At 32.4% G+C, this 220,742-nt stretch overlaps 28 protein-coding genes, 1 long non-coding RNA gene, 2 other non-coding genes and 3 pseudogenes across 46 annotated transcripts; 16 read left to right on the top strand and 18 right to left on the bottom strand.

Annotated features, from left to right (window-relative positions):
* Positions 1-4,564: 4,564 nt before the first annotated feature.
* On the bottom strand, positions 4,565-8,623 carry LOC107947143 (rsm22-cox11 tandem protein 2, mitochondrial). The gene is made up of 12 exons (XM_016881710.2): positions 8,300-8,623; positions 7,948-8,213; positions 7,728-7,801; positions 7,530-7,624; positions 6,714-6,811; positions 6,541-6,624; positions 6,185-6,265; positions 5,978-6,058; positions 5,761-5,856; positions 5,346-5,425; positions 5,093-5,181; positions 4,565-4,979 (listed from the first exon to the last, which is right to left on the bottom strand). The coding sequence occupies exons 1-12, from the start codon at positions 8,430-8,432 to the stop codon at positions 4,618-4,620; spliced, it is 1,539 nt and encodes a 512-aa protein (XP_016737199.1). The 5' UTR covers positions 8,433-8,623; the 3' UTR covers positions 4,565-4,617.
* A 9,489-nt stretch (positions 8,624-18,112) lies between these two features.
* LOC107947141 (bidirectional sugar transporter SWEET7) lies at positions 18,113-20,547 on the top strand. 2 transcript variants are annotated; one of them, XM_016881707.2, is made up of 5 exons: positions 18,113-18,326; positions 18,405-18,441; positions 18,539-18,788; positions 19,196-19,315; positions 20,045-20,547. In XM_016881707.2, the coding sequence occupies exons 1-5, from the start codon at positions 18,278-18,280 to the stop codon at positions 20,219-20,221; spliced, it is 633 nt and encodes a 210-aa protein (XP_016737196.2). In that variant the 5' UTR covers positions 18,113-18,277; the 3' UTR covers positions 20,222-20,547. The 2 variants fall into 2 exon arrangements, with proteins under 2 accessions (XP_016737196.2, XP_016737195.2); XM_016881706.2 differs by having other exon boundaries at positions 18,114-18,326; positions 18,539-18,920.
* On the bottom strand, positions 20,528-22,464 carry LOC107947139 (protein ABIL2). Its single transcript, XM_016881705.2, has 8 exons — positions 22,237-22,464; positions 22,023-22,131; positions 21,829-21,911; positions 21,592-21,742; positions 21,303-21,501; positions 21,084-21,215; positions 20,913-21,010; positions 20,528-20,796 (listed from the first exon to the last, which is right to left on the bottom strand). Exons 2-8 carry the CDS (start codon positions 22,107-22,109, stop codon positions 20,623-20,625), a joined length of 924 nt encoding a protein of 307 aa, XP_016737194.1. The 5' UTR covers positions 22,110-22,131; positions 22,237-22,464; the 3' UTR covers positions 20,528-20,622.
* Positions 22,465-24,098: 1,634 nt separating this feature from the next.
* On the top strand, positions 24,099-25,383 carry LOC107947142 (30S ribosomal protein S6 alpha, chloroplastic). Its single transcript, XM_016881708.2, has 2 exons — positions 24,099-24,665; positions 24,917-25,383. Exons 1-2 carry the CDS (start codon positions 24,279-24,281, stop codon positions 25,157-25,159), a joined length of 630 nt encoding a protein of 209 aa, XP_016737197.1. The 5' UTR covers positions 24,099-24,278; the 3' UTR covers positions 25,160-25,383.
* Positions 25,384-27,769: 2,386 nt separating this feature from the next.
* Positions 27,770-32,140, bottom strand: LOC107947138 (cellulose synthase-like protein G3; annotated as a pseudogene).
* Positions 32,141-40,239: 8,099 nt separating this feature from the next.
* On the top strand, positions 40,240-42,241 carry LOC107947137 (B2 protein). Its single transcript, XM_016881704.2, has 5 exons — positions 40,240-41,185; positions 41,277-41,377; positions 41,473-41,556; positions 41,651-41,761; positions 41,863-42,241. Exons 1-5 carry the CDS (start codon positions 40,567-40,569, stop codon positions 41,914-41,916), a joined length of 969 nt encoding a protein of 322 aa, XP_016737193.2. The 5' UTR covers positions 40,240-40,566; the 3' UTR covers positions 41,917-42,241.
* A 1,518-nt stretch (positions 42,242-43,759) lies between these two features.
* Positions 43,760-46,950, bottom strand: LOC107947136 (uncharacterized). The gene is made up of 4 exons (XM_016881703.2): positions 46,442-46,950; positions 45,777-46,019; positions 44,058-44,113; positions 43,760-43,890 (listed from the first exon to the last, which is right to left on the bottom strand). The coding sequence occupies exons 1-3, from the start codon at positions 46,672-46,674 to the stop codon at positions 44,077-44,079; spliced, it is 513 nt and encodes a 170-aa protein (XP_016737192.1). The 5' UTR covers positions 46,675-46,950; the 3' UTR covers positions 43,760-43,890; positions 44,058-44,076.
* Positions 46,951-47,228: 278 nt separating this feature from the next.
* LOC107947135 (F-box protein SKIP8) lies at positions 47,229-50,275 on the bottom strand. 4 transcript variants are annotated; one of them, XM_016881701.2, is made up of 4 exons: positions 49,521-50,212; positions 48,574-48,770; positions 48,448-48,491; positions 47,533-47,635 (listed from the first exon to the last, which is right to left on the bottom strand). In XM_016881701.2, the coding sequence occupies exons 1-3, from the start codon at positions 49,977-49,979 to the stop codon at positions 48,455-48,457; spliced, it is 693 nt and encodes a 230-aa protein (XP_016737190.1). In that variant the 5' UTR covers positions 49,980-50,212; the 3' UTR covers positions 47,533-47,635; positions 48,448-48,454. The 4 variants fall into 4 exon arrangements, with proteins under 4 accessions (XP_016737188.2, XP_016737190.1, XP_040939531.1 ...); XM_041083597.1 differs by lacking the exon at positions 47,533-47,635 and adding an exon at positions 47,872-48,079; XM_016881699.2 differs by lacking the exon at positions 48,448-48,491 and having other exon boundaries at positions 47,229-47,635; positions 49,521-50,275.
* Positions 50,276-57,005: 6,730 nt separating this feature from the next.
* On the top strand, positions 57,006-58,960 carry LOC107947673 (calcineurin B-like protein 4). Of its 3 annotated transcripts, XM_041083595.1 has the most exons (9): positions 57,006-57,233; positions 57,416-57,534; positions 57,638-57,720; positions 57,804-57,863; positions 57,912-58,044; positions 58,146-58,198; positions 58,307-58,387; positions 58,466-58,578; positions 58,661-58,960. In XM_041083595.1, exons 2-9 carry the CDS (start codon positions 57,456-57,458, stop codon positions 58,728-58,730), a joined length of 672 nt encoding a protein of 223 aa, XP_040939529.1. In that variant the 5' UTR covers positions 57,006-57,233; positions 57,416-57,455; the 3' UTR covers positions 58,731-58,960. The 3 variants fall into 3 exon arrangements, with proteins under 3 accessions (XP_040939529.1, XP_016737741.2, XP_040939530.1); XM_016882252.2 differs by lacking the exon at positions 57,006-57,233 and having other exon boundaries at positions 57,327-57,534; positions 57,936-58,044; XM_041083596.1 differs by lacking the exon at positions 57,006-57,233 and having other exon boundaries at positions 57,327-57,534; positions 58,688-58,960.
* A 5,789-nt stretch (positions 58,961-64,749) lies between these two features.
* On the top strand, positions 64,750-65,351 carry LOC121211477 (calcineurin B-like protein 8). The gene is made up of 4 exons (XM_041084243.1): positions 64,750-64,819; positions 64,894-64,976; positions 65,048-65,107; positions 65,211-65,351. Exons 1-4 carry the CDS (start codon positions 64,750-64,752, stop codon positions 65,349-65,351), a joined length of 354 nt encoding a protein of 117 aa, XP_040940177.1.
* A 65-nt stretch (positions 65,352-65,416) lies between these two features.
* On the top strand, positions 65,417-66,453 carry LOC121211160 (uncharacterized). Its single transcript, XR_005906522.1, has 3 exons — positions 65,417-65,785; positions 65,865-65,977; positions 66,125-66,453. It is a non-coding gene; the product is annotated as an uncharacterized lncRNA (long non-coding RNA).
* Positions 66,454-73,202: 6,749 nt separating this feature from the next.
* On the top strand, positions 73,203-76,037 carry LOC107947134 (phosphatidylinositol 4-kinase gamma 2). The gene is made up of 2 exons (XM_016881697.2): positions 73,203-75,020; positions 75,162-76,037. Exons 1-2 carry the CDS (start codon positions 73,674-73,676, stop codon positions 75,537-75,539), a joined length of 1,725 nt encoding a protein of 574 aa, XP_016737186.2. The 5' UTR covers positions 73,203-73,673; the 3' UTR covers positions 75,540-76,037.
* A 1,339-nt stretch (positions 76,038-77,376) lies between these two features.
* Positions 77,377-80,158, bottom strand: LOC107947133 (leucine aminopeptidase 2, chloroplastic). 4 transcript variants are annotated; one of them, XM_041083593.1, is made up of 7 exons: positions 79,826-80,158; positions 78,644-78,723; positions 78,473-78,494; positions 78,234-78,294; positions 78,129-78,158; positions 77,839-78,026; positions 77,377-77,724 (listed from the first exon to the last, which is right to left on the bottom strand). In XM_041083593.1, the coding sequence occupies exons 2-7, from the start codon at positions 78,658-78,660 to the stop codon at positions 77,689-77,691; spliced, it is 354 nt and encodes a 117-aa protein (XP_040939527.1). In that variant the 5' UTR covers positions 78,661-78,723; positions 79,826-80,158; the 3' UTR covers positions 77,377-77,688. The 4 variants fall into 4 exon arrangements, with proteins under 4 accessions (XP_040939527.1, XP_040939528.1, XP_016737184.2 ...); XM_041083594.1 differs by having other exon boundaries at positions 78,129-78,140; XM_016881695.2 differs by lacking the exon at positions 78,473-78,494.
* Positions 80,055-81,655, top strand: LOC121203555 (uncharacterized). The gene has a single exon (XM_041083592.1). It carries the CDS (start codon positions 80,659-80,661, stop codon positions 81,289-81,291), a length of 633 nt encoding a protein of 210 aa, XP_040939526.1. The 5' UTR covers positions 80,055-80,658; the 3' UTR covers positions 81,292-81,655.
* Positions 81,656-85,471: 3,816 nt separating this feature from the next.
* LOC107947130 (uncharacterized) lies at positions 85,472-87,102 on the top strand. Of its 2 annotated transcripts, none has more exons than XM_041083591.1 (3): positions 85,472-85,652; positions 85,737-85,982; positions 86,619-87,102. In XM_041083591.1, the coding sequence occupies exons 2-3, from the start codon at positions 85,758-85,760 to the stop codon at positions 86,718-86,720; spliced, it is 327 nt and encodes a 108-aa protein (XP_040939525.1). In that variant the 5' UTR covers positions 85,472-85,652; positions 85,737-85,757; the 3' UTR covers positions 86,721-87,102. The 2 variants fall into 2 exon arrangements, with proteins under 2 accessions (XP_040939525.1, XP_016737182.2); XM_016881693.2 differs by having other exon boundaries at positions 85,478-85,652; positions 85,779-85,982.
* A 985-nt stretch (positions 87,103-88,087) lies between these two features.
* On the top strand, positions 88,088-89,476 carry LOC121211159 (uncharacterized). Its single transcript, XM_041083590.1, has 3 exons — positions 88,088-88,287; positions 88,397-88,600; positions 89,038-89,476. The coding sequence occupies exons 1-3, from the start codon at positions 88,204-88,206 to the stop codon at positions 89,203-89,205; spliced, it is 456 nt and encodes a 151-aa protein (XP_040939524.1). The 5' UTR covers positions 88,088-88,203; the 3' UTR covers positions 89,206-89,476.
* Positions 89,477-89,540: 64 nt separating this feature from the next.
* Positions 89,541-92,149, bottom strand: LOC121211158 (GDSL esterase/lipase At4g10955). 2 transcript variants are annotated; one of them, XM_041083589.1, is made up of 3 exons: positions 91,759-92,149; positions 90,889-91,001; positions 89,541-90,741 (listed from the first exon to the last, which is right to left on the bottom strand). In XM_041083589.1, the coding sequence occupies exons 2-3, from the start codon at positions 90,948-90,950 to the stop codon at positions 89,763-89,765; spliced, it is 1,041 nt and encodes a 346-aa protein (XP_040939523.1). In that variant the 5' UTR covers positions 90,951-91,001; positions 91,759-92,149; the 3' UTR covers positions 89,541-89,762. The 2 variants fall into 2 exon arrangements, with proteins under 2 accessions (XP_040939523.1, XP_040939522.1); XM_041083588.1 differs by having other exon boundaries at positions 90,889-91,034; positions 91,759-92,033.
* A 137-nt stretch (positions 92,150-92,286) lies between these two features.
* LOC121211157 (dynamin-related protein 12A) lies at positions 92,287-96,601 on the bottom strand. The gene is made up of 16 exons (XM_041083587.1): positions 96,241-96,601; positions 96,094-96,157; positions 95,885-95,992; positions 95,688-95,789; positions 95,521-95,571; positions 95,117-95,178; positions 94,765-94,855; positions 94,564-94,628; positions 94,260-94,454; positions 93,989-94,108; positions 93,781-93,851; positions 93,439-93,664; positions 93,293-93,343; positions 92,939-93,167; positions 92,717-92,856; positions 92,287-92,610 (listed from the first exon to the last, which is right to left on the bottom strand). The coding sequence occupies exons 1-16, from the start codon at positions 96,367-96,369 to the stop codon at positions 92,482-92,484; spliced, it is 1,833 nt and encodes a 610-aa protein (XP_040939521.1). The 5' UTR covers positions 96,370-96,601; the 3' UTR covers positions 92,287-92,481.
* A 1,514-nt stretch (positions 96,602-98,115) lies between these two features.
* On the bottom strand, positions 98,116-102,266 carry LOC121211156 (uncharacterized). 2 transcript variants are annotated; one of them, XM_041083586.1, is made up of 12 exons: positions 101,666-102,266; positions 101,411-101,574; positions 101,211-101,288; positions 101,019-101,098; positions 100,605-100,689; positions 99,977-100,396; positions 99,547-99,654; positions 99,292-99,359; positions 99,042-99,129; positions 98,870-98,941; positions 98,741-98,794; positions 98,116-98,649 (listed from the first exon to the last, which is right to left on the bottom strand). In XM_041083586.1, the coding sequence occupies exons 1-12, from the start codon at positions 102,099-102,101 to the stop codon at positions 98,569-98,571; spliced, it is 1,734 nt and encodes a 577-aa protein (XP_040939520.1). In that variant the 5' UTR covers positions 102,102-102,266; the 3' UTR covers positions 98,116-98,568. The 2 variants fall into 2 exon arrangements, 1 of the variants encoding a protein (XP_040939520.1); XR_005906521.1 differs by lacking the exon at positions 98,116-98,649 and having other exon boundaries at positions 99,042-99,209; positions 101,666-102,248.
* A 32-nt stretch (positions 102,267-102,298) lies between these two features.
* TRNAA-CGC (transfer RNA alanine (anticodon CGC)) lies at positions 102,299-102,371 on the bottom strand. Its single transcript has one exon. It is a non-coding gene; the product is annotated as a tRNA-Ala (tRNA).
* Positions 102,372-102,449: 78 nt separating this feature from the next.
* TRNAA-CGC (transfer RNA alanine (anticodon CGC)) lies at positions 102,450-102,522 on the bottom strand. The gene has a single exon. It is a non-coding gene; the product is annotated as a tRNA-Ala (tRNA).
* A 3,120-nt stretch (positions 102,523-105,642) lies between these two features.
* LOC107947125 (uncharacterized) lies at positions 105,643-116,576 on the bottom strand. Its single transcript, XM_016881687.2, has 15 exons — positions 116,399-116,576; positions 115,467-115,607; positions 115,266-115,374; positions 115,093-115,175; positions 114,842-114,905; positions 114,634-114,751; positions 114,189-114,343; positions 113,978-114,015; positions 108,876-108,952; positions 107,633-107,770; positions 106,895-106,932; positions 106,720-106,770; positions 106,306-106,473; positions 106,116-106,228; positions 105,643-106,022 (listed from the first exon to the last, which is right to left on the bottom strand). The coding sequence occupies exons 1-15, from the start codon at positions 116,557-116,559 to the stop codon at positions 105,899-105,901; spliced, it is 1,578 nt and encodes a 525-aa protein (XP_016737176.1). The 5' UTR covers positions 116,560-116,576; the 3' UTR covers positions 105,643-105,898.
* A 2,115-nt stretch (positions 116,577-118,691) lies between these two features.
* Positions 118,692-120,755, bottom strand: LOC107947124 (uncharacterized). The gene is made up of 3 exons (XM_016881686.2): positions 120,542-120,755; positions 120,126-120,277; positions 118,692-118,967 (listed from the first exon to the last, which is right to left on the bottom strand). Exons 1-3 carry the CDS (start codon positions 120,609-120,611, stop codon positions 118,950-118,952), a joined length of 240 nt encoding a protein of 79 aa, XP_016737175.1. The 5' UTR covers positions 120,612-120,755; the 3' UTR covers positions 118,692-118,949.
* A 1,724-nt stretch (positions 120,756-122,479) lies between these two features.
* Positions 122,480-123,135, bottom strand: LOC107947123 (uncharacterized). Its single transcript, XM_016881685.2, has one exon. It carries the CDS (start codon positions 123,012-123,014, stop codon positions 122,694-122,696), a length of 321 nt encoding a protein of 106 aa, XP_016737174.1. The 5' UTR covers positions 123,015-123,135; the 3' UTR covers positions 122,480-122,693.
* Positions 123,136-129,193: 6,058 nt separating this feature from the next.
* On the bottom strand, positions 129,194-133,151 carry LOC107947121 (putative E3 ubiquitin-protein ligase UBR7). Of its 2 annotated transcripts, XM_016881684.2 has the most exons (7): positions 133,037-133,151; positions 132,884-132,937; positions 132,620-132,752; positions 131,970-132,128; positions 130,878-131,138; positions 129,732-130,400; positions 129,194-129,533 (listed from the first exon to the last, which is right to left on the bottom strand). In XM_016881684.2, exons 3-7 carry the CDS (start codon positions 132,698-132,700, stop codon positions 129,447-129,449), a joined length of 1,257 nt encoding a protein of 418 aa, XP_016737173.1. In that variant the 5' UTR covers positions 132,701-132,752; positions 132,884-132,937; positions 133,037-133,151; the 3' UTR covers positions 129,194-129,446. The 2 variants fall into 2 exon arrangements, with proteins under 2 accessions (XP_016737173.1, XP_016737172.1); XM_016881683.2 differs by having other exon boundaries at positions 132,884-133,151.
* Positions 133,152-135,868: 2,717 nt separating this feature from the next.
* Positions 135,869-138,193, top strand: LOC121202841 (RING-H2 finger protein ATL22). The gene is made up of 2 exons (XM_041083585.1): positions 135,869-136,734; positions 137,702-138,193. The coding sequence occupies exons 1-2, from the start codon at positions 136,059-136,061 to the stop codon at positions 138,118-138,120; spliced, it is 1,095 nt and encodes a 364-aa protein (XP_040939519.1). The 5' UTR covers positions 135,869-136,058; the 3' UTR covers positions 138,121-138,193.
* An 856-nt stretch (positions 138,194-139,049) lies between these two features.
* On the top strand, positions 139,050-143,644 carry LOC121211155 (mitochondrial inner membrane protein OXA1-like; annotated as a pseudogene).
* Positions 143,645-144,645: 1,001 nt separating this feature from the next.
* LOC107944714 (long chain acyl-CoA synthetase 4-like) lies at positions 144,646-147,674 on the top strand (annotated as a pseudogene).
* Positions 147,675-147,826: 152 nt separating this feature from the next.
* Positions 147,827-152,185, bottom strand: LOC107947118 (endoglucanase 6). Of its 2 annotated transcripts, none has more exons than XM_016881679.2 (9): positions 151,690-152,185; positions 151,390-151,602; positions 151,075-151,275; positions 150,093-150,182; positions 149,701-149,865; positions 149,276-149,560; positions 148,818-149,166; positions 148,638-148,712; positions 147,827-148,548 (listed from the first exon to the last, which is right to left on the bottom strand). In XM_016881679.2, exons 1-9 carry the CDS (start codon positions 151,891-151,893, stop codon positions 148,250-148,252), a joined length of 1,881 nt encoding a protein of 626 aa, XP_016737168.1. In that variant the 5' UTR covers positions 151,894-152,185; the 3' UTR covers positions 147,827-148,249. The 2 variants fall into 2 exon arrangements, with proteins under 2 accessions (XP_016737168.1, XP_040939518.1); XM_041083584.1 differs by having other exon boundaries at positions 147,827-148,535.
* Positions 152,186-176,709: 24,524 nt separating this feature from the next.
* On the top strand, positions 176,710-178,218 carry LOC107947116 (ethylene-responsive transcription factor ERF061). Its single transcript, XM_016881677.2, has one exon. The coding sequence runs from the start codon at positions 177,091-177,093 to the stop codon at positions 178,000-178,002; it is 912 nt and encodes a 303-aa protein (XP_016737166.1). The 5' UTR covers positions 176,710-177,090; the 3' UTR covers positions 178,003-178,218.
* Positions 178,219-178,621: 403 nt separating this feature from the next.
* On the bottom strand, positions 178,622-183,078 carry LOC107947115 (DNA primase small subunit). The gene is made up of 15 exons (XM_016881675.2): positions 182,816-183,078; positions 182,654-182,704; positions 182,362-182,537; positions 182,134-182,211; positions 181,911-182,022; positions 181,613-181,697; positions 181,468-181,519; positions 181,322-181,383; positions 181,124-181,239; positions 180,921-181,042; positions 180,184-180,252; positions 179,918-179,975; positions 179,490-179,563; positions 179,202-179,250; positions 178,622-178,914 (listed from the first exon to the last, which is right to left on the bottom strand). Exons 1-15 carry the CDS (start codon positions 182,925-182,927, stop codon positions 178,772-178,774), a joined length of 1,359 nt encoding a protein of 452 aa, XP_016737164.2. The 5' UTR covers positions 182,928-183,078; the 3' UTR covers positions 178,622-178,771.
* Positions 183,079-183,135: 57 nt separating this feature from the next.
* Positions 183,136-185,961, top strand: LOC107947117 (abscisic acid receptor PYL8). Its single transcript, XM_016881678.2, has 3 exons — positions 183,136-183,656; positions 184,367-184,582; positions 185,400-185,961. The coding sequence occupies exons 1-3, from the start codon at positions 183,510-183,512 to the stop codon at positions 185,616-185,618; spliced, it is 582 nt and encodes a 193-aa protein (XP_016737167.1). The 5' UTR covers positions 183,136-183,509; the 3' UTR covers positions 185,619-185,961.
* A 5,928-nt stretch (positions 185,962-191,889) lies between these two features.
* LOC107947114 (subtilisin-like protease SBT2.5) lies at positions 191,890-192,775 on the top strand. 2 transcript variants are annotated; one of them, XM_016881673.2, is made up of 3 exons: positions 191,890-192,114; positions 192,238-192,385; positions 192,507-192,775. In XM_016881673.2, exons 1-3 carry the CDS (start codon positions 192,038-192,040, stop codon positions 192,567-192,569), a joined length of 288 nt encoding a protein of 95 aa, XP_016737162.1. In that variant the 5' UTR covers positions 191,890-192,037; the 3' UTR covers positions 192,570-192,775. The 2 variants fall into 2 exon arrangements, with proteins under 2 accessions (XP_016737162.1, XP_016737163.1); XM_016881674.2 differs by having other exon boundaries at positions 192,486-192,775.
* An 18,528-nt stretch (positions 192,776-211,303) lies between these two features.
* Positions 211,304-212,385, bottom strand: LOC107947112 (keratin, type I cytoskeletal 9). The gene is made up of 2 exons (XM_016881672.2): positions 211,597-212,385; positions 211,304-211,501 (listed from the first exon to the last, which is right to left on the bottom strand). Exons 1-2 carry the CDS (start codon positions 212,314-212,316, stop codon positions 211,478-211,480), a joined length of 744 nt encoding a protein of 247 aa, XP_016737161.2. The 5' UTR covers positions 212,317-212,385; the 3' UTR covers positions 211,304-211,477.
* Between the last annotated feature and the right edge of the window lie 8,357 nt (positions 212,386-220,742).

Below are 220,742 nucleotides of genomic sequence, written 5' to 3'. Positions count from 1 at the left end.
AATTCTTATATATATTTTTTAAGAAATTGCATGTATCTTTTACGGAATAATTGAAGTAAGAAATATCACAATTTCCATGCTGCTCAATTAAACATTTAAGTAACCTTGACTGTATTTGGATTTCTTTTTTTTTAAAGAACAAAAATTTGATGGCAATCCCATATGAACAGCACCTTTCTGCTTTATTTTGCTTTTATTGCCCTCCTTTGGAAAGATAGTAATGATTATTTTAACTTCAAATGCATTTTTTTTAATTATTTTGTTTTCGCCCTACCATTTTAATAATTATTTAACTTCAAATCCATTACTTTCAAATACGTGCATATAAACACTAATTTACGTTAAAGACGAATGTTTCTTTTTGTTTTTATCCAAACGTTGGTGAAATCTGAATAGAACAAAGATTTTTTTTTTTAGTACGACAACAACTTAGTACTAACCTAGTTTAGTTTTGACCTTAATCAAATTGTCTGATTTTAAACCTATTATATTTTTCAAATAATAAATTATAAAATATTGTCCAAACGTTGGCTTCAACGTTTAGATACAAATGTTAAAAAAAATGAAAATATAAATATTAAATTTTAAAAAATAGATATATAAAACTTGACCTATTGCATACATATGTGCATCACTTGTGACTTAAGACTAGGGTTTTGATAAAGGTAAAGTGACGAAGAAAAATAAAAGATGAGATGTTGAAGGGACATGATTGAGCGATCGTGGATGTGATTGGGCTGATTCCTTTAGGTGATGATGAACATTGATAGATTAAAAATGGGACCTCCATCCATCAACGGTTGTTGGCCACGTGGCTTTCTTTGTGAACAAAACTCCTGTGGAGTCATATATATATATCGTATCATTACCTTACCTAATAATAACCCCACTCCTCCCCATTGGTGGTGGCTCCATCACTTGGAGCTATTATTTTTTGCATGCACACGTGGTTAACGTCCACTGGCTTTCACTACACCTATCTTAACGTTCTTTACAAGTGAAGACGCTAAGATTCTGTCGTTTATAAGAGAAAAATAAATTAACTAATAGATAAAGTTTAATATTTTTATTACAAAATTATGTTAAAAAAGATAAAATTACAAAATATTAGAGGTAAAGCTTAAAAAATTATGTTATAATTAATCGAAAGCGGTAAAAAATGTAATCTTCTTTATTTTTACCAAAGAGTTCCAAAAATTTAAATTAAAGAACTAATATTTGAGAGGAGCTAAGATGTTATTTTGTTTCATTTAACCAAAGGGAAAATCCCTGCATGCCCCGTGACTTCACTCCTATTTACTCTAATTAATTCTAGTACCTATATTTGTGGTACTGTGCAGTGTACTAATAAACACTGCATTACAGTTTTGAATGGCGGCGAAGTGAAGCCGTCCGATGTGGGGGCATCGTGCTCCAACGTTACGGCCCCACCCAAAACAGCACCGCAACGCAAAACACATGCTACCACTCACCCAACCCAACCGTAAAAATTCTCTTGACCAACGCAACGCCACTCCCACTCAATTTTTTTTGAATTTTGAAGGGCGGCGGCGGCTGGAGGCTGCGTGCGTTTGTAACGTGACGAGAAAACAAGAACAAGTAAGCGAGGGCGGTGGTGTTTGCGGTGGACCCCAATCCCCAGTCCGCATGCTCCCGTCTCTATTCCTTACCCAACAATACCCAAATCAAGCAAAGCAAGGAATACACCCACAGCCGTCCGATTTTTATATTTTTTTTTAAAAGAAGAAAATTACCCATTCTCATCATGTCACGTGACGGACCCCATCTTTAGACGTGGACCGCATGTGAGCTTAGCTAGTGCATTCCACGTCGTCAATAAAAATATTAGGAATATTAATATTACCGCGACTACTATTACTATACAATATAATTCAAGTTGACGACTTTTTTGGTTCTCATACAATGGCTTCACTATTTTTCTGCCCCCAAATCTCTAATTTTATTTATAATTTTCTTTTTCTAAAAAAATTTAAATTAGTTTATTTGAACCGTTGGATTTTAGCTAGTAGATCTTCCAGGGACCCACTAAAATCTGTGATGAATTTAATATCCATTCTCCACCACCCAATTTTATTCTTAGTTGCAATAAAATATATATATATTCTGGGCCATGGAGTGATATCGACCGTTGATCCTATTTGATCACAGGGATTTCAACGTTGGATAACCATGTGTAAGCGTGTTGGGGCATGAGCTTGGGTTTACACTTTGTTAAGTTGAAATTGTGGGCGCGTGGTAACCAAGCCAAATAAAATAAAATATGCCATTAGTTCCTGTATTTAGGCAACATTTGAAAGCCCTTATTATTAAAAAGCTAAAAATTAAATTATCTTACTTGTCTAATTTAAAAATATCAGCTTAATCATTAACATATTATTAACCTTTTCTGTCAAATTTTACAAAATTAGCATATTAGACTACTTTTATATAACGTCACATATAATTGGCAAGAAAACAAACATGTTAAAGCGGAGTCATGCCGCTTTTAAATGAAAAATTATGCTTTTTAACATTTGAATTTTTATAAAATTTTAGATAAATAAATAATAAAATTATAGTTTAACCCCTAAAATGAAAAATTTTCTATTTAATACTCCTAAGAATATATAACTCAATCTTAACCCTCCCAGAAAAAATTCTAGGTTAGCTTGTGATGCTAAGTTGACAAATTTTGACAGAAATTACAAACAACAATAATGATTGAGCTAGAAATTTTAAACTGAAAAAGTAGGAGGATGGAATTTTTAACTTTTAAAGTACAGGGACTAACTCTAGAATTCTAGATACAAACAGGGACTAATAGCATATTTTAACTAGAAAAAAAATATACAAATCAAAACATATAGTCTTAATAAAAATGATATAGACAGAGCAACTAAAACAGGAAGGGGTCAATTATGCAAAAGAGTCAAAAAGTGAAGGCCACATGGTTGGTTTGGTTGGTTCATGAGAGAGGGGGCCTCATCTCCACTATACAGTATTGCAGCCTGTAACAAGCCCACAGTTGTCCCATGATCCCTTTTTGGACCACCAGGCCCTTTTTTTCATTGGCCTAAATTTTTCAAATTTTAATTGCTTCTTATGTATATGATCCTATAGTATAAAAGCTTAGTTTCGATCTAATTTTCTTCCTTTTGAAGCAAAGATTTAGATTGAAATTAATGCAGATTCCATTTCTGGTCTTTGAGAGGCACACCTACCATAATTTTCAACTTGAGTATTGTATATGGTCTACTCATTTAATAAAATAGTTCTATTCTTGCATCAGACTGACTGCGTGTATAAAAAAATTTAAGTTTTTAGTACGTCAGTTTAATAACTTGACATGTTCACATCTTACGAATTCAAGATCCAAGTTAAATTTTTGTCTGTACAACCCATCAAAGTTAAGATAGTTGTTCAACTCCAAGATTCATGTTTGATGAAGTTGTCCTTTAAATTAGCAGATTTTAATGTTTTTATATACTTCATAGTCCTGGAATTTTCTATAAAAAGCAGAGATGGTCGATTGCCATTGTTAATCTAACTATACATAAAAGAAGTAAAAGCTTATATATTTTTATATGGTAAATTATCTCTTCAGTTCCTATCAAGTTCGATATTGAATAAATTAGTCCTTATAAAAATGAAGCATTTTAATCCTACTTAATTTTAAGAGTGAGCAACTAAAGACAATTAATCAATAATCATGATGTTCACTTTTTTTGTCAATTTATTTTACTTTTGATTGGTATGATAACAATTCTAAAATTCAATGTTTATAGATTCTGCCATTTTGATCTTGATCCTAAGAAGATTAACAACTTTAACCCTTATTGGGTAAGAACAAATTTAGAACTAAAGACCAAATTGATACATTTTATAAATGTTGAAAGCTAAATTTATTAAATTTTTTAGATTCAAAGATAATATTGAGAGCTATTATTCCAACCAAAAAGTAAGATACATTGATAAATAAATAGATAAAGTGAATATCGTACTTAATTGTTCTTAGTTGATTACTTCCAAAATTGAAAAGATTTTAATTACCCCAATTTTTTAAAGAGATACTCCATATTAAAATTAAGAGACACCCGAAAGTTTTTTTTTACCTTTTTATACATATGCTTTTTTATCTAAAGAACCCTAAACCTTATAATCATCCCTTTAACTTTAATCTCAAGAATGACCAGAAAACTTCCTTATCTGTCTCAAATGATCAAACAGGATCAACTACTTTTGGGATTGGGGGTGTGATTTTGTTTCTCTTTTTTCTTCCTTTTGCTGGTGGGAGACAAAAGTATGTGTCGTTTTGTAACACATCGAGTCCTCGTCTCCAAAATGCTGCAACCAGATCTCATCATGAAATGGCAAAAGTGAACCAGTAAAGGTTGTGGCTAATCGATGGACATTTCTAGTTTATGTGCCAAGGAACCATATCTAGTTAAGCTAAGAAGACTTGTTCACTTACCTCTCTACCTGCATAAACTTGCAAGAGGCAAGTTCGGTGCATGAACCAAGCTTGAAATTTGTCGGTGGAAGAAGAAGCTCACCTGCAAAATTATTAACTCAAACGTTTCTATATTAATAAATATATAGTCTTTTACATTGGTGTGATCATGAGGCTGCAGTTGTTACATTCCTTCCCGAGGGCCATAAGTCGCCCCAGAAAGACTTTCGGGCTTGAAGATGCAATGTTGGGTTCTTAGTTTGTGTGATAACCTCATGGTCGAATGAACCTTCTGAGGCATCTGGATTGGTTGATCGACAAATATTCATGTGAACCTGTCGGCCTCGTCGAACAGGAGGGAAGACGATCCTTCCCCAACCACCACCAAGATTAGCATTAACGGTTTCTTCTTGATCTTCATCATTATCTATGATGTTATCGGTTTCCATAACATCGGAGTCGTATGCACTTGGATCCTCCTCTTCATATGGGATCATATCAGAAGTTTCTTCTGCATCAACTAGATCCTCTGTCCGAGTTCAGAACATGTTTTGAAGTAAAAGTAAGCATGCACTGTAGTTGAGCCAAATACGATTTAAAAAAAAAAAAAAAAGAAGAAATAAAGTGAGATAGACACGATACCATATTCGATCTCGAAATCTTCAGGATTTCTCTTAGCACGCTGCTCTTTCAAAGTCTCAAATTTCATACCATCCAGAGGCCAACGGTCCCTTTTGAAATTTATTAATGGCGATTAACATTAATGACATAAATATTAGAGGAAAAAGGGTGATGATTAAAAGTACGGTGGGTGTATGGTTTGTGGTAGTGCTTAAACATACTTAAAGAGGTGTTTAGGTGTTTAGGTATTACTCAAAGCAGTAAACATACTTACCGAGGTCGTTGTCCTCTTCTGAAAGCAATGAAAGAAAATTTTTCATCTTCAAAGCCACGTAAAGGATCGCCCTTGGAGCGCTGCAAAATAATGATGAAGGAGAGACTTGAGATCTATAGAAGTTTCCTAATTCTGATTCCTTGAAGATGAACTCTTTGGCTCCCCAAAAAAGTTTCTATAAATGCCAAATTTTAGAAGTATAGTTCAACTTTTGTTTTGAACCACCATGAGACATGACACAGTATGGAGCTAGGCACTTCATGTGGTGATTAGCTCATTTGTAGAAGTAAAAAATACCAAATCTTAAGTAGAGAAAAAGAATGGCAGAATAAAAAACTCCCAGCATCACAGTAGCTGATATGTTGCATGGAATACTAGATAAACAAATGATCCATAAGTGAACTAGAGGAGAAACCTTGTATGCACGCTGTGAAGTTGTCCTCTGCAAACGTTGAACAAAATGACAGTATTTCGAGGATTTCTCCAATGGACAATGCCCATCATGAGGGCACTGCATCATGAAAGTGGCTTAGTTATAATTGTCCTCTAAAGGAAAGAAAATAAATAGGAATGAAGCATACTTTAGGCTGGGAAAAAAGGGCAAAGTAGAGGGGAAACAACATCACACTTACAGGAGCAACAATGAATGCACCACTTCTAAGATCGATAAGATCCTTAGAATCTTCCTTGTTCACCTTGGCTTTACGGAATTTCTAAGAAGTAATTACTAAGGTATCATATAAGCATGGGGAGAAAGAATATCCATAAATGAAACACAATAGTCACGCAACATGCCAAAGTTATTGTCAACAGAGAAAAAGGAGGACAAGCAAACTCACTCTTTTTTCCATCCACAATATGTGAGATCGCATCTGGGATATAATATTAGATCCATGCGGTGTTCCTGGTTCTACTAAGACCTGCCAACAATCAAATTTATAAAAACTGAAATCAATAGGATAGAAAACAAAGGACCAAAATTATATTCTCCAAGAATAACAGCTTATAATCTACAAGTCATTGTTCCAGGTGACTCAGTTCATCCCATCAGGTGTCGGAAGGGTTCCCAACTTTCCAAGTCAAGGTGGCATGAATGGCATACATTACTTTGCATTCTATTAAATGACATGGAGCGATATAAAATCATTGATAATCCCCAACCCTGGCAAACATATAAAAAATTCAAAGAACATACCAGGACATCCTGTGTAAGATTCCAAAGTTGGCGCACTATTGTAATTCGGTCCTTCAATGATGGTATCTCTCCAATCACATAAGACTTTCCCATCAAAAGAGGAATTTTATTTTGTTAGGACCAACTATATGCAGCAAAACAATGACAAAATTTAGGTAGAGTGACAAACTTACAGCAATTACAAGGTCATGTTGCCTCTCAGACTTTCGAACTTCTTTTGTTAATGCTTGAAGGCTAGTATAGCCATGAATAAGGGGCAAGTTCTTCAGGTCTAAAAGTAACATAAAGAAATGGCATAAAAATACAAGAAATTGCCCAGTTATGTCTTAAATAATGTATTGTACAAGTGTTCAAAGTTAAGACAATGAAACTTCTATGCTCACTTGTAATAATTCCATGTCAATTGTATCATCAAAAAGAAATCATCACCACAGACAAGTAACAATCTCAACTACCTCACCATCCATTTACATGTCCAAAGATGCGTATAAGTCACTAATGATGCAGGAGCATTTAATTATTTCCGTTTCATTTATCAAGCATTAGACATATCATGGAGGGCTAGAGTTATTTAGGAATAAAACTTTATTTTCAAGGAAGCCTAGCAACTTTACTTGCAAGAAAAAGTCTAGTATCAATAAGTTGTAAACTTTACCCCCAACATTATTATTCTTATTATTTTCTTTGAATTAACAGAAAGAAACTAGAAGTTCTTTTATAAACTTACATTTCCTAGAGTTCCTACTACTTTCTTACTTGTTTGTTCAGCCCTAATTCTATTGATTCACTGCTGTTTTCCCCTAAACCACATAAACTATGATGTAATGCACTCATATAAATGTAGTAATATCCAATATTCAAAATTTCTCATTTGCATAAGGCCATAAGCATGAAGACGCTGAAATGCAATTAACTAGCTCCCTGAAAAATGCATTTCCCAGCAGCGATTAGATTCAATGAAATGAAATGTGAAGTTCAATAATTATTACCTTGTACAAGACTTCGACCTGCACGCTGCATAGATTGAGATGGTTCCACTATGTTTAATTTCTCCACAGATTTAGGCCACACTTCTCTCATTGCCCTAGAACACCACAAAGTTCACACCACTGTAACAAATTTTACATAAATTCAAGGCACTCAATTTGAAAATAGCTTCTTGCAGATAAAAGCAAATAAATTCTCACCAGAAAGCTGAACCAGTACCAGCACCAAAATCCAAAACTTTCGTTGGAGAGAAACCTGGTAGCCTTCTCCTCACCTAGAATAAGCAAAATAATCCTCAAAATTAGTTATACAATACAAAATTTCACCTACAGAAATGGCCACAAAAGCAAATATTTGGCAATCATGGCACAAATTTTTTTAGAATTAAAGTAGCAATTTAGAGGAAAGAAATTTTCGTACCTCACTAAGGACCCTATAACAAGCAGAGTAAACAGCGGGCATCCTGGAAGCAACATAAGCAACGGTCTCATCATCTCTATAAGTGAGACCGATATCACCATAAGCACTCTTGATTTTCCATCTCTGTGATTGCTCCATCGACTTAAGAGGGTCCGCAACGAGCTCTTTTGAAGTCTCAGCCACGAGTTGCAGATTCACATCTTTAATATTGCTAAAAGACTGAGATAACCGCAACACTTTTCTTCGCATATAAGGGTCCTCTTGCTCTACAATCCAACACCCACGAAAACTTTGAGTCAAAAGATATCGAGCTGGTAAGGAAATTTACCGGGATGATAGATAGACGGATTACCTCGGAGGTACTTCTTGATGGCACGGCGAAGGCGAACAGGAACGACGAGGCAACGTTCAGACTGTTTGGCTGCAGCACGGAGGGTCTCGGGGGTGAAGATTTTTTGGCTTGTTTCTGAGATTAAGGACGCCATTTTTGAAAACGGGTGCTTCGCTTCGCCTAGCTTCAGCGAGATAAACGAGCGAGGGTTTTTCAGTTTCCACAATCTCTGGGATTTAGGGTTTTTGTTTTATTTGGGCTTATGAAAAATGGATTCATCATTAGCTTAGTATTTGGGCTACTTCCAATTTCTTCTTCTATTTTGCAAGAGTGAATAAGTAAATAAATATGCTTTACCTATATTCTTTTTACCTTTTATATTTAATTTCTCAACTTTTATTCTTAAAAATAAAATAAAAGTAGATGAATTAAATATCAAATATACGAAAAAGTATAAGAACTTAAAATATATTTTAATCAAAAATAAATATGTAAATGTGTAGTATCATTGTTTCAAAGAGTTCAAGGGCTTGACTTTAATAATACTCACGAAAAGAGTTTACAAACCCAACTTAATAATAATGTCTTTGGATGCTTTACATCGATTGGTGTTAAAATTTTATGCAACTAATTTCTAAGATCGCCAAAATCTAAAATGTTTTGAAAATGATATTGTTTGAATACTTTCAAAATAATATTTACACGGTTAAAAGTCAAATGTTATCAATTATCCAAAATTATAGCCAAAGGAATAAAAGTGATGAGTTAAGTTTATTGGTAAATTACTAAAAGTTATATCATATGGTTATTGATGAAAAGTTATAACTAGTGATGTTTGAACCGGATTGGATCAGTCGAGATATTAGTTCGAAGAATGGTATTGGACTAGTTGAAGTACGTATTGGCAAAAAAATCGACTAAAATGGATGACCTGTTTCTTAAAACATATTTTTTTATTGATTTTTAATTGAATTGGTCGGACCAACGAACCAATAGCCTAACCAGTTTGACCACCATTACGATTCTAAAAACGTTGATTATAACTATTCAAGTATATATCTATTAAATGTAGTTTTGTTTGTTGTTAAAATATGAAATTATCTAAATAGATAACTATTGGATAGTTATGTCTCTATTAAAAAAAAAGAAAGACATGAGTACTCCCATAAATATGAATCAATTTTCATTGAGAAGACACACACAAAAACAAATAAAAATCGTGAAAGAATATTTTGTGTTTTTCTCGTCCTCTAATATCCCAAGATTATTTAATAAAAATAGTGTAAAAATTCTTTCTATAATTTAATATTCTTACTATACTTTGATCAATACTTAATGAATTATCTTCGTCGATACAAATTATTAAAAATTATTTGACTTTATTATATCAAAATATTAGTGGGAAAACTAATAAAAAAAACTTTAAGAAATTAAAGTAGGGCCCATTATCCAACTGACCTTTTGGCAACATTGATATTTCATGAAAAAAGTAGATATTTTGCAACTATGATTCACACATAAAAATTGCATAAAAAGGTTATAGCAAGTTGAAAGTAAATAGCCCCTGTGACATTAATCCATAACACTTTGCATGGCAATCACCAAACATGCAAAGGGGGAAAAGAAAAGGTGAAAACGAATACAACAAGCACCACATAATCGGCTAATGCTGGTCTTTGATCCTTTTCCATCTCTGGAAAGTTGGGAGTTTCCAAATTGTTTCTATCCTTCCTGGATTACCTCTCTCGAACAAGACAAGTGTTAATGCAATGTTATAAAACTTGAAAAAGTCATCTACTTTTTCGACTTTGGATCCAATTACTAGAGATTTCAACTTCAAATTTTCAGTATTTATGATCTATTTTTATAATTATGTTGAAATCTCCTCCTTTATAAAATAATAACAATCATAGAATCTGTCTCATCCTGTGAAAAAAAAAAACTAATGAACCCATGGTAAAAGTAATATATAAAACAATATAAAAAATGGAATTTATTTTTCATAATTTCTTATACAATTAATATTTTAGTTATTCAATGTTGAATTTATTAATATATTTTTACTTGTTATATATGTAACGTTTTGAATCGATTAAATATCTTAATCATATTCATCTAAAACATTGTATATATCAATATATATTTAACGATTGAAATTTTTTACGTCAAACGAATTAATTTATGTTAAATTTAATATATTTAATTTAAATGAATGAAGTATAAAATATGACCGATTGTTAAAATATTATTTTCATAAAAAGAATTATAAAAAAATATAAAACCATTTAAATTTTACATCTATATAAGTAAATCTCTCCCTTAAAAAAAATTCTCCAATAATAGAATTAATTGAGATATGACATGATTTAGAGCACTAAATGCAAAACGATCATAGTTCACAAATAATAAAATTAAATATAAACATTAATCTTGTAAATTAATTGAAAATTACAAGTGATTGAATAATTGGTCCAAATTTAAAGGATTCTTATTTTCATGTTTTTATTATTATTACCATGTTGTTATTATTTTGATATTAACAAATATTTAAATTAGATTATAGTGCAAATATAGTAAAATAATTTGTGGTAAATCAATGTTAATATTATGATATATAATTATATATTTTATACACTTTTAAGTAATTAATATGAATGATTTGTAAAATTTAATTTTAATATTTAAATCATATTTAGAATTTATAGTTAATATAGATGGAGCTTTGACCTAAATTAACTTTTCAAAAATATTTTTTGAATTAAAATGATGTTTTTAATTTTCATTTATTAATGTATTTTTTCTTAACATTTTTATTGGGTATATAGTTGTTTTCTTTTTCATTTTTTCCCAATTATATAATATAATATATTTGAGTCATAACTCAATTGATATGAATATTGTTGTCAATTCAAGAGAACATGGGTTCGAGTGCGCTAAAGCGCATTATCTTCCTATTTATGGGTTAAGGAAAGGTTATGAATAATTTTACACTTTGTCTCAAAAAGAGGTTAAAAAAAGGTTAAAATATGATTTATATGTAAAACTAAATTTTGCAAACAATTTATATTAACAACTTAAATGTATTTAAAATTTATATTTCATATATCAAAATATTAATAATGAGTTACAATAAATTATTTTTATATATCTTTTTATAATTTAAGTTGCATATTTTTGTACTCTACAATATGATTAATTTTCAAAAACATGTTTTAACAATAATAATAAAATAGATAAATATCAACAAAATAAACTTTGATCCAATGTGTAATGTCATATGAATTTTTATTTTATGCGATCTTATAAATAAAATTTTGATTTAGTTCAAATTTCACAAATTACTAACAACATTATCAAATTAGCACCATTTTACATTGATATACTGCATACACAAACAATTAAATTAATCCAATATGAAGATAAATATATGTATTAATTTCTTTAATTGTATACAATTAAATTAAAATCAAAATTTTATATATATACATTCGTATAATTATATCAAATCAAAATTTATATATATTAAATCATTCATTAAAACAAAAATCCATCCCGTACTTAAAATTTAAATCTTAAATCGAAATTTTCTAATAAACAAATCCTAATGACAGTTTAGGTAAGTAAAAGTTAAGATGCATTGGATTATATTTGTGATATTCTTACCATATAAGGGGTCAAGAGTGATAAATGCTATCCTTATTTATCATAATGAGAAAGTTTATTGCCTTTCAAATACTTAATTTCAGTGTGGTCGTAGTGAAGAGGAATGGTTAGGCTTGGCCTTTAACATCAATTATCAAAAAAACATGGCAGCCAATGGAATTCTGGGTTCCCCTGACACTACTTTAAATCCTCATCTGGATTATGGATAAGCTAGAATTAAATTCTAGTTGAAAAAATAGCATTCATTATTTACATTTGGCTAACCCATTTATATACTAAAAACCATGAAGAAAACAATTCACTGTTCCTGGCTGAGTTTTATGGGAATCTCGAATGCAGTGCCAAGAAAATGGAGATGTTTAGAAATTTTATGAAATATAAGTAAAATTGTTTTATTTTTATTTAATGTACAATTAATTTAAGATTTTCTATACTTAAAATAGTGAAAGTAACTAAAAATAACAATAGAAGAGCCATGGATTATATTTTATTTGGTTGAAAGCTTAAAAAAATAAAAAAAAATTATAAATGGTTGTTATAAATAATTCAAAGAAATTAAAATACCCGACCCAACAGAACGAGAATCGAGCACACCCCAGCGTCAAGATAACGCCGTCCTCAAACAAGCCCACCTAAGAAAAAAAGGGGATTGAGATGGGTTTTGTTGGGCAGTTTTTCTTCAAGCGTTTTATAAATTGCAAAATTTACGACCGACTATTGTTGTTCTAATAGGGTCGGAAGCGTGTAAATTATTGTACTAAAAAAGTCACACAAAGTTCAATTCCCAGGGAAGAGAGGTGGATCACATGGATCTCTTAAATACCAAGTCTTTCCTTAGTCAGAATATCCCTTCTATAGTAATTTAATAGCACAATTAAATACTACTATTATACCCTCAAATATTGAAAGAAAAATAGGACAAAAAGAACATAAGAGTTTTAACGAGGTTCGGTAAATTATACCTACGTCCTCGGGCACTAACACCAGATGATAACTTTACTATCTCCAAAATATTACAAACAAATAGAATTCCTTAAGAATTCTCAAATGGGAGAAGAGAGAAAACTAAGAGAGAAAGATTGGTTGGGATTAATTGAAATGAGAAATGAGAAGGCCTATTTATAGTTGAGGTTTAAGGACCAAACAATAAATAGCCCATTATCTCAAGGACCAAAAAAAATTATCCCTTGCCACTTTTCCAAAGTTGGTGGTTGTCATTATTGATTGTCTCCCATTAATGTTAATGGCAACCATTATTAATTGTCTTCCATTAATGTTAACAATCTCCACCTTGAAGATTTGATTAGGATAATCACATCTTCACACACTTCCTTCAACTCCCCAAATTCGATAAAGCTATCTTTTGTAGTGCCTACAAATGCACTCTCGAGCGCCATACACCTGAAGGTGCTCAAATTCTCAGGATGTTAATCAAGTTCAAACAATGATTAAACTTGATTGTTGTTACCACCTTGGTCATCATATCTGCGGGATTATCTGCTGTCAGAATCTTCTGAAGTAGAATTTTTCCTTTTTCAAAGACTTCCCGCACAAAGTGATATCTTACGTCGATATGCTTGGTTCTTGAATGATAGACTTGATTTTTCGCTAAATGAATAGCGCTCTGACTATCACAATATAAACTTATGTGACTTTGAACAACTCCTAAGTCTTTCAACAATCCATTAAGCCAAATAGCCTCCTTAACAGCTTCTGTAACTGCCATATATTCTGCCTCTGTAGTAGACACAGCTACTGTAGACTGTAAGGTAGACTTCCAACTCACTGGGGCTTTCGCAAGAGTAAACAGATACCCCGTAGTTGAACGACGTTTATCTAAATCACTAGCAAAGTCGGAATCAACATATACAACTACAAACTGACCAAGTGCTTCATCCTGTTCAAAAATTAAACCAACATCTACGGTTTTTCGAAGATACCGTAGAATCCATTTCACAGCTTGCCAATGTCCTTTTCCAGGATCATGCATATACCTGCTCACAACTCCAACAGCTTGTGAAATGTCAGGCCTCGTACACACCATCGCATACATCAAACTCCCAACTGCATTAGCATATGGGACTTTCGCCATATATTCTCTTTCATCTTCAGTCTTCGGAGATAATTGAGCACTAAGTTTCAAATGAGAAGCAAATGGGGTACTTACATGTTTTGTGTTTTCATTTACACCAAAACATTGTAATACCTTTTTCAGATATTGCTTCTGATTTAAACAGAGCTTGCCTCTCGGTCTATCTCTACTTATCTCCATGCCGAGAATCTTCTTGGCCTTACCTAGATCTTTCATCTCGAACTCTTGATTCAACTGAGCCTTCAGCTTATCTATCTCATTTTGGCTTTTCGAAGCGATTAACATATCATCAACATACAAGAGTAGATAAATGAAAGATCCGTCATGCAGCTTCTGCAAATATACACAATTGTCATATTTGCTTCTTGTGTACTTCTGCCTTCTCATAAAGCTATCAAATCGCTTGTACCACTGCCTCGGGGATTGCTTCAATCCATATAGCGATTTGTTAAGCTTACAAACCCAATTTCTACCACCAGCATCTGTGTATCCTTCTGGCTGAGTCATATAGATCTCCTCTTCTAACTCACCATGCAAGAAAGCCGTCTTAACATCAAGTTGAGCTAGCTCCAAATTCAACTGTGCTACCAAGGCCAACAAAATTCTAATGGAGGAATGCTTCACAACAGGGGAAAATACATCATTGTAGTCAATTTCCTCCTTCTGAGCGTAGCCTTTAGCTACCAATCTTGCCTTGTAGCGAATATCCTTCTTGCTAGGAGATCCATCTTTCTTTGCGAATACCCACTTGCATCCGATTGCCCTTTTACCTTTCGGTAATTGTGCCAACTCCCAAGTATTGTTCTTCCGGAGAGACTGCATTTCTTCATCCATGGCGCTTTTCCATTTATCACTTTCTAAGCTTTGCATTGCTTCTTGATAAGTGATAGGAATATCATCAACAACGGGAAGGGCGTAGGCCACCATATCAGTAAATCGAGCAGGTTTACGAATTTCTCTCCGTGGCCTTGCAACTGCAACTGGTTCTGGTGTACTTAGTGGTTCTTGGGTCAGAACCTCTTCAACCTCTAATTCCTCCATTGTGGCTGGAGAATTAGACTTATTAACTGGGCAAATCCCCATCTGCTCAAACTCCACCTGTTTTGGAGTACACTCCACCTGCTGTGGAGTATTGCTCGTCTGAATATCTTTATCTGCTACCTTTTTCAATGTGGCAGATTCATCAAAGGTAACATCTCTGCTACAGATCATTTTCTTTGTACTTAAGCACCAAAGACGAAATCCCTTCACTCCAGAAGTGATTCCCATAAAGAGAGCTTTCTTTGCCCTCGGATCTAACTTTGACTCCTTCACATGGTAATATGCAGTGGTTCCAAACACATGCAAGGAATCATAATCTGTAGCCAGTTTTCCAGACCATACCTCCATAGGAGTTTTTCTTTCTAATGCAGATGATGGCAAACGATTAACAAGATGGCCAGCGTATGTCACAGCCTCAGCCCAAAATTGCTTGCCCAACCCAGCATTGGACAACATACATCGAACTTTCTCCAGCAATGTTCGATTCATACGCTCTGCCAATCCATTCTGCTGTGGTGTATCCCTAACTGTGAAGTGTCGAACAATACCATACTCTTGGCACACATCGAAGAACGAATCACTTTTATATTCCCCTCCATTGTCCATCCTAAGCCGCTTGATTTTCTTGCCAGTCTGGTTTTCGATCATAGTTTTCCATTTAAGAAAAACTCTAAGCACTTCATCCTTAGTTCTCATGGTATACACCCAAACTCTTCTGGAAAAGTCATCAACAAAAGTAACAAAGTAGTGTTTTCCTCCCAATGAAGGTGTCTTGGAAGGCCCCCACACATCTGAGTGAACATATTCCAAAATACCTTTTGTATTATGGATAGCAGTACCGAATTTCACTCTCTTTTGCTTTCCCAGAACACAATGCTCGCAAAATTTTAATTTGCAAGCCTTTGCACCTTTCAACAATCCTTGCTTTGCCAGAATTTGCAAGGATTTTTCGCTGGCATGTCCCAACTTCATATGCCACAACTGTATTGAGTCCAATTCTTTGTTGTCGGAAGCTGCAGCGACTGCTCCAATAACTGTACTACCTTGGTAGTAATACAAGTTATTTTTCCTGATGCCCTTCAATATCACAAGTGCGCCAGATGTCACTTTCAAAACCCCATCTCTCATAGTAACAACTGAACCATTGGATTCCAAGGCTCCCAATGAGATGAGATTTTTCTTCAAACTGGGCACGTACCGAACATCAGTCAGAACTCTGGTTGATCCATCTTTATTCTTTAATTGGATTGAACCTATCCCAACAGTTTTACAGGCATTGTCATTGCCCATATAAACAACTCCTCCATTTAGTTCTACTAAATCAGAGAACCACTCCCGGTTAGGGGACATATGATAGGTACAACCCGAATCCAATATCCACTCATCTGAATGGAACGACGATGATGATGCAACCAGTGATAGTTCAGAGTCACTAGTATCATGCTTTGCAACACAAGCATCTACAGCAGCTTTTCCCTTATTCTTCAGCTTTAGAAAATTTTTCTTCCAGTGGCCTTTCTCATGACAAAAAGCACATTCATCTTTCCCGAGTCTGGACTTTGACTTTGATCTCCCCTTTTGAGTTTTCTTCCGAGTGTATGAACGACCTCGGACTACTAAAGCTTCTGTATCTCTGATTGAGTTTTTCTGTTTGTCCTTCTTTCTCTGTTCATAACTGTATAAGGCCGCACAGACTTCGCTCAGAGATATATCACTCCTGCCATGAAGTAGAGTAGTTTCTAGGAACTCAAACTCCTCAGGAAGTGACCCCAACAGCATCAAAGCCAAATCTTCATCTTTGAATGTCTCATCCATATTCAGCAAATCAGTGACTAACTGATTAAATTTGGTGATGTGATCATTCATTGTGGTACTTGGGACGTATGTGAAGCGAAACAGTCTTTTCTTCAAGTGGAGCTTATTTTGACTGTTTTTCTTCAAAAATTTTTCTTCAAGTGCCACCCACAACTTATTTGCAGAAGTCTCCTTTGAAAAAGCATACCTCTGCTCTCTAGAAAGGCATGATCGAATTGTGCCACATGCCAACCGATTGATCGCCTTCCAATCTTTCTCCTGTACATCATCTAGTTTCTCTTCATCAATGGCAATGTCTAGACCCTGCTGAAAAAGGGCATCTAGAACCTCACTTTGCCACATACCAAAATGGCCCGTGCCATCAAAGATCTCCACGGCCAATCTTGCATTTGCAATTGTCGGTCTTGTCCACATGGACGATGTTGAAGCTCCTACATCGACCGTTTTCTCCATAATCTTTCAATATACCTAAGGAAATCTTTTCTGATATGGAAGATCAGTTTAAACTGCAACCACAGAGCATACTACGATTAACCTTCGGCTCTGATACCACTTGTTGTTCCAATAGGGTCGGAAGCGTGTAAATTATTGTACTAAAAAAGTCACACAAAGTTCAATTCCCAGGGAAGAGAGGTGGATCACATGGATCTCTTAAATACCAAGTCTTTCCTTAGTCAGAATATCCCTTCTATAGTAATTTAATAGCACAATTAAATACTACTATTATACCCTCAAATATTGAAAGAAAAATAGGACAAAAAGAACATAAGAGTTTTAACGAGGTTCGATAAATTATACCTACGTCCTCGGGCACTAACACCAGATGATAACTTTACTATCTCCAAAATATTACAAACAAATAGAATTCCTTAAGAATTCTCAAATGGGAGAAGAGAGAAAACTAAGAGAGAAAGATTGGTTGGGATTAATTGAAATGAGAAATGAGAAGGCCTATTTATAGTTGAGGTTTAAGGACCAAACAATAAATAGCCCATTATCTCAAGGACCAAAAAAAAATTATCCCTTGCCACTTTTCCAAAGTTGGTGGTTGTCATTATTAATTGTCTCCCATTAATGTTAATGGCAACCATTATTAATTATCTTCCATTAATGTTAACAACTATTACATACAAAACATACATGTCATGCAAGGGCATGATGACCAACCAGTTTTAGATACTTGCCATATCCATATTCACATAAGATAGCCCCAAACAGCATTGAACCCCGCCCCCCTCTCTCCTCCCGCATTTTCAGATTCTTCTCTTTATATATACCATGACGTCTCGTAGTCATCCATATATGTTTTAAAGTTGAAAATCTTGATCTTCTTTTCACTCTCTTCTGTCCTCCTCCTTGTTTCATTCATTGCTTTACAGCAGATAACCATGGTGTCTCACCTAGTCAACACTATCCGAAAGGTAGTTGGGATCTCAGGTAGGTTATTTTAACATACAATTTAGGGACACCATACGACGTTGTCTCCTTAAATATGACGGTACATTTTCTTTGCAGGGAACGTTATCTCTCTCTTCCTCTTCTTGTCTCCTGTGTAAGCTTCTTTCAGTGACTTTTTCTCTAAATCTAAGCTTAAATTACTGTGAGCTTTAAAAAAAAAAATGAAGAAGTTGATTTCATTTATTTGACAGGCCAACTTTTGTTCGGATTTGGAAGAAAGGGTCAGTGGAACAGTACTCCCCAGTCCCGTACCTGGCAACTTTAATCAATTGCATGGTTTGGGTCATTTATGGCCTGCCTATGGTTCATCCGAACAGCACCCTGGTTATCACCATCAATGGTGCAGGGACCGCCATTGAGCTCGTCTATTTAACCCTCTTCTTGATCTTTTGCCATGACAAGAAAAAGAGACTCAAAGGGCTGCTGATCGCGTTGGTCGAGGTAGTTTTCATGGCCCTTGTCACTGCTCTGGTTCTCACATTAGCTCACACCACTGAACGCCGGTCCATGGTCGTTGGAATTATCGCAATTTTGTTCAATATCATGATGTATGCTTCGCCTTTATCCGTCATGGTTAGTAGATATATTTTTAGACTAATTTAGTTCAAGCTCGTTTACTAAGGCTAATTCAGTTTGTTGAATTTGAGTGGACGCTAGGTACATAGAACTTGCATTGTCATTTCCTTAAATGGACCATTCTTATAGTTACCTAATTTGTAGAATTTTGTTATTGTTTTATCAGTCTAAATTTAATTTAATTAGTTAGTATTATCATTTTTAAAAGGTGGGATTCAATAAATTTAAAACACAAACACGAGTGGTCTAATTTATGTACAATGGTGGTGCAGAAACTGGTGATCTCAACAAAAAGCGTGGAGTATATGCCCTTTTTTCTCTCCCTGGCTTCCTTTGCCAATGGTGTTGCATGGACTACATACGCTTTCCTCCCTTTTGACCCATTCATTGCTGTAAGTTACAAATTCAATACATTCGTGTTTCTCTTTTGACTGCTTCGTTTCAACTAACTATAAAGAAAAGCAAAACAATAGAGGTGACACTATTCAATAAAAAGTGAATTTATGGCCTCCTCCATTATATATATAACTTTTAAGCTTTTCCCTATTACTAGGCATCTTATTCTTGATTTTCCTCTCCTAGGAAACTAACCATGTTGGTACGATGACCATATATTTAATGGAATATTTGCATGCAACATTTGGTAAATATGACAACCTTGAGTGAAGTGACCCATTTCCTTGCTGGATATTATTATTAGTTGATATATATAGACCTTGGCCCTCAATAAAGCCAGTGACATGCTCTGATCCGGGACTGGATTAGCCTTTGTATACTCTTATGCAACACAACAAAAACTGTGGACTGGTAATGGGAATGGAAGGGGCAGCTGGTATTTTGTACTGTTTTGGTAGGTTAGCCACCTCTTTTTCTTTTTCACGTGCATGCCTTTTATGCCGTTTCTATTTTGGAAAGGCAAGGAAACAAGGACTTTTGGAAAGGGGAAAATGAGCTGAAAATTATTACAAGATCCATGTGACTTACACTGAATCAAAATAGGACCCATTGATGGTCAAATTGAACACTGAATATGGTTTTTATTTTTATTTTTTATTTTTTGAAAATCGATATATATGTTTGGTTTCTATAATGAGGTTTTTGGTTTTTCAATTTTCTTTTAGGTTCCAAATGGATTGGGCACATTGTTTAGCTTAGCGCAGCTGTTGTTGTACGCCACATACTATGAGTCCACAAAGAGAATAATAGCAGCAAGGAAAGAGACGAAGATGGAAGTGAACCTATCTGAGGTGGTCGTTAATGGCAACCATGATCCCAAGAAGACCACCAGAGCAACTTAAGAAACCCATTGAGACATTTTTTTGGGGGTTATGATCATTGTCTTGACACAGACATGGTGCTAAACAAAGCAGCTCTTGTTACCAAATACTTTGCCTTATCAAGCCATGTTTTATTATTATTATTGTCTCCTTTTTCATTTCTTTTGTTAATGTAAGGGCTATGAAGAGGTTTTAGTTTCATAATCATGTGGCCCATCTTAAACAACCCAATACCAAGGGTTCTCTCAAAAAACAAGTTTCTTATAACTTGAAAAATCTCTTGCAACCAAAGATTTTTAGGTTCGGTTGACATACAGTATGAATCAATTGAACTAAATTTTATAGCATATTTCTTTCTTTTTCAATTGCGTAAGTAATGTCTGATATGTTGAATGAATTGTTAGTGTATAACATTGTTGTTCTCAATTCTCATCCAAGAATTTGTGCAATGTGACATTCTTTTTGGACTTGCGCAAGCTCAGCATAGCCTTGAGGAGACGTTTGCCTTTGCTAGAATATTGCTCCATATCTTTATCCCTCTCTCTTTCAGCTAGGGAAGTGGACATTGAAACAGTTCTCCGAGGCTCCGACGGCCACTGTCCGAACCAGAGAAAATTATCTTAAATTTAACACTCAATTGCACCAAAACATATACAAAGGTGCAAGCTCATGAATTGTCCCATAGATGAATGATAGGTTTTTCGATTGGTACCCGTTTTTTAGCATTCGAATGGCTCGGAGATGATGATCTCTGCATAAGAGATCCAGAACGCGGGAGCAGAAAGTGGCGAGGAGAGTTTGACCTGTTCTCTGGTTTCAAAGGAACATAATTGCAATCACCAAATTGCTTCCAACAGATAACTGTAACAATGTTCGAACTTACCTTGTCTTTGGTTCATTGAAATGCTGGTAAATAACCGGAGGCTTTTTCTTGGCAAAGATTGTGGAGAGTGTAACGCGTAGATTGCATCCGTGATGGATTCGGAAGGGGTTTCTGCTGCTACTGCTTGAATACCTGGGGTTCGATAGCATGAAACCGAAACATCATAAATTACTTGCCTTAGAAGCAAAGTTTGAATATGAACATGAAGATAAACAATACCAATATTATTAAACTGGTGCAAGTCTAATCTAGCAGGCATTCTATCGGGGTGGAACTCGAATATCGTTTCGGCAACATCATTCAGGGTCTGCTCAACTGGAAAGATGTACCGCTTGTGGTGCTTTCTGTGTGCCTCAAACACTAATGACTGCTGAGAGAGACCCCCTAAGCTGACAAACTCTCGGCATGTTCGCAACCGCTACCGTCCCATCCACCATAAGCAACGAAGCGAAACAGAAAATCAAACGAGTTCGAAAACTTTTAAGCATTTGCATATATAAAAAGATACCTGTTCCAAGCAAGATAAACGAAGGTCCATCCCAGAAATTTCAACCATCTTATCATCCAGAAAATTGTTAACTTTGTATGCTACGGAACCTAAGTGGTCCACAGTATTGATCAAAGCTTTAATGGCATAATCTTTCAAAGTATCCTCCACTCTGTTTCAATTGTCAAAAGCAATTAAGAGAGGTTTTAAATATTTTCAATCCCTAGTTTTTAAAGCAATGTTACTTATGAGAATTACATTTCTTTCTGTTCTTGCTCGTTATATGTTCTTTCAAAATAATCTGCTGCAGAATACAACTGTTTTCTTAAACTTTTCAAATCCTAAAAGGAAAAATGATTCATGCGGTGAAAGAGTTCAATTACACAGTGAATTCATATTTATTAATATCAATATCAAAACTGAACAGCAAACAAGGTCAGAGCAAAATTCACCTTAAGAGTATCTGAAAAAAGCAAACCCTGCTGCATTAACAGTTCATCACTGTGGGAAGATTCTTGAGGAACAGAAACTGAACTCATACTTTTCCTTTGATTTTGAAACCTGGGGAAATTTTCAGGTGCCCAAGAAATAAAAAGAACTGTACAAAAATAGCAGAATTAAAATAACAAGTAAAAGCATTGAGACCATGAAACAAAGAGGATTCACCTGGTTTTCCTTGTTCCCAGTATGGCAATGCTATCAAGGCAGGGAAATCTCAAACTTTAAGGTTTGCACTTTGTAAAGTATTATATTAGCTATAAGGATAGTCTACTGTTTTGAAAGCAACACCCCAACAATCAGCAAAACTTTTTCAGCAGTAGTCAAATATTACATGACATGCGAGCCAATAACCTCTTCACCTAAGAAAAGTATTATATTATAGGCACGAGAATTTGATTTCCATTCCGAATAATCTCGTCCTTTTTCCCATTATAAAAAAACCCATATAGCTGAGGACAAAGGATTTGATGTTTTTATTAAATATTTTTTTTTTTCAAAAGTAGCCAAGATGTTGGCCATGTGGTGGGTTTGATTATTTCTCCATTTTGGTACCCCACTAATTGAAGAGGAAAAAACGTTTTGGAAAACATGTCCTAATTTACGTCCCTATAATGGGGGCTGAAATTGAGAAAGGAAAGTAATTAGATAACTACTAACTCTCATGGATGAAATTAATTGGATACATAAGTTTGGTAGATTGCATGCAAATGACCATGTGAGTTGCCTTATTTTAGAAGTAACCCATTAATTTGGTGCTTAAATGTTAACCTGTGAGAGTTACTTATAATGATGAAAGAGCAGTGATTTAGCTAAATATTTATTTTGGTCGTTGTTTTATTGTATCTTTTTTAGTTGTGCAATAAATTTGGAGCTTTGGACTTCATTTTCATGTCAATTACCATCATCATCATCACCCCATCCACCAAAATAGACATTGTACAGCTTCATAATTACTTCATAATTTAACAGTTGTTTCATTTAGGACCAAAAAATAATATCAAACATGTTAAAGTAATTTGGATATAGTCATGATTTCTGTGCGAACTTTATTTGGGTAAGTTTAATTTTTGACTTTGAATAACAAAGAGGGAATACATTGACTTTAGAGGGGAGTGCAGGGCATGCATTTAAGTTGTGAGTCACAGGGGCTCAACTGTTTAATTATCTTGGCTGAGGAATTGCCGGAAAGTAGTGGGAACAACGAACATGAAAAGCGGTGAAGGAAATGGGCTTGGCCGGCTTGACCTGTTCTGAACCAAGGCAGTCGAGCCGTGACGGTGCCATTCAATGCTGATTGAGAACTCATTATCGGACGGTTGGAGTTATTGATAATTTAATAACCTTATTTTTTCCCTTTATTTTCTTAGACATCCCATTATTAATATCACATTACTTTTTATATGACAAGGGTCACAATATTTTTGAAAAACGAATATTATATGTATAGGCACTTTAATTTATGGGTGGTCAAGGACAGATTTTCCTTTCCCCCTTTGTGACGATAGTCAATGATTGGTAATTAAACAATAGGGAGAAGATGGTGAAGATCATGGTGTGAGGATGAATTGAAAAATATATACTTTTTTATTGTTTTAATGTATAAATATTTATTTGGAGTCGGAGTCATAATAAAAGTCTTATATATCCCCAAATCTCATTGGATAAGTTTGTGGCACATAAGGATCACATGTCTTAGCCATGCAACATTTGGTAAGATGATATATCGGCAATGGCAAGGTCATCTTCAAGGTTGACTAAACAAGGTCTTCATGTGTGTAAGTTATGTACAATTCATATATTCATAATCATGTAACACTTTACAAAGTGAGATTTTCAATAAAATATCTCCGAATTTGATCAAATGACATTATAAATCATGTATGGTCTAAGTATATGTAGCCGTTTAGCACTCGATTAGGTGAGACATCAACGAGATCATCTCCTTCATTTTTCATTTGTGGCAATTAATTTGAAACTGACGGAAGCAAAAAGTTGGTAATATCAAGTTATTTAATATACATAAAAAAGAATCCAATGGACAACAAAAGGTTGGGAATAGCCCATTGAATAGGCAGAGGCCCAACCCAAAAATACAGCGTAAAGCGCGCACTGGCTCCTCTTCCATGAGCCAACTTTCCTTATCCGTTTCCTTGTTCTTTCACTAATCGCTGAACCTCAGCGGAGCTCACATCAACACAATAGCCAAAATGGCATCTCCAACTTCTGCTTTAACCAATTCCCCGTTTTGCCCCCATCTTCTCCCCCAATTCTCTCCTCTACCCGTCCTCTCCTTCACTCACAGCCTCAAATCTATCCCACCAAAGCTCAAGTCTCTGATTTCCCTCAAAAGAGACAACCACCCCTCAACCTTAACCGTCAAAGCCCAGACCTTGGACTTCTCCGGTTCATTCTTTGAGGGTGGCTTCGGCTCTGATGATGACCCGCCTTCCCAACCCGGCTCTGGCATAACCGCCTTGGAGGATAAAGAGGAACCCCAATGCCCACCGGGCCTCCGACAGTACGAGACAATGGCCGTCTTGAGACCCGACATGTCTGAAGATGAAAGGCTTGCTCTTACCCAGAAGTACGAGGAGGTAATGCTCTGTAAATTACCATCTCAGTTGGTTGCTAAGACAATATAGTTGAGAATTGTATGGAATGTGATTACATTTTTGCAAAGTTTATGGCTTTTGATTTAATTTTATCTATCGGAGATTGGTCCTGAAAATGTGGCATTTAATAAGATAGACTGAAGAATTCCACAATATTTAGAAGGGAAAATGGATTAGTGACATGTTATTGTAGAATTTTTCTTATGCTTTTCCTTACGTTGACCATTTTGCAGCTTCTTGTCGCCGGTGGTGGCATGTATATTGAGGTATTTAATAGAGGGGTCATCCCATTAGCTTACAGCATCAAGAAGAAAAATAAAGCTGGGGAAACCAACGCTTACTTGGATGGCATTTACCTCCTCTTTACCTACTTTACAAAACCTGAGTCAATAACGGCTCTCGAAGCGGCGTTGAATACAGACGATGATGTTATCCGCTCAACCAGCTTCAAGATAAGGAAGAGGAAGTATAATTAGATTGGTATGTACCTACATGTCTGTATCTTGAGATGAATATGATTAGGAAGGAAATAGTTCTTTCAACTTTGTGATTTAAATTCTCTTTATGGATCCTTTTTTGTTTCTTGAGAACTGGAGTTTGATTCCTTTTTGTAAAATTTTATGGACCATTTGACTATAGAAAGTATATTTGCAATTGCTGCACTGAGGTGAAATGGAATTTCAAAACTCATTGGAGGGCATATTGATAGTTTGGCTATTGGAGGTGCTTGAATGCTTGGTGTTATTCCCAACCAGCTTGCTTGTATGTTTGAAGTGATTGATGAACTTTAAGCGGGTCTAGGAAATGCTAGCATTTTTGGTTCAGATATTGCTATTTCATACCAAATACTAATCCGTGGTGCACTGATCATATTGCAAAGTTAAGGAGTTGTGTGTAATCAATGGCTCATGCAATGCATCTATATTGCGAATATACGAGAGCTCAAAGAAAGTTCTATTGATGGTTGAGCTTTTTCCCGAGAAGAAGTGTGTGTTTTTTTATATTAACAGAGAAAGAAAGATTCTTGATAGTTGTTATTTAGTGTTTACTGAACCATGGCATGCATTGTGTTTGCCCTTCACATAATATCTGAAAGTGCCAATTCCCTAGAAAATATATAACACGTTACTGCCCAACAATTCCCATAGAACACTAGACCAGGGAAAATAAAAGCTGCAGAGAGTATGATACTGAAAAGAGAAGCAAGGATGCGATGTAAAGAGCTTACAACCACTTCGCCAACTCAACCATCTCCCATTTGGATCAAGGAAGAGCCTCCGCCTCGCCTAACTAAGGGCAGAAGAGATGTCTTGCTCATAAGAAGCACCTCGCATATATCACACGGACTTATACAAAGTCACATTAGATTCACTTGGAAGCTTCTCCTATTGCATCTTAGCACACGCGTTTACACGATAATGCTCTGTCAAAATCATCTCAGAACTAAAACATTTTCTCCAAATCTCTCCAGAACCATCACTGATGCCTTTTTGTGTAGGCGGACCTCATGTTTTGTATCAACAGCTAGAAATGTTGCAGTGATATTTGGGAAGCCAGGTTCCCTTTGTGACCGCTCAACGCAATCGCTTCATTAATTTGGAAGCAATTTACAACAAAGCACGCTTCTAATAATGCCTGCCAACATATGCCTTCCAAGCTGCTGCCACTTAAAACTAAAATTGTCCCCCGCCCCCCGGATGAATGAGAATGTTGACTAATGCTGCCACTGTTTCCATGGGGATGATGCTCCAAACTCAAGAATCCCTTTGGAAATCTCGTTTATAATATTTGAGCACTGTTGGTCACAAAATGGAGAAAAGGGGCCAGGAATCCGTTGTTTAGAATAGCCTAGGCCCAAGTTAAGACCCACCTAAAGGGTCCAAGGTCAAGGGAGAATATTAAGACGAGCCATCTCCAAGCAAGCCGACGGCCCAAACAAAATTTAAACTATAAGTAAAATATATGAATTCAACATTCTCTGCCATTTTTGTTATAATGTTTTTTAGGCTTATTAAACTTGTCATATTTGCATTTTGATATTATATGATCTGACATGATCGAGTCCAAGCATACATCATCTGCATCTAGATTAGCATCCCCATAATTAGGTACTTGCTGTCGAAAGCCAAAATTAATCAAATATGACAAACTATATGCCACGTTACAAGCCAAAACAATACAACCATTAATATCATCCAACTTGTCCGTCAAGAAAGCCATAAAAATAAACTTAAGTTAATGGAAGAAAAAAAAAGAGCTTTGAAATTAAGTTCTAAATGTGATTACATTCATCTTATTACGTGTATCAATTTACCTTTGAAAATGTATATGTGCATGAAAATAGTAAATATCTATTACCCAATGAAGAAAAGGTATAATTATATACGAATCTCTTATTACATAATTTATTGGAGGTTTCTTTGGATGCATGTGCAACTTAATAGCCTATGCATGATTTAGACATTTGAAAAGAGAGATTAATTCTAATCCTTATTTTTAATTAGTGTCCACTAAGTAACACCATTATTGGGTGCTTGACTGCTTCTTTGTCTGAATATGGACTGCCAACTGCCAAGTACATTGCATATTCGCTTTATTTGATCAATGATATAACTTAATAGGATGTTAACTAAACATGGTTCAACTTAATAATCCAGGTCAAGGCACGTGGATTCCTTTTTATGTCCATCAAATCATATGCTAACAGCCAAGAGTTCATATCTTTATCAGTCCAATACAATTAGTCATTCGCCATAAATATTTTAATATAAAGTATATTATGGACAATTAGTATATATAATAATTAATAAAAATGTATTTATCATACACATAAAATTTTTATGGAAATATATTTTCTTTAAAAAATAAAACAAAGAGTTGGATTTTAAATAGAAAATTTAAGGTTTGCATCTGTTAAAATAGGTTTAGTCCAATAATTTGATAAAATTAATAATTTAGCCTTTATACTTGAAAGGTTAAAAAATAAAATCATTCAAGTATTTTCATTTAAAATTTTAATGCAACAATAACATGATATATGATTGATAGAAAATAAATATGTTAAATTGATAAATTTTAACTGAAACTAGCAACAACAATAATAATTTGATTAATATTTTTAAATTAAAAAAGTAAGATAATTAAATTATTAACTTTTAAAATACAACAACTATAGCATAATCACTTGAGAAACAGAGAAGCCACTACATAAACAGCCGATGCTAGGAATGTGGCCGTAACGGTAGTTTTAGTAGGCATTTTCCCTTTATCACTCCTCAACGCTATGGCTTGATAAACCGGCAAGCAATTCATCACAATCAACCCTGTCAACACCAACTGCATAATAAGCCCTTCCTTATTGCTACCGCCATCGACGATAAAATGTACCAGTCCGACGATGAACGATAACAGGTTGATTATTGCTGCCATTGTTAGTGTTACAAACAAGGGCGATGGTACCCCAAACTCAAACACCCCTTGCTCGTACCTTTTGCTTTGCTCATCATTGATGATCTTACTGGTCACGTTGAAACCCTCGGTGGGAATGCCGATGGACTTGACCACGAACTCGGTCAATCGAAGGCGTAACATGAAAGCCCTCTCATAATCCACATTCTTTGGTCACTCCACCATCTTTGTATTGTACCCCCATGGACCACAAACTCCAGCAGGTCTTGCCCATATGCTCCTAGGAAAAGGAACATGTAAAGGAGAAACCATGGGTCTGAGACCTTTGGGAAGATACTGAGTTCATTAAGGAGAGCAAGCTGAGGGAGTAAGCAATACGTAGTGATTGGGATTGTCAAAATGGCCCAAAATGCATAGTTTGAATAACCTAACCCCATGAACAACCCCATGGATTTGACACCAAATGTTATGGTACTATATCTTGAAAACGCCACTTCCAGGAGTCCAATTGCCCATCTCTTGTTTTGGCTGAGAACATCAAGAAGATTGAAGGGTACATCTCCTAAAAACGCTGCCGTTTCGGGGTAGCAGAATATGGACCTCCATCCTTCACATTTCATACGATAGCCTGTGTAATAGTCCTCCACAAGTGATCCATATCTGAGCCCAATCTGCAAACAAAACATCATATTTTTTTAGGACAGGACTGTTGAAAATTATAGATTAGTTGAATTTATTCAGTTACCTTGGACCCCCATTTGGTCTCGTTTTCATAATTGCATCCAGCAACATGGTGTGCTAATTCAAGAACCGATGGGGCAGTTAAGGGCTGGTTCACGACACAATCAGGACTTAAACCATCGATTTCCGGTAAAATCAAAGTTGAAGGGCCGCCGTACAGAGCTCGCCGGCGAAAAAAGCAGCCAGTTCCTAAATAATTAGGGCCGGATAATCCGTCATAGCCGATGGGATGAACTTTAAACAAACGTTTATGCTCACAAGCATAAATGTCACTCTTGTTGAGCCCATGGTACTCTTGAGGAAACTGAACGTAACCCAAATTGCTCTGCATGTCAGGGTCTAAAATATAACACAGAGCTCTGAGAGGTGTTGTGGGATCATTGGAGTACATGTCACAGTCTAAGGTTAAAATAACAGGTGCGTTGGTCATGGCAGCAGAAACTCGGACCTTTAAAAATAAAAGAACAATATAAAACATAATTAATAGTAATTGAATAAATAATCATTCAGTGAGAGCATAATATATATATACCAGGACATTAAGTGCACCGGCTTTGAAATGATGAGGGGATGTCTTGCTTTTTTGCCTAGAGACATAAACCAGGTTGGGCAAGCTATTGCCTGTGATGTCTTTGTCTTTATTTTTGTCCAATAAAACCTGATCATGTACCGATATTGCAAGGTTATAACAGTATGATCGGCCGTTCATCGGTGATTAATTTCGAGGTAAAAAAGAGAACCTGGATCACTGTGGGGTGATTTTGACGGGTAAATCCATCAATACTCCATTGACTGAAAGCCTGACGGACATCATCGCTGGTGTTGTATTCCTCACTAATTTTTCCTGTTTCAACAACGTGTTCGACACTCATTTTCATGGTTTCGTACATTATCTTCAAAATTGAAAAATAAATAAATATTTCACGAATTAATGGGTTAGAAAAAAAATAATATTTTTGTTTCATATAATGCTGCTTTCTAAATTAGGTGGTTTGCGGCTTAGCAAAGTGTGAGTACGTGGACATTTTCCCTTGGTTTAAATTAAGGTCACCAACAGAAGACTTGCAACCTATTGATTAGTAATTCGGACATCAATATCCATATTTGTCTTATTAGACTTAATTTCGACAAATATTCCAGCATTTACGGTGAATTATTTATCCTCTATCTCTCTCTTCCTTCGTAAAAATGAAAATACATAAAAAAAATGCTAGAAATGCGGTAGAAATTTTGACTAATATATCCATTTCTCGAGATTAGAGAAAAAATCTAATCATATCGTCTTGGTTAACTTAAGATTCCCAATGGTCTGAGGTCTGTGGAATTGAATCAAGATAAGGTTGATTTCTAGTATCGAACCGTGTGCCAAAATATTAGCTTTTGTATCCTTTCAAAAGAACACAGGGCCTACAGATCAAATTTGTTTGGTTCAACATGTCACATTTAATATTGGACAGCTACATGCCTATAAACAAATTTTTTGAATTACAATAATATTATAATTATTTTAATTCATACTCAAATCATATTTGGAATAGTAAACATTATTAATCATTAACCGTGGTTCGAAAATAATTTTTTTCTTAACAATATATTAATATTTTGGTCTCTGTGTTGCAACTGATGATAATATAAGAGAATGGGATTAAGGGAACTTTCAGCACTAATTATTAAACTGAGGGGAAAGTAATTCAACAAGTTCACTTGTTTGGGGGAGATTAAACTAAAATGATTAATAAATTGAGTAAATTATTTTTTTTAAATTTTATTATTTTATATTAATTAAAATTTTTTGTGTCTGATAGAATAATTAACATATAATGTGTCATATATATTTTATGCTAACACATAATGATTAATTTTTAATAAATAAAAAAATTAACAAAAAATTAATTTATTTTTATATAACATACAAAGATTAATTTACCTATTGAATAAAAAATTAAAATGTAATTTTTTTTTAATTTCATGGTTCTTTTAATTTCCCAAAAGGTGTGGTTAAAACTCATGAAGCTTTTCACTTCTTTGTTTGTTGATTCTGTCAACCTGAAGCAAATTCTGACCATTAAATGATGGAAAAATGGTGAAGGAAAGGGATCGATTTTGTCGGGTGATAGCCGATAGGAGGGGTCGACTTCTTCCCTTGCTACAGGTAGACTTCTAATCGGTGTCCTCTTTGGCAACTTGGGAGACTGACCCGTAATGTTTTGTTTTTAGCCTTCTCTAGACCTCTTTGTTGTTTATGGCTAGTGGATTTACAAATTTATAAATGAATATTAATTGATAACAATCAATGTAGAACATAACTCTTGTACTATTTGCATCTTACCTAAAATCACATTGGACAATGAGAACAATGTGACCCACAACCTTTTAGCACTTATTGGCTTCTCCCAACTTTTGCAGCTAAAACGTGGAATTATTGTCCTTTGCCTCCTTTATTGATGGATTTGGTTTCATTGGCTTGCCGGGGAGAAAACAGTATGTTTTTCCTATTCAAGCAATCTCTATTCAGTTTTTTATTTTTGAGTTGTTATTTTTAATGATTTTTGGACTAGTAAAAATATATATTTTTGACAAAGGACGTGGATTCTAATCATAGCAGTAACTATTAGTCAGTTAGATAATTTAAGAATGTGGATTACCTTAATATCTTCAGTTTCAGAACTCATCTTATAATCGGTCGCAAAAAATTCATCGGGGTTCCTTTTCGCTATATCGTTCTTCCTACAAAATGGTAACCACTGGGCAGCAAACCTAGCAGCTTCCATGAAAGCAAAGAGAGTGAAAGCCGATCCTCCATCGTCCGACACGTACACCGATATCTTCTCCGTCGGATAATCGTATGCCATCACGGATAACGCCGTGTTCACCACACTTATTGGAGGCTCCTTGTACGGGTCTGCCGTACATATGAACACGTCCAGCCCCGGTAAATCACTTGTTTTCACCACCTTTTCGAGGTTTTCGGGGAATTCTTTACGGTAAACCGGACGCATACGGAAAGCTTGCCCGTTAGCCCAGATGAAGGCAAGGATGAGGTCGGAGACGAACAACGTAAGGGTTACGTAGAAAGAAACTAGGGTTTTGGAGCTGAAGAGTGTTTGTGTATGGCGGTAGAACAAGGCTACGATGGCACACGTGTAAACTGCGGCAAAGGCACGGTTTAAGCTTGTACGGCGGGAAGGCGTAAGTGTGTTAAGTAGCGGAGGTGCACTGGCGGCGTTCGTGGCGGTATAATCTCTCAGAGGAGGCTTCTCCATATTTGTTAGCGGCTGGAAATTAGCTGTAAAGTGTATCGTTATCATCGTAGTGTCCCATACACTGATACATATAGACCAATCAGTGGAACGAGCACGTGCGACTTCAGGACCTACGCACGAACGAAATTATTTGTTGATACGTATGCCTAAGCTTGTTTTAATTAGGACATTCCTCCATTAGTTTGTCGATCAAATTTGCTTACATATATATGGTTTGGGATGTTCATTGAAATGGATTATTTAAAATATGGCTAAAATATTAAGAAATCTTAGAAACTGCTGATTGGATGATTATTTCATATATAGAGTAATCTCTCAAGATTAAAAAATCACCTCATTTTTTAAAATTTTGTTTAAAATAAATAAATGAGATCAATATATAAATGAGGTATCTATTTTGTTTAGTGTAATACATTGACTGTATTGCATTATATATCATTCAATAATCAAATAGATTTTTTTTTAACTTTGATTCAAATCAAATTTGTAATAATTTTTTTTAAATATATATAGAATTAAATAGATCTTTTTAACACGGTTTCTTTTACTCACTTTTTTTAGAGTATATTTTATGTACTTGCTCAAAAACATTGTTTAAATAAATCGATAATTTTTTAAAAAAAAGTTAGAAGTATAGTAATAAATTATCACATGTTAAATTTTTAATCCACTTGTTGAGTTAACAAACTTCATCACCAATAAAACAAATAATAATAATTCATTATTATTATTATTATTTTTTGGAAGTAAGTCAACGTAATTTTCTTAATATTACAACACAAACATGGGTGATAGGACATGATATTTCATGTGGTGGAGGAATGTTAAGTTGCTATGGGAGCAGAATTTTTGCCCTTCTAAGCTCCCTTGCTCTCTTCTTGGAAGAGGAAGGGTTTTTATAAACGGAAGAGTGCTTGGATTGAGCCATTCTTCGATGACGGTGTCTTGGTATGGTTCTCTATTTAAGGTGTAAGTTTGATTTGACCCTTCAACATGAGAAATGACAGTAAAGGTTGGCGAGATAGAGAGATAACGACTTGAACTTTGTTTTTGGGATGTAGTGGACAAGTTGCGGGGTAGGGATGCTAACAATTATATCGAAGTAAACTTTTCATTAGTATTTGAAACAAGTACTTGTTTCAAATGAAATTTTAATTTAGAATATTCTATGGCAAATGGATGGTGCTTTGTTAATGTGGATATTGTGGTGTAGAAATGCTGTAGACATCGAAAGGGAGGAAAAAAAATCCAATGAATCGATCCCAGCGAGGGTATGGACCATGGAGAGCGACAACAATAGTCTTGTTGGCGTTATTAGTCAATCACATGAGGCTGACTTTGGACACCCACACTCATCTTTCAGGGGGGCTGGCTCATCTCCAACTCAGTTGCGGATGATACTGATGTCATAATAAAGTCATTGTGCAGTTATATTCCTGTATCTCAACTCCTATAACAATTAAAGTTTTACAAAGACCTTGTAACCGACTTGAAAAGGAAAAAGAAAAAGATTGGTTGTTACGGTTACGGATATGAGCTATAGCCCAAGTTGGCTTTTTCCTAATGGGTTCCTACCGCTTTTATTTTTGCCGAAAGGCCTAATGCCATATAGCCTGTTTGTCCTTCAACATCCTTCACTACATACAAGGCAATTTGTGGTAGACTCAACCCAACATATATGATTTTGGATGAATGCACTTGGTACGGAGTTAATATTTTCTCTTTAAAATAATACCATTTTCTATTCAATAAATTTATATTTTTAAAGCTTTCCTTTTATGAATTTATTGATGAAATATTTTGTTTGAGATTGAATTGTATATAAAAAAGCTTTATTTTAAAAATAGCAAATGTTAATAATATTTTCGTTTGATTTTATTTGATTATATTTTATAATTAAATAATTAAATTGATACATTTAATAATATAAAGATTAATTCAATCCGTTTCTATAATAAACTGCCTTCCTAGACACTGTCGCCTATGATTTTGTCATGCATCCAATGTAGATGTAGCGTCATAGTTAAGGAAATCCAATAAGGGGGATATGGGCTACTTGTACTTCACATCTTACCAAAATTCCCTGAACGGATATAATAAAATCAAAGAATAAATTAAAGTCTAGTTTAGATTTTAAAACAATAGGAAAATGATCATATCCCTCTCATCTTTAGTCTATACAGTGTTTCTTAATGCGTACGAAGCTCTCTCTTAATATCAATCCACCAAATCTTCTAGCAATGTTTGTTGAGTTTTTTTTATAGGAGTTATCAATCATTGTCAATTTGATACAAGGTCAAGCAGTCCGATCCAATTCAATGTTCATGAGAGAGATGGACTTAGTTTCCTTCAAGGCCAATTAAAAATCTAAATTCAAGCAGTTGAAGTTAAAACTCAACTTATTCGTTTAAGATTTTATTTCAAAGAAATTTCGAGAAGAATAGCTGAAGCTTCAAAATGATGGACTTTAGAGTTCAATACGAAACAATGATGAATTAGAATGGACCAATTTTATTTGTGGACTTAAAATCTCAATCCATGAGGACAATCTCATGTAGAAGATATTAGCAAACTTAGACATTACATTTTAAGGATCCCAATCAAGCCCACATGCCTAACAATGTTATAATCAATTGACTTGCAGTCCATTGTTGGAAGGGATACAAACATTTCTGGGTCGATATGTCTTCATATCGATCAAAGATCTGTTTCTCTGCTTCACAATGCGCTTTGAATCACTCGATTTTGAGTTCAGAAGCTCTAGTTATAACTTTTTTAGTGAAGATTGCACGATCAAAATTTCTAATGGAATTATTACGAAAATTATGAGTTTTGGGCTTTTAATTCGAGTTTAAATTAGATTGAGTTTGTTTTTTAAGATTAATTTTTATTTTACATGAGCCAAATATTTTATTTATGAGGTTTTATTTTATTACCATTTTTTATTCCAAATTTTGGATATTGTTTAAGTATCGTAAGTTGTTTTGGATATTATTTAAGTATTTCATTAATTTATCATTTTAAGTTATTTGAATGTACTTAACTAGCCTATATAAAGCCTTCTTCATTATTCATTAAAGACAATTATTTTCATAAACAAAGTTTTTAACTCCGCCAACAATCAATTCTTAGAGGGTTGATTAGAGTCATTAATTGAATTTATTGGGGTTTATATCTCAAACGGTTAATTGGACACTCATCCTATCCATAACATCCATCAGTTTATTCAATCCATCTTCCATTTTTAAATTTTGTTTATTTATTTATTATATTGAATATTTTTTGTTTTTAAATTTCTTATTTTTTGTTATTTTTCGTATTTTTCCTAAATATATTTGGTGTTTTCTTTACAAGTTAGATCTAAAATTTTCATTCTCGAGTCGAATAAGTTGAATACGATATTTTTCTGCTCCTTTTTTGTTTTTTTTTTCATTTTCTTGGATTTTAATAGGGTTATGACTAAATTTCAAAAGTTTGAATAGTACAGGGACTAAAGGAATATTTTTTCCTTTTAAACAATGAAACAACTCGGCTTTGCCACTCAAATTTTATGCATTGTTAAATCCGCCACTAAAGCTTATGTTAGGCCACTTAGCGATAGGACCAATGGGAAAATATGATGTGTTTGGTTTTAAGCTGCTTACCTACCCCAAACACTCACTTGAAATCCTACGTCTTGCAGCCAAACACGTCCTCAAGAGACTTGTGGTGATTTTTATCATCCTATCTTAATTAAAAGGTTAAAATTAATTATTAGTCCTTATACTTTAGTAAAATTAAATATTTAGTTTTTATACTTAAAAAGTAAAAATAAAAAAAATTTATTTAAAAATTTTACTCTCATATGATGTGACATAATTAATGAAAAATAAATATGTTAATAATTTTTTGATGAAACTATTAACGTGGATAATGACTTAACCAAAACTTTTAAATTAAAAATTTAACTTTTGAAGTATAAAAATTAAATATCAAATTTTGAAAAAATATAAAGATTAACAACATATTTTAACGTAATTAAAATTAATTGTGTTAATCAATGTTTAGACTTTCAGGCTGTTTTAAGAACCAGGTTAATGACAAGCTCTCGTAGAAACTCATCATATGCATGAAATTGGCGCCATTTAAGATTATCATCAACTAGAAAAATAAATTTATAGAAATATTTTTTACACACAAGTTTGAATGTTAAATAGGTTATAGTTTACCCTTCCTATCTGGTGTTTTCAAACCCAAAGATATCCAACAATTAGTCAACGGAAGAGCTTGACTCTCAGCTTTTTATTTTTGGTTGAAAATTATAGTGTATTACAGTTGATTAATTATCCTATTGATGTTTTTTTTTTTTCACATACAGACTGAAATTCTTCACCATCATTATCATAATCATAACTTTCTAAGTTGCAAATTAACAAAATTTTCATCCTCACCCATTTTTATCTTCAGTTCCATACAAAGCATAAAGGATCAACAATGATTAACTCATACTTGTTGCTGACAAAGCCAAATGCATAAGATTCTTTTCTCAAGTGTTAGATGAAAAAGTAAAGTAGAAGAAAATGTAAATTATGGGTTAACTAAAAATTTCTTTCTTTTTTTTTGGGGAGAGGTATTACATTAATATTACAGTTAACCAGTTCCATATCCATTCTGAATGTTACAGGACTCTTTTAATTTCGTTGACCGAATGCTATTTACTACAATAGCTCATTACAAGACTATTCCTCAAAGTCCCTGAATAGCCATTCTTTACTATATATCCTCTGAATAGTTATTCCAAGCAACTCAAAATATATGTTTTTTTTTAAATTTCTATTTAAACCCAACCAAAAACCGAAAGGGAAAGGAAAAATATGGCAAGAACAAAAATCATTCAACACATCCCTAAGGGGGAAACTTGCAGCAATTTGAAGAGAAACTTTGATCGAGTTAATTCACAGTTATTGCATATGGAAATTTTTGAGGGTGGTAAATGATTGATGAAAACGATGAGCATGGTGGTTGATGACCAAAAACTGAAAAAAGAATTTCTAATTTTAGGGTTCTTGAGGATGAGAGTGAACATCGAAAATTAATGATAGTAGATGGTGACATGCACGCCAAAGATGATGGCAAAAACAGTGGTGAAGCCACAAGTAATTTCTATAAATCTGAACTTTTGTGATGAATTTTAGGAAAAAAATTAAGACGGAAAAGAAAAAGAGGAGAATCATATGATTATTCTGAGTTAGTTACAATTAGGGTAGCGACAAAGGCGGAGGCGGCGGCAATCATTGTCGTAATCTAGAATTTAATAAAATATTTTCTGCCAATCAATGAACATTTGAGGGAGAAAATAAACTAAAGAAAGAAAGAAAACATCAAAAATAAATAAAAAATAACTTATATATTAATTAAATATTTTACTATTTTATTGAATTAATGTGAATAAACATATTACATATTCAATAATAATTATATTAAAATATGATTAAATTATTTATTTTTATTAAATTATATTTAATTAAAATTTATTAAAATTTAATTATAATAACAATAGTCATCTATTTAAATTTTTTTGTTAAAGGTAATTTTGATCATTTTAATTTTTTTCTTTATATTATTATAAATCTATTCCATTAAAAAAAAAACAAACAAAATAATATTACAGTTTTATTTTATTCTGTTGAACCAAACGATTAAATTATTAATTATAGTTCAATTTTATTACAGTCCTAGTTTATTCCCTTGAATCAAAAGTAATTTCTTTTAGAAAATAAAGATTATTAATTAAGAATTGAATGGTGACAACTGAGACTAAGTAGAATTGAGTGAAGAATTATAATCATGTAGCGATTGGTTTGTACCAGAGGTCAACCATGAATTAAAAAGCGAAATTGAAAGTTGGGAGCAACTTGGTCAGAACTTAGACGCTTTCACATTTTGATGTTTCTTTTTGGCTCAAAAGTCACAACTGCGTGTGCAGTTTTCTTCAAGGACCTGCTAACTCCAGCAGCTTAACCGCTGCATCCATTTTAGAACCAGTAACTGTTCGGAATCATTCCTTAAACTTCTATGGTTCATCCTTTGACTTTTTAGGCTCCAAAACCAAATTTCACGTGTTGGATCATTGGTACAATTTAAATTAAATAAATTCTTAAAAATTAATAATATCTACTGCTCATCCCAATTTACATCAAATAGAGTGATTTTTTTTTTATTTTGACCACTATAAAATTCATCAAATCTTTCGTAAAATAGGTATAATGGTTTATTTCGCCTTCTAACTCTATAAATATATTTATTTTAGTTCTCTATTTAAAATTTTATTTCTTAACTCTTAAATTTATATTTTTTACCAAATCACCTCAAAATTAATTAAAATTTTAACAAGCTCCCACACAAACAAGGCACCAATATGTTTTTTTAACTTTACTAACACATCATATACGTTGATTGTCACGCGGACGACATGTTTGCATTTAATTAATTTTTTAAAATTTTTTAAAATTTTTTAAAAAATATTTTTTTAAAACTAAATATAATTAAAATTATTAAAAAGTATAAAAAATTAATAAAAATATTTTTATTATTTTTATATTTTAAAAAATTAATTAAATGCTTATATGTCATTCACATGACTATCCACGTCAAAAAATGTAAAACTTTTCATTTTGAATGATTTGACGAAAAATATAAATTCAAAAGATAAAAAATACAAAAAAAATTAAAATGATCTTATATGTATATTTAGAGGACTAAAAAGATCATTATACCCATAAAATAAATGGAAGTACAGATATAGCATATAATATATGCAACGTAAAGTCAGTTTTCTTTTCTGGATAACTTTAAAAGCGCATTATTTTACATTAGTTTGACACATTCATACTAATGGATAAAAGCAAAAACGAAAATTTTCACTTACAATTTTTTTTAAAGTTATATATAATTCTAATGTACTCAAACACTAAATATTAAATTGAATAATTTAATCAACTTTCAAGTAACCAACTAATTCATGTATAAAATTTAAAATTTAAAATTTAAAATTTAAAATTTTTGAAATTTAAATTTTTTATTTTTCAATATATCTATTGAAACGTGTTTAATAATTAATTTTTTATATCTTAAATTTATTAAAAAAATAAATACTAACCACAGATTTTATTAATTAAATAAAATTGATGAAGCATTTTGTATACATCGTGGATGGTTCATACATTTGTAAATTCGTAGCATCGTTGATCAATTAATCACTCAAATAATCTATCAATCAATCAAATGTTTGACTAAACCTTACCACTTCACTTTACGTACTCGGTCTATCATAGGATGCTTTATTTGAAAGTGTTTAGAAAGAGGGAAAGAAGAAAAAGAATCTCATCTTTCTGTTTGCAAATTTGGAATCAATTTATCTCAAAATGGGCCACAAGGACCTATAGGCCGGCCCACAAATTTCTCCCACGCGTAAAACTGACAAACACGTGTGAGATAAACCCAAAAAAACGAACCAACTTTTTTTTTTTTCTCCGAACCTTAACACCTAAGCAAGAGACTATTCCCCTCAAACTCAAATAATAATAAAAATATATTAAAGAAGGGAAAAGGACATCATCGAAAGAACCTCCTAGAAGACACCTTAGCCCTCCCCTTTTCCGCCACGTTAAAACGCGTTTTTAATGTCAATTTTATTTATAATATTTTTGCAGGTAATATTTCAAATTCTCAATACATAATAAACATGTCACATTATTATATTAAAATATTCAATCAAATTAAAATTTAATAAATTAAGAAATATCATATTTTTAATAGGATAACGTAATTAAAATTTTAGAGATAATATTATTGAGAGGGATAATTAAAATATATATTGTAAAATAAATATTAAAGTGTAAAAAAATTAATAATTTTAATTAAAATGTTAATATTTTAAATTTAAATCTTATCACTTATAAATATTTTTTAAAATTTTATATAAAAAAATAAAATTATATTCAAAATAACATTTATTACTTTATTAAAATTTTTAATAATTTTACAATTAAATTACTATAAAAATAACTCAATCAAAATATTAAATATTATAAATGACATCATATTGAAGAATTAATAAATTTGGCAAATTAGGATAAAAACAATTTTTAGTTGATTGGCATTTCGTTCTCAGCGTAATTTTCCAATTTGACAAATTAACACGCATTTTTTAATTCTTACATCAACTCACTTTCCACGAAATTTCCCATTTTCTCATTTCACCCTTCATCTAATCTGTTTATTTAATACTTCTCCACTTTTACCATTCTATTCTCTCATTGCCAACATTTTTCTCTTGCACTCACTTTTCTTCCCTTGTTTAAACCTAATATTAGATTCAAATATCATTAGCAAGATTGAAATCCATATATTTTGTTTACCCAGTTTGTAAAATCAATCTTTGAAACCCATATCCCATTTTTTATTGAAAGGGAGTTGAATTGGAGTCGGAGATGGAGAACAACCAGCAATCCTTTTGGCAATTCAGTGATCAACTTAGGGTCCAAAATTCCAACTTGGCGAACCTTTCGCTCAACGATTCGATATGGAGCAGTGGTTACGTTTCGAAGAGGCCTGACGAGAGGAGGAATTTTGATATCAGAGTAGGCGGCGAACTGAACTCCGTCAACAGCTTGAAGCCGAAGGTCACCGATTTCAACTCTTTCAGCAACGATGGGTGGAAAATCGGAGCCACCAGCAACGCCAACATCGGGTTCGGTCCGATTGGTACGATTGGATCTCAGAAGAACGTTGGGGTCAACGGTGGGTTCAACAAAGGGATCTATTCCAAACCAGGGAACAACAACAATAACTTCAATGTTAATTTGAAAGGGAACAAGAACAAAGGAGAAGATAATCATGGAACCAAGAGTGGGAAGAAGAACAGCAACAAGAAAAACAATAACAACAACGACAATAACAACGAAAACAAGGATGGGAAAAGTGCTGCTGATAAAAGGTTTAAGACACTGCCACCATCTGAATCATTGCCGAGAAATGAAACTGTCGGCGGCTATATTTTTGTCTGCAACAACGATACCATGGAGGAGAATCTCAGAAGACAGCTCTTTGGTATGTCTTTGGTAGAGTGAAATGAATTTTTTTATTGGAAAATAATGATTATATTCCTAATTTGTTGCTATGGATTGATTATTGTTTGTAGGTTTGCCTCCACGTTACCGTGATTCAGTCCGGGCAATAACTCCGGGCCTGCCTCTGTTCCTCTACAACTACTCCACCCACCAACTCCATGGTGTTTTTGAGGTACGGCAGACCACCATTTTCTTAAACTGTAAGTACTGTTTCTTGTTTCTTAAACTGTGTTTCTAACGATGTTTTAAATCTTCAATTCTGTTCAGGCTGCAAGCTTTGGTGGAACAAACATTGACCCAACTGCCTGGGAGGACAAGAAATGCCCTGGCGAATCTCGATTCCCTGCTCAGGTATATTTTCTTAACTCTGTAAAGTAATACAGTTTTTTTTTTCAGTATCTTTGAACCAAATACCAAGGTTTATTGTATTTTTGATTCACTGCAGGTTCGCGTTATTACAAGGAAAATCTGCGAGCCACTTGAAGAAGATTCATTTAGGCCAATTCTCCATCACTACGATGGTCCAAAATTCCGCCTTGAACTCAACATCCCAGAGGTAAATCTCCACCCTACAAAACTCTGGTGCTAAACCATGAAAATTTCATATTTTTACCAACTTTGGGTTCTGATCTTAATTTTTGCTGTTAAAATTTGCAGGCGCTTTCCCTGTTGGATATATTTGCTGATCAACAAGATTCTTGTATTTCTTAAGCAACAAGATGCTTGAGCAAAACTTAAACACTAGGCATATCGATACAAATACAGATACACACAGAGATAATGAAGAGAAGAGTTTGAAGAATAAGTAGAGAAAAATAGAAATTATATTTGTGAAAGTGCCTTTGTTAGATGTAAAACTTTTTTTTTCACAGGCTTTGCTGTGATTTTTTTTACTGTTTGGCTTATACATAAATAATACTTGAAACTCAGTGATAAACATCGACTTATTTTGTGATGTTCCTTAATATATGTTTGAGATTTTGTTGTATTAGAACTTGTTTTCAAGCTATGAATCTAAAACTACAATTTAATGGTCTGTTCTTTCTTGCCATAACAAATGAATAATGATGGCTTTGGAAAAAAAGAGAATGAATGGAGAGAACTTGTTTCTCTTAATTACATGATGCTTTAGATAAACATGATTGTGCTTTTCTAGACAAGTTCATGATAGAAGTGATTTAGCAAATGACACGTAAAAAAGAACAAGAAAAAAACCAGTTTGACCATATACAATTAACCAGCTAACTAAAGCTATTGGGACAGATTAAATTATTATGTGCAGATCTGATTCACATGATTTGCTTCAAACATGCCCCCACTTGCGAAATTTAATTATACACCAAAGTTTTAAGTTTTGAATAAAAGCTTGTATTATCACAGCCCAAGGAGATAACCATTTTTTTTTTGTTTTAGTGTAATGGGCGGTTAAGGGGTCAGGCATTGAAGGTAGAAATGGGAGTATCCAAGGCTCTAAACGTTGGCCTATCTTTTGTTCTTTTTACCTACTACAACTATTAAGATGACCCCTTCAATTAAGGTAAATGGTCATATTTTTAATGCCAAATTGTGGTTGGGGTAGATGTTGACTATCCTATGTTGTCTTCATTCTAGAATCTAGACTTTCTTCTTTTTTTGTGGTTCTCAATGTTTGATTATTTCATAAATATAGAGTTGGGTAAGAAAGTTAAGCTGTAAGGAGCCTTATTTGATTGTCTAACAAGCTACTTTACTGTTAAATTAGAATTGAAATCCACAAGTTTAAATTTTATAACATTTATGGATGATAACGTTTCTTTAATAAAAGAAGAGTTATCCATTTTTCATTAATCCATAATTTTTTTTAAAATAATATATTTTTAAATGAAGTCTCTATATTTATTTTAATCAATAACCACCAAGACAATTTACTCCCTTTAACATTTGTTTTTTGGCCCATGCAATAGGTGTGTCGATGCTCCCTATTAATATATACTCCATATTTTTAATGTTTTCAACTAATTTCATTAATTTAGACCAGATGAGTTTGATAAAACACTTGCTAATTTTTATTGTATTGAAAAAATAAATCAACATTTATTTTTTTTTAAAATGTTTTTGATAATTATATTATTTTTTATTTAATATAAAATTTTTAAATAAAGTAAAATCCAAAAAGGAGAGTGTGTGAATGATAGTTTCTATAAAAGTTTGGAGACTTCAAAACCAAGAGTTTTACGACATCCATTTACATGATATTTATTTTTCACTAAACTTTTCATTTTAGATTATGTTACATAATCTCATTTAAAGTTAACGATTTTGGTATCGAAATAGCTTTATTGATATAACATTGATAGTTTGAAGATGTAATTAAAATATTTGGAAGTTTATGGACCAATTTAGAATGAGCTTATGGTGATATTAGCTCTTGTTAAAATTATTTTGTTAAATTCAAAAAAACACTAATAAAATTAACCAAAAAAACACTTGGTCATGCATTTTGAAAATTGAAAAGTAAAGAAACTAAATTTCTGAAAATAAAAGTACAAAAACTAAAATCCAAAATTGTAGGGACTTAATGGAATATTTTAACCTTTATTTAATAATAACCGCAGTGTTTATGCTTTGAATTATATAAATTAGCAACAAAATTATATGACTTGATAGTCAATATCACAAGTAACAGCTTTTCCCATCTTACGTTCCCTAAGAAAAAATATAATAACATTATATTATATGAATGCCAAAAGAAAAATAGGGAAAAAAGAGATACACGTGGTCGTTTCACTATTAATCCATGGCCAATGGTTGCTCACCAGTTCTGGATTTCTGAAGCAACAAAAAATCTTGCAGTTGTTGCAGTTTCAACTTACCATGAATTCTAGACATTGGTTATCTTTTGAACTTCCTAGGACCTTGCTTTATCTTGCTGCAAATGTAAAACAAAATGGGCAACAAATCGGTACAAGTTTGGTAGGATTCAGTTCTTACTTTTAACTTAAACAAAATATAAGTATAGAATGGTTGAATCGGTTTATATTGACTAGAAATAACAAAAGGGTCGAATCAGTTCGAAACGATAATTATAAATATGTATCAGAAAATATGGACTGGCATCATGATCATGGAAGGAGGACGGAACATTTATGATAACCACAGGGTTGTTTTCACTAATAAAAACTGGCTATGATGGGTAGACAACATAATTGTCTTGATGATCTGGACAAGAAAGTGACAGACATTATGGGGAAGCTGGCTGTTCCGAGCAAGATTTCTATTTTCAGCTGGCGGATGTTCCACAACCTTCTTCCTACTCGGTTCAATCTACATACAAGGGGCATTAACCTCGATCCTATGTGTAAGCTATGTGGAGAGGAGGTCGAGGATGATAGGCATATTTTTTGGAGCTGCAGTTGTTTGACACCGGTTTTTGCCAAACCATGCTTCAACTTCTTAAGGCGACAACATTATGACAGCTGAAAGGGTATTATACGAAATTTGATCTCATATGGCACTGTAGACATGCTTCATTAATATTTAGTAATGTGTTGGAGAGTGTGGGGTATTCGGAATAGTTTTTATCAGACTGGCACAGCTCCTGATATTTCCTCAGTACCCAATTGGCGTACTGAGTACATTGATCGGTTGAAAAGTGCAAATCAACTACAATACACTGGTTTTGAGCAGCGCCTACTAGCAGCTAAATGGAAAAAACCACCCCATGGCTTTTTCAAATTAAATGTTGATGCAAGACGTGGAAGCTGCAGTAACAAAATGGGGTTTGGGGCAGTCTTAAGAGACGCAAATGGGTCTTTTATTGCAGCAAGATCGTGGAAGCAAGCTGGCCAGGCGGACAAACTTTTGATGGAGGCTAATGTGGTTTTGCTAGGCATCAAATGGCTCTTGGAAATGCAGGTCAGGGATATAGAGATTGAAAGTGATTCTTTAGTTGTGATTAGATACCTTACAGGCAATGATCATTTGGTATCAAGTAGACATCTAATTGATGATATTAAATCTCTTACTGCAAGCTTTAGGGTGATTTTCTTTAAACATGTTCTTAGGACCAGAAATCAACCAGCATATCGCCTTGCAAAGTTAGCTACAACTGGCAGTGGAAGTTGTTCGACTTGGTTGCAACATCCAGTTCCTTGTATTAGTCATTGGTTATGTATTGATAATAATGATTAATGAAAAGACCATTACAGGTGCACTCTTTTTCCACTCTTCGACTTTGAAGAGTGGTTTTTTAACGAGCCACCTTTCCTCTCTCTCTCTCTCTCTCTATATATATACACACATATATATGCATGCATGTATGTATGGTCTAACAAGTAAATTGTTCATCAGAAACAAGAATCTTAAAGACGCTCAAATCAACACTACTTTCTTCAGGTTTGGTTATGGTAATTGGTTGGACCATGCATGCATACAAGTGTTCATACAATCTAATTCTATAGCTAGAGGAAGCCAACTCACGGTTCAAATATACTGATTTAAGACTAGGAATGCTTCCTCATACAAAACCGAGAATGATCAAATGTATACAAAACCATCGTGCACAAATCAGGTAAGTGAAGTAATAAACTTACCTTGATTCAGCCTCATCACTGATCCCTATGGGACTAACTCTTCCCCCTCCTCCAGAGGCAACTTCATCCATGCTTTGACCACGCCGCGTATACCGACCGCCAGATGCAACGAATGCAGGGCAAGGACGGTAAGCCTTTATAGGCCACCATCCAAACCCTGGGACTGTTGCAATCCCTCCTTGAATCCTCCCCTCACCATTGCATCCCCTCTCCAATTCCTCTTTTCCACAGGCCTTGCAACCCCTGTGAATATGTCAGCCATCTTCTTATGTGAAAATACCATATGTATGTATACATAATGCGCTCAGTTTCTATACATACATAACGAAAAACAAACAATATGTAAACTTCGAAAACAATGCAATCAAATGCCTCAAAACAAGGGTTTGGGTTTTTCAATCATAATCTGAAACCCAGCTAGAAGGTCAAGATAATGACCCACAATATTGAACTTTAGATTGTACCCACAAATTAACGTGCTGGACTAGAGCCATTACCGAACAGTAAAATAGCTAGTCAGATGGTTCAAGAAACTTAAAAGCAAAGCGCCTTTCACCATCAAAATTGAAAGTTGAGCAGTTACCATCAAAATCCAGGTGTTTGGATTAAACTTTCATATTACCTTACTAACAATGATCTCCGAGTATTACGAATATGGATGGTACCTGAAAGGAGGATCTTCAACTGCAACCATGGTGGCAGATTCTGATTCGACAGCAACACCATCAGGTGAAGCGGTAGGTTTATCTTCAGCAGTGGGTGCAGTTGAAGAAGCAGCGGTAAGCTTATATGGGTACTTGATGAAAGCTATGGAGCGAAAAGAGGTGGTGTAAGGGCGTTGAAAGAGGGAGGTTTTATGAGATGGTGGTGGGGGTGCTGAGAGAAGCGCCATTGCCATTCACTCTTGTTGAATTGCAGTGTGTGTGTGTGTGTTCACAAGGAAATGGATAACAGTCAGCCACGAGCTACAGCATTGTAAGCAAAATATATGGTCCAAAATGGCAAAATGAAAAAAGTAAAAATAAGGTTCCACCGAGATTTGAACTCGGGTTACTGGATTCGGAGTCCAATGTCCTGACCACTGATAAATTATTTATTTATTTAAAAGCTATTATAATTGTTGAAAAATAATACAAATACATCCATCTCTCTATATAGCTTAAAATTTCTGAATCATTGCAAAAAAAAAAAAAATGATTATCCATCAATTTAATGATTATTCACAGCTGGGGATGATCAGTTATTCCTCTTTTAGCCGCTTTATCAAGCAAAATCATGCAATATCTGTGAATCCACCTTCAATTCACATGTTTACATCCATGTTAAGAATTGTTTAAAAATTATATAACCATACATACAGCCATAATTATGATATTGTTAGGAGGGAAACAAATAATAAAAAGGACTAAAACGTGAATTCGCATATTTACCAGAAAATACCCAAAACTGAGATGCAAAGCCAAAAATAAAAGTATCATTGAATGAATTCCCAGGGAAATTTCAAGCAACTTGCTTTTTGCTAGCTAACAAATTACCAGTACCATGTTTTGAAGCTAGTACTAATATTTATCACTTTGTATTAACACTCCATCTTATGTTATCCATGAACAATCTGATGTTCCATGTCTGCATCAGCAAGCAGCATCACCGAGCTGTGATGATGCACAAGGTACCACCGCCCATGATGGCACTCAAAGATGTTGGTCATGTTAAATGGTCCACTATCCATGTCAACAAAGGTTTTCATAGTGACCCAAGCCATGTCTGTCAGTACCCGGGCTCGAACATCTCTAACCTGGAAATCAACCCCTTGCTCCCAATTAAATGCAAGCTGCCAACTCTGTATTACAGCATTATACCTGCGTGCAGCAAAAGACGGTGATTCTCAGCGTTAAATAACTATATGAAGCAAACCAGCGACATGAAGACTGAGCCTAGTCAAGTCAAATACTAAGATGATATACAATCTACACGCTGATAAGCTAATATCAACCAACTTCCTGAAATATCTAGTCTTATGGTGTCATTATGAACCAAGCTTGTTGCAACAAAAGGGGTGACCCAAAAGAAAAAGAAAATTACTGTTCAAAATATCTTGAAATAAATGTTTTTCATTCAAGCTTTTTCCACAACATGATAGGTAATACATCATTCATTTGTACAATTCAACTACAAATTGTTAGGTAATACATTCATCATTTAGTTTTACAAATTACAATATCTTTCTCATTTCTCCAGAAATTCTATTTGTATGTGGTTGCCCACTAAACATGATAGCTCCCATTCCCAGCACTTCCCACCACCTATGGCATGGATAGTGGAACCAAGTCATCAACCAAGTATTCCAGCAATTTACATTGCAGTAGTATAAACAACCTATAATCATTGTACAAGTTAAAGCTCTTCTCTATCTTCAAATATTCTCAGAATCATCATAGCATTTTCTATAAACAACCTATCCAGGCAAACATCAAGAAACTGAGCCCTCATTTGACTCGAATCTAATCTACCATGCTACATTACATGTACAAATAGGTATAACCATCTCCATACAATTTAACCAATCTTAAGGTGGAAAAAATCTACGGGAAAACATTCAAGGAAAAATATTAAGAGAATAATGAGACGGCAAACTTTATTGGCTTTGTTAAGAGTTTGAACCCAGACACACCTGAAGGCTAAAATTTTAAATCCATTGCAGAAGCCTGACGAAAACTGTTGAAATTTTAACACTCCATCATCATAAGAACAAAAAGTAGTAACCTACATTTCCTGATATTTGACTGAAAGAACATACCCTGAAAAATGTTCTCCTGATGCGTGAACACACTTTACATAATCCGCATTCAGCCAAAAACAACTCATTGCAGTAAGAGACCTATTTCTGATGATGTTAAAGAATTCTGTATTCACATTCATTATGGCTCTTGTAGCTGCATAGTATGCCTTCCACCCATTAACCGGTGTTATGCTATCCTGCTCCAACGTAAAATCCTAACAAACAAAGGCAGAAATTTTATACCTAAAGTTGACCGGGAAAGATATCATGAATAGGCATACGGTTTAACTAAAGAAGATGAACATGAGGGGAAAAACTACAATCACCAGCTTACACGAAAAGAAAAGGAATAAAGGTTGAAATTATGATTGCTTGTTTTCTAAAGCCTATAAGGTTATAAACAAACACAAACCACTGAAAAACAAAAAAGAATATACCATATCCATATAAACTGCAAAAACAAGTCATGAATCTTCCTTTAGATGACTGAAAAAAGAAGAAAGAAGGCTTTTCCCCAAAAAAGTCAACAGACTGGAGAGCAGCCCACCATAATAATTCATCAAATTGAAAAAGGAAGAAAAAAAAACAGAGTGAAAATTGGAGAATAAAACAAAGCTCCTTGGAAGAAATTAGAAGCAAACACTAAAACAAGTACATAGCTTCATTCAAGATGAACAGAACTTGCCATAATTCTATTAGCTAGATTTTCTCCAAAAATTATGAACTAGAAAAAAATAATGGAAGACTGAATTGTGTTTTTTTTTTTTGAAGAAATGGAAGACAGATTTCCTACTTCAGTCTAAATACAGTGTTTTTTTAACAATATTGGTACTAATGTAAGTGTAATTCCCTAAATTGCAAATATGAAAATAAATTTAAGTGTAGAACACTAGAATTCACGAGAATCAAAATTCTAGCCAAGGAAAAGAAACCCAAAAGCAACAAAATTTGGGGAAACTGGATACCTTGTGATAAAGCGCTTTCCAAGCATTATCATCATTGGCTGCCTTTCTCATCAGTGAATTAGTCATAGAAAGACGACAAAGGCTCGGATAATCCAAGTAACTAAGCGCGTGCGTAGTAATCTCCGGCACCAACTGCTCCATCATTGACGCCCCACTCTGCCTCTCCGCCGCTACCTTGGAAACATCCGCCGTCACCATATCCTCCTCCGCCGGAGCAGCCTTATCGCCGTTAAGGAAAGCCTCGGAACCAGAAGTACCGTTGCAGGAACACGAGGGTGTGGCTTGTTTAGTCTCTTCTTTCCCGGCTGACGGGGCGGGAGGGGAGACGTTGGGTTTGTGTGGCCTCCTGAATAATAATGATCGGACGGCGAGGAGTAGGGGAAGGAGGGTAACGATTGTGGCTATGATCAACGACTGATGGGATTGGAGACCGATGGAGGGGTTATAGGAAATCTCCATTTACTAGACATTAAAGCTTCACCGTACATGAAATAAAACCCTAGAAATCTCCAGTGATACTAAATGGATAACTAATTAAAACTCTGAGAATTTATAGTTTTTTATTGTAACAGTTTAAAAGAAAAAAAATTACAAAAGGTATAAAATTTAAAACGAAATTCAATTTTGTTGCAGAAAGAGAGAAGGGAGGGTCGTAAGCGAGATGAAGCAGGAGAAACTCAAACCAGAAAAATAGATCAGTAGTGAGGGATAGTTCCGTAATTTTTCCGTTTTCGAATTCCTGCAACGACGTCGTTGCATCGCATGAGTTTTATTCTTTTTTTCTTTAAAGAAAAACTAGATACATGCACGTGGGTTAAACAAAAATTGAGTTGTATTTTTGTGGAGTATGTAAAATATATATAATTTGAAGGGATATAAGGTGTGGGGTGTAGAGGTGTGCATGGCCCGGGCAACTCGGCCTGGCCCAAAGGCCCGTCCTAAAAATGGAAGGGTTCGGGTAAAAATATAGGCCTGAAATATGGGTTTGGGCAAAAAAACGAGGCCCATTTAGAAAATGAGTCGGGCTCGGGTAAAATTTTTTTGGCCCAGGCTCAGCCCGACTTATATACTAAATATATATTCTTTTTTATTTTTAATCATATTTATATTTTAATTTTAATTTTAATAAAATTAATTTTTATTATATTTTTAATTTGTGTATTGTTTTAAAAATTGTTTTAATATATTTTTATTTGTTTTTTGTTTTAATATTTGTTTTAAATGTATTTGATTATTTAATATATTTTAAATTTTTTTATTTAATGAAATAAGTTAAAAAAATTAATATTGGTCGGGCCGGGCCGGGCTCGGGCTTAACAATTTTATTTTTGGCTAGGCTTGGACAAATTTTAGGCCCATATTTCTGGCCGGGCCGGTCTAGAAAATAGGCCTAAAATTTTCGGAAAGCCCGGTCCGAACCTGGCCCGTCCCGACCTATGCACACCTCTACTGTGGTGTAATTAGAAAAAATTAAATTGTATATTTTTATGATATTAAAAAATATAATTTTAATATTTTTGTTTTTATAAATTTTAAAAGATTAAATTAAATCTTTATCAAGTTTAGAGAAGTTAAAATGTAATTTTATCTTTATTAATTTAAGTCTTTATAAAATTTAAAGGATCCTAAATGAAAAAAAAAATTGAAGGATTTACCTTAATTACTTTGGTAACTCTAATTTTATTGAATTATTTCTTTGGATCATCAATGCTTCAAGTAATTGAGTTTTTCTATAGATTTTATAAATCAAATTAATTCATGTGAATTAAATAAGTCTCATTTAATAAATTGATCTCAAAGAAATATTCTGTACGTAATAATTACAGGCTTTGATTTATAACTTGCGACAAACTATTCACTTAAAAAAAATGATGGATGGAACTCGAAACAGGAAGAAGCCAATCCAACAAACGTGGGGGGATAGAAACCAGTAATAAAGGATTGATGCAGTGCTTCCATGTAAAGTTCAACATCCCATATGGCGACAAGATTGTGTTGCAGTAGCTTGGTAGCAACTACAAGCCAAAGCCTTGCAAGAAAAACACTCAATGAAAACATGGGTGAGAAAAGGGGTAAAACAAACCCAACAAAAGCCTCACCCAAGAGGCAAACAACCACTGATGAAGCCAACAGTGAGGAGAGGGCACAAGTGTCGGCAATGCACAGGCTTTATTATGTTGAGAAGAGACGCTAAGAAAAGCAAACAAACCAAAAGAGAAAAGGGAAGGGACTAAGGAGAGGAAAGAAGACGAGAGCGGTCAAGGGCCAAGGCAGGCAATGGCCTTGCCCTCCTACCCCCACATGGTGAATTTGTCCTTTTAGCCTTACAAATTCATCTAATGGTAAAAATTAGTGTTCAATTTGGCTCCCCTCAAAAGAAAAACTCTAGCATCATCCTTGAGAACGAAGGTGATGGAATGGGAAGAAAAGAGGTGGATGCGGTGACGGAAGAAACAAGGAAAAGGAAGAAATAGAACGCGAGACGGGAGAGAGATTGTAGTAACCAACCTTAAGACTAGAGGTGATCATGGGCCGGGCCCAAAAATTTACCCAAACTCTATTCAAATAAAAAAATTAAAACTCAGGCCCAGCCCATTCGTATTTATTTTTATATTATTTTATATAATTTTTAAATATATATAATACATCAAAAATATTTAAAAAATTAAAATAAATATTTTCTAACAAATTGAAAATAAATTTTAAAAAATATGTAAACTTAAATAACACTAAGATAGATGCAACTTAACAAGGAAATACCTCTAAAATAATTATAAAATTAACAAATACCTTTATAACAATAACAAAATTAATAATAAAATAAGTTTTATACAATATCTAAATAATAACAATAAAATAAGAGCAACTAATAGTAATATGGTAGCAAAATAGGGAGAAAACAACAAGAAAATAACATAAAAAAATAACAGAATTTTTTTGTCATTTAGTGAATTGGGCTGGGCCGAGCCCGGGCCAAAAATACCTTACCCGAGGCCCGGTCCATTTTTTAAACGGGCCTCATTTTTTTGTCCAAGCCCATTTTTCGAACCTATATTTTTGTCCAAACTCTCCCACATTTCAAGCAGGCTTTCGCGCCGGGCCGAGTAGCCCAACCCATAAACAAGTTTACTTAAGACTAATGAGCAGGTCTACTTAAGACTAACATCATCGTGATGAGCAAAAAGAAAAAGAAAAAAAAATAGAGCAATTTGTGGTTAGATTTTTGCAAATGTTTTTTCATTCGCGAGCATTATTTTTTGATAAATCAAACATTTTATTATTAATATAGATGAAATATATATATATATATAGTCCAAATGAGGAAAAGTCTCAATTTCAATTCTGGATGCACTTGCTTTCAACAACTAAGTTCAAGTATTAGAAGGATTAAAGAGATTATTTAATGAATCAACTTTTTTTTTATGAAGAATGAATTAAAGAAAAGAAAAAGATCATGGAAGAAAAAAAAGTAAATTTATTAATGGGTTCAAAATATTGTAAATTTGTAAATTTTTTTTACAATTTAGCAATCCATTTTATGTAGATTTTGCCACTTTAATATAATAATATTGTTTTTATATTTTATTTTCCGTTTTCTGTTTGTGTTGTGTTTTATCCAATATTTTGTATTGAGTTATTACAGTGATTTAATTTAAAGACATTATTTTGTGTTTATGTTTTGTCTTGAATCTCAATTCAGACATATATTTTGTATAATTTTTCATATTACTTCAATTTATAATAAATAATGTATTATTCATATTGTGTTTGCATTATTTTTTGTGTTTCAAGCATTAATATAAAACTTTGAAATCAGAAGTTAATATTTTTTAGCTATTCATCAGTTCAATCCTTTAGACGGCAAAAAGATCCAGTTGAAATATCCCGCCAATTAGAAACCAACATGTAAATAAAAATTAGAAAATTTATAAAAATGTATTTAACATTTATGAATATTATTAAAAGTTCTATAAAATTTATTTAAAAATATAAAAATAAAAAAAAAGTTATAAAAAATATAAAATCATAAATATTTATCTTCTCGACTATAAACATTGCATTTTTATTTCTCTCAAATTACAATACATGGAAATAAAAGCATAAAAAATATAAATATACGAATCGAAACCCAGTTGAATGACTTGATGATGAGCGCTTCTCCCTCGCCCCAAAGGCCAAAGCTCCACCACACGTGCAAGCTCTCAAAAGACTTGTCAACGTGAAATCATTTGATTTCAAAGTTGAATTCTTTATCATATTATATAGCTCCAAACACATATCATTATGCCATCTTTGTGCGAATCTAGCAATATTGATATTTGATAGTGGTCCATGAAACTACATTTCTCACAGGCATTTATTCGAACACCTTAGAAGCCTTCTCCAACACCCCAGTTTCACCATAAAAAGTAACCAAAGAACTTCCCACATAAACGTTTATGAAAAACCCAGTTTGTATTGCTAAGCATTGATACTGAATTGGGAGGTTTTCTATTGGTGAATCTGAAAATTCCAAATCGTTGAAAGAAGTAAATTGATACGAATATATTTCTAAATATTTTAACACTTTGTAACTTTTTAAATGTTTTTAATAATTTTATATTATCTTTTGTGTTTTTTATATTTTTATTGTTTGAAGGATGACATCATAATTTCATTGTCGTTTTACGCATCGTAATTTCTATCTGGCTGGATATCCCACTCAATTTTTTAACAACCATAGGACTAATCAGTAAATGGTCGAAAATGTTAGGTCCTAATCTGGGCCTAAAAAATTTAAGGATCGAAATGGAAAAAATTGTATATTAATTTATAAAAAGTTTCTATTGTTAAAAAAAACGTGTTATTTAATTCACGAAAGGTGTATGGGCATATTTCCATTCATGATGGGTTGGATATTGATTTCATATTTTACATGTTTCCTGTTAATAATGTAATTTTGATTCTATATCCCTTCACATTCATAAATATTGATATGCTGGAGGAAAAGATAAATATAACTATAAAAACTTGGGCATATGTCCATTCATGATAGGTTGGATATTGAAAATTTTAAAAATGCAAAAAAGAAAAAGTTTATAAATTTTATAAAATTTTGAATTGTTTAGAATTTTTACAATCTTTTTAATATTATCTACTTTATTTTTTTTCCATTTTTAATTGTTGAAAATTTTGTAAACTTATCTATATTTTAAAATTTTTAAAAACTTTCTAAAATTCTTTTTCAAATTTTCAAACTCTATTAATTTTTGTTTTAATATTTTATAAAAATATTATATAAATTTGTTGAGTGTTTATTTTATCGTGTCTTTCAGAATGACTTATTCAAACATATATATATAAAAGGTACAATTCACTGATATAACATGTTAGGGATAACTAAGTATTATATGTGTTAAAATGTTACCCTCCTAAAAATTAGGTTTTATGTTATTTGTATGACAAATCTTTTTATTATTTTTAAATTAAAATTCAACCGATTACAGGATTTACATGTATACATTTCTTCACGATTGTATTTGTATATATTTGCCATGTTAGTTTTTACTAAGAAGAATACCCAAGGTTGTTTTTGTTATGCCAACCTAAGATATGAGATCAAAGCCCAAGACTATCTTTTGGACCAAAGATGCATAGGTAATTTGCCCACACAAGGGTGTTTTCTCCTTTTCTCCATATCACAACAAAGTATTAAAGAGTGATTTGAAATAAAATTTTAATATTTTTCAAAGTTCGTTTTTTATCTTGTAAAAGCTCGAAAATATTTAAGCTCATTGCACCTTCTTCAAAAGATATCTTTAAACCTAATCTACAACCCAAAACGAATTCACTTTATTTTATGAATTTTAAATAATATAAAGACTTTTTTAATTCAATTATTTGAAAGCAAGTAGATTACTCGGTAACCTATGGTTTCTTACCACAAATAGTTAATTACAAATTCATTTATTTTTTTGTTAAGGAGTATTGGGTCTTAGACCCTCAATGAAAGGTATTGTCTCATTTGGGAGTTTTTTCTCTTATTTGAGGGAACGCATCGATTGATGGTTAATGTAAATACGACCTGTAAACTCACTGGAGATGTGTCAATATTGTTGGAATTTAATTGTACATAATGTGCCTGTGGAGATCGGACCATCAACCAAAGTTTTATATGCCTTACTTTAGCATACGTGGTGCCACTTGGCTAGGATGATTATAGGGATGACTGGTAGTGCTCGTGCCAAACTCTAGGGAGTTCAGGAGGGTCTGCCTCTTACAAAAGCCATGGGAGTAGCACATTTGATTGTTGAGCTAGATGTTTAGTTAGTGGTTTGATTCTTAAGGGACCTCGTGATAATGTTCATCCAATAGACACATTGATCAAAGATTGCTTAGATTTGATTAATAAAGAATAGGTTGTGAAAATTTGTCACATTTTGAAGGAAACATATGTGCTAACCATTTAGTCAACTTGGCACATGATGTATGTATGGGGATGACATGTCTTGATGAACCACTTCCGAGTCTCCAACCCCTACTCTGAGCGGATGCTTGTGCGAAGGGAATAGTTCGGATTTAGTTATACTGTTCTCTCTTTTGTACCAAAAGAAATTCATGAAATTGGATTGACAAGTATTTTGTCTTAGCCGATTAATGAATGGATAAAATTGACACCTAAAGCTGAAAGATTTTACGGAGCATGGCTCACTTGCCTTAACCTTAATTTGACGTTTAAGTTCTCATTTATCGGCATCCATGTGTCTTGTTTCCCCCTTCGCCATATTCTCTATAGTTGATTCTGGAAATTTTATCAGCAACCGTATTATTTTGGTTAAATTATGCTATTAGTCCTTAACTATGCGTGTATTATGGATTTAGTTATTATACTTTAATTTGGTCATTTTCAATCTCCACACTTTTAGAATTTTAAAATTTTAGTCTTACCAAATGGTAGAAATTAATTTTATTAAGTTATTCTATTTTTAAAATTTGATGCAACAAATATATTATTGCATGTGTAATGTCATGTCAGATTGTTATATCCCATATAAAAAACTAAAATTTTAAACTTTAAAAAATATAACTACTAATAATGATTTAGATGAAAAACATGAACTAAATTTATAATTTTACACATAATACAAGACTAATAATAGAATTTAACTAAACAAATTTATATGCTACAATTGGATAAAAATAAAATTCAAAAATATATAAAAAATAAAATTAATAAATTCAAAAACTACAAACCAAAAATATATAATCTAACAGCAGAATTAGAGATTTTATTGATATTTTCAAGATGAACTTATCAACAAGTCCCAGATGTTCGTGCTTTGAAAAATACTTAATAAATAAATAAATAAACAGAAGATGTGACTTAACAGTTTCTTATTCCATTGTTTAATAAATGAATAAAAAAACCCTCTTGTCTCTTAACTTAACCAAAGACTAAACCATAAACAAATGTCAAGACTTTAAAACTTCGTATCGTGAAAGCAACGGGTAGTAATATCAGGAAGATTGTATCAGATACGAGAAAAAAAAGGAAGCTTTCATTAGCCATTTAAATTGCAGACTCAAGCACAACGTTAAAAGGAAGAAGGATACAGAGCTGGGTAAACTAATTAAGGGAGCTCTGAAAGACTGAAATCACCACTTTTTTTTTTCTTTTTTCGAGTTTGAAGTCTGAACCCCCCCCCCCAAAAAAAAAAGAAACACTGTTACAAGGTCAACTCATGCACCACAACTTGTCTTTTCTCTTGTTATTTTCATCGTTAATAAGTTTTGTTTTGATGTTTTAGCATATTTGGATATGGCTTTTTCTTTTTTGGGATTCATTTTAAAGAGTGGAAAAGCTTGGTCCTTAATACCCGTTTGGATTGATGTAAACTTTGTTTGGATTTTAGCAGGCTTTTATTCGACGGACCTTTTGTTGGATTAATTGCATTCATGGGTTGTTTTTGCTTGAAGAAAGTTAGAAACAAATCTGGGTATAAAGATCCAACCATTCTTGCATCCGAAACACCTTGTGAGCTGGTCTTTCCTTTATATTTTGTTAATTCTATTATCTGGGTATTTAATTTAAGTGTCTAAGAGCAAGGAAAAAAGCATTATTTCTTATAATTCAACAGTTACTGTGAATGAAGTAAAAGCTCTTTATGATCTGTTCAAGAGGGTAAGCAGCTCCATAATTGACGATAGTCTTATTCACAAGGTATTGGCAGCTTTACTTTCTTGCACCATTTTCTTTGACTTTAACACATATTACTTAGATTTTTATTTTTTCTGTTTAAACAGGAGGAATTCCAGCATGCAGTTTTTAGAAACAGCAGCAAGCAAAATCTCTTTGCAGATAGAGTGAGTTTATTAATTTATTCATAAATTATTATTTTTTAGTTAAAGCAGCAATTAGTTTTTCTTATATTGCAGGTATTTGATTTATTCGATGTTAAACACAATGGGGTTATTGAATTTGGAGAGTTTGTTCGTTCTTTAAGCGTCTTTCATCCCAACGCTCCAATAGCAGACAAAATTGCATGTATGTATGTAATGTGTATCAGACATAAATACTGATAACATAAAAGTAATATACCATAGCATCATATTGAAGGTTATCATTTCTTACTTATGTTCTTCCAGTCCTATTCAGATTGTACGACCTTCGACAGACTGGTTACATTGAGGGAGAAGAGGTAAAAGAAAAAAACCACTAACTTTTATATATATATATAATTTATTTACTTTTTGGTTGTTTATCTGTTTTCCCTTTTTTTTTTCTTTTTTAATGACCAAACTGGTAGTTGAAAGAGATGCTATTGGCTCTGCTTGGTGAATCAGAACTCGTACTTTCCAATGACATGGTGGAAATGATTGTGGAAAAGGTGTTAAATATTGTAAACTTTTTTTTCTTTTATTTTTTTACATATCCTTTTTGCTTTCTTGAGAATGTATTGGTGCAGGCAATGGTGGAGGCGGATTCAAACGGGGATGGGAAGATTGATGAAGAAGAATGGAGGGAATTTGTGAAAAATAACCCATCTGTCTTAAAGAACATGACACTTCCATATTTGAAGTGAGTTCATGTTTTTCCTGCTAACATCTAAAATTAAGCTCTTTTCATTATATAGTATCCATGAAAATGTATTACTTTTCAGGGACTTAACCAGCCTTGCATTTCCCAGTTTTGTACTCAACAACGAAGCTGAAATCGTTGGGAATAAGTAACATTTGAAGATGGTAAAACTTGACCCAATTTTCTTTAAAGTCGGAAAAAGAAAATTTCCTACTGTAAATATTACTTCCTTTGAAGAGGCCTCTGCAACTTAATTTAAACCCTCTTTTTTCTTGTTTCCTACGGGATTCAATCAGTTGGTATCGAGTTAACATTATCTATATGTGATAAAGTATGTAAAATTTAGATTCTATCAATGCAATTGGTAGGAGTTAAAATTCCACTATATACAATTTTTTATTGATTTTTAAAAAAGACTTATAAATATTGAAGTACTCTCTAATAATATAACTTGTTTTTAATACAAGAACACAATTTTATAATTTCCCTAATAGAATATGTCCGATGGATTTATGACACCAACTCAATTGAAAACTTAAATAATAATATAAAGTAGTGTAACTCGTTTTCTATATTTATAATATAATATTACATTATTCTTTTATATGTAGTATATAGTTTATAGTACATAAAAACTAAATTTATAGTAATATATAATATTATAATATAAATATTTTAAAAAATAAAAAAATTAATATGAGCAAGTTTAAAATAGATTTGAGTTAATAATTACAAATAATTTACAGTTTGATGAGGGTTGTAATACCCCTAACCCGTATCCGTCACCAGAATAGGGTTATGAGGCATTACCAGACTTATACACTAGCATTTGTATAAAACCGAGACAAAAAATTTTAATTCCAAATCAAAACTTATCATATTTCACCATAAAGTCCTTAATATGGGCCTACGGGGCCCAAAACATGCTTTGAAAATGGTTCGGGACTAAACTGGCCACTTTGGAAATTTTACCTTGAAAATAGGGGCACACACCCGTATGGCCCGGGACATGGCCGTGTGGCTAGCCCGTGTGGAATTTTGACTTGCAATTTTTTAAGTATCAGAGGGGCACACGGCCTGGGCACACGCCCATGTGGCTAGGCCGTGTGGTACACTGATTTTTCACCATTTTTAAGCCATTTTCACCTGATTTTGACACACGACTGTGTCCTTTACCCATATACTATCCTGACTTCATTTTTTAAGGATGCAGGGGACACATTGTTATATCACACGCCCGTGGGCTTACCGTGTGTCACACACGCCCGTGTATCTATTCGTGTGGACGAAAATAGGCCGTTTTAGGCCACATTTCTCACCCTTTCGTCCATTTCCTGCATTTAAACACAATTATACTAATTCCAACCAACCAATTAATCATTTTATGCCCAAAACATGCATTTTGTATTAACACACTACTACTTAACCATTAAATTAGTTTCATACACATAAGCCATCCATTTTCTATACTTTAACCATTTATAACTTTATCCAACTAACTACTTATACATGCCATATAATTCAAAAGGTAATAATCCAAAAACTACCAAAAAAAGTCTGGATAGTGTGACTCTTGGTGATGATCCGATCCTCCGACTCTACGTTAATCTACAAGACATGTCAAACACATTCAAGTAAGCTTGTGAAAGCTTAGTAAGTTCATAGGCTTAGAACATAAACTTACCAATATGGAAAAGCATTTGTATAATTTACAATTTACTAATTTCTCCTGTCATTCACAAACCAAGTTAATTCCATTTAATATTATTCACACTTAAACTTCATTCCTATGGGTCCATTTATCGCTTACCATCTCTTTCAAATTAAGAAACTTTACGGAATTGAGTACTTCGTCTTCACTTTGCCATTGTAAAACTATGGACTTAAATATGATCACATTTCACTTTCCGAAGCCGTGGCCCAGCCATGGTCTTATATGGGTCATATATCATACCGATGCCATATCCCGGATATGGACTTACACGGAAACACTTATCACTTTTCTCTGATGCAATAACCCAGCTATGGTCTTATACGGATCACTTGTATCACTTTAATCTGAAGCCATAGCCCAGCTATGGTCTTATACGGATATCGCTTATCACTTGTTGCCATGGTCCTACCATGGTCTTTTTCCTTCAATTCATCGTTTGTCACTGGACAGAAGTACTCAATCCGATGTTTCATTCAATTTGATCATTTCTTCAATTTCATATTTTTACATTATTCATGGTTTTATCATAATCATATAGTATAACTCATTATAAAATTTATAAGAATAAAAATTATCACTAAAATTTAGCCACATGAACTTACCTGGGCTAATTTGCAAAAATCGTGGAAATTCAATGACTATTCTTGCAATTTCTCCTTTCCACGATTCAATTCGTTTTCTTGATATATAATTATAAAATCATTCATTCATTAGCATCTATTTCAATTATATTCTAATTCACTATTTATGCCCCTAATTTTTTTTAAATTACACTATTACCCCAAACTCTTTAGTTTTTACAATTTAGTCACTGGTCAATTTATTCATCAATTGAGCTAATTCCTCTCAAAGAACACTTTATCAAGACATTACAAGTTACTTCACAACAATTGAAATTTAAAATCTCCACATAAAATCCTAATTTCAAGCTCTTTTACAATTAGGTCCCCAAATATTCACTTTCTTTATAATTCTTTCGATAAAATCAACATATAAACAAATTAAAGCTTTAATTCCATGCTAAATCATCATAAAATTCCAACACTAATTCATGGAAACTTTCAAAATCAACCATGAAATTAAAAACTAATGAATTAAACAAGTAGACCTAGTTGTAAAAGTCTCAAAAACACAAAAATTACAAGAAATAATCAAGAATTGAGCTTACTTGTAGTAAAAATATGAAAAACCAGCTCTAAGGTTTCTTGAATGGCTGTTTTTAGCTGAAGAGGATGAAGAAAATTGAAGAAATCTCTAAATTTCCAATTACATCCCATTTTTAACTATTCATTTTTACTTATTTTCCAATTTTACCCCTTGTTCACATCTAATTTCAATATTTCCTGCACACACATACCCTCCAGCCCAATAATAAGTGTTTAATTTCCTATTTAGTCCTCCTTTAATTATTACTAAAGCTATTTAATCACATTTTATAATTTTGCACTTAATTTGATTTAGTCCTTTTTACCCAATTGACTACCGAAACCTTAAAATTTTTTGACGAAACTTTAATACTAGCTTAGTAATACTCCATAAATATTTATAAAAATATTTATGGCTCGGTTTAATATTTCGAGGTCTCAATACCTCGTTTTCACATCTAAATTATTTAGTATTTATTATAAAATACTATTCACTATTTCAATCATTTTTCATAACTTCACATCTAACTTATGTTCATTAAATTAATAATATTTTCTATTTACTTGTCGAATTTAATGATCTTAAATCATTGTTCCGACACCACAGGAATTTGAGCCGTTACAAGGGTGATTGAATTGTTAGACCTATTGGTTCTCAATCCAACAGGATCAACTAACTAATCAAGTCTAGTTTCGAAAACATTGCATTGAAGAATTGATTGATTTGAAGGTGGGAATGTGTCGATATTAAGCCTTAAAACAGGAATTGTAATAGGTTGGAAATAAACAATTTTTAAATTATCTAAATTCAAATTTGTAAATCTATCTAAAAAATATTAAATATATTTATTATTCACGAATTTCTCGAATATCTCTATCCAAATCCAAATTAAATATTATTATCATCGAATATTCGGATATAAAAAAAAACATCCGTCTAAAAAATTTTCCTGAGCATTTTTTATTTTAATTCAATACTTTCTGGTAAGGATTGTAGCTTCTTGGGGCTTCTGATCTGGATTATTAAAGGATTTGGGTCGGAAAGTACGTGTAATTTTACAATCATAAAATGGCCCCTGAATTTTACAATCATTCTCAAAATAACACCTAAAATTTTTTGGACCACTTCTATTCTTGAACTTGAAAAACGTCACTATATTTAATACCTCTATTAGTTAACCTTCAAATAATTTATATACCACTAAATTCAATCGATTATGCTAGGGATTTGAGACATGTGCATTCGAGTTTAGGGTTATATCCAAATAAATTTAAATTTAATTGTAAATTTACGATTGTACGATTAATTGAACAATTCAATTGGGTTTGTTTGGAATTCAATATGTGTATATGAGTTTAGGGTTTATATTTGAACAAATTTTGATTCAATTGTAAAGTTATAATTAATTATTTGGATAACTCAACAATCACATCTGCAATCCAGAACATGTGTATATGAGTTTAATATTGAAATTAATATTATGATTAATCAATTCGAAATCTGGTTCAATTTGAAATTAATATTTATAAGGTTAATTTAATAATTCAATTGGTTACGTTTATAATCTTGAAGATGTGTATACGAATTTAGGTTTAATATTCATACATTGATTGATTTAATTAAAAATTTGTGATTGTATGATTAATTATATAATACAATGATATACCAATTTTTAAATAAAACAAATTATCCTTTTTGGTTAACCTCAATTTTTCTTAGAATCCTTAAAAAAAATTGGAAATTGAGGATTTTGAGTTACAAAAATTTAAAATTAAATTAAATAATTTGCTCAATATAATATTTGGTACTTGAGTTTGATTTTTTTAAAAATTTGGTATCTAAACTTGATATTTTTTTCCTAATTTGGCACCTATATTTTTTTTAGGTTCTAATTGGTACTTAAATCTGTTAAATGTTATACAGTTACACAAAACACTAACAGTGTTAATTTTTTTTTGCTATGCTACAAAAATATTATCAGTATTAGAGAAAATTCATGTTAAAAAAAATAGATATTGAGCTATGATTAACAAATTAATATTAAATAAGAAAAAAATTTAAAACCCTAAGTTAAAAGATATTCATTATTTTCAACTAATAAATAAATAAATAAATTAGAAGGAATTGAACATATAAAATACAAAAAAGTATTATATCATCAATCACATATCGGTCATACATTGATTATTTTTGTTTTCTCATAAAAATAATATTATTAGTATATTGGAATGATTTGTAAAATGTTTAATAAATACCAAATTAAACAAAAAAATTAAATACTAAACTGAGATAAAGAGTTAAATTTAAATATCAAATTGAAAAAAAAAGCTTATGTAACAACTTAAAAAAAATCAAATTGAGGTCCCAAATATTCATTAAATAATCAGTGATCTGACTCATGTTCTCAAAATGTTCTGATTGGCTCATTAAGTAGTAAAAGTTCTATCAGGTGCATAGCTTGGGGCGGCTGTGGAGGCTTTCACCTAAATGAGAAATTTCTTTTTAAAAAGTAAAACTATTAATTTAGACATTTTTTTTATCTTTATTTAAATAGGAAAAGTACACTTTTATCCTTTTTAAAAACTAATGATTCACAATTTAAGTAGTTTTGCCTTTTGGCCTTTCCAATATTTTATAGTTGTATCTCAATTCCAGGGGTTGCCATCCATGTCATTAAAACTTTTATTGATTTGCTCGTTGCTTAAGTAATTTAAGGTGTTACTAAATTTTCATTTAATATAAAGGTATTTATTGTCTTAGATATGACTTGAATTTGAGTTGTTAGTCATGTATATTGTTTAAATTTTATTATATTATTATAATTCATCAAAAAGATTTAAGATGTTTTTTTTTAAATTATAGTAACAAGGTGTTTCAAGTTTTAGGTTATAAATAAATGTTAAATTAACATGTATTAATGGTTCAGATTTTTTTTCAAAGGTCTAACGTTGGTGTATTTGTCCACCGAAAAAGTGTGGACATACACCTAGAATGGTAAGAAGAATATAGGCTTTGGAATTATTTCAATTAGTCGGCAAGGTTTATGAAACAAATCAGTCGAATGTTTATCTCCCTTCTCCACCATAAGACCTGTTTCTTCCGACCAAAACTCTTAGCGGCGAATGAAGAACCTGATTCTTACTAAAGTTCTTACCCCCAGACATCAGGAATAATAATAATAAATAAAGATAAACGCATGGAACCATAGTATTCATGCAAATTCCAATTCAAAATCTTTCACTCTACTATCCATAGGTCTCTTTTCCTACGTTCATATAACCTTTAGAAAAGAAAAAACAAAACCATTTAAAATGGGCTGCGTTTGCATGAAGTATCGAGTTAAACATGAAGATCCTACCATTCTTGCTGCTGAAACCTGCTGTAAGTGAGTTTCCTTTTGTCGTGTTTCCTCCCAGGATTTTGGGTTTCACCGTATCTGTTGCATGTTGTTGCAGTTAATGAAACCGAAGTTAAAGCTTTGTACGAGCTTTTCAGACAACTAAGCAGTTCTCTAGTTGATGATGGATATATAAGCAAGGTAAGCAAGCAACCATCAATATATTTTAATGGAGACTAAATTTTCTAACATTTCAGTTCCAATTTATACAGGAAGAGTTTCTACTTGGTTTGTTCAGAAACAGAAAAGAACAAAATCTCTTTGCAAACAGGGTAAACTTTTTTTTGCCTCTTTCACTGCTGGTTCCTTCCATTACAATCATCATCGTAACTTCGAGACAACAACAATTGACAAAAATCCCTGGTTCGGTAATAGATGTTTCGGTTATTCGATGCCAACAATGATGGGTTTATAGGATTCGGAGAGTTCGTTCGATCTCTAAGCATCTTTCACCCAGATGCTCCTCGCTCCGACAAAGTTGGTTGTAAGAATTTCAACTCCTTTCATGTCTCTTGAACGTACATGTGTATGAGACAATAAATTAATGAAATATGGAGAACTGTCTTCATGTTGCAGTCGCATTTCAATTATATGATATATGGCAAACTGGTTTCATCGAATCTGAGGAGATAACGGGCATATTTTGGACCTCATTGATTGGTTATTATCATGATCCACTGACCAGTGAGGTACTATCGTTTTTTTTTTTTGGCCACATCATGTCATCACTATGAACACAATATTGGTACATCTTCCCTGGTTGTCACTGAAAGTGTCTCCTTGCGACGTGGCCAAGAAAATTGGTACTGCTTTATTGGTTGGCGGTTTGTGTTGGGCATTTAGGCTGATTTAGAGTAACTTGGTTTAAGGTCAAGGAGATGATTTTGGCTCTTCTAAACGAATCAAATTTGGTCCTTTCTGATGATGTGATCGACGTCATTGTTGATAAGGTATGACTGGCTAGAAGCTAGAATATTTTCATGAATATTTTAACACATTAATTCCGTAGCTTTTATTTTATATGCACAGACATTTAAAGATGCAGATTCAAATAAGGATGGAAAATTTGATATGAATGAGTGGGATGAATTTGTAGCTCACAACCCAATTTTGATGAAAAATATGACTATCCCACATTTGATGTAAGTTAAAATGATCTTTATTTGTTTTTCATATTGAAATTTCTAATTTCTCATATTAACGATTATGCATATAATTTGAAATCGAAATTTAACTTAATAATAATAGGTATAAATTCAAATATTCTGACATGAAATTTCACATTGCAGGGACTTGACATGACGAATGCTTTTCTTAGTTGCAGAGATTCGATATTAAAAATGGCACCATAAAAGCAAAAAAAAAGTTCAGTATGGCAAACATTTGGCCTACTAGCTAACTTAATTAGTAGAACAAATTCAGAACGCTTTGGTTTTTGTTCATTTTAAAACCAGAAATTAGTGATTTATCATACAATTTGGGGATTAATATTTTGGAAGACACAACATGAGATGTGGGACATGTCATCCCTTTGGATCAACTCTAATCTCTTTAGCTGCATGTACTTCAACTTAAACCAATTCCTTACTTCTTAATTAATTAATTAATAATTCCTATACATGTTGCGACCATCTCATCAACTTTGCTGGCTCAAGGCGAAACACACCTCGTGGGCACATCATTAACTTGCTGCCAAACTCAACAACTCTTCTATAGTTTAATTTAAGCCTCATTTTTCGTACTTTTAGTCTAATTTGTTTTTTTTAAATATTATTTCCCTCTATCAAAAAGCATATAGGTGGAAATAGTATAACGATATCTTTACATTACACAATAAATGTAGTCTCCTACCTATTGTTTAATTCTAACAACTACTTTAGATGGACAATACATTTATCTATAATTAGTGTAAAAATAATAGTAGTGATGAGATTAGATATTATAACGTGAGACAAAAAAAAATTAAACGCACCACACTAACATCATATCCATAGTTAACACATTCATCATAATTAGAAGCCCCAGCTCCATATCAAGGTCACAATCGATATCGTCACTATCATCAATATCAATATCATCAATAAGAAAACCTTTAAGCTTGTTATCCAAGAACTTGTTAAGAAATACTGTAATGAAAGAAACATAGAAGTTTGTCGCTAGGTATTTGAAACAAATAGGATCATCCAGTTCCTATAGAACCTATCACTAAAATACCCCTAGAGGGAGATAGGGCTAAGCAAAGTGAAAAGGTTTTTTAACAAGACAGGAAATGAAAACTATTAGCCCCACACGAAGTTTGTGAATAAGTGATTGTCTGCTAAACAGAATGTATTAAACTCATAATTCATTAGATACTTTTTATAAATGTAAACTAAGTATCGTAAAATAAATCTACATCAAAAGGAAATTAAATTTCTTAATGCTTGTTTGAATACTAATGAGTATTATTCAACCAATTGAGAGGATGAAATTAACTTCTTCTTTTAAAAAAATAAATAAATTTATTCGCTTTTGTGAAAGGAAGAAGACACAAAGAAGGTTTCTGAATTGGGACATGGCAGGTTTAGAAAGTGAAATGTATAGGAAATGGGAAAATCAAGGGTGGGGGAGAGACAGAGAGAGGTCTTTCATTGCATGTGTGACTTGGAGACATAATAATGCATTAAACGACAAAGTGAGTGATTACTTTAACACATTTGTAGGAAGAATTTGGGGACAGACCCTTTTCGATTGCAACGGCAATGAACTTGGATCTTGCGTCTCAACCTATTTGTGGATTCCCATCACCTGATTCGGTTCATTTTTAGATGGCCAAATTCCGCCACTAGACCATCTACTTTGCATTAGTTATGGATATAATACTTGTATTTTAATTTAATCAATTTTAGTTTTCGTACTTTTTAAATTCTAAAAATTTAGTCATGACTAAACAATAACTATTAAATATGTTTGGTTAAATTCTATTATTGATCCTGGATTATGTGTGAAGTTAAAGATTTAGTCCATATTCTCCATCTGGATAATTCTTAGTCATTATATTTTTTCAAATTTCGAAATTTTACTTTTAATGTAAGCGACAGTCATTAAATCTATTAACTGTTTTTTATTTTGTAATATGTGAAGATGACAACCTTATATGACACTATTTACACATACGATAATATGTTTGACGTATCAAATTTTGAAAATAACAGAACTTAACTTAATGGTTTAATAGTTGCCGTTTAGTTTGGAATAAAATTTTAAATTTCTAAAAGTACAAAAATTGAAAATGATTAAATTAAAGTGCATATATTAAATTCACAATTTACTTAAAAGTACAAGGTCTAATAGCACAATTTGACTTTTTAGATTGCAAGAAGAACTATTTAGTATGATCTAATTTATTTTAATTTTTATTAGATATTAATGTTTTACAATTTAAATGCATTTTACAATTAAAATTATAATAAAATAAGTTGGGATGATATAAAATTTAAGAATCTTATTCAAAATTCAATTTATTTGAAAAATATAAGTATATTTAGACAAAAATACTATACTAAGGGCACCAGATCCCAACAACACATGCAACAATATGTTTGGCGCATCAAATTTTAAAAATAATATAATATAATTTAATGAATTGAATCATTACCATATGACCAGGATTAAAATTTCCAAATTCTAAAAATACAAAGACTAAAAATGATCAAATTAAATTATATGTATTAAATCTACAATTTACACAAAATACAAGGTCTAATAGTAAAATTTAACAAAAAAAAACTACTAATTTTATAATTAATGCTAGTTTGAATTAATTAATCCCTTCATGCAACTTAATTGACACAATTAATAATTTAATACATGAATATTTGTCAATTAAGAAGGACAGGAGTATCTAACTGTTTTGGTAAAATAAGTAATAAGTAAATTTCAAATTATATATACACAATACATGCATGCACTTGGAATTATACGTATACTATTCCGGATGCCGGGATGCGTTTGCATTATGTATAAGTAAATTATAAGGAAGAAAACAGAATACCGATAAATATTTTAGTTGGAAAATTGTACTTGCTAATAAGTATTTAAATGCACCCATGGGTTAAATGGTAAGATGTTGGCTTTTTTTTTTTTAACAAAATCTTAATATTATTTTAAATTTGAAATTTGTCAATAGAAGAAAATAATGTTAAAAAGGGATTCGATTTGATTTAATTCTAAATTTAATTTGGGTGAATTATATTATTAGTTACGTTTTTCTTATCTTCTAATGATGAAAAGTTATAAATGTAATACCCCTACCCGTATTCATTGCCGGAATAGGATACGAGGCATTACCGGAGTTTACGAATTAAATTTTTTTTTATATTCAATATAGCCCTTTTATAAATATTTAACCTTCCCTGTAATATTAAATCGAGACCAATCCACATCAACCAAATCAATTCAACATATTTTCAAGATAAATTCATGCATATTTATAAGATAACGTCATCACATATCTAAAACCAGATTTGTTAACCATACTAATGGCTAACTTTACATTCATTTCACATTAACATTTACTTTGTTAGCTTATACATGCCATTGATTTCCAAAATAAAGTTTCTTTATATACCGAAATCCTGAGGTTGACAGTGTGATGTGTCTCCGACCAAATCCGACCTTCGAGCTCTTAACACTACAAAACAGGGAAAAAGGAAACGGGGTAAGCACTTCGTGCTTAGTAAGCTCATGTAGCAAGAATTATACTTACCTAATATTTTCAATACAATACAATAAACATCCATATATCCATTCAATGCATTATTACCCTAATATGCACAAACTCAACATTCAAGTTAGTACAATAATTTCCATGTACCAATAATATATACCATGATTGATGAGCTCATCAATATCATAATTTCCATTTCCTTGTTATTTTTTTATACTTATCCCGTTGAATTTATCGGAATTTCGATGGATTTTCAGAGGTACATATTTATTGTACAATTCCGGGTCCGTCAATTCATATTCATGTGCGCACATATCCATTTCAGAGAGCACACTCCCGCGAACCTCAACCTTGCAGCGGGATTACTAGTCCAGGCTAAATCCCCTGCAATATAAACTCATAGAGTATTGTCGGGATTACCAGTCCAGGCTAAATCCCCTGCAACGACAATTACTCTAATGAGCTTGGATCTGAATTACCAGTCCCGGCTAAATTCAGACCCTAATTCGGATTACCCGTCCGGGCTAAATCCATTTTACACATATTCTTCGGGAGGGCTATATCAGGATAGGATTACCCGTCCGGGCTAGATCCTTTTTTCCGTCAATTCCTTTTCAGAGATCCATCGAATTTTCCTTTCATTCAAACGGGATTTCTTCCCATTTTATCAAATATATCAATGTTTCATAAATTTCCATATAATGAACATTCAAATCATATTCACATCAAAAACATGCATTTCAAGCATTTAAGAATATAATTCAAGTTACACGAACTTACCTTGATACTTGTTTGTAAACAGTAAAAATCTATTAATCCCAAACTTTTTCCTTTCCTCGATCTAGCTTCGTATTTGAATCTTCCGGATCTAAATAAATAAATTTAATTATCAATTCAATACATTTCATGTTCATATGCATCATTCTCTATAATTCAACTATTATTTATAGTTCATTCAAAGCTGTCTACTTGAGTCATAGTCACTATATTATTTATAACTTGAGCTACGGAACTCCAAATTAAGATCCGTTAATTTTCCCTGAAACTAGACTCATATATATTTTTACTATAAAATTTTCATAATTTTTTGGTTTAGCCAATCAGTACAGTTTATTCTTCAAAGTCACCCCTGTTCTGTTGTCTAACAGTTCTGACCCTTCTTCACTAAATATAAATTATCTCTTTATACAAAATTCAAATTATGTTCTCGTTTGTTTTATTAAAAATAGACTCATTCATAATTCTATACATATAAATTTAAGTCCCTAATTATTTTTATTCAATTTTTTATAATTTTTCAAAGTCAGAACAGGGGAACCCGAATTCATTCTGACCTTGTCTCACAAAATTCATTATATCTCAAAATTTACAAATCCATTGCTTACACTATTTCTTCTATGAGAAACTAGGCTCAATAATATTTAATTCCATATTTTGTTCATCTTCTAATTCGATTCCTACAATTTTTGGTGATTTTTCAAAGTTAGTCTACTGCTGCTGTCCAAACTGTTTTAGTGTAAGCTGTTTATTACCATTTTTCCCCTAAGCTTTTAATAAATGATAATTTCATCCCTACTCAATTAGCCTCTCAATTGAGCTGATTTTTCTCAATTAACATTTTATTCTATCACCTTAAACTAGTTTACAACCTTTAGGAATCATAATTTCAGCAATAGACTTTAATTCCAAACATTTTCACAATTAGGTCCCAAAAATCAATTTCCATTGAAATTGCCTAATAAAATCATCTCATAAACAAATTAAAGCTTTAATTTCATTCTATTTCATCATAAACTTACAGCACTCAACCATGGTGACTTTAAATTTCATCCATGAAATCAAAAACTAATGAATTTAATAGTAGGATCTAGTTGTAAAAGTCTTAGAAATACAAAAATTACAAGAAAAAGGCAAGGATTAACTCACTTGGTGAAAAAATTATGAAATACCAGCTTAGAGAACCCTCCTATGGCGTTTTTAGCTGCTGGAATTGAAGAGAAATGAAGAGAAATCTAGATATTTCCTATTTAGTCCTAGTTTTATTTAGTTAATTTTGCAATATTCCAATTTTACCCTTAATTTATCAATTTCTGCTGATTTCATACCCTTGCCGTCCAGCCCAAATAACTTTTGGGTCTAATTGCCTTTTATATCCTTTCTCATTAGACTAATAAGCTATTTAATCACTCTAGCAACTTTTACACCTATTACAATTCAGTCCTTTTCATTTAATTGACTACCCAAACATTAAAATTTCCTAACGAAATTTTAATACCACATTAATAACATTTCATAAATATTTATAAAATTATTTTCGACACGGTTTTACGAGATAGAGGTCCCGATACCTTATTTTACCCAATTTCTTCAATAATTTCTTTTTCTAACTAATCACTAAATCGATAAAATTTTCCTATCAATATTTTCATACTATTTTCCTATCATATCAATTTTCAAGCAAAAGTATTGAAATAAATTTCTCTTTAAATCGGATCTATGGTTACGAAACCATTATTCCGATAACCTTGAATTTAGGCCATTACAATAAAATAGTCTTTTAATTTTTCAATTTTGTATTTCTTGATCACTAGTTGGTTAATGTGGAAATACTGAATAGTTGAGTGATCAAAAAAGACAAAATTGAATAGTTAAATGACTATTTTGTAACATTTCATAGTTGGGTGACTAAAAAAGAAATTTACTAACAGTTGAATGACAATTTTGTAACTTTTCATAATTGAATGACTAAAAAAGAAAAAAGTTATAGTTGGAAGACTATTAATGTAGTTTACCCATTTAAGGAAGATCCTATGTAATATACATTCTCCACTTTTCCGTTAAATTTCCGTTAGCTTATGGGAACTTTACAACTTCAACATCTCTACAGTGGGTGGTCATTCGAAAAGCCAAATGATTTATGTTTTCCTTTTTAAGTTATAAATTTAATATTTATATTTTAATTTAGTTATTTTCAGTTTTCGTATTTTTAAAAATTGAAAGTTCTAACTAAATGATAACTATTAGGTTCATGAAGTTAAAATTCCGTTGTTTTTAAAATTTGATGTGTCAAATATATTATCACATGTGCAATATTATGTTTATTTATTATTTTTACATATTATTTACAAAAAAATCAGTTAATAAATTTGACGATTGTCATTTGCATTAAGACTAAAATTTAAAAAAATATATAACCACTAAGAATAATTCAATACATAAGCTAAATCTATAATTTATATACCAAATTGAGGGTTTAGTATGTTAAAAATAATTAAAAAATTGGTCCTTAAACATTCTTTACATTTATAGTTGAAAAGTATTTGCTAACATTACTTTTTGCCTTTTATATCTATAAAACTGTTGCACTTAAATTTGTTAATGTCCATGAGTTGGAATCAGTATGATTTATAAAGCTAAATATTAAATGAAAGTGAAAAGAAAAATGGAGTAATCCCCCCTTTTATCATTGTTAAATAAAGCATTAATAACTTTCACACTCTCTAATTCACTTTTACCTCGCTACGCAAAATCTCAATGGTATTTAAGTAAAATCAACCCGCCTTCCTTGAACTTACCCAAACGACCGTTACTGACATTCTAACGGCGTCGTGCTCCTTAATTTAATTTAAAAACGATTCTCCCGTTAGAGTCGTTGGGTCAAAGCTTATATAAAGCCAACGGCTAGATTACCGTTCCTCCTCCACTCACTTTCCCTTCTCTCTCTCTCACATCGTCGACGATTTTTGCACCGGAGCAGTGAAAATCGGCGAGAAGATCGGCCATATTACAACAGAAACGAAGAAAGCACCAAAGTCGGGGGATTAGTTTGGATCACCAAATCCACGGGTTTTCTTTTTTTCTCGTTGCTGTTTCCTTTGTTCAATTTAAAAAGCTCTCGTTCTTGAACATTTGCTTTCGATTCTTTTTCTTTTGGTAAAGAATCCGCTATCTCGCAATACCCAGTTTGAGCTTTTTAGCCTTTTTCCACCTTCACGATAACGAAATATTACAGCTATGTCCCCGTCTCGCTGACTGTCATTTGCAGGGATTGTAGGAAAGAATCGTTTCTTTTTATTTTTTCTGTTCAGTCTCTTTTTTCCTTCCTTTTCTTCAATTCATCGCAGAAGAAAATGTCTGTTGCCGACTGTGCTTTGAGTCCGGTTCGTCAAGCAACGGTTCACTCTCGCAGTTATTGCGAAAACCAAGCGGGCGAGTCGATCTTGTTTTACCTTTCCGTCGCCGGTTCGGTTATTCCGATGCGAGTTTTGGAGTCGGACTCGATAGCCTCCGTCAAGCTTCGGATCCAGACATGCAAAGGGTATGCAGTGAAGAACCAGACGCTTGTTTGCGGAGGCAGAGAGATGACTCGGAACGATTCGCTCCTCAAAGACTACGGCGTAAAAGGTGGGAACGTTTTGCATTTAGTTTTGAAGCTTTCCGATCTTTTGCTTATCACTGTACGGACAAGTTGTGGGAAAGAATTTGAATTGCATGTTAATAGGAATAGGAACATTGGGTATTTGAAACAAAGGATAGCTAGAAAAGAAAAAGGCCTTGTGGGTGTCGATGAACAAGAGATATTCTTTAATGGTGAAAAAATCGACGACCAAAGGCTAATCGATGATCTATGTAAATATAACGATGCCGTGATGCATTTGGTGGTTCAAAAATCAGCCAAAGTTCAAGCTAAACCTGTCGAGAAAGATTTGGAACTTTCTGTTGTCGCTGAGAGTGAGCTAGATGAGAGTAGAGGTAGTGTAGGAGGAGAAAAAAACCAATCCGATGAGCATCATCAGATTGTGACAGAGGATTTCTTGTTGGAGCCTGTTTTTGTTAACCCCAGAGTGGGATTGCCTCCATTTATATGGGACATGATTCATTCCGCATTTAATGGATTGGATATAGGGAACCAGCCGATTAGATCATCTGAAGGAACTGGAGGGACTTATTTCATGCAAGATAAATCGGGGCTTGATTATGTTTCCATTTTCAAGCCGATCGACGAGGAGCCAAATGCTGTGAACAATCCACAAGGGTTACCGTTATCAACCAATGGTGAAGGGCTGAAAAGGGGCACAAAGGTTGGAGAAGGAGCAGTTAGAGAAGTGGCTGCTTATATATTGGATCATCCCAAGAATGGACCTCGATCTGTGTCGGGCGAGATGATGGGGTTCGCTGGTGTGCCTCCTACCTGCATGGTTCAATGCTTGCACAAAGGGTTTAACCATCCTGATGGGTATGAACATGCACCTGAGAATGTTAAACTCGGATCGTTACAGAAGTTTATGAAGAACTCGGGGAGTTGTGAGGACATGGGTCCTGGAGGTTTCCCTATGGAGGAAGTGCACAAGATCAGTGTGTTTGATATAAGAGCGGCGAATGCTGATAGACATGCTGGTAATATCTTGATTGGGAAAGGAGATGATGGTCGCACCGTGCTTATTCCAATCGATCACGGCTACTGCCTGCCTGAGAATGTAAGTATACTCATGCCATTCTAATAATGCCATGGTTTTACTTGTATATTCACCTCATATATGGGAATTTGTGATTTGAATTTAATCAATACAATAGATCATTTCAATCTTTGAACTAATCTCCTTTTGCCTTTTTTTCAGTTTGAGGATTGCACATTTGATTGGGTTTACTGGCCACAATCGCGGCAGCCTTACTCTCCAGACACTCTTAACTATATAAAATCACTGGATGCCGAACAAGATATCGCACTTCTGAATTACTACGGGTGGGATGTTCCTGTTGAGTGCGCTCGCACACTGCGAATCTCCACCATGCTTTTGAAAAAAGGTGCAGAGCGAGGTCTAACTCCCTTCACCATTGGAAGCATCATGTGCAGAGAAACCGTTAACAAGGAATCCGCGATCGAGCAGATCGTTCGTGAAGCTCAAGATTCCTTGCTTCCGGGCATGAGCGAAGCTGCGTTCATGGAAACTGTCTCTGAAGTCATGGATTCTTGGCTTGACAAACTCACAAACTGATTTGCCAACCTAGAATACATTACATAATTGTATGTATTCACCTAACGACGAGTCCATTTTTGTATGGACCGCAACAAAATCACGCGAACGTAGATGGCTTATCTTCTTTTACACCGGCCGAAGTTTTCGTGTTTTTTTATTTCTTTTTTTTTTTTTCCTTTCTTTCACTCAGTCAAGCTTATTACTTGACCCTTATATCAGTATCAGTACATTGAGCAGAGTCAAAGATAATAAATAATATATGTATGCTAAGATTCTATATTTATATAGATTGCAGGATCATAGCTCAAGAAGAGCTAAAAAAAAAAAAACTGTACATACATTTGAAGTTGTCTGTAAATATTGATTGTTCAACATTTTTCAGGGAACATTCACTTGTGCCTACAGATGCAAGTGAAAGAACAGAAAATTAGGAAAAGCTGCAAAGCAAATGAAATTACATTATGTATATGTTGCATTTGTACATACCGTTTCTTCTAATTTAACTTATATTATTTATTTCTTGAATTGTCACTACAAAAATATTTAGAAATATTAGTATAACATGACAACCACTCATCACTGTTACAGCATTCTAGTACAAAGTTTAATTTTTGCTGCAATTTGTTTGGTAAGTTGGCATCTCAATTATTGCAAGTTTGGCTATTTGTTTTTTCCCCACATTCGTCTGTCCTCTGCCATGAAACTGTGTTTTCCTCCCATTGTGAAAAAGGTACTGATTTGTTTTCATTGCTACTAATTTTCAGACCATCTTACACAAGTCTTTTTATTAGAGTATTGACAAATAGAACCGGTGGGCATGTGGTAAGAAGGGAATCAATATCTTTTACCTAAAGATTTTCTTTTAACTCTCATGTAATAGACAGATAGTAGTAATTAAGTTCAAGTTATTACCTTTATTTTATTCTTCATTTTCAAGCTTAAAACCCTAAACCTTCAAATGAAAATACGGGTCCGTTTGATTGCCAGTAAAATGTTTTCCGTAAAATGATTTCTGGAAAATGTTTTACTTTTCTGTAAAATGATTTACTAAAAAATATTTTCTGGTGTTTGATTGAATCTGTGTAAAATATTTGCTGCTGTTTGACAGATTTCCTGAAAATATTTTATGGAAAAGTTGTTTTTACATATATTAATATATATTAATAAATTTTTATATTTTACATATAATAAATTGTTTTTACATATATTGCAACGATTTATTTATAATAATACTCAATTATTAAGCTACAATATTAATCGTTATAAATTGAAAAAAACTAATGTAACTTGTTTTAATGTAACTTTCTTAATATTTTAGCAACATTTTCCCATAATTATAAGTATTCCTAGTAATCACATTTTTTTAGCAACATTTTCCCATAATTATAAGTATTCCTAGTAATCACATTTTTAACTATCTTGAATTCTTATTTTTATTTCTACTTCCTTCCTACTCAATTGTTATGAACCTAGTAGAAATAAATTCATTTGAGTTAAAGTGCTTTGTAGGATAAATTATCCTTTTATTTTTTTGGTTAAATCCCTATTTAAGTGTTGAATTTAGTAATTATTCTCGTATTAAAGCTTAAATTCTTTTTGTTCAACTTAGTCCCTAAATTTGACAATTGTTCCATATTAAGACCTAAATTTGATAATTATTCCCACGTTGAAGCTAAAACTCTAAAATTTTCAAGGAAATATCCAGTACTAGTAGATAAAAAAAATGTTTAAGCCCCAATATGAGAATAATTGTCAAGTTGAAACACCTAAAGAAGTTTTAACCTTTTTTTTTTTAAGTTACCCAAATATCCTGATATATGTATATATATAATATAGTTAGAACACAATCACCATAAAACATGAGAAGGAAAGAGATTTATTGGTAAAAAAGCTTTATGTAGTTATAACATTGTAGGAACAACCTACATAAAGCAAAAGAAAACAGAGCAGTATTCCAACAAGAAGCTTCTTATTCATCAGACAGATCTTACAGAACCCAACAACCTCGAACATGTTGTTCTCCTTTTTCGGTCTGCCACCATCACAACAGAGCATGTTCCAAGCTTTCATTTAAGAAGAAGAGTTCTTCAGAACCCATTCCACCAAAGTTGAGATGCCAAATCTAGTTGCCACATGCTTCTTATCATTCAAGACAGGCCCAGCCATGTCAACGTGCATCCACTTTTACTTTTTCATCAACAAACTGCAAAATCATAGTTCCAACAATAATGAAGTTCCGCAACATGGTTCGACCGTGGACATTACAATATCTATCGTTTAAATGTGTAAAAATATACAGACAGTAAAATTGACATACTTGTTTCAAGAACAAAGCTGCATTGATAGCACCACCTTGGCGACCGCCGGTATTTACCATATCAGCAACTCCTGATTTCATTGATTCCCAATAGCTTTCCTCTAATGGCATCCTCCAAAATTTCTCACCACTGACCTCTGATGCTTGAAATAACTCCTTTGCTAGATCATCATTGGGTGTGAAGACGCCTAAAGAAAATGTTCCAATGAATTGGCAATGGTGAGACAGTACACACACACCGCTTTGGTTTCAATAATTGAGTAACAACCAATGAAACGATGATTGCTTGCCTTTCGAACCAACTATGAATAAGGAAAACACTTTCAATGGAAAGAAAAAAAATTGTTATATTGAAGTGCCAACTATGTTTAAAAATTCATATGTTAAGTATATACCTGCAATTGAGGGGCCAAGAGCAACAACACAAGCCCCGGTTAGTGTTGCCAGGTCAACTATCTGCAAAATAAGTCAACCAGACTTGAAAAATGGAAATCTGATTATCTATACAAAATAAGCAATTGAAACTACCAAGTTTACAACTCTAATCACAAATTTACGATGTCTAGTTTTCGACTTTATCTTCTCAAACCTTGGTTGCAAGCATAAACCAAAGCATCTGCTAGTGTAAGCCTACCTTCTGCATCAGTGTTATTAACCTGCAATCCGCATAGTGAGCAACAAGTAATTTATTAAAGACAACGAAGAAAGAACCCAACTATGAATGTCACAACACCATATATTTTTCATGTATACCTCAAATTTGTTTTTATTATTTTTTTTTTAGCTAGAATAGAACAAACTATACCTCAATTGTCTTTCCATTTGAAGCTGTGACAATATCTCCAGGCCTCATACCCTTTCCACTTATCATGTTTTCACAAGATGCTACAATAAAATGAACCTACGTATTAGGACAATTTATGAAGTGAAAGACTAGATTTGATAAAAGATAAAAGATGGGTTTCGTGCAAAATTAACCATGAAAATGGCTTGAAGCATTCATGAATCATGAGACCATTACCAAGAAGTAAAGCACCAAAATTAAGCATTCAGCAAAAGATAGCTTCCTATAAATGGCTAAAGCATCGTTAAGAGACTACACTCCTTTAAAGTCTGAAAACCACACTCCTTCAGCTATTTGTCACTAATCTTTTTCAAGCAACAGGAACAACAGAACAAGTCTTGAATACCAATTTGAAACAATATGGAACATTCTAGTTTGACTATAATCGAATAAAATGTTTCAGATTGAAGTAAATTATTCAGCAAGTAGATAAAACAAATCATTGTCTCTACTGATTTTTTTTAATGAAAGCATCAATAGTTGTTTATTCCCCTGACCATAACATTCATCTGTTCTGTTGGGAATTTAGGCTTATATATTTGGCAAACAAGTAGGACAAGAAATTAGGGTGTTAAGGCTGTAAATTTTTTTCAATTTTCCTTTCCATTTAGCATTATTCACTCATGTAAATTTCTTTTGTTTTTTCCCAGCGTAATACGAACTGTAATCATAATCTTTGGACTCTACACTGTGCTATGGGGCAAAAGTAAAGATCAGGAGAACTCAACAGCAACACAGAACGGTAAAGTCCAAGAATTGCCAATAACTGACGGTTCTAAATCGACCAAGTTGGAGGTCAAGAGAACTTACAGATGAAATTTAGCAAAGATTGCAGAAGCTATATAGCATACGCATGCATGATGAGGTGTTAAAGTTACAGATGAAGAAGCCAAACATTTTCTTTCTCTTAAAAAGAATCATCCTTAATAGCGAAAATTGAAAGAGAAGACATAACTATCTCTTTGCTAATTAATTTGGCCATGAAAGTATCCAAATTACCCATTTTCCAGTTAACCCAGAAACTGATTTGCAAAAAACATTTGCAGAAAACTACCCATTTGCAGAAAACACATCTACTACAAAAACTTGCAATAAAACTTGCAGAAATCAACAGATCCCCTAACCTAGAGCTTGCAATTTTACCTTCAATAAACCAGCAGAGGTGAACCAGCACGCTAACGAGGCAACCAAAGAGAAGAGGTGAACTAGCAGAGAAGATGAGGCAGAGATAATGATGCTCCAATCGATAGGGTGAAGAGAGGAGCTGTGGAAAGGGTGAAGAAAGGAGCTGTGGAAAGGGTTTCAAAGGTGAATAGATGAGCTGTGGAAAATATCTTACCGATTTCTAAGGGGTAAGACATTTTCCGGAAAGATGAGATGATTTTACCCGTGTTGCGGAATTGATTTTACAAAAGAAAAATATTTTCCTCCAATCAAACATTGGAAAATGGGGAAAACTAATTTCGGAAAATATTTTCCCCTGTCAAACAGACCCTACATGTTTTTTAAGAGAGATGACTGTTGTTTACAGTTATTGGCCGACCAAAAAAGAAAAAAAAAACTGAAATTAACTGTTTTCTTGCAAGGAATCAAACATCCTCAGAATAGAACTCACAGAACCAACATTTTCTTCTTCCTAATCCCACCTTCTTTATTTATTTATTTTTCTTAATTATCCACTTTTCTCTCTTTTCTGTTCATCTTTGATTCCTTTCCTCAAAACATCAAAAACCAAAAATCTAAAGCTTTAATTTTTGAAATTTCTTAAAAAGAGTCTAAACCCTACACCGTAAAAATACTACAAACAAGAAAATTATAACAAAAAGTCTTCACTTTTACTGTTTTACATCACATATAGATCACTTTCCTCCCCATTTTCCCTCCTTAAATAAACTCTTTTCCTCCCATCCAAACACCGCTTCTCTTTAGATCAAACCCAAGAAAACAAAGCAGTTGAACCCAAAAATACATTTATAATGGTGAAGCCACAAAAGCCGCCATCTGGTCGTACAAATCTAGCTTCGTGTATTGTAGCAACGGTTTTCTTGATCTTCCTTGTAATAATAGTTCTTATCGTTTACTTCACCGTTTTCAAACCTCAAGACCCGAAGATCTCCGTCAACACCGTGCAGCTCCCGTCGTTCTCCGTCGGTAACAACACCGTCAGCTTCACTTTCTCCCAATACGTCACCGTTAGAAACCCAAACCGGGCCGTTTTCTCTCACTACGACAGCTCCATCCAGCTGCTTTATTCGGGCTCTCAAGTCGGGTTCATGTTTATACCCGCGGGGAAGATCGAAGCGGGTCGGACCCAGTACATGGCTGCTACTTTCGCCGTTCAGTCTTTTCCGTTAGCGCCAACGAATGAGGCATCGGCGGCGACGATGCCTATTACTACGACGACAATGGGGCCCATTGGTGTGCCTGGTGGGTTTGGCGGGACTAATAATGGGAATCGAATCGGACCCACGATGGAGATTGAGTCTCGGATGGAAATGGGGGGTCGGATTCGGGTTCTGCATTTCTTCACCCATCATGTGAAGGCTAAATCTGGGTGCAGAGTCACCATTGCAGTGACTGATGGGTCTGTTTTAGGTTTTCACTGCTAATTTTTTTATTGTTCTTTTTGCCCACATTTCGTTCATTTAACTTTAGACTAATTGGCTTTTTTCTTTAAAACTTTTTAGTTTTTGAAGCTCTGGGTATTACATTTTGTATACCCAATTTGTTGAAAGCAGTGTAAAAATTAGTGCTTTTTTTTTTCTTTCATTGCATGTAAGGTCTTTTAAGAATTAAAAATTTTCTAAGTTTAGCGCTTAATTTATCAAATTGTTTATTTCTTTTTAGGTCCCTATCAAATTATTTAATAGTTAAGTAAAGAAAAATAGTGTAGTTAACCACTTTTTTATTATATATATATTTTTTCTGTTAAGTGATTAATGGAAAGCCGCGTATGATGCGGCTTGTTTCGTTGTTTTACTACTTTATTATTTATTTTTAATACCAGGAAGCCAAGATAAGATAGCTACCAGTTGAGAAAGGCTAACGACGTCGTATTCATTTAATTTATGAAAAAAAAAAAAGCAGGTGCAGAGTTTGGGATCATGAATCGGCGAATTAATTGTAATTGGCTCGGATTTTGGGTAGTGAGGAAATTAGAGTGGGAGTAGGTGGGACCAAACACAACTCCACTACCCTAGAAATTCGAGTCTCTTTCTTTTCACTTTTCACTTTTTTAAAATAATGTAATAAAGTTACTAAGTTACTTGTATTTGCAAAATACAAATTCAATTCATTAAATAAAATATATTTAAAGGTTGATTAAATTTTAAAGCGTATTATTTTCTTATTTATAGGTTAGAGAGAGATTATAGATAATTTTAAATATTATATTAAAAAAATAAAAATGATCAGAATGTGGTAAAAATATTAATTTTATAAGATAAATTTAATTTAAATGATTGTATTTAATCTATGAATAAAATATAAATTAAATTGGTTAAATATTTACAATGAGCGGGTGAAATCACTTACAAATATTACAAATATCACATCATTGAATTAAATTAATAAAATTTTAGTTGTTATAAAAGAAATAACTAATATTCTACTTTTAAAACTATAAAAATCAAATTACACTGTGTTTATTGTACAGGAACCTTCACACTACATTGCGGGCTTGAGGTATCCTTTACCTTTCTTAGGGCTAGTTTAACAATACTTTTGAAAATTGCTTTTAAAAAGTGCTGTGGAAAAATACTTTTGAAAAGTTTGGTTTAAAATTTGAGTGTTTAGCATTACTGTCAAAAAGTACTTTTGTAAAATAAAATGTCCATTTTTGACATGTTATTATCAAATAACAAATATATATTTAAATAATATTTAAATTATTTAATATTATTATATTTTAATAAGAATATAAAAAATTATTATAACTTCTTGTTAATATTTTAATATATAAAATATAAATTTTAAATATTTTTAAGCAATAAATATTAATTATTTATAAAATTTAATTAGAATATATAAATTATATTTTAAATATTTAAATATAACTATTAAATATTTGTAATTAGTATTTTAAAAAATATTTTTTTATTTTTAATTAATGATTTTAACACATTTGTAATTAAGTACCAAGAAAAAAAAGGAGAAATATTATGTTATTGGAGGGGTGAAAAAGTAATTAAGTACTAAAAGTGCTTTTGAGAGGGGAAAAGTTAAAAAATGAGAAATACTATGTTATTTATCATGTGTTATTAATGTTTGTCTCTAATTAAATTAAAATAAATGAAAAATTAAATCTTTTTAGAACTTATTTGTAAATTAATAGTACTATTTAAGTATTGTTTTATATCTAACTAATTTAAATTAATATGAGATACATAATAAATAATAAATAAAATATATTAAAATCATTCAAATGAATTTTTAATATCAACTTTAGAAGGCTATTAAAGTAAAACCATTTATCCAATATTAAGTTTATAAGATCATTGGATCAAACCTCTTTAGAATCTAGTTGCCTAAATACAAATGACAAAAATTCAGTCTTCAAGATCAAGTCTATAAAAACCTTTGAAGTGGAATAACCTGTCACCATGTCACCTCGTTTTTAAGATTAAATCTCAATGACCATTAAAACAATTTATATCAATCTAAGATCAAATCTAAACATTATTTGGATTCTATTAAAACGAAGAATCAAAAATTTTATAAAAAAATTGTAACTCACAACTTTTATAAATAAAATTCTTTAATTAATCTGTAACTTTTCAAGGTTTATTGTAACTCAAATTTTATATTTACATAATCAATTTCCGATTTTTCGAATTTTGTTAAACTTTAGTTGCGAGTATGAAAGTTATAACATCTCAAAAAAAAAAATCCAACGTGATTTTAGTTAAAAAATGCAAGAATTCAACTCCTACTTTGGGATTACATCAGGAAGAATATTCTAATTTCCGACCCACAAAATTAGACAATATTTTTTTGCCATTATGTTTGGTAAAGACAAAGAAGAAGAGAAGAAACTCAAAGTGGGTGGGAAGAATGAAGATAAGATTCTCTCGCCTACTTCTTTCTTTCTTTTTAACAAGACCAAAAAAGAGTAATAAAATTAAGTAGATTTGTCCCTTTCCTTCTCAATTTTCTTATATTTTAAACAAATATCCGATCAAAACCTTTTTTTTTTTTTTTTGTTGCGACTATTTTTCACTACTTTTTATTTCAAACATAATTAATTAAAACAGTCTTTTTACTTTTACTTTTTCATTTTTCCTTTTCAGTTTCCATAAATTTCTTTTCAATCAAGCAACTACACATAAACAATAACATACTAAATTGGCAAGTTTGTTTAAAATTATAATATTCTAATGTACGACGCCTTTCATTTCTATTTATTTTCATATAACTTAAAAACTCTAGGTACATATAAAAATTATGTGCAAGAGAAATACAATATAAATTGCAAATAATAAGACTTTTAAGCTCAGTAGAACTCAAAAATAATGTATATTTGATTAATTAAAAATAAAATTTATGTAGAATAAAATACGATAAATTACAATTAGTAATATATTAAACTTCTTAAATAAATATATTTAAATTGTGCCAGTTTTTTAAGTCACAGCCTTGTCAAAACTACTTGATTGGTTGTTAAAATTAAAGGTGAGTATTCGACAGAGTCGAGTCGACTCAAAAATTTTCGAGTTAGTCGAGTTGACAAATCCCATTTTAGCAACCGAATTCAATTTAAATTTTTTTCGAATCGAGTCAAAAAATTTTGAGCCAATTTGAGTCGAGTTAACGAATCATATTATTTATAGTTAATGTTGCGTTTAGATGGACCGATTATTTAACTAGTAGACAAAGTACAAGATTATTTAACTACATGAACAATATAATGATTTTGACTTTTAACTTAATGGGTAAAGATTTATCAAAATGATATAGTTTTGCTTTTTAATTTAACTATTTTGAATTTTAACTTTTAAAAAAGTAAAAATTTAGCAAAATTACGTAGTTTTGTCTTTTCTTATTCGAATTTTCGGATAATTTGAATTGTGTAATCCATATTTGAGTTAAACCGAAAAACTTAATTTTTTATTCAAGTTAATCTATTGATGAGTCTCATTTTATCATTTTAACTCTATTTGAAAATTTTCGAATCGAGTCGAGTAAAATGAAATTCAAGTCAAATTGAATCTAATGAAATTGTTTGAGTTAAATTAAAAAAATTAAACATGTCAAATTAAAATTTTATTACAATACAACTAATTTCATGTTTGAGCATATAAATTTGAAACCATATTTTTTCGAAAACTATTTCAAAATAATATAAGGGAGAAAAAAAAGATAGTTTAGTATAATAAAATTGAATAAGTAATTTACTTATTTAAGTCACAAAAAATATTATTTTAAAAATTTTTAAAATTTTAAATTTTTTTTATAATTTTTAATATTTTTAATATTTATATTTTTAAAAATATAAAATTTAGAATTTTTATAAATTATTTGAAAATTTTAAAAATATTTATAATTTTTTTATAGTTTTTGTTGAGAAAGAAACTAATTTATTTATTTAAAAAATTGATAGGAATCAAAAGTGTATATACACAAATTTATTATTTAAATTATTCAAATTATAAAAATTATAAAAATTTAATTCGACTTTAATTTAAAATACTCGAATTAACTTAAAAAAATTAAATAATTTAATTTAATTAACTAAAAATTCAAATTTTACTCTCCCAAGGACCTGTCTGTTGATGTCAAATACTTCTTGACAACATCAAATATAGGAAGCTCGCGCGGTGCACTCCCGGCGTTCCCTTTTATAATAAACTAAACTCAAAAGAAAATGAGCTTTTAGCCAATGGATCAAATGAATCGCAAGGGACGCCAACTTACACCATATCAAAGATCGGTAAAGATCGAGGGAGATAGGCGCCGCCGCCGAGAAAAAAATGTACGGACCCATAATTCTACATTTTCTCCTCAATAGTTCATTCTTTTTCCTTTTCTGAAGCTAGATACTCACTAAATAATCTAGGTTTTTTGTTTCTTTTTCTAAATGTTTTTGCAATCAATGAAGACGGAGTTCCAGAGATTGCGGAACGCGGAAATGGAATTGCAGGCTTCAGTAGCGGAGCAGAGAAATGAAAATACGAGCTTAAGAAGGGACAACGAAAGGCTCAACGATTTCGTTTCGAACCTCCAAAACACCATACTTCAACTACGTGAACAGAACCGAGAACTGCATCAAAAGAAGCTAGAACTGGAAGAGATAGTGAAGCAGGTACTCTCTCCTTCTCTGCTTAATTGTATATTATGATTTTCTGTTTCTTCTTCTTCTTCTTCTTTTGTTTGGTTAGTTCTAGTTTTATGCTATTTCTTTAGATCTCCATCAATAATTCATCATGAAAATTGCAATACCTAGGAAAGAGAAGCCTGGAATTTCTAGGTTTTCGCTCAGAAACCAACCCAAGTTTTAATCTCTTAATATAGTTACTGTAACAAAGATCTTAATTTGGAAAGGAGAAAAATACACTTTTATTTATTCCATAATCCTTGTATCTATGTTAGATTCGTCCGGTAAAGGTAAGTCTTCGATTCCTCTTTGCTTGGTATAAAGATGGAAACATTTGTTGATCCAATGAAAATGATTGAGACAGTGATTATGAAGTTCTGCTTTATAATACTTTGTACAGTGTGATTTTTGCCCTTTTCTAAAGCTTCCTTAACCTTAAAAAAGAAGAAGGGATTTTTCATAATTTAGCATATCAACAAAAGCCCTTCTCTTTGTTTACTTTCACCTTGTTGAGATTTACTAATTTCTGTTTAGTTGCAGGAGCAGGACAGGCATTTATTTATTGATCTTCTTGTTCTAAAATCCTGATATGAATATTCTTCTTTTCCATTTACATCTTTTCAGGCGGAGTCATTCTTTAAATTTGATGAATTTCCTAGTCCCAATGAAGAAGCTCCAAACAATAAAACAGCATATCTTGGACTGCAATGTATGATTAGAAAGTAGTATGTGGTTGATGCAGGGTATTTTAGTAGGCAAAGTCTCTGAGGTGCTGCTCTATTGCATATGCATTCTTCTTGGTTCTACTTAGTATATGATGCTTTTCTTTCTTCAACCACATTGCATACCGACATATGAAGTTTTTATAGTAATACACCACAATAATACTGGTGAAAGAGATTTTAGCCTCACCTGTCATTGTAATCTTTGTGTATCTTGTATTTATTGTGAACTGCACTACTTTTTCTAGAAAGGATAGATATCAAAGCTATAAGTAATTTTTGTTCTAATGTGTATCGTATAATTAGTGAATTTTAGTTTAGTATAATTATATAGTGACATTTTAATTTTAATTCGATTTTTATAAATCATTAATGCTATTAGTGTTTATTATTTGCATAAATAATTATAATTGCCTTTGAAAATAAATAGCGTCATTAGCTCTTTTAAATCTTTATAGTTAACACTAAATCAGAATTAATTTATCAAATTGAATCAAAATTTATATATAATTTTGAGATTTATTATTAATTAAAAGTAGATTTGTAAAAGCTTGGATGACATGGTGGGCATTTGCCTTACCTTGCACATCTAATCATTAAAATCGGACTACTTCATATGGTTATCATATTTCAACAATTATTTTTGTCAAATGAGATATTTGGAAGAAGAAAAAAAAAAGAATATTGTATGAAAATTTTAAAGAGAGTAATTTCTAATATCACCGTTATATAAAAACATTATAAAAAATTGTAATAATTTGTCCAATTAAGTAATATTTTATAGAGGCGAAATAAGCGGGACAAAAAATATAAAATTGTTTGACAGGGCCAATACCAAAAAACAACTAAAAAACAAATTCTTCATTTTATGAGTTCAAAGGTTTGCTTGCCCCTTCTTTGGATTTGTCCCTTGTTTCGTGGTAAATGTGTTAAATATATTTATGCAGATTGTGTTTTAACTTATTAACATTGGAGGAACTCAATTGTGAGTTTGAGTGCACCGTAGCACATTTTATATATGAATTGAGGTGGATTTATGAGTAATTCTGAATATTATATAAAAAAAATATATATTATTATGGTATATAATAAATCGTTAAAAAAATTATGATTTATTATAATTTATGGGATAATGAGAATTCACAAAGTGGTGTGAAGATAAAAGATTATTCTTTAATTACTTTTTTTATTGTTTAATAATCTACTTAAACTAATTTTTTATTTAATCTACTACTTTTTTTCATATTTTATATCAAATACAATTAAATAATTAACAATTAACAACTTTTCATTTTTATTTGATATTTGAAAAAACTAAATAAATTATTTACATTTTTTTAAATAAAATTTAAAAACGCTGAGTCACGAAACGGAGAAGAAGCTTACGCGGTGGAATTCGTTAACTGCTTTTTTATGAAAGAAAACTGGAAGAAAAAAAAAACTGAACATACACCCAAAAAAAAAAAGTGAAACCTACCAGAGAATCAATGGATACCAGTAGACGTCAATTAACTCCAGCTCAGAGATCAGCAAAGATAGAGCGTGATCGTCGCCGCCGCCGAGAGCGTAACGTACGTATATCAACAACTCAAAAATTTCCCCCAATGTTACTATTTTTTTTCTTAGTTAAACTATTACTAGAGCTTACTGATTATGTTACTGTCTTTGCGATCGATGAAGATGGAGTTTGAGAGATTGCAGAAAGCGGAAACGGAATTGCAGGCTTTGACGGCGGCGCAGAGGAATCAAAATTCGTGCTTAAGACACCGCAATGAAAGGCTTAACGATATGGTTTCAATCCTCGAAAACATCATACAACAATTACGTGAACAGAATCGGGAACTTCAACAAAAAAATCTGGGACTAGAACAAACTATGAAGCTTGTATTATCTTCCTCTCTCTCTCTCTCTGCTTACTTTTATTTTGTGATCTATCCATCCGTTTTTTTTTCCTTTTTTTTTTGTTTTCAATCTCTCTGCTTTCTTTATATCTATTGACTAGCTCGATCTTTCATTTCCTAGAAATTATAGATGAAAAACAAATGGTGGAGAAAGTTAAAACACAGATGCTGAGTAATTCATTGGTTTTTTTTCCTTCTATATTCTGCCTCTGCGGGTGACTATGGGCCAATAGAGAAAGTTTCTTGAATTGCAAGTAAATAGGGTTATAATAAAATTATGTGTTAAATTCGTCCAGTTAGGGGTAAATATTTGATTACCTATGATTAAATTTAATGGGCCAAATAATTGCAGAAGAGTACTTTCTTCTACTCTGTGATTTACCCTTTCCTAAAAGCTTTTCCTATTTACTTGTTTTACAGGCTGACTCATGGTTTCCATTTGATAAATGTCAAAGCCCCAATGAAGAAGTTTCTAACAATCAGCCTACTACTGAAGGTCCAAGGAGTTCTCAAAGCGGTATTCCAGATGCCGAGAGGATTTCCGATTTATTGATTGATCAGCATACCTCAGATGCAAAGCATGCTTAGAAAAAATAGAAGATATGAATTTCTGAGGTGTGGAAACAGTATGTGCTTGATGCAGAGTATTTTTTAGACAAAGTCTATGTATGCTGCTCTATTGCATTATTATCCTTCAAAATGACACCTAAGTTATGAACGTAGCTTTTCCCTTTTGTGTATCTGTTATTTGTGAAGAGTAGCTTTTCCTTTTATACAAATACTCACTGTGTATCTAGCAATTGTCTAGAGACTAGAGTTGAATTCCATCTAGAAATATAGCATGTCTTTGAAGTGACAACAGATTCTTCAGCTTGTGAAAAGTTGTCCTGTTTAGGATAGCAGCATGTATGTGTATATATATATAGAAAATAAGGTATTCTTCGCATCTGTTTTATTATCCAAAAAGGAACCATATTCTATACTTATTGACAAGAAAATGGACTGGAATCTATCAGTTTGAGAGTCTCACATGGAAAACAATACATATATCTCTGTTTTCCCTAACCCACAGCAACATGAACCACTACAAGGATTGACTAGTGGAACATAATTACATATACAAGCAAAAGCTAGACAGGGACAAACTATTTATACTTGTAAAGATTGCACTTCAAGTGCAGATCAGGTCTCCACCATTGTTGTATCCCATGGGCTTGCTTGAAATCTTGGGACGGAGTAAGATTCACTGTCAAATATGCTGAAGGAAGTAAATGCAGTGGCTCTGTAGCTTCGGCACTCCTCCTCACGACACTCATAAATAGATCTCCTAATGAATTCTGGGTTGCTGACCTCTCAATGGCCCCATACCCGATCTCTTCCATCTTTTTCCTATGCTCGAAATAACCAATGTATTCAGAGCATAAGTGGTCTGTGGGGTTTACAAACAGACATGGGGTCCATGCAGACAAAATAAAGAATGGATCTTCAGACTGACTCGTTTGACTGTTACCCTTTGTGGCAAGAACAAGTCCTGCTGTGATGACACTGCTTGCGAACCGCAGTCCATGTTTCACATTCCCATAATTGATTCTCTCAATTGGGGCAGATAAAAATGGAGGATTGAAGAGGAAAGCTTCCAAAAAGTTGCCTGTTTTAGCTATAGTTTTTCCTGCCAGCATTGCCATCGCTGCCCCGAGGGAATGGCCGGCTAGCCAGACATTTGAATCACCGACCATAGCAACCATGTTTTGAACAGCTTTCATGGCAATCTCGAAGCGAGAAGTTTGGTGAAGTCCATTTCGTATGACGTGGATATCCAACGAAAAGTCTCTTGAGAAGGAGTCCGGTTTATTTATGGTACCTCGAAAGGCAATCACATAGCGGGGGCTCTGATCAATTGAGTCATTACAATGAGATGAAGGTGGTGCATACTCATAAATGGCACCAAAGACGCACGAATCAGCATCATCAACAAGCTGACGAATCAACTTAAAATGGAAGAATTCCCACCATGGAGGAGCTAGTGCTTGAGAGCCTTGACGTTTTTCTTGGCGATCTCGTTCCAAAATATAGGTGCCCTGAACCAAACTAGCTGCTATAGACCTTCGATGATTTGAATTTTCCCTGCATACAAGTAACATACAACAATATTTCAGCGCATAAGGCATTATCCATGATCCACCTGCTGAGATTCAAATTGATTCGAAGATCCTCAAGTTCTTAGACCCTAAACATCTTCAATTCTTCTGTTTAATGAGGGTAAGATCTTACCAGTCTATACTATTTAGGTGTAAGGGCCCTAAAAGACCAAAATCTTCCCTCTCAAAGCTCATCGCAGAATTTGCGGTTCTTGTTCTTTCTTTTTGATATTCAGAAATGCTAAGCTGTATGCACAAGTGATACCAGTGAACACATAGCTGCCAACCAACTAATTATTAGACATGAATGGTATTATTCCAAATAAGGTTTCAGAACAATTTACCAGACTTCGATCAGGGCAGAGTCAAGTATCGGTACATAAACCAAAAATTTTCAGATACAGTTCATGCAAAAGCAGCCAAAAGACTTCTGAGAATTGCAAAATTCATATTCTGGGCACCTTGGAAATTAAATATTTAAGTAGCATTTAATTCTTGTATTTTAAAGTTTGTATCCTAGTGAAATGGCTGTAGTTGTTGCCAAATCACAAATATTTCAAGGCAAATCAGAACAGAAAAAGTAATAAAAAAATTTCACAAAAACCATAAATTTGATTCAATATTTATTCAATCAGCCCCATATAAGGTATAATCTATATTGAAAAATTGTATCTAATTTCTACTCTCAACATACAAATTTACACAGATCCATCCACATCCCTACAGACTATGAAACATAACATGGAATATAAATACAAAAGGCCACCTCATCATAATTAAGAATCAACTAATCCAAAAGAAAAGCATAAAACCACCATAACTCAGTGCATCTTTCTTCAGGTTACCCTTGACAGTTAAATAAGGTAAACCCATCAAAGCTTAAAGGTAAACCCATCAAAGCTAAATGGCTAAAACAATCAAATATCACGAAAAACTTCATCAAGAATAAACCTAAGAAGGAAAATAAAAAGAAAAGATGGAAAATTGGAGGAAATTTTTTTACCTTTTTCTTTTGGGGGTGGAATTAAAATAGCAGATCTGTGTGCTTTCTTTTTATATTATTGAAAGGAATTTTCTAGTAAATTTGAAGCTTGCTTGGCGAGAGACAGGCATAACGTAAATCCAACCGAAGTTTTAACGTTGTGCCGACTTGTCTGTTTTATTTCGAGTCCTGATGTGGGAAGGTGGCAACGGATCCCGTACAATATTCCTTCGTTTTCGGTTTTTTTTTCCCCGACGCCGTATCAGCCCAGGAACGATGAAATGTAAACTTGCGATTACGATAGGTGATCTTTAAGTTTTAACCGAAATTTCGGCTTTAATAAGGGTTAATTGCATCAATGGCTTAAAATTATGGTTTAAATTCTAAATTGGTCCTCATATTTTAAAATGATATAATCAAATGTTGAGTTACTTGAACCAGACATCCCAAACTATGCCCCTCATTCTAAATTGGTATTCAAACTTTTAATAATGTATTAGGGATAATTTTAAGCATTTGCATACTATTAGCAAATTAAAGAAAAATAAATAATGGGGCAAATAATTTTTTATATAATAAAATTTATAAAAATTGTACCATGAACATCGCACAACTTACGTTGCTTGCTGAGATATGGTTAAACTATATTGCCTTAAAAATACAACGAAGCAAACCAAACCTTCTCCCAGTAAATACCATGTGTGACACTCTGCTCATAAATGAAAGAATGATGGTTTCACCATTCTACTTGGCCCAAGCCACCGTGTCAATTTCTGCTTGAGCACTCCTATATAGTTCTAGCCTCTTGGCTAGAGCGCTACGTCGCTCCATGATTGCCGGATCTTCATTCAACAATGCCGATAACCGGTTTTGCTACGGAAAAGAACAGAAGATTCCCAGATATCAATTCCGACTGTTTATCTGTTATACCAAATTAGTAACTAAATACTAATGATGATAAGAGTGAACCATTTCCTACCTCTAGTTTACCCAATTCAGTGTAGTAAAAGTCAAGCAAGCTTCTTTTAGCTTCACGGACTTGACAATAAACAATAGACTTGGGAATCGAGTGGCGCAACCCAGCGCAGACCGCATTAACATAAGACAGAACCGTTGTTCCTGCACATACATTGTCATAGAAACCCATGATCAGCACCCATAACATACATTGAAATTTCAAACAATTAAAGATCTGTCCTACCAATTCTCCTAAGGTATGCTTCATTGTATCTGTCAAATATTGATTGCGAAGGGTTGCCACCTTTATCCGCCTCTTGAGGTAGCTTTCGGAAGAAATCGACAGTAAGATAACAACATTCCATATCGACCAGTTGAAGTGTTGCTCTTTTGCTTTGTTCCCTCATTCTCTCAAGAGATTCCATTGCAGCGTTTCCGACCTCTGTTCTTAGAGCAGGATACTGCTTTAACTCCTGAAAAACCAAACCATATTGATGCTTATACCACGACCAGCTTGAAGAAATGGTCTGACAATAGTTTTCAAACCGGGATAATTTCTTTGATACATTTATAAGATAAGCAAAGACAAGGAACATACTGGAGTCTCATTCATAGCTTTGTGAACCAAATCCTTCAGAATGGAATGAATCTGAAAATTGTAAAAAGACAAAATCAATCCAACTTGAAAATGTAAAAATAGGCTGTAGTTGAACAATTCTGAAAATCTCAAATTTAATTTCATACCGCATCAACAGAGGCCTCAGCTGGACCTCTGATAGTAACTAAAGTAGATTCAATCAAACGACGATATCCTTGTTCAGGAGCGATTAGATGAGGTTGATATCCATCAGCTTCAGTAATGAGCTTCCTAATATTCTCCATCGACAGTTGTTTGTCAAATTGCAATCTTTGTAACGCAGCGGGAAGTTGGTTGTCAAAAACATTGTAAACCTTATCACCACCAGAACGCCTGTAAACAACAATGGAAATCAAACTGAAAATCTACAAGAACAGAGGGAAAAAATGAATGAAGCTGGAGATAGGTGATTTAAAGACGGTAAGAACAAAACATGTTTATATACATACACTCCATCCAGATGTTCTCTGTAGTTCTGATCAAAAAGACGGCAGATCTCCATGATTGTGTACAACTTCCCCTGTAAAAGTAACTAAACTATCAGCTATTTGCGAAGAACTTATAACTGAGAATCAACTGAAAGTGGAAGCTGAAGGAAACCAAACGCCACAGTCCACACACAGATACAAAGAGAGTGAGCAGGAAGAGAACACTTACACCCGCATCGGCTGCAATAGGTTTTCCAAGGCGGCTCAGTTCAGTTTCAAGTTCAGCAACTGTTTTATTAATAAGGGACTGAATGCCTGGGATTCTGGACTTAATTACAGTTTCCAAATGCTGAGACATTAACCAGTACAACTAGGTTAATAAAATTGAATAAAAAGTAGAACTGAATCCAGTACCGTGATGTCCCTTGCAAGAGAAGATTAAGGATCCAAAAGTTTTCACAAAAACAAAGGCATTCACAAATGTGACTAGTATACTATACCTTTGAGAGCACCTTAGCAAGATACTCAGAACCCATTCTCTGAGCAAGGTGCTTATACTCTGGTGTACTAGCAAAATACTCACGCTCTCTACGCCTAGCAGCAATCATGTCAACATTCTTGTTAATATCTGCTTGTGAGCGGTTCACAACACCAATCCAAGGGAATTTCAGCCGATAAGATTTTCCTTCCAATATCTAAGTCAATAAAAAATGTGCCTCAGAACATTGATAATGCGCATGGCACCCTCTGCTGAAGACTTTAAAATGTTTTGCATGACAGTAAACAATGCATAAATCAACTTACATCAACTGCATCAGTACCCTTATCCATCAGATCAATCTTTGTCAAGACACCAATTGTCCTCTCCCCTGAAAGGTTTATACCAATAATAATGAGTATGACCCATAATTTGACATAATATCACAACTACAATTAGGATAAAAATTTTGAGGTGAATGACAAAGAAAAAATAATATAGAATGAACTGGTATTGCAAAAGTTTACCTGCAGGGTCCACTTCACGTGAGATTTTTATTGCATCCGACGTAGCAAGATCTTGATTAGCAGGTGAAATAGCTAAGATTATACAGTTGGGCTGCATAAAAAGTTCACCAAACAAAAATAGTGCAACAGTACTCAGCTCTCATTCTTGTATAAACCACAAATTACAGAAAAATTATTGTGGGAAAAAGGGGAAGAAAACAATTTACAGTAAATGTAAAACTCATGCAAAACATTTGGGTCCTTGTGAATCATAAAAACTAATCGGCCATAACATCATTTTAAATCATGTTTAAGTAAAATTTCCTAAAACTGGAGCACCGGACTAGCACAAAAAAGAGCAGGTTCATTTTACCTTCTCAATATATGAGCGAACCATATTCTCAATATCTTGCACAATGGTGTCTGGCTGACCCTCTGCATTTAGCCATATAATCCATCAATTTCACAAAATATTACACAAATTAAACAAAGACTCTGCTAATTAATATTGCAACGAAAAGAAAGGGAAGAAAAAAAAAACAAAGATAGGAGGGTTAAAAATGCTATAGTGGTAAAATGCTATAGTTATTATAATTGAAATTTCCACGGCAAAGAAAAATGCAAATTCGAAGATTATACATCTTAGGTCCTGTGAAAATTTTGTATATATATACATACATATATCAGTCAATAAATAACAGTAGGCTACAACGGTTTAAGCATTATAAGGCAAGAAAATTTCTTAAAATTAATTAACTAGGCTTTTCTGCAACTTACCTACTGCTACCTTCGTAAGACCAGGAAGGTCAACCAGAGTCAAATTGACAACTGCAGCAAATTTAAAAAAAAAAATCAATAACAAAAGAGAAGGGTTGTAAAATGTAAATTTTCAAGCAATCAAATAGCCTAAAACATAAGAATACGTTTTAACGAACAGAACATACCGTTGGGGGAATATATACTAAGATGAATTGGAACACTGGAGATTTGTTTCATTTGACCAGTTTCTCTATCCGTCTCATCTTGAATCTCCTTCCTAACAGCGGCTATAACACAAATTAAACGATAAAAATTCAAATTCTAGCTTAGCTGCTAGTAAACGTGTGTAAAAAGAAAGCCAAGAGGAATAAAAAAAGATTACAAAAATCGGTGAATCTTTTTCTTTGAAGGTGAAGAAACTCAGCGTATTCTCTACTTCCTTCGTCACTCTTATGAAGCTGTAACACCAAAGGTCTCCGAGTAACAATTCCTGCATTTATTTTTAATCCAACCAAAAAAAAAAGGAAAAAAAATCACTTCTCAAGTTCTTAACGAGGACGGATAGATTCGGCAATTTATTTATTCATTTACCGGATCCACGCGGTAAGAAATCCTTGCCTACAATGCTTTCCAGCACCGAAGACTTTCCTGAACTCTGTTTGAAATTCAAATTTCATCACTCAGAAAATAAAGTTGACTACAATTGAAAAGAGAAGGAAAATATCGAGTGTTGTTCACCTGACCGCCGACGACGGCGATTGCTGGTAAAGAGTCCCAAAGAGTAGGCAATGCGCTTGCTTCTCCATGGTCACCGAGAGCCGTGCAAGCTCTTTGAATCTTGTTCACAAGAGAAATCAAATTCTCCATTTCTTTGGCAAGCGAAAATCGATGCCGGAGACTAAATACGGCGTCGGATTCTGATCAACCGTTGGGGGAAGAGAGACTTCTTAAGTAAGTTTTGAAATGGAAGGAGAATGGAGAGCTTGCGCGGCTTGGCTTGGCTTTTTAAAGTTCAAAAGTGAAAAAGGTGAGAGTCAATACGACAAAGATAGTCAGCAAGCCGGGGGAAACTTGCTAACTACGATTTACGAAGTAGTTCGTGGTTGAAAATTTAAACGGTTAGTTTATAAATAGGGATAAAATAACCTTTAGTCCCTAAACTTAACAGTTTTTTAATATTTTGGTCCCTAAACTTTTTTCTGGTCCACATTTAGTTTCGGAGTTTGACAGCCTTTCTCAATTTGGTCCTGAACTTGGGTTTTGTTTAAGTATGATGACGTGATATTTTGAGAATGCACCATGTTATCACCTGGATTTTTTTATATAAATTATATATTTTTTCTTTTTTCTAGATTTCATATAGATTTTTTTTTAATTTTCAAACGATTATGGGACACAAAGTTGCATATTATTACTCCAGAACGGAATTCAAATCCAGAGTTTAAATTGAAAAAAATATTGAATTTCAAGACTAATGTGAATAAAAAAAGTTCAAAGATCAAATTGAAAAATGCTATCGAATTTAATGACAAAATTTTAGTTTGCCACTTATAAAATAAAGACGCGTTTGGCTATTCAAAATACACACTGAGCTCCCGAGGTTTGGGTTTTCCCTCTAGGTTTTCATATTTGTCTATAGGGTGGGGGACAGACCCTCTAAAGTCCAAAAATGCATTTTTAAGTTTTTAAATTTCAATCCATAATCACAAATGGCAGCGTTTGGATTATTAATCAATTCATTTTCCTGATTAAATAAATTATATGGCTAGTGGAGGTTTGCATTTCAATATTATCCATCCAAACAAACAAAACCTAACAAATGGAATTTTAACATTTTAATACCAAATATTCCTTTGACGTTAAAAAAGAAAATTAAACAAATTGTAAAACAAAGAAGAGAGTTTTTCATAATTCATATTCTAGACTAGATTTAAAAAAAATTCCATAATCATATTCTATAAACCTTTTTAAAATAGGAATTTTCGAGGGATTCATTTTTTTAAGAATTTTACATAGTACGATAACAATGATAGGATATAATCAGACTAAATCGAGTTCAAATATTAATAAGCTCAATCTAAAATTTGAAGTTTAATATTCAGCTCAAGCTCTCAATTGAACATCTATTTTTTAAGTTTAAACCTGATTCAAGATATAATTAAACTATTCAAGTTCAAACTCAATTAAACTTATACGTATTAACCCTCGGATTTAATTTAATAATTAATTTTAGCATTAATAATATAGGCAATATCATAATTTAATAATATAAAATATTTAAAATATATATATTAAAAAAGAAAAACTTGAATAACTCGATAAAACTCATGAGCCATTCAAGCCGACTATTGTTAAACTCACCCAACTCAGACCTAGCTCAATAATTATCAAATTAAAACTGAACTTTTCGAATAGCATCATTTACCTTGTTCGCAAATGAAAATTTTTTTTAAGAGAGAATCAGAATACGAATAGTAAAAGAATCAAACCTAAGACGAGTCTAACAAGCTGGCCAACTTTGTCCGTATTTCTCCTCGAATTTTACGGACAGTTAGGAAACCTTTTCTCCATTTACAAACCCGAAAAAGCCATTGGACCTGGACTTTCTCTATATATAAAGGAAACGACAAGCATAACACAGGCTTTCACCATTACTTTATCAGTTTCCATTATTACATACAATTTGCTGCAAAATTTACAAGTTCCAAAGTGAATTCCATGAGTTCATCTAATACAAGAGAAAAATGAAATTTAACATATAAAGAGTAAGGCTTGAACCAAGTTTATCCAGCAAGTTGTTGGAATAGCTCTTGGATATATGACCAGGAATATTGATGTTTTGTTGCGACCATCTTCCCACATCTCATCAATTATTTGATTGAAATGCTTCAAAGGGTATTTGGATCGGTGTCTGACATCTAGTTCCTGATGTTGATTCCTCGACTTTTGGTCTGATCTAATCAAAAAAATAATGTCCTAGGGAGAAAGCAGACAACGATCCACAGGTTTGGTGCTTAACAATGTAAAATGAGTGTTGCTTGAATCAAATATTTACTGGTTGGATATCTAAATCTGTTCAGTAGGTATAGATTGGGAACTAAGTAGTCTTTCTGCCTCGTCATTTGCCTCGGCTTGGAGTTTCCATTTCTGTATAAACATGTCAGAAGACATCAATTGAAAGTCAAATGACATGCTGAAGAACATTAAAGGAAAATTGCTTTGAGAGATAGGAACATGCCTCTTCAAGATTCTCAAGCTCCATGATTTGTTGTATCTGCTCAGCAATGGTTTCCTACAGAAAAAGAATTGTTACTTCCTACATATGCTTGCTAAATGCACAGACGATACATATAGATTTAGTGCTCACTGCATTGCTTGCTGCTTCAGCAGCTAGAACATCCGAGTCCATTTCCACCTCGATTTCAATCATGGACGATATCTAATGAGTATAAAATACCACATATACATTAATATGATAGAGTCATAAAAACTAAACATAAATGAAGAGTTGTTAAGGTTTCGATAATAGAAAGAGTTACTCTTGCAAAACTATCAATAAGTTCAATCCTTCCCCTAAGCGAATTCTCCAAGCCTTCCCGCACCCTTTTGATTCTACTTCTTCGGGCACTGAAAAAGATAACAAAGAAACGTTGTTCCACCGTACTGAAAATCAAGTACCTATGAGCCATCAGATAACACGATGATGGCTGATGGAAAAGATGTTTATTTTAAGACCAGTAGGCATAAAATTAATTAAGAACACAGTAATTAGAATGTGTAGAGTTTCACCGATATGAAGGTTCTCCTACGGCAAAAATTTTGTTCTCCAATTGGCACATGCGAGCCAGCATCCAAACCTACACCAAGAAATGAACAAGCTTCTTGACTTAAATATCAAGCCACCCTAGGATGAACTGACTTAGATAAACACTATTGACTAACAGATTGATTGTGAAGTGTGATTTATCTAACATATTTGGAAAAATACATTCTTTCAACTTATATCTAGGCGATTAACAGATAGTCTTAGGTCCCTGATAGTACCTCTTTTTCAGCAGCTTCTTTTAGGTCCCTGATGCGAGACTGCAATACATCATACTGAGATAACAGCTGCTGTTTGATGGCAGTTGTTTCCACTGATCTCTGAGGAAGCTGTTACCATCAATCACTAAATGAGTACATTTATTCTGTCCAAGAAAATTGTTTTTCTTTTTTCTTCCTTAACAGGTTCCATAGAAATGGTGGAAACAGATTCAGAGCCGAATTAAGTTATCTTGATTGCCATGAGCAAGAAACGTTTAAATGATGTAGAAACAGTGTTGTGAGAAACATAGTTTAAATGATGTAGCCTTGAAAAAGGGTAGGGACCTCAATGATAACAGGGTTTTAAGGTTTTGCAGAAAAATGATAAACTAAATCAAGTCAAGATAGCTGACCAGAAGAAAAAAAAAATCGAGTCAAGATAGCAGCTTACCAGATTTAATTGTGGAAAAATGACAGCATTTAAACTTGCTCCAACAGCAAGTGATCCTACAGCAGCTACTGAAAGCAATTGTGGTAAGCTTGGGTCTATTACCCCTGAGGCAGCATCTCCAGCAGCCAGAACAGTGAGTAGTGGAATGACAAACTGAGGCTTAAGTATGGAAGTGTTTCCATCTTTTGCAGGGGCTCTTAGTAATTGCGATTCCCTGCCATCTTTGTGGTTTGTCAGGCACATCGGTTCCCCAGGGTAAAAGTTAGGTGCCTTAGGACTAAACTTGAAGGGACCGACCTCTCTATAAACATTTGAAGGAGCAGCACAAGCAATGGTTACCCTTTCTCCTTCTTGTGCAGGAAGCTCAACTGTTTCAGTAGCAAACCTGTGTGTACGTGCCACACCAGAAGGGGTTTGTACCTACAATGTGGATGTAGGTGGAACTAATTAAAGAATGTTCAGAGAGGATTTTGAAGGGGGAAAAGGAAAAGAAGTTTGTCATCACTGATGAAATAAATAATATGAACAAATAGCACACTGAATGATACAAAAACCAAGTTTTGAATCCAAAAGAGCATATTGTCAAATCAGAAAAACCGAATGGCTAAACAAGGTAGTGAATACATACCAGAATAGAATGAACAGCAGCAGGAACTCTTTGTTTCAGTATTTGCAGAGATTTTAGCCCCCTTTTCCATGCTGGAATCTCCATGCTGCGTTCGGCAGGAGGAGTTCCTTAGCAAAAGTGAATATCCCGGCATCAACACCATACACGAATATAGTGTGTTATCAACACTAAAACCAAAATGGAGCAAATAAAATTTGTTGCTTTATAGTCAGTTAATTCAACTCATAAACATAGTGCATTCATACTGGCATAGACCACAAATACTTCAAAGAAAAATGAAGGGTCTGAATAAACTTTGATGACCGAGATATGAACACAAACCAAGCTATAAGTTAAATGCCACGGCAGGTCAGAACTAGCTCCTGGGGATAAGTCAAACATCCCAGAAAGGAAAATATACAGAAACAAACCAACCTGATTTCTTCTGAGTCAACACTAATTATGTTGCCAGAAACAAGCTCATACTTGTAGCGACATTTGGCACAACATACAATCTGCAGAAACGTATAAATATAGAAAGCAAAAATCTTGAGTAAAAGATGCACATATTTCAGCTCAAGCCTCCATAACTTAAGGAGCCTTTCAAAAAGCTACAATATTATTTACCTGAATTCCAAGTTGTGGTTGTGCAACACCAACAGCAATGGAACAAATGGGACACCTTACAACTTTCCCAAAAGGAACCTTTCAAAAGAGAAACAAAAAGATCCAGAAATTTTTTTTTCATTCAGATTGATCCAAAGAAACCTTTTTTTTTTTTTTTTTGCTATAGCTAAAGAAGTTTAAAGAAAGAACTTGGTCCACACCTCCTCACCAGGAGAAACTCCAACTCGGCAAATATCATCGATCATTTTAAGAGCATCAGAGACCCTTAACAATGTAGCCAAGCCTAGAACTAATGTAGTGTAAATCCCAACATCGGGTCTTGACCATTTCCATCTATCAACCAATGGCCTATTCTCACTCACACCTATTACCAAAAAAACATCGAATAACTACAATACAAAGACTATTTTTTCATGTTTTAAAGTCAACCAGTAAAGGGGAAGAAAAAAGAAAACCTGTGTCGAAACTGGAACGCATGGCGTAGAAAACAGACAAGGCCAAGTCAGCATTGCTACGATCAAGCGCGGCGTTTATTATCAAACGACAATCAGAAATACTTACGACACCGCCGCTTAGTTGTTCACCGCTTTCACTCTGACTTTGAGCGATCATTTCGAGTGCTTCGTCAGCATCTTTAGTAGCCGAGACTCTGCTCAGTAGCGCCTCGTCTAAACCGAAGGTTTCCTCCTCCTTAACGACACCGTTTGATTGGGTTTCGTTTAAGGAAGCTTTGAGTTTGAAAGGGCCGTTGGTTTTGAGAGAAGAAAGTGGATTAGAGCGTAAAAGGAGGGAAAAGAGAGTGAAGTTGTTTGGAGAATAATAGTCGGGAAATTTAGTGTTCGGAGGGGAAAAGCGAGACAGCCATGGTGAAGAAGCTAAGCTCAGACTCATTTTTAGCCTCTGCTTAGGACAGGAATTTGAGTGTATGCACTTGATTTCCGTTCAAACTTTTTTTTTTCTTTCTATTTTTTGGGGTGTAAGTTTGGACCAAAAAAGAAGGTGAGGAACGAGAGGTTCAGAGGACAAATTGGATGGGAAAAGGATCGTTTTGTTTGCACTGTGCACGTTTGGTGTTTGCGTTTAAAAAATGGAGGTGCGGGGAATCGAACCCCGTGCCTCTCGCATGCGAAGCGAGCGCTCTACCATATGAGCTACACCCCCATTGTGATCTCATAATTTTTATTATAATTTTCATCTATTGATCTAAAAAAGCTGCAGTATTTAAAAAAAAAGGTGTAATGGAGGTGCGGGGAATCGAACCCCGTGCCTCTCGCATGCGAAGCGAGCGCTCTACCATATGAGCTACACCCCCAAGCAGCAGTTGGTATCTTTAAAAACTCTTTTATATCTTTAGTAAATTCTTTTAATCTTAAGTCCAACTCTAGCCCTTTTTTTAAAAAAAATTTGTTATGAACAGAATTTTGAGAATATATATATAGTATAAAAACTTTGAATGAACTACATTTAAAATATATATGTTTATAATTTTAATCAATTAAATTATTTAAAATAATTAAGGAAAAAATTGACCTAAAAATATCAACTTTGACATTATAAAAGTGCGTTTTCAATTCAAAGTGTGATGTTTAAAACTGTATAAAAGTGCATTTTCCGCAGACTCCACTAGCTTTATAGTCCTTTTTCAAGGGATATTAAATCCAGCCTCGTGAAGAAAATCAACACAGTACTAGATGCCACCAAAGTTTCAGTAATATATGTTAAATTTACATCTAAAGAAGTAGATAAAATCGACTTATCCCTTTCAGCATTCCCCAATCTAATATTCTTCCTGCTTCATTATTTCTAGCTCAAATATATCTCAACAAGGCACCAGAGGCAGCAGAATATTCTCTTTGCCAAATTTTGTCAATTTTAAATTGAATATCATGGTGTCAATCAATCAGTAGCTTAACCGAGGAAATTTAGCAGGTAAGAGATCCTAGAAATGATGAGAGATGAAGCATCAACAGTGGACCAAAAAAAAAAAAGCGCTCATAAGATAAATCACATGCCTCGAGACTAGTCAAAACTAGTAGTGCAAATTGAAGAAATGCAGCCTCCCAATGACTATAGCCATCAAAGAATCAAAAGTGATCAAAACACTTGATAAGGAAAAACAAAATCAAAGGAAAGTCCCAGCAGAAGAAACTACAGAACCCATTGGGACACACACTACCCAATTAACATTTCCAGACAAATGAAGAGCTTGTCCTCCAGTCATGTAACAAGCCACCTAAAGGAACGATATTAATCTAGTGAATGCACATTTACAGCTCTTGCACAATTGCAATCATCAAACAAGGTGTCGTGTTTCTAAATTCATCCTCTTCAAACGCATCACACCTGCCACTTGATCCTTCAATATGCAAACCAAGAGGCAGAAAACTAATTCCAGAGTACTAACCACTTAACCAGATTAAGGATCTTGCACACCACAGATACAAAGCTCAGGCTACAAGCATACTACTTTGGGTAGTGTGAATAACAAAAGCCAAACACTTCAAGATAATCCCAAATTTGGCAACTCTTTCCACAAGAAATTTGTCAAATTTTAGGAGTTCCACATAGCATGCAATTCGATATAAGTTATCAGGACCATATTCCACAGGTCATCAATATTGTAGAAGATCCATGATTTACCTGGAATAATTCAAAGACAGAAAACAGCCATTACATAGGCAGTAATTCTTGCAGTTGCAACAATTCCAGTTATAAGAAATAATAGCTGCTCACATAAAGCAACAATATGAGCTATTTGAAATTAGACACTTTGCTACCATTAAAAGCTCCAAATCGAAGTGGGGCAACTGCAGCTCTACGTGAAGCCTCAGCAGTAAAGGGAAATCAGTTTCCCTGGATATTTGACCTTCTTTGAGCTAGAACCCCCTGATAAACCATGGAACATAAAGGAGAAAAAAAAAGGTTTCCTAATTAACATATGGACCAAGTACATTAGAAATTTATCAACAGGAAAAAAAAATTAAAAACCACAGACCTGTCTAAGAGAGGAACACGAGTCCATATGCTGTCGAACCTTAAAAGCCTTCTCTTTAGCAGCATTACTCACAGGTTTGTAGCTTTTATTCTGATGTTAAAGAAAATAAAATTAGATAAGAATATCAATTCCATCATGCAGTGACAAAATGATCTTGACTAAGAAAATTCATACAGGTGCACTTTGCTGCTTCTTGACTTTATTTTAAGTTTTTTTTTTTTTGACAATTTAATGATGTCATCTATGTCCATAGAAAAAAAAGGAAAATCAGAAGACTATTTTCCCCTTAAAGAACATAACTTTAAGAAGGACCAAACAGCTAATAGCTCACCCAGTGTCATGTACATTTTCTTTTCTGTGAGAGCTATTGCTTCACTTGTAAGTGGATTAGCCTCCATATGACAAAGTAAACAGTTTTAATAATCCAAATCAGTTGATGAAGACAATTTGAAATAAAAAAAAAAGTTTAATAAAAGGCAGTTCAATCTGAAGTGAGAAACACACAATATACTCACATAGGAAATAAGGAAAGCCTTTTCAAGAGATTCTAAAATAAAATTTACATAATAAATAGCTTCCACGATATAATTTATCACTTTGCTACGTAAAAGATTAAAATTAAGAAACCAAAATGTAAGAGAATTAATAATAATAATAACAAAAACCCTCCGTCACCACTCACCAAACCAACAAATAAATCCCCAAAAAAGTTATTAAAAAAAAGGGAAAAAGAAGCCTAGACAACCGAGTAAGGTTTACACGGGAAAATAACTCACCAAACAAACAATTAATATACAAATTTGCAGATCATATGAGAGGGATTCAAGAAAAATGCAAAGGATTCGAAGAGAGAAACTTACCCTTTTTTTTTCCTGGAAAAAGAGAGATCTAACGAGGAGCTTTGACGAGGAATGCGAAAGGAATTCCCAGGTACGCTAGGGGTTTGGGTTTTCGAAGCAGGAAATAAAGGGGAAATTTGTGTTTGAAGGCTTTAGATGCTTGGCTGTTACGCTAACAGCAAAACGAGTGAACAGAGCATGTAGAAACTGGCATTTATATAGGTTGGCTTGGCGGATTTCAAGTTTGTTATTAAAGTCCAATCATTAAATATAATTAATTTCGAATCCGTCTTTATCAAACATAATTATTACGTCAATTAAAGATGAGCTTGCTTTTAGCATTTTGACAAATACTAATTAAAGTGCCACGATTTTTAAACAATTATCACACTGCAACTCTTAAAATTGATAGTTTATTGTTTTATTCATTTTACAAATGTTATCAACTTAAATGAGTAAAATTTTCTATGAAGGTTGACTTATCCACAGACAAGGGAAGTAGGGAACACCGGTTTTTACCCATGGACTTAAAAATAACATTATAATAGTCATTCCCTTATCAAAACAAGTTCAAAAACTTAAGCCCAAGGAGAAATAATTAAATGGGAAAAGTGCAGTATTTCCACCCTATATTAAACAGGTGAAAGGGATTATTATTTTGAGTCTGAAGAAAAGAAAAAGATATTATTTTTTGAGCACTAGTTTAACTATAACAAAAATCAAAGCTTTTGGCTCAATGCTCCTCACCTCCATAAAACGCATTTATTCTAAAAAATTATGCCTCTAACCCACACCTGATGTGGGACTAAATTTTCCTGAACTACTACTGATTAACTTGAAAAAACATGCCCTCATCAGTTGTTTCCATAGACCCATTTCTCAGCGTTGCTTGTATAGTTAACCAACTCTTGTGGCTTGAACCACAAGTTGATTTCATGCTTGGCAGTCTCAGGACCATCACTCCCATGAATTATATTCCTGCAGGGCAAAAGAACAGCTCAAGCTCATATCCATGGTGAACAAGTTCATGCAATGTAAAAACTTACGTAAAGTAACAACAAAAGCTTATACCTTCCGACAACCACGGCTAGATCACCTCTGATGGTTCCAGGCTCTGATTTTTGAGGATCTGTTGCTCCAATGAGTTTCCGGCCGTATTTGATCACTCCCTCTCCTTCCCAGACCTGCATGTGAATGAGATTAGCTTAGCTCAGCCTGAAGCAAATACGAAGAGATGATAAGGTTTCTAGTTTCTTTTTACCATGGCAAGAACAGGGCCCGAGCTGAGGAATTCACACAGGCCATTGAAAAAGGGTCTTTCCTTCAAGTCATCATAATGTTTCTGGGCAAACTCCTTTGAAGGAACTACCAACTTGATAGCCACAAGCTTGAACCCTTTGCGCTCAAAACGAGAGATGATCTCCGAAATCTGGAATAGACACAGGCTTTAGTTAGCTATCTGACATGTTTCAATCCAAAAGACCAAAAACTGTAAAACCTGAAAAGGAGAGAAAATCATAATTTGCAGTATATATTTTCCGTCAACCACAAGCAGAATGCAAGAAGTATGGATAATAATAAAATAATACAAATTTGTTGATGTTCCTTATTTCAATATAGAATAAGATGATTGGAAGATTCCTTAAATTGACGAGAAAGGTCAGATGAACCTCACCAGCCCTCTTTGCACTCCATCTGGCTTGATAGCAATGAAGGTGCGCTCCATCTGAATGAAGAAAAATGGTTCATCACACACAGAGAAGAAAAAAGAAGAAGAGAAAAGGAGATGAATAGCATAAACAATGGAAAATACAAAGTAATAGCTACATAATTGAATGGTGATGGATTACCTCTGCAGCATGAACCTCCTGCTCCTGAAGCATGTAAGCTACAAAGATGATGAAAACAGACATTCAGGACATATTCTTTCGTTTTATTCTTTTTCCCTTTTTGGGGTTGAGGGGAAAGTAAAAATATCACAATCATAAAGCTATACTTTCTTCTTTTCATTTTCCATTTTAACCCACAGCATCTACACTGCTAATACTCTTCATTCTGTTTTAGAATTAATTCCAAAAGTGAAAGTAGGTAGAAACTTGAGCCATCTGGCAAATAAAATTATTCTTCGTCATCATCATACAACCAATCAAAATTCATTTCAAGGATAAAGGTAGCACGATAAGCTATTTTGTGTGAATAACTGTGAAGCTGGCAGTAGATGGACACAGAAAAGAAAGCGGATGGGCAAAAAGAAGAAAAGGCAGCAGAATCAAGTTAGACCAATGCACAGATATATGATGATGGCCGGTACATTATTTGGGATCGGGGCACAATGTTGGGAGAAATTTAAGGAAGAAATCAAGTCTAAAATGCATCACAATAAAGCCACAATGCTAAAACTTAAGCAAGAGACCAGGCTCCTCTTCTTTCACCCAAAGTTCTAAAGCTAGGAACTTGCCCTGGACCCTTTTATTTTATCATCCATTTTATTTTACAAGTATGACAGGGATAACAGAAAGAATTACTCCAAATGAAAAATAGAGGCCACTGGAAGATAAACTCGGAAAAAAGTTTCAAGTCATCCAAACCTGCCACTGGAAGAGCAAAAACTCCTGAAAGCCATGCTCTAGATGCATTGGCAGAAGCAGTACTTCCATAAGCTGAAGCCAAAAGAGGCACTTTACCGCCAAGTGAAACTGCTGCAGCGGCAGCTACAGCTCGCCCTTCTACAGACCACAACACAATAGCTAAAAAGCTTAAAACATATTGTTTTGCATGCTACAAAACCAGCATTTTCACCACATGGACCAAAAGTCACAGTGTATGAAAGTAGAATCTCACACATGGACCAACACATTCACATTTAACATAATGCACACTTTTTTTAGTTTACAAACAGAAATAGTTCTATAACACATGCCGCCAACTAAGTTAGCTCATGAAAGTGATTAGGTGCAAGCCCGATAGAAATTCCCTAACCATATTATATTCCCAACTTAAGCACATAGCGACTTGAGCCGTTTCTTCGAGAGAAAAAGCAAGTGTTCTCAAATATCGACGAAATCATCAAAGGAAAGAAAGAACACAGAACCAATAGAATTGAAGCAAAGCGACAGACAGATCATGTGGGTAGCATAGGTGCATAACGATTTGGAATAAATCTTTTTTCTTTTCTCTTTAATAGTGTATGTAAAGCAAATCATTAAGGGGCAACAAAATGAGAATTGATTCCACAACGAAAAGCATGGAAAGTAACATATCTCTTCTAATCTTTACCCTTTTGGGTGTCTACGTCAAGAATAGTTACAGGTGTTAGGTTTAACTTTTCGCAGCTTTCAAAAGAAAAAGTATAGTACTAACACAAATAAATTGGTAATAATTAAAAGCTAGACTTTAAGTTTTTTAGAAAGTGGTTTGGGGTTGCTAAACAGGCGAATAGGACAATTTCCATCCAAACAAAAGTGAAAAACAAATGAACGGAAAAAAAGTATTTTCAATATCAGCACAAGTTAATGCAAAATGTTCAAATAAAATTATCAGCTTCGATGCTTCATAGACAAATACAGAAAATTAAAAATCAGAGTTGAAAATCAACCACGGGATTGATCTAAAATTATGGATACTAATAAAACGATACCCTTAACAAATGCTTTCAAATCAGTTATTCCACATTTATTGAAATTTTCTTTATCCGAAAACTGATAATATTATGAAAGAAAGCAATCAAAGTTGCATTATCGGGAAATATGTATATTCGTCGAAAGAAATCACTTCACAGATCAGCCATCTATCAGCTCCCAAACAAGAGAGAAATGAAGCAAAGACGTTTACCAGAGTAAAAGCGAGAAGCCTTGGATGCTGAAAGGAGAGACCTGGCGGCTCTAGAAGCAGATCTGAAAATCTGAGAGCTCATTTTTTTTAATATTTTTTTGGGGATTTTGATTGATTGGTATGAGCCGAGTGCAAGGGCAGTGATGTGTTTTGATAGTAGAAGAGAGAGATAAGGAGAGTGAAAATGAGAGGCTTGTATTTATAGGAGCCAAACGTTCGTTCGTCGAATGGGTCTATTATTATTGTTATTATTACTTTAGAATAAAGTACCATCGGACGAAATCGTGACTCGTGACCGAGATTTTGAATGGGGTGAGGCTGAGCTCACTTCTTTTGGGTTGCGCGGTTAGGTTTTTTTGTTCGGCTAATGAATGTCCGTCGGTGGTTATTATAAATTAATTTAAATAAAATATTATAACATAAATAAAAAAATTAAATATTTAAAGGGTAAACTAACTCAAAGTCATTAAACTATTAGTAAATTTATGTTTTAGTCATTTAATTTTAATAAATTACAAAATTATCACTTAAACTATTTAAAAGTTTTCATTTAAATCATTAAACTATTCAAAAAAAATTATTTAAGTCATTGGACAATTAATTTTTTAAAAGTATGACTAGCAAGTTTCATGTAATAATTTGACTATCAGTACACATAGATGAGTATAAGAATGTACATTAGGTCCAATTCGATCTAACAATAAATATTGGAGATCAAATATGCTTAAATTTTAATTCGTAAATTCATGATATTCAAAATTGTTTCATTAAAAAACTAAACTGTAAAAGAGAAAAGAAAAAAGTATAAATAAATAATAATATAAACATTTATATTATAAATTATAATAATAAATTAAACATTTCAATTAATTTAAACATGATTTTTGTCTATTATCGTTTTCCAATCTTATGACTCGAGTCCATCGCTAGTAGTTGTGACTAAACTCATGGGCGTGGATTAAACCCTCAACCTTATGATTAAGAGATGATGTAAGCAATCACCATATTACATCTCATGATTATGTTTAGGACTTTTTAAGTTTTTATCATTTTTTTCATATTTTTTCAATTATATATAGGGTTAACATATTCTCAACAAAATTGGATTATTTCTATTTTTATATTTTTATTATATTACAATTTTAAAATAAATAATTATTTTTTATTTTGATACGTTAATATATACAATTTTTTTTTGCTAGTCGCAATGTCGTGAAATATGTTCTATTTTTATAAATCAAGATAGAACTTATAATTTTTTAATTAAGAAACTAAGTGAGTAATCACCACTCGTCATGATTAATATATATATATATATAATGTGATGGGTGTATTGCTTAAAAAATAAAAAGTATATCACTTAGAGGCGGATGGTAATGGGGCCTAGACCTAAAAATATTTTAAGTGTCTTTTTAGACTGTTAAATCTTTTAAAAATTTAATTATATCTTTACAACTTTTTTTTTGGTCAATTCTCAAGGGGCATTTAAAAGTTTTGAAAGTTTTACTTCCACTTGCATTCTCATTAAATTCTCTTTGAAAAATTTTAATTAATCCTCCTAAATCTCAACACCAAAATCCACCACCATCATTTACAAATTTGAAATTTTGAATTTAGGATTCGTTTGCTTGGTGTTAAAAAATTTACAGAAAATATTTTTCCTATGTTTGTTAACAAAAAATAAATATATTAATGTATCGATTGAAATTTAACTTAGCTTATATCAATATCATCGTCGGTATAGGAATACGTGGGTTAGAATGTGCTAATACGCTAAAGCACAATATTGTCTTAATATAAAAATAAATAGAACATTTGATTAATATAAATATTTTTACAAGTTAACCAAAATTTCCCTTATTTCTTGGTAAAAATATTTTACCCTGATAAAACATTTTACAAAAGCTTCTCGTGTTAGTTGATTTTACAAAAATCAAGTAACTTTTTTTTTTCAGTTTTCATGCCATAAGTTGAATTTCATGGCATGAATTTTTTTCATGTCATTTTCATGCCCTTTTGTTATATATATATATATATATATAATGAATTTTATGTATTTTGATCTATATTTTTCAGGTCATTTGCTTTTTTCAATTTTTTTTTCAATTTTATGTTATAAAGCTTTAGATCTCATATTAATTATGAAAAAAAATTATTGTTAATATTGTATTTATTTCACTATAAATATATTTTTAAAAAATAATTTTAAAAAAATTTACTAAATAATGGAAAATATTTTATACATAATCATTTAATGTTTCAAACGACAAAAAATATCAATTTAAAAAAATCATATTTTGTAAAATTATTACACCAAACAAATGGACCTTAAATAATATATACGTAACATTTTCCACGTGTGTTAAGTTAATTTTATAAAAGTTAAATTTTATTATTGGTATTTTTATTATGCATAGGTTGTTGATTTAGTCTCTACACTTTAAATCTATTATTTCCGGTCCATGTATTATTAGAATTTTAAAATTTTAATTTTGATCAAATGGTGGCCATTAAATTCTTTAAATTAAGTTTTGTTGTACTTGAAATGTAATGCAGCAAACATATTATCGCATGCGTAACGCTATATCAGCTTATCACTAAAAGAAATTAGTTTATAGACTTAACGACTATTGTTTGCATTAAGAATAAAATTTCGAAAATGATAGTGGCTAAAAATGATTCATTTAAAGAATATTGACTAAATTTATAATTTTAGAAATAATATAAAACTAATAGTAGAATTTAACTGTTAACAAAACTGAAATTTTAAAACCTGAAAAATATAAAAATTACATTTTAAATTTACGAGAAGTAAAAAGATATTTTAAACATAAATAAATCCTTACAAAATAAATAAATAAGTAAAGGACTACAAAAGCAAAGCCCCAATCGGAATAGACTATAGAGGAAGCATCTATATATCTGTCACTTCAATCACTGAAAAACGTGGGAGAAAAAAATAATGGAAGTTTCTCCTTTTGTCAATATTTATTTGCTGGAAAACCTTCTTTTTAAACACCTTTGATATTCACAGTTATACAATAATATTTGGAGCCGCAGACACAAACTTTTAAAAATTGCTATTCTTTCTTTGTCCTTTAAAAATGGGTTAATTCCAAAAATAACCCCTTATGTTTGTTTAAGTTTTTGATCGCTGATGTATCAATTGTTACGCAATTTATAATAATTTGATGACTTTGCTGGTATCATTGGTTAAAAGTATAACGGAATCTGTTAATTCTGACTTGGACGCCATATTTTTTATTTTTATTGTGCTCCCGCCACTTATGTATGTATGTATTTATTTATTCTCTCTCCCACATAACGTAATAGTAATACTCTCTTCTTCTTTTTTTCTTTCTTCCCTTCTTTTCCTTTCACAAACAATCATAATCTTCAACCAAATTATGTTTTAAAAAAAAAAAATTGGAGTAAAATTTTATACGAAAATGACCTGTTTTTTATAATGTTCACTGGTACTGTCAATCATTACTAACCAATCATCGACTTTTTTAAAAAATATACTTTTTTAAGATTAGTTTATGTATTTTTTCCAGATACTCATTAAAAATTGGGAAGAAAATAAAAAAAAATAAAAAATATTTAATGGCCACCACGGTTTCCAGTGTCAGAAACAATTCAGTTTTTTTGTTTTTGGTGGCTAGGCTGTGTGGTGGTATAGGTGTAAAAAAAATTTCAAACATTTTGTAAAACTGCTCTCAGTATCAAAAGTATCTATACCTTCAATATACTATCGATACAAGGACCCAAGTATTGATATCCCTAGCTGGTATCAATATCAATTTCAACTTGGAAGTTCAGAAAAATTGAGTAAAAATAAAAAATATTGACACTATTAATAAAGTATCAATACTTTAACAAAAGTATCGATACCTATCTTTGTATCAATACCGTTTTGAAGTCGCCAAACAACCTGATTGCACCTAAAATAATTAATTTTTAAAGCCTGACGACACAAAAAATTTGACTTTTTCCTAAAATGGGTGTTGCCACACATTTAAAAACAAAAAATCTTTGATAACGCTAGAGAAGACGACTACACCTATTAAAATATTATTTTTTCTTTTCTTTCCCCAACATATTCGTATTTTTAACGTCTATTTAGAAAAAAATACATATCGGTGCCACCAAACACAGTGGCGACACCAAAAAAATTTATTCAGACAAAAACGATGATTGACTAATGATTTAGGGTCAGTGCTGCCGATGTGTTTAGTAGCACCGGCTGGCACTGTATAAAACGGGTTGTTTTTGTACAAGATTTTGCTCCTGAGTTATTTTCATAATTAATTAATTTATTTGGGTCATTTCTGAAAAATAACCCATTGATGACCTAAACATAAATTTAAACAAATATAAGGGACTATTTCTGAAGTTTACACTTTAAAAATTGTGTTTGTTTCAAAGACCCAACACGAGATTGCTTCTCAATCAACCTTATGCTTTACCGTGCATTAGTGGTGGTCAGCTCAGTGCATACATATATATTTAATTGGATATTCCAGTTATATGGGATCTTTTGTTCTGTCTTGTCAGTGCATTAAGAGCTTTAATCACAAGAAACGAATTTTGGAGGGTTTCTCTTCTTTCTGGGGGGAAAGAAAAAAGCAGTCAATAAAGCTTTAAAAATCCACTGCTCGAAACAGTTTCGAACATCCAATAGCTTTCTTAGCATCCAAACACACGTCAGTTTTATTGCAAGAAAAACAGGAACCAAAGTTCTCATTTCTAACTGAATCAATTCCAGCTCTAAGAGATTCATACAAGAAGGTGCTGATTTATTGGAAATGCCAATCATATGTACATCAACAAAAGAACTGTTAGTGAGATCCCGGTGCCGGTTCGATATACTAGTTCTAACCTATGTCACAAGAACTTGGGACAAGTATCAAATACAGAAAATTTTCAATTTGTTTCGAATGTTTGGACAATCATTGAGCGAACACATGTTTGAATCGGACATAAATACCTCAAGAAAAATAAGGAACCTGGGTAGCATAAGCTCTAACCGAGTTACTGTTAACAGAAGAACCCCTAACACATGTTAGGAACCATTTGGGACTTCAACATCAGAACCCAACTTGCAGTCTGTCCGCAAAGCTGATAACCATGTGTCCACCTAGGAAAAGAGAGAAAACAATCAAAGTCAAATTTGATTTTGAGAACACACAAACTTAAGAAATCGGAGCAAGAGAATTCTACGAGTTTAGAATGGCAGAACTAAATGCAAAAAACTTGTCTAAAACATTGTATTTTGATATATGCATATTGAGTACACAAGGTATACTATACCTGTACTTCAGAAACATGTGAACACTCGTAACGCAGTCCTTGACGAGTTAATATATAAAAGGAATATTGTGTTCCTTCACCTTCTCTTATAAAGTTTGGCAGAGGACCAACTTCAACAACATCGGACAGAAGTGTGGAATCTTGAGGGCTCAAATCTGCAAAGTATAAATTAAGAAGTTTATCAGCAAGTAATGTTTATGATCCACCAGCCCATGCTGTGTTTACATTCGACCAGCCTATTGAATCAATCCTTTATTGTTAGTGATCACTCTAGACCATACTTCATTTTAAACTTAATGATGTGTTCATTAAAGAAGAGAACAAATAAAAAATTGCTTGATCATCTCGAATTTGAAATTTCAACAACTTTTATGTCATTTTCCATATTGCAATTTGTTATAGTAAAAAAGAAAAAAATAAGGAGTATACATCAAAGGCTAATTACCTGTGGAGCATAAATAGAAGAATATACATTGGCCATGAAGAACAACGAATCTAGGAAGCCAGTCGTCAACATCTATATCGTCAATAGGAGCAGGTTCTCCGGGTAACGCTGTCCACCTCTGGGAATGAAAAATACATAGAAAAATCATTACCTGGAACAGTAGCAATGCGTGAACAAAATATGAAGTAGCAAGAAGAGCAATTCATACACTTCGTATGTACAAATAGCCAGAAAGACGTGCTGACCGCAAAATTTCATCGATATGTTCCAACCTGCAAAAAACAGAAACATCAATGAAAAGAAATGTAGAAATACTGAATCCAAATCTCAATATTACATCAATGGTTCAGAGACCATTAATGGCTCAAACTGTTAAATATCATCCTTCCACTACATTAAATTATGATGGACACACGTATATAGTCATGGTTCAAAAATCAAGATTCAATTGTTACTTACTGAGCTTTCAAGTGAGCTTCTCTCTCTTCTATATCGGCAAGTTCCGACCTTAGTGATTCCAACTCTGCAGCAGTCAATTGAACCTGTCAATGAAAATAAAAGTTCTGGTGATAAGAGAGGTCTGAACATCGATAAAACCAAACGGAAAAATTCAAAGAGGATAGTATATGAACCTTTTCCTGACCATCAGCACCACTCCATGGCAACCCACGTAAACTGAACAGATTCAACATGAATGCAGCCCTTCTCAATTTTCGCCGAGACCATAAACTGCTACGGGACCTATCCTAAAGCAAGAACCAACAGATATTGAGATAATATGAACTAGAAATCCTTAATGCATTATTCTCTTTTTCACCTTCAGAAAGTAATACCTCGAAGAATTTCCAGTACTTGGTTGTGAATCAGGTGAACTTCTGTTTTGAAGAGAATCCTCACTGGGAGGAGTTGAGACTTGAAAATGATCTGGAATCACCTTGATCTTCCCAAAACCGTCATCCATAAAGTTATATTCACTATAGTAGGATGTACAAACTTATTACCAATAAAACCAAAAATTGCAATCATACTCGTATAGTGCAACCAAGCTTAAGATGAGATTAACAAGCTTCCAAGTCCAGAGTTTGTTAATAAGTGCTCTAGTCCCTGAGTTATTCAGAAGGCTTTACAACCCGAGACAATATTCCAGAAAAGCTGGTGTATGAAGACTGAAGTCTAAGTGATAAGCAAATTAATTTCCAAAAGGGGATTCGAGTTCTTTTGGAAGAATAAGCAAGCGTATGACCTTAAAAACACAAAAACATATAAGATTTCAGGTCCATCATAACCCTACTTGTCAACTAGCTAAATCTCTAGTAAACTACAAGGTGCCTACACATGAAAATTGACAACATTTAGGGAATATATCAGCCAAGAAAAGACAGAAAAATCACAATATAATCATCAGTCAGACTTCATATAATTAAAATTCCTTAAAGCTCTATCATTTTCCTAAGTCCTAACCACAAATTACTTGGCCAACATAATATGCAACAGGGACAAGGTTTCCATGAACAAGAAGAAAAAAAATCAAACCATTGAATTCCCATTAATTCTTTATATAATACCAAAAGTGGTTCAATTAAACCATAACTAACAGCTTAAACAACTAGAAAAATATTTCCCATAAAAAAGAAGTGAAAACCCAGAATCAACAGCTAAACCAACAACTAAAAAAAGCTACCCAGAAGAAGAAACTCAAAAAAAAAAAACCATCAATCAAAATCATATGAAAATAAGGTAACAACCAAGGTTCTGCAGAGCTTACAGAAAAGTTGATCTCTTGAATTTGTACAAGCAGCAAGAGTCGAAAAACAAAGGACAAGCTCGACAATGATTTGATTTAAAAAGAAAGAAAGACCTTTCCTTTTCTGTATTTACCAGTGGAAAGAGGATTTTGTGTTCTGTTTCGACTCCTCTTCTAACCATTACCGGTCTGACGAGTTGTTTCTTCCAGTTTTGATCTTATTGATATATAAAAAGACTATCATACCCCCTGCTTGTTTCTTAATTTTCCTTTTTGCTCATAAAAAATAAATAAAGAGCAAAACAAAAATTATTGTTTTGTAAGGTAGGGTTAGATTAGGATAATGCGGCTGTCATGTCCCAAGTATATCTGTCGATTATCCATCCGTTGTCTTGTGGTGGATTACACATTTGGCATTAATTTACTCAATGATGTCAGCGTAGGCCTTTAACAAACGTAATATTCTCTTATTTAAAAATTAATAAGAACTATAAATACTTTTAAAAATAATATTAAAAAAAGTATATATATAATTAATATTTAAAAAAATTGAGAAAAAATATTAAAAAAATATCACTTTTATTTTGAGCTAACGTAATTAATTATAAATTTTAAAAGTATGTATTAATATTTTTAATGAATTTTAATATACATTGAAAATACCAATTTATCTAACTTGATGACTTCAAGAAAATTTTTAAAACATTCATTAGAAAAGTATTATCCTCTGTTTTCTCCTTGCTTAAAATTAATATTCTTTGCTTAAAAAGGAAAAACTTCTCTATAGTTACTTGATATAATAAAAAAGAAAAACTTCTCTGTATCTAATTTTAGTTAATATTTTTGTTTTTGGTGCTCTTAAGATCATTGGCATAATATTTTTTTTTAAAAAAGAGTTAAATGTGCTATTAAGTCGACAGAAATTAACAAAATATAATGATTTAGTGTTGTTGAATATTTGTTAAAGGATAATCAAGACTCATATTTAGTTCCCTGGGGGTCTAAATAATTACTCACCAAAATCCTTACAAACATAATTTATTAGCCATTTCGCCATCTAAGCACCAACCTTTTACTGCATTTTCACTCCAACTTGTCTCGTTCTTCAAATTTGTAATATAAAAATAAATAATTGACTTAAACATAAGACAAATATTTTGCATAATTTCAAATCTTCAGTTGAAATAAATTTCAAATTCAGTCTCTTACTCTTTACCTTCAATGCAGAAAATATATATGTACACATATACAAAACATGTAAAAAGGGTGTCGGAAAATATTTTCCCAATACTAATCAATATGAGTTGATCTAATTAGCTTTAATCTCCTTACTTTCTTAAAATTTAAGAATCAATTGATCTATCTACTTCAATTTGATATAATTTAATCTCTTTAACAATGAGTTAATTGATACATTAAAATGATGAGACAATTTTTTTTTTATTTTTACTTGATCATACAATCTAAACTAGGGGAAACATTGTTTGAAAAAAAACGAAGTTTTCGATTTAATGATAGCAATTAAAGGTGTTGTTAATTTATATCTAGTAGAAGAGTTCAAATTATGTCAGAAGAATTGAATCAGTTGGTGAGGGTATTATCTTATATATTTTGAATATATAACTGATAATGATTGAATTTGTATTTTTACAAATTAATGATAAAGAGGTAGGGATGAATAATGATGGGGTTCGGTCCACCGGTGGACCATTCAATTATTCATTGTTTTGATTTGCAGTGGTTGGTACTAAATGTACACCGTCCATTGCGGGATGGTTTGTGATTAGTATTCCCAGTTGTTAAAACATCCTAAAAGCTTTTTCTGGCAAGATTGACTTGTCAGATCATGGGTGATAGGGGGCTCTGCCATGGAGAAAAGGCGATAGATATTGAACTCAGAGAAACGTAGCAGAAGCCTCATCATCACTTGCAACTAGAGATGAAGAAAGTTTGTGGCACAGCACTGAACTCTCTTAGTTCCAGAAGATGCTTCCGGAAATGAAATTATGGGGCTCGCTAGAAAATCTCCGGGTGGCAGAAAGTACTGCCGGACTTGCTGCCACAAAGAAACTAAAACCACCAGACTCTTAACAACCTATCCTACATGTATCGCAGCGGCTCACTGGTGGAAAAGTTCACAATTTGCCTCAACAATTTTGGACCTTGCGACGAAGAATCCTAAATCTGCTGTTCTTGAAGCTATGATAGACAAGGATCCAAAGAGATATCTGTCTCAACTCTCGTGTATGGAAGGTAAGAATTATGAGCGGTTTTGACTCTTTAAGCTTAGTTAGGAATCAATCACAGGCAGAGATACTTCAAACATCACAAACCAATATTAATTAAGTACTTAAAATATACAAAACATGAATGAGAAGGAAAAAAAAAAGCCATAATTCATTTGATTTTCTGTGTTTATTCATTAAAAATGGTGTTTGTCCCCTTTCCTATTAGTTTTACAGCACACCAATGTCATTTGAAAATCGAAGCTCCAATATTGCGATAAGAAAAAAGAATGAGAACATTTAGAAGTCCATGAAATCATCTTCCCTGTTGAAACTCCATCAGATGATCAGAAACATCCACCCAACTGCCAAGAGGGCCAAAAAAGGATTAACAGATGTCTAGCAAGCTAAAACAGAGGAAGTGGGAGAAAAACCATTCCTCCAGTACATGCTCAATAAGTTAATTTTAAGCACTGAGCAAGACTGAATCCATTTCACACAAAAGAATAAAAGAACAAAGAGAGCCACATCAAAAACCAATAGTTCATAAGCATGTGCACATCAAAATAAAGAGGGAAACATACAATACTAATTCATGCATATAACCAAAGGATTTAACTTTCTTCACAATCCGTGAGGTTCCTAACAAATCACAAATACTATTGACTCCATATTCCTCCCGATATTCACCCTTTAGTTATTTAACCAGTTATTTAAGAAGTTATTTCCTAGAAGTTAGTGGCTGAAATTTGTCCGTGATTTCTTTTGAGAATCATCGAAATTTGTTAGTGATTTTCTTTTTGAGAATCACAGACTGTTATAGTATGTTTTTCCATAAATAAAACCCAACTGGCAACCCCTCTTATTGCTCAAATATATCAGTACAAGATAAAAATTCTTCTCCCAATGACAACACTTAGTTCATACACGTTTGCTGCATTTTAATGCACTATGGCTAGTAAAGTTAGCGATCCCAAGACGTATAATGCAGTCAACATCTACCCAAAATTTTCATTTTCCCTGAAGTATTCATGTCAAACATGTGTTCTGCACAGGTTAAGGTCTAGGTACGTGGTATGATGTTTCAAAGATATGAAACAACTCCAGGTAATATAGGTCAACATAAACTGGCAACAGTTCTTATTGCTCAAATATGATATTACAAGATAAATTTCTTCTCCAGTAGAGATCACAAAACTTAGATCATAAGCATTTGATGCATTTTAATGCACCACGGTTTCAAAGGATGAAGTTGACTTAAGCGCCAAATTCTCTGTCCAACTGATCTCTTATAAGCAAGGTTAGTGATCCTAACACATATAATGCAGTCAACATCTACCCAAAACTTTCATTTTCCTTAATGTCCAACATGGGCTCAACAAGGATTTCAGATCTAGGTTAGCGATATGATGTTACAAGTATGAAACAACTCCAGGTAACATAGGTCAACTTTAAATGTCCAATGTAAAAAAAAAAAAAGATTTAAATCCTGAAAACATCACGAAAGAGGACGGATTACATACCAAAATAGCCTCAATTTCCTCATTGGAAACAGCCGTTCTTTTGGGTTGAAGAGAAGCTTTGCCTCCCACAGTTGCAGGAGCCTTAGAACTAGAGAAGAAAGTTAGATCACCATCGCCAGTTTTGCTTGCAACCTGAGCCTGCAACCCAGAATCTGCAAATATCGATTTGATTTCACATTTTTCACCAACATCCATTAACTGCAATCGCAAACAGTTTTTACAACAATTTGACTTGCGTTTACAGATTCAGCAAAAAACATCCCCCCTTTCAGTTAAACATGCAGATATAGAGAAAACCATAAAAAACATATTAAAGAGAAGGCAGAATGAGATTTAACAATACATTAAGAAATCAAAAGCAAAGAAAACACAAAAGATGAGATATAGAAGGGGTCAATGGATATAAAGAAGAATACCAGAAGGTTTGGGGTGTCTTTGAGGAAACTTGATGCGAGGGATTCTCTTCATCGCTTGCGCTAGGCCCATTTTTCTTTTTCTTTTTTGGTACAATGGGAATTTTCTCAAAGAAGTTTGACGGTGATTTTCCAATTAAGAATGATTCTCCGGTTTCAGAGATTTCTCGTTATGTAGAAAAGTAGGCGGCGATGTTTCAGGAAGGAAAAAGAGAGCGAAAATATTAAAATTGATTTTCTACTTTATACTAAACGACAGCGTCTTCGTGGAAGTAAAACAAACGCACCGTTGAACAAAATAATCAAGGGTTAACTTTAGGGACACTGGCCCAATTATTAAAATAATCGGTATGTACCTTACCACCTTTTGGTAGTGTCACATGTCCAGTTTAAGTGACGCATAACAATTGTCCTCCCGCAAGACTGTATTTTTGGGTTATACAATTGTCCTTTATGTTTTCGCTTCTTATTTTTCTATTCGTTCTCGACTATGCAATTTCTTAATCTAAGAATTAATAGGAACTATTCCTCGTTACTTTTTATTGATTCAGGGAATCCATAATTATAAGGTTAAGACACCGCCAAATGTTAGAAATTAAAGATGGTACATGAAATTAATTCCATCTGCTAATTAAATTTAGTTCCTATTAACTTGGGGATGCCGTAAACAACTTCAATATCAAATTTAGTTTTTACACTCGACTTTTTTTCTGACATGGCTTTTCAATTAAGATTGGATTTGCCCAATTTGATAGAACTATTTTTTTATGCTTTTAATTTGGCCCAATTTGAAAAAAAATACCTTATATTCATTAATCAATTGGCCCAAATCCCCTGAAAATTTTTGAATTTACAATTTTGTTATTTACTTTATAAAAGTGGAACATCATAATTATTAGCCTTTGTCCTATTCATACAATACTTAGAATTATTCATAACCCCTTCCCTACTCTTAAATGAGAGAATAATATACTTTAACACACTCGAATTCACGTTATCTTGCATTGACAACAATATCGATGCTAACTGAGTTAAGACTCAATCAGCTTTCAATGAATAAATTGATATAAGTAATTTTGTTGATGTTTTAATTTTTTTAAACAATCTTATTATAAGTTTTGATCATATTTTATGTTTTTAATTTTTAATTTAATCAATAATATAAAATTGATATTCATGTTATTATTGTTTGATTAAGTATTTCGTATACTATTAGTGTATTTCTTTTATTTCACAAATAATTTTAAAAAAATTGTAATGTGTTGTTTTTTTTTAATATTTGAAATATTCTTATAAAATATTTGTCAAATAGCTCGTTTGTGGAATTTACAAATTTTACACTAAATATTTTCCCTTATTGCTATTTAAATATGTTTATAATGTTTTAAATACAATTTTTTTTCTAATTTCCTCATATTCCAAAACAAAATAAAATAAAAATGAACCGGCAGTTGGATGGATTAGATTAGACCGAATCCTTGCACTTTCTTTTTTGGAGCACGGCTTTAGACTAGCATCTGTTACATCTTCCGCTCATGATTATATGTGTAAATATAGTTATGTTAATTCCTTCTCTCCCTTTTTTCTTTCCGACGATGAATAGTACTTGAAGAAAGTCGCCATTTTTTCTAAGGGGTCCACAAACAGTGATCTGATCCTTTTTAAACAATGTTCATAAATTTTTTGGAACCAAAAAGAAAAGGGTTTTACAGAGTTAATTAGTCTGTTAATTTGTGATCAAATAGGTTTATTATCACTATAAACAGAACAGGATTGAAGATAAGTGTTATAAAACAATAAGATTTGCATGGAAGGTAAAATTAAAACGACATTCTTAATTTCACACTCCATATATATACAGTCCCAAAACAAGAAAATTTCATCACTCAATCTTCAAGCAAACCTTTTTTTTTTTCAGATGATTGAAGTGGCAACCATGCAGACATAAAAGATGCATTAATTTTATAAAAACAAAACTCCTAATAAGGCTAAGCAACGCAGAGATACATCGCTCAATGCCAAAGATCCAGAGAAAATAAAAAGGGTGGGGGAGAGTCTGGTAAATACTTTGTCATCGAGTTACGCAAGTATAATAGTATATGAACGTAAAAAAAAAAAAGAGAGAGGGTAATTTACAGAAAAGGGATTGAAAGTTTCATGAATTAATGACATCGTCGTCTTCCATGATACTCTCCAACGAAGGTTTCCATGAAGAGTCAAGTTTCTCAGATCTGGCTTTCTCTATTTCACCCAAAATTTCCTCTAAGCTCTTCCCACCATTACCCTTGTTCTTCAGCTTCACTAATAACAAGTCTAGTTCCTCTTTTGTAAGAACTATCTTCACCTTTATGCTGCTTTTCTTCCCTTCATTTTCCTTCTTATAATCAGTTGAAGCTGCTTCACCAATCTCTTCTTCTTCTTCTTCTTCTTCCAGATGCGGCCTTGATCCCAATGTCTTCATCATACAATTCCCCATAATTTTCTCTTTCTTTAAAATTAAAAAAAAGAAAGAAAGAAACCCAGCAAAACCCACTACTTTCTTGATCTAAAAAACTTGTACTGGGTTGTATTGGAAAGTAAGAAAATGTTTGAGAAATTTTGTGGAATGTGAATGTGAGTTATAAGGGTATATATAGACAAAATTAGATACACTAAACCAATAAAAACACTCTCTATTAATTAATTAATTATTTAGTTATGTACACTTAAAAGACTTAATTTTCTTCACGAGACTTGGATTTTTCTACGTACTAAGTGACATCTGAGCAGTCAACTTAATATCAATTATCACAATTTACTATTCCATTTAATTTTTTTTGGTTGGGAGAGAGGATGTTAAAATTTATTATTAGTGTAATATTTTTTATATAATTTTATTACAAATTTTGATTATATTTGTTTTTTTTACACAATGTTTAGAAATAAAATTATTTATAATTCCTACTCAACTTATAAATAAGAAGTTAATGTGTTTTAACACACTCGAACCTAAGTATTTTTATTTAGCCATAAATAAGAGGAAGTGTTTTTTATTTTTTACACCTTGAATTTTCGTTTCATAAAGATAAACTAAAACAAAAGAAAAAAAGTTAAAAAAGATGAGCTAAAAAATGTGATTTTCTTTTTACTTGTAAAAAAGGAAAAATTAATAATTGTATACTTGATGGCTAAATAAAAAAGGCTTCAAGTAAGAAAACGGAAAAGACAGAATAATTGTCGGCTTTTGACGATTTGAAGTGTGAATTTGAACCCATACTTGAAAGTGTATCTATTAATAAAAGTTACAAATAAAGTAATTAGACAATAATTTAATTAAATTTAAAATATATTTAACAAAATATAATTGATAAAAGAAATGGAGAAATAGAACAAAAAAGATATCCTAAGTATTTTTTAATTACACTCGAAAAATTCTGATATAATGTTTAAAACTATTCATGATTTTTTTCTTAACTTATAAATAGGAAGATAATGCGCTTAAGCACATTTAAATTCACATTCTCCTATATTAATAGCAATACGAACAACATTTTTTTTTAAATATGTACCATACCTGCCAACTACTTTAATATAAGATGAGCCGTGATATTATATTTATATTATTAAAGTGGAGGTTTGTGTGCATGAAGAAATGGCAGAATTTACGTAGACAATGTTTCAACTACTTTTGATCCTTTTGTTAATTTTTTTTCCTTAATGCAAGGTCGGCTTATAGACTGATAGTGACAATATTTAACGATGAAATAATTAATAATCTTGATTTGAAAACACCAGTTTATGTCCATCTTCTTCTTCATCCATATTGGGTGAAAATGTTAGAAATTCAAAAGTTACTAAAAAGCAAGCACTACGTTTTAAAAAGATAAAAACAACAGGATATTTAAAAGATTGTTAAATCTTTCATGGTGATTCTCTGTCCGCAAAAAATATATATATATATATTAATTACTACATTTTTTCCACCTAATGCCATACAAGTTCATCTTTCCACACTTTGATGTTGTTGTTACAATAAACATAGTCAATACCTAAAATCTTTTTTAGAAAAAGAAACATGAAAACGAATAATACAAGAGAACTTTCGACTACATCTATTTAAGGGTTGAAAAATCTTGTTTTAATCAAAGTCAAATAGAAGAATAATAATTTCAAACAGATTCAACTTGTGTTGTATGGTCTGTACCGCGAGGGCAGACCCCGATCGTAACCCCAGTCCAGTTTTGTGTTTAATGGAAATCTGTAGCGAGTTATGGTCCTCGACCTTTCGTCCCCACAAATTATCTTATTTTATCACTGTATTTATTTTTTTAACAAATAACAAAATTCAGGTCATACAATTTGTAACAGTTATGTAGAGGTTTTATTATCATGTTCTATTTTAATTGTAAATTATTTTTATATAAATTAAATGAAATTATTTTTAAAAACTTTATATGTACCAATTTCATATATCATGAAATAACTTCAATTAAATAATATATGCAATGTTTTAAAAAGTTTTAGTGGTAAAAAAATGGGTTTAAATCAGTCAAATCATGACTCCCACAGTATAATACATCTGCATGGACTCCTTCAATGCTGTTTTGTTTTGTTTTTTCAAAATTAGTTAGGGTCTTAATTTCTGTCAATATACATGGTCAGCAAGCATATTTTCTACTACATGGTGTGAACACAGATTTTATGCTCCAATATCCAATCACAAAGCTCCATCTTTTCTCTATTTTATAATTATTTTATTTTTTCTCCAAAAACCAAATTTACTTACAATAGTTGTAGGATATGGAATCCACGAGTAATCGAAGAAAGGTCAAAACAGGAACGATTTCTGGACTAGGCAAATAGAATGTTGCGACATCATAATGTGTTTTCTTATTTGGCAATCGTGTTTTAGACTTTCAGCAGGATTTCTTCTCCAATTAGATTCTAATTATTAATCTTAGCCTATTTAAAGGAGTCTTATATAATACTATTTTGAAATGCCAATAAAAAAAATGACTTTTCTTTGAGGGTGACAAGATGTAGTCGTATATGAATTTTGGTGAGAATTTCATGGTAATTATGGAAAGTATTCTACACCCATTTTCTAAGTGCCCTATGAGATTTAGGATTTTATTTACCGGTTTGCTCTTTGGGATTTTGAATTTTTGTATTTAGAGTTTTGAGTAATTAACATTTAGTATATCTAGGTTTATCACTCTCATTTGTTTACTCAATTAGTGAAAAGGCGGAACTTCTTTTGCTCGTGGTTTTTCCCTCTTAAAAGACTTTTCACGTAAAATATATGTATTCGTTCTTCTCTATTTTTATTATCTTAATTTTTATACGGATCGATCTCAACAATAATTAATATTTGCAAAGAATAACATCCTCTGGAGCACTGCAACAATTTTTTTTTGCCGCCTTCTTTTTTTCTTCTTCTTTCTAATAACTAATGTATGGTGTTTTGTAATGAAAACTCAAGATTTTGATTGAAAAACTCAAATAGTACATTCTCTAGAATTGTGTTGAAAAAGAAAGGGTGTAAATTGAAGTAATATGAAATAGGGGAATATGCATGTAGACGTGGGACGACCATGTTGCTTCAATTTAGGGTGTACAAAACTGCCAACCAACAGTTATAAATGACGAACATTGACGTATGTTAAAATAAAAAAGAGATATAGATAGAATGTAAAATTACTGTTTTTATTGCCTTTCGAAATTTAATCATTTGATCATTTTGTCATTCTCCTTTTAATTCAAAAATTTTGACTTCCCCACAATTAATGCATCATCCGACAGTGAATTATTTGATGCAACCAACTACAAAATTTAATTTCCCAATATAAACCCTTTTTGAAATATTAGTATTTGTTATATTTTGTAAATGATATATAAGATATGATTCTTTTAGATATATGTCACAAAAATACTTTATAAATATTTAAGTTAAATATATATTTTTGAATTTAAATATTAGGACTAGTTAGGTTTCATAATTACGCTTTTTAATTCAAGTTAATACCTAACATTCATCTCATAATTCAAGTCATTTACCTTAAATATTAATTTCGAAAAAAAAATTGACATATTTATATATCAATTTGAAAAAAAAAAAACCTAGTTTAGGTATCAAAATTTTAAACACATTCATATTGCATACAAACTCTGATCTCACACTCATCTCATATCCAAATAATATAAATATAAACCTAGCTACCTAGATGCTATTGCGGCATTAGTTTGGTCAATGGCCATGTATTTTGTTGTTGATAAAATAAAGACTTTGCATAAGAATCACAAAACAATGTAGTGGACAGCCTCCGAAGATTAGGTAGTGGGGAGTGAGTGGTTTCAAATAAGTTAAAAACACTGTGGGAACACATGTAACCATATCTCTTTTTTTTTTTTTTTCATTTCCTCGTGGAAATAACTGCAACCTAACGCTTTGTCTTCTACTTGAAACTTTGTTTTAAATATGAAGTGTTGACAAATTTGATGTTTTATTTTGACCTCAAGTGTGGGAGCCCATGCCTTGCATACACCATTAATGAATACCCTTTTTCTCTTTGCCAAAGCAAATGGAAAATTAAAACGGTTGGCTAAAAAAAACCTCAACATACTAAAAAGAACACCCTAATAAATAACACACATTTATTATAATTAATAATTAGTTATTAATTAATTTTCTTTTACTTTATTAATTGGTTAGTAATTAACATCTTTTTACTGATTAAGAATTAATTATCATCTCTTCACTCACTTTTTTATCTTATTTAATTGTTATATATATTTTTATTATTGTATTATTATTAAATATTATAAGTATTATTATTGTATGATTATTAAATATTATTATTATTCAACATGTTTTTTTTATAGGATTATTGTTAAACATATATATGAATACATAAATACAAAAATATGAGCAAAATGCTAAAATATAATAAATTAATATTATTCAACAATAATCCTCTATAGTTATAACACGTGTTTTGAGATTATAAAGTTTCAGTTGTCTATAAAATACGAATATCCAGGTACAAGCCTCGTTATTCTATAAATAATTGTTTATAGTTTTAGAAGACTTTTTATACATATGTCTGGAATTTTATAGACAACTGAAACCTTGTAATCTCAAAACACATGTTATAACTATAGAGGATTATTGTTGAATAATATTAATTTATTATGTTTTAGCATTTTGCTCATATTTTTGTATTTATGTATTCATATATGTGTTTAACAATAATCCTATAATAAAAAATGTTGAATAATAATATTTAATAATCATACAATAATAATACTTATAATATTTAATAATAATACAATAATAAAAATATGTATAACAATTAAATGAGATAAAAAAGTGAGTGGAGAGGTGATAATTAATTCTTAATCATTACAGTAGAAAGATGTTAATTACTAACCAATATTAATTAGGGTGTTTTTTTAGCCAACCTATTGATTTGCAACTTTGAAGCACAATGTATTCACTCAAGTGATTTAATTTTTGGTTTTTAGTTTCAGAAAGTTACTGATACAATTGATAAATAGCTTTTAATGGACTTTTGTCAAATATCATATTCTAATATTCAAATGTTTGGTTTAAATAGTGTTATAAATTGTCAAACAAATGGAGAGCAAATTAGACCACGAAAATACTGGAGGAATGGATTTAATGAAATTATTCAAATAATGTCCTATACCATGCAGCCTGACAAAGCCGAAAACAATCGGGGATATTAAATTTGTACAAGACATATAAACCCTATCATTTTACATGAGAAAAACGAATATCCATTGCTTTGTTTCTTTTTCTTCTTTTTCCTGTTAGTCTCGTGACCAACATAATATAGACCCCAAATCTTTACTTAAAAGACAAAAATGACTAAGCATCTTGGTTTGACTCGGGGGCTACAAGGTTAGGCCTTTAATACTATTTTTTCCTTTAATTTAAAACCCATAGCTTTCATCCATAATTAAAATAAGGGTTTGATCGTGCCTGCCTACTTTGTCTGGTGAACTCCAAAGACATCAATTTTTAGGTGGGGCCCGAGCAGTTAAATAATATGAAATGAAGTCGGCTGAAACAGCCGTATCGTTAGGCGTCGGTATGTTTTAACTTAGCCAGATTTAAGTAATAAATCTAAATTGTTTTCAAAACCTAATTTCAATATATAAAAATATTTTAAATATTAAAATTACATAAAAACATAACACTATATTTATGAAGTGATGAAATAAATTACTTAATTGGAAAAACATTATTATTAGCATGGACATTATTACTTCAGAATTAACAAATATATTAAACTCAGATTACATAATACAAAATGTAATACAATAACGTGTGATAACTTACCGTTAATAATACATAACATATAATTATTTGCAAATTTTAATTTGAATATATTAATCATATTTATAATTTATAGTTAAGATAATTCAAGCTGATTTGACTTGAAAGCTATTTATTCTGTGTTACTTTTAGCTTGAAAAGTGTTCTCCAATGTCAATGCTAAACACCATTGAAAATTCCACAGTACGCTCGACGCGCATACCAAAATATTTCTAACGCGTTAAATTTCTTTTTGGCAAGTTTTAAAATTTTGGTACGCTTTTTAGAGAATGCTGCAAAATCCCTCAAACACCACTAAAAAACACCCTAAGGTATGCAGAAAGTAGATTAAAAACATCTTTAATGTTGTACTTGCTGTTGTTGCTGCTGATAGCCTGCTAAGCATGTTGATTTGAACACGGCACATATATATTGTGAAACATAGATAGCACAACTTCAGCTAATACAGAAGTCTAGTTAACACAGAGTCATTAAAACACAAGTGCAACATAGTTCATAATATTAGAAGCAGTAGTGTCCAAGTTCAAACTGAGCCAGTGCAGTAATATCCAGTAAAAAAGCTTCAATCTACACGCGCCGTCGCTTGTTTTTAAGGTTCTCGAAAATCTGGTTGACATCAGCTGCTGTGATTGCCTTTGAAGGATCAACTGACCCCTAAATATTTAAACAAAAAAAAAGTGAGATAATTCACACGGACAACAATTTTGCTTTTGAAAGATGCATAAACAAAGAATCTGACGTAGGAACATGAAAAAGTAAATGCATGGCTTACTTGCAATATAATCATTATAAGTTAGAACCTAAAAAGATAAGCATGCCAACAAAAACAAAAAGACACAATCAATGCCATACCAGGAAAGACCGGAACTCATCTTTGAAGTCTGCAATGCCATTCAGAATCTCCATTTTTTCTACATGACCAAGATTGTTAAAGAAATTTAATTCAGCACCTTCCCTTTTCTGCAACTTCTCTTCCCTCTTTTGCTTTGCATTTTTTTCATACTCTGCTATTGAATCTTCCTTGTCAAGTAGATAACGGATATGTTTCTGCTTGTACATATCTAAGCACTTGTCACATCTGCAGAGGACATCTCTCCAATTCTTAGAAAGAAAAAGCGGTCTACTTTCTGAATCAATTGATGCAGCCATCCAGTCTACTCCAAGAATACAAGTACCATTTGAATTGGCAATACTTTGGGACAGACTTGAGCTATCATTGTTCTGGGAGCTTTCACCAACAACAAACTTCTTGTCATCAGATACAGAGCCATGATTCATATCAGCAACCAAATTATTTTGGACAGTGTCAGAGCACACATCATTGTCAAGTTTCCCAGGTTCATCTTTAGGAGGGATGTCTTCCAGCACACTTTTATCCTTGCCAGTTGCAACAGAAGCAACAGGTTGTTTCCCTGTTGCCCGTATGGTTTTAGGATATAGAGTCAGAAAAGAACAAATCGCTGAGCATGCCTTGCATATGAAATCCTCGTATAGAGGCTCCCCTTCCTCATCTCTAGGAATCTGTCATACCAGTATTTTCAGATCATAATCTATTTCCCGATACCAATAACTCCAAGATTAGAGCAAAAGCTGCTAAAATAACATTGTTTTCACTTCCCCATTTTCAATGCCCAAGATCAAGATATAGCTAGTTTACATTGCTCAACTTCAACTATATTAACTATGTAAAAACTTGCCCATGGAAAGGTACTTCAAAGTTCAAACTAATATATTGTCATCAGAAAACATGTTTACCCAAATTTTCACTGTTTACAAATAATTAAAACCCATATCCAGCCTCAAAGGGAGAAGTAATTCATAATTAGTATAAGAAAAACAATAGCAAACATTAACATGAACTCACTCAATAGGGTATCTCTAGATTGCCAAAAGTTTTAACAGAGAAACCAAAATATTGTGCTGTTGGCAAAAACTAGTGAAAAAAAAAAAACCATGATACAGAAATGGAGTATATGCACCACGACCCAGCTTACCAACCTCATTAGGGGAACCGAGACTGATATGCTCCTCATGAAACCAGTCCTCACACATACAGCACTGTATCATTTCTTCTTGCTCCTGGAGATCTGGATCTGGATAGGGGCGATTGCAAGTACAGTATAAACCTTTGAAGTTGTGATTATATGAATTCTCTACATTCTCTACATCTTTATTTGGGGAAAGCTTGCATGAGAACTCTCTGAATTTTGAATTTCCACAATCACATCTAAAATTTCTCTTGGTCCAGAGCTCCAAAACCTTTAACATAGGGTAACAAAGAAAATCCCTTACATTCATGTAGACAGATAGAAATAATAAGATTGAATACTTATACAAAGAAAAACAAGTAAAGTAAATACTTCTCCTTGAAAACCTTGAGAAATTGGGCACAAATAACATTTCCAGCACAACACACATAACTTAAGCCCAACATTCAAGTAAGCACATGCAATTCTTTCTTATTTGATAACGGCATACGTAACTTATGTTCAGTACTCAAAACTCAAATAAGACTGCTGAATTTCTAATGGCCATCTGAGCTAATCAAAATGAGAATCTTGCATGTCCCACGTTTTAAGCAATCAAGAATTGTTAAACCAATTCACGAGTTCTTCCATTATAGAACATATTAATAGGAGAAGCAGGTAAAAATATGCCCTGAAGCCACTCCCAATGAGCAGAGTTAGATATTGGAACAGTTGGCAGTGTGAATGTTTAGTACAGTTAACACTGATCCAGAAGCAAATAGGTGAATGTTATTCCAATTTAAAAGGATGATGTAAAGGAAAAGCTCCTTTTGTTGAAAATATTATGATGATAGGAATGAAGTTCCAACTTTGCATCGTATTGACTGTTACATGACTTGCTAAAGCAGCCTGTAACAGGGAGCATGCCCAACAAAGAGCTAACTATAAAACACAACTCAAAATGTCATGTCTAAGCAAAAACACCACACAAACTTCCCCTCTAACAAATTTCACTCACATGTTTATACTATTAGCAATGAATTAAAGCTTAGCTTTCAGAATGAGAGATAAAGTTAGCTGAGGGGATCTCCCACGCTTTAAAGGATGATCCAAAGGAAAATACCTCATGGCCATCATGGCAAGACAAGCAGCAAGCCGTACAAATTCCAGCATTCCCCTCAGGGGTGCATGTCAGGCATGAGAAAATTGCCTGTCTCTTCATGTAACCTTTAGAATAGGTACACTCATCGCCCTCATCTCCACCCAAAACCAAATCAGCCTCCTTTAGAATAAAAATAAAAGAAGTTACATTTTGCCCAACAGCATATATAGCTGAAGGAAGCACAGATAAAAACAATCAATAGCTAGTTCAAACTTTTTATACTTGATTATCATTTGCACCTAATACTTTTTTAATATAAATTTAGGATATATGATATATTTGATCAATCTTAGACTAGTACTCGTACCATGCATTCCGAGTTAGTATAGAATTAACAACATAAAGCTAGACTCCCAGAAATTTTCCCAAATTTTAATCAACTTTCACACAACAATTCATGTACTAAATATGTTTCAACCAAAATTTCAGCTCCAGAAGCAAAAAAAAATAAAAAATATTAATAATAACTATCTTTGGTAGCCAAAGAATAAAACGAGGAAAAAAATATTCCCATATCAGTAAACCAGACGAAAGAGAAAAGCCCTGATTAAATTCAATCATTCCTGCAAAACAAAACCCTAAACAGGTAAAGACGGTAGACAGGCTTTTACCAACTCTTCTTCTTCGATACTCTCAAGATACTCGTTGATTGACACAGTCTCTTCACCATCATCGTCGAGATCGGCAGCCATTTCCCCCAAATCACCAGGACCGTCAAAAACAAAAAATCTCTACTCCTCGAACCTGGAGTTGAATATGAACAAAAACCCGAAAAATATTAACTAAAATGACAAAAGGATATTTTATTCATTTGGGGAATCTAAGTTGTGCCGTATAATGAGAAACCCTAACATTGAAAAAACGAATAAAGGTACCTTTTCAAACCCGCAATTAACGGATTTTGAGGCGGTCGATAATATATCAAACAACTGTTGACCAAACGCGAGAGAGAAAATCAGAGGAAAAAAAAAAGGAACAAGAATTAGGGATTGAAAATTGAGAGAGGATGAGCTAGGGTTTAAATATACCGAGTAAGATAGAGGAGTAAGGGACTAAGAAGTGTTAGGTCATTTTCCCGCCACAATGTGCCCTAATGGAATCAAATTACGTGGTCCGTTCCCTCCAATTTGCTTTCTCATTTATCTTCCAAAATGTTTTCAATGGTTACGTGTTGTTTTATTGTGAAATTAGGATTTTTCATTTTCTTGCGTCTTGATTTACGGAATTTTGGAAATTTTCATTCTGAATTATTATGTTCTGCTGTAAATTATAATCTTTACGAGATTGAAAATTTATTATATCAAATAGTATGGTTATGAATTATGCTTTCCCTTAGATTGATTATTTATTTTTCTTTAAATTACAAAAAAATAAAAATAAAGGTTATATTGTGCACAATCATTTTATATTTTAGTTTATTTATAATTTAATATTTTTATTTTTATTTACATTTTAAAATCAAATCATCATATATATATATTGTAAGTTTAAAAAAGTAATCAATAATACAACAACTAATAAAACTAACAAGAAAAATAAGTATCATATGCAATTTTATTAATTATTTTAGTGCAAATGCTATTTATCATCGTATGTTGGTCATTGATCAAGTTCATCATCATCTGAATTTGAATTTGCATAATTAATATTATCAATATCTTATTATTTCATGTACTATTTGAAGTATGAATAATCTCAATTCCACCTATAATTGTAGTTAATAAATGTGCAACATGCTTGTACGATTTAACCTTTTTTTTATACTATACTAATGTAATGTTAATATAAGAAAAAATCTTAGAACAACAAATATATTCTCAATCATATTTCGAAACCTTAAATGTCTCAAGTCAAATAGTTCGTGAGCTACTTGTGGTGTTTTTTTTAATGATACTATTCTCTCGAATAGTATCATACCCTATGATATAGTGAAATAAAATATTTTGTATTTGCATAATTAGCATTAACATTATAATATTTAGATTTACAATCCATTTTGTTTATAGCTTTAATTAACAACTTATACAAACTTAAATTGGAGAAAACTTATGCTAGATTATATCTCATTTATAATACATTAATATTGTTTTATAAATTGTTCAATAATTTTCGTAACGTTTCTTATAAATAATTTTTTTGTCATTTTTATAACTAAGTTATATTACAAAAATTATAATATTTTTTTATCAATAAGTATATTATTTCTATAATATGTAGCATGGACATAGAAATTAGATATGTCTATACTTATTGACCATAAATTTTTATAAGTAAATATATTATAACACATTTATAGCGTATAAATTATTTTTTATAATAAACTTTTTGATAATAGATTTATAATTTTTTAGGATTCAAATAATATGTTTATTTGTTGTAATTTATAAAACACACAAATTATTTTTATAATATATTTTTTTACGATTTATAATATAAGAAAATTTATAGCATAATCATCTCAAATACTCATGTTTATAATATAAATTTTATAACTTGTATAAAAATTATTTTTTAAAAATTAAATTTGAGTGTAATTAATTGCGTCCAATTGTGCTTCAATGACACCCAATTCTTTAATACCTACTTATTATAATAGTTACTTAAACATATTATCTTTGTATAATTATAAATAATAATTACACTCAAATCCAATTATTAAATAACTCTCCAAACACTATTTAAGAAACTTGTGGGCCAAATATTATCCTTAAAAATTAACCTTGTGAGAAAATAAATATCCATTGATGAGAAACCAAAGGAGTAGTACAGCACTGAGATGAATCGAAAAAGCTCCAACCATAATCAACAGCAGAGAGATTCTCATCCCAAAATGGCCAAAACAAACAATCAGGGCCCTTTGGATCACCAATGGGTTCCAATGCGGTCAGATTTAAGGAGTAAAAAAATTTGAATTAAAACACAGCTCCAGTTGAGATGTTTAGTCGCACACCAATGAACATTTCTCACCTCACTGTAACTTAAAATATAGGCTGGAGTTAAAAAGCTCCAACGAACTTACTTGGAAGTTAAAAAACCGGGTAATTATTATTTTATCTCTCAAATTCTTTTTTTATTGTTTATTTTATTTAACACACATAACATAATTTTAAAATAACTTAAATTTTTTAAAAAATTATTTTTTATAATTAAACATAAATATAATATAATTTAAATATAAATTGTAACATATTTTGATATTCTATTACATATTATAGTTTAACATTTTTAATAATCATTTTACATTTTCATCTCACAAGTAATGTTATATTTGAATTTAAATATCTCATTTTTTATTTTAATCTCACCGTTATAATAATTAACCTTATCGAAACTAATAGCACCATACATTTAAAGGAATCTTCAATAAAAGAGAAACAAAGACCAAAAGCATAGAGACCAACGAAGGAAACATGAGAGAAAACGAAGGCCACATTCCTACCACCAAAGCAAACGCCAATTGAACCAAACTTTGCTAAGAAAACATCAGCCCACGAGACATGGGAAATAGACTTGTGCATTGGTACAAGCAAAAGGACAAGCAAGCATAATAATAATACAAAGAAACGCTGGAGTCAAAACCAACAAGCACAAGGTTTGTTGCAAAGGCCGAGTCCAAACCCAAGTCCTAAAGATCCAACGCCAGGCCTAGCAAAAAGAGGATGGGAGTAACAAGCCATTGTCAATTTTAAAGGACGATACATAGTTGCATGCATTATTTTCACGTTTATTGCATTGACCAGTGACTTAAAACCAATGCAACTTGTCATTTCAAGTCTCGTTAAGTATTAATTAAAGCATCGTATTTATTGTCGTGTCTCAACAAAATGCTTCATGCATCTAAGTTTGAATAATCAAGTAGTCCACAGTCCATACCTAACCTTAAAAGTTTTTGCAATGGCTGCTACATGAATCTTCGAATTTTTCTGTCCCGTTTCATTGAACTTCATAATTCCAACTAGTTCGTTATATATAAATTCGATAGATTATATTATATATTTTATTGTCTCGTTTTCTTTGGATCATCTCGAGTAACTATAAAATTCTTCAGCAATGGCTCTCACTGAAATTGTCTTCTTCTCCATCTTTCTAATGTTCACTCTTCAACCATCGACAAGTGTTGAAATTTGCCCTGTTTTGTGTGGGACTCAATTGATTAGCTTCCCTTTCCGCCTCAACACCCAGCCGGGTCGATGCGGGTATCCCCGGTTCGACCTCTCGTGTAAAAACGAAGCACATGCCATCCTCACGATTCCGTTTTCTGGCGGCTTCACCGTCGTAAACATCGACTATATCTTCCAAAACATATGGATCGAAGACCCGGATTCTTGTGCCCCAAGACGTATTCTTCAGGGACTTAATCTATCCGGCACTCCTTTCGATTTGCTAGAGCCTCGAAGCTACACGTTTTTCAATTGCTCCTCTGCTTCATCGACTGTACCAGAACTGGCTGAAGCAAAACTCATCTCTTGTCTTAGCGGCAAGGATTTTTCGGTCGTGGCTATACCAACGGAACGGCTTGATTTGCCTGCATCATTGTCGACATCGTGTTCGGAGATGGCAAAGGTTTTGCTTCCACTTTCGTTGTCTGATTGGTCGGATCCTGGAGATGGTTTCATATTGACATGGAATGAACCTGATTGCAAGTTGTGCGAAAGCAGGGCTGGGACTTGCATGTTCAAGAATGATACGGGGACGGATGTCGGATGCTCCGGCGGGTTTAATGATGGTATGTTCTATTTTGCAGTGACACAAGTTGGTTAATTTGATCGAAAATGTCCATATTTGATAATATTAGATAAAGTAAGTATAATGAATATACATAACAAAAAATATAAAATGCAAAATTAATATAATCACCAATAAACCATATGACTTTAAACCTGATTATAATGCATAGAACAATGCACTTTGAAAAAAATAGTTTATTTTAAAATTTTTTATTTAAATTTTATTTAATAATAAATATAAGTGGCGTGATAATTAATTTATATTTTAATACTATTAAATACTAGTCCAATTATTGGAATTGTAATTTTTAATTGTTTTATATAAATATAGATATAAAAGAATGAAAAACAAAAATACTATTATAATAGTATTAATTATAATTTTAAAAAATAAATATTTGGAACACTAGTTTTAAATATAATTAATAATAAATTAATCACAAATTTAGATGTGATCCAAATAATAGAAAACTCAAAGAAAAATACAAATTGATTGCCACATTTTTCACACTCTTGACTGTAGCTTTAATTCCTTGCATGAATAACATGTTTTCTCTTTTCCCGACAGAGACATGTTTGTTTCTTTGGTACAATGAACATGTTAATGCAAATAAAATTAATAATTAATAACAAATATATACATATATTTTTAATTTTGCTTACAAAACACATGTTTCTAAATGAATCTTGAATACAGTGAAGAAGAAAAGAGAATTGGGTATACGTGATTACAAAAGCAATTTTCAATTTGCTATTGAGGTCTCCATCTATTAATTGATGATGTACCCACTAGTACATAAGGGTGCTGTACGGTATTTATCCGACATTTATGACGGGCCAAACTGTTCTCTAACGAACGAGTATTGTTGTTGTTGTTATTTTTTTCTTAATAAATGGTGAATTAATATTTTGTTGTCCCACATTACTACATTTTTCATTAACTAGTATTCTTTTCATTAATTACAGGTCTTACAAGGAGCACTAAATTAGCCATAGTGTTTGGTGTGGGAATACCCTTCTCGTTCATCCTCGGCCTTGTAATTTACCTCCGTGGCAAGGTCCAGGATCATCAAAATCTGAACCCGACTGCATCTTCGGCCATGGTCGTCAAAGGTCTTGATGGGCAAATCCTCGAATCATATCCGATAACATTATTAGGTGAAAGTCGACGATTAACACGGCCGAGTGATAACATTTGCTCTATTTGTCTTAACGAATATCACGCTAAAGAGATATTACGAACTATTCCAGATTGCAACCATTATTTCCATGCCGTTTGTATTGATGAGTGGTTGAAATTAAATGTTGTGTGTCCTTTATGTCGTAGTTTCCCTATGAAACTTATTTCGAATGTTACCTCATCTAGGTCTTTAATATCATCATAATAATTATTGATTTTAAAAACAGTATCATGTACTTCCATTTTAATTCTTTAAAGAAAAAGAGATTTATTATTTTACATGAAATTGTTATTGAAAAAAAAAAAGAGCTTTTCTCCTCTCGTGAGCATAAAACCTAATACATTACATATTAATAAACTATCAGTAACCTAGTAAAGTAATATTCATAAAGAAGAGATACAACCAAGCTCTAAATTGGAAGTCCGAGTTTGGGCTCACAATCTTTAATGCCTAGGGTCCTATGGGCAAACAACAACCAAACAATCAATATAGACTCAATTAATACGGTTTAATTGATTTATTCATATTTTTAGTCATATTTTTAAAACTCGTGAATCAGAAAAGATTTTAAGAATTTTTTTTTTTGAATTACAAAGAAAAAAAAGGTAAAACCTTAATAACAATATAACTAACGTGATTCAAATTCAGACTATACCTGAAACGATAAACACCCTCAAGCTAATACCTGATTAAGGAAGACTTTAATTTTAAATTGACTGCTTTGAATTTTGACCTCATTTATTTCTCTTTCAAAAGTCATCATGTCTTTTACCCAATTTAGAATCTTCATATTGTGGCACATTGTCTTTAACGTCCAAAATATACCTAGCTCCATTTCCTTCAAATTGGGTCGTATTAGTTAGCAACTTAAAATTATATTTATAATTCACTTTAATGCATTTAAACTAATTTCTTATTGTATTGATAATAATATTTATGACAACTAAATTAAGGCTCGATAGACTGCATCTCAGATAAATATTCTCCTATGTTTAATATTATATAAAAATAATTAGTTTTCATAAATGCGATTATTTTGGAAAATAAAATGACAGCTAATGGTTGGGCTAATATGGACCCAAAATTGTCAAAGGCAGCCCATTCCATCCATCATAAGAGGACGGGATTACCCTCGAAAACCCACACTACGTTGAGGGCAAATAAAAGAACAGTGTTCGAGGAAACAGAAATCGGGCTGTTAAACCCTGTTCTGTTGGAAGGGCACCTTGAAAAAACCCTTCTCTATTTCGATCGCCGGAGATTGAAACGGTGAGTGTTTGCTTCTTCGTTCAAGTATTATTTAAGTCCTTGATTTTAGCTTCAGAAATTTTATTGTATTGCTAGTTTTTAGTGATTTTTTACTGGAATAATAAACGAATCTCGAGAAATTCTTTAATGTTTTTAATTTTGATCTTGATCTGGTTATGGTTTTAATTTGAACATTCTTATTTTCGTTTGATTAGAGGAATTTTTATTCTTCGTATCAATGGCGTTTAGCCGTAGCCTTTCCCGTAGAGCAACCCTAATAGCTAGACGGTATCAACCATCGTTTGCCTACATTTTCCATGATGATGAGCGTAAGACTCATCCTTCTACCGAGCCTCAATCTACACAAAAGCCTGGTAATTTTGTTCAACAAAGATCTTTTGGAACTGGGTTTAGTAATTCATCCTCGGGGCTTTGTGGTCTATTGTTCCAAGATAGAAGATGTTCCCAACTAGCCTTTCTCCCTGGAACTGGTGTCTCTTTTGGTCGGTTTATGTCGACTAAGGTTAACGATGGGGCGAAAGAGGTCGAGTTTATGACTGATGTTGCTGAAGCTTTTAAGGATACTGCCATTGAAGCTGTGACTTCGCAGGTTCCTGCTGTGAATGAGGTTGCCATTGCTGCTGCTGATTGTTGGTTACCAGTTGCTACATTGCAGTATGTTATTGATGCGGTTCATTCTTTTACAGGCTTCAACTGGTAAGTTGCTGTAGTTACTTAATGTTATTTTCTTCAGTTATTCATGTTCATTAAGAACGAATGGCATGTGCAATGCTAATGATTTCAGCCACTTGTTGAACTACCAATTCTCTAATGCAATGATTTAATTAATTGTCTTCAAAAGTGATTGTTCAAACTATCTATCCAGGCCTTAATTCAGATGATGAAAAGGTGACAGCATAAACTACCGAGCTATAAATATAAGGATTCCTGTCTGTAGGACACTGGTTAAACTTGCATGCTATATTCATTTCGTTATATTTGATAATTAAGTATCTAGTCAAATCAATTCATTATTATGAGGTTGAATTAAAGTTATGATTTGCAAGATGATGAAAAGGAATCCTGATGTGAATCTATGCATGCATCTTGTGAAATATGTATCTTCTGACTTCTTCGTTTATGCTAATACCAAAGTTTTAATAAATTGCAATGTTGAGAATAGAACCTTTGTTTTAATCTTTTAACAATATCAGTGTATTATTGATTTCAGGTGGGCTTCCATAGTAGTGACAACGCTTTTGATTCGAAGTGCAACTGTTCCACTTTTGATAAATCAACTTAAAGCTACCACAAAAATGACGGTGGGTAATTTTAATTGTTTTTTTTATGCCCTAATTATATACACTTCCTATCTTTTATTTTACTGCTGGGTTATCTGTATACACTTCCATCTTTTTTATACACTTCACCTAATTTTGATATTAATAGTGCTACTAACCTTTGGATGGCGATCTTGCCTTTCAGACATTGTTAATAGTGCAAAACAAAGAGAAAGAACTGAGAGACTTCACCTTAGTGTTCTAGTTCCTGAAAATTTAGCCTGCCTCTGCTGAATTGTACATTTTGGTGCACACCCCCCCCGGGGTGCAAAAAAAAAAAAGAAAAAGAAAAAAAAGGTTTGCCTAGCATGCATGCCAAAAGGAAAAAACTATGACATGGTCATGGACAAAGGAATCTTTTAAAAAATTTGGCCTTTAGTGACTTAAGTTTTGAAACTGATAGACTACTAATAGCTTGATTAACAAAAGTGATCTTCCTAATAATTTAAGTATTGATATTCATCTTCACTAATTTGTGTTTGCCCTGCAGCTAATGAGGCCACGCTTGGAGGAAGTCAAGGAGCGGATGTCAAGCAAGGTCTGGTGCCAGCTCTTGCTGTAGTGGTGTTATTATTTTGAACAATCTATACTCTATAAATAGGATGCTGTTATATGCTGTTTTGCATAATTGCAGAGCATGTTCAGATTCCATGGATGTTTTACGATGATACTATGAATGAGTTTTACAATTTTTCTACTTATTTTTGTGCAGGGTAGTGATGCCTTGTCAATGGCTGAAGGTCAAAATGAAATGCAAAAGCTTTTCAAGGAGTAAGCCACTTTTTCATTAGAGCAAGCTTGTATGTCTTTTGAGAGTACTTGTCATAATAAATTGTTTGCATGCCCTTTGGTTCCATGATTGAATCATAAAAATCAGTTAATTGGCTTTTTTATGCTAGTATCTCTTTAACTTTCTGAAGGGCCCTGGTTTAAATGCAATTCCACTTTGATATTTCGTTGATGTAAAAGATGCTGGGAGCTCCACATCGATTTAAATGTGTTTTTAATTTATTTATTTATAGTGCTCTTATCCCTTTCAGTAACAGCCAAACTCCAGTTTTCTGTCTTAGTCTGAAGTTATGGTAAGCAGGGATTTAAATTGTGGTCGCGGCCGCATTTTCGGTTGCGTTGCGTTTTTCGCGGTTGCGGACATAACGAATGCTATTGCGGTCATTGTGGGTATCGCGGTCGTGAATTTAAAAAAAAAATTCACATAACTTATTGTAAAACAATAATAGCGGTTTCGGCTGTAGCGGTTTCGGACGGTGCCGCTACCGCTATATAACAGCCGCTGTAGCGGTATCAGACCGCTATTTAAATCCCTGATGGTGAGTTCTTAATGTTAGCGTCTCCCTTAAAATCTGTCTTGGAGGATGCTAAATGGATTTATTCTATATATTGAAGTTAGAAGCACATGTATATTAGACTTGAATTGTTTTAGATGATAATTCATTTGGTAGTATTCTCTAGATTTTTGGATGATCAGAAATGTGCTTAATATAGTCGTTCACTTAAATGTCTTTCTAACTCTTTCTTTTTTAACCTGACAATTTCATTGTTTGTCTTAAATACTTACAGATATGGCGTGACTCCATTTACACCACTGAAAGGGATTTTTATTCAGGGTCCCATCTTTGTCAGCTTTTTCTTGGCTGTAAGATAGCAACAGTGATTCCTTAAATATTACTGGTTTGGTCTTAGAATTGCATATAGTGCATTTAGAATTATATCTGATGACCTGATTTTTCCCCAGATTTCAACAATGGCTGAGAAAATGGAATCATTTAAATCCGGTGGAGCATATTGGTTTACTGATCTCTCTACTCCAGATAGTTTATACATCTTTCCGGTTATGACAGCGCTAACTTTTTGTTAACTGTGGAGGTAAGCATCCTATTTTGTTGATACCTTAAGGCATCGGGCAACATCTTGAAACACCCTTCGATCGTTGGATCGGTTTTGATTAAATGCTTTATATCCTCAGTGTAACATGCAAGAAGGCATGGAAGGGAATCCTGCTGCTGCAACTATAAAAAATGTTTCTCGGGTCTTTGCTGTTCTTACAGTTCCGTTTACCATGAGTTTCCCAAAGGTACGCTTCCTTTGCTGGCTTCTGCACGTTCTTGTGTCTGCCATCAGCTCTCAATAGCAGTAATATTTTTCCTACTCAAATAGGTCATCTGGGCCTTTCTAAAACGGTTTCCCTTAACAAGCTTGTATAGTATGTTCGCATTGCCTACTATAACAAGCTAGTGCACTATTTTTGCTGGTTTTGGCAAATGGTACCGTTGATGAGCTCTATGTAACTCCTAGAAGTCTAGAAACTTTGGGTGCAATGCAAAATTGACAGAAAACAACTTTCTCTGGAGATTTAATTGCTCTGAATATTTACTTAATGATGATCATTTTCATCTCATTTATTCGACAGGCCATATTTTGTTATTGGATCACATCGAATATATTTTCCCTTGGATATGGATTAGGTGAGTCCGTAAATTTCATGCTATCCATCGACTAAACATTTGATTTGCTTTTCCGAGATTTCTGAATATGACTATATGTCATTTCCTTTATTTGTTTGTTTTTTCAGTGCTTAAGGCTCCTGGAGTGAAGAAGGCTTTAGGTGTTCCTGAAATACCGAAGCAACCAGTCGATACTGCACCGCGGCCTTCTATTGATCTGTATACGGCTCTCAAACAAACTCTCAAACAAGCCAAAACCGCATCACAGCAGTCTACCTCGTTGCCCATTGAACCAACAAAAGTTGCGAACCAAATAACATCATCTTCATCTTCTTCGTCTTCGACCATCAATCAGAGGCTTAGAAATTTAGAGAAACAAGTAAAAGGAAGGAAGAAAAACAAGAAGAGGTGAGAAAAGCTATTCTTCCGGAAATTGAACTGCCATTGAGGATATTAGTTTTATAACTAATGAGTAATAGCAATATTTATATTAGAAATTTGCATCATGTATTAATTTTTGTAGTCATATAAACAAAAATGACTGTGAATTAGTTTATATTCATTGCGGGAGTTTTGAGGTTTTCTATTTTCTCCGGAATTTGGGGATTTTTGTCTGTACCGGATAACTGATGTATTCGCTGCATTTGTGCTTTACGTAGGGAAGAAAAATTAATGACACTATTGAGTGGATTAGAATAATATTGAAATTTCACTTATGATATTAACTTTTTTATATTTATTATTCAAATTGTAGTGTTATTATTTTATGCAAATAAATTTTTTATTTAAAAAGATTACGTGTCACAGTTAAATAAAGGGAATATGCAGTGGGACATAAAAAAGGGCATGTAATTTTTATTGGTGAAAATCAAACATCAAACTAACTTAAGAAATGACCAAAACAAGAAAAAGAGAAGATATTCACCATTATTATGGTATTCACATTAACTAAAATTACCAAAACAATTAGAAGAGAAGATACTCATCATTATTATGGTTATGGTTTTCACATTAACTAAAATTGCCAAAACAATAAAAAGTCGTTTTCAAGTTTTAACTCTTTTTCTTTTCATTTATTTTAATTTGATAGTTTGAATCTTAAATTTGGTCACTTTTCTAAAATTTATTTTTAGATACTACTCTCCTCATAGAAATATTTTTTCTGCAATTCTGCGTGTATGTTTTTCACACTGCAATTGTTAGTTTTGGGAAGGTAAGTATAGTTTGGCAATATATTCTTGGGAAGACTTTTTGCATTTGGTAAGCACTCCTCTGTTATTCTCCTCTTGAATTTATTAGCAAATAATAACTAAAACATGACTTGACATGACAGAGAAACACAAACCCAACATAAATATATTAACATGTTAAAATCTATATAACACAAATTTTTAATTTGTCAAAAGTTATGTAAATATAAAATAACTTGAGCATGATTATGACACAAGAAAAAAACATGATCTCGACACAAATATACGAATTGCTGAGTCGAATATCATTAGAAAACCATATGTCATGCATATTTGCTAGTTTAATTTGCTTACTTACTCTAACTTACACTGCATTTTAACTTGCAGGTGACAAACAATTCTTGTTCAAGTTCTGATGTATGACTCTTGCAGGGAGCAAGAAAGCAATTTGATCTTCCAGAGAAGACGAAAAGTGATATATGGACAATAATGTATACTAGCGGAACCACTGGTGATCCCAAGGGAGTGATGATTTCAAATTGTAGTGTTGTTACTCTTATAGCAGGGGTGAAACACCTGGTAGAGAGTGTAAATGAGGAGGTGATCCTTTCATTGAAATTTTTTATTCTAGGACAAATTGTTTCACTAGTCATTTCATTTTAACTTTCTTTTCTCCCAACTCTAAATTTTGAGTTAATGATTTTTCTATTTTTTGCTTTTCCCTCTCATTTGTTTTTTTTTTCTTGTAAAATTTTACAGTTGACTGAGAAGGATGTATATCTTTCTTATCTTCCTCTTGCACATATATTTGACCGGATGATTGAGGAGTTTTTCATTTCTCGAGGTGCCTTAATGGGATTCTGGCGCGGGGTGAACAGGATAAATTGAAATTATATCTAAGATATAAGAGCTTACTCAAATTATCACTTGCTTATTTGTTGCATATTCAGGATGTGAAACTATTGGCTGATGATATTGGGGAGCTAAAGTCAATATCTTCTGTGCGGTTCCTCGTGTGTTAGAGTCTATTCAGGTAAACTTTCTTATATTCCTCAATGTGCTGATGAGACTGATTTCCAGCTTTTTTTTTCTAATCATTTATAAAGGTGAAGAGGTTTTATGAATCTGGAATAGGTAATGTCTTTTTGGGTTATCTGTGAAGTTTAGAGTGCAATGCAGTATCTGTTCTGAGACTGTCATAACTTCCGTACATCATCAGGTTTACTGCAGAAGGTTTCTGGGGGAAGCTAATTGTCTAAGACGCTGTTTGATGTGGCATACTCAGTTACATTCATTTTTTAGTTTGCTGTGAAGAAGATCATTGTATCTGTTGAATTCCAGTAAAAAATAAAGGCTAAAAGTAACAAGGAAGTTAATTTTATCACCATAGATCCACCAGGTATCAAGAACAAAGGATATTGGCTTCAATAAAAATAGAATTATCTCAATCATTTCAGCATTTAGCTTTATAATGGAGCTTTTGATTACGGTTGTTGGCTTTTGTTTTACATAATTCCGTTTATGGAAAGTGGTTTCCAAATTTTTCTTTGTTGTTATTTGATTCTAATATCTATGATAACCCTGACAGCAAATTCGGTAACATGAAGAAGGGCACTAAACATGAAGATGCATCTTTTATCTGTGACAGATTTGTATTAAGGTGATTAAAGACTTCATTGTTATATCATCCACACAGGTCCTTGCATCTCGATCACCTAAACGAAAATCTGTCAACTACTTGAATCTCATTCATATATGTAATCTTCTCAGGTAAATAGCGGATTGGGAGGGAATGTACGGCTCATTCTATCTAGTGCAGCACCTCTTTCTGATCATATCGAAGAGTTCCTGCGAGGGGTTGCATATTGTCATGTTCTGCAAGGATATGGTATATCATCCTAGAAATTAGCCTTTTTGTATATGTGATTCTTTTTTCTTTACCGATTATGCACACTTACTGCAACATAAACATTGATCAATTTTGTTTGGATCTGAATGTAGGCCTGACCGAGACTTGAGCGGGGACGTTTGTCTCGTTACCGAATGAATTGTCTATGCTTGGTACTGTGGGTCCTCCAGTACCAAATGTAGATAGATGCCTAGAATCTGTCCCTGAAATGGGATACGATGCTCTTGCAAGCATACAACGTTGTGTCAGGAGAGACACTATTTTCAGGGTAGTACAAACGTGAAGACCTCACCAAGGAGGTATTCGTCGATGGATGGTTCCACATAGGTCCGTCAATTCTTGCCTCTTATTAAATCAAGGTTCTATTACCATTGTCTCTGAGTTGACATTCTTTTCATCATGTTTATGCATTAGGGGATGTTGGTGAGTGGCAACCAAATGGAAGTATGAAAATTATTGATCGAAAGAAGAACATTTTTAAGCTTTCACAAGGGGAATATGTTGCAGTTGAGAATCTGGAGAATGTTTTTGGTCTTGCATCTGTTATTGATTCGGTAATGCCTTTGTTCCTCTCCTCAGTACTTAAATCATTCATTGCAGTCTTTTAACTCGACCGTGATCTTGTCTTTCATCGATTTTTTAGATCTGGATTTAAGGGAACAGCTTTGAGTCCTTCCTCGTTGCTGTTGTTAACCCCAAGAAGCAAGCACTTGAAGGCTGGGCTGCCGCTAATGGTGTACATGGTGACTTTAATTCCACCTGTCAAAATCCCAAGGCCAAAAGAGTACGTAGTCGAGGAGCTCTCAAAGATTGGAAAAGAGAAAAAGGTTTGTCATTCAATGGGTTTTGTACTTCACGGAATATTTGTTCAGCCACTATTAAAGCGAACACTTATCTTCATGCCATGGGGAAAGAAAATGGAAATTGAACCTTTGTACTTTGTTTCAGCTGAAAGGTTTTGAATTTATAAAAGCTGCCCATATCGACCCTGTCCCGTTTGACATGGAACGCAACCTTCTCACCCCAACGTATAAGAAGAAAAGGTCTCAACTGCTCAAACATTATCAGGTACGTAGCTATTTTTCTGTCATTTCTATTGTACTTTTATTTCCATACTGTTATGGCTTAAGTACTTTTTACACAGAACTAGGCAATAGCCATGAAGTCTTTCATTAATGCTTTGCATTTATTGATGTCTTTCAATTCAAACGAAACATCAATAGACAAATAAAAATTAATTAATTAGGGAATTTAAGGATTTGAGTAATGAACAGATTCATTTAAGGGGAAAGCAGAACAATTTAAGGATGAAACTTATATATATATATACATCATTTTCACGATCAATGGATCAATGATCAATGTCGTTTGGATGCAGAGTGTGATTGACAACTTGTACAAGAGTGCAAACAAGCCAAATGCTCGACAAAGCTTTCAGCGGTTTCAATATATGGTGAGTTACACTTCCTTTTCTTTGGACTGCAAAATGTTGTTCCTTCATGTTTGATGTTTCCCTTTCAAGATTAGTGTATACTTATTTTATTCATTAAATAATTATTATTTATTTTAAAAATTCAGTAATGTCTTTTATAATGATTCTTTTTGGACCAGAAATAATCTATAATACATTTTAACTCTATTAAATAGTTTAATATTAAAATGATTGGTATCCTGCGTTTTAAGAAGACACCAATTAATTGGTGTGTTTATTAGTTCATAGGGAAATTACAGAATCACAAACTGAATCATGAACAGGCAATGTAGGGGCAAAACATTGTTGTGCGAACTGTATTTATATGGAAAACATATAATGCTAAAGTTTGCAGTTACAACACAAACAACAAAAAAAAAGGACATCAGCTGCTGCTGTGTAAGTAGGAAGTAAAAAACAGATTCCTTGCAATCTTATTGAGAAGTAATTTGTTTACTTTCTCAATTTTCATCCTCTTTTACTGTCTCTCAATTCTATCTATTTCTCCTCCAATCTTCCACTAAATATCTGGTAGAACCCTAATTAAATAACCCATTCAACAAGTAAAGTTGAAAATCCCCAAACAGCGAAGAAAAAAAAAAAGGAAAACCTTTTTCTTTGACGCATTCTGTATAGCTGCACAAATTCTAACACCACAACCCCAGAACCATGTTGGAACTTACCCTTTATTTTTTTTGCAATGTCTTCCATTATTAAGCTATATTGTAGCTTGAAACAGAGACATCAGCAGGAGAAGCAGCATGGATGTATACAAACTCAAGACTCTTTCCGGCAGGTAAAGAGTTGAGCCATTCTGGGAAACCATAAGAATTGCCAGACTTGGTGAGACCCCATATGGGACCATAAAGCTTTGATATTGAGAGCTTGAGAGCCTTTAATGTCTTGTAAGACTTGTTGGTCACTACTGTGGAATATCTGTAGTAAGTCTTGCCCTTGTGATTCCAGGAAGTTGTCATCTTCTGGTTTATAGTAATTGGACTAGAAGATGAGGCTGCAAAGCAAAAATTCCTAATGTTTAGATCTTGCCATTCAATACCTTATTGTAATGAGACATGGAACCAAACAGAAACTAGAACATACCAGGAGTTGGAGTCCGTTTGGGCTTCGGTGCCGGTTTCGGTTTGGCAATGACAGGATTAGGCACTGGGGCAACCACTGCAGGAAAGCCAAGGTAATGATCATCATGATTAATTGAATATGCGAAAACTCGAAGAAGTTAATACCATAAAACTTAAATGGCGATATAGGGTTAAAACTTACCAGGAAGGAGTTGGTTATATCCACCATGACCACCAGCTAATCTAGCCAAAATGCCAAGAAGTGGAGCATTGTTATAGGTAGCAGGTTCTGTTTGCTCATAATTGTCTCTTTCATCAGCAAAATTATCATAGGCATCAGGCCCTCCGACCAAAGCACCGGTGAGGACATTAGGATCACTAGCTTTCCTTGTATACCAAGTTGCGTAACCTTGTCGGCAGGCAACAAATTTAGGGTTGACCTTGATCGAAACAATCGAAGAACCTCGGTGGTGAACTTGTCTTGGATAATTGTTTCCGTAGCCAACCATATAGCTTGTAGCTCTTGGATTGTCTCCGAGAAGGTAATCCACCTGAGAATTCAACATTGCAAAACATCAGAAAAATTGTTAAAAGTCTCAACTTGGTCACCATTTATAAGAAGTATAAAGATTTAAATCCATGAAGAGATCGATAAATCACCTGAGATTTCGCAAAAGAAAGAAGCTCCGATGGTGCAACATTGCCAGCAGCACACTTCAAGCTTCCCCTATAGGAAGTTAGATAATCAGAGTAGACGGTTGCCAAGAACGAAGCGCTTGTCACGAACTGCATGTTGTTCCATCTCTGTCTGTAAATCAAACCACCGGGAGTCTTCTGAATATTACGGCTACCCTTTCCGATCAATGAACACATGAAGTACTCCGCCTTCTGACGGTACTTCTCGAAAACTGGTGTATGGTGACCAGCTTTACCTTGCATTAAAAACTGCAGGTGATGCAGAACATACCACTTAAAACAATTTGAACCACAAACAGTAACTACATGTTGATGAGATATAACTGCATAACCAATTATTGTACAATAATGGGAGACAACGAAGTTACAGTTGAAAAAAATAATAATACCTTGGCGACAAGGGTCTGAACCCCAGCATACTTGACGTCCCAACCGAACTCGGTCATGGCCCAGCCGGTTCCACCCATTGAGTCACCATTTTTCGCAAGATAGTTCAAGTAGTATTTATTGTTACTAGCTTGGTACAGCCATGCAGCGGCCCACAACAACTCATCCTACACAATTTCATGCAATCTTGGATTTAAATTCAAGTATACGCAACATCTTATATTCTCAAATTATGACTTTTTATATAAAAATAATTTATTTTTTGTATAAGATCGAATTTGTGACAGATGTGAATTGAAGATTTAAACACGAATCCTTTGTAACTGACCACTGTTTTGATAGAATTTTTTATAAAAAAAAATATTAATATTGATGAGAACTTAGAGAAGCTTACGTTGTAGCCACTGATGGATCGGTAGTATTTTTGAGCGACTGTGACACTACTGTCATATTTGCCTCTGTATTTATCAGCAAACTCGAACAGCTGAAAACAGAAAAAGAATCAAGATGTTAAATAATTAGTTTTATTAGTAAATTGGATCCAAAAGGATCCCTTAATAATAAAATTATTCTTATTCTTATTATTATTATTTTTGTCTACTAAATTAATAATTTTATTTCAATTTATTGCAAAAAGCAATAACAATCAATAACAACAATTTTTTGGTGAAAATAAAAATCTTACAAAATTACAAAAATAAAGATTGAGTGAATGTAACACTCATTTGTTTGACCTTATCAATAAGGCTATGGGTTCACTCCGGAGGAACATCAATCACTTGTATATCAACTTTTTCGATTAAAACTTGTTTAGCTAAATAATCAGAATAATTTTTTTTATAATAACTTATTGAACTCTACACAATTTTAAATAAAAAGAGATAAAATTAATAATTTAAACACCATACATTACCCAAAAAAACTTTGAAAACCAAACTTAGAATTGAGTTATGGTTGAGCCGGTTCTTGAAATTTGCCGTTAACGAACGATTGGGCTAGGCGATGTAATATGAGAAAAGAAGCAAGGGTACTTTGGGACATGGGGTTTTATTAAAAGCACCGACAAATGTTGGCACGTGAGGGGAAAATTGCGGCTTTTGGTGGTTTAAGATCTGTACGGTCAAAAGGAAAGTAATTGGCCGTGATGGACGGGGTAAAGCGAAGTGCTCCAATGATCCTAATTATGCGCCGAAAAAGTTTACCCGCATTATATAATTTTCAATTTCAAAACCATGAAGTTAATGATCCAATAATAACGACGTCGTTTACAAAAGAGTGAGCAACTGTCTATAACTACCTATTTACTATGGTCTAAGCTTTTTGACTGAAAAGGGCAGTGTTTGGGAATTGTGAAAGAGAGTGTGTAAACACCATACCTGGTAGGCATGGCGAAGAAGCTCTCTGGAATAGGCAGGATTGGAGCGGCGGAAGACAATGGAAGCGGCTGCCATTGCGGCGGCGGTTTCACCGGCGAGATCCGACCCGGGATTACTTGGGTCAATCTTGTAAGCATGACGGTCGGTGGTCATGTCCTCTGGTCTTTGCCAACAGTAATGGTCACTGTTACCATCTCCCACCTATAATAAAAATAAGACCCACACCAAAATTAAGCAACGAAAATAATTTTCGAAATGGGTCTTTTATTTAAATTGTTAAATTCATAGTTACTCTATCATGTTGTGATTGAATACCTCTCCGTAAAGGACATAAGGCTGGGGATGAGCTTTGATGAAATAGTCAGTGCCCCACTTGACGGCTTCCATGGCATGGCCGAGCTCACCATTAGCAGCCATTTGTTTGCGGTACTCTATTATGCTCCAGGACATCATTGTTACGGTGAATGCCATAGGCAACCCGAACTTCACATTGTCCCCTGCATCATAATACCCTCCTACCAAATCCACCTGCAAAATTATTCTCAGACAATTTGAGCAAACTCGTTTCGAATTGGTTCAGCAATTAGGAAAATGAGAGTGGAGCTTTTAGCTTACCCCACTAGCCTTGCCGTCATTCAAACCAGAGTTAGCTCTCCATGTGACTCTCTGGTTATGAGGGAGGTAACCAGATCTTTGAGCTTCAAAGAAGAGAATACTCTTACTCAAAGCTTGGTTATAATCATGCCCACCAAATGCAAAAGGAAGGCAAAGTAGCAGAAACAGAGGAGCCATTGAAATGAGTCTCATTAACTTCCCCATATATTCAAAGTTATCAGAGGACACAAAAATCAAGTTTCCTTTTAACTTTCTAAAATTGACAAGAAAATGCAGTCTAATTGGAGGAAAATGTGAAATGTGGGTTATAAATTATCAGTTGAAAGTAAAAATCCTGATAAACCCACAAGCAAAAAAAGAAAGGGAAGAAAAGGAGAAGAAAGAGAAAGAGAGGGAGCGTTGAGAATGGGGAATTGGAAGAGCATGAGGCCACTATATATGGTGGAGGGGAGGAAAGTACCAAGAGGCTAGAAATAGGCAGAGATCAAATAAATGAACATTATTTTATTAATTTTAAGTTTTTTTGATATATATATGTGGGTCAAGAACAGATCATTTTATGTATTTTTTAGAAGTAAAAAGAAGAAGAGAAAATTCTGCGATAGATGAAATTATTGTTAGAGAATACAAAATTCGAACTTAAAAAGACGAGCGTTTGGCAGTTATGGCTATTTTTTTTAAAAAAAACGGAGTTAAGTCTAATTTTTTAAAATTACTATTTTATATTTATTGTAAAAATATAAAAATATATTATATAATAATTTTTTTAGGGAATTATATAACACAATCTTAAAATATTCAAGTGAGATATTTCTATAGTTTAAAAGGAATAAAATTTGGTATATTACTGGTAGAATTTTTAGACTCTACAAGTAGGAAATTAATAAGTGTAAGGTATAATAAAATATTAAAAAATAGATATATGATAGTTTTTTAAGATTACTTGTGAAAAAAAAAAGGTGTATCGTCATAGTACCAAATATTAATACAATGCCAAATACATATAAAAATTAGAAAAATTATTTGGGATAAGAATTTAACAAGTATATTATAGGGTGTAGTAAAAAAAAAACCTTAATTACATAAATAAAAGTGACATTTGTTACATCCTCTGTAACACACAAACCCAACTTGATTGTGGGATTTGAGATGTCACATTCTTTGCTGAAGCAACTACAACTTTATTTGCATATCAAATAAATAAATTAGGCAAGGCATTAGATTCAATTCTTAATTGTAATATGTTATTTAATCAAATTCATGTTATAAACGAGCTTACAGAACCTTTTATGATGAACCGATGTTGATTGAGGGACTAAAATATAATTTTTTTCAAAATATCGAGTTGACGTCATGGCCATAAGAGAATCACATCGCGATACCAAAGGTAGAAACTCAATGTCGACTTTGAAAATAGGAGGTTGGCATTTACAAGGGACGTCATGACGTTAAACGTAAGGGAATTCAATGTCGTGACTTCAACAAGGGGAATCCCGACCATGGAAACATAAGCTCAATGTTTCAACATTAAAGAAGTAATGTCACGACTTCAGAAGTAGTTTCCTAGCTTTGCAACATTTAACTCAAACTTACCATTTACATAATTTAATTAATTTAAGGACCAACAAATATCATTTAACTCATCTTAAACTTTAGTTCGAATACTTTGATTAATTTCATTGACATTCATAACAACTTAATACATATTATTTTAAGCATATCTAAATCCATTTGAATCCTATGTTTCATACACATATACTTACCATTCATATGTTTACATTCAAAATATCATTTTCCGCGTAAAGTACCAAAATGACTTCCCGCAATTTAAGATTGATGCAACCTTAAGTACATGTCATTTGTTGAAAACAAAATGAGACCATACTAATTTTGCTGAGTGGAGAGCTGCAATTTAAATGTTGTTTTACTCATCGAGACCTCGAGATTCACTGGTACCTACGCATGGAATAAACAAATTGTATGCTGAACGATAAAACTCAATGGTACTTTCATGATTCAAATCAATAATAAAATATACAAAACATGAAAATAATGCAATCATAACATGATTAATTCTCCACAATTCAAATTACCATTCATGCCTCATGCACCAATTCATGCATTATCCCATTTGACAAATTCATATGAACATATCATATCATGTTTTCTATCAACAAGTTACATTCACTTTCATTTCATAACATATCACCTGTTCTTTTCATTTTCAAATCTATTGATTCATTTTATATCCATATTGACCGCCAAGCTTGTTTAGATCGGTTCGCATTATCTTTCACATGCTACTGTTTATCACATTTCTTATTACACGCGAATCTAGAGGGGCTGATAGGGACTCCGACCCCCCTAAAATTAACCATTATTATTTAAGCCTTTTAAAATTTTAAATTAGTAAAGGTAAAATTACACATTGCCCCCTAAAATTATAAAAATTTAATTTAATCCTTTAAAAATTATAAAGATATAGACTATTAAAAATTAAAATTTCATTTGACCCCTAAAAAGTTGTTCTGGCTTCGCCCCTGTTTTTTTATATATATACATGATATACCAATTTTCGTTATCAACATTTTGTACCAACTATCATTTAACAAGTTTATGTTTTATGATCTTCGATATTCAAGCCTATAGTTTTTTTTTTTTTTAATTTCATAGTATGTTATTTCTCTTTTATTTATATATATATTCAGTAATTTATATAATATACAAAACTAAATAAATAATATTAAAATATGTAAAGTTGATCACTTTGATAAATTTAATAGAAGGAAAAAAAATTAAATAACTAAATATTAAACAAAAACTAACAAATTTCATTATTAACCTGCATTTATTTGTAAATGAGTGATTGGAAACTTATATTGTCAGGCAACCAAGATAAGAAATGGATGGATGAAGAATTATGCGAAAATGTTGGAGAAATAAAAAGATAATTATGTTTGATAAAGCCGTCTGAAAATTTCCCAGAAAGGCATGTGGAACTTGGTAGGGATACCTGCACTGCCGAATCTTGTGGTTAGAAAAACAATGGATTTCCAAATGTTGGGTTTGACTTTTACTACTCAATTCAAGTTTTGAACTAGTTGACCCATAATTAATGCAATCTTTTTGCATTTCTAAGTTTAAAGAAATGTCCCCTAACATTGATCTATGGACATCTTAATTAAATTTTAAAACATTTACAGCCGACCTGACAAATTTCAAAATATTTGGGAAATTTAAATTTAAACTCCTCAAATCATAAAAAAAAAATAAAAATACAATGTTTAATTTATAATATTATTGACTAATATTTTTTTAATATTAAAATTTGTTAAGAACCATAAAAAATGAAAATTTAAAGGCTATAATAATTTATTTATCAAAGGAGCAGATCAGTAGAGACCATAATACTGGCAGAGTTGCAGGTCTAAAAGCAGATAAAAGTATTATAATTTTTGTTTACGTATAATTAAAAGTGGGGAAATTTTGTAATCCATCTCACATTTCATCATTAATATCCTCTGCAGAGCTAATTAATTTGCCTGTTTGTATCCGTTACTACTATTTGTGATTAAAATATTTAATCAAAATTCCAATTTGAATTTAATTTATTTTACATTTGAAATTTAATAAGATTTGGTTTGATGAATTTCTATTCAAAAGTTGTTTTTAAGGAATAAATAGAGGAAAAGAAAATTGAGGAAATTTTATATAAAAATGTTTTCTTTTTTTTTTTTGGGGGGGGGGGTTAAATTAAAGGCGGTGGAGACACTCTTGTGGGGGTCTTCAAAGTATGGGCATGCTTTCACACCACTTTGCTTTCTTCATTCCTGTTCCTTTTTATTGGGTTTGGTTCTTTACAAATTTTGATTACTTTTCCCACTTGCCATACACATTGTTGTTAAAATAGTCGAATTAATTGGTGCAATACCTTAAATTCAAAATTATTCATAAATTTAAAGAATTGGTTATAACTAGTAAAAAACATGAAATCAGCTTCAACGCAGAAAAAAAAACTAGAATTTATATTATATATTTCAACAAAATTTTTTGGATTTTTTCATATTTTTTTAAATATAAATTTTTTAAAAATTTTAATTTTTATAAAATTTTCAAAATTATTAATTTAATTTATCTTTTAAAATTTTAAAGTGATTGAATTGAAAATCAGATATCTAATTGATTTAACATCCGATCCACTTTTACAATATTAAAATAAGAATTCAAATTTATTATTATCCATAATCCCACAACCTTTACATGAAAAGAGAATATAATTAAACGTCCTCAAATTCACAATTTTAATTGAACTAAAACTCACACTATAAAAAATTATTTCTTAAATATAGAAGAAGCACCCAATGCCATGCATTTACTATGACGTCATGGTATTTGCAAATTATAAAACCAAAGAGAGTCCTTTCAATTTGCATAAATATATATAAATTAGTTACTTGTTTAGTTGAATTAAGGATCATTTTTACATGGAAGAACATGGTGTTGCTTTAGCGTAGACTTCTTTGGCGGCAAACAATGAGCTTTGACTACAAATTATTGGTACACATGGTTAAAATTTTATAGACTAGTTGGATTTGCTTCGTAGACTTTGAGGACTCGCATTTTTAAGCCAATTTGTTGGATTGTTTTTGCACCCAAAACCCGGGGAATGGTGTTGCTTAACAAAGGAGATCCATTAATTGGCAGGTGAAAGTTGAAAGAGTTTAACTTGTTAAACTATATATAATCTTATTATAGCTATAACGTTTATCCTTACAATTTTCTTTTATTACATAACTTCTACGTATACAATTTTAGATTGCAGAGAATATTTTATTTGGATGATTTGAAACTTGTAATAATTTGTTATTATTTTTAAGTTAGCTCTTGATGTAGCTTTCATAGAATTTCGTATAAAAGAATTAACTTAAGCTATAATAAATTTGTTCAAATTAAAAAAAAAATAATCTTATTTATAAGAATACATGTTCTACAACTTCCGTGTAATTTCATTAAATTATGTTATAAATATATTATTTAAAATTGTTCCATTTGTCACCCTTAAGTCTACCTGAGATCAATTGGTATCCATTACGTTAAGTATATTTTTCGGTATGTGAAGATATAAATTTAAATACGTGATAGTACACTTGAAGGTGACAAAACTTCGAATAATTTATGAATATTCAAAATAGATCATTCTGAATTATATACTTACAACATGATTTTATGGGGATTGTGACACTATATAAATTATAAATAGTATTATTCACTATTAATTTTTAAAAATGCTGAAATTTGAAGAAACTTAGAAACTATCATGAATACAAGTAAAGTCTATTATGCAGAGCAAGTGAAGAAAGGGATATGTGAGAAGGGAGCGGCAAGGGACATGTGCTGTGAGATGAATTTTAAATGTATGTTCCATATATATCCAAGCCACTGTCTCTTTCTCTGCATCTAATACGGAAGCTGGAATGACTTGATTAATAAAGAACAAGTGAGTTAAGTAAACCAGAAACCAGTCATTGTCACTTGTTTAAGTGCGTAAAAAGAACATTTTTGTTTGATGGCAAATAACTTTCTACTTTTGGGAAGACTTAATTAACAAAGTTTTACTACGATGATATGATAAGATTAAGGTTGAATTTCTATTTAGTAAACTTATGAGAGTAATATTTTAATATAAATATTTAAATGGAACGAATAAATGACTAAAATGAATCATATAAAAATTTAACTCATATTTCCATCCAATTTTGATTTTTAATAAGCAAATCGAATTGTATGTGAGTTTTTATTTATTGAATCATATTTTCAGATTTGAGGTCATAATTGAGGGTATATTGGCTGAGGCTAGAAATTGCCTCACACTTTGGCTTATAAGTTGCATTCAAAACCTGCACAGTCTCTTTTTAAACTTTGGGTGCTCCTCCAACATTTCATTTATTATTAGAGAAAAACACTAAACTATGTAAATTCTTAACCAATAGTAAAGCATCAAGCATTGCATAATTGAGAAAACTTTCTTTGAACAAACCCCAAGAAGGGCGTTTCAACAAGCAAGGAAACAATGACCTTGAGTGTCTAAAAAGCAGTGGAGACGTCAGCTCTCTTTTTTTTCTTTCATTTCTTTTTTCCCCATTATATTAAAGAAAATCATTTGATATGATATTGTATTTACTTTTGAAGCATGAAAATAAAGCACGCATTATTTTATAGATATTAGATCCTTCGAGTTCGAGGTGATAGTGACACTGTAACGAAGCCGTAAATAAGGAGGACCCCCAATGATTCAACAAGCATGCAACGAGACAAGACACATTCTTCTCTGCAGTTTTAACTTTTACTTCGGATTTACAAAGATTTCAAGAGAAAAAATAAAGTGAAGCTTCTCTTATTAAAAAAATTCTAATGATTCGAGTTTAGTTTATTTTGGATTTACGTTCACACGTGAAAAATAAACCCTTTCAAGAGACAAACGGGCCTATGAAGATTTTTGGTGATATATGCATGTCTCCTGTTGAGGATGATGACTTTAATGCAGGGAGGGGTCCTTCATTAAAAGCTAAAATTAGAAGAGGAGAGGCTTGGGAGGATATTTTGGCGATAACCTTTTTCCAAGCCACACTATCATTATTTATCTATCTAGCAAATTTATCGGGAAATTTAACATCATGGTTCATCACACATTGTTTTAATTTTGTTTGTAGATAGTGTGTCATTTCTATAAATGATCTAATCTTGAAAGTTTTTTTTTTTTTTTTTATCTTCGTGAGTTTGAATTATATTGTTAATTTTATTTATAATATGTGAATTCATTGCAATTTATTCTGAATGTGTGAATCACTTAAAAATAAATAAAAAAATTCATATGATTCATTTCTCTTAAATTTTTTAATTTTAAAATTAAAATTAGTCATTAATAATAATAATAATAATTTTATAAAAAATAATTTTCCTTCAGTTTTCTTTTACTTGTTACTACTTTCTATGTTTATAATCGATACGTGCAATACGGATCCTATTAGTCATCCTTCTTACCTTTAAAAAGAAAAAAGAAAAGCAATGACTTTTTTGAAAAAAGAAAATAGTGGATTAGTGGGTCGTAAATACACTACCTATAGCAATAGAACCCTAAAAAAACTAAAAAAGAAAAAAGAAGCAGAATTTCACGAACCAAAATTTCATAAAGTAAACATTTGAAATGGATAAATGTCAAAGCAACCGTGGTTGACATAGAAAAAGAAATTGGTGCTTCAATTTATGCTTTAGTAATTTAATAATTTTTTTAAATGTTATTGTTGGAATTAAAGCGTAAATCAAGGCAGGTTGATGTAAAAGGTACATGCAGGGGCCACTTGGTGGAGTGAGGCAATCACGGAGAGTGAAACATGGCGTGGTCCGATCAAGCTCCCCATTTCCTTTTCTCCTCCAAAATAATGCTGACCTATATATCCCTTTTATTTTATTTTATTTTTTCAAACCCTACTAAGCAGCTTATATATTTTGGAGCAGGTGAGGAAAAATCTTTTTGCTTTTGACTCCACTAACATTCCAGTGTTTGCAGGTATTTTGTTCCTTCTGTTAATTAAATTTTGATCATTGTTTGGCGTCAAATTGGGAGCTTGATTAGTGCTACTAACAAAAAGGGATATTGATAGCGAGATCGGATGGAACCATTGCAAATGCGTTCCGATGTTTAAATTAATCTCTAGAAAATATATAAAAAAAAAGTCAATAGCAAAAGTGAATGGCTTTTGAGGAAAGCTTAGGTGGAGGTCGATGTGAGTTTTGCATGGTAGACGGACCACATTCCTAATATGATGTTGACTTTGTACTTTTTTGAACATATCCATTTGGATTATGGGTTTAGACGCTCGTAATATTAAGAGTTAAATTATATTTTATTTTTTTAAAAAAATTAAGTGAATGAATTTATTTATGTTATATTAAAAAGTAAAGTAATTATTTTAATTAAAATTTTTATTTATTTTTACTATTAAAAATTGACGTATTTAATGAAATAATTAAACAATTACACCTATTGTAACACATGTATATTACGTCAACATACATATATTAATTTTTAATAGTGGAAATAAATAAATTTTTTAAAAGAAGACTTAATTTACTATTTAATTTAATGTATAAAAAATAACTTCTTATTTTTTAAATAAAAGAAACAAAATGTAATATAATGTTATCATCCCTCTTGTTTATTTGTTGCTGAATTTCATGTTTGAAAAACTTTGTTGCCATCCATCCTAAACGTCAAAATCAAACATTTCATTGACCCTATTACAAATTTATGAGATTATGTCTTAGCCCAAGTTTGTCGACAGTTTTCTTCAAGTATAGATTTTGAAATTGAAGGCCACGGCATGATTTTTAGGGGGAAAATACTTTAAAACGAAGTGTTATACTTTAAACCTAAGCTTTACATGCCTCATATAAATATTGAAATCCATTAAACCAAATATTTTTTCGTGCACCGATCTAAATAGGATACAAAATACTTGGCTAGAATACCCACCAAAAGTCAATCTTTGATGCTGACATGTGAAATATTTTGTGACCATGTTGCAACTAAACTGAGTGAAAGCCTGGACAATCACATTTTTACACCTAATCATGCTTTTGATTTGTTTTTTTTTTCCTTTTTTCTCTTCTGTCACATTTTTATAGCTTAAATCACGAAGAATATTGGGAGTTGGGGACGCTTGCCCGTCCATGGTCGTATGATATTGGGTCTTAGCTTCGTACGATATTAATATAATGTATATCCCGTTATCTACGTGCAATGATGGATTAGTAGGCAGTGATGAATGAGTTCAGCTCAAGTTGGAAGGCATTTGAATGAAGTAGGGTTTTGAGTTAACGTGCAATAATGCAAATGAATTAAAAAAAAAAACTTTTATTCAATTATATAACTCCAACTTTGTTCTTAATCATGGCTATGCAATTAATGAATCTATTTCAATCTACACCAATAAGTGAATTTTTGGCAAAAGATTAGTTGAAAGTGAACACACTTTTTTAATGATTTATTGAGGTATTAAGTGAGTATATTTTCTTTAAAATTTGTAGTTTTTATTTCACTTAACAATACTAATTAATTTTAATAAAATTTAAGATATTGGATATTTGGTATTTTCTAATTGTTGTAGTGATATATATGTGAATAATTATTATAAAAAAATCGGTTCATATAACAAACTTGACTATTATAATAAAATATTGTTATATAGGTGGATATTACAGAGAAGTGCTATGGTATAAGTTGTGGTTTTAATCTATACTTTAATTTTGTCATTCTCATCCTTGTAGTTTGCAAAACTTGAGATTTTAGTCTTGACAAAATAGTAGCTTTTAAATTCTGATGTTTCCAAAATTGTATGTGCCAAACATATTATCACATTTATAATACTATGTTAGTTTGCTATTTTCATATAATGCTCACAGAAAAAGTTACGTGATTTTAAATAATGGAGTTAGCGGCTACCGTTTAAATTGTGGCTAAAATTTCAAAATTTGAAAAACATCATACTAAAACTAATTAAATTAGACTAAATTCACAACTTACAAGACCAATAATAGAATTTAAACTAACAAATTTCACTATTATTATTTGAATCAAGATTAAAATTTTAAAAATTAATAAAGTACAATAACTAAAATTCTAGCCAATACCACAACTTAAAAAGGCTAGTAAAAAGACTTATAACAAAATTTGACCTACAAACAGTTTTTATTTAAATATTTTCTAATTTCCTTATTTATAATGTATAGTTAACTTAGTAGTTGAATGCCAGTAAAATTGGGGGAAAGAAAAGACGGCAAGCAAGCTTATGTCTCTTAACCAAGTTTTCAAGTTAAAATGTTGTGGAAGCCGAGTGTGCTTATCCTTCATCTACCAGTTGGACCTAATTTGATTCCGTACTTAATGAGACCCAAAATGACTACCAAACATTGGGAAAGAAGAGAAGACAAACACTGTAATACTTTTATCAAGGTAATTTGCGTCGATGCAAGACGAAGGTTGGCATCCATTCACCGCTTAAACTCGTTAGCAATTGTAAAGCACCCGGAATTAGAGTCCGTGTGGCAATATGTCAAAACACTCGGTAAATTTTCATTAAAAAAAAAAGGAAAATTAATTTTTAGGTGATTGAAATCAGTCTAGAAGCAAAATTATTAAGGTAAATTAAGCTCAAGATTATTAAATTATTTATAATTTTATATTTTAGTTTTTGAATTATTTAAAAATATTGATTTAAGTTATTATACTATTAAAATTTGTTATTGTTTGCAGCAACTAGAGGTGATCATGGGCCGGGTCGGGCCGGACCCAGATAAAATTTTAGGCCCTTCTACTAGGCCCGGGCTCAAAATAAAATTGCTAAGCCCGAGCCTGGCCCTGCCCGACCCATATTAATTTTTTTGCTTATTTTATTAAATAAAAAATTTTAAAAATATAATAAATCAAATATATTTAAAAACTTAAAAACAAATATTAAAAAAATAAAAATAATATTAAAGCAATTATTAAAACATTACACAAATTGACAATATAATAAAAAATAGTTATATTAAAAATTTAAAATGATTAAAAATAAAATAAAAAAAATATTAATATATAATTCGGGTTGGACCGGGCGGAGCCCGGGCCACGGCCAAAAAAATCTTACCCGAGGTCTGGCTCGTTTTCTAAACGGGCCTCTTGTTTTGCCCAAGCCCATTTTTCGGGCCTATATTTTTACCCAAATCCTCCCATTTTTTCGGCGGGCCTTCGGGACGGGCCGCCCGGCCCATGACCAGCTCTAGCAGCAACATACCAATCAAAAGTTCTAATTCTTTTTTTTTTAAGTTCATTTCTTTTAAGAAACAATTTTGAACGTCATGAATTTGCGAACCAAAATTTAAATAATTTTTTTCTTCATTCTTCTATACTGACTGTCAAATCAACTTGGATCTAAAGTATGTTATTTTACTTATCGATAAATACTGATCTATCATATTGATTGTCGAATCCTTACTCGAAACTCGTTAACTAGACTTAAAAGAATTCAATAGTCTAATGAATGATTAAATAATTTAATGATAAAGTTAAGTTTAATGACGTTGGGTTGGAGTCTAATCAGAATTTCCTCGTCTAGAGATCGACAAATATACGGAGTTCATCCTTGGAATTGCAATGGAATAATCAAATTCATTCAAGCTCGTTTAGCCAATCTTTATTTCCAATGTAATTTTATCCATTGTGGCCCAACCCAAGGTCTGAAGCTTTCGTCCAACGCAGTCCATGTGCTGCCCCATTAAAACCAAAACCGAACAGCCTAGAAGCAAAAGACTTTGGCAAATATTCTTCCAAATAGGATAAAATATACTTGACATGTATTTATTTAATTTACGTAACCTAAAATTGAGGCGGTCAAAATGATATGCTATCATCATCACCAGTTAAGGCAGAGAATTGGAGGTAGTGAAGATTAGTGGTGACAAGAATACTAAGTTTGAGAGCTAAATGTATGTTGATAGAGTATTGACTTGGTATCTAAAGGGATGTTATTATTTCTCGAGGAAGGCCACTTTATAACCTTCCCACTTGACTCAAATGGGGGATATTGTTATACCCCCATTTGTGTTAGGACACATGACAAGCTAAACGGATACCAAAATAGTAAGCTAGTTGCTATAATCTAAGAGGTTACCCACCAGCCTCCCTTTCAGAATGACCATCTGGGCAAGTATGAGCCATCCATCATCCGGGTCCCGAAGCTTTCATTGGGAACGTGAGGTTTTTTTATCACCAAACACCATGTGGGCTCAACTACAATATACCATTAAGTTAGAGTGAATGACAGGATCTATCAAATCATAAACATCCACCCCACATGTTCCTTAAAATGGCTAGATGACAAGTCCAACTCGTTAATATCACTTTACACGGGATCTTCGCTTATAAATACCCCAATGAACGATGAAAAAAGGATCACCTCCCCTTAGATACGAAGTCGATACTCCGTCAGCATACCTTCAATTCTCAACCTTAGCACTCTCGCTACCACTAGTCTTCACTACCTCTAGCTCTCCATCCGATTGGGTGAATCGGCCTTCACAGCAACTACCACTCCTCCTTGTTGTATCATTATATCAACAATACTGACCATATTTTCAGTACTATTCATAATTCATACTCAAATTTGATTATTTTAATTTGTACTTTTTTTAAAATTTCAAGTTAAATTTTACTATTTTCAAAATTTAATGCATTGAACATAATATCACACATATAATACTATAGTAATTTGCTTTTTCCACATAAAACCCACAAGAAATTACGTCATTTCCTCATAATTGAAGGAGTAATAACATAATTTGAGTCAAGATTAAAGTTTCAAAATTAAGAAAGCATAAGGACTATTAACAATGTTAATAGAGTGTACAACAAGGGAGGAGGACAGAAGAGGGAAGAGTGGCTACTATGGAGACCGGTCCACCTAGTTGAGGCGGAGAGTTGAAGGTTATAAAGAGTGGTGATGAAGATAACGTAAAGGTTGAGGATTGAAAGAGTGTTAATAGAGTCTAGGCTTAGTATTCTTAAAGGGTCGATCCTTTCTTCATCATTCTCGGAGGTATTTATAGACATGGGTTCTGTGTAAGATGGTACTGACGTGTTGGACTTGCCATTTAGCCATCATTAGGAGGCATGTGGGTGGAATGTCTGTGACGGGACAGATTCTGTCATTCATTTTGAGTCTGATAAGATAAAACAGTTGAACCCTGTGATGCTTGGTAACCAACGACTTCATGTTCCCAATGAATTAGTTCATCCATTGCTCGAGTAGCCATCCCAGAAGAGTGAGCTTGTAGGTGACCTTTTATTATTCAAGTGTCTTATTGACTTACAATATGTCTTAACGTGGGTGGGGGTATAACAAGTAGAATTTAACCTAATAAATTTAAGTGAGGATTTAAAAATTAAATATTATAAAAATTAAAATTAATTAAATTAAAATACATGAACCAACACATAATTAAACACTTATCAACAAAATTGACTTTAAAATCAAATAGAAGGCACCTTAGTGTCAAAATGGCGGTGGACATGCTTTGCGAAAGGCCCCAACGTGTGCTTTATTTGTTGTGTTTTCACATCTAAGCTTATAATAAACTACCTGTTTTTATGGTTTTGAAGCTTAAGAACCTTTCATGTGTGAAACTCATTTTATCTCGGCTGAACTGCATTTCGTCGTCCTATAGAGTCCTCAACCAGCAATAACAAAAAAGTTTATCTTTTATCGATAAAAATAAAAGTTATTGTAGAATATATTATAAACTGACACGAAATCCGACTCGAAAAGAATCTCTTAGTATACATTTTTAAAGACTCTTAAAAGGGGTTGTTGCTCTGTTGGAACTCTCCATTTTGATTCCATTTTCGTCATAACTCCTTTCTCCTCCATACTCTAACTATGAACAAAAATCATCTTTTCTTTAAGTAGTCACGGCCCGGTTCTTACTTAATCCACGTTAATAATATTATCATCTTTTTTCGCTAACCTAAACTGCCTTATTGTTCGTTGCTATGATTCACGTCTACCTGCAAATGTAGAAGTATATATGTTTGCTAATCCTTTGAGATTAAAATTGTCATTAACAAAACAGTCCCTGCTTATTTTTTTTTAAATTGGTAAAAACATATTTCCGGTACTTCTCAATTTTAATATTGAACAAACTCATCCCTTTAAAAAGATCAGAGTAACTTAATTCTTGACAATTTTGAAAGTGAATAATTAATAACAATTGATCGAAACAATTAATATTTCTATCAATTATACGTGATTTTGATCTATTTAGTAATAAATTAAGTCCTCGTTATTCATATATTTCATTAATTTAGTTCTAGTTTTAAAAAAAAACAAAATTCAAAAAAATCTAAAAATTCAAAAATAAATTAGATAATATTTAGAATTATAGATAAGATGTTTAAATTTTAAAAGCTAATTTTATTATTATATTAATTAAAATTATATAAAATTGAAAAAAAATTATTAAAACTATGATTAAATATTCACTTGCAAAATTTGTCAAAACTTAAATTACTTGGATTTTTTTAAAACAAACTAGCAGTCATTTTATTTTTTTTTTAAAAAAAAAGTATAATGAAATGGCGAGACACTGGAATTTGTTTTCTTTTTAAAATTATCTTGTTTAGAGGCGGTGAGTGAATGAGAAGGCGATACGTGTTGGGTGGTGAAGAGCGGTGCAGATGAAGTGTAGGACCACTCTGGCTGTGTTGAAGTCGCATTGCTGTGTAAATGCGACCGAGTTCAAATAATGCCAAAACTCAACTTTTTGAAACCTTCATTTGCCTTTTCCATTTCCAACGATGGCGATGTTACATTTTCGCTGTCTTTTAGCTACAGCTTTTACCGACATTTTTGTTACTTGTAATTATCTTACGACCTACCTAGAATGATTATATTGATAATAATATGTTTTATAGGCAAGGTTTCAGCTCAAGGAAGTATATGAAATTTTGATGTTTCAAATTTATATTTTAATGGATTAATTTGATTTAAAATTAATTATTTAATTTAATATTCATAATAATATATTCTTTATATAATGATTGATACACTTGAGGGCTTGCATGGGAGCAAATCTGAAGTTGAAGACCAGTAATACGCAAATACCATAGGGATAAATCACAATATTATTTGAACCATTATCATATGAGGTAAAATTCTAGAAATTAATCTGATCATAGATGGCGTGATTAATGCTCCATACCCACATTGATGTTGATTGGAAACCATCAAGAAAAGGTTTATTAACCTCATTCAATCAAAGAGGTTTTTTTTTGTTTTTCTCGTAAGGCAGAATTTGGGTTAAATTCAATTGATGTAAATTTCTTGAAAAATAAAAAAGCATTTATTACAATTTCCATAACTATTACATATTGCGTCTCGACACAACCTTCTACTTCCATGAAAAGAGATTATTTTTGCATGGTGGAAAGTGCATGGTGGAAAGTGATGATGCATCTACCGCCCTGTTGATTTTTTTTTATGTGGATAATTTAACAGGTTGATTGCTTCCTCGGTGGACAAATTTGTGTAAAATACTCTACTTCTTTCACATTGTAACAATGTAATTTGTTTCCGTCCTTCGGTTGGTACACACAATTTTCATAATAAATTGGTGTGTACTAATTAAAATTTCAATTTATATTGATTGCACCGATTTGTTCTTCTTAATTTCGATATTATCGATTAAAATATTGTATATTGATTGGTATATAAATATTTTATATTTAAAATTTATATAATATCATTATATTGATATGTAGAAATATTTGTATATACATATATTAAATAATTTTTTAAAAAATATTTTGTCAATAGTGCATCCATCGGGAGATGCTAACTACCTTGCAGTCATTTTTGAGATTTGTTTATGCTTGTGTTAAAGGATAAAAAGTTTTACCTAATATTATTTTAGTTGAAATGGTAAGTTTAATATTTTTAAATTTTAATATTTTAAATTTAAATTTTATTATATGTAAATATCATATATATATATAAGTTCTTCTAAAATTTATTTTAATTTATATTTAAATATATTTTGATTTATAGTTATAAACTCGTAAAAATCAGAAAAAAAAATAGATCCCTTTTGTTACTCTTGATTCTTATGTGCACCAAACTTTTATTTTTATGCTGAAACCCTTAAATTAAAATCTATAATATATATTTATTAATAATTGTCGAGTGCAGTGACAAGGCACATTACACTTTTAATGGTAGAAGACGATTTGAACTTTGGAGGTGATATTGTTGAGAGGGGTAGTAGGGTGAAGACAAGATATTTTCATAAAATATATGGGCTGCGTCTATTTTTAACAAGGTATTTTTGATGAGACAGGTCTACTTTGAACAATGTATTTTTAAATTTGGGATAATCTTGGTTACCAAAATTTAAGAAAAAATAAGTTAAATTCTCAATTTGTATTACATATTATAATTATTTAACTTTATTTTTTACCTAATTAATATTTAGATATCATTTATACTTAGATATTACAATCATTGAACTTTGCTTTTACCAAATTAATATTTAAATATTATTTTGTATTAGTTTACCAAGTTAAACTAGAAATGTTACTAAATTTATCATAAAAATTTAAAATTATATAAAAGAAATCAAATTAAAGACACCTTTGAAAACTTTGGGGGGCCAAAGACAAATTTGTCTTTTTTTAGACACTAATTATAATATCAAAATAAAAAATTTTAAAACCTAAAGGGCCTTAAAGGAAATTTTATAAAATTTAGGGCGGCCGGGCCCATTGCTAACCCCTTAAATTAGCCTTTAAGGAACAACCACAAACTCCGAATATAAACTATAAAATGAACATACAAAATATCCCAAAAAATCCATAATATATAATATGCTTAAAACCTGAGAGTAAATTAGTAGATTATTTCAACTAATAATTTTGGGTTTTCTTTTGTTTCATTTTGATCTTTGAATATCTATTTTTTTACTTTAATACTTTTTTTTTCTCATTTTAGTACTTGAACTATTATATTCATCTTATTTTACTCTCAAAATTACTCATGCCTGAGACGTTCCATCTATCAACTTTTTTTTTACAACTTTTATTTATTAGGAGTAAATTGAAACAAAAAATAACAATTCAAATATTAAAATGAGACAAAAAATTAAGTATTAAAGTGAAAAAAAAATAGAGTTTAAAGGCCAAATTGTTACATAAACAATTTTCTTTTTAGACTATTACGAATGAATGATCCAAGAATGACTATTTATGTTGAATTTAATTTTATTTTTTCAGTTTAGCTCAATTGATATGGGTGTTGTTGTCAATGCAAGAGGATGTAGATTCGAGTGTGCTGAAGCACATTATCCTACTATTTACGAAGGGGAAGGGCTATGAATAGTTTTAAACTTTGTGTTAAAAAGAACAAATATGATCAAAATCTATAATTAAATTATTAAAATATATATATTTATCAAACTTCGTAGAACTACTAAGTACAATATTATTATTGGATACCTACAATCTTTGACTTTTCAAAGATGAATAGTGGCAGAAAGTTGGCACCGAAAGGCACCGAAAGTAGAAAGTAAGATTAGTTGGCATGGGATAATTGCAATTTTGGTCCCTAATTGTATAGGGACATTGCAAGTTGATCCTTAAACCTCAACTATAAATAGGCCTAACCATTTCTTACTTTCTTCATCCCACACTTGCCATTCTCTACTTAAGGCAATTGTTTTCTCTCCCTATTTGTAAACTTTCACTTGTATTTTTGGAGTGAAATATATTTGGTAGTGCCCAAGGACGTAGGCAAAATTTGCTGAACATCGTTAAAATTCTAGTGTTCTTTATTTTTTGTTCTGCATATTTTGCAAGTGTCATTGTAGTGATTTATTGTGCTATTAAATTACGATAGAGGGATATTCTGGCTAGGAAAGATCTGGTATGTAAGCGATCCTCGTGATCCACCTCTCTTTCCTGGGAATTGAACTTAGTGTGATTTTTCAGTACAATAATTTTACTCTTTCATACGCTTCCGCAAAACAATTGGTACCAGAGCCAGGTTCGTACTTGGGGAATACGACCGTTTACGGTACTATTCACGTATACAGTACTATTCACGTATACGGCACTATTCACGTATACGGTACTGTTCACGTATACAGTAGTTGGGATTGAGGAGAAAAATGGCAGCAGCATCGTCATCAGCAAGGACTACTGTGACAAATGCAAAATTTGAAGTAGAGAAATTTGACGGTACCAATAATTTTGGTATGTGGCAGTGTGAGATCCTGGATGTCTTATGTCAGCAAGAGCTGGATATAGCCCTTGAAGAAAAACCTGACAAGATGGATGACAAGGAGTGGGCCAAGATCAATAGACAGGCGTGTGGTACAATCCGCCTATGTTTGGCCAAAGAGCAGAAGTACTCCGTCATGAGGGAGACATCAGCGAAGAAGCTGTGGGATACATTGGAAGAAAAGTTTCTAACGAAAAGTCTTGAAAATAGGCTTTATATGAAAAAGAAACTTTTTCGGTTCACGTATGCACCCGGTATGTCGATGAATGACCATGTGAACTCATTCAATAAAATTTTAGCAGACTTGCTAAATTTGGATGAGAAATTTGAAGATGAAGACAAGGCATTATTGTTGTTGAATTCCCTTCCTGATGAATATGATCATCTTACCACCACATTGCTTCATGGGAAAGATTCAATCACATTTGATGCAGTCTGTAGTGCGTTGTATAGATCTGAGACTCGAAAGAAAGATAAAAGAGATCACAGAGATACAACTGCAGAAGTCTTAACAGTAAGAGGTCGTTCACACAGCAGCAAACCTGGTAGAAGGGGTAAGTCCAAAGGGAGACCCGCCAAAGATGAATGTGCCTTTTGTCGTGAGAAAGGGCATTGGAAAAAGAATTGTCCTAAGTTACAAAAGGGCAAGTCTATTTCTAATGCATGTGTAGCGGAGCATGATGAGGAGTCAGACTTTAGCTTGGTTGGCATGGCAATGGCATGTCAAACGGATGAGTGGATATTGGATTCGGGATGTACTTACCATATGTGTCCTAATAAGGACTGGTTTTCTAGTCTTGAAGAACTAGAAGGTGGAGTTGTTTTTATGGGCAATGATAGTGCCTGTAAGACAATGGGTGTAGGTACAATCAAATTGAAGAACCATGACGGCTCAATCCAAGTTCTGACAGATGTTCGCTATGTACCCAGCTTGAAGAAAAATCTCATCTCATTAGGGGCCCTAGAATCTAAAGGGCTCACAATCACTTTGAGAGATGGATTACTAAAGGTAGTAGCTGGGGTATTGACGGTGATGAAAGGCACTAGAAGAAATAACTTGTACTATTTAAATGGAAGTACAGTTATTGGATCAACATCAACAGCTTCTGCGAAAGATGTAGATTCAGAGGCTACCAGGTTATGGCATAGGCGATTGGGACATGCTGGTGAAAAAGCTTTGCAGACTTTGGCGAAGCAAGGCTTGTTGAAAGGTGCAAATTCTTGCAAATTGGAATTCTGTGAACATTGTGTTCTGGGCAAGCAGACGAGGGTAAAATTTGGTTCAGCAATTCACAATACGAAAGGAATTCTGGACTATGTTCACAGTGATGTGTGGGGACCTACCAAAGTGGCTTCTTTGGGAGGTATGCACTATTTTGTCACTTTTCTTGATGATTATTCAAGAAAAGTATGGGTGTATCTAATGAAAAGAAAAAATAAAGTTTTGGATGCATTTCTGAAGTGGAAGAAGATGGTGGAGACTCAGACAGGTCGAAAGGTCAAACGACTTCGATCAGATAATGGTACTGAGTACAAAAATGATCCATTTCTACAAGTATGTCAAGATGAGGGCATTGTGCGACACTTCACTGTTCGAGATACACCACAGCAGAATGGGGTGGCAGAACGTATGAATCGGACTATACTGGAGAAAGTTCGATGTATGTTGTCCAATGCTGGATTGGGCAAGGAATTTTGGGCTGAGGCAGTTACATATGCGTGCCATCTAATTAACCGATTGCCATCAGCTGCAATAAATGGAAAAACTCCTATGGAGATGTGGACTGGTAAACCTGCTACTGATTATGATTCTTTACATGTTTTTGGTTCCACTGCATATTATTATGTAAAAGAATCTAAGTTAGACCCAAGAGCAAAGAAAGTATTATTCATGGGTATAACTGGTGGTGTAAAAGGATACCGTCTCTGGTGTCCTGATACAAGGAAGATTGTTTTCAGTAGAGATGTAACTTTTGATGAATCAACCATGATGAAGAACGAGGATTCACAAAAGGATGACAAAATCAGTAGTACTTTGCAGCAGGTGGAGTTTGAAAAGGTTAATGATGATCCAGCTAATATTGAAAGAACAAATGATGAAGAAGTTTCGACCCAAGAACTTCTACAGCAACAAGATTCAATTGTATATAGGAGGCCAAGAAGAGAGATTCGTAAGCCTGCTCGCTTTGACGATATGGTGGCCTATGCACTTCCAATTGCAGATGATGATGTTCCTTCCACTTACACAGAAGCAATAAGTAACTCTGATGGTGTAAAGTGGAAGCAAGCTATGAATGAAGAATTGTAGTCTCTTCATAAAAATAGGACTTGGGAGTTGGTGAGACTGCCCAAGGGAAAGAAGGCAATTGGATGCAAATGGGTATATGCAAAGAAGGAAGGATTTCCTGGTAAAAATGAAATTCGATACAAGGCTAGATTGGTAGCAAAGGTTTACGCTCAGAAAGAAGGAATAGACTACAATGAAGTGTTTTCTCCAGTTGTGAAGCATTCGTCTATTCGGATTTTGCTAGCCTTGGTTGCGCAATATGATCTTGAACTAGTTCAGCTTGATGTGAAGACTGCGTTTTTACACAGTGATTTGGAAGAGGAAATCTATATGACTCAGCCAGATGGATTCAAGGTTGCTGGAAAAGAAAATTGGGTTTGCAAACTGACAAAGTCGCTTTATGGATTGAAGCAATCTCCGAGGCAGTGGTACAAGCGATTTGATCAGTTCATAAAAGGGCAAAGGTACACAAGAAGTAAATTTGATCATTGCGTGTATTTTCAGAAGCTACAAGAAGGAACTTTCATATACTTGCTCTTATATGTTGATGATATGCTAATAGCATCTAAGAGCAAAGTTGAGATTGAAAGATTGAAGACTCAACTCAATCTCGAGTTTGAGATGGAAGATCTAGGAGAAGCTAAAAAGATTCTCGGCATGGAAATATGTAGAGATAGAGCTCATGGCAGAGTTAGCTTGTCTCAGAAGCAGTATTTGAAGAAAGTACTACAGCAGTTTGGCATGAACGAGCAGACCAAACCTGTAAGTACCCCGTTGGCTTCTCATTTCAAGCTTTCTGCACAACTATCTCCTTCGACGAATACGGAACGAGAATACATGTTGCAAGTTCCGTATTCTAATGCAGTGGGTAGCTTGATGTATGCAATGGTGTGTACAAGACCCGACATTTCACAGGCAGTTAGTATAGTGAGCAGGTATATGCATAATCCTGGAAAAGGACATTGGCAAGCTGTGAAATGGATTCTACGGTATATTCAGAAGACCGTGGATGTTGGATTACTGTTCAAGCAGGATAATACACTTGGTAAAGGTGTTATTGGGTACGTTGATTCTGACTATGCCGGTGATTTGGACAAGCGAAGATCAACCACCGGTTATGTGTTTACACTTGCTGGAGGACCAATAAGTTGGAAGTCTACACTACAGTCTACAGTTGCATTGTCAACCACAGAAGCCGAATACATGGTTGTAACAGAGGCTGTAAAGGAGGCTATTTGGTTACAAGGTATGGCTAAAACCTTGGGGTTGGTTCAGGAGCATATTAACGTGTATTGTGATAGTCAAAGTGCTATTCATTTAGCAAAGAATCAAGTCTATCATGCACGTACAAAACATATCGACGTACGATTCCATTTTGTGCGGGAAATTATTGAAGAGGGGAAAATTTGTCTTCAGAAGATCAAGACTGCAGATAATCCCGCAGATATGATGACCAAGGTGGTAACAACAACCAAGTTCGAACATTGTTTGAACTTGATCAATATCCTGCAAGTTTAACAGTTGAAGAAGGCACTATCAAGTATTGTTGTCAAAGGTAGAAAGAATTGTGTGAAGATAAGATTATCCTAATCAAATCTTCAAGGTGGAGATTATTGGATACCTACAATCTTTGACTTTTCAAAGATGAATAGTGGCAGAAAGTTGGCACCGAAAGGCACCGAAAGTAGAAAGTAAGATTAGTTGGCATGGGATAATTGCAATTTTGGTCCCTAATTGTATAGGGACATTGCAAGTTGATCCTTAAACCTCAACTATAAATAGGCCTAACCATTTCTTACTTTCTTCATCCCACACTTGCCATTCTCTACTTAAGGCAATTGTTTTCTCTCCCTATTTGTAAACTTTCACTTGTATTTTTGGAGTGAAATATATTTGGTAGTGCCCGAGGACGTAGGCAAAATTTGCTGAACATCGTTAAAATTCTAGTGTTCTTTATTTTTTGTTCTGCATATTTTGCAAGTGTCATTGTAGTGATTTATTGTGCTATTAAATTACGATAGAGGGATATTCTGGCTAGGAAAGATCTGGTATGTAAGCGATCCTCGTGATCCACCTCTCTTTCCTGGGAATTGAACTTAGTGTGATTTTTCAGTACAATAATTTTACTCTTTCATACGCTTCCGCAAAACAATTATCAATGTCTGATCCCAATGCACTAGTTCAAAAGATCTATTTTAACTGTTGATCCCAATGACTAAAATCTATTACATTTAGGTTCTTGATCATTACTTCCTAAGGTTAAGACATTTTTTTCAATATGACTTTCATCGAAAGGTCAAGCTTTAAATATGTTTTCGTTTGATTGGTTATTTTAGGGGTTTTATTTCAAATACAATGAAGTATTTGTAACTCCTTTTCTTTTGATTGTTATGATTTACATATCAATTATTATTATTATTTTTTAAATTTTGGTAAATTAATCGGTTGATTTGGTATTTATTGATGAAAACTTTTAAGTAATTATGTACTTAATCACAAGCAACATCTTTAAGGTAACGTAATTAGTTTAACACTAATATTAATTATATCGAACGTGTATATTCTTTCGATAGAAAATAAAAAATAATTCTCATTTTTACACCAGTAAAATTTTCAACCTACATCGACTGTACCAATACGTACCAATTTCAATAAAAAAAAATATGCTTATTTGGGTGTGATACTAACTGTATATTGTAAAATTTTAGTAACATATATAGTTTTTGAGTTAATTGCATCAAGTATCTTAAATTATGGCTTTCATTTCAAATTAGTCTTTAAGCTTCAACACGTTCTAATTACATCCTCAAATTATCAGTGTTATATCAATAAGATCCTTCCGTTACTAAAATTGTTAACTTAACAATTAAATAAGACGTTAGATCTTATATGACATAATTTAAAATAAAAAGATTAAAGAAAAATGAATATCGTAAAAAACTTTGTTATGAGGTTTTTAAAGCTTTTACAGAAACTTGTCCACTCTCTCTCTCTCTCTTTTTTCGTTGTACTTTATTTTCAATTTTAAATTTTAAAAGTTATGCAACAACATTTTATTTTAAAATTTTTATTTTAAATTATGTCACATAAGATTTATATGTCATTTAATGGTTTCAATAATGAAAGGACCTTATTGATATAGCATCAATAGTTTGAGATGTAATTAGAACGTTTTGAAGTTTAGAGACTAATTTAGAATGAGTGTTATAATTTGAGGATGTCTGGTGCAATTAACTCATAATTTTTTCACTGTTAAAATGGAAAGACAGGTAAGCACTTTCCAGCCAAATAATATACTGTTGGAAATTCATTAATGGATTGGGAGCTAAGGGACAGAACAACAATTAATGAAAAGAACAATATAAAAGATAGGGTTGGTAAGGGGAAATAAACTAAAATGGATTGAGCTAAACCCAATAATTTGCTTTATAGAGGAAGGCTAGAGTTGGGATTGTGGTTTGAATCCGAGCTTAGGCGTTAATTAAAGAGTTAATAACAAAATTGTTATACTAATAATTAATTGATAAAACATATTAATTTTTTTCTTGTAATGATAAAAAAAAGTTGTAGTAAAAATAATAAGAGAAAAAATATATACTAGGAGTAAATGAGACATTGATATTTACAAATTATTCAAGTTCGACTTGAAAAAAAATTTGATTTGAATTCGATAATTATTAGATTAACCTCGAGTTGATGGTTGAGCTAAATTTGAGCACCATAATACTCAATTCAAGCAGTTTGTGAGTTTAATCAACATTTTCATTTTAATATATTTTTATATTATAAAATTATATTTTTACCTTTATCGTATAGAAAGATTTTAATATGAATGCGCTCGAGCTTAATTGAGCTTGAATATAAAAATTAATAAATGAGTTTAATAGACCTTGAGCTTGAGTAGCTCAATTATGTCTCGAGTTAAGTTTGAACTTATAAATTAATATTTGGTCATGTTCGAGTTGAATATTAAGCCATAATTTTCGAGTTGAGTTTGAACTCAAGCTTATTATTGTATAGATTTAGCTTGGCTCAATTAGACCCTCGTAAATAAATTTTATACATTATTGTTTGGACTAGATTGAACTAATCGTTTGGCTCAATTTATTTAATGGATTTAATTTTAATTATGAAGAAATTGGTTTTATATGCATCTCTTTTTAATTGATGTGATGTTTTGTTGAAGTCTGAATATTTAGGTTTCAGTTTAAAATATAAAGTTTTGAGAAAGAAAGTCATAATAAGATGGCCAAGAAAGTCTATGGTTGTTAAAGAAGATAAGCTGACTATGCTTTTTTTTGTAATAAAACCAAAAAGTGGCTTTCTAGATGTAATGGAACAAAGTTGCTGGGACCTACGCCTAGATAACTGTATCTCTCATTCAATTCGAGGCTTGTCTTGTATGTGTGAACTCACTCTTTCACTACTCTTCTTCCTCAACTTCAACTTCAACGATCAACCTTTTGTTTGACAAACCAAGTCCTTACTTGGTCTTAATTTGTCCACAAAATTCAATTTACATAAATAATTGCCATTCACGCTCCCAAAATTAAATTAATAAATGTCTTAGATTAAATTTATAATTGAGAATTAATTTTTTCATCTATAAAATTCATACTCAAGCATTACTTAAAAGATATCTAACTCTTTATTATTAATCTCAACAAACTTTAATAATATATTTAACTTAAAAATATCATATTTCGAGTTATATATGTATTTCAAAAACAAATATTAAATATATTCAATAGGAAAAAAAATGTTATCTTACTATAAATATTTTTATTTAATTTTTAAAACTTAATAGAAATATATCATTTAGTTAATTTATAATATATATTTTTAACAATAGGCAAATTTTGAGAAATATTAAGGGATTACATATTACCTTTCATATAATCCCATTAACTTGGACTGCGTCTGGGATTCATACTTGGAAGCTAGAAAAATCTGGCTAACCTTTTTGCTTTACTGTGCAGCTATAAGTACACCAAAGCTGAACCTGGAACCACACTCAGAGGTTTCAGCAAGCATTAAACATAAATTCCTGGCATCTTTTTTTTCTTTTCTAAAATATTTTCTCCGTTTCTTTATAATTATTTTAGTACTTTGGGCTGGCTTCTCCTTTTAATTCCATTTTCTTCTGGTAGGAAAAGGGACAGTTTTTTTGGGCAAACCCTGTTTCCTTTATCGAATTTTATTTTTCCCTCTGTTTTGAATCAGAATACAACGGATCAAGGAGAAGCAATGCAAGAAATCAATCATCCATATGGATTCAACGATGGTGCGAATATTGGGAATTCGGTATCACAGCTGATATTGTCAGGAGGCTCAAATACCTTAGATTCAATCTTCTCTCGTTGCGAGCCATCAATAGCGGCCGTCGGCACCAACTCTGTTTATGAGCCATTAGGCTCTTCAGTTTATCTTCGGCAGAGAGATCTCCTTCTAAAATTCTGTCAAGGAAACGCTTCATTTTCACGCAACTCCGTAGCGGATCAGCTTCGAAAGAGCCAAAACACCGCATCGACGAGCAACTGCGTCAGTCCTCAAAAGACGAAGCTGTACAGGGGCGTGAGGCAGAGACAGTGGGGTAAATGGGTGGCCGAAATTCGGCTCCCACAAAACAGAGTGCGGGTCTGGTTAGGCACTTACGAAACGCCCGAGACGGCAGCTTATGCATACGATCGTGCGGCGTATAAGCTCAGAGGGGAACATGCGAGGTTGAATTTCCCGAATCTGAAGGACCCAGCAAAGTTGGGTTTGGGGGATTGTGCTAGGTTGAACGCTTTGAAAAATGCGGTGGATGCTAAGATTCAAGCCATTTGTCAAAAGGTGAAAAGAGAGAGAGCTAAAAAGAATGCCAAGAAAGGCAACTCTGATCGTCCTGCTGCTTCTCCTGAAGCAAAGAATGATGTGAAGGTAATAGAACCATGTTCATCATCCTCATCGTTGGCTTTTAGTGACAATTTAAGCAACGGCTTGTTGTCACCACCTACAGTATCTGAGGATGGGTTTCGGAGATGTATGAATTCACCGTCGTCTGTCTCAAATGATTCTACAATGATGATGGCAGGGGGACCAAACTTTGAAGACTGTTCACTTGCAAGAATGCCATCTTTTGATGCTGAATTACTATGGGAGATTCTTGCTAATTAGCATCTCATCAATGTGTTTAGGATTTAGTAGTATTTTTGTCAAGGAACGGTTACTTTTGCCTTTGTTTTAGTATGAAAGGCATTAGATTTAGGAGATGAATAGTAAACGACTCTTTCTAAAATTTTGCAAGTAGCAGAAAATAAATATCCTTATTTACTGCTCTTCTAGTACTAAGAGACTTATATTGATGCAATTATTTTGTACAAATTGTTTTCAGATCAGTCTCATATCCTGTAAGTAGAATCAGCCACGCATGCTCTTTCTTGGCCAATGGTGGGTAAGCCACGAGAAAGAAATTGTGGTCCTCAGTCACCTCTACATCATTTATAAAAAAGATAGATGACTAATGATTTAGACCAGATAGTTGTACTGAGTACGACTGCACAATGGCATGACTTAATAAGGGATAAGAAAGATGATTAGACTATTATCAGGTTTCAGGTTTTCTCTTCACCAATAAATTCGTTTTTTAGCTTAACCCTTAAACAAAGCCTTTGTAGGTTAGGTTTTCAATTAGTAAAGACAGACTAGTAGGTATACATCAAAACCACTTCATAGAGGGAATCTGATGAATGAGTTGAAGAGATGGAAAGGTCGGTTTCGTTCGCTTTAGAAGCACTTTCAATGAAACATGGCTCCTGGCATTAATTAAATATATTATCGCATCATGTTTTGAATAGCATAAAAGCATACATGGAACATAATACAAATTCATATAATTATACATCAAAAGATGACCGGATTCTTAGATGATACTGGTTAGAAAACATTACCAACTGAGGTCATTCTTGGACTGCTGTAGCTTTGCATTGTAAGAATTTTCTATCTCCTCCTTGCAAGATTTTAGCAGAGGCTGTAAAAATGATGTTCTGAAAAACGCGACGGACTCTCCAAGAGAGGTTCTATCCCATTCTGCCATCAAACAAAGCCAATGATATCAGTACATAAAATACCAATCGCATCAGTTTGTGACCCTATTTAGCTCTTAAATCTTTTGATGGCTGACAAAATCAACCATGATTATGTGTCATGTCAAAGAGATCAGAGGCACAACCAAAGATAGAACATGTTTACAGAAGTGCAACTTCTTCAGATTCAGTAACTTTTCCTGGTCTTCATCTTCTATTTCCAGGCAAATAACTAAACTTATAGGAATCTAAGCATCACAAGAATAAATAATATTGCAAGAATAAACATACCATTCTCAGCATCTTGTCTTAGTCCTCCCCTGTTCAGTTCTTCCAGAAGCTGCCAGGTAAATACATCACAAGAATTATGGGCCCATATCTATACAAAGGAGTAAGAGCTCATCCAAGTGTACACATGAGGAAGAACTATACAGCTAGAATTCATGATTTACAAATTTACAGTGTCAGAATGTAGCATAATTCTTAGTTGAAGTTCTAACAAACAATTAAATATGGATTTGGAAACCTTCACCAGAAGAATCCTGCAGATAAGAATTTGAAAGTTGATAGCACAGATACCTGGGATAGGGTCGGCACTGTGGTTGGATCAAACTCATCACAATTGTTTGGGTCAATTGGAACACAAACACGACCTAGAGGGGAAAAAAGTTGAAAAACACTTGAGACTACTAAAATGAAGTTCCTTCCTACATTTCCTGAAAATCGGAACAGGAAGATATTCCCTATGATGTGATATTGATAAAAAGTCAACTAGCAATTAAGAAAAAAGTCCAATCAAAGTACGCATTCAAGGCTTCATAGCATAAATACAGCTACTGAAATACTTCTGGTTTTGAAAGCTATCATTGTAGTGCTTTAGCCTTTAGGTTTAAATGTCTTGGTTCTTAAACTAGAACCCACGTCACACTTTTAGGCACCCACCTACGATTTCAGGCCAATCTTCAAATTCATAGCAACTGGTATAGAATACACTTTTCAACACTAACCTGTTTTTGGATGTACACAGAATGGTGCCTTTAGTAAATGGTTCATGTGCCTCGACACCTGATACACAAATAAGTAGTTGCCTATGATAGGTCACTTATAGATAATTTTATATATAAAAACTTCTTGGTTTCAAAAATGTAATTTATATATACTAATGTATGAAATGGAGGTGGATGTATTTCTGAGATGAATACCTATTTTTGTTGAAAGAAAACAAACCCAAAAAAATTAAAACAAAACCAAACAGAGTAATACTGTTGCAGACCTCCATATCAAGCCTAGGGTACGTATATGAAAAGACAATCTCTTCAACACATCTCCGTAGTCCTTGCATCTGGAAAAGATGAATCATACAAAAGAATTAAAAAGATGGAAATACAGTATTTCTCCCTCTAAGTAAAACAGAAGACATATGTGTGAATTTTTTTTTTTTTGAGAAATGTGTTTCTAACGAGTTAGAACTTTTCCAAGAAAACAATCAAATTGTAATTGATTGCCAGAGCAAAGATTTATTACTTGATCCAACTCATTTATTGTTGATTTTCTCAGAAATGCACTTTGATTGTGGATGACAAAATGATAGTGTTGAGGGCTGGATAATCTTGTTTCTAACAGGCAGTGGACTCACCCCCTTTATTGTAAACACTTTAACATGTCAAGAACTCACTTGACGGCCTATAAAACTTTCTATTACCAATCTTAAGTCTCAAAATCCTATGACCTCTTTTATGGCCATAATCAATTGATGATGGCAATTATATCTTTTACACATAGGAAACTGATCCCAATATGGTATATTTTAGCATCACTATTAGAGTAATTAATCTAAAAACAAAATTCAAATCTTACAACTGACAAAAGTGCATTAAGTGTTGAATTCACCAATTAGGCACTTAACACTGATTTTGGCCGTCAAAGAGATTATAGGATTTCGAGACTTAATGACTCACTGTTAGTGCCCATTAGGTACTTAACACTGATTTTGAGCTTACCAATTCATACCTTTTGTTTACCCGATTGCAGGATAGATTTTAGTTGCTCCCACCTAACAATATTAATGTCATCTTTTGACATGGAAGCTCGCTTATTCTCCTGCCACCTCCTCCTAAGCTCAGAAGCAACAGCTGCAAAGATAGAATGTACAAACATCAGCAACTGCTAAGGTAAATGACAGAGCTAGCCATCGAAGAGACTACATATTTTACATGCATCAGGAATCATTTCTAGGATCTTCTCATATCTCTCCTCAGATGCAAGTAAATTTTGGTTTGGAAGCAGTTTGGCCTCAAAAAAACCCTTCAGGACTTCGGTATAGGATCTCCTGCAGAGCCAGAATATGCCTTAGTGAAGAAGAATGTAGGCCCAGAATAAGAAAATTAAAAACAAAATACAATACCACTTACGCCAAGAAAGGATGAAGAACAAGACCAGGTAAAGATATCTTTTTCTGACTATTTTCATTGCCCTGAACAAGGTACAAAGTTATTGGTTTCTTGGTATTGAAAAACAAAGCAAAATCCAGTTGTCTTTCACAGCACTAGCTAACCACCTTGTATACATGGAAATAATCAGCAATAGCCGCCCTTTGTTCATTAGTCAGCCTGTGGAATTTATGAGAGCAAAATTAATTTCTTTATGTAATAATACAGGTAAAGGCAGAAAAAATGTGAAGATTTCAACTGTTACTGCATTACCTTCTGGCTTTTCCATCACAAACCCAGCAATGCACACCACGACGACCACTATATACCCATAGAATATGATTAAAGCCAAAGTCATCTATACATTATTAGAACTCGAAGTTAATTGATGGTGTAAGAAAAAGGCATGCAGTGCACTCAAGAAATCAAAAATGCCTACGTTGTAATGCAAACATTTACATAGGACAGCTTAAGAACTCAGGTCTGATTAGAATATTTTCTGATCTAGGTCAGTTTAGTAAAGCCACCTAAGGCCTAAAACCTTTCAAACTCCAGCATATATCAGTTTTACCTCTGAGAGAAGTATCAATCACTTTAATCGCAATTGTCATTAGAGGCCAGCATTCCAAACAAACATCTGCTCCCGTGCAGCAATATCTAACATCATCATAATCACTTATATCCTGCGAAAATAATTAAGATGACTCCAATGAGTCAAATAACATGGCCGATACATGCATTCAGTTTGAAAAGTAGGGTGAAATGCTTGGTTTTCCGGAAACGAAGTAGCTTACAATATCAAAAACCAATTCTCTCTCAACTGGAGTGAAAACATTGTCGCCACTTTGCGCATAAGCATGCCTCTTGGCAGGCTGCATTACAGACAATACATCATTAACAACTAATAAAACAGCTAACAAGAATAACTAATAAAACAACTAATATGAGCAGCTTTAATTCATAGCTCACTGAATGACAATTCGAAGACTCCTTAATAAGAATAAAATTGAAAGAAATCTTACATCAACGCTATAGACAGGCCCGATATCTATCTTGAATGGACACTTTTCTTTGATGGAATTTTCCAGTTCCGTAACACTGTTGAAAGACTGGAATCGGATATAAATGTCATTTTCTAGCGTGAAAGAAAACTCCCTTCTTCCAAAGTAGGATTTGTCACAACCGGGATGCTTGCCATCTGCAGATAGCAATATCACGATATACATCAATACATGGAGAAAAACACGAAAGCGCAGAAACAAGCGCGTGTTTGCAGGGCCATATATACGAAAAGGAAGAAGAGATTTGAGTTACCATTTCCGTAAGACATCCACTTGAACATGTCAGCATGAGGAAATAGCTTTCCTGCCATAAAATTAGTTTCACATTTGAATCACAGCTGCTAGAATAAAAGAAATTTTCCATCATTCAAGCGATAGGACGAAAAATCTATATGAGGAAAATGAAAATTCTGACCATAGTAGATTCTGAGATAGTTAGCGTTAAATCCATCAGGCACAGCATTTGCTTGCCCAGGTACATCAATCACCATGTCATCTCTTCCGTTGTCAGCTTCCTCTTTCGTCATCTTCGCTTCAAAATGAACCCTAATTTCTCGTTCAATATCCCAATTTCATAGCAGAAAGTTCACAGGGAAGAGAATAAGATGGCGGGAAAGAAAAAGATTAGGGCAAATAAATAGATCCTTTGGCGGGAAACTTTGGGCCTGAAAATTTGGCCCAATAGCAACAAGCCAGAAGGCTTAAGTACGCCGTCGTTTTCAATTTCACTGCATCAGTCCAAAAAATCCTTGGACCTATCAAAAAAACAGCCCGGGCAAAATCAAAATTCCTGCTACTAGTCAGTAATCACCATGGAAAGTACGAATAAACAAATAATAGCCAAAAAATTTTGTTTATTTCAAAAAATATATTAAAAAGAAAAAAAAAACACGGCGTTTCATTTTTTTTTCTCCCATTATTTTTAATTAATTATTCCAGGCGATGAGATGAGAAAGAGGCAATCAGGACCTGGCGATGGCGTTTCGTTTCGGACCTTTCTAGGACTCTCCGATAACCGTACCCGGACCCGCTAACACCCGGCGTCAGCTTTTGGACCGGCTTTTTCCTCTTCTCTTCCTCGGGCCACGGTTTTTGCTAAGGTTACTTCGATGGTGACCGATGATCATGTCACCATGAACGGGAACGGGTTTAGTAAGATGGAAGAAGAGTTCATCAAGAGGTACCACAAACTCGAGGTTAAAGAAAATCAGTGCAGCTCTTCGCTCGTTAAACACATCAAAGCTCCTGTTCACCTGGTATGCTTTTTCTAATTTTTTTTTGTAAATTTCAATTATATTTTCTTTTTCTAATAGAATCGATTGGGTTCCTATTTGGTGCTAGATCCGTACATAGATCTGGGGACAATTTTCGTTTAATTCAGTGAATTTTCGTTTTAGACGCTAATTTAAGAAGCTTAGCTTAATTTTCAGGCGACGTTTTATTTTGGGGATTTTTCTCTTTAACTTTTTTTCAGTGCATGTGGTTTGGATATATGAGGAAATCGATACTGAAATTGGGATTTTAGAATTTTGAATGTCACTTAAAAATTAAGCTAGATTATGTGATATTAAACATTATCAATTGAAGCTAAACACATCCTTCAGCTATATGAAGCATTAATAAATTTTTACTAGTAGAAATTACTCTGTAAATTGCTGTTTTCTTTCATTATTACTTGGTATGTGCTTGCTTTGAACGTAAATGGAACATAAGATTTTCTTTAGACTTGCATTTTCCTTAAGTGTGGAAAGGGTATCTAGTGCTTAGGGGTTCTTATATCTCATTATCATCTTCAAATACCGATAAATTTGGATTGAATGAGTTTAATTTGATATCCCATACCCAATCTAAACCTTGGGTAGGTACAAATGATTAGTTTCAGGTATTTTTTTAGTTTGCTTGATTGAAGGCAAACTTGGTTATGTTTTGTGCCTTAATGAATGATTATTGGTTTTCGATCTATCAGGTTTGGTCATTAGTAAGGAGGTTTGACCAACCCCAGAAGTACAAACCATTTGTTAGCAGGTGTGTTGTGCAGGGGGACCTTCAGGTTGGAAGTGTTAGAGAAGTAAATGTTAAGTCAGGTTTGCCGGCGACAACTAGCACTGAAAGGTTAGAGTATCTAGATGATGATGAGCACATCTTGAGCATGACAATTGTCGGAGGAGATCACAGGTTGAAGGTATGAATTTTCTACTTGGTTGAATTAGTTACGCACTACACAATAGTTGTAAATGCATGCCCTTCGAATTCCAATAAATTTTTAGTTTTTCAACATATAATCTTGACCGAAATAAGTATTCATCTAAACCTAAGTAACCTAACCTTTATTTCTTTCTTATTATATGATGTGATAATTTTCTGTTGAATTATGTAATAATGCTTAAATTAAATGTAACAAGGTTTTGGATATGGTCACTTGCAACTTGCAAGGTGGACCATTGAATGCGCTAACTTTTTGTAACCAGTCATCGGATAAAGACTCCGTCACTTCAGCATGAATTGTCAAATCATTGTTTGAATGGTCAAATTCGTCAAGCATTTTAGAAGAATTTTGTCATGTTTGAGAGGGAACGTAGCCTTGCAGAATAGGAAATGAGAGTTCTGAAACTAGAAGGAAATATATATCCCTACAAAATGACTTGTCAAATGTCTTTCTGCTGAATTTAAGCAGGGGAACATGTGCTTTTGTAGCCTTCCTTCTATCCCAACTATTTCTGTTTTCTTGAGCTACTAGCACATATGACCTGGATCCCTTCTTTGCATATGTACATAGAACATTTTTGGTTTGTACACATACGTGGGCAAGCAACACTGTTTATCATGTCGCTGAGGACGGTGTTAGTTTTCAGTTCCGAGATGTATTATTCTGCCTCCTTTTCCTTTCATATTTGATTTATGAGCATTCTATTGTCCCAATTCTTTATTGATCTTCCTCATCACTTATAATCTAATTTCATGAAACTGCAAAATTTCCTGTATGCTATGTAAATTGGCAGAACTACTCATCCATTGTTACAGTCCACCCTGAGGTCATTGATGGCAGACCAGGAACGTTGGTGATCGAGTCTTTTGTGGTGGATATACCGGATGGGAACACCAAGGACGAAACATGCTACTTCGTTGAGGCACTGATCAAGTGCAACCTCAAGTCATTGGCTGATGTTTCAGAGCGTTTGGCTGTTCAGGATCGCACTGAGCCAATCAAAATAATGTGAATAATCTGGGTCCCTCTTAGCAGCATCAAGGTTGTTGTGTGTGATGAGTGAAGAAATGTTATTATTAGAAGCTGAGTAGAAAGTTCGGGCTACCTTGGGTTAGAGTCAACTCCTATTTTCTTAATACTTCATGCATCTTCTTCTTACTAGAACATTATAATTAGGTGTGTTGTGTTGATAGTAGCTGACAATTAAGCTACACCTTCGGCCTACAGATTTCTTAAATGAAGAAACATTTCAGAAATTTTCTTTGTGGCTTATTCTATGGTGAATAATGCGGTATTGTATTGGTATCTAGTTGTAAATATCTTTGCACAATGGAAATTTTATAGCTTTTCATGTATGAGCCATTCAGTTATGGGGGATATACTGTATGTTGGTACATGATCTTAATTTACTCATCTAGAAATTTATTTATATCTTAATTTGAAATTAGGGTATCTAATCTAATTTGACTGAGTTGGTAATCTTAGATTGAAATGACAATATTAAAACAAAGGGTATTCAGGTTTTTTTAATTTTTAATAAATAATTAAACACTAAAAATGTAACTACTCCTTAAAATTTTAATTTTATGGATTTTTTTTATACTTAAAATCACTCCCTCGGGCTAAACTTCCAAATTCGGATGTTGTGGGTTAAAATGCAGATGAAAAACAAAATTATAAGGTAATAAATAGGGTTTTGGTAAGGAATAATGTTTAAATATTATGAGCTTATATTTTCCTATTTTTTACATAAAAGATATAAAAACAGCTATAAACTAATATAATTTAGACATTACTAAACAATTTTTGTATTCATGAAACAAAAAAAAAATGTTATCATAAATGGAGTCCTATAATGCAGTATGTTTTAAAAGGAAATACCATATTGTTCATCACCAAAGGATGCAATATTATTCACAGCCAATAATCAAGTAGTGTAAAGACAGCCAGGCCAAATAAACCAGAAAGTGAAAATTACCCAAGGGAATTACAGAGTTGATGCATCACTTTGATTAAATAACGTGCATGATATTGATACCTTCAAAAATTAATCAAAAACTTGCGAAACCTCTTAATGAACCCCCCATCCTTCTCCTCACTCTCGCGCCTTTCATCTTCCTCTCCTTGGCGATGATGGCGACGGTGATGTTGGTAGTGGTGGTGCGGGTGGTGATCGTTGTTGTCATGATCTTGTTCATGCTCGTGGTTATAAGGACGAACCTTCCTAAAGTCTACGTGCTCCTTCGACTCGGCGCCATTATCGGGAAACCTGGTCCCTCTCCCCCGCATCTGGTTACCAAGTCTGATTGACTCCGGGTCGGAACGAGATCTCTCGTCCGACAGTGCCATACCGTTACCGTAAGAAACATAGCGCTTGCGCTGGAACCTCGAGTTCAAAGGCCTGAACCTTCTATGGTAACGGCAGTCATGTCCATTACGGAACGGAATCAACGGATGCCTGGGGAAGTGACCTTTTACAGGACGGAAACTGATTATCGTCAACGGAACGGAAACCAAGTCGGGGTCGGCTTCGGAGGCATCATCAACGTCGTGCTTAGAATCAACTGTTTTGGCGGGTTCAGAGTCGGGTTTCTCGTTAGGGAGAAGGATAACGTTTGTCGTTGTAGAGTCGGATTCGGGTAATCCGGCCACGATTTCTTCAGAGGTGACGGCCTGGTCCGGTACAATAAAGCGAGCGTGAGAGATGGTGAATAAGACGAAAATAACAATGAACGAAATGGCGAGTCGTGCCATATCTTTATTTAGAGAGACAAAACAAAAAACTAAAAGAAACAAAAAGGACACAGGTTTTTTTATTAGTTACTTAAGGATAAGGAATTTGGATTATTATATAAGAGGTTGGGGGATGAGGCACTGGACAAAGTGCTGGTATGGACAGTGATGAGAGGCAATGGCGGAAGCGGGCAACAGGGTTGACCCAACACGTGGTTTTTAGGATTGAAGAAAATGGAGTCTTGAAAAGCTTTGGATTTATATATCCACATTCAAAGTTTGAAACCGTCTCACACTCTCACTCCACAAGTTAATGGACCTGAAATTATTCAACTTTTTTTATAAATGAATTTAAACTTAAAAAATCGAATTACAACTTAAGTAATTACCATGATACAAGAAGGGAAGGGTTCGGTAGGTTTCAACGTTGCTGCCATGGGATTATTCCATCTTTCCCCCAAGCTCTTCTTGCCAATCTTTGCTGGTCCATATAGAAAGCTCGTAACGAGCTGGTTTTTTGTGGAAGCAACGACAATCCAATTGAGGTTTGGCAGGGAGCCTTTAGTTTCCAATAGAACACAATTAAGTGGTGCGAATTTGCCTGGAGTTTCTTGGCAGCGACCAAAAGAGGGTTGTCTTTAAGATAAATTGTGACGCTTCTATGGTTAAAGAAAACCCAATAGCAGGTATTGCTAGTGGTTTGCCGAGATTCTAATGGTCAAATCATCAACGGAAGTAATCGTCAGCTTTGTGTCGGACCTATTGAAGTGGCTGAAGCAATGGCATTTAAAGATACTTGCTCTATCATTTCTCATAAGAATTGGCCTCAAGTTTTTCTTGAATCTGATTGCAAAGTAGTTGTGGATCAAATCTTTGCTTCGAGTGAGGGGATTTCCTGGATTCTTTCTGCTATTATTGATTCCACCAAGAGTTTCCAAGCAGCTAATCCTCAAGTTCAATGCTCTTTCATCGGCGAGAAGCAAACCGGCTGGCAGACAAGGTGGCTGTTTGTACTAGGAGAGGGACGTGCCGTCTAATTGGGTTAATCTGACTCCTGCTGTATGGAGTTTGTTGCTGTAATTTCCTTCCCGATCTTTTTTGTTTCGGGTTTCCAATCAACAAAATAATAATAATAATAAATTGGAAATAATTTCTTCACATAGAAATAAAATAATCATAACTTGGGAAATGAATTAATAAGGGTAAAAGTTTATATAAATTTATAATATTTTAAATGATAAATTATACCAAATATATTATGAATTGAAATACAAAAATGTTACCAGATAAATTATTTTATAAATCAATAACCCTTAATTTTATAAATAGAATTTCACTATTCTCTTGTATGCGCTAGTAAAATTTAGGTCATCGAATTATCTTTTAACATTTTTTCATCAGAAAATCACTTTATTAAACATCATAAATTTCAAAACTATAAATTAACACATTAACTTTAATTTTGTATACTTTTATACATAATTTTTTTGTGTTTACATATTGTACACAAAAATAACTATGTTTACATAAATATAATTGTACTAAATCAAAATTTATATATTAAGTAATACATTTAATTAAAGTTTATATGTAATTTTAAAGAACTAATTTTTGAAAAAATGAACCTAAACTCTTTAAAGACTTGAAAATTTATCAAATGTTTTAGTTCTTCCATCCTTGCGGAAGATGACACTCATGGTCTTGAATAGTAATATAATGAACAATTGGAAGTGTCAAAATTCAGAGTGAATGATGTGTTGGGACTTCAGCTATTTAATGCTGATGTTCAGATAACCTATTTAAACAATTGTTAAACACCCGTTCAGATAGATTTTCAAGACAGCTAAGTCTAGTAACAAGTTGGGATTTTTTACATTTATCTTCATGGAGTATTACACTATCAACAAATGCATTTTAAGCCATGTTTTATTATGTCTTAAATGGTGCTAATCAATATTTGGAAGAGTAGAAAGAGGAGAGATCGACAGCCTCATCTCAAGGGTTGTCCTTATGTTTATCCATTAAGATATTTATTTGATAATTAAGCTGTTAATTTATCTTGCTTATAAGGTTTTATTTTGGATAATTATTGAAGATATTTTGATAGATAAATTCATTTTTTATTAAGAGTTTTATCTCAATCAAAATTTTGCTAAAGGATGCTTGTTTGACTATAAATAGACTGCTAGTCTACTTCTTCGTTGAGCCATTTGGGGGTGTGTTAGATGTTTTTTGTTTAGAGATTTTTATGAGAAGATATTGTATGTAATGTAAGGCATTTGGGAAGAGTGATGTGTAACAATTTGGACTAGCTATCGGGACTATAATTATTTCTTTGTGTAATGATAGATTAAGCTTTAGCTAATAGATAGTTGGATTAATTGTGGAATGAAATTATTCTCTCAATGAGGCTCTAGAGAATAGGATCGTGGAATCTGAACTACATTAACAAATATCCTGTGATGATTCTCTCTTTACTTATCTCTTTGACTCATGTTTTAGATTTTTAGTTATTCCCCTCCATCTTTTATTTGTTTATTGGTTGCTTTTTGTTAAAACACCTGTTTGAAGAGAGAGCAAACTAAGATTCTTACATGATGGTTAGGAGATCTGTAATCAAATAAAGAAAGAGGAGACCAGAGGCGAATTTAGGAGAGCTAACAGGGGTCTCAGTCCCCTTAAAATATAAAATTACTAGTTAGACTCTTAATTTTTTTTAAATTTTAAATTTGTAAAGATAAAATTACATTTTGACTCTCTAAAATTATAAAAATTCAATTTAATTATTTAAAAATTATAAAAATATAGAATGTAAAAAATTAAAATTTCATTCGATATTTAAAAAATTGTTCTGAATTCGCAGGAGATGACACCTTTGGTTGTGCAGCAATAACTATTGATAACAACAAAAATCCTCATTTATAGGAAAATCTATGCAAAGTCGCAACTTTGAGCTAGAATCCATATTTTAAATCCGATGCTGTTTTAAATATGCGGATATAGTATAAACAAACGAAAGCTTTTGAATAAAGACAAAATATGAAGTAAACTTGTTACAGGCAGATCAAAAGTGAACTGGAGACTCAAGCTCGCATGATATAAGAGACTTATTACAAAACTTTGAAATGATTGGACCAAAATACTCCTGCAATTATGAAAGCTATGGGTTTTAATTTGCCTTAATTGACAAAAGAAAATGCAAATCCTCGAAATTACAACAGATATGTGGACTGCTTCTGGTCGGATTAGTTTATGTCTTGATTATGTGACAATTAACTGCTAATAGTAATTAACACGTTTTGTCTTAGTATATGGGATCGCCAGTGTCTTATTTTGGGCTTCCAGACGTTACATGTGGGTTCGTGGCCTAATTAGGTCTCCATTTGTTAAATAAATTATGTATTCAGCTTAATTGGAATCGAATAGAAGACCAACGAAGTTTGTACATTATTTTGAACTGTATAAAATATTGAAAGTATTATAAATTCAAATAATTGAAAAAAAAAAACCAAACATAAGCTAGCAGAAGAAATCTTCACTGTATGGAACTTGTACTGGGAAACGAAGTTAAAAAAGTTCCCACGTGTGGGTAAATATAGAGTCCAGTAGACTGTCACGTTTTGGAACAAGAGAGGACCACCGTTTACTAATAGCTGTCCATAACTGAACCCCGTCATTTCCAATTACATTCGCACACCTCCAGTACTTTGGAATCTCACAAATAGGGTCCCCCTTTAACCATCTCTAGTAAACTGGCACGTTGATGCTAATGGCCCCCACCTATCACGTCACTTTCCCACGTGCACAGTCTTTGTCTCACCTTAGGCTTGTTGTATCAATTATATAAACTTTTTATTTTTAAAATTTCAATCTTTTAACAATTAAATATATTAGTTCAAATTCTGATATTAATAATGTTTTTAATATCTATTTTTTATTTTATTATTTTTACTTTTTATATTTTACGAATTTAAAAATTTTAGTCTTATTTAAATGATAACTGTTAAATCTATTAAGAAAAATGCAGTGATAGCCCAAATCACGCAAACTGAAGCTGACTAAATCGGTTGATTCTGTTTAGTTGGTTTTCTCAGTTTTAACTGAAAATTGCACTCCCTAAGTATTATGTGAAAATAACAAATTGATATAGTATTACTCGTGTAATGGTATGTTTGTCGCATAAGAACTCGAAAAAAAAAGAAAAAAATTTAACGTGATGAATTTAACGGCCATCATTTGATCAAGAGTGGAATTTCAAAATTCGAAAAGTGCAAGGGTTAAAAATAATCAAATTAAAATACATGGACTAAATCTATAAATTAGGCATAGTATATTGACTAATAGCAAAATGTTGTCTTTTTCTCTCTAATGAATACATAATTTATATAAAATTAAAAAAATTAACCGCTTTTTCAGTATTATGATTTATAATCATCAAATTAAAAAAATTATGGATTTAGGATGACACATAAATTTGTAAAACTCAGAATTAAAGGGAATACAACTCATTCATGTATATACTAATCTTAATTAGAGCATAACAATGGAAATACAAGGTTGAGAGGCATGCAAGTTTTTATATGCATTAATCAGTATTGACATGTATAAATATCTACCCCGCTTGAGCTGAAAATGCAAACTGACCAACCCAAACTTGAAGACCAAGAAGAAAAAAAGGATTACTTTTAAGAGTGGGCAATGGGGAGCACAAAAACTCAGTCATACTTTGTTTTCATGAATTATGATCCTGAATACCACCGTCTTCATGCTGATCGGTCAGTTCTTTAATCCCAATATCTTAACTCCTTATGTTGGTTCTCATGTTAGTGTTATCACATATATGGCTTGTTCTCATTCATTTACCCTTTCTTTATTTTCTTTTGGGAGGTGTATCGTAGAACTAAGAAAGGGGCGTATGAGCTTGATTTGTATCTGAGTAGGAAGCACGATGAGCTGTTGGCAAGCACCCTTCAACCTGGTACCTACAGGAAGACCTTATCTTTGGTCATTGTTGATGGTTTTGCAGTCGAAATCACAGAGGCTCAGGTGTTCTTATAATGCCCATTCCTGCAGTTTTGTTTAGCGTGGTTGATTCTCTTTCAAGTTAACTCTCTTTTCCATTATTTTTTTCTTCTTCCCTTTAAAGGCTGTTTAATGAAATGGTCAGGCCAATGTGCTGAGATCTGCTAATGGGGTAAGAGTTGTGGAGAAGAATCAAGAGCTTGCTTAGTGCTGCTAAAGCTTGAAAGTTTGCAGAACGGAAGAGAAAATAGGTTTCAAGAACTTCTTGTAGATGTGGGTTTTCAGTCTGTTTCTCTCTCTTAATAATCATTCAGGACTTGAAATATAGCATATTGCAGCTCTAAATCGAAGCAATTTAGTCGTTTAATGCATCTGATTAAGTTTATAAGAAGTGGATAAATTGATCTTCTTGCATATGATTTATGAAGTTTTGATAGCTTTTCAAAGCTCAGACTCTTGAATGTACCGTCCAAGAAAAATGAAGAATTTTGGAAGTACTTAAAAAAGTCACCAATCAAAAACTAAAAAGAAGAAGGGATAGATAACTGTGTTGAAAGTAATGTTTGGGAACTATGAGCTAGACCTTTGGGGGGGGGGGGGACCAATTTCATTATGATATTCAACAAGCAGAATGCCAAAGTCCATAAAAACTCATGTCCCCACACAGGATGGGACATGTGATTCCAAATAATTCACTTATGTTATCTCCCATTCACAAGCCAAGTTTATCTAGTTAAGGTTATGAAGGAAGCATTGCATACATACTTGAAATGGTTGCCCGACTTTGTGGGGTCATAGTCACATGCAACATGTTTTTGATATGATACATTGCCCAAAATAATAACTCAAGCAAAGCTCATTAATAGTAGCGTATGATTTTGGAAAGATGGGGAACATTTTGAGCCACTATACATGAGTTCTGAAACTCACATGCCACTGGCCTCTAGCTATACGGACAATCATCAATCACTATCGAGCACTGGGCATCCAGCTTGCACCAATATTGTTCATCTAACTCTACATATGATCCATGGAACTTACCCTTTGTCCTTATTTTTAATATGCTTCGAAAATGAAATTTGCTTCTTTTTTCCTAAAACGTAAAATTAGGACACGTTTTAGATGTCAATGACTCCATGCATCTGTTTTAATGTCACATAAGTAAGGTATTTTAAGTGAATTTGTTGTAGAAACCATTGTAAGCATTCCAAAAACTCTATACAAGCCATGTGTATACGATATTGCAAAAGGCTCAGCTTCAAGCCTGCAATATGGAACTTGTATTGCTACTTCATGAAAGAAAGAAAAAGATTACTTACCTCATATGGACATGACTGACTTGCCAAAATACGTAGCCAGAAAGAATGGTGAACATTATCCACTCTACCCTCCAGCGCTTCAGTTTAAGCCCTTAAACACAGGCAAATTCAGAAGCCCTTGAGGGAGAGTGAGCAATGATTTCCATCCCAAAATGCATGCACAAGACTGTTACTTACTAGTAGCATCTAAAGCGCGCGCGCACACACGCACATATATATATATGTGCTGGAAGCTCTTGTGGGGAGAATGAGCTACCAATACATAGTAAGATTCAACAACTATTTGTTGTTTCTTTTGGTGATTGGGTAGAAGAAGACCCTATTTATAGGAGCAAAATGATGGAGATAAGAAAAACAATTGGTGCATTTTTAATCTGATATGGGACCCTCCATGTCTTGGAGCTTGACATTTTGTGACCAAACCAGATCCTCTCTTGCTTCCAAGGAACCTCACAAAAATGACTTCAAAAGTCAATGATCAGAAAAGCTCATGCTTAGTTGCTTACCATGAGCTTGCACTTCAAATTAAAGCAAAACCCCAGGATAATTTGGAAGTTGTTAGACATGTACTGTATAAACTGCTAATTAACCAATCAAATTTCAATGATTTTAGAGCTCAGTTAAGGTTGAAACCATTCAAGAATTACCCATAAATCATGAGAAATTGGCCCTTAAGAGCCATGACAAGGCAATCCATCTTTTTTCTCTCAAGAAAAAAAAGAATAATTATTAAAGGAGGCTATTAAGCATCTCATCCTTATCCATGCATGAACTTATTGTATATGTTGAAGGTCAACTCTTAAAACAATTCCTTGTTGACATTCCTTCTTCATATTCCAACTCACATCGTCTTGCCCTTTTAATCTCTAAAACTAGGTGCATACAAATCAAACAATATGCCACACCCGAAACTTGTGGCTCAAACCTTTTTTTGCCCTTTCCATTCCTATATATTTGATTATTGACACGTTTTTCATCAGAATTTTTACATGATTCCTTCACCATTCTCCGTTCACTCGTGTCTTCGTATATTGAAAAACAGCATTCAGAAACTAGCTACAAAAGGTATAGGGCTGAACTGGCTCGGTTAAGTTCAGATTTTTGGATTTTTTTTAAAAAAAATTTCCGGGATAATTTGGTTGTGTTCAGTTTTTTATTTATTATATTAATTTTGGGTTTTTATTTTTATTTTTAGGCATTAATTAATAAAATTAAAAGTTTTTTTTCATAAAATTTTCAAATAAATAAAAAATAATTAATCTATATAGCATCTGCATCCCGCCATTGTTCCTCAGTCAAGATTTTAAGAATTTTGTAAAAAGTATAAAACACAAAGGATGTTATACCAAATTAAGAAGATTAGCTTTGAGAGTTTTGAAATATTAATCATTTAGCTTATAACTTTCTTTAAAGAAAAAAAAAGTGTATAAAAGAATAAGAGAAAATTGTGAAAAAAAAATAATGAATGTTAAAAATAAATTTAAAAAAAAAGGATTTATGGCTTTAATTGATAGAGAGAGATTAAATTTCTTTTATAAATTTTTAATTTTTTTTTTTTTGGAATGTATTCACCTTTCACAAGCCACAATTACTGAAGTACCTCCATCACAACATGTAGTGTATTTATATTTATTAATTTTAATGTCATTTTAGTTGAAAAAAAAAAGTAAAAGTATTATAAAGTTTTTATTATTAGAAAGTAATTGATTATATTGTATCTATTCTATTAAAAAATGAACCTAGTAGTCCATGTACATTAAATCAAGGAGTAAGTTGGTCTTTCTGTTAAAAAATTTATTCATTTTTACTGTTAACAGAAAAGGATCAATTTGCTCTTTCATATAACAGATAGAAATTGATTTGTCAATTTTTTGAATAAACGAGATAAAATAGAATCTAACTTCTAGTATAAAAACACCCATAATTCCTAAAAATAAATTCACTTAAATTGTTACTTAAATAATTGAGAATGGGATAGAAATGTGCTTTAATAATTCGCAAAACCAAATTCACAATTTTAGCAACTACCCGCCTCTCAAACAAAATTAAAAAGATAAAGTTAATGACATGAAAAAAAAACTCACCCTCGCAGATTCAACAACTAAACAAATTTTTAAATATTTTTCTCTCATTGCAGTCAACTAATTTTTAATTTTTTTATTACTTTAATTCATATCTATTAGAATTAATATACTAATTGATATATTTTTAATGATTTTTTACTTTTTATTTTATTTTATGTCTTTCACGTTATATAATAAAAGGTTGTTACATATCACCACTAAATTTGTTATTAGTGTCACGTTAGCACAAATTAATAGTGTTAGTATGCAGGTACCAATCTAGGTGACAGAATACAAGTTTAGCTTCAATTACTTTTTTTATTTTTATTGAAAATTTTAAAATTTTAAATTATTTGCTAACGTGATATATAAGACAAAATAGTCTTATGATAATTGATAAGTGCTAAAAGTAACATGTCTTAATCACATTCCTAATGTGTTTTTGGGTGATTATTCATTGCTAATGGTGAATTTTATGCTCCTAATCCTTTAAATTCATGTTTTTTATACTTAGAAGAGCATTTGGGAGCAAAAAAGGAGCATAAATTGGGAAATCGAAGCTAATTACAGGAGCCACACGGGCTAACCATTTCCACACGGTTGCGTGAGCCACACGGCCATGTGGCAAACCGTGTCAATTTCACGATTTGCACTCTAAACCTGCAAAAAAACGTGATTTTTAGGTTTTTCGGGCATTCTAAGACATATATATGACAAAAATAAGAAGATAGGATAGAATACTCAAGAAAACAACTCGAAAAATATCATTGAAGCCGATTCTGAAATAGATTCCCATCAAGATTGAAGATTCGCATTTGATTTCTTAGGAGGTTATTATGAGTTTCTTTATTTATTTCGATTATACTTTGTCTTGAATGTTTTTTATTTTCAAGCATGAACTAATTTTCTAAATACCTAGGAGAGATGAACCCTATGATGGATTCTATCGTTTGATTTTTATTTTACACAATAAATACTTAGATCTTATTCTCAATTATGTGTGCTTAATTCTAGGTTTGACATTTCTAAATTATTGATCTATGTTTGATATGCTTAAATCAGAGGAGGAATAGACCCTGTTTAAGAGTAGATCTTGCTTAATTGAGTGGAGATGCATACAATCCTAAAAATAGGATGACTTAAATCTACCGAATTAGAGTCAAATTTAATAGGGGAGTCTTGCTATGGTACTTTTGCGATATTTTTTCATATTTAAAATTTTAGATTATTCAATAACTTTATTATATTTACTTTTGCGCAAGTGGTTTCATATGAAATAGTTAATATACTAATCTTAGACTTAAAAACATCAAACAACTCAAAAAAAAAAAACTATAAACAATATCACACCAATTTAAGCAATTTTACTAAAATTGTGTACGATACAAATCATATAAATATATGTGAAATTTCAATATCTTTTAAATTTAAGTTCAACAATGGGGTTATCCATCATGAAGACTTTGCTAATTTGCTTTGCACTAATCAACATGATTGTGGTCCAAGTCGATGCTGCTGCACGTAGTGGTGTGACGTACATCCATCCAGGGGTCCTTGATCCTTGCAAAAGACCTGGTGGACCACACCTGGGGTGTCATCCAAATCCAAAAAGTGCTCCCACACAAGCTAATACCTACAACCGTGGTTGCTCGAGACACCATAGATGTCGCCAATGAGGAATGATGATTCGGAGAATAAATTGTGTAAAAATGCAACTGAAAGCATCGTTTGACAAAGTACTTGTAATTTTTTTCCATGTATGATTTCTTCGATAGTTATGTTTCACGAAAACAAAATTAAATATTTAATAAAATATAAAACTATGGAAATGAAATTACCGTGTAAGAGTTCTATCATTTAATAAAATGAATATAAAGTGTTTTTATAAAAAAAATGAATTTGTCTTAACTCATGTATCCAAGAAGAGTTAATATGTAGTTCCCCCTAAACTTGTCCAGAAGTATTTAGTTGGTACATGAATTTTTTTTTTGTTTTTGTTTGCACCTGAACTTGTATTTTGTCACCTTAGTTGGAACCTTCGCACTAACACCGACACTTTGTGTTGACATGGCTTTGATAGACGATTTGGGGGTGACATGTGGCAACCATTCAATATTCCAAGAGACGAACATAAATTAAAAATATATAAATTGATAAAAGAGAATAAATACCTTTTTCATTTCAAGAATGACTTTGGACAATCTTAATCTAGGCATACATTTGTCTAGATTCATTCTTTATGTAGTTTTATTAAGTCGTTAATTTTCACAAAATAAAAGAGTAGGGTAAAATAGAATAAATATGTAAAGATTGCTCTTATTCTTAGTATAATAACCAAAATAAAAGAGCGGGGTTATATTTGTTGTTATCCTTTATACATAAAATGTCAAATTAAGCATTTTTCGGCAAATTTTTAACGAAATGACTAATTTAAATGTTCATCTTGTAACACCCCTACTTGTATCCATTGCCGGAATAGGTACGAGGAATTACCGGAGTTTACTGAATATTTTAAAATGATTCTGAGTTATTTATTATTCATATTTTGAAAATAATCATAGCGTCTCTCTATTGGGCCCTCGAAACCCCAAACACACATTAAAAACCAACCGGAATTAAATCGGGATCATAAAAAAAATTTCGCAAAATCTTAAATTTTATTTTTATCTAAGTACTTACCATTTCAATGCTTCTTATAATTAAACATGTTACCATTGTTAGTGTACTTGCACATATTTCATATAAATTCAACATTGATATACTTATTTTCTCGACATGTCACCTTGAGTTTAATAATTGTCTTTACTTACATAATTTCCTTGTATTAACATACCAAAGATAATCATATGTACATGTCATGAAACATATCATTCTCTTACCCTTTCTTCATAAGTATATATCAATCATTTCATTATATCAATATTTCATGCTCCATCATTTTCATATATTTTATGCATATTTATTCCGGTAAAGTTTATATCAAACTTAACATAAATTATATTCCATGTACTTATTCTTATTTCGTTTATCTATCTTCATAATTATTTCATACAACTATTTTGTACATATATTTCCATATGACCAGTTCTTGTAAACATTTCACACAATCATTTCATATAACCATTCGTCATCTGATACATATTACCTGAATATCAATTGTTTAATAGATGTCATCGCGTCTCCCATCCACGGTCTTATTTATCTTTGACATGATGCCATAGTGTCTTTCAACTATGGTCTTACTCATTTTCTGTCATGTTGCCATGGTATCTTTTAACCATGGTCTTATTCATTTCATGTCACGCTGCCATGGTATCTTTCAACCATGGTCTTATTCATTTCCCGTCATGTTGCCATGGTATCTTTCAACCATGGTCTTATTCATTTCATATCACGTTGCCATGGTATCTTTCAACCATAGTCTTACACATTTCATATCAGGTTGCCATGTTATCTTTCAACCATGGTCTTACACATTTCATATCAGGTCGCCATGATATCTTTCAACCATGGTCTTACACATATCATATCAGAGAGCACACTCCCGCGAACCTCATCCTTACAGTGGGATTACCAGTCCAGGCTAAATCCCCTGTAATATAAACTCATAGAGTATTGTCGGGATTACCAGTCCAGGCTAAATCCCCTGCAACGACAATTACTCTAATGAGCTTGGATCTAAATTACCACTCCAGGCTAAATTCAAACCCTGATTCGGATTACCCGTCCGGGCTAAATCTATTTTCACGTATTCTTCGGGAGAGCTATATCAGGATAGGATCACCCGTCCGGGCTAGATCATTTTTACTGTGAATTCCTTTTCAGAGATCCATCGAATTTTCCTTTCATTCAACCGGGATTTCTTCCCCTATTTATCAAATATGTTAATGTTTCATCAATTTTCATACAATGAACATTCAAATCATATTCATATCAAAAACATAATTTCAAGCATTTAAGAACATAATTCAAGTTATATGAACTTACCTAGTGAAATTGTAGAAATATCAAGATTTAGGGATATTTTGGTAATTTACCATTTTTCCAATTTTCACCCGATCTTAAAGTGATAATTTCATTCAATTTATTAATTTAGATAATAAAACAATTCATTCCCTTCAATTTGGTCATTTTAAAATTTTTACAAAATTACCCCCTGAAGTTTTACTTTTATTCAATTTAGTCCTTAAGCCTAAAACATGCAAATTAGCCATGCTAGCTGAATATTCATTTATATTTTCCTCCTCCTTCTCTCCATTCCATATCCTTAATGTATATAACACATTTGTAAGTAACATTATCTATAATCTTTATTATTTACTTTTATGAATATTCAAGCTGTCCATCTGTGTCATAGTCACTAAATTATTTATATCTGGAGCTCTAGAACTTCAAAATTAAGATCTACTAATTTTCCCTAAAACTAGACTCATATATCTTCTTACATAAAATTTTCAGAATTTTTGGTTTAGTCAATAAGTACAGTTTATTCTTTAAAGTTACCCATGTTCTGCTGTTTGACAGTTGTGACCCTTCTTCACTAAAAATTAATTATCTCCTCGTACAAAATTCGAATGATGTTCCCGTTTATTTCTCTTGAAAATATACTCATTCAAGATTCTAAAAATATAAATTTAAGCCCATAATTATTTTTCTCCAATTTTTGATGATTTTTCAAAGTCAGAACAGGAGAACCCGAAATCATTCTGACCTTGTCTCACAAAATTTATTATATCTCATGATTTACAATTCCATTTGTAACGCCCCGAACCCAAGACCATCGCCAGAGTCGAGCACGAGGTGTTAACGGGCTTAATTCATTAATTAAACAGCTCAAACAATTTATTTTAGAACTTCCAAACAAACTGGCTAACTGCATCACAGTCGCTTAAAAATTCATATCTCGAGTTACGAAAATCGAAATCAAATTTCGTAAATTTTCCCTGAAACTAGACTCATATATCTATCAACTAAATTTTTTCTAGAATTTTTGGTAGGGCCAACTAGTACAGTTTATTAGTTAAAGTCTCCCTTGATTTGGGGTTTGACTACTCTAACCCTGTGTATTACGAATTAAATATATCCCTGTACAAAGTTTCAATTATTATGTTGTTTGTTTCTCATAAAACTAGACTCAATAAGGAATCTGTACATGTAAAGCATGACTTCTAATTGTCTTTTTAAAATTTTTGGTGAATTTCCAAAGTCAGAACAGGGGATCCAGGAATCGCTTTGGCCCTATTTCACAAAAATTTAAATATCTCATAAAATATAACTCATATACCTGTTTTGTTCCATCCATATGAAAATAGACTCATCAAGCTTTAATTCTACATCTCATTCATTATCTAAATCAATTTCTACTATTTTTAGTGATTTTCCAAATTCACGTCATTATTGCTGTCCGATACTGTTTTAAAGCTAATTTCACCTTTTTCATGATTTCCATGGAATAACTAGCATTTAGGCATACATAACACCAAACATGTCCTTGATTAGCCATTCCAACAACTAATCATTATCAAGCATTTACATACCATTCATCAGCCATATCATAAGATCATATACACAAAACGGCTACGATGCTATACATGCCATACTCAAAATGAAACGACTAGCTATACCAAAATAATCCTCGTGATAGTGTGCCCAGACCTCCGACGTACTTTACGTTCCTCGAGTTAGCTTGACAAAACTATAAAAAGAAGGAAAATAAAGGGGGTAAGCATTAAGCTTAGTAAGTTTGCATGCAAATAAATAACAACATTCATAAGAATTATTTTACTACTTGGCATGATACTACTTAATGCAACTTCATTAATTGTCATAGACATATTTTAAACTTCTTCACTTACTCACTTACTTAAATACTTACTTACTTAATCAAATTTATTAATACATTTTACTTACCTTTTTCCTTATCAAGCATACATGAACATTATGTACTTACCTTTGCTCTTCTAGCATGAACTTGTCTTCCCTTTTTAGTATAACTCGTCTTACCTTACCTTACCTTGATATTCTCTTTAAATTTTCCCGTTGAACCACTTGGAATACTAAGGATACGCGGGTACCTTACCATTGCCATGACTTGTCATGGTCTTACGTGGTATCCTTTTGAAACTTACCATTGCCATGACTTGTCATGGTCTTACGTGGTATCCTTTTGAAACTTACCATGGCCATGTCTCGACATGGTCTTACATGGTATCCTTGCCTTAAGAACTCACCAATGTCATGCCTTGGCATGGTCTTACATGGGACCTTTGCCTTATAGTAACTTATCAATGTCATGTCTTGACATGGTCTTACATGATTTCCTTGCCTTAGAAACCTTACCAATTGTCATGCCTTGGCATGGTCTTACATGGTATCCTTAAACCCTAATGTCATGACATTTGTATCCTACACATTCCTAAGGTTCAACCGGGACTTTCTGAAATTACTTCTTCGTCAATTCATGCTTGAGTCTTCTTTGAATAATTTCATAAAATAAATATACACATGCTGAAAATTAACAAAATTAACATAAAATAATAGAATATTGCATTTATTTACTTCAAACTTACCTCGAAACAAAATACGATCAACTATATCGATTTAGTCCACTATCTTTTTCTTTCCCCGGTCTAACTCCAAATTTTGTTCTTCTTGATCTATAATAAAAAAATTTAGCTTATTTAATACTCACATTTATTAAAACAGTCCTTGACCCAAACTTTGGCAAAATTACATTTTTGTCCCTAAACTTTTACATATTTACACTTTTTTCCCAAGGCTCGGAATTTAAAATTCATCCTATTTTCTTATGTTTTATGACATGCTGATCATTTTTCCCTTCTATGACAACATCAAATTCTCACTCTAACATGTACTTATGACTATTAGGTATTTTTACCGATTAAGCCCTTTTACTCGTTTTCACTTAAAACCGAGTAGCACAAGTTGTCTAACATAATTTAAAACCTCATATTCTATCATAAAACACCAAAATACACAAATTTCACCTATGGGTATTTTTCCAAATATGAACCCTAAGTTGAATTATTGCTTAGCATAAGTTAATTCGAGCTACCGGGATTCTAAAAACGTAAAGAACATTAAAAACGGGGCTTGGAATCACTTACTATGGAGTTTGGAAGCTTGAAACAAACACTAGCTATGGGGAACCCTTGAAATTTCGGCCTAATGAAGAAGATGGACAAAAATTGGCTTTTAATTTTGTTTTTAATTCATTTTAATAACTAAATGACCAAAATGCCCTTAATTAAAAACTATGGTGTTTTATTTTCCTTTAGGTATTTTTTTCCAAACTAGTATAATGGTCTAATTACTATCCAAGGACCTCCACTTTAAAAACTCATTACTCACAAGTACTTAATACCTTTGTGAACTAGAACACACATTTTACAACTTTTGCAATATAGTCCTAAATATCAAATTGAACCCTCTATCGATAAAATTTCTAAACGAAATTTTCACACAATCATGCAATCATGCCATAGACCTAAAAATGATAATAAAATAAATTTTCTACCTCGAATTTGTGGTTTCACAACCACTATTCCGTTTAGGCCCTATTTCGGGATGTTACACCATTGCTTACATAATTTCTTCTATAAGAAACTAGAATCAATAAGTTTTAATTGTAATGGCCCATTTTCAGTAAAATCGGAATAGTGGTTTCGTGACCACAAATCCTATCTAGAAAGAAAATTTATTTTAATATTGTGGCATAGTCTATATTACGACAGGAATACTACATGAAAATTTTCCTATTGATAGGAAAATTTTATTGATTATATAGTTAAATTGATAAAAAGAAAAAAATGCATTCTCAGGACTCCGTTCCGATAAATCGGATTCGTAAATATTTATTATAAATATTTACGAAGTTAGTTGTGTGTCTAATTAGGTTTTGATTAGGTGAATTCGACTTAATTAGAAGTAATTGGGAAAAAGGATTAGATTGAAATAAGTGTGAAAGTTTAATTATAGATTAAAGAAAATAAAAAGGACTAAATAGGTAAATATGCCATTATTATAAAACAAGGCGGTTTAACGTTAAAAGAAAAAAAATCTAAGATATTTTTTATATAAAATATATATTATATATTATATTAACTTAATATTTAAGTATTAATATATAATATATTATATTATTATATTATATATAATATAATATATAAAACATAAAGTAAAGTAAAGTAAAGAAACAGAATAAAAAGAAGAAACAAAACAGAATAGCAGGGACGAAATAGAGAAAAAGGGAGAAAGAAAAAGAAAAAGAAAATTTGGGATTTCAAGGGTTCAAATTCAATTTGGTAAGTCAATTTAATTCATTTTCTTGTAATTATTGAGTTTTTATGATCGTAGAACAAAATGCTATTAGGTATATGTTGAAATTTTGAGAGTTAGTAGATTTTTTTTATATAGTTTATGTTGAATTTAAGGATAAATTAGAGATTGAACTAATGAAAAATTCAAATTAGAATTGAGAAAAAAGATTGAATTGTGAAATAGATTGCAATAAGGAGTAAATTATAAGAAGTTTAAAATTGGGGTTTATTAGTGAAAATTTGGGAGTTAAACTAAGTTATAAGTATAATTTAAATAAAAATAAAGTATAGATTGTAATAGGAATGGAAATAATTTTAGTTATGGAATAAATTGAAATGTAAGTTAATGTAAGAAATGTTGAATTTATTATATAATACATGTTTATTTTTTTTTAATAGCATAGGAAAGTCATTTAATTATTTTTCTCTAACATATAAATGTTATATGTTTTATATGAAATTGAAGAGAAAGAAAAGAAAGGAGAGGACCTAATTGAAGAAAAAGGAAAAGAGAAGGCTAAGGAGTGAAGGAAGACATCATCTCAATCTTTTTGTTGTAAGTACTACAAGATTTTTTTAAAATTAATTTTATTTAGATGCTTATATTGTAGTATAGAATTATTTAGAAATAAAAAATTAATATATATGTATATATTTAAATTTATAAGTAAATAAATAATAATAATAATAGATTATGGAATTATGAAATTTGAAAAGAAAATTATAATTGGAGAATATAAGAAGTTATATTGTTTGAACATTAAGTAATAATGTTATGACAAAAGTATATGCGTGAAAAAGATGTGATATTTGTGAATTGTGTAATATGCACTAAATTGTAATGATGAAGAAATGAGAAATCTTTTTCGAGATATTTATGTAAAGTATTTAAATGTATGAAATTCAGTTTTAATGCCCACGTAGATGAGTTTAGAACTACTAGGATATTAGTGGCACGCCATTAAGGAACTCTAGCGCGCTCTCTGATTATTAGCACATTAGTGCTCTCCGTTCTATTATTAGCATGTTAAGTGCTCTCTGTTTAACACATCTGTGCTCTCTGTATAGCACTTTAGTGCTCTCTATTCGTTTGTGCATAATAATGCACTTCTATATTTGTTCTTTATGTCCAGTGTGTTCTATAAAGTCTACTTTGGGCTAAAGTTATAAGTTGTGAACCAAAGCGAATTATCAATGTACTAAGGTAAGTTTTATAACTTATATAATAATAAATTAAATTTTGTTAATATAAGATACAGCTAAAGAAACTTATATGCATATAAATATATATTGATCAAATGGGATTATATTATTTTAATAGGATTTATTTGCCTATTTATTCTTGTAGTGCTTACTAAGTCTTCACAGGCTTAACGCGTTTGACTTTAACGCGTAGGTACAGTTAGACTCGAAGAGGTAGAGTCGGCTAGAAGATCTCTCATCTCATCACATCCTCAAGAGCTTCATAAGTAGGTACCATATTTTGAATTAAAAGTGGCATGTACATAGGTGTTATTTTGATCACATTAGAATGTTACAAGACTTTTGTTGTAAATTAAAAAAAATGTTATTTAGTATTTTAATGTTTATACTAATGAAATGGTATAAAAGTTTATATATAATATATATATATGGTATTGGTTGTTTTTGGTTTGAACTTGCAGGGGGTTTTATACAAAATAAGCAGAAATGCTGCCGAAATTTTAAAAAAAAAATCATTCCACTCCTAATACGTATTTTGGGCCTCGAGGGTCTATTATAAAGACTTAAAAGTTAAACTATGCTATGAATGTTATTTATTTATGAATTATTTCTAAGTTGTCCAATATGTCCGATAATGCTCCGTAATCCTGATCCGGCGACTGTTTAGGGTTAAGGGGTGTTACATTAATTCCATATTTTATTCATCCTATAATTCGATTTATACAATTTTTGGTGATTTTTCAAAGTTAGACTACTACTGCTGTCTAGAACTGTTTTAGTGCAAGATATTAATTACCATATTTATAACACCCTTATTTTCTTTTTCTACACTATTTCTCATCACATTCTCTTATTTTCTCTTCACTAACATGACAAGAACATAAGACCATATATAAGAAAACTCTAAATCAACATCAATTCCATGCTTTTTCAACAATATTAAACTTAAAAATATATTGAAATCTTGATGATCTTACCTTTTCTTATTGACTTCAATCTTTAACTTGATTTTTCTCTCTCCTCCAGCTTCTATTTCTTGATTCCAACTTGATATTCTTGCTCCCCATCATCTCCTTGCTATCTTTCTCTCTTGATGGCTATGGAAATTCTTTCAATTTTTAGGTGAAAATAATGAATTTTTGGTGAAAGGACTAAATTGTAAAGAAAGAAAACTTATTTTCTTCTTCTTCTCTTAAGTTGGTTTGCATGGGAAAGGAAAGATGATGATAATTGTTCATCTTTCCTTCCTTTTATACTAAATAAACAATAATGTAACAATAAATATCTCATAAAACTATTAATAAAATAATATTTATCTAATTAATTAATTTAAAATATCATCAACATAATCATTACATTCTAAAATTCTCTCTCTTACTAATTGACCATTTTACCCTTCATGATCTTTTAGAATTCCATCCTTGAGTCATCACTTAATTTGGTAAAATTACGATTTAGTCCCTTATAATTTTTCACCTATTCAATTTGGTCTTAATTTATCAATTTTTCTTGGTTTCTAGATCATTCCACCCTTAAAATATTTGCACCATTAGTCCTTCAATTTTTTTATATTTACACTTCAACCCCTTAAATTTTGAGTATTTACTCTTGTGCAACAAGACTTTTCTCATATTTGCAATTTAGTCCTTTCTTGAATTAATATATCGTAATATTCTTCCCAATATTGACATAACTCAAAATTTCCCTTTTTGTCACTTTATTTCCTTATTTTACTATATCATGGATAATATTTTCCTGTAAAAATTTTCGGGGTATTACACATCTAACGTACATGGATCGATTTGCTCTTATTTTTACTATAATGACCAAAATGCAATTCGAGGCATAGTACAAGTTCTTCTACAGAACTTTTATAATATCTTTTTCATATTTAAAAAATTAGACTTTTCAATGACTATGCTATATTTATATTTGCACAAGTGGTTTCATATGAAACAATTAATATACTAATCTTAGACATATAAACATCGAACAACTCAAGAAAAAACAATAAACAATATCACACCAATTTGTCACTTTATTTCCTTATTTTACTATGTCATGGATAATATTTTCCTGTAAAAATTTTCGGGGTATTACACATCTAACGTACATGGATCGATTTGCTCTTATTTTTACTATAATGACCAAAATGCAATTCGAGGCATAGTACAAGTTCTTCTACAAACTTTTATAATATCTTTTTCATATTTAAAAAATTAGACTTTTCAATGACTATGCTATATTTATATTTGCGCAAGTGGTTTCATATGAAACAATTAATATACTAATCTTAGACATATAAACATCGAACAACTCAAGAAAAAACAATAAACAATATCACACCAATTTAAGCAATTTTACGAAAATTGAGTACCATACAAATTGTATAAATATATGTGAAATTTCAATATCTTTTGAATTTAAGTTCAATCGTGGAGTTATCCATCATGAAAACTTTGTTGCTTTGCACTAATCAACATGGTTGTGGTCCAAGTCGATGATGCAGACGTAGTGGTGTGACGTACATCCATCCAGGGGTCCTTGATCCTTGCAAAATGCCTGGCAAACTGCAACTGGGGTGTCATCCTAACCCAAAAAGTGCACCCACGCAAGCTAATACCTACAACTGCGGTTGCTTTAGACACCATAGATGTTGCCAATGAGGAATGACTATTCGGAGAATAAATTGTGAAAAAATGTAACTGAAAGCATCATTTGATAAAGTGCTTATATTTTTTTTCCATGTATGATTTCTTCGATAGTTATGTTTCACAAAATAAAATTAAATATTTACTTAAATATAAAACTATGAGAATGTAATGATCGTGTAAGGGTTCTATCATTTAATAAAATGGTTTTGGAGTTTATTTTTTTTATAAAAAAATGAATTTATCTCAACTTATGTCTCAAAGAAGAGTTAATATGCAGTTACCCCCTAAACTTGTCCAGAAGTATCTAGTTGGTACATGAATTTATTTTTGGTCCTACTTTGGATCTGAACTTGTATTTCGTCACCCTATTTTGAACCTTCGCACTAACATAGACGCGTTGTGTTCACATGGCACTGATAGCCAATCTGGTGGTGACATGTGGCTACCTTTCAATATGCCACGAGGCGAATATAAATTTTTAAAAATTGAAAAAAAAAACTTTAGAAATATACAAATTGATAAAAGAATATATTTTATTTTCACATCAAGAATGACCTTAGACATTTGGATTTCCAAACACATCTAAATCTAGGCACACATTTGTCTGATTCATTCTATACGTAGTTTTATTAAGTAGTTAATTTTCACAAAATAAAATAGTAGGGGTAAAATTGAATAAAGATGTAAAGATTGGGTTTATATTTGTTATTATCCCTTATACATAAAGTGTCAAATTAAACATTTTTCACCAAAAATTTTAGTGAAGCGACTAGTTTAATCGTTCGTCTAACGTACATGGACCGATTTACTCTTACTTTTAGTAGAATAACCAAAATACAATATGAGGCATAGTACAGGTACTTTTACAATAATTTTTCATATTTAAAAATTTAAACCATTGTGGTTGTCATTTCAGTGAAGCCAAAATTTTGATTTTTTTTTTCTGATGTTGGTAACTTTTAGAAAGAAAATAAAATCACGAACCCTTAATTTGGTATCCTTGGTAATCTAATAGTTGCCTATTAGCATAAGACTTTGGTTGTTTTGCTTTAATTAGCTAAAATTCTATCTCTGGTTGACAGTCATCGGAACATCCATGAGAAGCTCAACACATCTGAATCTGGACATTCGAATGACCCAGAATGTCCCTTGAAATTAGATAAAATTTTAAATAAAATTAAAATATACAAATTATTAAAAATTTATTTAAAAAAAAGTTTTTACATAAAGACCGTAAATAGATTGTTGTCTAGACTCAAATGCATCTAGACATCATTTCTTCCAGATTCATAGTTCACTTTCTTTCTAGTTCTTTTATATATATATAAATTTATATATTAATATTTTTTATATATTTCAAAATATTATATGCTTTAAATATATTTAAGCTATTTCGCACTCTTTCAACTATGGTTGCTTTTAGGCAAATCTCCTGAGTGTCTCTACACTCCTACCTCGGTCATCACTGAACTGTCATAATTATATTTAATTTTCTGTATTATAAATTTATTTTTATATTTTTATATTTTTTAAACTAATAATAACTTAAAAATGAAATTTTATAAAAATAAATATAAAATTTTTAAAAATTATATCAAGAATGAATTTGGACAATGTGTTATCCAGACACGTAATTCTAAACAACAATTTGTCTATGTTCATTCTTAATGTGAAAAAAAATTATATATATTTTTACTAATTTATTTATTTTAATTTTTTAAATTTATGTCCACCACGTTGCAAAATGAGGCTCTACCACATGTAATCATCGAATTGGCTATTAGTGCCATCTCGGCAAAAATTAACTGTATTAGTGTGAAGGTATAAATTTGGATGACAAAATACAAGTTCAATTTTGATTGCTTTTTATTTTTATTTTTTGAATTTTAAATTATTTATTAACGTGATATATAAGAAAGAATACTGTCATGTTAATAATGGAAGGTTAAGAGTCAATTTTCTCCAAATAAAAGAGTAGGAGTAAGATTGAATAAAGGTGTAAGGATTGAGGCTCAATTCGTTATTATTGCTCATACATAAAACGTCAAATTAAGCATTTTATGACAAATTTTAATAGAGTGATTATTTTTCTCCTTCATCTAACATACATGGAGCAATTTGTTCCTCAATGTTTAATTCGGGTTTATAAATTGATTTGATGAAAATTCATAATTAGCTAATAATATTAGAATTGAACTTTCATCAAATCAATCAAAAAACTCAAACTAAATCACATCCATCGCATTGTAATTGACAAATTATACACAACATTAAACAAATTCACAATCAACACTAAGTTTATTCTATTAACAAAACCATGAAAAATTCAAACCTAATAGTATTAGTAATTAACTTTCATCAAACCAATACTAAAACTTGAACTAAATACTAAAAAATTAACAAAATTACTTTCAAGTAGAGGTGTGCATGGGCCAGACTAGATCGGACTCAACTAAAAGTTCAAGCCCGTTTGTTAAGCCTGGGCCCGGCCCGAAAAATGAGCCTAAAATTTTGCCCAAGCTCGACCCGTATAAAAATGCTAAAACTCAGGTCCGACCTAGCCCGCCCATATTAATTTTTATATTATTTTAAAATATATAATGCATCAAAAATATTAAAAAACATCAAAATAAATATTTCCCAACAAATTGAAAATAATTTTTTTAAAAATATGTATACTTATATAACACTAAGATAGATGCAACTTAACAAGCAAATATCTTTAAAATAATAACAAAATTAATAATAAAATAAGCTTTATACAATATCTAAACAATAACAACATAATAGTAAAATGGTAGTAAAATAGGGGGAAAACAACAAGAAAATAATATTTTAAAAAAAATAATTTTTTTTTCCTTTAGTCAATTCGGCCTTGGCAAAAAATACCTTACTCGATGCCCGGACTTTTTTTTAAACGGGCCTTATTTTTTTGTCCAAGCCCATTTTTCAGGCATATATTTTTGCCCAAGCCATCCCACATTTTGGACGGGCCTTCGGCCCGAGCTGGGCGGCCCGAATCATGATCAAGTCTACTTTCAGGTACCAAAATAGATAATTTTTGTCAAAAACAAATAAGATATTAAGAGAAATTGTGGTACAAAACTATATATTAAACCATTTAAAAAATAAATGAATTTGGCTTATCAAGAAGGATGATTTATATCATTTGAAATTATAGCAACGTGGAAGTTATAATTCTGAGAAATTAATGATTTTAGTATTAAATATCAGAAATATTAAGAAAACTAGAATTATATGGTTGTTGATTATGATGAAAATGAAGTTTGGAAAAACAAAGTATTTCGAAGCTGTAGTTTCAAACTGAGGAAAGAAAATTATAAAGTGGAATTTAAGAAAGCAATAACAACCCAACTCCTCCAGAGCAAGAGGTTATATCATTACTTAATTCATAAAGGTACATATGATACGAAAACATCAACATAGGGGGATCTTTAATTTTATTTTATTTTGTATGGCATTTATATAGCCAACATCTTCACCATATTTATCATTATTATTATCATATATGTCTTCATCATATTGCCTTGCTCACGAAGACCTGTATGTCAAATCGAATTGAAAAAAAATCATTAACAATGAAGGTGTGTGACTATATGATTTGTTTTTATGTTCGAAGGGAAATAAGATCATTACCGTCTTCTTCCCGTAACCATCATCATCACTGTCGCTGCCACTGTCGCTATCACTACAGCTTTTATTACGTGAAATGCCACCCTTTATTTTCCTTAGCAGACCCTTGACAGGGTGGTCACTTTTGCCAGCGTGGTGGTATCCACGGCCGTCGTTGTAGTGTGACTCGTTGGAAAAGTATACTTCGCTGCGGTACTCGCAACTTTCGGTTTCGGTCATTCCGTAGGCCATGCTTCTCCCAGGGCCGTATGCTTGGGGCTTCAGGAACCCGTTGCCTTGGCCTGACAGTTTGCCGCCGTGGTGCGGTGGGCTATGCGGCATTCCATGGTTTTTGGGAGGGTAGCCCCCAAAGCCACTGCCATACCCAGGGCCTTGGTGTTTTCCAGGGCTGTTGTGATGGTTAGAGCCATATGCTTGAGTGTGAGCCATCCCGTTGCTCATGTGGCTGCCGTAGCCATTCCCATGACCATGAAATTGGGGTTTCGACATTGCGTTTCCGTTGTGGGTGCCATGAGATTGGCCGTAAGTAGTGTAGGATTCGCTCATTCCATAGGTGGGGCAGCGGATTTGGCTATGGCGTTCATGTTCGCTGTAAGACATCGCATAGCCATTCTGGTATTTGTTCTCCATTTTAGTGGCCTGGCTTCCCCAACTAGAACCGCCACCATAGTATCCTTGACCCAAGCCTTTCTCAATGGTTTTCTGGCATTGCAAAGAAGCCATTGCTGCAATAATCTCTTTAACTCCCACAAACTCTCTTAATTTGTTTTGGCTTGATGAGTGGCTTTGGTGAACAAACTATATATAGGCATTGTGCACACTAATAGAAAGTATCTAAGAAAAAAAAAAACCTCTTTTTATCATAATGTCTCTAATCAAACACAGAATCAAATTCCATATTACAAATATATAAATATATATATTCTACTTTTGTTGAGTAAAATAATAAGAAATGTTGAGTAAAATAATAAGAAATTCAATATCCTTTACTCTTGAGTCTTTTAATGAAAAAATTTGTTGGAAAAAAGATAATTTTTGAAATTTTTGAAGTATACTATTGATTGGTAAAAGTAGAGAGTTGAATTATAAAATTGTAGTTTTATATTTTACTCCATGAGACCTTTACAACGGTATATCATATGCTTAAAATAGTTTAGCGATGAATGAGAAATTAATGCTCGAAGTAAGCCACTTGTGAGAGAATATTTGTTGAGGAAAAGAAAAGCTTAAGTCCCACATTGGTTAAATGTTAAGTGATACTAAGCTTGAAATCTTACCTTGCGTGTAGGGGGATAAGCTTGAAATCTTACCTTGCTTGTAGGGGGATGCAAGTTCAAACCTGTCGGGGTTGGAAGCGCACTCACATGACGTGGGTGATGCAAAATGTTCAAACTAATTGGGTCCAATATGATTTTACGGATATTTTAAGCTCAACCCGAAATTTATTTTTCTCAACAAATGTTATACAAAATTTGTTTTAAAAGGACATAAATCTTGATTTTATTTTATTTTATTCAAATTGATTTAAAAGTTCCTTTAATGCAAATTTGTATCTTTATTCGTAGATATTTCTAAAATTTCACCATATTGAAAGCCTATAAAAGGCTAAAAAATTCTACAGTATTTTGAGATACACACATCCTACATAATTTTATTTTGGTCCCAAAAATTCTTCTCTTTTTCTCTCCATGTTATCATACATTTCAGTGATAGAGGAAGATAAGGTCTGTTCGATGATCACTGCAGTGGTGCTACTGCTTCGATCTATCCTGTTGTTGTATCTTGGGAGACAGTCGACCAATATTTCTCCAAAGACCATAGGAGCGGCCGAATCTATCTTAAGGAAACTATGAAAACATGGCTCAACATCTAGTAAAACTCAATTCTTTTATTTGTTTTCTAGTTTTCATAATCTTATTAATTTTTTCGTATCTAATCATATTAGTTTTTCATATCTAATAATTTAAATATAAATTTTTATTTTATTTTATATAAATATTTATTTATATTTATATATTTGTTTACTAACATGTTTTATTCAATAAAATTAAGATAATAGAGTTCAATCTAATTTAATTTTTAATTTAATTAGGAATGAAGGTGATTACTAAATATCAAATAATTTAAAATATAATATACATGCAGCTTTTTAGTTGATAAGTAGCATCTTTCAAGTTGCATATATAATTAAATTTAACTCAATTTAGTCCCTTCCGGTGGGCATCCATGCATTTTTGTCAGAAAAAAGAATCTCATTGTCAGATAGATGATATGATATTTGATAAAAAGAGAGAAACGACATACATGATTTCATGGAGCCACGTTCAGCCTTTTTATGCTGATCATTTTAATTTGTCCCACTGCCTACGTAAAAATGCTTTAACATTTTTTTTTTAATGAAGTGCATTTTCTCCTGGTGATAAATTAATTTGTATTAATTTATTTACTTATTTAATGATTTTATTCCTATATACCATTTGGCCAAATTTGGATCACTCTTTTGAGAGAAAGAATTATTCATGATTGAGTGGAGAAATTATTTTATTTTATTTTATTTTCACTATTTTCCTTTCTAGCTGGTATCCTTTCATGAAATTAAAATTTAAAAACAAAATATGTTTAATTTCCGAAGCACCCCTTTGTGGCCCATTATCCTTTAAGTCCTGGGAACCAACATGTGGTTAGGTTTTGAGAATTGCATGCTGCTTAATTGTTTCATGCTATTTGTGCACTAGTGGGATTGGGAGAATTGTGTTAGGTCTGAGTTATTGGCTAGCATAACAATGTCATTCAAATTATTCTAAAACATGCTAATATGGGTTGACTCAATGGAGTACTACTTAGCACTCCCACTAAACTCAATTCTCACTAATATTATTTTTTATATATAAATTATCATTTGTGTAAGTAAAACATATATCCCTCTAAAAATAAATGTGGGGTTAAATCATAGCTATGAGAAAGATAGGGCTGATACTCCACAGCTATGGGCTGAGTTGTAGTTTATTTCTCTCTGTTCACTATAAATTCTTTTTGGGCCTAAAACCCGGTGTTTGGCGGATCCCTACCAATCTTTATCCCACATTTTCTTTTTTGTAAATACATATTTTAAGAGGTGAAAGTATTTTAATAGGTAGCATATTTGAAACCTAAGTTTACCTTTTTATTCAATGAATTGATTTCTAGGAAAAATTAATGTATTTGGTAACTGATTTAATAAGTTTAAAGTCGCCAGTGTAATTTCGTAGTTTTTAACGTCGTTTGATCAAACATTTACGTCTTTCTATTTTTATTTTTTAATCATCTGACAGTTAATTTTTAAAAATAAAAACCCACACAATCCTACTATAATAAGTTATCACCATATTCATGACCATTATAATAAAAACCTTATTAGATATAAGTCAACTCATAGTATTCAATTATGGTAACAGTTATTTTAAACATAATGCATGCATCCTAATCAATGAAAAAGGAGCATTTAAGATATAAGTAAACTCATAGTATTCAATATCCTACAATTGAGCCAAGCAGTATATTTTTTATCATAATGAAGGTTCAGAAAAGTTACGAGAAGTTAGGTAATCTCTTGGATGAATAACTGAGTCCAATTAAATTTTGATGACACTGTTAAGGTAAATTTTGGTAAAACTGTCTCAGGGGGAGTCTTGCGATATTGGGAAGGTAAGTGGGTCCTTGCCTATAATAGAAGTCTGGATAAGTGTTTAGTTTTTGAGACTGAACTTTTTTGAGGAATTTTGGATAATTTGATTATCATGCTGAATAGAAATTTTGAGAATATTTTGAGTCAGCCTGATAGTATGGAAGCAACAAAGACTATTTAATATTTGTTCAGGTTATCCTCGAAGTCTACATTGATCAAGCGAATACACTAGATGTTACAGAAGGTTGATAATTGATTTTTACAATATATTCTTAGACAAAATAATAAGGATGCTAATTGTATAGCTAAGATGGCTTTTGATGGAGAAGAGGACTTGATAATTCTTAAAGAGCTACTTAGGAAGATATATGATGTATTGAGTTAATGTAAGCGTTGTTCTTTTTTACACACACAAAAATGAGCATTTAAAATTGTCAAAAAATTTAAATCAAAACAAAATTTAAGAATCAATTTGGTGTATTATAAAAATAAATTAAAATGATATAAATTTTACCAATCTGTGTAACGATGAAGTTCGCCATAAGTAGAACCAAATGATCTTATAATATATATACATTTTGTTTGTTGAAATAATGAATCTAGTTGATTCAACACAAGTACAATATTTCAAAATTACGTCCTAGATTTTATTTTATTATTATAAATTATATTAAAAGATAAACAAAACTGCCCTCAAAGTTGCAACAAGGTAGGAAGGCAGGGTGTGGGTGCAAAAGAACTGGTCAAAGCAAAAATGAAAAAAAAAATTATGGATGGATGGAATTAAAGGATAATATTAAGGATTGATGTGTGATGCATTGTATCTTTTAGGTAATAATTATAATTATAGATATTACTAATTTAGAGGTAAACTTAGTAAATTTTTTAGTTGGTGAGAATTGATTTATAAAATTTTTGAGAGATTAATTTTATCATTTATTAATTTATGAGATTTCATCAATTTTAAAGAGATTAAATAATTTTTTTTTTCATTTTAGGAGCTAAAGTTTAATTTTACCTTTATTAACTTAAAATTTCATTATGTATAAAAGAATTCATTTTGGGAAGGGGGCAAGACTCCTATCTATTCTCATAATTTCGTCCATATTTGTATTCCTTTGTGATACACGGATCTATTGTACATATTCAATTTATAATATTTTTATAATATTAGTTTTTATTTAAAATTTTTAATGAATTTCTTAAACAAAACCATTAATAAACTGAGAAAGTGATGTTATTTAACTAAATTAGAATTAGTTATATTAATGTTATTTAATTTTAAAAATAAGTAATATTTAAATAATACAAAAAAATCATAATTTAAATATTAATATTAATATATTATAATTTAAATAATATTATTAATAATTTCTTTCATTTTTTATTATATATATTTTAAATTAAATTATTTTAATGTTAATATTGTTAATATTTGATTTTTTGTAATTTTATATTTATCTTTATTTTACTCTAATTAATAAATGTAATTAATTTTTATTATATTTTAAAAATATAAATTTAATTTTATAAATATTAAAACTATATTTTAATATTACAAAATTAAAAGTTAATTTAATTAAGTGAAATCTTAATCTTAATCTCAATATTATACCTATTAATTATGAAAGAGTGGTCAACACTCTAGAAGGCTTTGACTTATCGTTAAACTGGTAGTTGGGGGAGTCCAGAACCTACCATTTTGCTCTATTGTTATCGGTTGAACCATATTTTGTTTTATCTTCCACAAATACGCGGTTACTAAGTGCTTTGACTCACATTACTATATAAATAATACCATATTTTTAAATGATTGAACGATAATATAAGTTAAAAAACATTGATTTAATATAATCATTAAAAATATTAAATAAAAATTAATATTATAAAAATATTATAAATTGAATATGTAAAATAGATCCGTGTATCACACGAGGATACAAATTAGAAAGTTTGGAGATTGATAATGGAAGGACTTGATTGATATAACATCAATAGTTTTGGGAATATTTAGAAAGTTTTGAAGTTTGAAAACCAATTTACAATGAGTGTCATAGTTTGGGGTGTTTAATGCAATTAACTCAAAATTTAAACCATAACATTATAATTTAATTTTCTAACCGTTGTGGATAAAATTTAAACATTACTAAAATTTTAGGTGTTGAGTTCTTTATTAAATTTATAAAAATGTATATCGTAACTTGTAACTGATTATTAGAAAGAAAATCAAAAATTGTAAAGCTTTGAGAGTGACTTCAAAAGTTTTTAAGGATTTTTTTGAGAAAATTAATCTTATAGATTTGAAGAAGAAGCTTTAAGCTTCATTTTGGTGATTTTGGGTTGACAATCTGACGCTGGAGAAGACGTTAAATGATCATCGCATCAATGGTGAGAAGCAATGACCACATGTAAGGAGAATAAAAGAGGAGAGAGGATAAGGAAACATTAGAAAATAGGCAAAAAAAGAATTGTTCCTCATCGTCATTCATTGACAAGACAACACCCATCAATGATAGTTCAAAGGAGAAGCGACGACATCTTTAAGGGAAGTGGTGATAAGGAAAAAAAATGAAAAAAATTGAAAAAAATTGAAAAAAGAAATGAGAGCATTCTATTAAATTTAAAGGTGGAATAATGGTTAATTTTTATTAATGAGATAATTAACCATCACAAAATTATTTAATATTATTAATTTGAAATTTATTCGACGTAAGAAAATATTGTATACAATTTTAGTATCTGATAAATAAAAAAAATTGCATAAATTAAGCCACCATCTTAAACATATAGAATTGGAATGGACTCTTTCAGTGAAGTGGCAACATATAATTGACACCTATCAAGCAAATGAAATAATTTTCATATTTTTTCACATTTTCATGTCCAAAATATTAGTGCAGGATGAACCCCAGCTAACAAGTTTGACTTTCATTAAACAAAAGCTTTTTAAATTTATTCAAGTTTGACATTTAAGACTCAACCAACAAAAATTTAATTTATAAAGTTGGAAGTCCATTTCTATTTATTGAATTTCCCTGCGTCACAGGGAACACCATTTCGAGAAGGAAAATGAATTCAATAATAACAAGTCACATCTCTATTGTTCGTTACGACCAAAGTACTAATATTATTTAAATCCCTCAACTTAGTTTAAAATATGAATTTTGTTGAGGATGTTTGGTCTTCCTACTTTTGAAGGGTTGTTAGAGAGTTAGATCTTTTAATAGTGGAGGTATTGTATTTGGAGTAGACTAGATTATAGGTTGAGCTATTTAGTCCGATTTGAAAGTTCGTTAAAAAGTTTGAAGGGTTTTTGGTAAAAATATAGGTTTGGGTAAAAAAAGATGTTTGTTTTCTAAACGGGCCAGGTATTGGGTAAACTTTTTTCTTCTGGGCTCAGCTCAACCCGAATTTGCAAAAAGAAAATTGTTGTGTTTTGCTGTTGTTTTGCCATTGTGTTTTGTTGTTGTTTTGTTATCATTTTACTATTATATTGCCACTATTTTGTTGTTGTTTGAATTGTATAATTATTATTTTATTATTAATTTTGCTATTATTTTAGAGAATTTTGTTTGTTAAGTTACACCTAGACCTGGACCTGGCCCAATCCGAAGGCTCTTCCAAAAAGTGGGAGGGTTGAGGCAAAAATATAGCCTCGAAAAATGAGTTTAGACAAAAAAAAAGACTCATTTAAAAAAAGGACCGGGCCTCGAGTAAGACATTTTTAGCCTCGGCTCGGCTCGGCTCTATCCGAATTCAGAAAAGGACAAACAAATTTGTTGTTGTTGTTTTTTTTTCCTGTTTTAATGCTATTTTCTTATTGTTTTCTCCTTATTTTACTACCATTTCACTATATTTATGTTGTTATTGTTTGGATATTGTATAACACTTATTTTATTGTTCATTTTATTTCACTATATTTAAGTTGCATCTATCTTTGTGTTACTTAAGTATACATATTTTTTAAAATTTATTTTCAATTTGTTAGGAAATATTTATTTTAATATTTTTAGTATTTCTATGTATTATATATATAAATTATATAAAAATTTTAATATTTGCGGGTCGGGCCGAGCCAGGATTTTAACATTTTTATCCAGGCTAGGCTTGAGAAAAATTTTAGGCTCATTTTCGAGCTAGGTTAGGCTCGGGCCTAGCAAATGGGCCTAATATTTTGGTTGGGTCCAGGCCATGAACACCTTTAGTTACACTTATTTAGTGTTATTTTAAGTATAAATATTTTTTAATTTATTTTCAATTTGTTGGGAAACATTTATTTTAATGTTTTTAGTGTATTTGATGTATTATATTTTTTAAATTTGTTTTTATATAAAGTTAACATTATAAAAAAAAGTTAATATGGGCAGGTTGGGCCAAGCTCAGGTTTTAGTATTTTTTATTTGGGTCAATTTGGGCAAAATATTAAGCTCATTTTTTGGGTTGGGCCAGGCCCGAGCCTAAAAATAGGCCTAAAATTCTATTGAGACTAGGTCCAAATTCGACTTGGCCCATGATCACCTCTAATTTAGAGTGTCTGTATTTAGTTTTATCTTTTGACTTCGCAGAGAATCTCAAGGATTCACGAGGTGGGACCACCTCACCCACCAAAAAAAGTGTTCACATTTGACCTTGATGAGATTCGAACCCATGTCCTTTTACAACTTACCCACTAATACCATATAAGGGCACGGGTTTGAACCTCATTGAGGCCAAATGCTCACATTTTTTTGGTGGGTAAATCGTTACAACTTCATAAACCCGTTGAGGCTCTTCACGGAGTTGGGAGACAAAACTTGAGAATAAAATTGAGCACAAACACCCAGACACAATACCTCCATCGTAATGGGATCCATCAGTTCCCTGAATGATACTTCAAAAATACTTCTCTCAAGGTGAAACCAACATTTCCTCAACAAATATGATTATCAATAACACTAGGTTTTAAATTTAAAGTATTTAAATTATTTACTGGAATATTTAAATATATTAAAATTCTATTAAAATGTAAGTTAATCCGAATATATCATCTCTGGCTAGCATTGGAAATGATATTTTAAATATTAATCGAACGGAATTTTAAGGGTAATTTGATATTCTGACATAGTATTTTCATATTTGGATTTCAAAAATTACATTCTATTCATAAATTTATATTTATAGTGTCAAGATTTTGAAGTATAGGTTGAGGATTGAGACTTTGACAATGGCCCTGCCACGGATCATTTGGGCAAGCCCCTGCCTTGATAGAGAAGGTGATTTTCTTGGCGTTGGTTATGGACGTGCTGTTGTAGGCTGCTACGGCTCTGTCTTTTGCCATGGCTGCTAAATGCTTGTGAAAATGTTTCAAAGGAAGTAGCTAACGCGAAAGCGTATTTCGGATTCCTTTTAGTTTTGGTGTTTGGTAGATTGCTTGTGAGGGTGGGAGCCTGAGAGGAGATAAAAGAGGGGTAATTGTTAGTGTTTTGCTAGTTTGAGAAGTTTCGAT

Source organism: Gossypium hirsutum, chromosome A12 (assembly GCF_007990345.1).
Source record: "Gossypium hirsutum isolate 1008001.06 chromosome A12, Gossypium_hirsutum_v2.1, whole genome shotgun sequence".
Taxonomy (NCBI): domain Eukaryota; kingdom Viridiplantae; phylum Streptophyta; class Magnoliopsida; order Malvales; family Malvaceae; genus Gossypium; species Gossypium hirsutum.
Note: the sequence above shows the minus strand (reverse complement) of the source record. Positions and strands in the feature narration are given on the sequence as shown.

Coding starts and splice junctions, on each gene's coding strand:
- LOC121211158 (XM_041083589.1), bottom strand. CDS start 90,950: ATGAGCTTTGAGAGGGAAGATTTTGGTCTTTTAGGGCCCTTACACCTA. Junction 90,742..90,888: donor CACCTAAATAGTATAGACTG/GTAAGATCTTAC, acceptor ACTTGTATGCAG/GGAAAATTCAAATCATCGAA.
- LOC107947125 (XM_016881687.2), bottom strand. CDS start 116,559: ATGGTTAGAAGAGGAGTCGAAACAGAACACAAAATCCTCTTTCCACTG. Junction 114,016..114,188: donor CACATGTTTCTGAAGTACAG/GTATAGTATACC, acceptor CTCTTTTCCTAG/GTGGACACATGGTTATCAGC. Junction 106,023..106,115: donor CTAGCCGTGGTTGTCGGAAG/GTATAAGCTTTT, acceptor TTTGCCCTGCAG/GAATATAATTCATGGGAGTG.
- LOC121202841 (XM_041083585.1), top strand. CDS start 136,059: ATGGCTCTCACTGAAATTGTCTTCTTCTCCATCTTTCTAATGTTCACT. Junction 136,735..137,701: donor CTCCGGCGGGTTTAATGATG/GTATGTTCTATT, acceptor CATTAATTACAG/GTCTTACAAGGAGCACTAAA.
- LOC107947141 (XM_016881706.2), top strand. CDS start 18,278: ATGGTGTCTCACCTAGTCAACACTATCCGAAAGGTAGTTGGGATCTCA. Junction 18,327..18,404: donor AAAGGTAGTTGGGATCTCAG/GTAGGTTATTTT, acceptor TTTTCTTTGCAG/GGAACGTTATCTCTCTCTTC. Junction 18,921..19,195: donor CTTCGCCTTTATCCGTCATG/GTTAGTAGATAT, acceptor ATGGTGGTGCAG/AAACTGGTGATCTCAACAAA.
- LOC107947124 (XM_016881686.2), bottom strand. CDS start 120,611: ATGGGCCTAGCGCAAGCGATGAAGAGAATCCCTCGCATCAAGTTTCCT. Junction 120,278..120,541: donor AAGACACCCCAAACCTTCTG/GTATTCTTCTTT, acceptor CGATATTTGCAG/ATTCTGGGTTGCAGGCTCAG.
- LOC107947133 (XM_016881695.2), bottom strand. CDS start 78,709: ATGATAAGTGGAAAGGGTATGAGGCCTGGAGATATTGTCACAGCTTCA. Junction 78,295..78,643: donor CAAATGGAAAGACAATTGAG/GTATAGTTTGTT, acceptor CTTATTTTGCAG/ATAGTTGACCTGGCAACACT. Junction 78,027..78,128: donor ATTCATAGTTGGTTCGAAAG/GCAAGCAATCAT, acceptor CATTTTCTTTAG/GCGTCTTCACACCCAATGAT.
- LOC107947142 (XM_016881708.2), top strand. CDS start 24,279: ATGGCATCTCCAACTTCTGCTTTAACCAATTCCCCGTTTTGCCCCCAT. Junction 24,666..24,916: donor TTACCCAGAAGTACGAGGAG/GTAATGCTCTGT, acceptor ACCATTTTGCAG/CTTCTTGTCGCCGGTGGTGG.
- LOC107947130 (XM_016881693.2), top strand. CDS start 85,560: ATGGATCAAATGAATCGCAAGGGACGCCAACTTACACCATATCAAAGA. Junction 85,653..85,778: donor GCCGCCGCCGAGAAAAAAAT/GTACGGACCCAT, acceptor CAATCAATGAAG/ACGGAGTTCCAGAGATTGCG. Junction 85,983..86,618: donor TGGAAGAGATAGTGAAGCAG/GTACTCTCTCCT, acceptor ACATCTTTTCAG/GCGGAGTCATTCTTTAAATT.
- LOC107947112 (XM_016881672.2), bottom strand. CDS start 212,316: ATGGCTTCTTTGCAATGCCAGAAAACCATTGAGAAAGGCTTGGGTCAA. Junction 211,502..211,596: donor ATGGTTACGGGAAGAAGACG/GTAATGATCTTA, acceptor TTTGACATACAG/GTCTTCGTGAGCAAGGCAAT.
- LOC107947136 (XM_016881703.2), bottom strand. CDS start 46,674: ATGGCAATGGCGCTTCTCTCAGCACCCCCACCACCATCTCATAAAACC. Junction 46,020..46,441: donor GTTGAAGATCCTCCTTTCAG/GTACCATCCATA, acceptor ACATATTCACAG/GGGTTGCAAGGCCTGTGGAA. Junction 44,114..45,776: donor AGTGATGAGGCTGAATCAAG/GTAAGTTTATTA, acceptor TTACATTTGCAG/CAAGATAAAGCAAGGTCCTA.
- LOC121211159 (XM_041083590.1), top strand. CDS start 88,204: ATGGATACCAGTAGACGTCAATTAACTCCAGCTCAGAGATCAGCAAAG. Junction 88,288..88,396: donor GCCGCCGCCGAGAGCGTAAC/GTACGTATATCA, acceptor CGATCGATGAAG/ATGGAGTTTGAGAGATTGCA. Junction 88,601..89,037: donor TAGAACAAACTATGAAGCTT/GTATTATCTTCC, acceptor CTTGTTTTACAG/GCTGACTCATGGTTTCCATT.
- LOC107947134 (XM_016881697.2), top strand. CDS start 73,674: ATGTCTGTTGCCGACTGTGCTTTGAGTCCGGTTCGTCAAGCAACGGTT. Junction 75,021..75,161: donor GCTACTGCCTGCCTGAGAAT/GTAAGTATACTC, acceptor CCTTTTTTTCAG/TTTGAGGATTGCACATTTGA.
- LOC121211156 (XM_041083586.1), bottom strand. CDS start 102,101: ATGAGTCTGAGCTTAGCTTCTTCACCATGGCTGTCTCGCTTTTCCCCT. Junction 99,360..99,546: donor AAGAAGCTGCTGAAAAAGAG/GTACTATCAGGG, acceptor TTCTTGGTGTAG/GTTTGGATGCTGGCTCGCAT. Junction 98,650..98,740: donor AGCTTGAGAATCTTGAAGAG/GCATGTTCCTAT, acceptor ATGTTTATACAG/AAATGGAAACTCCAAGCCGA.
- LOC107947115 (XM_016881675.2), bottom strand. CDS start 182,927: ATGACGAAAGAGGAAGCTGACAACGGAAGAGATGACATGGTGATTGAT. Junction 181,698..181,910: donor GATTGATACTTCTCTCAGAG/GTAAAACTGATA, acceptor AATAATGTATAG/ATGACTTTGGCTTTAATCAT. Junction 181,240..181,321: donor GTTCTTCATCCTTTCTTGGC/GTAAGTGGTATT, acceptor CTGGCTCTGCAG/GAGATCCTATACCGAAGTCC.
- LOC107947117 (XM_016881678.2), top strand. CDS start 183,510: ATGGTGACCGATGATCATGTCACCATGAACGGGAACGGGTTTAGTAAG. Junction 183,657..184,366: donor TCAAAGCTCCTGTTCACCTG/GTATGCTTTTTC, acceptor TCGATCTATCAG/GTTTGGTCATTAGTAAGGAG. Junction 184,583..185,399: donor GAGGAGATCACAGGTTGAAG/GTATGAATTTTC, acceptor GTAAATTGGCAG/AACTACTCATCCATTGTTAC.
- LOC107947673 (XM_041083595.1), top strand. CDS start 57,456: ATGGGTTGTTTTTGCTTGAAGAAAGTTAGAAACAAATCTGGGTATAAA. Junction 57,535..57,637: donor TCTTGCATCCGAAACACCTT/GTGAGCTGGTCT, acceptor ATAATTCAACAG/TTACTGTGAATGAAGTAAAA. Junction 57,864..57,911: donor AAAATCTCTTTGCAGATAGA/GTGAGTTTATTA, acceptor TAGTTAAAGCAG/CAATTAGTTTTTCTTATATT.
- LOC107947139 (XM_016881705.2), bottom strand. CDS start 22,109: ATGAGTTCAGTTTCTGTTCCTCAAGAATCTTCCCACAGTGATGAACTG. Junction 21,912..22,022: donor TTTTTTCAGATACTCTTAAG/GTGAATTTTGCT, acceptor TTTTCCTTTTAG/GATTTGAAAAGTTTAAGAAA. Junction 21,502..21,591: donor GTTTATCTTGCTTGGAACAG/GTATCTTTTTAT, acceptor ATGGGACGGTAG/CGGTTGCGAACATGCCGAGA.
- LOC107947118 (XM_016881679.2), bottom strand. CDS start 151,893: ATGGGGAAGTTAATGAGACTCATTTCAATGGCTCCTCTGTTTCTGCTA. Junction 151,603..151,689: donor ATGACGGCAAGGCTAGTGGG/GTAAGCTAAAAG, acceptor ATAATTTTGCAG/GTGGATTTGGTAGGAGGGTA. Junction 151,276..151,389: donor CTTATGTCCTTTACGGAGAG/GTATTCAATCAC, acceptor TTTTTATTATAG/GTGGGAGATGGTAACAGTGA.
- LOC121211477 (XM_041084243.1), top strand. CDS start 64,750: ATGGGCTGCGTTTGCATGAAGTATCGAGTTAAACATGAAGATCCTACC. Junction 64,977..65,047: donor ATGATGGATATATAAGCAAG/GTAAGCAAGCAA, acceptor CAATTTATACAG/GAAGAGTTTCTACTTGGTTT. Junction 65,108..65,210: donor AAAATCTCTTTGCAAACAGG/GTAAACTTTTTT, acceptor GTTCGGTAATAG/ATGTTTCGGTTATTCGATGC.
- LOC121211157 (XM_041083587.1), bottom strand. CDS start 96,369: ATGGAGAATTTGATTTCTCTTGTGAACAAGATTCAAAGAGCTTGCACG. Junction 96,158..96,240: donor TCGCCGTCGTCGGCGGTCAG/GTGAACAACACT, acceptor AATTTCAAACAG/AGTTCAGGAAAGTCTTCGGT. Junction 95,179..95,520: donor TCTTACGAAGGTAGCAGTAG/GTAAGTTGCAGA, acceptor GGCTAAATGCAG/AGGGTCAGCCAGACACCATT.
- LOC107947121 (XM_016881683.2), bottom strand. CDS start 132,700: ATGGCTGCCGATCTCGACGATGATGGTGAAGAGACTGTGTCAATCAAC. Junction 132,129..132,619: donor GTATCGAAGAAGAAGAGTTG/GTAAAAGCCTGT, acceptor TTTATTCTAAAG/GAGGCTGATTTGGTTTTGGG. Junction 129,534..129,731: donor ATGAGTTCCGGTCTTTCCTG/GTATGGCATTGA, acceptor TTAAATATTTAG/GGGTCAGTTGATCCTTCAAA.
- LOC107947123 (XM_016881685.2), bottom strand. CDS start 123,014: ATGGGGAATTGTATGATGAAGACATTGGGATCAAGGCCGCATCTGGAA.
- LOC107947116 (XM_016881677.2), top strand. CDS start 177,091: ATGCAAGAAATCAATCATCCATATGGATTCAACGATGGTGCGAATATT.
- LOC107947114 (XM_016881673.2), top strand. CDS start 192,038: ATGGGGAGCACAAAAACTCAGTCATACTTTGTTTTCATGAATTATGAT. Junction 192,115..192,237: donor CACCGTCTTCATGCTGATCG/GTCAGTTCTTTA, acceptor GGTGTATCGTAG/AACTAAGAAAGGGGCGTATG. Junction 192,386..192,506: donor TCGAAATCACAGAGGCTCAG/GTGTTCTTATAA, acceptor TGAAATGGTCAG/GCCAATGTGCTGAGATCTGC.
- LOC107947135 (XM_016881699.2), bottom strand. CDS start 49,979: ATGGAGATTTCCTATAACCCCTCCATCGGTCTCCAATCCCATCAGTCG. Junction 48,771..49,520: donor GGAAAGCGCTTTATCACAAG/GTATCCAGTTTC, acceptor TTTGTTTGTTAG/GATTTTACGTTGGAGCAGGA. Junction 47,636..48,573: donor TCAGGAGAACATTTTTCAGG/GTATGTTCTTTC, acceptor TGCTGCACGCAG/GTATAATGCTGTAATACAGA.
- LOC107947137 (XM_016881704.2), top strand. CDS start 40,567: ATGGAGAACAACCAGCAATCCTTTTGGCAATTCAGTGATCAACTTAGG. Junction 41,378..41,472: donor AACTCCATGGTGTTTTTGAG/GTACGGCAGACC, acceptor AATTCTGTTCAG/GCTGCAAGCTTTGGTGGAAC. Junction 41,557..41,650: donor AATCTCGATTCCCTGCTCAG/GTATATTTTCTT, acceptor GATTCACTGCAG/GTTCGCGTTATTACAAGGAA.
- LOC121203555 (XM_041083592.1), top strand. CDS start 80,659: ATGGTGAAGCCACAAAAGCCGCCATCTGGTCGTACAAATCTAGCTTCG.
- LOC107947143 (XM_016881710.2), bottom strand. CDS start 8,432: ATGGCGTCCTTAATCTCAGAAACAAGCCAAAAAATCTTCACCCCCGAG. Junction 8,214..8,299: donor CATCAAGAAGTACCTCCGAG/GTAATCCGTCTA, acceptor GTTGGATTGTAG/AGCAAGAGGACCCTTATATG. Junction 5,426..5,760: donor CTTCACAGCGTGCATACAAG/GTTTCTCCTCTA, acceptor ATTATTTTGCAG/CGCTCCAAGGGCGATCCTTT.